The sequence below is a fragment of the Anopheles ziemanni genome, chromosome 3 (genome assembly GCF_943734765.1).
Source record: "Anopheles ziemanni chromosome 3, idAnoZiCoDA_A2_x.2, whole genome shotgun sequence".
Taxonomy (NCBI): Eukaryota; Metazoa; Arthropoda; class Insecta; order Diptera; family Culicidae; genus Anopheles; species Anopheles ziemanni.
This window is the reverse complement of record NC_080706.1, coordinates 19811132-20072475: the sequence shown is the minus strand read 5'-3', so window position 1 is coordinate 20072475 and position 261344 is coordinate 19811132. Positions and strand designations below refer to the sequence as shown.

Sequence of the window (261344 nt, the reverse complement as noted above, 5' to 3'; positions counted from 1 at the left end):
GTGTAAGCTATTAGGGAGATTAAAACAAAAACATACCAAGACTATCTCCTCCAATACTCTCCAGCATTAGACCGACATCCGTGAAATGTAGAACCCTGCAGACACTAACAGGGAGACCACCATAACCTAGGGGTCAGTTTCGGGAGTTGACAATCGTGTTTTGATTAATTCCGTCGCCCGCGGCATTGATTTCCGTCTATTTAAGAGATTAATCTTAAGCACAAGCGTCTATTGCGCTTTTAGTATACCATTTCGCGTTTAGTGGCCAAACGCCAAACAGAGACATAACAAAAGAAACCAGAACCATTGGAAGCAACAAGTACAAGAGTTCCATGTGGACTCGATGGAGTCCACAGTGCATCCAATCAGTTCCTCACTTCATTCGGACTGTTAAATGATTATATCAATCAAATCTCGACCGTCACAAAGATTTTTGTTTAGTTTATAAGTAACGATCGTTTTTTCATTAATTTACAATTACATTGCTCGGTTTCCATACGCAAATAGTTCCCTCTATACCACCGCTGCCTACGTAAAAGGTATCATTCGAGATCACTATCCAACTAGTTCGTCGAAATTAATGTTCATTCCAAATTTTTACGGTACAATGAGTTAATCTTCAGATAGATTATCGTTTATGTGAATTAAAGGTGTGTGCAATGCTATTAAAATCCGTTCCTATCGGTAAATTGTTAGATTAGTCGAAATGAGGTAATAAGATACTTCTTAAGTGTTCTCAATTTCTAAATGTCCTTTACGGTTGTAACACACTATGGCATTAGGCAAAGGTCTCAAATTTCTATCGAGACGTATCTTTGCATAATCATGTATCAATTAGGATGATTAATCCATGAGAAGTGCTTTCATCTTTTGCGTTCGATAGACTGTAGAGTAACAGGAGAAAGACACACTAAAAAATAAATGCCATGCGGTAGGGCGCAGCTCATCCATATGGACTACATTTGCTAAGAACATATAACTGGACGCTATGAACGTGTTTGCTAATAATAAGTGCCATTAGCGTATTCGTTGTGTCCGTCATATGGTGTTGGAAATAATTTAAAAGCGTGAATATCACCGGGATACTACTGGTATTGGTATTGACAAATCTTAACCCTCGTTCGTTTTGTTTCCATTTCGACGATTGCCAAGCTGTGCTGGTCAACCGTTATCCAAAGAATTAGTTTGAATGTATGTTTGGTTACGTGTAACACCAATTTCTTTCTTTTTAACAATATCTAACAATTTCTAACCCGGTCCAAATGATGACAGAAGACGGTGGCATCGGAAGCTTTGCTTCAGTCACTTTCCAGTATCTGATGGGTCACCACATTGTGGCATAGTGTTCGTCATGTGTTCTTCTGATGTCTGATGTGATTTGTGTTAAGTTTAAATGTTTGTTCAAAAACGGATAAATCACTAAAAATGGTAAGCGATAAAAATGTGGATCTTGGAAACTTTTGGTTTCATTTAACGGCTTGGCCGAGCTGGCATATCTATCTCTAGCAACCTTGGACGGACGTAATTCACCGAGGTTTGTATGACAAAAGGCATCGGAACGGTATGAGAAAAATTTAAAAATTACCGTTTGAAATGTTTCAAAATATTTCACAGCTCTCGCGGAATGTTTCGACCAAATGATTGCGTTGTCCGTTGTGCAACACCGGCCCTTCTTCGTATAAATATGTTCGTGTTCTGCTAATTTTTGTTCCATGAACAATTGCCAAACAATTATATCGGTTTTCTCAAATGTGGTTCGTGTTGATCCGCGTATTGTGCCACATCTTTCAGAGGATTGTATTAATTTGTATTTCTGTTTTCAGATAATGTACCAGGGTAACACGAAGTTCGTGTTTGCGAATATTCTGCTGGGTCAGCTGCCATGCGGTGATTTGCGTCGATCTCGATTCCATTGGATAAGTTTTAAGTCATCTTAGCACTTTGGTGAGTCCGGTAAATCAATGTTTTTAAAATAACTTTACGTCTTGGATCAATTTGTTCAACATTGTTGAGCTTGGTGAAGGATAGCGAATAATTTACAATCATGGAACGTGTACAACAAACAATGCAATTGCTAGTCCTGTGGTTTTGATCTGGAAAATCCACCGTTTAAAAAGTCATGAATGGGAAGGATATGAAAGGAAAACTAGATAATTGTACGGTTGCAAGCTCGTACGGTTGGCAACATTTTATAAAACCGCCTTCCACTGACGTCATAATGAGGCCCAACGCGACGGGAGTCCCGAGGCCCCAAAGTTCCTGGATGGGAAATCAGAAGCCCACCGGTTCTCTCTGTCATCCCCACATACCCCGCGAGGGAGTTGTGTTGATTTTATACTGCGCATTTCCTTCGCGTGTTCGCTCTCCTCAGGAAACTCCTCCCTCAATCCGCGCCCGTCATGGCGGTGGCCTCCTTAACGGGAAGGGATCGTTTGCATCTCACCGGGTCGATGTCATTCGACGAGTCCCGGTGTCTTTTCCTTGACCAGCCTTCCCGTGTCCGATATCTCCACGGCATCATTATCATCATCATCCGGTCGGTATGATGGGTTATAAACTTTACGATATCTTTACCCCTCCTGGGGGAGGGTGGCTGCGAAGTGGCTACGAAATAAAAATATCAGAAAACCCGGTTCGTCCCTCGATCGCACATTCAACGGAGGACTACTAACCGAATGGAATGAAATAATAATTTGGAGGTCAGAGAGAATGGGATCCAAATGGATGGACCAGTGGGCACATGGACAGGATCTACAAAGCGACCTGGGAGATCCTCTGCTGAACCACCGCTTGGACTCTCTTCACCATCGCGTTACGATTGCGTAAATGAGTTTTTCGCATTTGCCCGCTCGTATCATCGTGTACCGGTTTCGGGGAACGGTATTTTCTTAAACTTTGCCACGGATGCACGAGAAAAAAACGACGGTTTTATGTTTATCACTTCCGATTGTCTCGCCCGATTTGAGGGAAACGTGCAGCTATCTGGAAGACGGTGGTACGGGCACATTCACTGATTAATAATGATTTGCAAGCTGACCTCATTCCGGTAGCATTGAACCATATAAACTGTCCGTTCTGTCGACCAATTTTTAAATATTTATTATGGGAATAAAAAACATGTTGTAAAACTTAAAATATGCTTAGTACACATAAAAAGAAAACTATATCTATATCAAAACAGTACAAAGATAACGCATAAGGAAAAGTAGCAATACCTTTAAAGTAAGTCAGTATCGAATCTGTTCATCTAAACAACATCAAACTCATGTTCCGTTCACACTTCATCTTCCACTTGAGATGCTCCGTAAAAAAGCAGGTTCTTTTCTAAAAGCGCAGGTTGCTTCCACGGTCCCCCGCTTCCCGTTCCTCCCCTCGCCCTCGGAGGACTTCGTTCTCCACCAGGGCCGGCGTCGAACGAGGTCAAACCATCCAGCAACACGCCGGCCGGCCGGCTGAAGTAGCGTCCGAGACCCGCCTAACGGCGCGAACGCCAACACCTTCGCGCGGATGCGCCATTGCGCAGCCAAAACACGCCAGCGCGCTGTTTGCGCACGTCGGTACCTGTTCCGGATTAACCTTTCTCTCTGGGTGTGTGCTTCGTTTATGCTCAGAACGTCATCGAACGGCCCTCCCTCCGACTAATAAAAGCGAGCCAAACCGGAATGTTCTTCCGAGGCCGGCGAGGGTAACCGGGGAACACACAGACACACGGACACAAGATCCCGCTATTTTGTTTGCCTCCCCCCCCCCCCCACTTCTCCCCCCACCAGCCCGCGGCCGCTTCCATCTTTCTTTGGAACCGGCGCATCATTACGCCACCACTCCGGCAACGGTTGCCGGCTTTCTGGAGCATGCTTCTTAATCCGAAAGCGCGGGTTGCTGCTTGACTCATCGTAGCAACCTGCCCGCTGATGATAAACACAGTCGGTAACTGATTTTGCTACCACTAATTTTTTTGTTATTGTGGGATGTTGGTTCAAAGGAGTTGACAGTAATATTGAATTTCATTTCGTCTCGCTAAAGTTCTCAGCCTACTTTGATATTTCAACACAACACATGCTTTCAAAACTTTTCTTGCAAAAGTGTGTCTTGTGCGTCCTTTTCTTCAAAAATGTAGGAAGATAAAGATTCCTTAGATCGGAAACCAACATACTTGTAACTTGAACTAGTTACTATATGGATCATAAAACAGTTTCAGCTGGTGAGATTAAAGCTACGTGCTAAAATTAATGTGGTATTTAAATTCGTTTCGGGAAGAACCTTGTGTTGCTTTCTACATATTAGTTAAATTTTTGAACGACTCTTTGAAATTGTTTGGCTTGGATTTGATTATAAAGATCAAGCAATACGATATGGATATGAAGATATGGTTAGAAGAAACTAATAGCTATCCTTCGTGGTGTTTCGTCGTCATTCTACGAAAAATAGAACTCGTTTTAGATTGGAAGATATTCGAATTAATTTTTAACCTAAACTATCTCAGTTCTCTTTGGCTGAAACAAAATTTGTAAAATAAAACGATGAAAATTGTGAAACTCACTGTCGTGAACTGTCGCTCACAAACTCGCCTCAGCTAACGGTCAATTGCGTGTTGAGGATGGTTTAAATAGGCGCGGGATGCTGGCCAGCGAGGCAGGTGCGGTGGGGGTAGTGTATCAGAGAAAAGTTCTACTTTTCTTTGCGGAACGCTTGAACCACATCTTCGACCACCACCAACACCACCTACTCGTTCTGAGCGGGAAAGAGCAACCCCGCGAGGGGTTCGTCTTCGTCTGCATTGTTTTGCTCCGTTTCACGCTCATTTTACCTTTCACTCACTTATGTTCTATCTGATAATGTTTATCGTTATTTTTTCTCACTCTGTTTTGGATTTTGTCGTTGGGTTTTCTTTTCCTTTTTCTGGCTGTGTATTGTACATCACCAACGAGTTTACCGGTCACTCCGCCGAGGAAAAAACAAAAACGAGGACACCATCATCAACATTAATAGCCTCCCTTTTCTCGCCCCATCCCCCCTTCCCTCCCTCTTCTCCCCTGTCTTGCCATCGGCACCTCCAGCGTCCCCGTGCCTCATTCTAATTGATTGTGAGCAAAAAAGGTTTAAAGTTTACGTTAATTTCTTCGATCGCGATTCCGCGGGGTCCGGCATCGGTCGCCGCTTACGTTTACCGGGAATTCCCGGGAGATTTCGAGGTGCACGAGTGGTGAAAAGATAAAAAAATAAAGACTCGAAGAAAAATAAAGACTTCGTGAAATAATTTTTGGACCATCGCACGTGTCACTGGAGGGCGCATGGTTTTTCCGCGTCGAAGGCACCGTACATTTGTGTTTATCGTTACAAACCTACCGGCTGCGGTGCTTTCTGTTTAATCGTCCCCTTGCGCGTGGACCAACAACTGATTGTCAATGAATCAAACGTAAAACTAGTCAAGTGCCATCGAGTGTTGGCATGTTTTGAGCAAAAAGAACAACAACAAAAAATGGCACGAAAGATAAAAACGTAAAACTAAATGCAAGAAACGCGGCCTCGTGTAGTATAAACGGCGACAGTTTCTTCCAGCCACGAAACTACAAAGAAGCGCTACTGTTTGGTGAAGCACTAAAATCCCACCACACACGGGTACGTGACGATACGGAAAAGTAGATAAAATGAAGAGGAAAAAACAAACTGAACACGGGAAGCTTTACGTACGCCGTACGGTGGGCTGGGCCGTTTTTCCCCCCCATGGATCCCGAGCCCTCGGGCCGGCGGTAATTAGCTTTTTCTAAACACATTTGCACACAAACTTGGCTCCCCTGCAGTCATGGGCCTTTCGTGGTTGGATGTTTGATACGATGGGCTCATCGCACGTGTCGGGTGATTTTAAGGAGCGATTTGCTCAGCGTGGTAACTAAGCGAGCCATCGCGAATGCAATGGGTGGCCTTTCTCTGGACCTCGCCGAGATGAGGCGTCAAAGATGGCGGTTTTATTTTACAGCCGATTTTGTGCGCGTGCAGGGAACCTATGGGGCCATAATTTATACCCGTTCCTCAAGAGACATCATCTTTCGAATGAGGCTGCATTTGGACCAAATTTCAAAACATCGCGTGTGTTATCACAAATTCTGTCAAATTTGGAGCGCTGATAGTTCGCTTGCTGACAGCAAATAGGATGATTAGCTGATAGGATTGCTACTCCCTCACCACAAACCGCTCAACCAGCAACCCGTGGGCCCGAAATGGCGATAACAAACTATTTGCCTCCTCCTGTGGGTGCCATTGCCCCCAGTCGGTAACGTTAACGATTTTCCAGCTGACCCAAACCATTCCAGCGATAACGACACGCATCGCGACTATCAGCTGGTGCTAAACCACCATCATCAACCACCGACCATCCTCTTGAGACGATTTGTGACAAATTCACACACAGTAACCGGCACCATCTACGGGTGATACGTGGGGAAGTGTGGTCACACCCCGGTACGGAATCCCGCCGGTAACCTTACATTCGCCAGGGGGTCCTCTCTTGCCGGCGATAAGCGTGCGGTCAGTCCGTCACGAAGGCACGGGAAGAACCTAAGCTAACCACACGAGGGTCGGATCTTGATCGAAGCCACTCTACTCTATCGCGCCTGGATGATAAGCAAAGAATGGCGAAAGCTATTTTCCCACCCTCGGAGGAAGGGCAGAACGGGGTGTCTTCCAGCTGGCCAGCGAAGGCTTATCGAAAGCAGGCTGTCGGATGCGCGGTTTATGATGTTAGTGGAAATTTACCAAACCACGTTTGAACCTCTTCGTTTGATGAAATCGTTGATAATGCAGATAAAAACAGTGAACCAATTTTAGAAGTACTGCAATCGGATTTTTGTGTATGTTTCGATCATCAACGCAACGCACAGTTATAATAAAGTCGATAACGTACAATATAGGATAGGAAAGCATAAGAAAGCAATTGTACAACATTCATTTAACAGTTGAAGTCGATTTTTATGTTCAAGGGAATAAATTACATATGAGTTATTAAAACCCGAAACCAAATAAGAGAAATCTTTAACAAATTTATGTGTCTGTAAAGGAGTAGTTTTAACTTTTTTTTACACATAATAAAAAGGCGTAAGATGTATGTAATGTAATAAAACAAAATGAGTTGAAACACATAAAGAAAACATAATAAATTTCTTTCTGATCATCACGTTAGCTGACCAAAGACATTATTTTTCGGTAAAGCTTGTATCGACAAAATATTAGAGTGATTTTAGAAGTGGATTCACAAACCTATCTTTTAAAATTTTAGGCAAGAACAAGGAAATGATTGCGCTGATTTCACGGTAAATTGGACAATTTTATTCTCTTAAAATATAGTCTTGAATTATAGTCTTAAAATCGCTACTATAATGTGGGAAAAATCCAACATGTATTGCTGTTAGCGTTTTTGCTCAAACTGTCAAGTCACTGTGTATATCCAAGCGGATGGGGCTGGCTTCATTTCGGAATCTAGTCGAACCGTAAACTGATGTGTGCTGCATTTCTGCTGGGGCCGAGAAACGGAAAGCTAGGAATCAGGCCATTTAACTTCTGTGCACCATCGACTTTAGCCGGCAAAGTGCCTGGACTACGACCCGACGGAAGGTTCTTTGTTTGGTTTCATCGACTGCTGCTTGTCCTACTGACCACAAAATCGGGCACATTCTCTTTGTCGACTTTGTCTCTTTGGAAGACGAGTTGGAGAGCCGTGAATTTCCCGACGAATCCACGCGTCGTCATAGCCTTCGTACAATAGAACGACAGAACACACACGTGCTGGGTAGTATTATGGTTACCTCCCCCCTTGGCAGGCCCCATTTCTCATGGCTAACTTCCCTTACGGAGAACTATCTCCGTCATCGGTGGAAACGTGATAAACCTATTTGTGTACGAGCGGTGGGAAACCATACCGGTAGCTATTGCTCCGCGACCGGCAAAGGTGGTTCATTACAGGTGGCAACAATAACACGAACAAATACGCACGTACACTCGTGTGTGTGTTTATGTGTCTGTTTGCGCAGTTATACACAAGCGGTCGGCGCTCACACAGGACAAACAAGCTGTACTGAAGCGACAAACAAACAGCGCCACGCCACCGTTGATAACAACAACCTGGTCTGGTGGAACTGCGGAAGGCATAACTCACTTGAGGCACGATCCTCGACGCTACAAAGCTACCGTCCGATCGCCATCCGGTTCCCACCAAGGGGAGTAGGGATGTTCGATTGGCATTGGGTAAGCAGGAAGGCAATGAGGCACGTCTTCGATGCGCACGAATTAGGATATGAAGGCGTGATCAACACGAGCCAACTGTTTCACTTTTCTCATTAGTTTATCAATTTTAGCCAAACTTTTCCATTTGATAAAGAATAGCAAAATTTCTAAATTAAACTTTTATTTATTCGTTTTCAGTCAAGTTTTAATTCGTTTAATAAACGGTTGAAACCGCTTATTTGATTCAAAATTACATTACAAAATTACAATTTCAAAAAGCTCATTATTGATACAGGACATTGTATTGTATTATCTATGATGAATTCGAAGAAAATATGATTCCTTCGAATAAACTACACACAAACTTGTAGGAACTTGTGCTTTATGATGCAATATTTTCAAGAGAATTTCGATAGTTGAAAACGAGAAAACTGCAAAATGCTCGCTTGTATCATTGGTTATCAATTGTTTTAATTGTTTACCATTTCAAAAGACGTCCAGCGTTCAAAGTGTTTCCAAGCTTCACACGTGGACGGAAATTAAAAAAGTGTTTAGAATAATTTTGTCTTTCAAAATTCATGTAACTAATGGAAAAGCTAATGATTTGTCATACATAGCCAACTACTGATATATTGTTTTGCGTCAGAAGCAGAAAAACTGTATGTCTGATGTTTGGTTTTGAACTAGGCTTTAACAGTATGCTATATTGTAGTGTTTTGTTGTTTGCATTTCAAATCAGGTGGACTCTCTGCATCCTGGTCAGACTATTTAATAGTTTGTTCACATTTCTTATTGCTTTCGTTCTCATAGGAAATAGTTAAAAAAGAAACTTTAAATGATACCACCTTAAAGTTTAGTAGTTCATTCTGGTCAGACATACCTTCCACGAGGAAGAAATTTCAGAAGCTTCCCACCAACAACCATGCGTTTACAGTATCGATTATTTTCCCTTCAAAAAGTGGTCGGTAGCAAACCACGGCGGTTTCACCGAGGCAAAAGAGCAACCCGTTAACGAAAGTGAACTTGACATTCGACTTCCCGGCCATTTGCCTTCGTCACAGTTGGAACGGAAAACATCGCACCGTGACACACACACACAGATACTGTCCGCAAGTGAATATGTGGCATAATTAGTGCTAATGCTGTGTCATAAGCTACAGAGCGATTTACGTGCGCGCACCTTAGGAAGGGCTGGAAGTATTTAGACCATTCCAAGTTAGTCCCATTCGAGGGCGTCTCGACGTTTGTCGAATTATTTAGGACATCCCTTCGACGGAGCCTCGTACGTTCGGTACGCAAAGTGCTAATGAGATGGTCTAGGTGTTGTCTTCGAGACTTCCATGGCGATTGCGCGACGGGTATGTCTACTTCCGGTCTGTATTGTTTTTTCGTCTTCTCTCCATAACAGCCAGCTTTGTTTTTTTTTCAAAATTGAACAGATAAACAACCAAAAAACATTTCAGTCTAAGCACATTAACCCACAACGAGGAAAATTTGGGGGAAAATTGACGGCAAACAACGGGGTGTCGATTTGGCACGCCCGAGTTCGATTGCAATGCAATTATTCGTTTTGACCGGGATTGCAATTAAAATGATGATGTCTTTTTGTTCGACGCTCCGAAAATACGAGTCTTTACCTCGCGGAACAACAAGACTTCTTTTGGAGGGGTGTTGCTACCGACTTGATAAACGTATTGTTTGTGCAGAGTTGTTTTGTTTGCCACTTTTTTCGTCCGTCGGGGAAGTTATAAATTTAATTGTGCATTTTTTTCCCTTTTCTTTTTCGACCGCCATTGTAATCTTACACCCCGTGCTTAATCGGATGGATTTGGTTGCATTTTTTTAAGGTGATAGAAAAAAAAAATAATGCACCTACAAAGGCATCGTCTGCGTTGCATTGAGGTCAACCGGTGCGTTCGAAGGCGAGACACGTCATCCCGACCAATTAGGGGGGCAACAGGGCCCAGCGCCATCTTTGCCGGCCAGTTCCGATTGCAGACACGAACAGATCATTACCGTCTTGGTGAGTAATGGTTCCCTTGGTTTTTTATTCCACATCCATAGCCATCCGGTTGGTTGTCATGGAAACGTCTTCCGTACATAAAGCGGTTGCCGGATGTGAAGTGCGCACACCTCAACACACACATACACACGCGCATGACCCTGCGAAGATGCGCCTTAACCGTCGTCATCTGTTTATTGGTTGCTGGGTTTTTAACATGTAAATGAGCCGGCCGTAGGTGGACCGACGTCTGCCTTCTGCTGACGCATTCATATTCGTCCACATTTTGTTTTATTCTCGCTCACCGGTGACGTTTTTGACCCTCCCGACGCGCATGCCTCCCCGCCGCCACCGCACGGTGATTGTACAACTGGTGACACTTGTTTATCAGTGCAATCATCACACGCCACTTTCGAGTGTAAGCAACCAGAAGATACTCACAACCTGCTGGCCGAGGGAGGAAGGGACGGGAAGGCAGGGTACGCTGTTGCCACTCGTTACCCGGCCAACAGAACGCTGTTTGTTTGTCGAATGGCCCGGATGGGCTACCTGTTGTGCTGCCTGAACCGGCCACGGATACCGCCAGATCCCCGAGACGTGTCGTCTCATACTCAACCAATCGTTACGATGGCGATACCTGCGCCATCTGTGTACCACCTAGACGGGTTCCACCCGACCGGCTGCAACATTAGTTGGTTGATTCCATCTAAAGGACATTAGGCGCGCTCGCTTCATGAGACACTGTCCAATTAGTACGCGCCCCGGAGAGAGAGAGAGAGCGGATCCGCAGTGATTAGGTTGATTATGAGTCTAGCAATGGGCTAGATTTCGAACGACGAGGCTACATTATCCAGACACTTTCTTTACAATTCTACTGTCGTTAAACTTTGGCCCATCGAAGCGATTCCTCAAAATTGTATTAGTGCCGATATAAGAATGTATCCGTCAAAACTTTTCTACCTCAAACATATTTTTGAAAATGTTCTAAAATCGCAATTTATTCTGGAAATGAATTTACACACAATAATAAATCAATAAATGGTTGAGTTACATTGCATAACTTTGTTGCAAGCAACTAAATGCGAAAAGATAAAATAATTGCCATCCAGTTTGTACAACATACACTAACTAGAATTTTTTTACGAACGTAATCATTTCATAGATAGAGGTTGTCGTCAAAGAGTAGAAAGAGATAGTTTCTCACACATAGCAAATAGAAATAGTTTTGATTTACAACATGTGCCTGAATATAATTAAAATCAAGTTTCTGCAACATCAACTGTATGGAACTTTTCCGACGAATGTAAATGTTTCGAAGACGGAGGTTGTTGTTAAAAACAAGAAAATGATACCTTCTCACACAGATGAATAACAAATGAAAATTGTTTTGATTTAAGACATGTGACGGTAGGAACTGTTTCCGAAAAATTCGATATTCGATTAGATTTAAGATTAGAATCCCTGAAAAGGTAATAATACTTAGACATTAAAGTAATTTCAATTTAAACATAACAGGATATTGGTTATCAGTTCCTCTACTTTATCAGCAGGTGGAGTATTGGCAAAGTTCCTTCAATGTGTAGGCGTATGATTCATACAGTTGTTAAAGATAAAGGAATGAGCATTGATTAAACCAAATTCACATCGTTGACTCATCGTTGACGCCGCGGAAAGCTGCCGTCGAGTTTCCGTTGGCATTCAAATCAAATGACGGTGCTCCCTTTATCACACTGGCGCATAATATCTCGTTCGCTGTCTGTTGCTTTTTTGCTAGAAATAGAATTCTCGCATGCAAAGAAGATGTATTCTGTATCTGGCCTAGCGCGTTCCCCGCACGAACGCACCGCCGTCCCCCGGGTTGAGGGTGTTAATGACGTGCAAAAAGAAATAAAACGCAACCGAACCCCTTCCCCAATCGTCACTGGACACTAAACGGATCATAGGCACACAAGCGCACCTCGTTAGCACGTTACAACACCCCCTGGTCCTGGGAATGGGGTGGCCGACGGGAGGGTTTGTTTTGAAAGTAAAACCACCCCGGCCCGTAATGTGACACAAGCAACGGGGAAAGTGGTTCAGGTGTTGTTGGGGCTTCCGAAACGACCGCCTGCTCCTCCCCCTCGCCACCCCGTCGTTTCATCTCGTTGGCCTGCGTTCTTACCATGAAAAGTGAAAAATAAACCGACGTCGAAAGAGTGAGACACGATGGCGCGTCAACCGCACGTCAAACGGTGTACGGCCTCCCATTTGGGGCGGCATTGGACAGACTTACGATGTACTAGCCTAGCCTGAAAGATCTCGTTCGTGAGGCTTCTCTTCTTTACGATACCACACACCTTCTGTTTACAGAAAGTGCATCGCTTTGCACGAGAAGGGGGAACTCATCCATCTCCGAACGGATTAAGAATCGTTTGTTTAAGCTTCTGGATTCTTCACGAATGCAATTTTGGAAATTCTCGGAGATGAGTTTTTTACCTCGAAATTTCTTCTGTTCCCCTTGAAATCTTTGCAAGGCAGCAAAAGATCGCAAACAAACCGGATGTTGATCATCCGATGTCGGCACCGAATGACGCATCGTTCGGGAACGAATCAATCACGGGCAATGATGACTGTTGGGTTTCTTTTCACTTTTTTTTTCTTGGAAGACAATCGGTGAACCAGTATGGCGTTGCGTTGGATTTCTGTTTTATCATCCAGCTTCGACCTTAATTTAATTTTCAACTCCATGCTGTGTGAAAACCCATGCACCGGCGCACCGGCCGGACTTGGACACGACTTTGACCTGCTTTTTGCCTGAACGCCCAGGAGAACCCCCACCCCCCCCACTCCCAAGGAAACAGACAGCAAACAGTCGCGCCGGTGTTGACGCGACTTCCGACCGGCACTAATTGTTGTCTAATTTTCTCCCAGGACGGTTTCCACTCTAATGTGTCGCCGCTGTGTGGAAGATGTGGTTGTCATCGAAAAGAAGAAAAGTGTTGGCCTCCAAATGTCGCGACAATCGGAAAAAGTCTCCGCTTGTTGTGAGGGAGGTCTATTGTGGGAGGGGACAGATTATTTTGGTCTCGTTGATTCAAGTGCAATAAAATGGGTTTGTTTCGAACAAGCCAACGGATTGGGTTGGTCTGTGTTGACATCGATCATAAAACCTCGCCCAGCGTCGGAATGATGTTCTACCGGGGAATAGCATTGGTCCCAAACGCGATGGTATCATGTTGTCTACCGGCCAAATTATGGCTGGATATCATTAACGAAGTTTTGCGAATTGGTGTTTAAGTTTGTGTTTTTAGAAAAGTAAAATATAGTCGCACTGATTTATAAGCGATAATCGGAAACATTCATATTTCAGAGAATTCTTGTTAACATTAATGAGATATCATGTGTTTTATTATTTTGTCCTCATCCCGATTTTACGACGGGAAATCTAAACATTGAAAAGCTTCTAAACATTGAGCGTTGGAGATTCTGAAATTTGAAAGATGAACCGTATTATCCCGTGTATATCATCACTAATTCGTTCGCCTGCAATGGTTTTTATAACAGAATTAATTTTAAATTTATTTCGTTATATCAATTACCTAGTTGTCATCTGTTTTCAAATTTCTTTAAATCTGATGATCTGTTTCAAGCACTGACAAGGGAGAAATGGAAAGTTAACTAAAGCAAATTCAAAATTGAAGCGATAAGAATTACACAAGCGAATGTTTTTATTGTTCAAATAGGAGAGTTAGAAGCAATCAACTTTCTTTTAAATCAAAGTAGTTACTACTTGAGTTAATCCTAAACTCATTTTAATAATAATAATAAAAGATGAGTTTAAGAATAATAAAAGATGAGTTTAAGATTAATTCAAGTACTCCCTGCACCTGCACAGATTAAAAAAAAATGTTGCATTGCAACAATACACTTGATTTGAGCAAAAAGCGAACTGTACTTAAAACAACGGAAAATTGTTAAGCTTCTTTAATGGTTAAGTGCTCGAAAACAGGCCCCCTTACAAACCAGAATTGCTTTATTCAAATTACTTTGTGCAACATAACCTCTAACGCGTTGTTTACCTCGCGTGTTCTTATAAATTGTTCAAATTTTTATACGTTCACACACTTCTGACGTCAATCGGTTATCAGTTCCCTTGACGATGGTGCTTTTGGCACAGTTTATGGAATAAAAAACACTCGTTTGCCTTTCGTTTCTCACCTTCTGCTAGGAGAACCTTCACCGTTTACCTCAATTCAAGTTCCCAGCCATGCTGCAGTCGTTAATGGGGGACGGAATTTTGCGGTTGAGTTGAATCCACTCAGAAGAATAATTTTTTTATTCCCTCCAACCGGAAGATGCGATCTTTATATCGTACGGCACATAGCCTTCAGTTGCATCCCTTTCCGCTGTTAGGATTTCCGATGCTGTGACAAACTCCCCCCGCAGGCACACCCTGTTGTTTAACACGATCTATTCTCTATTGCTCGCTTAAAGATTAAATAAAAACAAAACAAAAACAACGCCATAGCACGAGCCCAACTGAAACATTCAAAAATGGGGTCAAAACCATGTGAAGATTTGCGGTCTCGCCGCATTGTGGATTGGGAGGAGGGTGGGTGGGGGATTGTTTAGTGGAGGGTAGGATGCCTCCACTTCCCGTCTGCGAAGGGGAAAGAGGTTTACATGACGAAAGTGAACGTTTTTGTTCCGTTGCCGGCCGGTTTCGGGGAACTACAAACGGGCTGGCAGGCGGTATCGGCTTGGAGCATTGTGCGTGCTTGAGGGGGTGTGTGTGTGTGTGTGTGTGCGAGCAAATGGCGGCTCGGCTTTGGCGTACCGAAACCTCCGCCTCGGGGACATATTGCACACTGTTTGCATTAGAAGTTATTTTTCTTTCTTTCTCTCGACTCCACCGATGAGGGGGGAGGGGACTTGTTTAGTCGAAAACGATTGCATTGGCGAGGGTCGGGGTTGGAAAATGGGTGGATACTCCAAACACTCCTCTCACCCCACCCACCTCTAATGTTTGCCATTTACGTACGCTAATTTGTGCCTAACGGAACGGCTTAAACAGGCCGAAGGGACGGACGGGAGAAGAGGGCCACAACAAAGCACTTTTCCTCCGGGATGGATCCACTAAGGCTGGCCAAGGGCTGAGTGCGTTTTTAGACAAAAGGGGAGAATGAACAAAACTAAGGAGAGAGAGAGAGAGGGATTGAGATGGAGAAAAAACAAACCCTTCGGCCATGACAAACCCACCAACTCGCGGCACGGCTTCCCAAGGCCTCGGAACATGGACAACGCAGCGGGCGGGGGGAGGGCTACATAGTGGGAGTGGGTGTCCTCCCCCAACCGAAAAGTAGGGCATGCACGGTCCGGATCCGGCAGATGCTAAATATGTGCAGTTATGCTGCGCTGCGCCTGCTGGGGTTGACTTCTAAACTAACACTTCTAAACCCCGGCCGACCCTTGAGTGTTTGGCGGGAATTGGTTTAATTTGTCATTTCGTTAGATGTACAAGAATTGACAAAAAGTATATTAAATGATGCTGTAGAACATGTAAACAATCCCAGGTACAATCAACGATTTGCGGTATCTATTAAGTAACAAGAACACACCGGAAGTACATAAAGGTCGTGACATTTCTTCAGAAAAATAAGTTTTTAATAATAATTAATATAATATGCCAGACAGAAATGGTTTAATAAAACAAAACCTTAAAGAAATGATAAAACTACGGAGGGTCAAAGATTTAGCCAGTTAATTTTATTTTATAATTTTAAATTTAAACACCGAATATTAATAACGAGTTCCTAAACATGATTTACTGCTAATGTTTCCGCTGTTTCAATTAATACAATAACGTCTATGTTTTCGGTAGTGTAACGTTTAGATCATTTTTTTTACAATGCTGGTTTCTGCTATCCTATTCTAGCTTTCCTTCGGGTCGATTGCACATCCACCTCAATTAAGGGTTAATGAGAATGAGCATACAGTAGTGACGATGGTACGTATACTGCATGCGGGCTTTTCTAGGTGTGGCTCTGTGGTTCGATTGCGGGCTGACCTTTGCCCGAGACGTCACCGAACAAATTTCCATCTTCCGCGAGGGGCGGAAAGGCAACATGCGTACGTACATGTTGTTACGAACGTGCGTTTACCTTGGCAATTATCACACAATCGAAAAGATTTATGCAAAGCATTTTAATGCCGACCCGTAATGAGTGAGTGTTGGGGATGCATACCGGGACGCTGGTAGCCGGGGCTAGGAGGGTTGCGCCTTTTGTTGGCCAGTTACGCCAACCCCTGCCGTTGCCCAAAACCTCGATGGGGTGGAATGGTTGGAAAATTGCCATTCGCCACGCCTTCGAAGGTTAGATTGACCACAAACGTTGTGTGCGGAAATGCATTCACTTGACGTACTGATTATTCATACACGATCCAACGATGTCTGCAGACCGTTCAGACTACCGTACAATTGGATTGTATGTTTCTCTATTTAGTAAATTTATATGCCTTTTTAAATAGTGTACACTCGAAAAGTGTTGAAATATTTATTTTAATTGATATAGATTTGTTGAAAGTACCACACATTGCAAGTGGTTTGAAAACGAATTGATTTTTTTTCACATTTTCAATGGTTTGCGTAATTTTGTAAGCCTAACTTGATGTGAAATCAAAATCAATCATGGTTTTTCTTTCTCACCAAACCGCTACGGAATTTTCACGGTTTTCGATTTCGTCACAATTTGTTCGTCCTTCTCTTCGCCCCTTCGCGACCCATGTTGAATGCAACAACGAGCATTGTTTGGTGCTCACAACTAGTGTTGGGCCAAGTAGCTCTTTTTCCGGACTCAGCTAGTTCACAGAAGCGGCAACTTAAATATCATCCAACAACAGATAGCTAAAATATTATCAAACTATAATAACAGAAATCTGGTAAGCTCAAACTACACAACTATATATCAACAACCCATACCTTGCTCCACTAAACTCCATCAAAACGTCACAAAGGTAACATCTTATTAAAATTGACTAGCTCAAATTACAAACAATGGTGATAGACTGAGATCGAACCCGTTAAAAAATGTGTTATTTAACAGAATAAAATACACGCAAATATACTATTTCTACTTCTATTGCGCTCCTCAAGTAGCTCTTTTCATTTACTACAGTTGTGTACAGTACACTTTACTCAATTTGGTGAGCAGAGTGATCCATCTAGCTCAGCAAAGTGTTGCATCGAAGTAGCTCTACAACATCGGGGACATTCATTAATTACGTAACGCTCTAAGAGAGGAGAAGGCCTCAGTAGACTTAGTTATGCTGGTGACTTAGTAAACTCAGTTGTGAGGATGGTTCGCCTGTTCACTACCCAACACTAGCCTCCAACACCAAAAACTAAAATCACACTTCAACGCTTTTGATCTCACTCCCGTTGTTTTTCTTTCTCTCTTTGCTACTACTAATTCTGGCGGTTGCTTCAAACCACTTGCCTTCACCTTCGCTCGCGAAGACTTCGCTGTTGCTGCTGACCCGTTTTGGGGTCCAACCGAACCCTTCCATTGCCCCTTTCCTGCCCTGCACAGCCCAGAGAAACATTAGCTACGAAGAGTCGCTTTCGTTCAACGGCGTTGGTTGTGTTTCCGTTGGATCTGATCCTCCGCCTTCTCCCCTTCCAACCCGTTGTGCCAACAACCCCCCACAACATGGGCAACATAGGGCCGCAACATTCTCGAACCTGATCACTCATTTACCACTTCCTACACACCCAAACAGAAAACACCATCGCTAGCGGCTTCGGCGTCATCGGTATTTGCATTTTCATAGCATTGCCATGGCCTAGCCTCTAGCTTCGAGCCGTGGCCGGCAAGAGCACCGCTTGGCCGGGCCAAACCTGCATTTATGCTCCGGCAGAGCTCCCCTCTCACAAGTCCCCCTGCAACAGTCCCGCTTGCTACCCCGTCCTACTTCGCAGCGCAAAAGTAGGTCAACGCAATGGCGTTGCTTGGTTCGCGTTCCCTCATTCGCTCGGTCCGCGATCGAGAGGACGCCGTACGCAAGCACGATGTTGCCGAATACTGAATGGGTTCCTTTTCCAACTATTGACTTAAATTATCGTTACACCCAAATTAAATTGGAAACTATATAAATTTTCTAAATTTTTTAACGATCTTCTTAGTATATTTGTCCCCATTTCCTTTCCCACTTTCGATGCAGAACACTGTCGGATCGAGCTGCTTCAAACGGGCCAGGCAAGCGAAGGTGAGTGTCAAATGCCGTACGGTTGCATCAGCAATCTTTTCTGCGCCCAACGGGACATTTCAACATCAAACCATCACCCTCAGTCGAGTGGTTGTTGGAAGATATCGAACGATGAGCGGCAACGATGGGAAAAAACGCGTTTTATTTTTTCCCGAAGCAATGTTTTATGTCATCGTTTGACTGAAGAGGGATTTACGTTAGTCGTGACGGTCTTGATGCTGCTCATCAACTGCGTATTCGATTCGCGTCGTTTGATCAAGCTTTGTCAGATGGACTTTATTCATACAAGGTTGGTTTATCTCACCTACGATAATGATTCTTGCTTTATTCAGCGAAACGTACAGAAGGAATCTTCTTTCTGTTTTCGATGGTTCCGAAAAAAGATAGTACATCATACTTCCTCACAGCACATTCCTCGATCACTCTCCACACTAACCTCTGCATGATCGTGATCTATCGAAGGTGAAAGGATTCTCACGATTTTCGTAGGAGTTGGAGAAGCCGGCCGGCTTGTGGCGTTCAATTGGTTCGACCGGTTGTGCAACACTATAGATAAAGTTGATGACTGCGTCTACCCAAAATAACACACTATTTGTCCAAACTTGCCCATGCTTGGAGTACTAATATGTGGTAAGTTATGTGTGTGATTGGTCACGTGTTGCACGGGGGCGAGCTTTACACTTTAGCTACAATGATACAAAACAAACCTAATTTTCTACGATGAAGCCTTACGCTGGTCGATATATTGTAGTGCATGCGATTCCCCCTCAGCTTGGAACGAGCGGCGAATACACACGCTCGGTGAGATCTCGTGCTGCAAAATCCGCATGGCGTAACGGAACCCCGAACGACGTACGCAACGTCACCGGAGCAGCGCGTGTCGATCGATGTACGGCGAGCGATAGGTCCCCTCCCCCCTGGGCGGATTGACGTGTACCGGTAACCACACGGTACTTGTGAGTATTTGCCACCTGGCACTTGTGGCCCTGCGGTACAAACTGTTAAATCATCCCTTCCCCTTGCACACGTGATGCCACAAGCGGCCATATCCAATTTTCCCGGCCGGCTTCTACGTGTGTACTACGCAATAGATGTGGATTACCGAAGGCTCGGTTCGCGTGCTTCACGCGCCATCCATGACAAACCTAGACGGCAGGGAACTACAATGTGACCCTTGCCGGCCGGGTTGTGCGTCATCGTTGGTTAGATGTTTGTTATTAAAACCTCAATTACGCTAATGGTGCGTGGTGCAACGGAAAATGTTTGATGGAATATAAATTCCAAAGCATCACGATTCCCGACAGATTTTCCCTTCGAAGAGGAACACATCTGAGAGCGTGAAGGATCTCAAGTCGGGCAAAATGTGGTCGAGATCTCGATCGAAACCATTTAGCTGTCAAAATTTCCCCCCAGAACACGTTTGACAGTCAATAAACAAATCAAAAGCGGCTGGAGTTGGCCGGAGGGAAAGAGTGTAAAGGCAAATACAATGCCCATGGAGAGATGAATGGCCGTGGAATGTTCGGCGAGAATCCTTCAGAACAGTATAAGGGAACGCTACTGCGTCAAACTGCGTACTGCATGTATATTAGAACACGCCACCGGGTCGGGTACTGTGACCTTTCCACGTTTTGACGCGTCCGATGCACGCGAGTTGTTGTTCATCTTGTTTATCCCGTCCGGTAGTGTCGTCTCGTCGTTTGTCACGCGTCGTCAGTGGTGAATGTTTTTAAGTTCCTTTTTTTCCCTTCCCGAATGCCGGCAAGTGCTTGTTGGGCTCGACGCCGGCATCCTCACGTTGCTCGACGGAATTGCATTAATCAGTGATAATGGCGAACTGGATGTGTTTGTTTACGTCGAAGGCCGACGTGCGGTGATGCCGTTGACGTTATCTTGCGTCGTCCAATAGGAAAAAAATAAATAAAATGCCGGCCGGTAAGTGAGTCTCTCAACCGGTTGAGGGGTATTGTTGATCAAACTGAGGGGGATTTACACCGATCAAACACCTGACAAGTACAACAAGTACTAAGTCCGTAATACGCAGCTACCTGAGCCAGATTTGTGGGCATTATCGATACTCCAAGTCTTCCCACACCTCGCCTCAAGTTCGAGTCGACAAACCGATCATCCAAGAACCACTCCACGACCCCGGTGCGCGCACACCACTCCCGATCGATGCCCGATAGGACGACCATGAATGTAAACGTGCTCCCCTTATGCCCGGCGTGCTTATCGCAGCCCGAGCTACTGGCGGCCATTTTTGCGTCGTGAATGAATTCCGTTCGGACGTTGTTATTGCTCTCCGGGCTGGGAAAGATTTCACGCGCAATCGCGGTCATCGGACGCACACCAGGGCTTCGGAGCTTCGGAGCGCCTACACCCTACACGTGACTCACATTGAGGTTATGTCGCCTGCTCGCCTGGGCTGCTGTTGCTTGCACACTGATAGTGTACCCTGGTTTGGCGTATACCGCGAAGCATAAGGGAGTTGGCTGATATGCGACCGTATCATGTGTGATTGCAGGGAATTGGTCTAGGGACGATGGTGCTTTGCTCAGCTGTTCGCTTTATTTTGGCTGCCGTTTTTTCGACGCTCCGCGAACTGCAAGTCAGAGCGGGCTGATAAGCGTAATGTCGATGACCGGATTAGTGGCCAAGGCTCTACTTGTTTACTCAAGTAGCCCCAACAAATTGTTGGTAAGAGAAGCGAGGGATGGGACACGGGATGGCTAGAAATATCTAAGCACGAGCGCTGTTAGCGATGGGCGGATATTACTTATGGACTCGTTGTGTCGTTGCCCTCGGCTTGGAATGATAAGACGCTAAATGCCGACCGGAAGGACAATTACACGTCACATAAGCGGTTTCCCGAAGCCGGTTTGCATGATTCGGAAATATTGCTGATTATGATCACCAGAATGGATTTCCCCGTACGGAAAGTTCCGCGAATAAAGTTACTTTCCGATGCGCCATTTGTCGCAGCGCAACCCTCACTGACTTTTGATGCATACGATCGCTTGATCGCTCGTTTCTGCAGTTTTTTTCAATAAATACATGTTTCTATTTTGTGTTGATTTCAACTCAGCTCAAAAGTAAGTGTACTTTCACTCGGTCTTAGCAATTTCAGCACAATGGCTCCAGCTTGCTCTGCACGATATGATCTCAACATTGCCTCTAATTATAACGTTTCTTTCAAAGTGCGCGAATGTTGCCTCTCGTCATACTAGAACTAGTAAAAAAACAAGCTAGACTTCACCATAACTCTACTTTGGACGCTATCTCACGGACAGCCTCGAAGACGATCTTTCGCTAGATAATCTACCCCCGCCATCGGTGCCACCGACATCACCAGCAGCTAGTTCTGTGCCCATGGATTATTATGTTACCACCGTTGAGGCCTGGCGCCGTTTGATGCGCTTTTGACTCAATTTACTAAAGCGCAGACGCGCGCGCGCGCATTGTGACAGCGTGATCGCGCCGCATCATTAATTGCATCATTGAAATAGGTTATCTGTGGGGAGAGAGAGAGACCTTCTAGGAGGTGGAGGTGCAGTCTGATGGACGCCCAGGGTCCAGGCTGCATCGTGACAGCTTCGTGCGCGCATACGCCGGGGCCCCGCAATTATGACTCATCATCGATCGTCCCTGGAACTGGAACAGACGGCAATTAAATCGAAGATACCGATCGTGTACCCTCAGAAATGTGCCGCTTTACTTCTGCGAACGTCTAGACGGATGTGCGGCGTACGGTGCTGGGGACACGTGCCGCGAGGTACCTCGAGCATTAGCACAATTAAAAGCTAAATAGCATCGAAATACCAGAATCTCAGTCATTCTTGTGCGGACCTTTAAGTACAGAGAGTTTTACCGAAATCCTAATCGAACCTTTGGGAACAATGACCAAGCCTTGGGACTCGCTTAGTGTTCCACAGTAGAAATCGTGGGATATCAGTGGGGTACTATCAGCTTTTCACACCCTTTTTTGGCCATCTTCGATGTGGCACAAATTGCAAACACAAGACGGAGACTGCTCCTAGGACCGCAGAAGACCACAATGGTCCTCCTGGCCCCCGGAGGCACAAGATCATGCAAATGCGCTAGAGTCCCCCGACCAGTCCAGCCACTGCCGGTTCTGTTCCTATTTGGTGCGGAATGCAGCGATCGTGGTGATGCTCGCCGTGAAAGGCTAGCGCTTCCTTAGCCGGTGGAAACAATAGAATGTGCCCAACCTAGGTTCCCGGTTCACTCGATCGGGACCACCCGATAGCACCCGAAACGGTGGCAGTGCCTTTGTGCGGACTGTAGCCTCAGGGGGGGTAGTCGGAGGATTAAAGAGCCAGATAAGCAACAACGGCAGTAGCTCTGCACGGATGTTGTTTTCGCGCGTTTGTTTGGAAATTGTTCTTGGCGTGACGACGCCCAAGGGAATACTCCAGAAGTGGGGGACTCTAGGGGGAACTTAAAGATGCCCATTTCGAGCGACACTCCCAGTTGCATTGTAAGTGCATCGAGTGACCATTTCCGGTTGAAAGCGACGATACCAAAGGCATGTAGTGCCGTATCCTTTAACTATAGTTTGGAATCATTCTAGGCTTTTGCGTATCCCAGTCCTATCGGAAGCTATCGGAACATCGCTAGCATAAGATGAAAAGGAAAAGAAACAGAATTTCATTGTGAACTATGAGAATCTCTGACATCTCATCTCATAATGCTGGATGCACGAGCATCGTAGCTTGGCTTCCGGCTACGTTCCGACGGCATACACAAAATTCCCAAGCCTAGCCGGTATGCTAATTGTCATAAATGTGTAGTTCATCATATCAAAAGAAACCATCCTCCGGGTTCGGATCCGGCATGTTCATAGCACTTCAACATGCCGTCAGAACCTGCCCTCACATATTTTTCTACGCTCTATCGCATTGTCCATTCCAACAGTGTGTCGTGATCTCCATGAATCATTACTCTTTTCCAATATATTTCAACTTCCAAATTCGACAATTTTTCCTCTCTTAATTCTTACAATCTCCAACCACTCTCGTCAAAATCAATCACAAGACTGATGGTTCAATCCATTTCGTTTTCCAATGTCTACTTTGTTCCATCTTTTTCAATATGCAGATCCATCTCGGTTCAGTAGTAGGCCATCGCTCTTCCAATTTTCATTGCCAACTATATAGCGAATGATTTCATTTTTAATTTTTTTTCGTTTCCTCGCATTCGAAATTCGCTCGTTTATAATTTCGATTAATTCGTTCACTATTATTATACAATATATTCATCTAGCTCGGCTCAATCCCTACACAGTGGTTAATAAAATGTGTTTGCTATCTTATAATGGAGTATTGAACATCAATTAGACTTATTATTTCAGGTCTAGTTTTTAGTTGAACCAGTAATAATTATTAATGATTATGCTGGTCCTGGAGGATTATTGATCTCTGAACTGCTTTGAATCTTACAGATGTTGCGATAACCTTTTTTACTATATGTTCATAAAGAGCGGATTGAATTAAATAAATTTATATACCTTTTAGACAAAAAGTTCCAATTAACAGATATTCCCTTAACATGTCAACCTTAATCATAAAAGTTAACATTTTTCGATGTAAATTAGTTCTATTTGACACCTTAGTCCCACTGGGTTGTTTTGCTTTGACTTCCTTCCACTAGAGGTTGCCTCTAACGAATCAACAAACACGGAATACGCGAATCGATGTGCATGCACGCCGGCAACAGTTGAATGGTAAACAGCTAGGGAAAGGAATTTGACGCGTGTTTGGCATCTCACTTAATGGTGGTGGTTGTCCGGGCGAACGAAGCGAGCAACCAGATGCAGCAATTGCACCGGTGATAGGTGGTTATTACCAATCGTTAGTGAAGGGGGGAGTTTACAGCTATTACAGATGTACAGTGATCATCGAATTTAGATTCCAGATAAACTGTATCGATTGGCATTTAATGATGTTTATTGAATCTTCGGCATAGTAGCTGAGGACGGATAGTTTTTAAACTGATGGTTATCGATCTTATTTTGTTGGGAAGTAAATTCATAAATCTGAAAGCATGCGGAAATACTGCCACGCTCTGTGTATGGCAGAACGTTTAGCAAACCCTAATCATCTCGTCATCGTGTCCAAGGTTCTTCATCCAATCATACTTCATAGCGTATATCTTCCCCTTTGTGAGAGCTTCTCTTTGTCCCGCGTCGCTTCCAATCCGGCTCGTCTCAAGAAAAATGCACCAAGATGCACATCTCGAATCGCGCTGGACCAGGGTAACGCGTAACGCGTTTACTTCCGCGTTGTTATGCTGCACGACCCGTTCCGTTTCCATCGGACCCGCAGTCCGTGTAACTCGCTGACTATGTGCCCTTTTTCCCAGTCACCCCCGATCACCTATCCCCCCCTTCCGTCACGATGTATTCCTTTCGCATTGTTTCACTGAAAGGAATGCTTTGTGCCAGCTGCCATCGTGCCGTTTGTTTACTTTCAATGACATTCAACTGCGGCTGGAACATCGCGATCGTTTCGTCACAGCGTGTCGTGCGAGCCCTTGGATAAGAAATGCCGGGTAGATTCGCCTATTCTGTTTGCCTCACTTTTCGAGGCCCCTTTGGACGACGATGACGCACCTTTTGGGGCCCGGGGGGGGGGGAGCGGAAACGATGAGTCCACATCTCCCCACAATCGACCGTGCAGAGTGGTGCATAATTTTATCGTCTGAAAACAATAAAACCAAACCACTGACCTCCCCCTCCTTCCCTTCCACCCGTTCACCACTCAGGAAGAGAAACAATGAACCGGTGGCAACCTTGGGGCTGAATTGTTACCTCGAAGGGCCTTGGCGAAGTAAATTCGTTGTCCAATGGGGCTGCCATTTCCTCTCGATGTAGATCTCTCCCGTTTCTGAACGGGGGGTCATTTGTGAAGCGGAAGCTAGCAGTTTGAGGAGTGAAGAGATAGAGAGCGGGAGGGGTGGTCACAAGGAAGAGTTCCTCGAATTGGTGTGTGTCACTTTTTGCCAATCAATCGGTGGACGAGATCTCATGGTTGTGATGATCAAGTTTGGCCATTTGCATTCTGAGGTTTGCAGTTGAGGAAGTGATGTTGCACATTCCATACATTCTTGTTTGAAGGTCTTCCTCATATTTGTTTTATTTGACGCAGTTTGTAAACATTGATTGCAGCTCCACTGATCATCGCATTTGAATTTCCTTTAACATAATTTTTTACTCCAATTTAATCTCCTATCAGGAAGTAGCTTTTCTTCCGGAGATTTGAGATCTACTTCAACCTTATTTTATCATAATATTGATCAGAACATCTGTTAAAGCTTTTTTACTTAGAGCTTTGATAATTTGAAAATGTATTTCTTCAGCTTGAATCATTTAGGTGATTTAATTGCAAAAATCTAAGGATATCAATGTTCATTTTCTTTTCATACTAATGTGTTTGTGTAAAGTTTATGACCGTTTAAGAGAGATTGTGATTGTCAGAGTATATTTAAAAAATATTTGTGACAAAGGTTTGACGATTTCCAGTTTATTGAAACTAGTTCCTGACGAAGGCGTGACACAAAATACAACAACCCAACATCATTGCACGATGCAAAGCGGTGAAAAGACACAAAAAGAATCCATGCCAACGAGACTAATGCGGGAACAGAGCCATGTGGCGTCAATGCACATTACAATTTGGCCAATCGGAAATTGGATACTTTATATCATAATGCGCACACCGTCGGCCCGTTTCGTATGCGGGTTTTTCGCCCGAGAGAGGAAGTCGTATGTCGACGCCGCTGACTGAATTTATTTTCCGGGGTTTTCTTTTTCGAAAAAAGGGGTTTCATAGCCTTCGTTCTACTCGCAATTGGGGGAAGGATTTCTATGGCGGGCAACAAGTTGATAGGGTAACGGCAACGAAAAAAAAAAAAAAACCTTGGCGTAAATTGGTGTGGAAGTTGGAGCGAAGCCGGTCAGGAAACCTGCTTCTCCCTTCCGGGGCGATCGGTGAAGCGTGTCCCTAAGCTTCTTTCGAAAAGGCAAAAGCTGTGTCCTTTCCCCTTCCGCTCGAGGGTCAATCGAAGAAATCGAACGGCGACACGTTCATTGACCGCCTGGTATAACCAATGGGGGAAAGCCACGAAAAGGATGCGATTCCGGTGCGGGTTTGGCACAGTTTTGAATGAAGAAGAAGACGAAAGAGAAAAGCGCCAAAGGGGGGGAATGGACACCTACCGGAAAAGTGGAGTTAGTTTTTATTTTCGCTGCCACTTTTTCCGCCAAACTCGGATGTGTTCTCGGTCGATTAAACTGTTTCTTGCTTGGTCACAATGCAGGCGCCTCTTATTTCTTCATTCGATTATGCTGTCAACCCCCAGTCCCACCGTGCATAGTTTTGCCAATGTTCTTCGTCGGTTTTCCTTTTTGTCCGCCAGCGGCCCCTTCCCGCATTGCATTGCCGCCGCCGCCGTCACCGCCAGTTGTTAATTGAATCCATTGACCCCGGGGGGAGGATTCATTGAGGAACGGAGTTCATTTGCCTCGCAGCCGATGGGAACTCCACGGGAAGGTGGAGAAAAGGAAGTTTTCCCGCTGGAAAAGTGATGGGCAAAGAAATTAGAACGAAACCCCGAAAAAACACCAATATAAACAAGTGAGAGGGAGAGAGAAAGCGAGATAGAGCGATTTAATTCAAAAGAATAAAGGGAAAAGAAAGGGATACCGAACACTAACATCGACGCATCGGGAGCATAAAAATGGCGCGAACTAGTCATGCTAGTGGTGGTGATGATCATGATGTTGATGATGACGATGATTACCTACCCTTCTGCCGCACCTTTCCGGTCCATGCATCTTTTCCCATTGTTGGTGGCGTCGGAAAATGTTGACAGCCGGCAGCGAGGACGGAAATGTGGGTCAGCGCGGCCACAAACCTTCCAAGACGCAATAACTCGTATCGAAGGGTACACTTGTACCGCTTTCGGGCTGCGGATCGGAGAAGAACTTTTCCCTGGAAAGGAAAATAAACTTCCAGCCCCGGGTCGCCCGAGGTGTTGGTTTTCTTATTTTCACAGCATTTATCCAAACACTCTCTCTCCCGCAATTAGCAAAACAAATGTTTCGTCATGCTATAGCCGTTTTTTTTGTCAACAAACAACGCCACAACAAGCCGCCTTCGTACGGCGTACGCAACATGGCATTGCGCATTTCTCGCATGTCGGCGTCCCCAATCCCCTTTCACCCGCTTTTCTCCCTCGACCTTCCCGGCTTCGTATGCCATTAGATTTTGCCACTGGAGCCGTGTTTAGATGAATCAACAAATGAAAATAATCGCACCCACACTCACACATACACACGGAGATGGGCCAGTGTAGTGTATTTCATCTTGGAAGAACCTTTCCTCTGGTTTCCTCTCCCTTCCCTCCAACAAGTGGCCAACGGGAAATTGACGATTGAAATGAAAATAAAAATAATGATCCCCCTCCTCCAAGTGTGCATTTATGCGCCGCCACCACAGAAATCATGTTGCACCCGGCTGAGTGTGTATGTGTGGGTATGTGTGTGTGTGCGCGCGGCGGAGAGAGTTGCGGGGAATATAGGCGAGAAAAAAAAAACAATAAACGATTCATTCTATCGGACGCGAATGAATCCGCTAGGCCTACACAGATGAACGTGAAGTGTTAGAAAATGTGTCGATTGCGCGCGCTGAGATGTTTTTCCCGCTTTTCACCATTGCACCTCGCGCGCATGATCCTGCGGGCGCACACACACACATCAACATACGAGAATATTTGAGGCCGATCTAACAAGTAGTAAATCCGAGGCCTACTGAGACATTGGGTTACTTGATAGCTGAAATCTTCGAAGGAAAACTTCTTCTGATCAAAACAATTTGTTTTCATGTTTTTCTATTTTAATTTGAGTATTAGTTTTCCAGGCCATTATCAATAAGGAATAACGACCCACCACACCATTTGCCCGATGGTGTCGTTTCGAATGAACGTCGATTAAAATCGAGCTGAATTCATCTGCCAATGGTTGTGGTTCATTTGACGTTTCAAATTCAAATCCTCCCGACTGCGCCGGATGCTGCCATCTTCACCGGGTCGGCCCGTACACATCGGCAATGTTTTGATTTTGAACCAAACAAAGAAATGTGTACCGGTTTTCCCCCGTCTTGGGCCCTCCGTTAGTCCGTGTGGTGGTAGCATCTTTCGCCGCTTTCTCTCCTGTGTTGGTGACGTTAGGCCGTTTTGAATGTTACACAAAGAAAAAGTAAAAACATCGAAATTTCCGGTCAATAATACTCGGCCGTCACGTCAGCCGTCCCGTCGGAGCGTTTGCAACATAAATTTTCTTTCCCTTTGACCGACATGGGCATGTTTTGATGAAAGAAATGTTTGGCGATTGGACTGTAAATGTTCCATGTTTAAAAGCCAAAGATTTACCAGCTACGCGACACTTGACGCCGGCCTACGGCCTAATGGCTACGGTTGATTTTGGTTGTCTCCTTCCGCTGGTACCACCCTCACCTTCCTAGTCAACCCCTCGTTTCCTTTCTTTGGCAACTTCTCATCGCATGTTCGCATGTTGCTCGCGCTTCGGCCTCCCGGCTTCATTGCTTGTTGCGCTAGAAACTGTTTTTATGTTTCCATGCTGCGATGGTGCATACTATGCTAGTATGCTTATGCTTTCCCCATAGCCCACCCTCTGGCCATCACTGGAAAAGATTCTTTTGAGTTGTATGCGTGCCAGCTTCGTTCCCGCGTTGGTGCAACATATACCATATGCTGCGTACATGTTCGTATGTATGTATTGCTGTCATGGGTATGCGGGGACTATTATTCGTGTTGCGCTTTCCTCCCGCTCCCCCCCTGCTCTTCTTCCACCAGAGAGTTTACTTCAGCACACAGCATAGGCCGTATGCTTACACGGGGCACGTTTGTTTACGTTTGGGCCGTTTTTGTTTTCGTCTTAACGAATCTCACACTTCAGAAGGCGTCCGCCTTTGAACGGTTTCGCCTGTTTCTAAGTCAGCGATCGTCGAATCTTATCCCCTCGCCTTCCCCCTCCCCACCCTCCTGGAGGCCATTTGTGGCCATTCGCTCTAATGCTATATATGCGCTACCCTCCTAATGGTTGGGTTTGGCGTTGGTTACACGCCAACTGCAATTGGCCGCCGAGCGACCAAACGCGCGTTTGGGGGTGCTTTGGGTCCTTTGTTTTTCCTTCCTTCCCGTCCTTCCCTTTCCTGCCTTCCGTCGCCACCGGGCGGCTGCGTTCAAGCATGCTTAGGCTTTCTTTTTAACAACCGGGGCCCTCCCCGGGTACGGTCTCTTTGCATGTTGCGCTGCAATTTGCTTGTTTCTGACTTTGTTTTCACCTCGCCGGAAAGAAACAGGCACACACACACACACTCACACGCGCGCCCCCGTCCCCATGTGCCGGTTTTATTGGCATCGCCGGAAAATTGGTCGAGTTCTGCGGCTCTGCACGGCGCCGCCCGTCGGTTGACTTTTCGTGGCTCGGCGTTTGAAAGAGGAAGGCATTAAGAAGAAGGAAAAAAGACGGATAATTGTTGGTCGTGCCTGCTTGTAATGTGTGGATATTCAACATCAACATAATCATAGGCAGACACAACACAAACACAAACGATACCCCGCGTGGTAATGATAGAGCTATTCGATGGCCGGGCGCACAAAACTGCACAGCATTGAAAATCTCGGCTGAAAGGATTATGCTGCCTTTGTTTTGGGCCAATCGGAACACGAGAGGTGTAATTTTGTGCCGGGAATATGTTCCTATTTTTCCACGAAGAAAGGTCTACACACTTTTCGCCAAAGAACCCACCGGATCAAAGAGGGTTTGAACTGCATAACATTGAAATGGCTAGTTCAAAGAATTCTTCCATACGAGCTTCCCTCTTTTCGGCCACAAAGAATGGGTCTACACGATACCAGCAAACGAGAACGGGGAAGACGTGCTACCGTTTAACCACACACCACGTAGCTGTACGATTTCGGTATCGATCCATATTTTTCGTCCGCGGCGCTGGTGCATCCCGAGTGCATTTTTCCACCTACTTTTGGCGCCATCTCGTGCGGGGCGCGACATTGTGGCGTTAGCCGGCATCCAGCAGCGTTTCCCTTCGGGCGTCGCCGGCGTTCGAGTCGATGATGGGTGATTTTCCACGCCCGCAGAAAACTACACAATCTTTGTCGGCATGGTTTCGAGAGTTGATGAATAGTGATATCATATTTTGAAAAAACTAGATACTAGATAATGTTACTGTTACTTGATAATACATAGATAAAATTTTATGTAGCTATTTGTATGGAACTTGTATTGAATAATTGATTTAATGGATACCAATCGTTTATCACCGTTTACCATGATTTTGTGTATTTGCATATTTTATGTTTTTGTACTATTTAAAAATAGATTCCAATTGCTTTAAAACCCCCAATAAAATGATACAAACTGTTGTGAACAAGGAAAGAAAATGATTTTGTAAATTGCGGGACAGTTAGGGTATCAAACATATTGTACTTGTTTGTTTGTTGACCAACCTTGCTGGTGGTTATATGCGAATTTTATTATGATCATAAACACCATTTTTCAAAAAGAAAACCATCTTAAACTACTTTACGGTTTGTTTGTTAAAGAAATTAATTTATCATGATGTTGATATGGTTGTATTAAGTTTAAAAGATGTTTGCATTGAAATAAAAATTCAAGAGACGTTCAAACCAAAACCAATTAGCCAACCAATTCTAAGCACGAAACTCATTAAAACAACTCTGGCCGCGTGCGGAACTCACGCAGGAACATTCTTCAGGTCGTGCGAGGAGGCGTCATAAGCTCACGAAATAAGGATAACTCAATCACTGACTCGTTACGACGTTACCACAAGCTCGTCTCGAATTTGCGTGCGGGAAAACCGGATTCCCCTCGTGCCGCTGAAGGACGCCGGCTGGCATTAAAATGGCTCCCGTGCCGCTGGCTTCGCATGTGGGTGGTTAACGTCCCGATTTTTTGGTTTTAATTTACTTCCAATCCCCTCGGCGAAGGAAGGAAACCCCTATGGACAGCCAATGGTGTGGAAATTGCGTTTTAAATCTGACACCCCGGGAAGGAGCAGGACGTATCCTGCACATGTTACACTGTCTGTGTATGCGTGCATGTGTATGTATGTGTGTAAGTGTGACTACCATGAGTAAAATGCCTTGCACTTCCCCCTGTTTTTCCACCCGATGGCGGCCGTGTTTGACTGATTTTGACTCCGGCGTTTACGGGTTCAATGACCCAATGAACGCTATCCAGGGCCTACCGCGCCCTTTCCGTCCACGGGAATGACCGTCCCTCCCCCTCGCCTTCCGCAAACCCTTATGCGAACGCGTCGTTCCGCAGAAAAAGGCGTCGCGCGTGTACCGTACCGTGGGCTGGAGGTGGGGCGGAGGGTGGAATGATGCATGGATGGAGGGGGAGGTTGGGAGAAAACCATCCAGCCGTAACCACTACAGCTGCAGCCGCCGGACGCTCGGGGGGAAGCCAATCGGGATCAAAACAAAACTCCCCCTTCATGGCCTTCCCGCTTCCGAGTGGTGAGGTGCAATTTTTTTTTCGAACCGCACCGTGCTGGGGCGAAGGTGAAGGGGGGGAGGGGGGACCAGATGTTGGGCGAGGCGAGGATTTGTTGCTCCTAACTGCAACCTGTCCGTGCGATTCCGTGCCGGACCAGAAACGGCAACGAACGAAGATGCCACTGGCCGCTGGCTGCAGTTTTCTGCCGATCGCTACAGCTACAAACACACACAAACGCTCTGGTCGATGCACTTTTTTCCCCCTTTCCTCTCTCCCGACACTTCAGCTGCCCGATGCACCGTACCTTCCCGTGTTTTGTGTCTCTGCCTCTCTCTCTCTTTGGCGTGATCGAGCCCCGGCGTGTGGCTGAAGAAGTGAATAGTGCTTCTTCTGTCGTTTGGCACACACACACACACACACCCAGCCAAACAACGCACAGGTCCGCGATGAGATGGGATGCTCAGCTGCTCAGTCAGCCGCGTCGCAGCATGATGATCCGCGCGATTGGACCATCGGAGGGAGGGAGGGAGGGTGGTGGGAAAACGTGGGAAGGGGAAGAGAAAATGCACCAACCAAGTGTGCGCGGTGGTTTGTTGTTGTCGTTTCCGTGGAAGTCCGCGGACCGGTTTTCTCGCTCGCCGTTTCGCGAACCGATCTCTCGGTGCGCTCGCAAGGTATGAGGTTATGTGTTATGTTTTTCTTGCTTTATCTTGCTGCACATATCTCGATAGGAGGACCCACACCGGGGCTAAAAAGGAAGGAAAGGGAGGGCCGGCGCTGCAGGACGAGACGGGACGGAACGGGATCAGGCAAACGCAGCTACAATGTAGTCGATTTTACTGCGCAGTATGTTGTGTTCATAGCGTGCCAGGGGAATGCAGCATTCGGGCGAAAAGAAAATAAGAAAAAGTTCGCTCAAACAAATCCGTCCGGCAGTGGAGGGAAACTTTTTAGGAACTGCCGCTCGGGGTAGCTCTTGGAAAACAAATCAAAACTATTCCGAACGCAAACGGGAAACCCTAAACCACATCCAACGTCGTTTACATCTTAACAGAGAAACATCGGAAACCGGGTCGAAACAACCGCAGTGACGTTGCAAGATATCAGATTTTCGAAACAATTTCCCTACGTGGCGACATCATTCGCGAGCGTTCGTTGAAACAACCCGCAAGGGAACGAAAAAAAAGAAGAAGAAAGAAAACAACAAACAAAATCGGCGCGAGTTCGGTCTTTGTTGATAAACAAACTCGCGCCGGCTACCAATACACTCGCACATCACAGTATGATGCACTGAAAGTCCCCGAATGCACACGCACACACGGGTAAACAGCGGAAGGTCCTTTTTAGTGTCGAACGTCGTCCCAATTTCGAACGAAGTTGTGTGTGTGTGTTTGTGTAATATGTCTGACTGCGTTGGCACGGACGAATTGGCTGCGTACGTAGGCCCTTTATTTTCCCTGCCTACTATTGGCAAACGGTACACAAATACATCCTCACGCTAGAGATTCAAACAAAGAAACGGAGAAATATGAACGAAACAATCTTCGAATAAGGGCGCACACGAACGCGCAAATGGAGCCGGCAAACACACACACCGACGCAAACTGGCGAGTGAATTCTAATCTCGCTGAAGGGCGGGCAGGGAAAAGGAATGAAAAGCGGCTGCTGACGAAAAGTGGCAGACCACAAACCAGGAATGCACATGACGCACCGCCGTCCGCATTTTTTCGGTTCATCCGAATTCACTGCATCTTCAAGACATTTCCTTTCCCCCGGTTTCGGTGCATTCCTCATCCGGGTTCTGCTGCTCGTGACGTTGGTTGATGGCGATGATAGTGTTGGTGTGCATCACTCATCACACTTCACAAAGAAATCACCGAGCAAGAAAAAGGGCTCGATGTAAACAAAGAAAAATCTGCCTCGTCGTTGGCGGCGGCGGCCTGCCCTGCCACGCACTCCCTTCTCCCCTTTCTCCATTCGTTCCCACCACCGTGGTACCTTTTTCTTACATTCTTTTTTCTCTTTTGCGACGAGTTGGTCTTTAGTTTTGTTTTCATTCTTTCTCCTGATCGATGTTTGTCACAGGGAAAATCGTAAAAGTGCGTCATAGGACACGCGTCGTGCGCTGTTTTCCCATCTGTTTCTACTCGCCTACGACACGCATTTCCTGCGAAACGGATTTGAATGCTGGTTTTTTAACTCCACCACGAACGAAATGGCTCGAGAAGAGTTTGTAGTCTTTCCTTTTTATGTTTTTAAATACCACAAAATTAATTCGTGATTTGATTTTTATTTTGATAAACATTTGTTACTTTCAAGAACTGAACTGTTTGATTTGATTCTCTTTTTGAGGTCAGATTTCTTAAAACAATTTTTGAAAAATTTCAACAACGCCTTTTTATTTCTAATCCCAAAACCATCTTCGAAGGATTTGAAACAAGGCAGCGAGTAATTTGATTTTTAATAATCCATAAAAGCAAATGCGTTCAAAAAGTTGAACACACACACTCTAGGGAATTCATTTTATAAAACTCATTTTAACCGAAACTATTAATGTCGGTGCATCTCCCTAAAAAAACTGCGCGTTTGTAGATTTCGGTTTAGATTGTCAATTTATAAAATATGATTTGTTTGGTTTGTTCAACGGGTATCATATGTTATTTTGACTATAGCGATATCGTATCGCTCTAAACTTGCATTTGAATCCCTGCTTAAAAATCACTCCAAAATAATCTCCACACCCTTTCTTGCTCAATTAAGTCGGTGTTGGACGAAAGCTGTAAATTAATCGAGTTGATTTTTTTTTGTAGATAATCTTTTATGAGTTCCAGAGAAATGAATTAATGCAGCTTACGTTGATCAATCGCTTGGAATTTAATCAAATGCACAATTTATCAGTAAACCTTGAAATGTGCGCACCCCTGCAGTAGGAAGAAAACCGAACTTGTTATCATCATTCCGCTCGGCGTATGCCGGGACGCACAGCAACGACTTCAGCGAGGCGCGAATTTATTACGTCGTGCGTTTTGTGCACGAATGCGTACGCATGAGGCCTTCAGTAGATGCGTATCAGCAACGCATCGATCCCCGGTGGAGGTAGGAGTGAGGTAGTTCAACCACCTGCTGCCGAAATGCTCACTTGCTATCGGTAAAACTGATTCGTTAAAGGGGGGGTAAGTGGGGTGGGGATGTTATCCACCCGACCGGATGTTGTTGCCATGTGACGTGGCTGGGCTTCACTGCAAACGTCATAGCATTGAGGGGTGTTTTTCTTGCCCATTAGTTACGCCTTACCTGTGCCGGTGCTGCGTAAGAAACTCCGACCGTAAGGGAATTCCCTGACGGTGATGATGACTTTAAGGGCAGATTTAGTTTTTTTTTGTGCAACGCACCACCCCCAAATACCCGCTCACCCCTGCGCGGAATCTTCGCGAGAAGTTTAATGATTTTGTTATTTACTACCCGGCGTTCGGTCGCGCGATACTGGCTGTGTCGTTTGGGTTACTTACGTCCACGGTTGTCCTTCTTTTCTTCTCTCGATCTTCGCGTTCCATTTAACGAATCTTGGACGTTTGGAGGGACAAGGCGGGGGCAAGGAGAAACGTCGTGATTCGTCGTTTTCGGGTGGCTCGAAAGATTCCTGCCCGAGCCCGGAGCGTTTGCTGCCTTTGTGCGACGAAGACCGCGACTTCTTATCGCCCGGGAAGTCGCTTCTCGCTGCACCACCATCTCGCTGCGTCATCATTGACGGGCCCGTATTCAATAGGCTGTGCCAGTGCTCGCTCCTTCCTACTTTTGGCACGTTAATAAAAATCTTTTTGTGCTGTTTTATCTCTTCCGAATGGAGAATCAGTCATTTTCGTTTTTATATTCAGAAAGTAGCCAAAAGAATCAGAAGCTAAGGAGGATGAAACTTTTCAGACGGTTTCTTGTTCTTATCGGACTGGTGTAAATGATTTTAAAAAATGATTTAAACAGCAACACCCGAAAAATAAGTTATTGAAATACTTCTGTCGAAGAAATTAAATGGTAAAACGTATTCTTTTTCATTCTTCCAACGGTGAAAACACAACTTCAAATGAATCATATTCAGAATGTTAGAAATGAAACACATGCTCTCGAAAAGATCTTTTTGTTCCTAGCAAGTTTTTTATGTTTTACAAAATTGTTACTTGTATTTGCTTTTAAATTTACAGTGGATTCCCCAACTAAAACAAAACATCTCGTCCATTTAGAGCTTCATCTATTTCCGTTTGGTTTAGTCACAACATTGGCATGAGTGCAACTTCTGGCCTGGGTGAACTTTGGACACTCTTCACGCCTTCGTTGGCCCATGATCGAACCAGGTTTGCTCTTGTCGTACGCTGTAGAGTCTGGTTTACCAGGACCGGATGGTCAGGCACAATCTAGTGTCGGATCAGCTCGTGGGCACCTAACGGCGACGCCGGTAGGTAAATGGCCGCTTATCACCACCAAGACGAAGCCTGATTTCGAACCCTCAACAGGTAGTTCGAACATTTCGGGTGGCATCTTTTGCCGACTGCCCATCCCTTGTCGCTCCAGCTTACCCGCGTGATGTTGGACCTAATCGAGATTAAGCATGCAGGAACTTGTTTCCGTGGAATGTTGATTAGAAATGATGAAAATAAATAAACAAATTAATCATCTATTTTCTAACGTTACAACAAGTATGAGTTTTGTTTTTCGAAAATGTGTGTCTACAGCTGAAAATCCTTCTATAGTTCGACCTTCAATAGAAACTTTTGTACAATAGCTGTTTACCGTATTCAGGAGGTTCATTTCTAATCATAGCGTTTATTTATTTATCAGCAAGTGGAGTAAGAGAGAAAGTCTGTCTATGGAAACAAAAGCACAAACAAACGAATCACTAAGATACGACGCGTAGTGTCTAATACGTAGTTCATCAAGACGGTACGGCGTAGAGGAAGATTAACAAACACGCACCCACACGCACACACACTTTTTTCTATATCACATCTTATTTTCTACTCCAGGTTGTAATAAGACTTCTAGAAACAAAAGTCCCTGCTATGGTCCAGGCAAACACACACAAACACACACACTTATTGACCGGATCTACGTCCATTATCGGCTCAATTAAATCACCGCCTCACTGCGTCTCCGTATCGACTCCCTCGCTTCATCAAATTTGTCCATCCGTTCGATAGGGCGTTCGATTGTGGATCCTTTCGGGTTTGATCCTTTTTGTCATTGTTCGTCCTTTTGGATAGGAAACCTCATAGCCCATTCCATCATTTCTTAGAAATCCACTGGACGGAGCGTATTATTTTGTTTACATTTGTTTCTAAGAACTAGTTTTATTTTGCGTGGCTCAATGAATAACAAACTACACACATTAGATAAGCTAACAAAAGGATCTGCAACGGAAACTGAGAGGTGTGTGTGCCTAAGATATTTTATTGAAGCCCGTCTCTGAATTACAAAAGATTCACATTCTTCTAAAGATTCTTGAGGTTTGTCTGATTGAAACAATCAACCCTTGTAAATAACATTCTAACTGAATTATCTGTCAAAACGCCACCAACCAACATGAGAACATGAATCGACATGGACAGGAGCGTTAGCTGCGTCCAAATTGGCTACAATCGGTCCCATTAAGAAACAGGGAGCCACCGAAGTAGCATGAAATATTGCGTTTTCACGTTGTCCAGTCGTTTTCGTGTGCCACACGTTTCTGTCATAGTTTGCTCTGGAACATCTCCCCCTCGGTATTCTAGTGTTTCCGAGCAAACAATCCACCGGTCACCGACCAAGAAAAACCTTACCGTTCATCTGCTGGTAGAGCATCAATGTAGCGCTTTGTAACCGATCTCGCCTCATTTCGGAGCTTCTGCCGGCTTAAAGTAAATGGACGGATGGTTGAATGGACGGATGGGCGCACCGAAATACGATTAAATGGCTTTTCCCCCAGCCGGCGAGAAAGTTGGGTGCAGCAGTTTTTCCTTTATTCGATGCAATAAAGTGCGAATCGTCCTCGGGGGGAAAAATCTGGCGGGCAGTGGGAAAATGCTTACGTTTCCCTATCAACGACGTCATAAGCAGCCCGGGGCAGGGGGTACGCAATGTCTTATCGGGGGAGGATCGAAACGGGTTCGTTTTTGAAGGCGGTCCGATGGAAATTGCGCGTCCTTTTTCGCTTCCGGGGACTTGGTTTTGTAATTCGGTTGAGGTTGTGGTTCGGCGAAGTTTTACTCTATTAATCCAGATTCCTCAAACTTTTCCTCTGAATAGGCGCAGTGATATTTCGATCTTGTTAGGGACAGGATTAAATTGTACAGCTTATAGATTGATATCATTCAGACAGAGTCGTCGTTGGCTTTGTTTTGTTGGCGTTGACTCGTACAATTGCTGTTCCACTAGTGCCTTCAAATACATTGTTACTACCTTTGTCAAGATTTATATGTAAGTATTTGAGGAAAAATCTGATTTTCTTAATCATGTAAAGTCGGAGGACAGTTGTTCCATTTTAATCATTTTGTTACGAAAATGTATTTTCATGTTAATATACTCGTTTATTCACACCATTTTGCAACACATTCCTCATAAATCATGGCCAAATCCCAATAAGGCATTTGTATTTTCTGCTTAGTTCTAAGCATTCTTTCTTTATTATCAAATCAAACATTTTAGTTAAGCATCGGGGGTTCGCGACAGCCGAGCGGTAGCGCCGGTTAGAACATCGGCCCATGAGCGCCGGGGCTCACCACCTCGACGGCGTGGGTTCGAATCCCAACGAGTACGAGAGGACTGACTATCCACGTACGACAGGGAAACAAGTCTCGTAAGCCCTTAACGGGCAGGCATGACCAAGAGGTCGTTACGCCAAGAAGAAGAAGAAGAAGTTAAGCATAGTTGTAGGGTTGGATATAATTATGTTTGTGCATGCATAACTTCATTTCATTGGAATTAGATTATCGGAATAGATTCAGTTTCAGTTTGTTTTATTTAAGTATAATATTTTTATCTTATTTGTAAAAAAAACTGAAAAAACTTCGGTACTGAGTGCATATCCTCAACTCGAAATTTTTAGGTTTAAACTTGAGGTTCTGGACCAACTTCTCTCTTTGCGTAAACGTTGTTAACGACGAACGGTTGACATTTAAAATTTTCATCATCAAAATGATCCCTCATTAGGAAAATACTATTTCGATTCCGCGTCTGTACCGAACCTCCATCCAGCTATGCTAGCACATCAAGCCTAGTGGCGGTCACCTTCTAAAATCGTTCCGAACCAAAGCCGGTCCGGGACCGGGTGACCTTTTTTAACCCGCCATGGCCACGCACGACTTGAGCAAGCTGTTGCTTGCGGTTGTCACGGTTTTTAGAATGGAGCCCTTAAGAAACCTTCAAGGGAAGGAAATCGGTTCTTCGGGCGGCACGTTCGGGTGTTAGACGTGCGTGTTCCGGAAATTCGATTGCGCGATCATCATTACGCTAGCGTGGCTCACCGGGCACGAGTGAGGTCCTCTCGTGCAGGTACCCAACGTACTACAGAGACGCTGGTAAACATACGCACAGGGTCTCTTCCACTTGGAGTACCCCGCGTGACCTCTCGTACCCGGTTGAGTTCGCCCCAATCAAGTTTATGTTGACGACGTCGTGCTTGAGCTGATCGGTTGGTTGATCGATCGCAGATTGAAGTTAATACGATCGTACACACAATCAAGCGCGTGTCCGGGGGCGAATCGCTGCTTTGAGGGGTTTGTGATTGCACGAAAATGCACCACACGGAGGAGGTAAACGAGATAAGCTCCGCTTCATGACAGCATCGAAGCTGTAAGCCTGCGTTTCAAGCTGTTCAGGTATACAACTGGATCCGGTAAGGATTGAAACCGACTGATCGATTAGCCTTCCGCGTCGGAGGACGAAACTGGGGAGGAGGGGCGAGGAAATAAGGCCGACACGTACTATAATGTGCGTCGATAGTGAAGCCTTATTTAGCATAGTTTAAAACTTCCGGTTAATCAAGCGTTGATAACTACCATAAATGCCATAAATTAAATCCAGATCAAAGCCGTCAATCCATAGCGACCCAACATTTTACGGCCTGCTGAGTTTTATTGCCTTTTATGCCCGGCCGTGGTGAATGTTTCCTAACTCTGTGAAGTAACGTCTTCATTGTTGACTAGCCGGCGTCCATTATGATTAGCATTCATAATACACAAATCATTAGGATTTTTTTAACTGCTCCATTACGATCCTTCCTGCCTTCCTCCCTAGGGTCACTTGGTCTACTCGCGTTGTTTGATTAATTTGCGTTAATGATTCACTGCGGATGGTGCCGGTTGGTAAAGAATTACGGGAAACACATGAGCGTGAGCGTTATCTTTCGCGCATGCAACCTGTCCGTGCATATGTGGCACGGCACGAATATGAAAATGGGTTGAAAAGTTGCGTGGTTTGCCACAAATCAAACATGACCCACTTTTCCCGTCACGAAATGCAAATTCCGACGCCCCGGTCTGCGCCGTGGTGTCAACGGAAAACTTTACCTTGCGGTCTTTTCTCTTCCGAAAAAAAGGGAGAATGAAAACCTTGCACTGCCGTGCAATTTCCACCCGATTCAAACCACCCGAGTGAAGCAAGAAAGTGTCGTACTACAAAGAGGGTATGGTGTTTTTTTATTTGTCGTTGCTGAGATTGCAAGTGTGAAGTGTGCGTCCTCACGCACGCTGAAGTGTGTAAGAGTGCTAGAGCGTCGTGTGCATATCCTTCCTTGTAATCTCCATAAAGACGTTTCGTGGCAGAAAACAGACACAAACATACACACAGACCACTGGTTAGGGGAAAACGGCACGTACATAAACCGCGGCCAGGAAAGGGCGGGAGGAAATAAATAAAAACAAAAAGGCCTCTCCAAAGCTCCAAAGCTGGCAAGGATCACACAGGGAAATCCTTCTCGCTAAGCGGGCGGATCAACACGGACCCGTCGCACACCCTCCCCTCCCCTCCGAGTGTGCGAGTTGCAACGAGTCTTCAACGCAACGCACATTGATCTTCTTGTGGTGGAAACAGCACCATGAAAAAGCACGAGAAACGAAGACGCTGGAAGGGGAGCACTGAAAACGCAATCAGTTTCAATTGTCGTCGTGGAAGTGGAGAGTTCCTTGCGGGAACGGAAGATGCTAGCTGGCAAACCAGGAATGTGGCGATAGTGTACGCAGGAACACGTCGCCCTCAACCATGATAATGACTCTCGAAAGGGAAAGCAATAACAACAAATCTTCCCGGTGGTGACGTTTTCCGCCTGCGAATGTCGCATCTGCTGCTTAGCGGGTGTTGAAGGGAACGGGGGGGGATGCGCCGAATAGAAAATCATCGTGGGGTAAATTCTGAGCGAACGCAACGAAGAACGGCGACGTATCTTTCCCGCCCGGGAAAACCGAAGCGTGAGATGACGCGTCGGGGCTTGGGACAACAGGGGAGATTCGGTTGTTGTATATTTTGTTGTGTTGTTGGGTAGTTTTCGAATTTGGAACTTGAAACGTGAGGGGAGAGGATGATGGGAATCCCTCCGCACGCTCGGTACGCGTCGTTAATCGGATGAAGCGCTGGGTGGTTCGTAGATTTGGGGAAAACAATACATAGAAACACACACATAAACAGTAAAATTCACTCGGTAGCGATAAAGAACGCTTCATCTTGGAACGGGACCCGAGCTTGACCAGATTCGGTTTTGAGACCGCAAGTGTTTTGTTTTATTTTTATTTATTTTCTCCTATTCGACGGGAGCAATCCAAGAGCAACGAGGGGCGGACGAAGTGTGGAGTGATGGATCGTAAGACACGGAGTGACGAGGGACAAAAAAAACCGCGCGGGCTGGGGGTTAGAATTTTATCGTGCAAGGCCTTTCGCAAAGCAAGAAAAGTAATCTTTGTACCATTTTTTTTATCAGCAAAAACGAGTACAAGCCGCAGTATCACCTACATTGTTTTCGATTTGCCTTTTTTTTCTGCCTGTGGTCTTTCTTATTCGTGGTCAAGATTTCCCCACGGATGTGGACACATCGGTCGTCCATCAAAGGCGATGGGTTGTCTTTGTTCTTGATATGATTCTTTTCGTCTTTAAGGATTGGAAAAATTGAGTCGTTAAACGTAGGGATGACATGAAATAGCCCGCCTCGCAAAGCTAAACTCTGCTCTAGGGAGTTGTTACTGGATATAAACATGTCTACAATATCGTTTAGCCTTAATAAATCTTTGGCCGAACCCGATGAATTACTACGAGCAATGCCTTTGGGAACATGGTTAAGGGTTTAAAAATGGTTCTAGATGGTTGGACCTTCACCACGGTGGGATAAACCGTAACCAGATATTGGTAAAATGTAGCATATAAGGAAATGTTGAACTTTAATTCATGTTGGAAACCACACGCATTGTTACATAGAATGAAGTTCGAAATATGTATAAAATATAGAGTATTTACTGTTCTTGATACGTTTTATTTATGATAAATATTACTTTGTTTTTAATTTACAATGCGTAATTGAAAACCTTTCTATTTTTTAATTTGCATGTAAAGCTTTTAATGACCACTTGGTTGGTAAATGGTTCAATTTCAATTTAACGATGGATCACCTTTCGCATCGATTTCCCCCCTATGCTGGATCTTTTCGTTCGATGCTCCTGTTTCCCGATTTCCGGCCAACGAATACGCTGGTGCGTAAAGGTCAGATGAAGGGCAAACTCAATTCGGTGCCAGGAGTCCCGAAAAAAAACAGGAACACCAGGCCATATTTCTGTGCAGCGCGTTGCTAAGGATTGCTTCACCAATACTGGCAGAAACGAGTGAGGAGTAATCATCGTCAGCATCAGCATCATCATCATCATGGCCAACTCTGCCGTGGGTAGAAAACTCCTTGGGAAAAGGTACAGAGCACAATGTAAGGTGCCGAAAATCAACGCTGGAGTAGGAGAGTTGGAGTTTCGCCAACTGATTCTTGTTAGCGTTCGGTTGGTGAAAATGGATTCCAGTTTTTCCCCCAAAAACGAATCCGTCGGTACACCTTGCGCGAAAATGAATGCAAATGAACAACAACAAGCCGCACAAATCGATAAGGATTCTCATCCTTGTTCCGTTCCTTTTCGGGTTCATCCACGTGAATTTCCATTCCTGCCATTCACTCCACTTGCCGCAAGTCCTGCGCTACGCAATTTTCCCGCAACCCGTTGGTGTGTGTTGGTGACCTCCACAAAACGCCGGCTGGTGCTGGTGTGCTGGTGTAAACAAAAATGTGTGCCAGGTTCCCTTTTTTGTCCTGTTTGCACCTGTGGGGCGAAACGAGCCGAAAGGATCCGTTCCGAACGCACACGAATGCATGGGGCGAATGTGTAAATATTACCAACATTACTACCGTTCCCGGGGCGGCCATCGGGGAAATCGAGGAATTTCACAATGTTTCCACCGTAAGGAATGCCTGCGAAGGAATTTATTTCGTTTGTGAAAAATTGATGTCAAAATTCATTCTTTGCTTTCGATGAGCTGTCGTTAGCAAGTGTTTTAGATGTACTTTATGATTTGTCTATATTTTCTTTAGTGTCGTTTTAGAATGATTGCACTCACTCCTCAAATGTTTTATATAGTTGGGTACAAATCGTTGTTCACCACAATAAAATAATTGGGCTGGATGGACCAGATGTCGGTTATAAACCTCTCCCTACATTTACAACTCTTTTGTGGGCAGCCGGGACCAACCACTGAAGCTGAATGTATATAGAAAATGCATGTATAGAGAAAAATCCCCCGCACACAAATAATCGAGGGTGTAGAAAATCATATTCCATACAGCGGGGTCTTTCATAATCGATCCTCTGCACCTCAACAAAGCAGGTAGAAAAGAATCGAAATCAAAATCCATCATACCCACCACCGACTGGCATCGGAGGGAAATCCTTTTCGTCCTTGTTTCCCATTGTGCAATGCGAGCATTCCAGCGAAGTGATGCTGCGGCGAGCGGAAGAGAGACATGGAAAAGAAAGAATATGTTTTTTGTACAAAGTGTTGGGAAGAAAAAATCAACAAAACACTATCCCACCTGCCGCAAACCTTTGCTGCCGGTGGAACCGTTTCCCTTTCGCCCCCGTAGGGTCTTTATTTTTATCCTTCCCTGCTTCCTTTTTTTCCCCCTGACTTTATTTTCACGTCAGTCGGAGGTTTTACCTTAAATCAACACGTTCCGGGATCCTTTTCCGACAGTGCCGGCACTACTTTCGGTTTCGAACGGCAAATGGAGTCTGTAGGGATATATGGTTAAGTCCTTGAGGTTGATTGTATGCGTGCATAATTACACAGCGCAATCCATGGCGCATCACGCTGCAACTGCACCGACGAACCCTTGCCCGTTGTGCATTTCATTGCTGTCTACGCTGCAATTAAGATTCAAGAGGTCTATCTCTTAAAACTGTTACTGGGTGTAGCCTTGGTTAGATAAGCTTCCAGAAAACCCGGTCCCAGTAAACCTCGTCAAACGCTGGCTTGGTTTCCTTACATATTTTATTTCATTGAAGTTTATTTGATTTCTCATTTAAAAAAATGTAGTTTTTCGGAGTACAAGCTTTTATGTACGATACATATCACATAAATTTGCTTTAAAATTAATGCTTTCGGTGGCTTTCTAGAAATTTCTTCTTTAACAGAGCAATCATCCCAACAAAGCGGTCTACCTTTTCCCTTTGCCGAAAATAATGCATCTGCCGGCCCTGAATCCGGTTTTTCCTACACTCATTTGATCTTTGACGGGGGCTCATTGCACACAACCACAAGTGAAATCAAATCGGATCGTTCAGGTCGGTCTTCAGATCGAATCGCTCATGCTTGCTTGCAGTTTCGATCTTTTCCCTTAACTTTTGCATCCCTCGTGGCCGAATGTTGCTCCCAACGTCGGGCTTCCGTTGGACGCGAAATCGTTACGTTGCGGTTCGCTTTTCGTTGCAAGTTGCAAACACATTTCGAAATGGGAGGGTGGCATGATCGCTGCAAAAGATCCCTCCATCGGCGATAGGAAACGGTGCATAGCTCAGAGGTTGGCCCAGGTCAAGCGTACGATATGTGCTGCGCTGTGGCCGCCAACGAGTCGGCCGATCGAATGATCGCTGTGTTGGTAAAGGTCGAGGATTTGGGCACGTTTGGGCCCGGGACACACATATCCGTTGAGACGTTGAGTGAAAAATCTGCCGCGCCGTTGGCTTTAAACATGTCTAGGAGCCCTCGTGCAATGGAACATAGATTGGTGATCGAACGGAAAAGGTTACGAAAATAAATGCGCTGGAAGACCATTGACAGCCGAAGCGTTGGATAGGAAACGCTTAAATATTGCTAAGATGTGATAAATTGTTATGTTGTGTAATACCGAGTCAGAATCATGAATCTAAACGACTCTTTGCTTCTTCTTCGAGATTAATTAATCTTTCAATGAGAGGTTCATGAATCCCTAAGATTCTTTAGTGTTACAAAATAGATAATTAATTATCTATTAGCTTAAGCTTAAAAATTAAGCTTTAAAAAATGGGAACACTCTGTTTTTATTTTGGTCGCTTAATCCGCGCCAATGAAAGACACACGAAGATTCATAAAAGATTCATGAAGATACATTATTGTTTCGAAAGATTCATCCAAGCTTCGAATACCAAAACATTCATGAATCAATTTGAATGAATTTTAGGTGAAAGATTTATATATAAGAATCTCGTCTAAAGATTCGTAAGGCACAACACTTTTAAATTGATATCTAGAAATGTTTACGAATACATATCCTTGCAAGGAATCAATGGAGGATATATTTTTTCCTCTTTATTTTACTTCTAAATTGGAAGTCTATGTGCATTGGAAACCATTCCTTGGACATGTTGATCGTTTGCTTTCATTAGTAAATTTGATAAGCATGTCAAACAACCCGCTCAAATTACCATTACGCTTTAACCGGTGCTATTATACCTGTATTCGCCGCAATTCTTCACCTACGTACGCACTAAGCCTGCCTCCATTCGATTCTCCGTGCATTTTACGATTGCCAACCGCGTCGAATCGATCCGTGCCCTCTAATCCACTCTAATGGCTCGTTAGCGGAGATCGCTTTCCATTTCGACCATTTCGGTTGCGTAAAGCCGAGATAACGCCAAACTTGAACCAATCGAGCGTCGCGGGTCACGGCGCATTGGTATGCATGCGTGTGGACGCATGTGGAAAACTGTGACCAACTGTGCAACCAGCCGGCGGAATCCGGCTTTCGAGCCGGACACCGTTAAGTCCGCAAAGGGGCGCCATTTGAATACCACATTCCACATTCATCGAAACGCACACCTTCCGGAGGATGCCACGGCCACGAAAGGGGGCGTGCACGATTGCATCCGTGACACTTCTTGGGCCTTTATCCATCCTAAGGGTGACCGTTTGTGTGTGTGTTTTTCTACGACTGCCTAGTGCTCCGTGGGGCTCTTGATTTCTCTTCCCGGCGAGCAAAATGTTTACTACAAGCCATCCTCCGTCCGAATGGAATCATTTGCCGCTACCGGGCGAATCATCATGTCGCTAATCGGTTGGCAATTAGTTCACGATTGGGTTCATGTTTTCTTTTCCCCCGTAAGAAACCTGCCACCAACATTATGGCGCAGTTTCTCCACCGATGCCACCGATGCGCCATTGGTCATCGATTCGGTCGTAAACGGTGGTCGTTTTGAATTAAAAAAAAGCAACGCTACCTTCCAGCGCTGCGTCTCATGGGAGCTTTTTTTACGACGAGTTGACTCTCGCACGATCCGGGTGTGTAGACCGATTTGTAGACGGGCCACGGGTCTCGGGAGTTTGCGCGGGAAGCTTTCCAACGGCTAACATTGCCCGGTCGCGGCCAGTCTCTTCCTGGTTGGCTACATTCGATCCAACCTGATCCAACATCGTCGCGTTAACGGTGGATTGAGGATCGCTCGGTACGGTCGGTTGCTGTCACGCCGCAAAAGAACGGTTACGACGTACCGCGACGGTGTCCCAAGGGTCCACTTGCTGTCGTCGTTCCTACGCCTCGATATCTCGACCCATCCCCCGAAGGGAGTTTCGTTTCGCCAGCGTTCGCCGTAAGGTGGAAAACCAGTCCCTTCGATCGCCATCACCATCGCCAAGGGGGGGAGGGAGGTTTATTAGAAAAGCTCGCACGGAGAGGAGGCAACTTGGCTGCAAAGTGTGCACCTTGGCTGAAGCCGCACCATACCGTGGTCACACCGGCGCACAGTGGTTCAGCCCGAGGTGCAGTCCGGTCGTTCGATTTTTTTCACACAATTTTCGGTAGTTTTTGATTAAAATAAAGGTTATTGGTTGCGGATTGAATATAATCAAATGTTTATAAAATTTATCATCACTTTTTCCTTTCCTTGAATTTGACTGCCAAACCTGAAGTCCATCAAACTATGATTTTAGCAAGAATTTTACAATTCTATAGCGGAAAGTATCTCGCGTAGTTTATATTTGTGAACGATGATGAAACGGAAGATACAACTTTAAGTACCTTATAATTTCTAAACTCGTTAGTTCACGGAACCAATTTTTTAGCACTCTTTTCTAAGATGTTTATTTATGCCAATATAAATAAACCTTTACCTCTAAAGAGTTCCGTTTGATCCCAAAGAATATTGTGTGTGTTTTTTAAATTGAAACTTTACTTTTGGAATTTTTTTGCTTAAATTTCTATAAAATTTTCTTTTTTATAACTATACCAAATTGCCAACCAAATTTCCTGTGCATTGATAATATGTGTGAGAAAATGTTTTATAAATCTCTTAAATTTAGCATGAAACACGTGGAAAATATTTGAAAGATTACGTATTTTTTTTGCTTCTACTACTTTCAAGAACGGTATCTCTCACAATTGTGCATTGAAATAGACAATATTCTGGAGATTTCTTATTAAACTATCCTTCTTTGATATAGGAAAGAGATTTTGAAAATTGGTTTTATGAAATGTCAAACCAAACTACCGCACTTTGAGCCACTGTGCGACGGCACTTCTCTCTAGAGTGGGCTGCGGTCCGTGTGGTTTCGGCGTCCCCGTAGTGTGGCGATGCAGTGTGCTGCAACTGTTGGCAGCTTTCTTCCCGGGCCAGCTTTTCGCCAGCGCCAAGGTGCACACGACGGTGGAACCGTGAGCCGACACGAGCCCGAAACACAGCCCGGTGGGCAACCGGTACCCGACTTTCACTTCTTCTAATCGTGAAAGTTTCGTAACACCATTTTTCACCCGTTTGCATGGTTCGGGGGGCCGCTCCGGCTAACGCCCGTGCCGTCCGGTAAGGATAGCCGGCGGAGCTGGCCCTAGCAAATGGGACATACTCCGATGCACCCCCGAAGCGTCCGCGAAAAGCGAGGGCCAGCGCAGCGATCACCGCGAAACGACCGATCAATTGCTGGCACTCGAAGTACTCCGTTGAAACGGGGCCGCGTGCGGCGATAGCGGGAAAATATTTTCCAACATCAGAAGGGTGGCTGCAGCGCCGGTGGACAGGGTGGCATATCTTGGCGGTGAAATATGTCCGCCTGCGGAATCCTGTTTGTGCGCTCGACCAGGCGAATTCCTTCCGCCGTGGCACACCGGCCGGAGTTGACACACCGTGGGATCGTTACCACGCTGAGCCACAGTAAGCCAAAGGAGTTAAAAGGTACTCGCATGGAAAAATAAAAGTAATGAGTGTCCAGATTTTCTGGTTGATTTATGCTCGGTAAACCATGCCGTGCTAGGGTAGGTGTGCGGGAATCCTTCTCCCGCAGTCTGAACGGTATCCACGGTGTTCGGCCAGGTGCAGCTGGGTGATCTCTGGAAAGACATTCCACGGACACCTGGATTCCCTTAGGGCCCCCGTGTAGTACGCCTAGCCAAGCCTACAGTCTTTATGGGTTTCCGTGACATTCCTGGTGGAAAAGTCAAATGGCGAAAACATGTTGCAGCTTTCCCTTCCGGTGAGGAGATATTCGATATTGCACAATTAGAAGAGAAGGCTTTGAGAGGGGGAAACACACTCTACCGTGACGTGGAAGGGTGAAGTCAAAACAGGGCTCTCGCTTTTCAAAGATCACTTAACAACTCTTGAAACAGCACCTAAAGTCAGCCACTCTTCAAGGTTGGAAACTGAGGATCAATAAAACCAGTCCCCGGAGCCGATGTCCAGTTGGTGTGACAATTGTGCCTTTTTGGTAGAGTACCCGGCCCTTCAGTCCCACGCCGGTAGGTGTCAACAATGGGCCACTGTGACGGTGGCAATTCCCTTGCCCCAACCTCCGTTCGATGGCCATTCCGACGGGAGGGTTGGAAGTTTACACTTGTCATATGCTTGACCGATGGGAACCGATGGCATCCGCAAACATTGGTACTCCTAGCTCATGGGAAAGGCGAACAGCTACGCTTAAGGTTTCTCAATGGCTGTCAACATGTCGCTACCCCAGGAGTAGATGTTTTTACAGCTGCCTCTCTTCGAAAAACTTGCCCTAACCAAATCTCTAATGTATTTCTCGAAGAATCTTTCGCCAAAATTTTGGGAATGAATTTGCGTGTCACCCTCTGGAATGTGTGTGACGCGGGAAGGAACCCTCACGATTAATTACACTTCCGTCGTAAGTCCTCGTCGATTGCATCGTGGAAGTGTGCAATGGTCTAATGCAGATTCGTGAGGTTTTGCTACAAGGAGGAAGTGGTGTAGAAATCTGGTTCAAGGATGTTAACTGTAAGTCGTTCGAACTTCGTGCAGTTGTATTCGTACGCCTTTGCGCAGCATAAACACGAATGCGCAAGTGGTTCCGACGGTAGACTCAAGGATGCTTTTTTCCTTCCACCGAAACCGAAGCCGGCCTGCACGGCAAGCCGTTACATGCGTATGTATGTTCATAAATCGCGCCCTTGCCCCGTTCGTCTCCGGTATCTCGCGTATATGCCTCGGGCCGAGATATGGGAGAGTTATGCGAACGTTGCTGATTGTGCGTGCCCAAATGGCGATCGTCTCGGCGGTGTGCCAAGGCTACCTTCGAGTGGCATTTGAAGTGCGCTAGGACATCGAAGTAGGCAAGGGGTTTGAGGAGTGAGAAAAAACATACAATCGCAAACACATACACACACACACACACACGTACAGACCCATGTGTACGCATGCTTGGAATGCAGCGAGGCGTATCGGGCAAACAACGTAATGGCTTATGATGGCGCTTTCGGAGGGGTGGGGGGGGCGGCCCCAATCATCACCCCAAACACCGAAAACCACCCTAAAAGCACCCGGAGCGAAAGCGGCCGGTTAGAGAATTCGTATGTTTTTTGTTGTTTTTGCACCGTTTGCTTACCTTCCTTGGCTTCGGTTTGTTTTCCAAAGCGCCGCGCAAATCGAGCCCCGGTAAGGTGCCGACGAGAAGCGGGGCCTCGGGTGGGGAAGGAGGGGGAGGGGGGAATCCATTTTGAAAGTGAGAGTCGATCACGATGTCGAAAAATGACAAAAAAAGGAACGGAAAACAACATCATGGTGGTGGTGGTCATAGACATAAGTCTCCAAAAGCTTAACGAAAAGGCCGGCCACTTTCGCTGTCGACGGTGACGATCCACAACGAAAACCGAACGCACACCGACGGACCGTTTTGTGAAACGGTGATTAAAAATTAACCGATCGACGTGGATCGATGGCGTTCTGTGCGTGCGATTTATGGCAGCCGAGCTTCCAAACCCGCAAAAGGGAAAGGGAATGTTTCCCTCGGAATGCCCTCGCTGCAGAACTGCTGATGTTCAACCCCCCCACCCAAAATTGGGCTGCGATATCCACCGACTCAGCTGATTTTGAAACCGGCTGACCGGCCGGCCGGTCGATCATTTTCGCTTGGAAAAGGAAAAGCCCCTGTCGAACGTCGAAGGTGAACTTTACCGCAAGCGATTGGCTAAACCTCCTCCAGCTGAGAGATTTCAATTTGGAAAGAAATCAGTTATTTTTATCGGAAACACCGATCCGCGTCTCGTTCAGATGCAACCGATCGATCATTTTATCTTGATCTAAGCATAATTGTACTTTCCACAGTTTCCAAAAGCTTGTCTCGATTGCATTCGGAAACCTTGACTGTATGGTGTTGGACAGCAAAATTGGTTGTTTCAAAATGTTATATCCAAGCAAGCCAGATCCGAAAGTTTTATGAAACATTTAATACCGAATTACTGAAATTTCAAATTGCATTTACTTGTGTAAAGCATTACGGACAATACTGTTTCTTCAGAGGTTTCAAATTGTTTTACTTCACAAAAAGAATTGTGTTGATGCAATTCTAGAATCAAATGAAAATATTCATCATTAAAATCTCACGATCTCTCACAATCGTTGCTATAAAACGCGACTACTAATTAAACGTCTTTTTATAGCAAACCATTTCTACAAAAACTTTCAACCATTTTCGCAAATATGTTATATTACAGAAGGTCTGAAAATTGTCTTTCACACTGAACCAGTGCAGGTTGTAAGAGCAAGGCCAGCCTTTTCGATCGAGTAAGATCGGGCATGTTTCTGTGCGGAAATGGCGTCTGCCTAGAAGCTAGATCTAGTGTTCCATGTGTGTGTATGTGTTGGTATGTGCGCGTGTTTGTATGCCTCCCCACCAACGCGGGGGCAGGGTGTTGTGGCCAATAGCAACTGCAAGAAAAACGGTACTTCCAGCAACTAGCGCAAGTTGTTCGCGGTTACGCTACGAGGCTTCTGTTTGAACCGCTCGCTCTACGCTCTCTACGACCGAAACCGTTAGCGTTTGGTTGGCGAAAAGGTAGCGCAAAAAGAGACCAACAATAATGGGCGAAACCGGTGTGTGTTTGTGTGCTCCCCCGCCTCCCACCAACGAGGTGTCGAGGAAGGGGAAAAGGGAAGGAAAAATGCCGCGCTCCGTAAAGGCTAAAACCCGCGCGCAATGATTGAAGGATTCGCTGTTTTGTTGTGCTTGTTTTGCCTCCTCCATTTTGTTTGTAGGGTAGTTTTCGAGCTGGCTCGCGGTGATGGGGACGGAAAATGGGGGCGCCCCTCGCACCCCTCGGGAGGGGAGGGAAAATGGCAACCGTATTTGATCGTGGCGTTGGGCAGCAGAGGTTTCGTTGGAACCTACCCTCCGAATGAGGGGTTCGCTCGGTGGCGCATCTAATCACAGCTCGCGTGCCTCCCGGTACGACTCGTTTAAGTTTAAGGCGCGAGTCACATTTGATTTCATTTTATTCAATTTATTATTTGCTCGGTATGGGAAACGGCACGATCGAAATTGAATGGTACTCTTCGTAACAAGCCTCGTTACCTCTTTCAGAACATTTCTTCGTCCTTTTTTCTTTCGCCCCAAACTACTGTCACATTTACAATTAAACCTTGGCCATCCCTTCTGTTTCGCTACATTCCAACTCGAAAGATTCCCGATAAAAATCTTACCCACGAACGAACCAGTAATGGGGCTCCGGGGAGTTGTAATTGGGCGCAATCATTGATCGCTCTGATCATGCTGGAAAAATTTCCCCAGCTGTAGCTAACAATGTTGCAACATTTATTTTCTTCTCTTTTCGTGTTTCTTTCCTCCAAGAACTGTCGTTGGAAAGCCTACCCGGCCCGGGTTTACCTTTGCCGATGGAAAAATTGCCCGATAGAGGAGGAGAAAAAAAAAGATAAAAGTAAAATGGAGCTCCCCTACTCGAAACAGTTCGCTCCTAAACCCCGACGATCGTGGTTGGCACTTTCTTTTTCTTTCCATTTCATCGTATGCCGTAATCGTTTGGAGCTCGGGTTTTTGCTTCTTTTTCCTCGCTCGTCCATCCCGTTTACTATTGGTTTCGAAACGCGCTTGATCATAACCTCAATTCGGTGGAGCTACCGGAACCCATTCGGGGCCCGCGGCTACACAGCCTCCTTTCCCTCGCCGGCTCGTTGTGTTCGTGTACACTTCTTGCCTTCCCTTACCTTTGGGACGGGCGGCCACTCTACTTTTTGCTTCACTTCACGTTTGTCTATTGTTTCACGGTTGTAACAAGATTTTCCTTCCCCACCGCATGCTGTTCGGGGTGGAAAAGGTTCCACCAACATTTCTTTACAAGAGCAGAGATTTTTTTTCATACATCCTCCAACGCCGTTACCTCGATCGTGCTGTAGAGTTAGCCGCACCCCACTCGATGGCGTTAATGTTGGTCTCGGTGTTGGTTGCTTGCTGATGGCGGACGTTTGTGTGGGACTTTTGTTTTCCAAGGTACCTCTAGTCGGATAGGAAAAGGAACAGAAATAAAAACCGCATAACAAAGTGACACTCGTGGCCAAGGGGGGGAGGGACAAATGGGGAGCGGCTGCGAGGGGGTGGGCTTTCACACTTTTCGCTTTCGAACCTGCACCCGGTGGCCGAATGTTTGGCCGCGAGATTATGCCTTTATGTTGCGATCGGATTTTTGAGGGAAGAGACATCGAAATTACAACGTGAAAGTATCAATCTCTTGGATCAGAGAAACGGAGAGGAGCGAATTAGTATAAAAACACGGAAGTAAAAGCAATCGGATCATATTCCAGATGAAATGTAGAACTTAGGATATTTTCTATTGTTTAACTATGCGCCCGCTATGGTTGGAAAGCTATCCGACCCTTGGGGTACGTTGAATTCACAAACCATTTTAGACGAGTCTTACATTTTGGAATTGGTGCGGAAAACGATTCAACGAAGCACCGGAAAATCTCCGGCTAGTCGGTTGGATAATTTATCTATTTTTTAAACCCAATTTTCAGTGGGCTTTCCACACCTCTTTCGGCTACTCTTGTCGGCCACCGATTTATTGAAAATAAAAATGAAAAAAACAAACCCCACCGAGTTCATGGATGGGTAAACTTTATTGGACATATTTGTACCTCGGTTATTTATTTATTTGCTCGTCGGTGGTAAAATAAACCTTCTGCGGCGTGAAACACCTGTTGAAATGGCTCATAAAATTGTGCGGCAGTGTTGTTTGATTTGTAGTAAATTTTTCTCTATTTTTCCCCCCTGCTTTTTCATCTTGCAGTGCTCCAAATGTTTTATGGCACGGCATTGTGCGGTTTCAAGGTTTTTATTTATTTTTGTGTCAATCGCTTGTTTAAAGTTTGCCGGCAAAACTAGTTGATTTGATTGTGCAATCCCTCCCTGTCACGTTTTTGCTGTGCGAAAGTTTTCGTCCGACGTGAAAAGCTGAAGAATACTTAATTTTCTTCACGTCTCAGTTGCCTTTTCCTGCCACATCGGCCACTTTTTACGAGCTTCGTTGGCCACATTACGCACATTGCAAATCTTACGGGGGCATATAATGATGGAAAAAAATAGGAGAGAAAAAAATGTAGCTAAGTTACAAAAAAACAAAAACCCTCCTCCCTGTGAGTCGCCCAGACACAACTTTAATCAGCTTTCAGGTGGATGGGAGGCAAAAAACTGAGTTTATTATTTTTCCTTTTAACCGTAGATAGGAGCCTGATAACGCGGTTTGCGCGAAAATGTGCGCATCGTCAAAACAGTCGCGCACTTTGAAATGAGGCCACGGAGAAGGGAAAAAAACAAATGTGTATGTGATATTTTTTGCGATTCGGAGAAAAGTGTAAAACGCCAGCAAAAAGCAACAAAACAGGCCGTTAGCTCGACCGAGCCACATGTACAATATTAAACGCTAATCGATGTTGACGCCATATGAACACGATCGTGGGTCAACAAATTTACAACACATTCGGAGATCGAAATAAAATGCGTGATAGATGATAAGAATTTTCCTTTTTTTAAAGAGAAAACTGGAACGATCAGCCGGGTCGGAAAAGGCTGCCGGAAAACTGGAAGTTTGGTTGCGAATCGAACGCAACCGGATCGAAGAAAACTCAAAAAGGATGCCTTTGGCAATGGTGGCAAACCCGTTGACGACCTATCCCCCCTCACCCCTTGCCTGGCGTGTGCGAGAGCGAGCACGAAACACGCACCCGAAGCCGGCGGAGCGAGAGGTGTGCAAAACAAAAAGTGACCTACCGCAAAATACGAGCGCATGCGCATTTTTCGCATGAAGTAACAAAAACACCTCGCACACAACCAAACCGGCTGCCGGTTTGGCACACACACACACGCTGTCAAAAGAATGGTACACTAAAGGGACGGAAGGAGAAGAGGGGTTCTTTTTAGTATCGAAGGACGCAAGGAAGGAGGGGCCTTGATATCCAATGGTCGCTCGATATCCTTCTTTGCCTGCCTCTCGCGTGTAACGCTCTTCTTTTCCCCCCCACTCTCGTTCGCTGCACTTTTCGCGTCTTCTCTCTCTTTCCTTCTCGCGGTTTTCGTGTTGCAGAGCGCGCGTGCCCCAAATACTACCCCTCGTGCTCTACACCCCCTCGGCCGTTCGGAAGCGAAAGCCGGTTCCGAAAATGGTTGTGTTCGGTTGTTTTAATGGTTCCACAGGAGGGTGGTTGCTGGGGGAGAGCGGTGCGGCAGTATAGTAGTGGTGCTTCTTACATCCCCTCCCCCGGTGCGAATGGTTTGGTTCGGGTTTAAGGGTGGTAGTCGCCATGTTGGGATTTCGCCGTTAGAGGTAGCGTCACCATGCGTTACTACCGACATTCTTGGGGGTTTAATTCTGAATGTTTTTGATGCTTTTTTCTCTTAAATTATAATAAATGCCAACATATGGTAAGTTGATACAAGTGACTTTTAATTGGCTGCAATCTACACCGCTTACCATCAACTCTCATGTGCATTCGGTAACGTAAACAAAGGACTGCACGATAATGTCACCCGATGCGTTACGTTTCTACCAAACTCGCCGTGCTAGTACCGTTACAGGGCGATGTTACTGATAGTTGTAAGCATAGATCAAAGTAGCAAAAAACATACGAATAAAAATAAAACATTCTCATATGTTGCACACTAACACCACCGCACACCATCCACCGCTCGAGGTGGAGATTTAATGATTCCGAAGCTGCAGTGGGGAGCTTCATTATGGGGTGTTGTAAACCAAAGGGAAAGCAATCGGCTGGTGGACCGGTTTCGAGGGTGGGAAGGGGTGGGACGGATGAATGGGTTGTTGTTAGAGCATGCAACATAGCGGAGCACGAAGCTGTACGCCTGAACCCCGGCCCGGTGCAACATAATGCTTAGAAGCGTAAGAAGAAAAAAGAGCTGAAAAACAGTTTCTCCAGCGCTTCAACGCTGGCCCGTGTTGCTGCGAGTTGCTTCACGGGCCAAAACGCGTTATGTGCCGTGCCAGAGGTACGGCTCTGCGGATTTACGGGCATCTGGTGCGGGGGCAGAAGGGGGTAGAGGGATGAAAATGGCCACGAGAATGATGACGACAGCGAAGGGCCTGAGGGGAGGAGTTGTTTTTTTTTAACTGGTGACGAGGGAAATATTGTGTACGGTGGCCCCATTCCAGCGGCCAGTTGGGATGTTGTGAGCTTCTGGTGTGTGTGTGTGTGTGTATGTCTTTTTTACTCTCACTACTCACTCTCTCTCACCTTCTCTTTCCCTCTCTTTTCAAACCGCCTATGTCAAGCCAGCATCGAGCGTAGAGGTCTTGATTTTTATGCTCGGTACCTCGGAGCGAGCGGAAAATGGGAGGTTAGAGGGTCGCTATATTACAGTTATTATTATTTTACCCTGCAGATGGGCCGCGTGCTGTCGTCTTCGCTGTTTCGATCGTTCCTTTGCGAGAACGCACGCCCGGCGGTATGACCGTGTATCTTCTACCTCTTCTCTCAAGCTTTCTTCTCTTATCTATCTCCGATCTCACGCTTATCAATGCTGAAGAACTTTTTTGTGGAATGTGGCTACTGTATATAGCTGTTACATGTTTTGAATTTTTTTACGGAAGCACCCAACATCAAAGATATGCAAGATCATGCACGGGACGAGTGTAACTGTGCATGGTTGGCATAATCGATTTGATCATTTATTTATTATTTTGATTATAAACGAAATAAAAGTCTTGTGATGTGACGCAACAGGGAAAACCCCATTCAAAGGAAGCAATAGTCATGGAAGCCACCAAAGTTCATCAAATGTTGGAATCACCAGAATCTGAATACTCACACGTTGCTCGAACAATTTATGCTTTTATTAGTGTCGACTGCGATGACGCATCAAGGCAGACGCGAACATCGTACACGACTGCGGCGTATAGGGTTCCGCCGCGAAGACTACGACGTCATAAGACACTCCCAGTGCCACAAAATCTCACTGGTGAAAGCTTTCTCACCATAGTGAAAAAGTGGCCTTTTAGCTGGCCCCATTTTGGTTCTGCCTTCATGCCCTGTAGGAATTGGCAAAGCTTTGGAAAAAAGCTCGGAGCGTAAGCTTTGACCAGCCACGCCCCGCGATTGCTTCGCATTGACTTCTGCGTTGGTGGTCGTGCACCCGTGGCTCGGTCACCGTTCGCGCCTCTTCTCTGTCTCATCTCTTCTTTCTTTCTTTCCTTAGCCAGCTTGACTTCCTGAATCTATCGCGCGTGTCTGTTCAGCAGTATGTCCACAGCGCTGGTACGATGCAGTCTCAGTCGGCTGGCTGTGCGTGCTCCGTCCAATTTGCGCACACGCTCTTCCATGCATGCATGCGGCGGGGTCTTCTATGCGGCGCGATGTCGTCGCGTGTCGATTCCGTTCCTTCCTTCTGAAAATAGCAAACTATACACGTTAGGCCATCGCTGGCTCCAACAATCACCGTTCTTGCGTCCAATATAAAATAAGTTTTGATGCGCTCAGGCATCACGAAAAAAAAATTCTAAGTCCAAATATAGAATTTTTCAGTAATTTTTTTTGTTTCAGAAATCGAATGTGCATCATCTGCCGACATGCTGATGTAATCGATTTGTTCGTGACCTAAAGGGAAACAGTTTTTCGGCTCTAACGGGCAAACGGTTGAAGATAGCTAATTGCGGTCTTCGACAAAGTTTTGCTTAACAATAAATTACAACTTTTTTACTTGCACCACTTTCGTCTCCGAGGCTTCCTTCACCCCATAAAAATAAAATTAATAAAATATATATATTTGTTTTTTGCATTAAAAAATTAACTAAAACTTTGCCCATGACTGTAAGGTACTGCAAGAAACATAATGAAACGTTTAGGAAACAGTTTTATCCTGAGCGAAGATCATATGTAATTTTGTTCTAGTTGAAATGTTCTGTACTGGTATTGCGGCGGTGGCAACGGAGAATGACGGATGAAGAAGAGGCATATACCGCGTGGCAAGTGTACGGTTGAGACCGCAGCGTGTTTTTATGGTCGATACAGACATTTAACAAAGCGTGTCCAGGAACGAAATTCCGCTGCCTTCTATGGCATGCTACCGCGTCGGCTAGCAGCGATAGACTGAAGAGTATATTAAAATCATATCGCACGCATGTGAACGCACTGGAAACGAATGAAAGAATGAAGAGAAATCCAGAAACGCGGTACGCGTCTGCTGGTGTGCGTCTGCTGGTGCGAACGAATGGTTGAAGCTAAACCTATACATATTTACACATCGTAAATCGCAGGGGGCCCTGCCGCAGGTGTGAAAGCGAGGGAAAAAAATAAAAACGAGACAAAAGTAGTAAAGCTTATTTTTAATTGCGCCGTTCGACGCTTCGAACAGAGAACGACGCAGAATGAGCCAAGTGAGAATCTCGCCTCATCAACTTTGTGGGAGAGGGGTGTTGGAGAGGAATGAAAGGGAAGCAGAGTGAGCTGCTCGCCCGTGTACAGATAGGACAATACATACAAAAATTAAAGCTCCCGGGTGATTCTTACGGGCTGGGCTGGCTCTGTCAATTGCCTCCACTTCCCGAGTACCGATGCTATGGAATAGATGAAATAAAGTGAAACCCTGAGCAGAATTAAAGCGGCATGTTGGGGAGACAGAAGCCTGCGCACCATTTTTGCAATGTAACTTAATTGGTTTTGCTTTTTGACTCGAAGTGAAATATTTCAATCACGCCCGCCTCCATCCAAGCAAAAACGGGTTGCTACAGGGGGGTAGAAGAAGCGTTTCATTTGCACACCCCACCCCATTTGTCCCGCACCCGTCACCGATAAACCTTTTCTTTGCGCTTTTCCATTTTCGGATTGCTGATGTTCCCGTTTCCCGCTACGACGAAGACGACGACGACGACGACGCGTCGTCATATACGGGCAGCAGCGACGCAGCTCGCAGCAACTACGCGGCGAATCAGCTGCTGCGAATCCACCCCGGCCAGCTCGAAAACCGTCGCAGCGTAGTTCACATCGCAGCAGCGAACAGCGATGGCGTAACCAGGCGCCCCGGCACTGGCCGGCGACGGGAGCGAGACGGCAGACAAACAAACAACATCCTGTCTGCTCACACCACCACACACTCGCACACACACACGCCGAGCCAGCCTTGTCAAAGGGGGTGCGTCGTAACGGGGGGTGGCGCGGATTCCGGTGGATTTAAAAACAAAAAAAATAAAAATACCCCGAACTTCGGCAGCGCACGAAGCTATCGGAACCAGCTGAACCAGCGAGGGGAAGATGAACACGCACCCCGCGCGATCGGTAAGGGATGAATTCCTTTGTTTCGAAACGGGGGATGAATCCGGCGCAACGGTGTGCGTGTTCCTCGAACGAGGATGATTGTGAGTGGATTGGTGAGATCTCGTGTACGGACACACTTGCCGATGCCTACGTGTGTGTGTGTGTGAGAATGTATCATTTTTCTCTATTTTCAGTGGTCAAGGTATTTAATGAACGGCTGTTCCGTGCGACCAAGGTTTCGTAAATGGTCACCGGTAAACACGCACCCCCAAACACATCCACACAAACACACACGCACACACACTTACGCTTATCTTCGCCGAAGTCCGAAGTTCATCCGAAGCCCGAGTGCGCCCGCCAAGCAGCAGCAGGGCGGTGTGTGCATGAGAGGGAAAACCCCGGGGCGGAGCGAGAGGCAAACGGCTCACACTGCACGGGAAAGCGGTCGAACGCGCGAGCGAGCGGTATTCAGTTTACAGTTGACTTTCGCGGAGTAAAGTTCGAGTCCTCGTCCTAGCAAAACCAAACGCCGTACAGGAACGCGACCAAGCAAGCAAAAGCCCAAGCCAAGCCAAGCCATCGCCGCACAGTGCCAAGACGCAGCCCAAAGGAGAGTGTGCAGTGTACTACCCAAAAACGGCCCTCCCTAGTAGCCGGTTGTGTCGTCGGGTTGCCCTCCTTCACGCACGTTTGTGGTGCGTTTTTGTTTGTTTTTTTTGCGTGTGACATCAGTGGAAAACCTGAGTGCAAGGGCAGGGAAAATAGCGAAGCGAAACCGAGTTTTTTTCGGAAAGAGAAAGTGCAAAAGAAAGGAAGCAAAATTACGCCACTCCGCCAGAAGAGAAAACAAAAAAAAACAGTGAACACAGGGTGAAATAGCGACCCCCGTGTGGAGTGCCCGATTGTGTGAAAACAGGGAAAACATTCATAAACGCCAACGGGGCAAACATTTGAAGAGGGAAGCGAAGAAAAGCAAGCTGTCAGTTCCATCGATGAGCCGCGCGGAAGAAATCGGGAAAACAATCGCAGCAACCACGGCAGAGTAGTGAACCCCTCGGAGTTTTTGGTATCCAGGCGCCGACGTTCAGCAATCGAAACCCGCTGATTTTCTGTTTGACCGCGAAATTCGTTTATCCGGTGCGTGTGTGTGTTTTCCACCCCTCAAAAGCGTCGCCAAACTGTTCCTGTGAGTTGACGGCGAGCAGCAGAACTCGGGACTGCACCTTACGGACACCTCCAGGCAGCACATGCCGAATAATGTTACTGGGCAGCAGGATCGGCACGAGCGCGCACGATCTACCACTGTCACTGCTGCAGCGCGGCCAGAACGACGATGCTGCACTGGCTGCTGAAGCCGCTACCGTTGGCCCACTGCTACTGCTTTCGCTCGGTGCTGCTGTGACGTGCGCCGGACTCGCCCGGAACCAGGCCGCCGTGCTACGCTTTGGTGCCGCTGGCCACTGCCGCGCACCGCAATCGACCGCCGCCGGCGACCAGAGCTCCATCAGCGAGGCGTACTACAATCTGGACAAAGTGTTCGCGTAGTGCCCAGTCCGTAGTGGAAACTCTCTGAGCCAAACCGAAACGTAAAAGAAACGCCGTGACGAAACCTTTTGGCAAGGTTGGGAAGCGTGAAAAGTTAAATTTGAAGGAAAATTCAGTGCTAGTGTCGAGTTGTGGTGAAGGAAATTAAAACAAAAAAGAGAGAAAGCGTTCGGATCCCACAGTATCCTTGAAGCGATCGTGAAAATTGTGCTAAATTGCGAGCCTAACAGTGGAAGGTTTACCCAAAAGAAACCCAATGTTTTGATAGTGTATCGGTGATGAGATTGATTCGTGTTGAGTTGGAAAAGCGCAGTTGAAAAAAAAAGAGGCAAATGCAAAGTTCGGTGAATTGTGGTAACTGTGGGAAATGAAAAGTATCGTGCTGGAAGTGATATATGAAAGCAAGGAATAAAGAGAAGCAGAGAAGTGGTTGAAGCGCTAAGAAAATCTGTCGATAGAAAACGAAAGTAGAGTGTAAAGAGTGTAACAAAAAAGAAAAGGCCGTGGATTTCAAGTGACCCAAGGTGAAAACACAAGCAATTGCAGAAATCATCCCGATCGTGTGATGCCAAGTGCATGACAAACCGAAGAAAAATCATCTGCCCCCGGGAAAGCGTAGCGACGTCCGGTAACTGTCCAGCGCCGGTGAAGACCCGAGCTCCAAGTTCCAAGAGTGCCGCAGTAGCCCGTACTCGAGTGCGCCGATCGGTCGACGGGATTCGGCCCGGAGCAGCCAAGATTACCCCCGGGCGCAAGCGTCGACGTTCCCCCGGCAGCGAGCATCCACCGGCCACACTTATGAAAAAGTACTTCCTCAACAAAATGTCCACCGGCAAGCGTCTGGCGAAGCGCTCGATCGTGGGTACGCGGGTGTGCGCGCCCGGTACCGACGGCATCTGGTACTCGGGCAAGATCGAGTTCGTGAAGACGGCCGCCGACCAGAAGCCGGAGGGCGGTGCGGCCGGCACCGGTGGCAGCGTCATTCCCGGCCTGACCACGCCGGCCCGCTACACGGTGCTGTTCGACAACACCACGGACGTGGCCGGGCTCGGGCTGGCGCGGGAGTTCCGCGAGACCGAGCTGATCGGGCCCGGCTTCCGGACGATCGCCGACGTTAAGCTGAAGCCGGGCCAGAAGGTCTTCCTGACCTACAACGGGCGCGAGAATGCCGGCGAGGTGATCACGCACGACGACACGAAGGACGAGGTGAAGGTGCGCATCACGGTCGGCTCGACGAACGCGGGCGCTCAGGAGGTACGTTATCGTTCGATTGGTACTAGTTCACAAAATTCCTGGAAGAAAACCTCCTACGCGGGAGAGTAGTAGACAATCCCAACAAGGAGTGCGCTGAAAAAGCAAGAAAGGTCGCGACCTTTCTCAATTCTTCAAATTCCTAGTATCTCCTTCGACTCAGAAGTAAAGAATTACATGTTTGCGGGGCCTAAACAAATGATGTGTTCAAGGACACTCTTATTGCTATGAAAATAAAAATCCTTAGGGAACGGGATCTACATTTTGTACGGTTTATGTATTCAATGACTAGAATATTGCTTTTGTGTGTAGATATCCACTTTTCGGATATCTGAAGTAGGTTCCCCAAATTTGCGTATACGCCTACGAAATATAAGGGATCTACGAAACATCCTCCATAGCTTACTTGGTATTCGTTTCGCATTTTACATCGATTACAATCTTCATCCCTCCAAGCATTCGGTGCTGGCCAAACTTTCTGCCTTGCCTCGGAGTTGCTCCGATTGGTGGCGCTGTGCAAGCGCAGTAGGGGCCCGCTCTCGTGTAAGCGAGTGTTGTTGTGGGCGAAAAGTAGGTCAAGGAGACACGCGACCTGTAACACCAACACCACACCGTCAGCTTGTGCCCACTGCTGTCGGTGGTCCTGGTATGTAAATCACATACCAAATCGCTAGGTTCCCGAAAAAAAGGGCAATTTTGGCGAAGACTTGGAATTACTATTGTTCCCCCCGGTCCTCAAAAAATCGGCAGGATCAAGCGAGTAAGTAAGCTGGACCTACCGGAATGGTGCCGGAGGCGGTGCAGTTCGTAGTCGACCCTTCCACCACGAGTGCATGTAACGTGAGTTACACCGTTTCCAGCGCGCTCGGGCCGAAAGTAGGTCAAACCATTTCGCCTACCTTCCGGGCACTCCAACCGGGCCACCCGACCAACGAAAGCCAACAAGTGCATGCGCGCGCGCGCACACACACCCTTCGTCATCCTCGTCAGTCCGTGTGCCCGTCCGCTCCGGTGTGTGAGTGTGTGCCCGCGGTCCAGGGCGATGTAAACGATGGGTTCCCTGTTCGATCTCTTTCTGACCCGTTTCGCCTCTAAATCGCAGGCAATCGTCCACTGTCTCTCGCTCGCTCTCTTTGTGTTCTTCTGCTGATTTTCAAAATGGAGAACGGAGCCAATCGGATAAGTTTTGGGTAGCGGGGAGTTGGAGTTTTGGGGGAGCTTTTTTTTCATCCCAGCCTTAAATGGCGATCGTTCCTGTTTCTGACCTATTTTTTTGTGGCAAAATTTGGGCGTGTATGTAAAGCGCAGGCATGATATAATCGCCACCTCTGGATAAATAAACATACCCGACTACTTCCAACCGCTACGGGATGGCATGGCCGATGTCATTTGTTTGCTTTTCGCGTGCAATTTACCCTGTTGTGATTCGTGATCAAATCGATCAAATAAGCAAACCCTCGCTGAAAGTGCGCGCCTGCTCCGGGAGGGCGACGTTTTTCGTTCCGAAAATACACACACACACGCACACATATCGCAACAGCTTTGCAACAGAATGTTCGGAAAATAGGTTAAGGTCGAAAAGAGGTCATCCTGAAGGGAAGGCGTCCTGAGAACGCCACGCAACGATGGGACGATGGGGATGTAGTAAAGTACTTGCAGGCCAAGGCAGAAGGAAATATTAGTGTCAGGCGAGGGGAGTGCGGCATTTTTCACCAACCACCAGGAGCCTCCATCGCATCCGTGCTCGGCCCGATCTCGGTGGGTAAGCGCAGTAAGTTTTCCGTTTTCCAGGTCACGGTGGTGGATCTTGGTAAGGTTTTCCGATGGGTTTTTTGCCTTTTAACGTTAGTGGAAGTTGTTTCTAGTGTGCGTGCTGCGAAGTAAGCAAACCCTTCTCGGTTTGCAAACGTATCCTTTTTTGGGCATCAACTCTGCCAAGGGTAAGCTAACGAGGGAAACGTAGTTTGCCAACTGTTTGTTCGGGAAACGAATGGAGCTATAAATAGTGGAGTATTATTTAGGCCAAGTTTAATTTTTGCTCGAATTTAAGGAGATGCTTTTTATTAGTTTACTTAACAGGGGTTTCAAGGATCTCATTTTGCAATATTGCATTTGAAAATTGAGCACATTCCGTTGTACATATATACATGCACAACATAAATGTATTCAAACCCGTGTTCTGCTTCACTCCACGTACCGTTCCTGTGTCCCACATTTGAAAAAGTTCATTAAACTCACGTTCGATCAAACGATCCACCGCACACAATATCACCCGATCGTGGCGATTGTGTGTCTGTGCGCGCGATCGTCCATCGACCTGCCGTTCGGTGTGACAATTTAGCCGCCAGAACCCGGCCCCGAACCCGGCCCCGTAAAGGGGGCGGCCATCGGCTTTTTCCTCGCCAAACACCGCGACGATGACCCAGCGGAATCGAAGCAATTGACCGATCGACCGGAACGGACCGTCGCCTTGTGTGCATCCCTTGGTGCCGGGGTCCTCACCCATCGAAAGGTGAGCGCGCACGAACCCCGGACCACGGGAACGTAAAATAATTCATTCTAATTGAGTTCGATACGGTTAGAAAAACACGAGCCATGCATGGATACCGAAACCCCTTCTGTAATGGTTGTTGTCTGGCGTTTAAAATCGGTCGCATTCGCAAGCTGGAACATACTCACATGGTTCTGTAGCACATGGTTCTTTTAACTTACCGATCGCCAATAAAACACTTAAGATCGCACATCCCGGCTGAAGAGGTTAGGGTTTCCACGGGTCTGCTAATCCATCACTTTCCAGGCACTCGGTGACGTTCGACGCTCTTGACGCATCGAGTTCCTCCCGAGGTGCCGGAGTTCACAAACCTTCCCTTTTCCCCGGAGCGGAGCTAGCGATAAATATTCAACTTCAACGGCCGTCCGGCGAAGTGAACGCCTTATCGGACCCCCCCCCTCAGCGGGCTAACGACCATGAGGACGCCGGGGAAGAAGGGAAGAAATACGGCAAAACCCCGAGGCATTGGCGGTCATTCGCGCGGATTCGCTTGTTTGCACTTGCAGGTTTTTGCTTTCCGGCGACGGGGGCACCTTCTTGCATCGCTGCATTTGCGCGACGTGTCAATTACACTTCACTTACTTCGATGCGCGCACCCTCTCCAAAAATAACAAAAAAAAAACCGAAAACTCATCATCATCCCCGCCCCGATAACGTCCGGTGCTGATGGAGCAACTGGCCGCGGTCTGACATTGGCCGCACTTTTTTTTGTGGTATTCGTGTTCCTATTTTTATCGAAAACAAGCCCTGCTGCCTAACCGCTTAAGCACAATTGACGCTTTTCTAGCGCGGGCGTTACGAAGCGTTACGGAAGGCAGCCCGTACCGTTTCCCAGTGTTCAGCTTCTTTCCATTTTCCCATCGACAAAACCCTCGCCAACCTGCTGGCTCACGATTGCAATTTCGGCACATTTACAAACGTCGCCTCGATCGTTCCTCCCGAAATGACACTTGTGTTTTCTTATTGTCCGTGACAAAAGCGAATACTTCTTCCTTCCTACTTCTTCTTGCCGATCGTCACCCCCGGTTCGTTTGGTGTTCTGAATTCATTTTTCATCTTTTTCCCACCCCCCCCAGGACCCGACTCACATTCACCTCCCCTCCCCCCCTCCTCACGGTTCGCTCGAATGCATTCGATTTTACGACTTACGGTGGTTGTTTGTTTTCTGCACCGAACCGCTAATGTGCATTCGTTGTATGGGTCAATTTGTTCTTTTATGACCGTGTTCGTGTTCGTTTCCTTCTCCCTCGTGTGAGTATGTGGCTTAATCTTTGCCCTCCGAAACCGACAACACCCAGCCCACCCTCCCCCAAACCGCCCACCATGACAGGGTGTGTGTTAGGTAACGGTCGTGTGACGGTTGATGTTCGTCGTGTCTTCTGTCCTTCAAAAAATCCAATGACCGACCTTCAACTCGCTCGCGAACGATGACGGACGCGCGGCAGTTATGCATTTTGCAGATTGCGTTTTCGTTTCCGCCCCCCACCACCTCCCCCAAACACCCGCCCAACCCACTCTTTCGCATTCGATTCACTGCACGGTCGGTTCTTCCCGGTTGCGTTGATTCTTACTTTTTCGACTGTTTGCGCAAATTCGCTAAACAGTTCAGCTGGTCCTAACTGCGGTCGGTTAATTTTCTCCGCATGGTTTATTGGTGATGTGTCGGTGTGTGTGCTCTTTTTTCATCGCTATTGTTGGCTGCAAACCATGCAACGAACCGTGCAGTCGGCGTCGAAGGAAGATGCGACGAAAAGTTGATCGTCGCAATTGAATATGGCGAGCTGACAAATCCAACTTCTTTGGCGTGCTGGTATTTTTACCGGTCTCTTTATTTTTGCTTCCAATTAACTTGCACATCCCAAGACGCGATGGCCAGATCGAGTGGCTCATTTATGTTGGAATTTGTATTGCTTCCCATAAATTGTTAAATCAATTAATGCAGCGAACTCGGTCACTTCGAAGGATGGTTATTTTCGGACCGGTAGCATATCAATTGCTGCCCACGGTACGTTGGTTTCCATCGCCACGGTTTTTCATTGCCAACCCTTCGGTGTCATCTCGGCCGCTGCATACCACAGTGACGTCAGCGGGAGCGCAAGATCATCAGCGTCGTCCCGTGGTGTCGATGTTGTCCACGGTTGCGTATGGATAAGGGTTTATTTTTAAACGCTCACCCTCCCACCGAGCGGAGTACGCAAAACAACAACTACCTTGCGCCGAACCCAGCGGTGTGTAATACCGGGAATAAGCATATTGACGAGCTTGTCTCTTCCCTTATTTCGATGTGGAGAGAGAGAGAGAGAGAGAGAGAAGGATTGCACACCGAACGCTCGTGCGTAGCAAATTAACCTGGTAGCAGGTCCTATTCTTTTTTGTGAATGGTTTGTTTTTGCTCAATACTCGATGATTCATTCTTGATTTACACGCTTTTCTTGTGTAACAATATTTTCTTATGAAAACCCACAAGTTTACCGAATATTTGTCTTCGTTTGTAAACGCACCTTTTTCGAACTTTAACGGAGTACTAATTTCTAGAATTCATACCTTTGAATCTGGCTTAAGAATACACATAACGTTTAGCCGATTTATTATCTAAATCCTGAAGTTCATTGGAAATATAACGCTATCTTTTTATCTTTAATTAATCCATTTTTGGTTTCTTTTGCGAATTAAGTTTATCGTTCGGTGACGATATTTTTTAACAGTTACCAAACCAAGAGGTCATCTGATAGTCTTAAAAATGAATTCAATTTACCAGTACTTTCCTCTGCACTTGTGTGAGAACCAGTCCGTAGATAAAAAGACCACAAAACGCTCCGTTCGTTGTGAGATTAATGTTTTCATCGTATTTCCTACTGCATCTTCTATCTTTTTTGTTGTTGTTTAAAGTGTGCTCCAAATTAAACGCCATCTGCTCGATTCTCCGGTTAAATCAGATGCTACCCCTTCCAACCTCCCCCTTCCAACCTCCCCCTTTTCTCATCCCCCCATACCTCTCATGAGTGCAACGCGGATTGTGGGGTGGGGTTTGGAGAGCGAGCGAAAAACCATCCGTGCGCTACAGCATCCCCCCCAACCCCCCTTCCCCCACCCGCCCTCTTTGTCTCTTCGGCACCGGCTCTCCGTGACCTTTAACGTTCGGAGCGAGATCCTTTGGTGTGACATTTTAGAGGCCTCACTTTGTAGGCTGCTAAAGGACAAGGCCTACGTGTGCACCGAAGAAGGGGGGAGGGGAGGTGCGTTTAACTGCGAACGATGGGCCAGTGAAGGTAGTTTTGACCGTGTGCATTTGCGTGAACTTGTATTTATTCTCCACAGGTGAAAGAAATCTGCCAACGGTTACCTTGCTTTACGTCATGCGTTGGTGAGGAAATATAATTTAAAAAAAAACATCAAAACACCCCACTCCTCTGAAGAGCACAACTTCTGGAAAACATCCTGCTTACGTCATCGCACCTGACCTGACGTCATGTTGGTGTATTTTATTTTGTTCGTTCCGTTGTTTTGCGGCGAAAGAGGGCACACCGCCGATGATCTGCGCCGTTGGTAGCGCAAGGTAAAACACTCGCACACCACCATCATCATCACCACCAGGGTGGTTGGAAGTAGTGGTGCGAACAACGAGAACCTGCGCGGTCCTTGGACGAGCCGTGGTCGCGACTCGAACGGACCTTGAGGTAGTCCACGACTGAAGCGAACCGAATGAAGGAAAAAAAACACAAACACACACACACACACAAACACCGTTTGAGGCAACGTCTTGGGCTGGGCAAAAATAAACCCTTCCGATGCCAGCAAACCGACTAACGATCGGTGACATGTAAACAAACCGTGCCCGACGCGTATCCGCACGCAACGCTAGCGAATCCAGCCGTCCTCCGAAAAAGAGATGCGAAAAACAAGCCGAATTTTTGATACAAAAAGCTAACCTGTTTTCGGCTGGCGCTTGATTAAAGGCGCTCGATCGATGGCGCTTTCAGCGAAGGCCATGCTTTTCCATTCACCCTTCAGCGTTCAGGGTTGTTTGATGCCATTTCCCGCCCGGCGTGACACTTCCCTGCGCGTTCGGAGTGAAAATTATGATAATGAAATTCACCTAACTGGTCCATGCGGAATGTATGTCACTCGATCGGAACACATTCCGAAACAAAAAACAAATAAGCAAAAGGGTACCCGCAGGCCATAATTAGCCGTGGAAGTTTACGACTCGCGATAGCAAACACAATCCACACATCTCTCCTAAGCGGAACTCGAAGCTTCAGGGGGAGAGGGGGAGGGGGGGGGGGGGGTGGGGTGATGATGGTGCCAGTTTTGTGCGAAACTCGCGAGCAAAACAGAGAACTCCCAAAAGGAAACGTTTTGCAGGCCGCTCGGATCCTTTCCGCGGGTTTCACGCGAAGGTCTCGTGTGTTTACTTCACCGGCATCTGCCGCACGCCCCTCGCGCCTTTTTCCTCCTCGTCCGCTAAGCTGGGTGCCTTCGCTTTTGCAATGTTTGCTACCGGTTGACCTCTAAATTAAAGGTTCTCGTGTGTTTTTTTTTCTTCATCGGTTTGTGCTCGTTGGTTGTTTGTTTTGTTTGCGTTGCAAAGCCTTCCTTTCCTTCCACAAGATTGACCGGTATGGGGTGCGTAAGCTTGCGCAATCTTTTGCCAATTAAGCGCGCAAACCCCCCAAACAATCCACTACAAATACACACACACACATACACATTGAATGCGCCAACCGCTCTAACGGCTTTTGTGTGACTTGCGATCAAATACGTGGAGCCGGAATGTGCGTCGAATGTTTAGCACTCTTTTGGGGCATGATTTGCATAGCGTTTTAGAGGCTGGAGCAGGAAGAGAATTGGAGGATTTCATCCGAACCGGTTCGGTCGCTGTAAGGGCGTCTTTTTTTGTTGCCCTAAGACAATGTCCAACTTGTTTTGATTTAATTACAGAGAATGTCCTTCGCTGTGACAGATGATCAGACAGCTAAACTCCTGATGAAAAAAGAAAACGGTGGAGCTTCAGCAAATTTTCATCATTCGTTCGTTCGTTAAACCAAAACAAATTTAAAATAAACCGGTCACCTGTGAGTTTGCTGTTTCTAAATCAGAATGACTTTAAAGAATGCTGAGCCTGAGTACAGCTGTTTTATGTCCCACTCTGTGCGCTAGCGCAATCTCACGTATGAAGCAACTAATTTAAAGCAACCAATTTGAACCTGCCTGAAATAAACCGTACCGTTGCGCAAAACGCGTCACCAACAGCGCCATAGCTGTTGTCGTCTTCGTCGTCGATGGGTTAATTCGCGGCGCGCGGGGTCGAAGACTTGTTTTTCTTCCTATTGCCAGCTCGCTTGCGCCCTTTGCTTCGCCAGATGCGCCATCTTTACGCCGGCCGGCTTCTCGTGTTATGATTGTGACGTTGCCGATCGTCTGTAGAATCGAGCGCTTCCACCATCATCACCACCAACACTACCACTACACGAGATCGCGCGCACTCGCTGATAAGAACCCCGCGGCGTGTTGTTTGCTCGTCCATATATGACGACAACTGCCAGGGGGATGGGGTTAACGCCGGTGGGGTAGGGATAGTTCTGTGGGCTTGTTTGTCAAACACTAGAACTTCAAACCCTTGTTTTTTTTTTGTATTGAGCTTGTGACAAAATCCCACCGTGGTAGGGGTGGGGATTGTTCGTGCCAGACGTACCAAGACGACGACGACGCCATCATCGCTTATCAGGTCTAACGGGAGGCGTCCTTGAAATCCCATGGCCAAGAAACGGGCCCCACCCGGTCACCCAACCCCCCCCACCCGTTTTCCGGGAGTCTTGTGCTACTGTCTGACAGTTTAGTGGTGTGTTTTCGAATCCGCGGCTGTGTGTGTGTGTGCGAGGGAACGGATAGTTTTCCAACTCTCCCTTCACATCGCGCAAACGAGATCGAGAACGGGGCGCGGATATTTCTCTCCCGTGATCCCATTGTGGCGACGTCGCGAGGTCGTGGATCGCCCATGAGTTTGTGTGTGTGTGTGTTATGAGGGTGTACGCACAGCTTCCGGAGGGATCAACCGGGGATCGTAGGTGGGACTCGGAACGACGCAATCGATTCGAACCTTCTACCCGATCGTGCAGCCTTCGAGGTTGAAGATCTCGACTCGTTTTCCAATTCAAATCGATCGAAACTATCATCATCATCATCATCATCATCGTCGCCCGTAAACTCTTCGGCCAACGTCGACGAAAGCCGCTGCGAAGTCGTCGATCGAGGGCGGTTGTTTTCTTGCGTTTGCCAAGACGCTTGTAGCAAGCTGTATTTTTAGGTTTTTTGTCTGGCGCGTCATCACGCACGCCGACCGGGACCGGGTAGGAACCGCGACCGCACCCACCCTCCCTCCCTGCCACTCACACACACACACACACGCGCATGGAGGGCGGGAACGACGCAACATGTAAATAAGATCGTTCGATGCGATCAGCACTGTTGTGCATGCAAGACTCGAGCCAAGCTCGCTCACCCGAGTCGCAGATACGCCGGCCGGCGTCGTCGGGATCGTGAAGTTTGTTTACGGGTGTCGATCGAGAAGAAACCGAGCTTGAGAAAAAAAAAATGGAGCCCAAAGGTTTGTTGTTTTCCCGGCACGGAACGACGTCGTCTTCGCGGCATCCATTCTCGCTGATTGTAGACGGAACAAAACATTTTACGCACACCACCACCACGTCGGCGGGGGACACGTGGAAGGGTGCGGGGATGTGGTACAACCTTTTGTTTGTTCTACATTCCCCCTCCCCATCTTCCGCCCCTTGTTTGGCCACCAACAGGAGAGGCTCGATCGAGTTGAACGGTTTGGGGGAAAGGCAACCAACCCCGACCAAAGGCCCCGGACTCCCCGGGTGCGTACGGACTCAATTGTGCGTACTTGTTGCTGCGCACTGTGTCACACAAACACGCTTGTTGCGCACCACCGTAATTGCACACACGGTCGGTCGGCGGCCACGATTGAATCGGCTCGAGAACGTTCGTTTCGTTTCGTTTGATATTTTTCGCGTGGCGCTGTGCGACGGACGGGGTGATGTTTTTCATGCTGAGGTCCAAGTACCACCCCACAACGATAGGGAGGGTCCGAAGGCGCGATAGAGAAGGGCTCGCACGCACACTCGCCGAACGATGATGGATGATGATGGACCGGTGAAGGGGCCGCGTCGTTGTTCTTGTTGATGGACGGCGCTTGGGCGGTTCGTGTGTGGGAGAATCGCCCCCAAAATGTGTGACGTCATGACGCGCGATTTTGGTCCCTCGCACGCACACCTCGCTGCTGGCGGTGTTTTCGGCGCACACTTGACCGGAACACTGGAATGAAACAAACCTTCCCCCGTCGCTCGTACGCATTTTTATTTCAAAAGGGTATTTGTTTAACCGTATAAGACTTAAAATCTACAACACTTTTCCCCCAAACCAAACCATCCAAATCAATCCAGCGAAGGAGGGCTGCGGGAATTCGGGTTGAAGTTGTTAACTTTACCCGATCGGTTCGCCTTCCCCATTTTCCCCGACTGCAAGCTCATATTTACTCGCCGTATAATGTCCAATTTTCCGTTTCCATTCTTCCGGCTCAATTAAATAATGAAACAAAACGAATGGAGGAAACAAAAAAAAAACACGCACACACAGTCACAAATGCAACACACCAGAGAGGAACACTTCACGCCTCACCGGCTGTTGCACCCTCCCCCGAAAATGACACTTCCGGTTTTAGTTTTTTCTTGGCCTCCTTTGACAGACCGGTATGGGTGAAAATTCCATCCTCGCCCGGTTCCGGTTTTACATAATTTAGGAACCGGAACGTGGACACTGGCAGGAGATAGGCAGGAAGGCCTTGGGAAGAGGTGCTAGAGGACAGGGGAAAGTGTTTGTTTTATGTTGTGCCACAAAGCCCGTTCGAAACGTCCAAAGCCGTGTCGAAATTCGTGCATTATCATGCGGTAGCGTTTCTCTTATGAAAATGTCACCGGTGGTAACTTATTTTTCCCATTGAGGGTTGAGGGTTGATGAGATTTTTATTTTCTTTTTTGGCTCACTCCCTGTGTAGCCTTTGCTGCTTGCTGATGATTATTTCATCCTCGATTTATTACATTTGTTTGAAAAGGTGAGCTAATATGTATTTTTCGGAATGCCTGAAATTCATGGTTTATCGTAGTGAACATGTTTTTCTGTTTCTGTTGGTTGAGAAAAATTTCCCAAAATTATCGTAATCGAACTTTGGTACCCTTTCTTATGATTAGAGGATGATGATGTAGTGTGTGTGTGTGTGTGTGTGCAATGATGAATTCCCGGAATGATGGTTCACTGATCGCGATCGACATTAGCGGTTGTGTGTTCGTAAGGGACAACGCAGCGAAAAAAAAACCCCGTCTAACTCAACGGAAGGTAAAGATTAGGGTGAAACTTATTTAGATTTATCCGAGTTCCCACCACCAAACCCGCCACACCAACTCCCGAAGGTTGGCCATCACCTTCCCCACCGCTTTTTTTTTTAGTTTTTCTCCCCAAAGATCCCGCAAAATCGTTTTAATACAAAAGAGAGAAGCGAAAGAAGAAAAAATCAGTGTTGAAACATCATTCCCCCCCCCTTTTGTGGTAGGAAAATTAAAGTTTCGCTATGCGTAGGAAAAGATTTCCAGCTGCGCCAAGCGACGCAAGTGCGTGGAAAGGGAGGGGGCGAACCGGGTGGATTAGGTTGTGGGGTGAATTTTCTCAACACAAAGCAACGGGGTAAAGAAAAAAAAAGGAACGCGCAGCCGTAAACCGGTGGTTGCGGTGTGCCATTAGGAAGGCGGGCTGGGGCAGGAAAACCCCCTCCGCCCTCCCGCCCCAGCATCAAACCCTCCCCCCATCTGCTAGCCATTATGCGTAGCCGGTGCGTAGCGTTCCTGTCCACGGCGTCATCTGCGCTCTCGGGTTGCGTATCGAACGCATGCGAGTTGCGCCGTTGCTCGCTGACGCCAAAGATAACGGGGATTTTAGTGTTTCTTGTTCCATCTACCTTCTTCTTCCCGTGCCTTCTTGTCGGGGAGATTGGGAGTGAGAAGAGGAAACCGCGATGCGCAAGACACCGAGAGACACGGAAAACAGCCGGACGACGACCATCTTCTGCTGGAGAACCGGCACGCACAGGTACGCACCGACCATCACCACACCGCTCGCCTGTGCGCCCCTTCCCTCTCCAAGGTCCAAGAAAGCGAGCCCGAGATTAACATGGAGAAAACTCACGAACCGGGGAGGGAAAAGGAAACCACGATCAGCACGTCAGCAAAGACAACAAACCGTTGCCTTTTCGCGCTTGGCGTCGCTGCGTGGCCATTTCTAACGCACTGGAAACCGGTCCCTGCCTTTCCCACCTCTTTATTGGATATCGTTGGGTTCCCAACAGCCGAAACGGTTCGCTTTTTTTGTACAATCGAAATTTAAAATATTAATCAAGTTAAAACTTGTCAGTACATAGAAAAAGAAATCTATTTATGCTGTGTAGAGCAATTAAACTAAGAGTTTTATCACACTTTTCCTTCTCTTGTAAGCAGTCATGTTGATTGTTTATTTTTACAACAAACGTTGTACATTATAGAAGTTGTTTTTATTTGTGATTAAAATAAACACAACATAATGGCCTGCGGTTACACAAATCAGCTTCTCCGTTTTCCTGCTAGTTTCACGATCGGAGCGATTTATTGCATGTAGGAACGCGGCGGTGCGTATGGTGCGGAAAACGTGAGTTTTCCCTTCACCCCGCGGGAGGCCCAAGTGACCGCTGAAAAAGTCAGCACGCCAAAAGCCACCCAGGAAATCGTAATGAAATGAAATTTAAAGCCACCACTCACCACTCGCGAAAACGAGCCGACATTCAAATGCAGTTGCAATCGGCAGAGGTTTTCCCTTTTCCTTTCCAATCCTGCACACTTCTTCCCCCCACCATTAGCTCCAGGGGTGCCTCGTGGGGGTGGGGAACCGGGGGTTGATTTTATGGACTTATGCAACGACGCAAACAGCGTGCCCGCGCGCGCATGGAGAGGAAACTTGATCGTCAGGGCTGGCAAAAGGAGCGAAAATGAACGAGTCAGGCAGGCGGACATGGGAAATGGCTTTCCCACCATACCCCCCCCCCCCTCCCCACGCCGCCCACCATTCCCTTTCGGAATACATTTTGCGTGCGTGAGCACACACCCGGAGACGCGGCGTTGCGTATATGGAAATAACGGCACTTTGTGAAACCCGAAGCGAAAACACAAACACACGAACGCACGGACGCGGGCGCGTGTGTGCGCGGGGATCTTGTTAAAGCCAGCTGGGGAAGCTCGGCTGAAGAAGATGGGACATGATGGCCCGTGATGGGTTTGCATGATGAAGACGATGAGCGGCCGGCACCCATCGCTTAATGGCTTTGGGCAGCAGACTTTCTCCCGATTTTGATTACAATATTTTCATTTTCTCACTCGGCATAGAAAACGGTGCGTCTCGTAGCCCCCACGAAACCGTCCCCTTTCAGGCCGGGCCGGGAAAAAAACCTCCCCGGTTGTTGTGCGGTTCATTGGTGTGATTCATTTCGGTAGCTCCAATCGAAACGGTTCATCCCGCCAACGTTTGTTGTATGTGTGTGTGTGTGTTTTTTTTTAGTTTATTTATTTGGGAATGTTTTCCACGAACGATTGTTTAATTATGCAGCCAAAGGGTTAGTGTACGATCCGCGAGCGGACGAGGGGGGGGGGGGGGGGGATCAATTTCAACTTCACCCAGCATCCAACTGACTAATCATCGTGCTGCAGGAAGAGGGAAAACTCGGCCGCCTGCTGCGATGCAAATGATGTGATTCCGATCTTCAGTGAAATTGCCTCCGCGAGCGGCAATCTGGCGCTCTTTGTTTTCCCCGTCCCGAGTCCCGTTTTCGGGGTTTTTTTTTCTTGGTACGACGACTAATGCGGGACCGGTCGGTGTTTTTCGGTTTCTTTTCTCCGTTGCGTGACCTCAATCGAACCTGTGAAGCTCTGCTCCTCGCTGGTGTGGCTTAGAGTCACTCAATGGTTGGTGAGCGAAAACCCGCCCTCAAACGCACGCATACTCACGCACCAAGGGTACTTATTTTCCACCGACGACGAAGATCGACCACCACCCGACCCTCCCCCAAAGCCGGGTCGATATGATACGGAACGTTAAGCTTCATAGCATCCGCCATCAACTGTTTCCCTTTCAAAACCACTCGAGTGACACGCCGCACCGGGCGACCGAATTTCAAATCGAAGTGTCCAACCGGGGTTTTCCTCCCCGGCGCTCCCCGGAAAGGGATTTGGGAGCGATCGAAAAAGGGAAAGGCCGGTGAAAAGAAAAGGCCGCGACGGTGGCTGGAGATCGTTCGGTTTCATCATCTTTCGAAGACGGTGGAAACGGGGTCGCCGGTAAGAAAGTTTTGTTGTTTTTATATGATGCGCAATATAAGTGATGTGGATTTTTCCTGCCTTATTGCTGCCCCTGCGGTTGAACAGAACGGAGACGGTTTTCATGAAAACTTGTTTTAATTTGTGAGGTTATTCTCAACCTGCCTTAAATACTGCAAGTTTGTAATACCGACAATATTGAAGTATCCGTTAATGGTTTTTTGATTTCTCGTTAGGGTAGTCAACTTTTATCGTCTTCTTTTTCAACAATCGTTTGATTTCCTCTTCTCCTACCAAAATAACATTATGTAAAGGCAACAAGGGTGAAAATCAAAATAACTCCAGTGCAAGCCGGGCCGGTTCAAAAAAGTAAAACCAAACACACTTTGACACGCCACTGGGCCAACATGATGGCGCCCCACGCCGAACGGGAAACGGAAAATGAATCGCTCATTTCCCTGCGGGTTTCGAAAGTGCGAGTCTGGGAAATCAGAAATCTAAACAAAAGTGAGTGGTTCCAGTCGCGAGCATCGCGAGCGTCGCATTTAAATTGACGGTTTTTGCACCCGTCGAGTCGAAATCGGTTGCATCTGAAAGACGATGACTGTGACGTGTGAATTTTGGCATTTTCATTTTTCCCTTCCCTACCCCACACCGTACCAACACACACACACATTGCATATTTACGCGCTTTGTTTGCGACGGCAGACGGTTATGCTTTGGTTATTCAATCTGTTTCATTTTGTTGGTTTTTTTCTGCTGCTTTACTTTATCTGAACAATCCCAGTCCGGCGGGCAACATGGGTGACGCTTGCCGCACACCCCACTGTATTGTTGTGCACGTTACGTCGTAACGCCCGCAAATCGGCTCGATGCACCTGGGCACTTCTTCCGCCTTCGCTCGTAACCATCATCTGTGGCGCAAAAATTAATTCGCGTCATGTTTCGTAAGCGCGCCTCAACTGGCCCCAAAAACCGATAGAAGTATGTCACGAGTGACGGGGCGGGCCATGAAGCCTGAGTAAGCAGGAGATGTGCCTTAAGATATGGCAAGTAGGGTTAATTTTTCCGATCTGCAATCGCAACCGACTCGTATGAATATTTAACGCAATATTTAATTCATACATTCAACAAAATCTCCAAGATATCTCTTTTTTCCGTTATGTTGATACCAGAACGGTCGTAAGACGAAGAAAAAGCCACCACTTATGCATTGTCAAACATTGATGATACTTGTTTGCGGATAAAGTGTCCCAGTAGGACAGGCTTTCGCTTGACATAGGTTCATAAATTGTCCAGTCACCGTTCGGCTGCCCCGTTCGCTTATGCTCGCAACCACTAACGGAGTTCTTTCTGCATGTTCATGCCGAGAGGTCAAAAAGGGTTTCCAACGGCGCGTTTTCCATTCCCAATCCAACGCCCTGGCCCTGGATACAATTAATCGGCCCCGGTCCGTGCGTTTTGTTTAAGTGGATTCACCTTCGCAACCCCGCATGTACACTCACACTCACTCGAGAGACGCTGCCTTTGCGTACAATTTTTCGCCGCTTGGATGGATTTTCTTTTTCCCTCGCGAGCATTTAAATTCCTCTCGTGCCGAATTTGAAAGTGTCCACCGCACGATCGAACCACTTCACGGGCCGGATTAAATGATGCGCCGCGACATCATTTATGGGTTGCTTTTTCTTCCCCGTCTTCTTCTTCCAGCTCTGACGGCGTGCCCTGAAATTTCTTGACGATTAACTCCTTTTTCGTCCCCCACGGCCGACGAGTGCGCTATGCGTGCGGTGCATGACAAATCCTCGCTGCTTTTTTTTGCATCGGAGGGAAATAAAAGTCGTGCGAAACCACCGCCGTGCCAGCTGATGGGGCAAATAAAAATAAAAATAAAAAAAGGATCTCACAGACAGAGGCTCCTGAGAAAATTGCAACCTCGCGCAATAATTACCCTCTGCAATCCAACGACGACGGCGGCTGCCCCGACCATATGGCCGTCCAGTGTGTACTTGTCACGGATTGTAGTTTTGCAGTTCTGCATGTACATGCACGGTACGGCGGCAGTTAACCTAAATAATGAATTAAACAGAACACAACACACAAATAGCAAAACGAAAAACAGAAACTACTTGAACCAAATAACGATTGTAGCCTCTTTCAACAACATGTTTTTATGCCTGCCCTGCTGTCGGCAGTTGAAGGCATGGTGATGGTCAAAGCTCTAGTGTTTTTCCTGCCTTACCATTCAGTGAATCCCTTACTCTAATGTTACGAGTATAATGAACTGTTAATGGTATCAATATTATTTTTAATTTTTGTATATTTTCGTACAATCGCTGTCAATGTTTTGTTTCGTAATCAATTTGTACATCAACACTCTGCCCTGCCAAACAATACCAATCGCTTCACACATAAACGGTTCTATTTTCTTTTACATCCATCCCTTTATCGTTTGCGCAATGCGTGCCTGGAAAAGTCACCTTTTTCGTCACGTTACGATTTTCGTGCGCGGTTGCGACTCCCGTGTTTGCAAAACAAAAAAAAGATGGGATGAGAAACTGTTGACTTCGAATATGTATTTGGTTATTTTCCACTTTTTATTTTACATATTTTTTTGCGTTATGACTTCGAGTTTATAATTCGTCCGCCAAGTTTGTCACGCAATGCGCGCGGTTTGTTGTTGTGCCCTTTTTGCCAGATTACCGAAGCGCTAAAATTGCTTCTTTGAATACATTTGCATTTATGGTGCAATTTTTAAGGCCCATAAATTAGGGGGGAAAACATGTCAACATCACTCAGCACCGATAACAGTTGTTTTAATGTTTTTTAATTGGAATATCATAAATGGTAGATTTAAATGTTAAACTGTGTTCAAAAACTGTGGCAAAACTGAATTGAGAAAAAAGAGCGCTTTAATCTTGGTTTGAAAACAACGAACGTTTGCTAAGTCCATTCGATGTTTTACATGTGTGGATTCATTTTCTCGGGTCGAACTCCGGATTCCAAAACGATCCAAAACCATTCCACAGAAAAACCTCCACGACCACCTCCAAGTTCGCTATGATTAGCCGAATGCCGCCCATTAGTCGAGGATGGCGACATGCCACGGCCCTTTTCGTCTACCTTCCCTTCCATGGCCATCCCGCCGAACCGATAATTGCGTTCGACGTCGACGACGACGACGGCTGTCGAGGGACCGAAGAAATCGGCCAAAGAAAGCACCCTTACCTCCACGTCGACGCGTGTGGAGGTTTGTTCTAAATATTCAATCAAGCGACTCGCGGGTCGCAGGCAGCAGAAGCCGCCACCCTGCCGCTCGATGCCGGTTGGTGCCCAACTCTCGCTCGCTGGAGTTGCAAAAAGTGCAACTTGCATTTGAAACTAAGCCAAGCCAAGTCCCATGAGGCAAAAATGGTTTCTCCGCGCACCGCGAAAAAGGATCCGTGGTGAGCCAAGACCGCCAAGAAAAGCACGAAACATATCGTGCTTGCTTTGGCCCCAAATCCGAACCAGAGGCTGGAGGGGCGGATGGGTTCGTGGTTTGCGTTAAAATGAAATATGCAATTTTATCGATTTTTCCACGGTACTTTAATTGCAGTCCCTTGTTGAATCCGAACGGATTACGTTAGAAAAGTGTACGGTTTAAATGAATGTTACGAAACTAAGTAGCTTCCCAGAAGGAAAAATTGAAATCGAACCAAATCTATTGCTGTGAAGGGAACAAAGATAGATAAAATTCCTATTACACAGTGTAGTAGAACAAACGTGCCTGTCTGTATCGAGGGAAGGGCCAATAGGTTTGATGTATTTGTTTGTTCAACTCTTGAAGTCCGTGCATTTTTCTTCCCCCTTCACGTTGGTTTTTTGTTTGGTAGTGGAAACACCCGTTCGAAGGCCACCGGACGCCGAATGGCCTTTCGAGCGCGATTGATGTGCCGGCATTGTATGCGTACTGGTGAGTGAAAAATGTATTTTCCCTGCCGATGGCATCGCGCACATTTTGTTTTTCCAACATCACCACCGCACGCTTTGCGGATCGTGTGTGAGGTTTGAACATTTGAACATAAAATCAACCAACGCGCCGAAGGACGGGAAAACCTTCGCATACCATCGAGGCTTTGCGGGGCGGCGGGGGATGAATAGTGTCTCATTGACTCTGTACGTTTGCAACATACGGGGAGTGTTTTTTTTTTCTTCTTTCGGTCTCTACTTCTGCTCTTTCTAAACTACCTCATTTCAGCTTCAGCTGACCTTCGGTTCACTCCGCTGCGATTCGGTGATGTGTGGTTTTAATTCGGGCATCTTGTGTGTGTGTGGTTTTACTTCGTTTTCTCGCCGTAGTTCACGAGCTTAATTTATCATTTCCAATTGTTGCTGTCACCTCGGAATGGTTTATCGTGGTGGAGGTTGCTTTTTCTCTCGTCCACACACCATGTAGGTAACCTTGTTGAACCCGCACCCGAATCCGGGGTGAGCCAACGGTTATGTCGCAACATAAAATAGTCCAACGAATACTTATTCATGCGCCAGCGTTGCGGAGCGCAACAGGGTGTATCGGAAAAGGGCCCAACGGTCCCTTATACTTCCGTTCTGATTTCGTTTCCATCCCCGGTTGAGCCTGACATAGGACGAGGTCAGTGCTGAGATCATCCAGCGCCATCGCTCACGGTACATCCAAAAACCCCCACGGCCGGTTGGAATTGAATTTGAAAAATCAGAAAGAGAGAGAGAAAGAGTAAGAGAGAAGGGCTATGCCCTTCTGCTTAGTGTCAGCCGTCAGTAGACGGTGTGACACGGCCCTAAATAACACACTCGCCCGAAAGGGTCAGCTGAGAGCAAACACTATCCGAACGTGGTCGGATGGGTTGGGTTTCGAAGTAGCGAAGTATCAAAACCTACACGACAACGGCGTCCAACACGGATGAACACATGAGGCAAAAGAATTAAATCCCGCATCCCACATACACGCGGAGCTTGGTGACGAAATGGCGCGAGCATCGTCCACCATATGTCGGGGGATTATATACATAAACGCTCGCATCTGCAAACGTCGGTCCCTTCGGGTGCCGATGGGGGTGGAAAGCGATTCGGATTGCGCAACGGTTGCTCACCAACGCAACACGCCACAGCCTGACCCCTGGGTTGGTTGTGGTTTTGGCTTGCGTCTTTTATTTTCGGTCCGATCCACGTACCCCACGTACCGAGAGAGAGATCGGAAGAGATCGCCACCGCGCGAAGAACAGTTCTTAATCGGAGGCGGTAGTGTGTGGGTAACCTACATAGGGGACAAGTGTTAGTAGCCCAGCGTGGTCACGTACGGAATGCTCTACTCGTCCCCAATAAATCATCTCAAGAGACGAGTGGTAGTGTTGAGAGGTACGGCACAGAGGCGCGCTACCTCAGCGAGATCCAAGACTTTAACGAAACCTCAAGGACGCTTCTGTGTAGGGCCCGGTCCATCGCCCACGGTGATTTTGATGGGTGAGAGATTCAGTCGGTAGGGTGTAAGGGCTACGATACTACTATACATCCCTACCCCAAGCGCCCCTCTCCGATCGTAGATTCGGATATCGCCGTATGCTATCTTTATACGATTGACCTCGCGACGCGAGTTCACGTGAACCGACGGGAAGGTGGGCAACCCGGGAGTCGGTGTTGGTATACGGTGTTCTACGCACTCGATGCCCTTCGAATGCGGAATCAATGTCCGATAAATAGAGCTTGATTACTCGAGCCCTTTTCACACCGTTTTGCTGATGAGCACCGCTTTTCCGGGAAGTTATACTTTACCACGAATCGTGCGAAGCCAGTTTCACACTTCCTGGTTAAATTTGTAGGTGTTCAAGCATAGGACACTAAAGTCCATTGAGGATCATGACTCAAAAGCCTTGGTCTTTTGGTGTCCTTCACTTAGAACTACAGTCTTACTTATACTCTGCAAATATACTAGAAAATGGTAAAGCTCCCAGTCAACAAACTCCCTTCGCCTTCGTTGGTTCAACACGCGTCAATGTCACGTTTGAGTAGATCGATTGCATTGACACTTCCGTCTTCGCGCACCGACTCACGTCACTCGGAATCGGGTGTGATTTTTGGAAGCTAAGTCCAGAACCAGATTTTGTAGGGACAGCAAAAACTGTCCGAAACACGGCTTATACGGACAAACAACCTTGGTCATGGTCTCGTTACCTCTGTACTATGCAATTTTGGATTGTTTGCTTGGCCCATGTCGGGTACGTCCACCAGAAGTAAGCTGCAAAGGCGTCACTTCAGGGGTCGGTTGTTTGATCAAGGCAGTGCGCTGCCGAACTCGTCAAACAATCTGCCTCGGGGTACCTTTTTTTTTGTCGTGAGTAAGCCACGCACCGAATAGCAGTGGAATGCTTTAGCCTTCGTGGCAAACCTCTGGCAACTGGCTAGGGAGCACCCCTGTGGTGTGAGTAAGTCATACACGGGCACAACAAACACAAAAAAAAACAATAACACCGCCAGCGGCGTTGAAATATTTGAGTTGAATTCCGCATTCGTCGTTGCAATTCGGTCGCCATGTTGCCCCAATGGTGTCAATGGCGCCCGTCCACATTCGCTGTCTCCCTCTCTCTCTCTTTCAAGCTGCGCAACTGGAAACATTTGCTTAAACTGGTGGTGACGGTAGAGCTACCAAAGTTACCGCATCCTCGAGGTAACTGGAAGCCATTCACAGGGGAAGGAGGAAAGTGGGGGGAACGTTTTCGCCCGATGCCGCTTCAAATGCGGAAGGCCTTGATGCGTTTACATTGACGGTTTGGTTCGGTTGAGTGGTTGGATCATGGCTGGATTGCTGCTACGCAGTTGCATCACCACCATCGACGTTCGGCGTGAGATGATGTCTATAGGACCGCTGCTGTGTCCAATTCCGGACGCATAGACACGGCCCCCATGGTTGACTGGCACGATGACTTGAAGTCATAGGTGCAAGGCTTCAGCCGTAGCCTGATCCAGTGATCGTGGGACTTCAGCTGCGGGAAGTTGTCGCGTAGATTTTGAAGACTGATCGCATTCGCAAGCAAACGCCACGGAAACTCCGTGCCAGCTATTGAGGCCAGGGACGGTTTCCAAGTACGGCCGCCACGCCAAACGGCAGTAACTCCGAGGCAAAGCACGAAAATCTCCAGCATGACTCCGAAAAGGTGTAAGGGACCGATGCGAGGTACTCCCGCCTGCCCTGCGACCTCCGCATTCATTGAATCACTTTGTTCCGAGTGATGGCACGAAGAATCGCATTGATGCAAGCGGTCGATCGCTCTCGTACGGTTTGCTGGTTAGTGAGTGCTCGTGAAGTACCCTCCTGGCGGTACCAGCATGATCACTACTCCGGTCGACGGGGAGCGCCTAGAACCGATTTAACCGACCGGAGTGAACGGATAGACCAAGCAGACAGCCAACTGTGCCGCAACAGTCATTTGAGTGCCGGTTGGAATGGAGGGTTGGTGGAGTGGGTGCCTTGCCAAGGAACACCAGCGAAATACCAAAAGCGCAGCATAATGTCCTTGGCTTACTTTAGATTTTCGAGCGCGATCATGCTTTCACGGATCGCCTACAGCAGCTGTTCGTTCGCCGGTTCGTTTGGCAAATGATTGAACGTGTCGTCATTAAAGGCGCCCGGCCTGGGTTTGTGTTTGTGTGTGAGAGGTCGCGTGGCTGGCGCACCGCTTCGCGCTGGCGTTGCAACGCGATGGCGCGATCTTGGAGGTGGTGGTCCTCTAACTCCACGGCTTTGGCGGGCGGCAGCTCTTGGATATCTAGGCCTAGGTCTAAGGCAGCTCGGTGGTGCAATTCTGCAGCCGTGACGCTCGGGCGGCTGCATTCTCCAATGCACACGGCATGTTCGTGCGTTGGCATGTTGCAATCGGTGCGCGTTTTCACGGAATCGCGCCTCCGATGTGGGCAACGCGGGGCCACCGACGAGGTGGCCAACCACTGGCTTGCCTTCGCCCCGACCGAAATGTACCTGCGCCCAATTAGTTCGCCTTCCAAAACTCCGCAACGAAGCCGTTTCAAGTTTTCAGTCAGCTTCGTTTGAAGACCTGCTGATGAGGAGAGCAACAAAAGGCCACATACAAACACACACATTGAAGTATACAAAAATCCAGTTCCACGATGCGATGAGACCTGCTGACAATCATATGGCATTGGCGTCGACGACTGGCGTCTCTGGAATGTCGTCTCTGGTTGATTTTGGCGTCCAGTTGGCGACATGGCGGTGACCGTTTCGGCATTCTAAAACTTACCGGTTTTTCCCTACCCAACCAGCTGGCGACGGGCCATAAACATTTTTTGGACAGCGTCTTACGCCACGATGCACTCCCCTCATATCCATTATGCCACATGCGTGCATGGGTATCTATTTTGAGTGACCTGTTTTCCGCTGGCACACTTACCACAGTTCCAGGTTCTTATTCGCAGTTTGCCTCCTGATCAAAAGTACTCACATCTTTGATTTTAAACCAGTTTCTAACGCCAAATTTTTCTTTGTTCATTTCTTGCAGGTGAGTTTCAAGTTGTGCAGACGCTGGAAAACTGTGTGTCTACCAACGGGATGATCTATATCTCGTCCGACGATGATGGCAGTAGCAGTGAGTAGCAAAATCTGGCCACGGATTACGCCCCACGGCAGCGGCGGCTCCCCAGGGCGAGCCGAGAAGTTGGATTCCATCACTCTCCCTCACTCTCTTCTCTACGCACGCTTGCTGACCTCTACTAGCGGCAGTGACACACTTTCAATTTGGCGTGAAGGAGATTTGTTCTTTTCGCCTCTTTTTTTCTCCCCCTCTCCGATCGTTGGATTGAATGTAAACAAAATGGAGGGAAGAAAGAAAAATAACGATTCGAGGCGCAGCGTCTTCAGGTGGGGAAACAGGTAGACGCTAGCCACTGACCTACTTGTCCGGTATCTGGAACATCGCAAGATGTTCTCTACTTTATTTCATCCAGAAGTGATGGAAAAATGAATGTTGGCTCGAACCGAGCTTTGGAAATCGGTGGTATGGGTGGCATGAGTGTCAGGCGAAAGGCCGTGCGGTAGCAAATGTCAAGGTACCGTCACGATCCCCATTAACTCAAGAGCGTCACCACGATGGCGCCTGGCCCGGTGCCATTCTCGAGCGTAAAAGATCTTCACAATCGAAGATTTAAGTTGAAGTCGTCGGTTTTTAAATGGCATCCAGCCGTGCGGAGATGTACGCCACCGAAGACATATTTCAGGTGGCTTGCAGAACGAGAGACGGAGAACAAACAATACCTAACTGGGCAGGTTTAGGTTCGTCCCGCCATATTCATCCCTTGTTTGTTTAGTTGTGCGTCGTCCAATCACACTCTCATCGCTGCCACAGGTATGATGACCCAGTCGTGGTGGTTATCATTTTCCGTGAGCCAAAAACCTGCTTCGGATGTCTACCAACACCATCGACGGTCTACGGTGGGCGCGTGATGCCGACACGGCGGGCATTAGGCATTACCGTCCTCTACCACCCACCCGGCTTATCAGTATACGTTCACCGTGCGTTTCTTATCGGAACCCGATGGCGGATGGAGGTTAGTTTTGAGTTCAAGGTGCCCAACCGAACCCCACACGCAAGCAGTAGCTCCGCATCGCGATATGATAACGATGCTCTCTTTTTTTTTTTTGTCACCGCGATGTGTTTTCAAGGTCTTGCGGGAGACATTCCGTCGTCAGACATTGGATGACGATGGACATGGAAAGTCCAACGGCTGTGATCTAATAGGTCGCCGAAATCTGGCCCACCCGATAACCTTTGCAGATGTTGAGTTGCCTCTGAGTAGCCGTGGGAGCTCCCACATCTCCGAAAATCCAACATTTGAACATTTACCGGTGCTTCATCTGCCTACCGGTTTCCTACCGGGTGTGGGCGCGACGACCATGCAACTTCCTTATTGCGCGTGTCGACAAAACGGCGGATCAGGTTTTACCTGACAAGCTTCTCATCATCGAAGATTCGTAGCTGGTTCGAAAAGCCTCGCCACACTCAGTTTCACTTCATGTAAATGTGATCCCACGCGTCAACATGGGCCCCGTTTAACCTTCGTGTTTTCTTTTAACATGCTCAACATGTCCACCGTGCTAATGCGTGCTGATAAAGTAAAGAGTGATAGGATCTGTAATACTTCCTGGGTTTGGGTAGCTCCCAACCCAGAAGGTAAAGTTTTAGTATTCATATAATAAAAGCAAGTGTCACTCTGTTGCCCTCTGTCACCACCACCAGCCACACCAGAGAGGAGATAAACCTTCCCACACCTCATTTGATCTCATTTTTCACCAACACAGCAACATCGCTTCCTTTCGCCGCCTGGCAAACCTTCAAAAACCTTCGGATCAGATGCTTGCGCAACTCCACCGGCAAAGTTGACAGCAACAGCTGCAGCCTTTCCTTTTTTTTACTGCACGCTCCAAGGGTGTACGTGCGCCCGGGGGTGTGTGTGTGTGTGTGTGTGTTTGGTTGTGAGCTGTGACCGACGGGGGTGTTCCTTGACGTGCCTGACCGTGCGCAAATATGCGCGCAATCGACAACAACTCCCCACCCCTTCGTATTCCCTGCCTTTCTCGATCGGCTCCGGGGCGCGTGGCAACCTTGGGTGGAACCCCTTAACGATGGGTGGGGGTGGGGTGCGTTGGTGGTGTGTCATATTTCTACCGATCGCCGAGTGTCACAGCCGCCTGTCACTGCGTGGACTTGCCCCGCGTTGCACGCAGCAGCAAGGCGAAGGGAAATTTGTTGATTCTGGTTTCATCTGATCGCGCTCGCACCAACTTCTTGCCGGCCAAGACGGTGCTGGGTGCAGGGAACAACACACCGGGAGTGGGACACACCGAGGTTAATATGCAATTAATTTTCGCCTCAGCTCGAGCGGGTGTAGGTGTTCAAGGTGGATTAAATACAAACCGGTGCATGGCCTCGCGGGTACCGTGAGGAAAGGTAGAGTGAACAGTGACACAGTACAGGAACTAGTTTAGTTCTCCAAGTCCTCGCCATTACCAGCCTTCTCCACTTGACCGTGTGTGTATGTGTGTGTCAGGTTGAGGCTACTTCCGTCACGTCCCGGTGCCAGTTGGAGCGACGCGTAAACTTTTACACAACGCAATCCGAACCCCACGCAACGCACCGAACCCGTTGTTGGCGAATCAGCTGATTCGGTAACGCTGTGTTTGGTGAATGTTGCTGCCACCTGCAATGCGGAGGAGAAATGATCCGACGCAGCCGAGGTACGGGCAGCAGCGGACTAATAAATTATCGGCGTACGTGGCACTAACCACTACCACGATGGTTTGATTTAATGTACAGTACGCCTTTTTTCCTGTTTCCACGGGTTGTCTCAAACAGGCTTCTGGTCTCCATCGATTCGAGGTTGAGCAGTCCCGGCGAACGTTAGAGCTTAACGTGTGTCCGTGTTGAACTGAGGCATGGGAATCTACCCCGGTGGAGAAGTCCCGAAGAATGTCAGGAAAATTAAACCTGTCACATGTCGTTGACGTTTTAATTAATCATTATCCACCTACCTGGGCACACATCTACCAACACACACACACTCCATGATTCCCTTTCTCAACTCGCAATCATCCAAGGGTTCACACTCACCCTTTCATAATTATGTCTTGTCATTCGAGGCCTTTTCTTCCCCTTTAAAGGAAGAAAAAGGAAAACAGGAAGCGAATCGTGCAGATCGATCGATCATTCGATTAAATCGTGCTTTTTACTTTCAACGTGCTCGGGGACGTTCCACACACCTGCCTCGAAGCGGGGGTTTTGGAAATCGTGATGTCCATTTATTCCGAACAGCGCGTACCTTTTTATCCATTGTCGTAGTTGGAAGTGTAATTTTCACAACAATTTTCTAATCATTTTTTTCGTTTCCCGAAGATCGTTGTTTACTTTGGACGGGTGAGGTTTATTTGTGAGGAAATAATCCGTTACAGCTTTAAGAGAAAGTGCAGAGTCAATGTGTCGTCTTGAGGATAACCGTTAGGCAGGATACTCACACATGTCGCTCGGACATAAATATACAACATTCAATACTCTTACGGTATTGGCAGAATAGAAAAGGGAAGCTAAACCCTCTAGATGGGAAGAAGGCTCCAGCGTTCCGATCCGATCGCATGTGATGCTGCCTTTTTCTTCAATGATGATGCCATCGGTCGATCATAAATTTGCCCTTCCGCTAACTTTCCCGCAGCCCTACCGATTGCCTCGTCCGTTCATCGCAGAACCGCACAGTAACCACGTTTGGGTTCCAATTGAATCGAGCAATAAAAGTTAATTACAAGTGGCCTAAAGAAGTAATGGAGACGGTTTGCCGTATCATCTTCACCGACCGCGAGCGATCGAAGGAGTGCCATTCCTTCGCACGCTGAGTGGCAGCTTCCTGGTTTTGATCGGATCGGCTGCGAAACCATCTTCGAACCCTTCGAAGAAGACCCTCCATGTCCCCGATCGATAAAGAATCCCCCCAACGCGGCTGGTTGCTTTCTCTATTTTTGCTGACTCCGCTGGCTCGCTTCACTACTCGTCGCAGCCCCACCGTCCCGTGCGTGGAAGAATTTCAATCAGTTCTTCCATTTACTTTTCGTATGAATAACCGCACTTCCAATCAGGCACTATTCGCAAACAAAAGTTCAATCTAAACACACCACCACCCGGCATAGACCATCCTAGCATAGTAAGCTTCGTCGGCTTGGTGGTAGCAATGAGAAACAGAGGGGGTGGTGGGATGGTCACCATTTTATGCACCCAATGCATTTGCAGCATAACGAACCAGGGCACGGTGAAGTGTGTAGTTCCTTCGTGTCCCACCAACCAAGCAACTCGCGTTTAAGAACCCCCCTCGGCTTAGAGCGTGGTGAATGGAGTCTCTCGGGCACGATCTTCTAATGTAATAAATTCTATCCGTACTATTTAGGTCAATCTGTTCTGTACCAGTCCCTCCCCCCGCCACCCCCCTGGCACCATCCGATGCAGCAAGTGTTTTTCGCTTGCCACATTACTTTTTCTTTGTGCTTCGTGGTGTAGCTTGCATCAAAATGTAGCTGGTTCGATGGCGACCACTCGCCTGTTTGTAGCATCGGAGGAAAATGTCTTCTTCACTCGAAGGAAAAAAGGTCAGTCCTTTGCAGCTCGAAACCCCGAAACGACGCATATGATTGTGGCAGCGTTGTGCGCTTTTAATTCTTGTTTCGTAGTGACACCAACATCGCCTGGCCCCCCATCCTCTGTCCAGCTGGAGTTCGTTGAATGTGTTTCAACAGCCCGGGCGAAACCACGCTATGACCGGCAGCGCCTCGCGTACAGCGGCACTCCCTCCACGACACACCAACACACCGAGGGTTTGACCTCATTCGGGCTGGTTTTGGGAACACTTTCCGCCCAGAATCACTGGACCTATAGCCGTTAGCCGCTGCCGATGGGCGGTCGCGTTAGTTCTGTGAGAATGGGGTTGACAATTCGCGTCGCCGGTAACAGTTTATTTTCTTACGGTTTGTGCGCGTATGTGTGTTTGTTGGATCAGTAAAGTGTCAGGTTTGGAATGTCGGTATTGGCCTCACTTGATCGATGATCTTGCAATCGAAACTGGGAATAATGCTTGAAATAATTTAGATACCCACACAGACACACACATAGACATACAGGTGGTCACTCATACACCGAATATCCAATTTGGTTAACCCTCTTAAGCATTAGCGAGAACAACATAATTGAATCTAACCATGCATACAAAACTGCTGGTAGAGAAGTGAGGTTATATTCATCCTGTCCTGAACACTCCGGAGTCATGGATGGGCCACGCCTTGACTATCGTAGATTATAGATTTAGAGATATCCAAACTTTTCAGACATCCCAAATTTTACTTCTTAGCCAGTAAGAGTTTGACAGATAAACATTAGATACTGCAAACCAAATCCCTGGCGTTTGTGACCTACTTTGTTACAGACATTCAAAACCGAAACGAACGTTCCTTCCCATCCGTTCGGTTGGAAATTCTAAAACAAACAGCAAGTCAATCGATCAAACATATATATTCAAATCTGCCTCACTTTCTTAACCGTTAGGCAAATATTAGCCCATAGCATAGCGGGCCGTCATCTCCCGAGCACGGCTTGAGCGACACGCGCAAGACCGTTGTCTCGCGTTATGCTTCAGTAATAACGCAAGCGAAACAACAAAAAAAACCTGATGCCACGAAGTCTGCCACGTTCCCGCATTCGTCACCCACCCACCGGCACGCTACTTGCCGCATCGGTTTCGGTGCGGTGCCACTTGCACGATACTCACCCGTGATGCCGCGCCTCATCGGCTGAGCTGCGGAGCTCTACTGGCAATTACTTGCGCAACTAAGTCGTGAGGCATGTGGGCAGAGGTTATCAAGGGCCCGTTTGATGGAAGTTGGATCCGCTCTAAGTTGAAGTTGCGTTGTTTTCTTCTCCTTTCTAAGTTCTCGCTCAGCGACATATGCCAATGATTGATTTCTCTGTACATAATCTCGTTATGTGGACGTTAAAGACACATCACACATACCATTGTTTGTTTGGACTACGTTTCATAATAGAACAACGCCTGCGGCATATAAGAGTAGAAAACATCCAAACATTTTCATGAGCTCGAAACTTATTCTAAATCCAAAGTGAATCTCTTCCTTCCCTGGCAATAGAACACAGAATAATCCATATGAGTATACCTATCTAGACACGGGATTATCGGCGTAGTTTCTAATGGATAGGTAGTATGTAGATTATGTTTTTTGTCATTCTATTTTATTACATTGTAATGACTCTTATTTTTAACTGCTCCTGTTTTGTTTCGCTATTTTACCTCACTTTTCGGTCAAGCGCGACAGTAGATCCAATTTAGGTATTCCGTTATAAATTCATTTTATTCAACTCGATAAATCTCGTTTGGCTGTCAGTTAAGCTTGTTTTCGACACTCGAAAGATAGTTTTTGGGTTATCTTCGGCGAGGCTATCGAATCTATCCAATCAATTCATTACGTTCCAAAATTCAGACGGGAATCGAGAACCAAAACATAGAGAAACCCCCAAGAGCTTATACTTTTTGGAGCCTTTTGTCTGTCATCGCCATTTTTTTTGTTTTTTTTTTCATGGCTGTCAGTGGATTAGGGCTAACGGGTAGCGTTTAAAAGGAAACGTTTTACCACCGAAAAAAAACCAAGTAGCCAACGATTAGTGTTTCGGTGACGCTTTTGGTGTTTGGCTCGAAGTTTTTCCTCTATCTTGTTTCTTCCGGAGTCCGCGCTGGAGTGTGAAGTAGGCTGTTGTAGGTAGGATTGAGTCCTATTCGCAACGTTGGTTGTGGAACCTATCGGCGTGTGAAACAAACAGTCGATAGCGCAACCGTGACTTCCTCCCGGGGGTGCGGGCAGTGGCCTAACCCCAACTATTCGATTGTGCACCGTAGTCTCAATTCTCTTCGCTTTACTTCCTCATTCCTACGATGTACCGTTCATCGCCGGGGAATCAAAACGGCTAGACGCAAAACGTACCAACGCCACCGCGCACCGTAGATGTAAAAATGGAAATTGGAAGCGCTCTATCCGTTCGTTCGGTTCGGCGTTCGGCGGATCCGACGCATCAGCACGATTATCGTTTTCCGGTTGGGAGTTGTTGTTTTTTTCTCCCTCTCTTTCTTCTATCCTTTCCACACTCGGCTACGGCTGCAAACTGCATCGCATCCCATATCTCCGGGAAGCTCCGGGGTCTGGCCGGGGTCTGCGGGTTACTGCTGCGTGACTGTTGGGCTAATTTATTCTAATCACGCACCAAGCGAACACGCAGACATTCAGACACGTGCAAGACCTCGATATCGGGACACTGGTTGGCGACCGGACCAATCATACGGTCGTTGCTGCGGTCCCTCTTGCTTCCTACGATCCCCGGGACGGGAATAGGAACCGATGGAGAAAATAATGAGGTTGTACCGAACGGGTCCAGAGAGTTGCCTAGCGTTCGGACCGGTTGACCCACGGTAGGAATACGACCCCTAGGATGCTAGACATTGAAAAGACAAACACAAAACGGTGGGCTCGTGGGCTCATATAGAAATATGTCCCTAAGAAACTGTCTTTGAATATATCTTCTTATGAGATCCAGCTGTAAATAAATCGCACAGAGTGTTAGATATACATACTTCCTCGGTGCAAAGAACCAGTTATCAAACTTGAATATTCAAGGTCCGCCGACAACTTGTTGCTTCAGGAAACATTACGGGTGCGAGCCCCCCGCGTACCATGAAGCTAAGAATAAACTTGACTAATGACTCAGGTAACGGAACTTTTCGCGGGGCGTGTTCGCGGCACAGTTTCGTTGAGCCAAGCTTTCGTCAGTCGTTGCGATGACGCATCTCGTGGACAGAGCATGACGATCTGCGGAAGATTAATTTCTTGACGATCCAGACATTCGAAGACTGCTTGCCTTGTGGTGTTCGATGATTGAAGACTGTTTTCTCTTGGTAGTTAAAGCTTATTGTGAAGGTGTTGACCATGTTTAGTCTTTAATGGATACCAATGGATATCCGCATGCATTTGAGGAGCCAACGAATATAAGTTAAGTTTTCAACGTCCGATCGCTATGTCTCTCTTTCTCCCGCCATGTCCCCTGGTGGTTTGTTGAGCTTCTCGATCGCGATTTGAGTTGCATGCTACAAACCATTTCCCACCGCCTGGAACCGATCTACGATCTCGGTAAGCTCAAGGATGATCGCACCGACGATATTTGACGTATCTATCGTGTAATGGGGCAAAAAGTATGAGTGTATGGCCGGGAAGTGAATCCAATGTATCGCGATTAGATGGAACATGAGAACTTATTTTCCCAGTCCTCTCCCGGCTTCGCTCGACCGACCCCTGCGTAAGATCCACCCGAAGCATCCCCCATAACGCTGCATATAAAAGTATCGCATCAAACTGAGCGTTGGGGTGGGAAATAGGGGATGGGGCAAAAAAAACCTTCGTTCACGCTTCAATGGCGAAGCGACCGGGGTGTGATGCAACCGTACAGCATATACATCCGTCTATTTCCCCGCACACCACCGGTCCCAGCATCCCCCCGTTCCGCCCAGTGTGGGGGGGCGCACCCCAAAAGAAGGCGAGCGATTGCTACACCGATTTCCCAGTCATCGCGATGCCCTTTTCCGGCAATCCCTCGGTGGCCTCCAGCGCAGCCGGCGAACCGGCAGGCCCCGAAAAGTGCATCTAGCCGGCAATGCCTTCTCTCTCCCTCTCTCCCTCGCTATACACTGTTCGTGAGGGAGAGAATGGCAGGCATCCGGGTGCGCCGTGCTGTGCGATGACGCAGTCGCGGACTCCGCTCGCTGATCGCGATTATGATTAGTGGCGATCTCGCGCCTCCAAACGAGGAAGGGTTCGCAATGCGGTTGAAAAGTAAAACAGCGAATATAAAAGACCGAACTGCCGCCAGTCGGTCTTTGGCGGTTTTGCACGCCGCTTCTAATGCAATTGCACGGGCCGTAGAGCTCGCTGCCAAGGGGCGGAATAGAGCTTCACCGAAGTGAAGGGTTGTGGAACGGATGCCGGCAACTAGATAAAGGCGAGCGAGGAGATCCGTAGAGATCTAGAGAGAGAGATACCGGAGGACAAAGTGGCTACGTGTGGGAGCAAAAAGGAGGGGGGGGAGAACGTGGGGTTGAGATCTAGTTGCAAATGGCGATCGCGCGCGAACTTCCAACACCATCGCACCACCGAACGTCAATTGCGATATCACCTTGCAATTGCCTTCGGCCATTCGATCCCCGCCTTCCCTCCTCCACCATCGCCGGGGAGACTTTTGACTTTGTGTAAGACCTCACGGGGAGGGGGGGGCTTTTTTTGCTCTTCTTTTTTCTGCTTTTGCTTGCCGCTTTGTGTGTTTGAGCCGCCGCCATTGGTGCAACTTGGCTGCAACTAGCTCGAAGGAAGAAGAAGAAGAAGAAGTGGAAGAAAAAAGAGCAACAAACCGGTTCTCTTTGAGCCGTGTTGCGCACACTCAAAGGCAAAGCTAATTATATTGCCCCTCCTCCTACCCCTTTCCCATCACTCCACCCGCACACTGCATTATCATTCACTTTTCGCTACCTCCATGCGAGCAATCTGGCCCGCGCGCGCACACAAAAACACAAAATGGCGCAAGAGCAGCAGCGTAGTGACGGCGCAACCGAAATGCACACGCATTCGCACACTGCACCTTGGACACCTTGGAGGAGCGAGGAGTGAGTGAGGGGAGAGGAAGGCAACGGTAACCTTCTGCTCGAACTGCCGCGTACGTGATGTTGTGACGCGATCGCACACCGAATGCACGAATCAATAGACAACGCGAGGCTAGGCATTGGAGGGTGAGGGACAGTGTGTTGCTTTATTTACCTTGGAGATTTTTTGTAATTTTTTTCCCTCCCCATTTCGGTGCAATTTTTCCACACTACTCCACCCAAAGTCCCATCGGCGGCACTAATTACACGCTGCCCCGCGGCCTCTTATCTATTCTAATGAAGGGGTTTTCCGTTAAATTAAATTTTCAAAACTGTCCGCTTTATCGGTTGCGGCGCGTTGCTTATCCATACGTGCTGCTTTATAGCTTGTTACCTTCACCGACAAGAAAGCTACGATAGCCTACGAGTCACTGTCTCAAAAGGGGCAAACAAGAGTAGTTAGTCTTGGCAGCAAAAAAAAAGTTTGCAACCAGTTCAATGAAATCGTACCGAATGTTTTACAGCTCAACATGCAACACCTTCTGTTTAAAATTAAATAAAGTCAAGCAAGTTAGCAAAACAAAATGTCCGCCGCCCGAGGTGAGCAAAATAATCTCGAAAAACAGGAAGTAAAAGCAAAAAAATTACCGAATGGTAGTTGTTAAAGCATGGCGGCTGGAAATGCAAACGCCGGAAGGAAGTGAACTTGTTTTGTAGCTCATTTTTTTTTTTGTGTTTTGGTGCCTCTGTTACGTACAAATATAACCCACCCCGTGGTGTCCGGGCTGGAAGAAATGTGAGCAATTAAAAAATTCATTCCATTTCGTCCGCCCAACAATGCACCAAAACAGGGAGCACACTTTTAAGGGAAACAACAAAGAATCTTTTTTTGGAGAGAATCAGCGCAAACGAAAAAACAAAAGATGGAAAACACTAATCCAACGTTTCGGAGACAACATATTAGGCTAACCCTGGGCCATGTTCCTCCCGTTTTCCCGGTAGCCAAATTTTTGTTCCAGACTCCTGGGTAGACGGAAAACAAACAAGAACACATTGGTACGTAATTTTGTATATGACGTACCTGTTCGGGGAGGACTCAAAAAAGACAAAAATACCCGGTACCACCTTCTGCCCTTAACCCTGAAGCCGTTGTTTTTTTTTTTGTGCTCATATCTTAACTGTTCGCTAATGACCGTACACACCGGCTAGGCTAGGGCGTACCCGGTGCGAGGACGATACAACTGGGTCTCGGTTGAATGCAGGGTTTCTAATTTGTCCTACGCCCGGTGGCAGGCGTCTCCACCTCCATTCGGCACGAATTATGATTATGGGCCGACCTTCCCAGCGACTGCCGAGGGTGACGATAATGATGCTGCTGGATGACGGCGCCACAGTATCGCCCGTTTCCCTTTTTACCGCCGAGCCTGGTAGCATAACTCATCCTTCGTTCGAACCGTCCTGACTGCGACTTTCACGGCTGGTTTCATGTCTTCACATTAACGCATCGTTTAGTGACGGCGTTTGCCACACACATGAAGGGATAAAGAACCACGATGGCCGAAATGGGAGAGAGGCGGGGGATCTGTAAGTCGTTGCAAACGCCGGCTAGACGGCTTTCTTGTCTCTTGTCCATGTCCGAGCCTCGGCGTTCGCCTAATGATGGCCATACACTCGCTTTTGCTCACTTCACTCCCAGGACATTGTTAACATTCGTCGGAGGAGGGTTCGGACGGAGGCCAAGAGGAGCGCGGCCATCCTACGTATATCACGACGGAAGTGTACCCATAAAGACAATTCTGCTATCTACTTTCGGTAGGCCTCTCTCCTGGCCAAGGATTCGCCCAAGAGTGTGTCGCTAAAAAGAAGGAAGCAAAAACAGAGGAACTCAACAACGGGATGCTCCGGGGTTTGGGGACAGTTTTGCAATTGTTCCCCCGTCCGTAAGCCGGCGGAAGTCTGCGTGCTGCGGCTCAGACATGGATAGCCGGCCTGCTGGGTTGGAGTGTGTTAGGTTTTTTCGGGCCTTTTTGTTTTACGTTTTCACCAACTGAAGCATGCGCTCGAGGGGATTGATCAATGGAACCGTACGGGGTCGGAAGAAACACGAACTGAGGTGGGTATCCAAAACGGAAGTCTCCGACGCACCGAGACGTACTAATCAACGAGTCCTCATGTTGGAGGAGCGAAGGGGGAATGACGGCAAAAGAACTAAAGTTAACACTTCTTCGCCATTCATTCTGCGCTTCGGCCAGACGGCCAGGACTTCTGCTTCTTCCAGACACCCGGGGCCAGACAGAACGGTGCAAAAGTGCAAAATACAAAGCCCAATTGACATGCCCTTGAGCCCCGGCTCGCAAACCTCGGGGCGCTGTCAGTGAAGATCTTTCAGCACTTTCGAGTGCTACCCGATACGGGGTTTACTTTCCAATTTCGTGTAAATTTGACAGGCGGACAAGCAGGAACGAAACCAACCCCCCGAATCGAGTGTCCCGACTGGCTGAAGTGGCTTAAAAAGTAAAGTGTGTCGGGGAGTGTGTGTGTTATGCGAGTAAAAACCTTCTAATTAACACGCGCTGGAAGAAGCCTATCCAAAATTTCCAATTCCTCCAATAAAAATTGATATTTGGCATAAAATCTCAAGTGTACCGTTAAGTGGTAAAGGGAAAGACACAAAGAGTTGGAAAATAAAAAAAGCCATCTTTTGACACCCTCGTTAGATGGACTGGGTCTTGATGTCGGCAAACCATATCACCGTATGCAAAGCGCATGCATCTCTTACAGTGAATCTCCTGAGTGAAGAGGTTATCTTTTCTTTTAAAAATTTGGATAATGGAGAGAACTCACTGATGTGGCAGCACATTCGCATGGAATTTTCGGGCCTCGACTCTTATCTGCCCCGGCCGAGAGGGCACTTTTACATCCACTCGTCTCGAGGCAGGTACCGCTGACACAATGCCAGCAATTAGAGACCGCCACAGCGAGACACCCGATGCGATAGGGCAAGAATGTGAACCGAAGGTACGGCGATAACTCACGTCTTGCGAGCGGAAGACCCTCGGTGAAGTCCCTCTGTCGTGGTTGGGCGAACGTGGTCAAGTTCAAAATAATGAGTCTGGCTATGGAGAATGAAAAAAAAAACGACATGACGACCTCCTCGAATGGTGTCGAATTACTGATACAAGTGTGCTTTTGACGCAAATTTGGCTAGTGCGTCTGGCAGTTCTCGACGGGATTTTGGACAACAGCTATAGCGAGTACTCCTAGTTCAAGTTTTCATACATTCTTTCGGTCTTCGAAATAGTTCTACCGTCGCCAAACAGAATGCCATAAAGTAAAAGGAATTCAATTTAAACCGGTGACATTCGGTAGTCTAATGGTTCCTATATCTGTGGAAGCCTGCTTTCGACGACTTCGGAAGACCATTTCACGGTACTGCAACATCAATTGGATTTGATACAAAACTTTCAAACCAAACCAACCAGCAACTGGCATTAACATTCCTCCGGACCGTGGGCCTGTAGCCGTAACCGACCGCTCTCCGGAATTCCCAGGCCTCGTGTAACACACCGGGGTCGTCGAAAGGCCGGCCGGTACTTTCGTAATAGGTCAACATGCCTAGCCTCCGCTCCATCACTGCTGGCGAGAGATAAAAGCAGCAACGAATACAAACGGGCACGAGAATAAGGCCAGCCTAGTTCAGTTACTAAACTAAAGATGGCCGGCCCCGCCAGTTTCCGGTCCGGCTTCGACAGCGGGTGCCGTTTGTTTTGCTCGGCGGAAACGCAGAACCCATTCAAGCGCGCTCCACAACAGCACACGGAAGCGGTTTTGCTTTCTCCCGCGGCCGGGTGCTAGAGGGCGCTGTCCGTGGTCCGCTGATCCGCTGTCTGCTCTACACCCACACTTCCGGCCAGCCACTTGACTTGCCTTCCGTATCTATCGGTCGGCGAGTTCATATCGCACATCGATGCGTTTATGCTTCGCTTCCGTACTACAGTCGACACGTTGGTGTGGTGAGAGTGTGTATATGTGCGTGTATTTGAAGGAAGTGAAGAGCCGATTTTCCGCCATTATTACACACTTTCTCCTTCCGCGCTCGATTAGAGCAGTGAAATCTCCCACAGTGTTCCGTTCCCTTCGTCCCACTGCAGGCGCAAGAAGAACATCGAATTGTTTTTTGATGTGCTTCACATTCCTAAGCCGACCGAGGGGGTTTTATACGCACGAGTTACTCGCATGAAGCAAACCTCCCTTCATTGAACCGCACGCTCAAAGTGAACTCGAGCATAAAGTAGCGCAACGTTACTTGTCACAATTCAAACATACTGGCGGGGGAGTGTAATTGCTTGCCATAGGCTTGAGGAGTTTTCAAATATTTCACCTCCTTTGATACCGCGCGCCTGGTTTGAAACCTTTGGTGTTGAATCACTTTATTCTCCACGCTCCTATGCAAATACAACGGAACGGTTGTTCTATTGCGGGCTTAACCATTTTCTAGCTGTCGTGGCGTGGGGTGGAAAAAATCCTTGCAAATCCCTCTCAGCCCGGTTAAACTCCTTGCGAGTGTGGCTTTATGCTGGCTGAGTCGCTACTCTAGACACTGGCCAATGCAAGGACTGCAGGTTTGGAGCTTGGGTATCGGCGGGGAATCCACTGCAACTTGTAGCGCCCGAGGGACTCAATCTTCTTATGCAGTGTAAGAGAATGGGTGCGTCACACCGTCCCCTCGGCTGCTTCGTACGAATGGATGATGCTAGTCATTGTTTATTATGCACTTTGCAGCATATATGATTAATGCTCGTGCAGCTGGCATAAACATGGAGCGGTGTGGGACAAACGAAACGGGGAAAACAACAACGTGGGGGTTTTTTTTCTACTTTTTGCAACTGTGGCAGCTTCACTCCAAGTAGTTGGAAGCGGTGTAAAGATGGGAAGGGTTGGGCAAAGGTTGAACAAACGCATCCATGCCTTCTATTTATGCAACTTGTCAAACTTTTAGCTTCTCGCCGAAAGTCTCGCAGAATTAGCGCCCGCAATCAATGGTGGAATGTTCGGTTTAAGGTTGTACTTTATATAAGAACCAGCTAGGGACCAACGAATGGAGATTCTCTTTGTCACGGCCGGTCGTGTCATAAACACGGACAGTGCGTTAGGCAACGCCCCGACTTGGGAGTAAGAAGCGCTCCAACTTCCATTCGCACCGAACCGGATCAGTCCGGGCCCGCATTGACCTAACTATTTAACTTCCAGCTTCCAGCTAGCAAAGCCAACCTTAGACCTACATGATTAGGGGAGTCAATGGCAATGGCGACGCGGCGACAGCACAGCACTCCACAGTAAAGGTTGAAAAAGACAACTTTTACTTTTCGCAAGTACCGCCATCATGGCCGGTCGGTTTTGGCTCTCGGTCGCCCCGCGAGCCCTTCAACCCATGCTGGCCCCATTCGCGGCCCGTTTCCGATACACCCTACACGAATCGATTGATATTTATTCTTGCCACCGCCCAACCGGGTACCCTTTACCGGGCGTCGGGTGTTAGCAGTGTTGCCAGGCGAATGGTGTCGAACTCAGAACAGCGTGTAACAGGACAGGACGCGTGTGCCCGAGGGGAGGGGAACAAGAAAATGTCCACCGCAACCGAACGGAAAGCAAAAGCCGCAGAATGCATTTCTCACAGCAAAACGCGCCCTCGGTAGAACTTTGTTGAACGTTGCCGCTGGCAACACTGGCGCACACATTGCAGAATTGCAGCCGTGGAGCCGCTTTGCGTCGGGCGAACAAAACTACAAACAAAATACACACCAACTAACTGCCGTCGTCCGGTTTTGTGCGCCGGTTTGGGGGGTCGGGATCCGGGTGAGGGGAGTATTAGCTTCAACCGGGCGCTTGTGACCGGTTTCTGTGGTTTGCGAGATGGTGGAGTTTTATGTTTTCGGTCGCCGCCGTTACTCCAGCACGGTTGGATTTAGAAAGGAAATAAGTCGCGGTACCGAACCCGAACCGGCGTGTTCCCCTTTTGTTGCCGCCCCGGGGGCCATAAATCATAATCATCTAATCTGGCCGCTTCCCGTGGGGTTTGTGGGGTGATTTTATTTGTTTTATTTATACTTTTTCTCCCCCGGTAGGGGGTTGACACACCCCACCGCACCGGGGAAAAGGAGCGAGCGAGCGCGCGGGGTTGGTTGTAATAAACGATTAAGATCGGCAAGATCGATGAACAAACGGAACACATTCGAGATGGGCGATCGTGGCATGCAGATTTGACAACGATTTTATCACTTCAAATGTGATATAGAAGCTCAAATTTTCACCATTTGGAGATCATACAATTGAAGCTTGGAAAAAAGTGAATAATTTTCTCAACCGACAACCACCTCACTCGATGGCAACACCAAGTCCGGTTCCCAACCTGATTGCAATTAATCTACATGCGGTTGAGCAAACCTCCTCCACCTGGCACGTCAGCCTTTCCTCCAAGCCAACCGGTGGCCTCATTAGACCACAATGTGAATCACCCACATTGAGTCGAAATGTGAGGAAAATACATCGGAATGTGCTGCGAATGAACGACGCAGGAGGGTTGAGGGTACCGAAAGGAAACCATCCCAGTGGGAGGTTGTTTTCGTCCGATCTCTGCGCTGCATTTATTTTTGAAAACATGCTTAATCCCGCCCCGAAATGCGGGTTGCACTTTCGCCCGTTGCACTTTTGCCCGGCACCTAATATCGTTTAGTACAAAAACGAGCAATATGGTTCCATGGTCAAAAATAAAACTCCCTATCAAATTCTCACCTCCCAGGCGGGAAAAACGAATTCTTCCACACCTCGAAGAAGCAAAGATCGAACGGTAACAAGTTTTCTGGTGCAATACTTTGCACACACACACACACACTCGCACATAGCCACCGGATGGTGCAATTTGCATCACGGTTACAGAAGAAGAAAAAAAGATGAAACCATCGGCAAGCCCTTTTTCTTCCTACAAATCACACTTAATTCGTTCATTAATTCATAGCGCATCTTGCACGGGGGGGTGCGTCATACATTTACGAGTAGGTGGTCTCACCGAGGAGCAGGGAAGCGGGGCATGTTGTTTTTAAAATTTCTGCTGCACTTTGCCATTGCAGCCGGGGCTCTTTTCGGCCGAAGCGAGGGCCGGATCCGAACTATTTTTAAAATAATACCAGAACGGACACGACGCATCCGAATCGCAGCGGACCGCGGCCGCAATACGGGCCACGGCTCTAGAGGAGAATTAAAAACAACCATCGGTCTCGTCGCGCTCCTGGGAAAGCCCGCTCCCGTTCTCACCCCGCCATTCGGTTGGTCAATCTTTGGTTCGGTAAGGCCGGTAGACGCCGTCCGTCGCCGAATGCACAGTGTGCACTTGATGTGCAACCTAGATTCGAGCGGGCGTGTCAGCCTGCGTGCGTGTGTGTGTGTGTACCCATTTCCTACGATGAACACCGAGCTAAGAAGAAAAAGACAACATCAGTCCACTAATGCAACTAATATGTAAAAATAGTTTATCCACCGGCCGGCCGGCCGGCCGGCATTTTAATTTAATTCGTCTACTTCCCTTCCGTTCCGAGACGCCATGGCGGTTCTTCTTCAATCGCCCCGAAACCCACGACTCTTCTCGATATTTGCCGCTCTTCCCAAGTTTTAAAACTTAATTTACTCTCAAAAAAAAAAAAAAAATACTTCAGTAAAGTCGTGGTGAAGAGAAAGTTTTGATAATGATCCCGCAAACCTTTAGCAGACGATGAAATAACTGCATCACGACTTGCATCAAGAAAGTCACAGTCGAAACGACGATCGAAGACGAAGCCAGCGTAATTCGGTCACTCGGTTCTTCGAAGTTGGTGCGTGCAAAACGGCGTACGTGTGTGCGTGTGTGTGTGCCTGCGCTGTTTTTGCCACTTTGAGATGTTGCTTTTAATTAATTTTGCGGCCAGCAAACATTACTGGCTGATGGTGAGGCAAAAAAAGCGGGTCTTACCACCCGAGGTGACCTGAGGGTAAAATAAAATAAAAAAAAAACAAGTAAAATAATACCACTCCGGTGAACAATATTCCAGGATGACATGCAGATCGTGTAGTGGAATTCGGTCGAAGATCGGCGGACAGAACGGAGTTGGAATGGAGGAAAACGGGGGGGGGGGGGGGGGGGGGGTGGTAGGAAAACTCTCGGGAAAGATGATGAACGTGGCGGATGGACAATTAAATCCCTTCACTCTTCACCGGCCGGCTTGATACCTTTCACCGGTGACTTTTCGGTTTTTTTTGGAGGGTAACGTCTTACAGCAACTTCTTCGTTTCAGTTGTTCGTTCGCTTGTTGGAGAGATTCTTTCTTCTCCCATTACATCAGCTACGTCTTCAAAGGGGGAAAAAAACCCAATAAGCCACAAGTTGATGTTAACTTCTTACCGTTTATTTTTATGTCCCTAAATCGGCACGACGTTGCATATTACGATCGTTTCGAGCATCTTTTAATTCGTCACGCGGAAAGTTACGATCGTGTTCTATACTCGTAAAAACCGCAAAGCTGTGCCGGTTGAGCTCGGCTGGGGCTTGTCAATACCTGCTCGTAGCAACATCATGCCGCATAATATTTACCACCGGGTCTTGGCACCGTAAGTCCTAAGGCTTGTGCATTCGGGGAAATGGGCCGCAACCGAACGGCAAAAATCCAACAAAGCCGTGCCAAAACACACGCTCCTAGCGGGGACTCGCTCTCCCGGCAAGGTGAAGGTCACGCGGGATGTCCTAGGCAACGAGATGGGGTTTTTTTGCGAAACAAGAAACGGTTAAAGCGTTCGAGGAGTTCGGTAAAAGGCAAGTTGCAGGGAAAGAGAGAGAGAGTGACGGGCAGAGAGTAAAAAGCACGCAAAATCACTTGACAGGGTTGGCAAATAATTGCATTAAAATGTCTAACACCGTCCTAGGCATCATGTTTTATGAAGAAATAACAAAAACGAAAAAAGTTGACCCGTAAGGAATACACCCGGAGGCCATTAGCGAAGGAAATTAAACAGGTTAACTGCTCGCTGCGTAACAAACGCACTCTCCCTCGGAACCACACGCCCATTCCAATCTCCACACCCTGGACGAGAGGAAACCTTAATAAACAACAACAGCAGCAAAAAAAAACCCCGCCAGCCTTTTCGGTGATTGTGTCATGTGAGTCGGTTTAACGAGTTTACTTTCCATTTCCTGATCGACACTCCGGACGGTTCCAATTCCTTTCCAAACGTCTCACGACGTGTGTCGGTTTTTGGAACACCTAGTTTTTGTCTTTTTGTGTAACTTTGCAGTGAAAGTGAACCTCGCACACACACACACACACTCAATGGGGTGGGGTGGCTTACTCTCGCCTTTCCACGACGGTGGTTGGCGGTCATGGATCGCCGGTGGGGGCTCGGTTTACACTTCCGCGACGTGTCGCAGGCGAGGCAAAGCTTCTTAAGTGTTTCAGGTGTCTGTTTTGCCTTTGTATTGCAACCCTCGAGGAAGGGTTTATTTTGAATTTTTTGTATGTTGAGTGTAAAAGGGATGAGAAAAGGAAAAAGATATTACAATCGGTGAAGGGAGCGATCGAACAAGTAAGACACAGACAATTGTGGCTACCGCTTTTTCAACCTGCCCGCCGATGGATTATTCAACATTGGCATTCGATTCCACGGCGCAGGAAACCTGTTGCGGGAGGCGAGTGGGGACACAGGGGGGTGAGGAGGTTCCCTGAGATCATCGCGATCAGCCGGAGAAGCAGCCATGTCCTGCCTTTCTCTTGCCTTGTCGCTTACGAAACGTCCCGCGGCGCGTGTTTTCGATTGCAGCGATGCATAAAACACCCGGCGGCCCGTCAGTGGAGTTTTTGACATTAATGAATGCGTCTTGCCTTCGTCCACTCGTCCCTCCCTCACACCCACACCCCGACTGCCTCATCAATCAGCTGTTGAAGATCTCGAACGTGAGGCGCGCAACAGGTGTCGAGAAAATCGCGCGAGGCAATAGAAATCAAGACGGCCCGACTGCCCCACCCTCCGTCCCCCGGGGAGGTGGCACTTCGCTGACGGCCCGGTCGGAGATAAAGACGCCGATGATGAACTACCCGTCCAGTAACTCCCGCCACCGGGACCGAGCTCCGGGAGGCAGCTATCGAAAAGGAAATCTCGCGGAATGAAGTAACAAACGCGCGAAACGCCTAGAAAAACAACCTCCGAAACGATGATGGGGAGGAAAAGCAACAAACAAAAAATCGAAAGTCTCACTCGCGGGGTTACTTTGCGAGCAGGAGACAGCTGGAGGCACCGGCTTTTCCACCCCCCGGTCCGTGTCTTGTAGTGGTTGGGAAAATCGGTACCGCGTACTGCGAAGTGGTTCACTTTTGGGTTGGTGGAGGGGGTTTTGCGTAATTTTTATCCAACCACCACTCGTTCGGCGGCGGTTTCACTTTCTCCGACCATTTTTCCAGCCCGATCGTCGACGGCTGGGACGGCCGGAGCCGGATTTCACCACCCCGCGTCGCTCCAGTTCGGTGGCCAGGGCTTTAATTTTCGCGACGCACCGCCACCGACGGGGAATTGGAGCAGAGAAAACGCCAAAATCGCACACCACGATTGCGTTTTGCTCGCCTTTATGTCGTGGCGCGATTTTGCTTTCCTCCGCCTCCCTACCCTCACACGACCCCCGCCCGGGGCAGGTTCGAAATAAAGCATTTAATCAGAGTGGCGGTTTGGACAAATACAACACGAGAAGCAGAGCGAGAGAGAGAAAAGAAAAATGGCCGTTATTCCGTCAGCTGTCCATCGCCCGGTTTTGGCGTTCTTCTTTTCCGCCTCGACTAATTTTAATCGTTTCCCCCGGCGAGGGAGTCGACATTCAGTTTCGGAACTGCCATTGCATGTCGGTCACCATTGCGGACGTGTTGCACTGCGTTCGATTGGTGGACGAGACGCTGGGGCAGTGCAGGGAAACGAACTCCGTCTAGGGACCAACCGGAATATGACATGACAGCGGCCGGTGTGCCGGTAGATCTTTTTTTCTGTTGTTGTCCAAATTTAGCCACCCGAACGGCACGAAACAGCGCACGTCCGGTGGCGGCCTCTACATCGTCACCAACGAAGAGTGCACCCGGGAGTCGCCCAGAAGACAGGTTTCGCACACCATCTCACTCGCTCATTGCAACATTACATCAGGGAAGTGGATGGCGACCTTTATTCGCGATCGAATGACGATCAGTTGCGTTCCCTCTGGAGGAGAGCGACCTGTTTGTGTCTCTGCCGGGGCGCAACCATAAATGCGTTGCTAAATTATAGGCACATGGAGACGTCGAGATGGAGGTAAATTATTGTGCAGATACCGGCAAATGGGGGGAGGCCGACCTTTTTAGCATTAAGTTTATTACCACCGCCTCGCGTAGCCTCAATTTCGCGTCCTGATTCTTCTTGAGTTCCATTCTTCGTGACCCCTCGTTGTTATGCGAACTATAGCATTAAGCGTGCAGGGTGCTGCAACCATTTGGCATGTCAAAATCAATGCCTTCTGACGCGCCCGGGCAAGGCCACAGATATTTAAAAACGACTCTCTCCACACTGCGAGTTTTTCTTACATAACCTAAACCTTTACCTTTCACCGAGCCGCAAGGCGTAGACAGTCCACCACGAGCTCAATGATATTGATCCCGTTTCTTTCCATTTTTTTTTATCTTGACAGGCTCCGATCGAACTGACCAAGCGTCTCGAGGAAGTGCGTCTGCTGGAGTCGCGCCGCTCGCTGCGACTGGCCGTCCAGGAGAAGGATACGGACTTTGCCCGGCTGGCGGATATGGCCGGTGACAGACGGAGACAATCAAGCAGCATCGATGTGCCATTCTCACTGACGCAACAGAACGGGTAAGTACGCGGCGGAACCTTCCTTCCAAAGGTACCAGGGTGCGCATACAGGGAGGTCACAGCGGTCACGCAATGAGCCGAGATCCGGGCGCAAAGGTGGACCAGTTTCCAGACGCCATGTCGAGGCCATGACGCTCGACGCGGTTCCTGGCTAGGCTGCTCCACTTACCGAGACGGCCGATCTTGAGCTCATTCGCTGCCAGCAGCCCAATTATCTCCCAACCCGGACGGCCTCCGAAACCGGGCGAACCGGCCGTTTATGGACGCGTGTCGAATCGGACGACCTTCCGTGGAGGTGCCACATGCACAAACAACTCTCTATTTCCCCATAAGCCCCAGCGGTATCCAAGGGTTGTATCTCTCTGGGACTGAAAGCCAGTCCCCCGGAGAGGTCAACCTCGATCCTTGGAAGGCTTTGGGTGTGTCCACCAGAGTCCATCTTTGGAGCCGAACTGTTCACGTCCCGGTTGTGAGGATGTGCTACATGTTTTTTTCCCGTCCCGTTGGTTTTTGACAGTTGGCAAACGTCTGTAGCTTCACGTGGGCAGCAGAGTTTGCATGTCGCAGGGGGCTTTAATTACTCAATCGATCGTCGTGCACTTAAACGCCAGAAGTGGAATGCACCCGGCTTCAGAAGGAGCGACCGTAACCGAAATCGGACCGGTGCCAATACACGCGCCACACCCGATCCGAGGGAGGTTATATTTGTGCCGTGCAAGTAATATGCACGATCGCGGGTAGGAAATCCGACGGTGCACGGTGGGGCGAGGGTTCTTTTTCCGTGCCTCGAAGGACGCCGAAACGATGAAGTATGGTTTAATCTCCCATAACCCGCTCGAGTTTGCCCGAGGAAAGAGGACGCCAACAGCTTGGCCAACACCGGGCGTCCGGGTGGAATGAGTCATGTGATGTGTGTTGTGAACCGCACGACATGACGCATCGTATGCTGGGGCGAACAGATAGTGGGAGTCGCCAGCCAGCCGGCCGGCCGGCAATAATAAGAACCAGACCCCGATTCCGAACGTCGTCCGAATGGGGTTGGGTGGAATTTTTCTGCTGCGTACGTTCCTGCGCATTACCCAACCGTGACATTCGTTCGATCATAAGCAGGTCGTGCGTTTATTTCTTTTTCCCTTTCCTTTCTGCCCTTCCACTGCTGCGCGATCTTTGCGTTTTATTTGTCTTTTCCTTCGGCTGCTTGCACATGTGTTTGCACTCGCTGCATCGCCGGCTTTGCAACAACACACAAAAGCCATGGTCCATTGCAAAAACCTATCAATAATATACGCCGTCGTTGTGCAAAGGGGAAGGCAATTTACAGCAGTCTCCCCCCCTTCCGCGCGGTTGTAAATTTCAGCTGACGGGACAACAGTTTCCCACCCCATCCCACCACACACGATCGTCCTCGAAACGCTTCCGAACGTTAAATTTATTAATCGTGATTCATGAATTCATCCCCACAGTTCCACCGCGTTCATTTTGGTTCGTGGTTTAAAATTCACTTCCCTTGCCGGCCGCGTTCGTGCGGTTGGAAAACATAAATAAATTTCCTCCCGGGGCCCTTGAACCGGGACGGGATGAGGCAAGTGGTAGGTATTGGACTCTTGGGCAGGGAACGATCTGCAAGATAGCGAGCAAAAGAGAACCGACGTCGAAGTGCGAACGGCCATTCATTCGCTCGCTCGCTCGCTCGATGTTGGCGAATTTTCGCTCGGCGAAGCGCAATGCCTTCCCCGTGCGCGAAACTATTATACGTACTTCGCGATCATCTGTTCTGCAGCGACCACCACACACCGCCACAGCTGATGGCAGGGCATGGGCCGGGCGAATGTGTGTGTGCGTGTTTTTCGCGATCGTACCAAACCAGTGCGAACTGCTGACGCGATCGTGTGTGTACGCCGGGGGGGTTTTTGCAGCGAGAAGGTGTGTACCGGTGCAATGAAAGTAGCGCAAAAATGAAAAGAAAGAAAAACAGATCGGAGCGCGGGGTGAAAATCGACGAAGAAAACTGAGAAAGAGGGCACGGGAGAGAGAGAAAGATAAAGCGAGATAAAAAAAAGGAATTAAAATGCGCGAAAGAAGAACGTCGACGTGCTGACGCGGTTCAAAACCAGCGAAATGCGCCGAGCGATGGCAAAAGAAAACGAAACTTGCCCAAGGTCAGGGCATTTTTGGCGAGCATACTTTGGCGCACACATTCGCGATGTGTAAAGAAAAGTGTAAGAAAAAAAAGGAAAAAACAGACACGTTGTCCCGCTGCGCCGCGCACACCCTTTCGGCCAACGATCGGTCCGACGAGCGGCTTTTGAGGTGTTTGCGTTTTGCGTCGGAAAGGTTTTGCGACTTGGGCCGAAGGGTATGTTGCCAAATTTGTGCTTGCTGTGTTTTTTTTTATACTGTTTACTGCCTCTTTAGGCCGCTTTTTCCTGCAATCGCTGGGTGGTATGTTTTTCCTCCCCATTTGCCCAGTTTTGCAACTACAGTTCTTTTGGCTTTTGCTACTTCGCTAGTTCGGTTTAATGCTTTCTTTTTTGTGGGGTCGAATTTTCCTCCCTCCATTCTACCCGCTACTGCCCTCCCCGTTTTTCCGGCTACTTACATTTTGACTTTCGATGATTTTCTCCTCAAGACCACCAGCCCGCGTAAGCGTGCGCCCGGTTGTTTGATTGGCGCTTTGCTATTTCGTTTCGCTAACGGGTTTTTGGCACACTTCACTTTCGAGGCGTTCCTTCGGCGTTGTCGTTTTTATTTTTCCTTTTTGTGTGTATTACTTTTCTTCGCTGACCTGCTTTAATCACCCTGCCACCCTTTCCACCGGCTAATCGTGCTCGAGCACCATTTTTACGGAGTATCGGACGAATTAGCAGCCACCATGGCGGCAACGTCTCCACCATCTTTCTCTCTCGGGTGGATGGAATGCGCCGCCCAAGAGTGAGAGTGTGTGTGATGTGTGTGTGTGCAAAAGTGTGAGAAATCGTGGTGACAAAGGGAAAGCATCCGTACCCCCCCTCTCCCTTCCCTTGTCACACGCGGATGGTTCGATATGGAGAATCGGCATTTTTGGGGAGGGAATTGTAAATATTTGAACGTTCAATTTTGGATCCGTGATGACAGCGTGACCGTCCGTCGACGTAATCGGTGGGAATGTTGGGTTGTGGTTTTTTTTATGTTCCTTCCCGTTTCAAGCATGACCAAATAACCCGGATTGCTATCGTGCACCATCGGCGACGTCATGTGGTTGAATCATCGGCGTCGAATTCCTACACGCCATTGGGGACGGTCCCGCTTAACTTATGATTCATCGGTCGTGGCCGGGTTTTGCGTGGACGCGCAAATTTCCCCCTGCGAAATCTAATCTCGTTGTGAATTGTAAAAACTTGGTCGAAATACTGGCGTTATTGAGTAAGAAAGTTAAACGCCGGTCCCAATAGTAACTTAAATAGAAATTGTGAAACCTTTACCACATTTGCAAACGGAAAGAGGCAATGAATGCATGTTTCCGAGCAAATGACGTTGCTCGTTTTGCGCGAAGTAATCAGAAATACTAAGAAACCATCGCCAAAGTGACTCATCACTGCGCGGGGTTGATTTCGCATTGTCTCTCCATCAATTTATTACCGCATTTGCGTTCCGTTGAAGAAGCTAACTAGCTTTCCTTTGTTCCCGATACACGTTTCCATCGTCCTGCTGGCATCAAATATGGCCTCACCTCACTGAAGCAATGTTAATTATTTTCCCACCCAACCTCGCCAGCCTTGCGCCGATCGTGGGCTGTGCGGAAGGCTGTGCGACACATTTCTTCTCCAATGGCGCTCTCATTACCGCTTCGGCACGAAATACGATGATTATCTACTTCCCCCTCCCACGCGAATGGTGCGGTGTTTGTTGTGGTGTGTATGGCCGCCTAGGTCAGGGATGAATGATGGAGAGACGTCCCCAAAAACGGTTCGGTCACCTTGTGCCTTTTTTTCTTCAGCGGCCCCAAAATGATGCCAAGGTTGTGGACCTTTCATCGGCGGTCATTTCTGATGGAATTCAAGGTGTAAATGTAAATGGGCGTAGGGTAACGTTGGACACAATGGTAGTAGGGTTCATTAATGAAAACCAACACATGGACTCGACGTTGCTACACATTTGGTCACCATTTTTACCTGATTAGAGCAACGGACGCTAATTAACCCACAGTAGTTTACAGCTTCGAGTTACCAAACACATCAGTAATGGGTGTCTTAAGAATTTTATCTTTACTCAAAATAAATGAAAGCTAGTAATCTCGAGGCATAAATAACTAAAGGGCTTCGAGTCCTTCGACTTCCAATCTCTAGATTGCCCTCCTTAAAGAACACATTTCGTGCACTATTGAGAATGGTCATGGTTCTAGACGAGAGTGGGTTTTTTCCGTAGTCTATAGTAGCAATTTCCATCCAATTTCTCACGTCTTTGTTTGTCGAGCAACTCGGGCATGCTTTCGGGGTAGATATAATTGACATACTTCCTCTGCCCATGATGTCCTTGCATATCAGATGTTGCCTCTCTTATGTCAAGTTTTTTTTTATCTTAGAATCTTCTCATTCATTCAAAGATTTGTCTAAGCTCCGACTATTCTTCGGTTTTTACACACCAAACGTTTTTCCCATGCGTTTTTTCGATCCGACCGAAGGGCTTGCTTTCTTTCCCATCATTTTTACGACACCTGATCATAACCTGCACCACGTTCACATTCTTTGTGGGTCGAATGTTGTCTGTGGGGTGAAAAATTTCATCCAAACAGATAAAGTGTACCCGCTTGCCATAACACACCGACTGCCGAAAGACAACCGAGGGAGGAAAAACGGTACGGCCAACTTTCGGCAAACCACAAAACGGTTCTACGTTCTTACGGAGGGGAAAGTTTTCGTGTTAATTTTCACCCAACGATGGTCGGTCGGGCGAGAGGCAGAGAAAGAACCGGCGAGCTGCTCGCCAGACGCCAGACAACCCCGATGGGGTGATGGTTTTGTTTTTCGCTTCATTTTTTTTTTATCCAACACCGATCGACCCAGACCCAGACGGGTTCGAGAGACGTGATTTTCTGTTGGCGTAGGTTAAATGTATCCTCCCAACGATGTGGTTCGTCGCCATCGTCAACCCGAGCATCCTTCTACAAAGAAAGGGGGGCTGCCCTTACCATTACCATTCGATCCACACGCCGGTGAAGTTGTGAAGAAGTGGAGGAAGGGTCATAATTTCCGCCACTCTGTTTCATTGCCCTGCCCTGGCCCGCTGTCCAGTTGGCGTCGGTGTGGGAAGGGGGTCGAAAGAAAGCGTCTGGGAATCACCGAATTTTTCCGAAACACTCCGAATAACCTCGAGGACGAAGAAGATGTCCATGACCTTTCGGATGAGTTTGTCATTCGCTGAAGGTCGAACGCGCGCCCGAGCCAGACTTGCGGAACGAACGGGGGAAAGGCGCATGCACGCGGCCAGAGTGTGCCAGACAGATGAGGGCGGGCGGGAAAGCCCGGTGGAGCCATCGGGCGGACACAAATGGAAGACACAAAAACGACTCGCGAGCTGCAACGAAAACCGACTGGCTTGGCTTGGGTTGGTTAGTTGGTTGTTTCGGTGGTTTAGGTTTCGTTTTTGTCTTTCGCTTCGATGACGATTTTCTGCCCAGTTTGCCGGTCGTTTCGGTTTTTCAAAAACAACCGAAAGAAAACAACGCCAAAGCCCTGCGTTTTGGTGGAGCCCAAACCTGGTCCCCGGCACCAGACGGGGGCTGCTTTGCGTGCGATTATTATCGGCCGCTGCGTCGTTTTGGCTGCAGTTATGATGATTCACCCGTCCGGAGCACGGGCTTGAAGGTTAAATTTCGTGCATATCGTATTTCGATCGGGAATGTCGAATTCGAAGTGTTGCTTCACATTTTTAGGAATTATTGCACCGAATCAGTGAAAGCAAAAGTATAACAAGATTTTATTTACTCTTGACCTTATGAACATTTTCTTCAGCTCTCTCGTGCAGTTTCGGTTGACGCAATTTTCTTTATTTCTTAGTTATAAGATGCAAAGATTATCTAAATGATTGATTATGGATGGAAAATCGTAGTGTCTCTTGCCACAGTTTGATCCCTCTCGAAAACTGGCGTCCTGCTTCAAAATGCTTCCGAACCGCTGCGTATCGATTTTTAAACCGTCCTTCACGATGCTTGTATCGCCCACGGGCACTATCCCGTCCCTTGGCGTAGGACGGAGAATCAATTTACATGCGAAAAACAATTTCGTCGCTGTTTAATTTTTTTTTCGTTGTGCATAAGAGGGTGGACAGGGTCGGAATGGAAAAAAAACCCCCGCAGGAAAACTACCTTGTACGAAAGAAATTTTGGCGACAAACAAAAAACTGCAGCAAACGCAAGAAAAAACCAGACGGATACGCTTTTTTTTGTACCGTTCGGTTTAGCGTCTCTCTTTAACGTGATGGAGGTTTTTGGGGATATTATTGTTTACCATTTGCCAAATATGTTGTCTCTTCTGCTTTAGAAACTACTCACTAACTCAACTAAGACTTCCCTTTGAACACCTGGGCCGTCTAACGTGCGTATATGATATCCCCATTGTCGTTTTAGAAACTTACAACGGGTCAACGACCCCGTGCTTCGCTAGAAAGGTATTGCGAATCCTGTTGGATCCGTGCAACTAACACCTTTTCCTCCCCCTTCCCGAACGGCGCGAACAACCAGGGCGGCACTTACATTTTCCCCCCTGACGTTCGATCGTTTTTCATTTTCGGGCTGGTCGGGATCTGGTTTCTCAATCAGGCAGAAACCGGTCGATGATACCGTCTGCGTTCACCGTTCGCGTCTGCCCGGCACAACCGAAGCTATATTGTGCTGGATCGCCAGGGTGACGAGTAGGGGTGGCTGGGGTAATACGCACCCCTGGGGCAATACGCACCCTTTCAAATTTCCCTTGAAAAACGAGTTTTGGACGCGTAAAAAGTAGTCACCCTGTAAGATCAAACTAAAATATGGTCACCCTGTGAGTTTGATACCTCTACATCAACAGAAACGCGAAATAAACGCAAAACAAAATCATTCTCAGCTCAGACAGTTTTTGTTATAATGTGACGTACCATTCCGCTAAGGAATATTAAGTGCAAAAACCGATATTTGCCCACGAGGAATACGAAATTTAGTGAATTGAGAATCAGTGCTTGAGACTGTTCATGAAAATTTCGGGAAGTATGCAGATTTACTCATATTTTAGTTGAAAATGTGTTCAACTATGAATGGGGGCAATATGCACCCAGTATGTCGGGGTAAAATGCACCAGTTTGTAAACAAACTATCTTCATTTGACAGTAGATGTTGCCTCTTTGTTGTGGTGCGTATCGCCTCTTTGTTGTGGTGCGTATTGCCCCTTTGTTGTGGTGCGTATTGCCCCTATGTTGTGGTGCGTATTACCCCTAGCAAAGGTGCGTTTTGCCTCAACCAGATACTGATCGATCAAAAATTGAAGTTTTTCAAAACTGAAAAAATTACGTTTTTCTTAGCGAAAAAAGCAAACATTCCTGAACTGGTAACTAGTTTAAACCTTTATGAATCCTATTCAGTGATAAAATCAACAATCAAGAACCAAGTTGATAGAAAATTTTATAGTTTTCCTTAAGGGGTGCGTATTACCCCATCCACCCCTACAATATGTGTGTTGTGTAACCAGTGTTACACACGGGCATCAAAAACTTGGACGATTTTCGGACGCGCTGCAAGAAGGCAGACATTAAATTGGAACAAGCTGGGAAACGAGTGAACGAAACGTTGTAACAGAAAAGAGAAAAATCAACAACGTATCAGCTCCACCCAGAATCACGCGAGACATCGACGATGAAATTTCCCGGCTCCCAGGGACGTTGCGACAACAACAAAAAAAAAAACAGAACCCGAAATCACCGCTTAACAAGAAGAGCACCTAGAAAGAAACGGCAACTTCGGTTGCGCTTTGCCGTGTGCAAGTTGCAGAAGAGAATGTTTTTTTTTTGCTTTTTGGCACGCAGAAAGGTCAGCTGAAGGTGAGGCGATGCGAACGAGCTCACGTCAGCCCAAAGTCAGTCAGCTGCAAGTCAAAGCTCGCTCCGGTTTCGCGCAAAATAAGCTCACGGTGGCGAAATGAGGAACGGAAGGCGAAGTCTGAGTCTACATGCAACCCCCCCAAGGGGCAAGGAGTTGGAGAGGGGGTATGCGGACAGCAGTAAAGTCTGGTTCAGTTTTGGGACTTGATTTTAGAGCCCGCCGCCGAGTGAGCGAACAGAGCGTGAAGCATCTTTCGGCCTTTGTTAGACGGTAGAAAACTTCATTTTTCTTATAGCCTTTTCGCAGCAAATCAATCTTTTCGCGTCTCGTTTCTTCATGTTTTTCTCGCCGTATTTTTGGCTTCGTATCGAAATTGGTTACCCAAATGCAACACCTCGTCATGTCCTCCTCCTCCGTGGATGCACCTTCCCTGGATCGGCGGTCGCCATCTCTATAACCACAACGATGGAAGATTATATAAAAACATGGATTCGCTGGAGGTTGTCTCTAATGCACTTCTGGGGCTATGCTGTCTTATTGTATTTTATTCTGTCCTTCTTGTTTTTACTGTTGGGATGGGGGGACATACCATTCACCAAGTAAAGCTGAAGCATCAAATATTCCCTTCAAACTTTCCAACCGAGTTGAGCTGGAAAACCGCTGGACCTGCGGTGCCGTTTTGGAGCGGGTGTAAACCTGGGAGACGGAATGTCTGAACAGGGGGCGGTCTTAGTTGATCTGGTAGTATGGCTTCAGCGAACAGGAGCACGTATCGCCCGAGGCGATAGAATCTGCGGGTCTGTTCAACCTGTCTGGTGACCTAGATCCGAGTCGGCCACGATGAGCATAGCCGTCCCCAGATGCAGCGATGGGATTTAGTTCGATTAACCTTATTACTTGCACCCCAACTCACTGTTCTGGCTGAGGCAAACGCAAAAACCAACAGAAGACACCATCCCAAAGACTTGTCTTGAGGCAAGTAAATTGACTTACGTGCCTTTTTTTCCCTATTCTGGAAGATGTTTGCCCGCAGAACGACTATCCTGCGGGGCCATAAAAACGAAAGTCTTCAAAGGGTACATTATCATAAAAGCCACCGCCCTAACTCCTGCGCCCGGCGCAAGTTTTTGCGACGTGGTGTTTGCTCTGAAAAAAGGAACGAACAAGATTCGAATCGTTCCAGACTTGATTCGCCGGAATAACTGATGAGTCGTCGCCGGGCGACCTCTTTCCCGAGCGTAGAACATTGACATCATTAACTGCACTTTGTTTCTGCCGTGGCTGTGTGCGCGACATCGGGAATTATAATGGTCTCCCGAATTTTCCACCTAAACCCACCACCATGGTGGGTTCCATTTGTAAAATCCACTCCAGTCACATCCAGTTCTGCGAAGGATGGCGTTGGTTGGATCGTCGACGAGAAGCAGGTCGTCGGCTGCTGGCGCGTGTCTGGAGTCGGTCATCAAACCTACCCCAACCGATTCTGGCGAGACCGCACGCCACAACCGAGCGCGAACTTTCACCGAATGTGTGTATATTCACGCCGCCAATGGGTTGTTACGAAATGTCTGCGCAACAGTGGGAGGGTTCACCCACCCACTCCTGCCCAAGAGGGACGATTTGATTGCGGGCTGAGGTGCTAAGATGCAATCTTCAATCAACGCCGCGGGAGGACCAGCGTGCCAATGAAATTGGACGTCCTGGCGGTTATGACGTAAGGTTGAGTCGGTTGCCGGGGGGTTTGGGATGTGTTGGTTTTTGGACGATTCATTAGCAGAACCCCGGAGCGGGTCGGGCCGGTGTCTGGCGCGTGTGGAGTTTATGTTATCTTCATTGCTTCGGTCCCATCTTGCAAACCGCATCGATAGGAAAGTTTGCCATTCGGTGGGTGTGTGCGTTTGCGCACCGTTTGTACGATGTTGCCCGAGGTTAAGACTGCGTTTGCCGTTGACGAAACGTTTGACCCATTCCGTGCACCATCTGAATTTTGCGCTAAATTTAATAATACAAATACAAGTGAGCAGTACTGCTGATCAGAAAATATTTATCAGTCATCCCAACAACTGGAACACTAATGGTGATGAAAGGATGTGTATGTTGTCGTTGATGTCGAATATTCTACCAACCTTTAGACAACCACAGGCCCATCCATAGAAAAGAGTGAGTGAAAATTCCTATGCATTGTTCTGTATCGAGGATTTCTTCGTGGAAAAATTGTGGTATCTCACATGTTCATGGGTTTTACCAGTTCGTCGGAAGAACACAAAGAACTTTCAGACAAATCTTGTCCCTTTGCTGAGGAATACATCAATCCAATTGAAGACAGTCCGTTTTTCATGCGAATTAATTTGATTTATTCAGCATTTCTAGGGGACTTTACAACTTCTTGTAAGCAAATAAATTAAATTGACTTCTAAGCTACAACATTCTTTGTTTTTCACTCTGCTGCACTGAAAATGAGAAGCATAATAACCGTTGGTGTAAATGTGTAACACAATGGAATGAAATCCACATCGAAGCCAAAGCTGGTCACAAACAGCCAAACCAACGCTGACAACATGGCAACAGCATTGAATGAGTCGAAATTATCGATTCACGGCCAACGGCTTCGACCGGACCGAGATGGTCAACCAAGAGTTTATCACGTCTCGGTGCGAAGAAAACAAAACGAAAATCTTAACATCACAAAAATGGGCACACAGAAATTAAGGAGAGAAAAAACAAAAACACATTCCAAAACTGATAAGGTCGAACCTGCAAACTGAACGAAAAAAGGGAAATAAAGAAGCTCGAGTGTCTGGAGCAAGGTGAAAACCAAATGCGGCGATTGAATGGGAACGTTCGGGGGGAGGAAAGATGGCAGGAAGCGGTTGGGCTGCAGTTGCAATTTGTGCAGCGGCGCAGTCTCTGGCGATAAGCGGGGTTTGCAATTTTCTGGCTTGTTACCCACGCAGCAATACCCCACACCCTGTCGTGATTCCCCCCAAGCATGGTCATAAATGCGAAAGAGAAAAACACCAACAACTTGCGGTCGAAGAACTTATCATTGATAAGAGCGCATTGTGCATCTCGAGATGCGGTGCAGTGGAACAGAGTTTTACCTCCCTTTTGCTCCGGAGATGGAAGTTGTATTAGTCGTTACACTTTCCCTTATCGACGGTCATCAGCCGATCGGACGGCTGAACTTGAACGAACTTGCCTGGCAAGTGAGCAGCAGGGGTCGGGAAGGTTGGCCGACCATGAACTTGTAATTCTTTTTTCACTTTTCGGGGTCCATTAAATGACACAATTCTAAACCATAAAAAAATTGAAGTAGCAATTTTAAAACTACTAGAAGAATTGGTAAAATGGGGTAAACGAAAAACATGGGACAACTTTTCTTGGAACACACCTCCACATAGCATCGCCGTCGATGGTCGAATTCTGAAAACAAGATATGTCAAACAGACCACAAAAACAAGCCAAGACAAAATAGTCGTCGCCTATGAACCACACAAAAGGAAACAAAAAAGAGAACAAAACAGACCTCCGTTTGCAGAGGCGGATCTGCGCAAACAATGTTGCACCCACCCCTCCCACATGTTCGCGGGCCCAGAACAACAATGGCCGCCTCTGTTGCACTTTTCGGATGCAGAGCCCCGGGTTTTGCTGCACCGGACCACCTCCCCCCAGGACGACAAGCCGGGTCGAAGCTATAATTAACAAGAGTAAAACACACTACGATGAAGTAAAAGGAAACTCATCCCCACGCCCCCGGTAAGGGAAGGCGAGGGGAACGTGAATGAAAACAACAAATCTTGCAAACCGAAAAAGGTTGATTGACCGATAATACATTGAACCCAGTCGGTGGCGCAGTCGGTGGCGATCTTCTTCTTTCCGCTCGGTTCGTTTCGTCCGAGAATGGTCACAGTGTGCATCAGTTGCAACCGCGTGATGCATTACATCCAGCGTTCGATGGTGTCGGTGTGCTGCAAGTGCGCAAATTCACCGAAATTCACCGTTTGATAGCGTTCGATAAGGGCGGCTCAAAGATGTTGTCGATAAGGTGGAGGTTTGGGTGAATTTTTCTGTCCTGTGATCGAGCTGTTTGCTTTGAGAGCTTATGGATGTTTATCAATTTTGTTTTTATTCTTCAACGATCAGTCGTATTTTAAGATATATTTCTCAAACAAATATCGGTTTCGATTTTTACGAAAAATATTGCTTCTACGATCTGTTTATTTCGAGGGCTTATGGATGTTTATGAATTTTATCTTTATTTTTCAACTATCAGTCGTATTTTAAGAAATATTTCTCAAACAAATATCGGTTTCGATTTTTACGAAAAATATTGCTTCTACGATCTGTTTATTTCGAGGGCTTATGGATGTTTATCAATTTTGTTTTTATTTTTCAACGCTCCGTCGTACTTCAAGAAACATTTCTGAAGTAAATATATGTTTTTATTTTTACGAAAAAATATTGCATTTACGATCATTCATGACGATCTTGCTGAAACCGATACACTTGTCGTCGTAACGTCTGCTCCACCGGAGTTCGTCACTCACACCGTTCAGCAAACGCGTTCTTAACTCCCCCCCCCCTCTCTCTCTCTCTCTCTGTCTCTCTTTCTCTCTGTCTCATCCGAATTTTCTTTGTTTCCAACCAGATCTCGCAAACGACGACCCTCGTACTCGCAGGACGATCGAGAGTACTTCAGTATTAACGACGACGATCCGATGGATGAATGCAACGCCGCGCTGGTACTTATGAGTTTGTCCTGCTCGCCGAACTCATCCGCACATGGTAGGTGACCCCCCACCCCTCCCCTGGGCGAGATTGTTGTTCTAACACCCGCTCCCTTTGCGGTTCCCTTTTTCCTCAGGTTACGATACACTGCTTGGCACCAGCTCCGGCTCGAGCACCACGTCCTGGAGCACCGGATCGACCTCGCCGCCGCTGAGCGAGGATGGACATTCCACACCGCCGACCCACCACCACCATCACGAGCTGAACCACCACCACCATCATCACCATCACACGAGCAACCACCACAATGGGCGCCATCAGGCGGTGGGCGAGATTGTGCGTGGCGCACGCACCACCTCCCTGTCGACCTCGGACGAGGGCATCGGCATGGAGTACAACGAGGATATGCCCCGGAAGCGTCGGGTAAGTCGACCTCTGATGTCTTACCTCTCCCTCGATTTGGGGGTTTTTCTTCGAGGATGCCATTTTGTCAACCGTTTTCCACTGGAACGAAACGTCATATTCATCCCAACTACGTTGGCACGTGCCGGGAGATTGCTAGTTCTCCCTCAGCCTCAAGTGTACGAGTTGCTACGTAATCTGCCCGAGTCGAGTGTCATAATCGTCCAACAGTGATTATTCTACCCCCCCTTCCGACGTTACCCGGCTCGGAAATGGAACTCTGCCCGGAGTCCCGGAGTGGAGAAAGGAAACACTCGCACACTAATCGCACACAAACACAGCTGAGCGGGACGGTCCCTCCCTTCCCCGAACCACGTGTCGCCAGATCCACACGCTGGCGATAACCTTCCCGGCCAATTAGTGCGCTGGCGTGCGCGTGCGCTACGGGACCACGGGTCGGCGTGGCTTTTTCGAGAGCGCGTCGTTGTTTTGCGGTGCCGTAATTTTCCACTCGCCCGAAACGCTCTCTGGGTCCCGGGTCGGTTTGCCATCATCATGTTTCCGATCGATGTTCGACGCTTGCACCGCTTGCACCTTGGTGTGGGGCGACTTATGGCGACCCTCCAGCGCGGTTATGACACACGGGTCGCGCTAATTGAATGCCGCTCCGGTGTGTGTTTCGAAGGTTTTCCCAACTCCTTCTCCGGCGAAGGCGCGATCGCCGTTTTCGGCTCGGCCGGATCCCGTGGCGGAGATAAAATAACCGACAGCGCATTCACGTGCCACGAACCAGGCCAAGGTTTCGCGGGGAGATATCGACCCTATTTATGGGCTTTCACTACATTTTTTTTTCGCTGCAAACATCATCAGCTGTGCGCGGGTTTTCTCTTTCCCTCAGATGGAAGAAGCAACGTTTCGCAACAAACAACCCCACTTGGCGTCCGTGTGGGAGATGGTAAACACGTTTCATTTTTACACGTGCAACTCACCTCCGGACGGAAATGCAGGCGGGTCCATTTTCACAACAATCGATCAGCTGATGGCGCACCGGATCGCTGCTTGTTTATCTGAGCAAAACACATGAGCTCGCTCGTTTAGAGTGCACACACCGGGGCCCCATGTTCTTGGATCGTGCCCGTACACTAACACCCGTTCTTTTGCAGTACTCGTGTGAAGTTAATAGAGGCTTAAGTGTTTTATTTTAATTTCCCGCGGTTAAGCACCGCACTGGCCTTGGAACGTGCCTTACCGCCCCGGTTGTTGTGGTATGCGGGAACAAGGTTACCCCGCCCCCCATGCACGTGCGGCACCGAATGGAAGTTTTTCCTCAAGGAGGGTTTGTTGCTGCTGAGAAAAAAGAAAAGGGAAAATTTTGCCACAAAACCGCCCACCACCTCAGGGGAGGATGAAGACTTCGTCGTTTCGATCTTGATATTCATTCGTTTTTGACAACCCTGACCGGATTTCCCTGGTTTCCCCCGGCGTCATCGGTGACATCTCGGCAAGACTCGTTGGGTCATAAAGCTAATCACAGGACGGATGCACCTGGATGTTTTGCTCATTTTCTCACGTCCATGTCGACGCGTTCACGTTCTGCCCTGTTTTGCCTGCTGCAAGGCACGTCGTCGGAGGACGCATGTGTGCCCATATGGGAATTGTTTTTCCTTTTTCCCCGCACAACGGAGCTGGTGTTGCAAAAAACGCAAGCGAACCTGTTTCAGCGAAGTTTTCAAGCGTTTCTTTGATCGTTGCACGGGTTTACAAAACTCTTCTAAAAAACGACGTGTTTCATTTTCTATCTGTTCACTCCCATGCCAGTGTTCGCTTCGCTGCATGTTTCTTTCCACTCCTGCAAAAGATTCTTTTTTCAAGCGCGAGTTGCAGCATCGCGTATCTTGTTCTTAATTGTAGACGTGCACCTTTTTGCAACGATGCTGTAGGACGACGAGCTGCCAAACCATCTATCACCGTGTCCGCGTCATTCTCACATCATCCAAATGCACACACACACAAACCTCCTCGACCATATTAGACCATCTGGTTGAAAATCGTCACTTGATGAACTTCACGGACCGTGAGTCGGATGAGCTGTTGTTGTTGCAGCACGGTCCTAACCTTGAAATGCTGACGATTGCCGTAGGACAGTATTTTTGCAACAAGCTCTAACCTTCCGCGATGGCAGTTCGCTGGAGGAGTGGCGATCGCTTTGCTTCCCTTCTTCTAAACAGCGGACATCTTGTTTTTCGTGTTCTTTTTCCCTACCGCCGCGTTGGCAATAGACGATCTGCATCGCCACTAAATGCCGTCATTCGCATGCACAAGCATATAGCGTAGGAAGCCGCCAAGAGCCGATCTCCATATGCACACGGTTTGTTGCATCCCGTGGTGTTAGTTTTTTTTTGTTTTCCTGTGTTACTCTTTTTATTTTATCGCTACGTGAAAATGTATTTTTATGACGCTTGATGAGCGACCGTGTGTGTGTGTGGTTACGGTGGTGTGCTCGGCCTCGTCCGTACTTCGGGAGGTTTTTGGGGATGGAGCAAACCTTGCCATCGTCTTGGCTTTTTCGTTTTCATTTATTGCTGTTGCCAATTTTTACTGCCTTTTTCTCGCCACCGAGGCAAGGTCAACATCTTCGCGGTGGTGAAGTAACTAAATTTCCGCAGAGTTCGAGTAAGAAAAAAAAACAGACTCCAACCGTCACAGATTTATACCCCGCCAGCAGTAAACCTTGCATTGACAGAAGCGTTGCAGCCGTTTTATGGCCGGTTTTCCTTTTCCGTTTGTCACACACAAGCACACACACACATAGCTTGCCATATCGGAAGCCGCAAGGTAATCGCCGGTGGCACCAGCACGAAACAGCATCCGAAGTTGGCAGTTTTGCATGCGATTCCGACCGAACTTGACTCGCTGTCAAAGTCGTCAAGTTTTGTGTGTTGGGATGATTGTTTTTGTTTCGGTCCTCCCGCACCGATCCACGATTGGTATGCGAAGGTTGAAGCTGGTTGATTTTCTACTTTGCACTCTCACTTTCTCACTCCCGCTGCTTGAAAATCGATCAAGTGATGCAGTTTCCTCAAACGCTTCCGTTCTGAGGTGTCAATGGATCGCGAACCATTTTGGTTTTCAACTTGGAAACATCTCCATGATCCTCTGAAGATACATTTCGGGGAAGAGTTGTTCCCGAGAAGAATTACTTTGAGGCTATTTTGCCTTTTCCACCATCATCCAAATGCCTTTTCCACCAAATGCCTTTTCCACCATCATCCAAAGTGGAAACCCCCAAAGGCTGTGTCATTTATGACGAACGAAGAACACAACAGCAGGTTCCCACTGTATCCTATCACCTCATAAAATGGAAGGAGTAATGCCCTCGCTGGCACGGGACTGCTATTTGGGTTATAAAACTGTTGAGCTCCGGGAATTTCTCCGTGAAGTTCGTGTAACGTGTAGTGCTGGAGATGTTATGACTGCGGTGCGATAGTGCCGATAGAGGAACCCACTCCACCACCGCAAGGCACGCCCGTAGACGGTCGTCTGTTTGTCATTAAAATCTTATCAATCGTTTCTGAAACAGGAAAACCCAACCGTCATGGCGGCAGAGCTTAGATCGACAATCGACGAGCAGAAGCAATTTGTTCAATCGAGAGAAAACAAACTCCTACGAGCGATACGGGAGGACCAACTGAACTGACTGTTTACCGCTGCGTGCGGCGTTATGGCGTTCTTCCGGGACTATTTTCCCCCTAAACACACACACACACACACACATCACGAGTTCCCGGGAAGTAGAAGTATGTACCCTCGGCTTTGGTTCGCAGGGGACAGGATTATCTCATCTCGCACTCAATAAACAAACTCGCGTCCGGAATCTTTGAAGAGTATGCATTCTTCGGCCGATCGCTTCCATCTTCATCAAAACCTCGCACTGGAAGGGGATTGGGAGCTCCTACGAAAGGAATCTGATATTTCCTGAACGTTTTCGTCAAATACCAGAGCACATTTGACGTTGAAATGGATCGTCGATGCGTGAAGCTTCTGAACTCAAACATGAAGTGGATCTTATTAGTTCGAACGACTGATCTCCCATCCTTGAACGCATAGGTTTCATATCTGATACTTTCAGTCAACTCAACATCACCGAGTATGTGTCGTACGGGAACATCTCTCCTTCAGGGATCTGTTTATTGTGTGTCGATGGAGTGGATCTACAAAAATCTTTGCCACATTGACACACAGCGAGCTTGCTTCCACTCTGTTTATCCACAGAAGATTCTTCTAAAGTATTCAAGTTTTTTAAAGAACCAGATCCTCTTTTTGCGCTTTTGCCTTCCAACTCCTAGCTTGCGAGACGTTAGTCAGATTTAGGACATCAGAGAACAGCCGAGATCTGCCACGCGCAATGAGAACCGCCTTCCTCTCCATCCCAACGGTGTTTTCTGGGCATCATGGGTTGCATAAAAGATTGCTGGCCGTTCCCCTCCTTCCCATGCTGCTCCCGTTCGTCCCCCCATAATATACGACCCACATTGCACTCTGCTCCACGCGCACAGCCTCTACTTGCAAACGCCGATGCCGGCATGGACGAAACTATTTTTGCACTTGATGCGTTCACACTTTTTCTCTCTCTTTCTCTCGCTCACTCTCTCCCTCTCTTTCCTGCTCACGTTACCTTCTCACGTTCGATCCCTTTCACTCGAGGGTTGCACTCGATGATGGCGTTGCCATTGTCATGAGGCCACAACGGGGGGGGGGGCAGGGGAGGTTGGAAGAATGTTGCCGGGTTGTAGTGCAATAGTTGGCGCTAGTCACCAGTGTGGGTGTGTGTATGTATGTTTGTGTGTGCAGGTTGGCAATAGAGATTGCAAGCAGGCGGTGTGCAGTTGCAGCTGTAGTGCGCAAATGCACTGCATGGGCCCGCTACCACTACCAACGCATGACACGTGCCATCGATGCTCCGCCGGTCACCACATCCCCCCGCTGTTACCATCGCAGCTTTTCCTCCCTTTAACCGCCCACCCCCCCAAGCTCCATTTGAGGATGAAGCTGGGGGTTGCCTTTTGTTTTTCCTTTTTTCTTTGCCCGCGTGTGTTGTGCCTAGCCGTAGGGCGTACCGAGGCCACCGCGAGAGGTAGGTTGTTTGCGTCCGTGACCAACAGGCCGTGTTGTCAACGGTCGCGATGAAAAACGGTTGGTCCGCAAGTTTATGGCCACTTTGGGAGTGCAAAGAAGAACGACGCGGAAAATGAACGGTTTCAGGCTGCCGGCCATCTATCTTTTCTACTGCTCGAATCGAGGGTGGCGTAGGGTAGAACATTCGACAAAGCGCACAAAGCACCCATACTGAAAAGGAAGCCAACGGGATGACACTACTGGATGCACTTTGATGCAGCAAAGAGTGAGGAGAAGGCACGGAAGTAGGTCGAATGGCGAAACTGCGATGCGGGAACGGGTGGAGGAACGGGGGTTTGAACTTGAAAACGCTTGTCCCCCCGTTTTCACCACCCGACCGATAGGCGGAACCCGTCAAACGAACAAACGAGGTCAATGCTGAGCGAGGGTTTTGTTCCGGGTTATGATTTTTGGAGCCATCGCTGAAAACTGTGCTATCTTTCCTCTCCCCCGATGCATCGTGCACTTCTGTCGGAAAAATGCATATTCTCACTGTCTCTCTCGCTACTTCTGGCTCTCATTCTCACCAGTAAGCATTTGTGCTTGCTGACGAAGATAAGAAAAAGTAGTATTTTTCTCTTTGAAAAAGCAGTATTTTTCATTCCTTTTCTGTACTGTTTGAGTCCCAAAAATATTCCCGATACTCAAACAAGTTCTTGTCCTAGTTTTTCACGTTCCGAAATGTTTATTCCAACTTCACTAATGCAACTCCAAAACCCCTGCGCCTTACCTCGCGCAAAATTATCGTTAGAAAACACTTCCTGGAACCGCGCCGGAGACGACCGGCTCCGCCGGTGCAGTGATTTGGATGATGTCAATTTAATGTCTCCCGCTGCGGGAGAGCGTTGCTGCAAATTATCTGCTGGCATCCCTTTTCACCCGAATGGCGCAGATTTCGACGCCCCGGACCAGCGCGACGCAAAACGAGCTGCACGCGCGAAATGGCGAGATAATCAGTTCGGCACGACAGAGCAAGCAAGGGCGATAGAGAACGGTAAACGGAAGGGGAAGACTGGGGCCCCGGGAAGGGAGGGCAAACAGCTAGAATTTGCAACGGTAAGAACGAACGGATCGATAGCTGCGGCGAAGCGAGAAACTAGGCCTCCGGTGCATGTGCAATGATGGGGCAAGTGAAAATGGGGCTTCCCTTGAACTTGAACGTGAAAAGAAAAACCGTTTTCAACTAACACGCCCGATAAGCACAGCGAACGGAGGCCGAAGAGAAATCATACATTTGTAGGTTCTAGAAAAACATCTCTGTTGTTGTACAACATAATGTATACCAAATATATTTTCACATTTGATGAAAGTCTATAAATTATAGGAGTGCAAGTCCAGAACAACCCTTTAGTGAATGTTTTGCAAAAGACATGGACAAAAAACAGCATGCTATTTCTTTGTGCATCTCTCCTTCAACTGCGAACTGGAATCCTTCAGCTGGGACAAGCTGGGGCCATTCATTTCCGCCCCAAGGACCGATGTTCGATTGCTTCAAACAAGGCCAAATCCGGTTCCCCAATAAAGTTCACGACCAGCCGAATGTCGATGTGCCGGTGTCTGTATGTGTGTGTGTGTCTGTGTTTATGTCGTCGCATTGCATCGCTGAAGGTGGGGCAAACGCTTCCCATCTCACCACCAGCTGCTTGCAACTCTCGTTCGGTTGTGGTGGTTTCAAGCTCTTCCTATTTATTTTCATGTTTCCTATCTCTATTTAGCTGAAGCTGATTGGATTCGCTGGATCTCGATGGTTTAGTTTGTTTATTTGATACTGTTCCGAATGTTGAGCCACTTCCCGGTTCAATCGGAGTGTTGCACTTGGATTGAACGGCGACCCTGAAGCGTCAACACGGTTTTGCGGCCGCTTCCAGAGGGTTTTGAGTAAATGTTTGCGAACAGTTCAAAGCACGTTCGATCCGCTAATGTTTTATTTTTTCTTCCTTCAATCAAACCATTGTGCAATGCCATTGAAAGCGATCAACGATTACGCAACGAGGCACTTTATTACGTCTGCTTTCGTGTGCGGTTGGCACATTTTCAATGTGTTTTCCACAAAATGGCCCTTCGGGAGTCATCGCAGAGCAGGACCTCAAAACGAGTTTGATTATGACAATTGTGGTTGTCTCGCAGCGAATGCAGCAAGCCAAACAAACAGAAAATGTGCAACCACTCATTTGTAACAGGCCTAATGAAGCCCTTCACGCGTGGTAAATCGAGGTGAGTGTCGTTGTAAACACACATACATGCCGTTCGCTGTCAGCTGCAATTGGCATCGATTGGGACGTTGGGTAGGTGATTTTTCCCGTCTGCTCTCCCGGAACTCTGCCTCTCAAAGTCGTCGAGGCGAGGAGTGTCCGCCATCGATGGGCTTGTGAATGATGGATGTATTTTAGCCTACGTCTCCCTAGCTCTAGCACTTTGCTAACCCATTAACGAGAAGATCTAGAAGACGAAGCAGAAGAGGTAGAAGATAATAAATCCCAAGCGTTGGCATCTCCTGGAGGCAGAAATAATTATCGCAACGAGGAAAATAAAACACAAACACACAAAGGCCCGCAAAATTAAAACTGGAGAGGAAGAAAAAAGAAGGCAATCCGTGGCGCGCGCGTGTTTGACCTTCATTGCAGTTGTTGGCCGGATATGGAAAGAGGGGAGGGGGGAGGCGGAAAAAGGGGTTGTTGGTCGTCGAGTTATGGGTGATGATGACAGGCGGCAGCCGTCCACCACCACCACCACCACGACATACGACCCTCCAATGCATTTGCGGTGCATTCGGCTTTGGCTTCCTTTCGACAAAGGCTTCGATTTCCCGCTCTCGCACCCGCATTCGCGTGTCTCGGTTGCTCGTTCGTTCGTCCGGATCGTGGATATACTTTAAATTTGCTTCATTTGCTCCCCCTCGCACCCTCACCCCTCCCGTGCACAACCCGTGGTTGGAGGAACGCCACAACGTTTCGCACACTTTATCGATCGACTTCGGCGTCATCGTCGGTTGTGCAATGTGCAACTGCGACACCCCGGCTCTGGTCCCCTTTGGTACGAGATGCGTTGGACGGACACGCCTTTTGCGACCGGCACCCAGCTTAGAATGGTAATGTTTGTTCTATTCTTTTTCGTTTAGGTGGTGCTGTTTTAAAAATTTTTGAAGGCCAGTAGTCGGTTTCGATGGAATTTGATTGGCGTTCAGCTGCGTTTTGTTTTATTTACGCTTGGCTCCTTGGACCACCCACACAAAGCAATAAGAGTCTTAATTTTGAGTCTTACAAACGGCCACCTAAAAGGGGTGTTTTTGGAGCTTGAAGCTCACGCTTGAACAACCGAGCATGGCCTGACCGAAGAAACAAATGACCAAATTATCCGAACGGTCAACGTGAGCGGAATAATGTGTCCTTTACCAGCGCGATTGGAAAGGTGTAGATGTTTCAAAATTGGGAACAAAGTGACATTTATTAAACAAAGCTCCAATGACTCAATAAATCCCCTCCCCCCTGCCCATCTTGATTTATCGCCAGCAAATCATACAATAATGGGAGGGAAATTAAATCAATTTTTATGAAGGATAGCTTGTCGAGTTGCATCGCACGGAAAATGTGTGTTGGAGCCGGCAAATAGGAGAAAAAAGAAACAGAAACAAGGACACCCAACGAGCGTGCATATCCTGTTGGCGCACGGAACACGGATGTGCGCATGCGAACCCGGGCCAAAGGCCGTTTCCCACGGGCGTTCGTGTTGGTGCCCTCGATTTTTCCCCCCGAACGCTGGAATACGAGTGCAGCGTGTGCAGCATTGGAAAATCCGTTTTCCACCGAACCACTGCAGCACCGAAAACGGAAACGGCGGACGGAAAAGGGTGGTGGTGGGGTTCCAAAATGAATAAAAAAAAACGGCACACTCGGCACGTGTTTGACCTTCATTCGACGGTCGGGTTGCTGGGCAAGGTCAGGGAAAATTTTCGGTTCTTGCTGTCCTCGCCATGCATTGGCGATCTCCCTTATTCTGTCTATCTTTCGCTCTCTCTCTCTCTTTCTCACACGTTGTGTGTTCTCTTTTCGCCTGCCTTGTGGTGCATTTTCCCGTTATGCTTGCCGGATTTTCCCCCGATCGCATTAGCGTGCAGCAGTGCGGATGGCTTGCTGGCAATGCACTCGGGAAATGTGCCGTGAGCTGGTGGAGAAGTTCGGTTTGCATTTGGGAAATCTTGTTTAACACAAATGGCTTTCCACTGCAACTTTCTAAAATACCGATGCTCCTGGTGATTTGATGGAAAATCCTGACTGTCGTAATGCATTTTCCCATGTGTTTTTGACCAAAACAATAACAAAATCGTCAAACGACCGGCTCACCATTTGATTGACATTGAAAAGTCGTCCTATTGGTCGTTTTCCAAATCAATTCGCGTACCGTGGAACAATACGAATTGTACGCCAACCAATTCCCTAATGGGGCCATTGCGTGCAACCGGGCAAAACCAGCGAGCGAGCCGACCGTTTGTCAGCCAGATATGCAAGTCAGGTTCAAACCTTCGGCAGCGGTTAACAAAAATGCGCCGGTAGTTTTCGTTGGAGGTTATGTCAGTTGACCGCGAATTCATGCCGTGCCCCGAAAACCGTGCGATCGATCGATGGTGGTTGCGTTCCAATCCATTTATTTGGTTGGTTTCCGAGCTTCGCTTCGAGCCTACACTACTGTACGTGACTCGTTTAGTTTTCCATCGTTTTTTTTGTGCATGCGAAAAGCTAGGATTCAGCGAGGCAGAAGCGCACCGTGTCTAATGGCGTCGCAAATGCAATTTTTCTGCGATGTTGTGGCCCGGAACTTGTGGATTCATTCTGCAAAATGCAATTAGGAGGCTCACACACCGCGATGCCGAAATGGGATTGTTCGGGCGATGCTTTCTTCAGCTCAAAATGTAATAAAAAATGGCGAACCCGGAAAAGCTACCAGCAGCGTTTTGGACGCTTGTTTTTTTTTGCAAAAATCAACCAAATTGAAAAAAAAAGTTGTAAGCGTGGTGAATTCTAAATTTTCAGTGGCAAACATCAAAACCACAGCAAAATGAATCATGCAGTTTCCTTCCATTGTCTGCCGATTCGGGAAGGATTTCGACGCTACGGAAGTCGGTGCAGTCGGTTTCATCATTAATGGCGTGATTGTGGAGTATTTTTAATGAAGCAAACAGTGAAATCGCCAAAGCGGGACGTTGCCAATATGTGGCTGTGAGAAAATTAACTGAAACCAATCGGCAAACCACTATGCTAATGTCTACTTTGGAGAAAAACAAAGTTTAAAATAGGTTGTAATACTTTTGATCTGTTGAGGTATATTTTTCTCATATTTTTCCATTTCTAGCAAAGACATCAATAGGGCACCCGGGTTCCCCGTTTTTCCGCGCAGACCATTTACGACTAATTTTACCCAACAAATGACCATCATTACTTAGCACCGGCGGTGGGCCACTTACCACCCACTGCAAGCCGGTTCGCAATTACACGAATGCATTATTTGTTGCACCTTGCTTCCGGGCCAATCGGTTCGAGTTTTCCCTTCCACCGGGGACCATTTTCTCAACCGATGACGAGTGTGGTTTAGGGAGGCACTATTTAAAAAAACACACAACCACACAGTTCTCGAGCCCGTGGGCGTGTTGGAATTTTCCCTCCACCCGGCGGGTGAAATTTATTTCAAACCCATAAAATAATTGAAACCACTCGGTGGGGAGGTGAAAACTTTCCAAATGACTCGGCATTAATCCTTCGGGCCGCTGGTCCACACGCGCGTAATGGTGGCCGCCGTCGATAATCGTGGGAGAGACCCCAAGGGATCCCGGGGCCAGCCTTCGTCAGTCCACCCTTCGTGGCAACCCCCTCCAGAAAGGAACACAATAAATGCAGCTGCTGCCGATCCTTTCACTTTGCCTCGCGCGCGTGTCGTTGCATTTCCCACCTGGTTTGGAAAACCCCCCCCTCTTTCGAGCCTACCCTCGAACGTCGGTTGGTTCAAGGAGTGAATAAAACCTTAACTACATTTGCATTTTTTTTCGTGCTCCCCAAATGTTGCAAACTCATTTCTACTACCTCCACCGGTCCGGAATGGGGGGGCCGGCTGGTGTGAAATATTGTGCCCGAGTTAATGGGTTGCACTTTAGCTTTTTGTGAGGTCGAAACTAAACGGTGGTCAATGGACAACTTTTCTCGAGGGTGTCCTTTTTCGTTGGCACGTTCACTTCACGCGCTGCTGCGACACGCAATCGCACTTTGCGTTGAAGGAATTGTGGCGGAGTGCAAAAATACTAAAACCCATTTCGTCACTTAAATTTTGGTTATTGTTCTTTGCCGTGTTGCCGGGGAAGAAAACAAATATTACGCAAAAACATTATGTTTAACAATGTAATCCCCGAGCTACTTACACCCCGTAACACCCCGGATGTGGGTTGATCAATTTTACATCAATCAATTAAGTCACATTACGTGTGTTTTCGTATGCCCACGATCCGTCGCTGATGGTCGCGTGTGATGTGGAATTGTCAACAGCATTGTGCAAGACCCCTGAATGCCCGGTAATGATGGCGTATGACTTATGCAGGGCGTCAGCAAATTGGTCCCTCGAACCTTGTTGTTACCGCCGTTCTTCGCTCACTCGAACGCCGGGTTTGACACACATCAGATGATCGCTTCCAGGAAAAGCCAACAACCAGGCCGTGCCGGGGGATCCCGCCAAGTGCAGGGAAACGATGTAGAAACGGCAATAAATAGCAAGCGCCGCCGAGAAGATCATCGACATTTGAAATCGGGTACGTGAAGGGAGCGCCTACTGCCTGGCGGACGACAAGGACTGGGGGGGGGGGGAAGTAATGATTTTCCAGGAAAAAAGGCCTCCCCCGTGCCTGCCTCAACATCAACATCACTTGCAGGCCGCGACGGTACGTTTGTTGCAAGTGCATCGACAAACGGAGAGTTGCAGAGTGAAAAGTGCGGGGGCTGGGGAAAAGGGAATGAAGAAAAAATCACTACTCCACAGGCGGCTGTTAGATTCTCCCAGCCAGTCACCCAACCCTCCCCACTCTCCCCCCGTGTGTATAGTTTCCAGTGAAACTCCTGCCGCGATTTTGCCGCGTCAATTGTGGGCTGACATAGGTTTTCCATTTTGTCGACGATGCGACGAAGACCGATGTCGGGGGAGTATTACTACTCGGCGTCAGGGGGAGGAAGGGGGGTGGGAGGTAGTTTTGCGGGCAAAAGGGGGAGGGGGGGGGGGGGACATAATTGTAACCCTGCACGGAAATCTAGTTAGGTTCCCCAAGCGCCGCCAGTGGCCCGTTCGGACGATCTGACGCCGACCTAGTTTGGGTGCCTTTAAAGATTCCTGGAAATAGCGTGCGTTTACTATTAGTAAGGGGTGTTTTTTTTTGTGCCACAACGGGGGCTTTGTTCGCCAGTAAATCTGAAAGTCGCAGAATTCATAAATAAACCATGTGGCTTTACATATTATTTGATATTTTAATTATGTTTATTGGTTTTCCGTACTTCCACCAAACAAAAAGGATTTGAATAATGTCCTTTATGAAGCCGCTTACTGTTGTAACATTCCATCTGAGGCTTTGACAATAGCTGATCCTTCTGAAGTGGGACTAGGTTTTATAATTCCAGCCGATATTCTCACAAATACTTGATGACGATGCCACGCCAATTCCTGCTCGTAGTCTCCGGATTTCCCGGTCCTCCTATCTTTTCGCAAACCTTCCCTGAGTGAGGAACTGAGGTTCATACGGGGTCCTTGTCCTCACCACGGAAGGGCACGAGGTCCAAATCCGTGGAACCGTGCACCGAGTCTGCATCCAACTCAGGTTCGAACGAACCAGGAGCAAGCAGTTTCGAACAGTTTCTCTTGAACGGGGTGGGGGTTGGAAATCGCGTGCCCGGTTCCCCGTGCTTCCAGAAGTGGAGCGAATTCCTGGAAAGCACGGCAGCTCGGTGCAGCCCTCGTCACCGCGCGCGTGGAGCGAACTGACCAACCGCACCGAGAAAAGCCAAGTCCGAGGACGACGCCATCATTTTCGCCATCAATAATACAATGGCCTTACGTCAATGGACTGACGATGTTGATGATGATGGTGCTGTAGCGCTGGTAATTACAGACACCGCGATACTAACCTCCCTCTCTCTCTCTCCCCAACCTACCCTTCCCCGTTGTGCACATTTTGCTTCCCCTTCGGATGTAAAAATGAAAATTCCCGGCGCGTCTCCATGCGTCACACGCGCTCGTGGAAATGGGCGGGATGGCGGCCGGAGAAGGTGAGAATAATGGCGAACGAAACGGGCAATGGATGGAAAATCATGCTGGCATAAAATTGAACCACCGGACAACGCACGGAATACGCCCAACCCCTCCCCCCCAAGGAAGTGCACCTTCTAGTCCAAAGGGGACACTGACCTCAGCGCAGCGCAAGAACACAATGGCAGCTTCGATTGGCACGCGAACACGATCGAAAGGGACTCTCGAAAACGGGTTCCCTGTTGTCCCCCGTCCGCGATATTCCCTCGTTTTCCTTCCCTCGTCCTGGGGACGCCTCTTGTTTTGTTTCACTTCTAGGAAAGCTCACGCTGACGGAAAGGAGGGACGGGAAGGGGCCATCGAATTAAAATAACCAACAACAGGGAACGAGGGAGGTTCCGGGCGATTGATAGCGATGACGCGACACGAAGCCCGACGCAAGGGAGTGGGGAGGGAGGTCATAGACCGGGTCCGCGGACAGTTTGACCTGGATGTCCCGCAAGTGGTCAGTTTTTTTTTCTGTTCTATACATCAACCATAATGGCTTGACGGTTTATGGTTGTGATCATTCTTGTTTTTTTATTTATTTTGTGTTTTATTTTTTTATGGTTACCAATAAAATGGCGATGGGTGGTGGAAAAAAAATCTCAACCGTCACGAAACGTTACGATCGCGACGATCACCCAACTGGCGTTGGCGTTGATTGATCGAGACGGACGACGTCGTCGACGACGGAGGAGCATTCGGTCCCCGAGGTGAACAACCTGAACGGGCGACCGCTCCGAAGTTGTCCCGAACCCTTTTCCTTAGCGTTACTACCCGGTGTAACGCCTCACTATCGGACCATCTTTAGGGTCGGCAGGCCCAGTTTGGCTTGACCTTGATCAGCTCGCACTCTGGAATGCCTTTTCCCCCGGGTGTGTTATGTGTGTGAGTGTGAGTGTTGCGTTCAGCAAAGGGACGACCCGTAACTAATCGGTTACTGACGCCGGCCGGCCGGCATTTTTCTCCCCGCACCGAACCTTGAACCGAACCCAAATTGAAGCAAACAGCATCAGAGAGAAGAAATAAAACCAAGAAGAAAAGCAAGCCACGAAGGGCGCACACCCTCGACGGAGGAGGGCGCGAAGGGTGATAAGAAGCGCGAGGAAACGTGCGCAAGATAAAGAAGATGTAATGAGACGCGAGTGCGCGGGGCAGATACATAATTTGGCGTTGCAAGAAGTCAGAAGGAAACGCTGGGATGGTGCGGGTGAGGGAGAAACAAGAGTTGGGAGGGTGGGCAATGAACAAGAGAACGCCAACGGCAGCAACGACGGAACGAGGAAACAAAAACAGAAAAGAAAACCGGTGATCTTCGGGGTGTAATGGCAGCGGCAACAAAAACGCGGAGTTTCCTTTCGGTCCGCGGAAGGGCAAAGGGTGGCTTACGTGCACTCGTGTATGTATCTGTGTGTGTCTGTGTGTGTGTGTGTGTTGGAAAGAGAGAATGAACTCCACCGTAATTGGAGTGAACGATCATCTTCAGTGGCAGGGTTCAACATCCCCGTTCGCTGGATCGCGGATCGAGGGCGGAAGGCATCGCCCTTCGTGGCGTGTGGCTGCGTCCTTTTCTTTTTCTTGCCACACACACATACACACACACACACCTACACTGCCTTGGTTGCGTCGGCCACCAAGGATGATCAACAAAACAGAAACCAGCGAAGATAGCACAAGCCAGCAGAAGGAGAGCAAAACGATCGCGTAAGAAAACGTAAACGAAACGAAACTGGGCGCAGGAAAAGGGGCAATGGCGGGTGCGGTGATCGTCCGTTTTGTTGTGTGCTTCGAATTCGTTTGACAGTTCGTCTTTTGAACGTGAATGTTTTTTTTTCTCGTTCCTTTTTGCTTCCCCCCACCATCCTTTTGTAATTGACCGGTTGGTGTTTTCGGTGGTGTGCGTTTGTCGATCCGGTTCCGTTTTGTTTTGTTTTTGGTCCGCTGCGTCCAGACGGTCGGAGTCCTCCTGTGCACCGTTTCGTGGTTTTTTCTTTTGCTTTCCTCCCTTTCGGTGTCGTTTTTTCTCCCTCCTTCGCTCGGGATCTCTCTCTTTCGGTCCGGTTCCGAACCTCTTCCTTTCCGGGCAGACGCCGGGCTTTTCGCGCGCGCGCGCGCTTACACTGTCCTCCGGTCAATCGCCCCTCGACGGAGCACGAAGCAAAACAAAACGAAATTACTCACCCTTTTACGCCGGCGCGCTTCCTCCGAGGAGCAGTCCGTTGAGTTTGTTTTAGTTTTGCTGGTATGATTCTTGGGGCAGGTTGTAACGCTCCCCGTCCGCTGCCGGGGTGGGGCGGCGTTGGGGGGTGGGGTGTGGTTTCCAGTGGCCATTGTTGGCATTGCTGCACACGTCGGGGTGCATTGATTCCGCGGACCGATGCCATAACTTTCAAGGTGATCCCTTTTCCACGATCGTTCGCGACTACGATTTTTTCGGTGCTAACGAACTCACACAAACTTGGACGGGCTTCCCAAGGATCCTCAGGAATGCTGTGTGTGTGAGATTATTTCCTACCAAAAGGGCGATCTTTTCTGAACATCAGACGACATTGATCTTTTAAGGCCCAGAAAATAATAAAAAAAAGGATTCCCACAAAAAGGTAGAGAAATGAGAATCGTTTTGGGAAGAAAACACTCAGACTGAAGCAGAGCAGGCAGACGATGCAGAAAAGTGCAATGACCGGGGGGAAATTATCAGCCAACAGCGACGCACGGAGGGAGAGAATGAAATCAACTGGAACACGGAGCGGCAGACCACAAAGCGAAAGAGAAATGGAAGAACGCTTCCCGGCCGTGATCAACACGATCGCAAGGAATGGAACCGAAGAAGCAAGCCGGTTCTTTATGCGCTCCCCTAAACATAACTTTCAACCATTTGTCACGCGAACGCGGCGACACCCGGGAACTGACAGATGCGAACAATAATGAAATTCTAGCATTGATAAAAAAACGGCATTGTCAAAACGCCGACGCTGTAGAATAAACGCAGCAGGAAAAAGCGCCAAGCTACGAACCCCTGGATAGTGCGGTTTGGGCAAAGGAAACAAAGGAAAGGAAAATCAACATGGCCGCACATTTGGAGGCCGAAATGTCGAAAACTAAATACACACCTTCACGGTGTGTTGTTGTTTTTGGACGTACGGAAGGTGCATGAGGCTGTCTAGACAGGACGTGCCGTGGGAAGATGGTGGAAAGCCACATCCAGCAGACAGAAAACCGGCAAATGAACACACACACACGCACGCCCCCGGCCGAGGGCAAGAACCGGATTTGGTCCCGTTGTTGTTGTTGTTGTTGTTGCGCCCTCGCACGTTCGTCGATGAACCCGCGATGAACGCGCGTGATGAACGGCGGATCAGCTGCTTCTCGGGCCGCACGAATAAATATGGGATCGGAATTGGGATTGGCCATTGTTGCTGGTTGGCGATGCGCGAGGCCAGAGACCCCCGACACATACACACACTCACACACACTCGCGCGCAACCGAGAACCGAATAAGTGGAGGCCACTTCTCGATCGGCGGAGGGCAATGAACGCCATGCGAGATCGCTGCGAGCTCCTTTTGGAGAAGCTGCGCGCTCTGTTTGCAGTCGTGGGTTCACTTCGCCAGATGCAACAACAAAAGTCGGCTGTTGACCGGCCGACGATGCGCTCCAAATGTCGTCGTCCTCGATCGTTGGAATACCTTTTTTATCTGTTCTCCGTCTTCCTTGGGTTTCCTTAACGCTTCGTCCCGGGTCCCCTAACGAAAACAACTCGACCCTCGCTCCGTCCTCGCAAGTCCTTGAGTTCAGCCGGTCGGAACAGAAAACGACGTCGCTGGATGTGAAGATCGACGTCTTGATCCTTGCTTGCAGCATGCTAGAAAAAAGGGAACAACCCAACTGGGAAAGCCTTTGGCCGACGGTGTAGAAGTCGAGTCGAAGAGAGAAACCCGAAAAAAACGAACTCGAACGAAAAATATTAAACAGCCGAGACCTGAACTCCGTACCCCTTGCTCGCGCGTCTGCTCACCCGAGAAGATGCATTCTTTCGATGCTTCCCGATGAAGATGATAGTATCGATTGCGGGTGGTGAGCGGAGGCATCGCGCGGCCACATTATCCGACCTTTTGGGATAAGAAACTCCTCGCCACGGCTGGGCTCCGTTCTCCGTTCATTGACCGCATTGGAAAGGGAAGAGGAGCACCATATGCGCGATCGTGAAGAATGCCGGGTCTGCCGGGAATTGGGATTGGGATTATTATTCCGGCATGGAAGGGTTTCTTCGCTTACCGACAGGGACAGACCGAAGATATACCTCCCGTGGTGAATTCCTCTTGTTTTTAATTTTATTTTATTTCGTTTTTTTTTTTTGGCTACCAGCGACATTCCAAAACCCGATCGATATCAAACATGTGTGGAAAAATGTGTCCAGACCATTTTCGACTTACAACTCCGTTAAGCGGCCAATCCCAACCAATCGGAAGCCTACAGACATTCGATACCGGCTCGAGTGTTTCGTATGTCCTACGTACCGTCAGAAAACGGTGATGCAGTATCGGACATGTTTGTCTTTGCGTCATGCAAAGTTGTTTACATTACGTGACTTGTGGCGTGTGCGTACGCAAAAGGAACGCGACCAGGGTTCCTCTCGCCGCAGCATCCTTTTCCCGCAAGCCGTAGTCTATTACGAATTGATCGAAATTCATTTCCCAGACAAACGTTAAGATATTTATTTTTAAACGCATTTCCTTTGCCCTTCAATTCGCATGTCCTTGGCCGTGAGTTTGTGCGGCGTGCAAAAGCAACAATAACTTTATTACTAACTCACCGGTAGAGACGGGTCATATCCTGACGCAAAGCTGTATGCCGTCACCTATCGGCCAGGCTCGGTTTCCTGGTGCTGGCGGAAAGGAAGCCAAGCCAAGAAGGGATGCTCCTCCAATCCACCCTAAGAGGCGTATAGCTAGACACCCACGCAACTTCCTGCCACGTGTTTTTTAGGGCGCCCACGAGCACAATCTCTTCCACGACCCGGTGCCTCAGCCATGGTGCACTTGTTGGCGACGTCAAAGAGGGAAACCAAAAAGGATGCCTTTATCGTTGCGTGCGTGGGTGAGTTCTCCGTGTCTGTCGTGCATAAAGTGTCGACCCGATACTCCTACCACGGGTCGGCCGGGCGTGGGTGGCGTGCGTCTGCTGTGGCGTTGGCGGAAAATTTTCTCCTAAGCTAGCGGAAAATCTTCCTTGAAATGCGCTGCAAAACCGCCTCACTCAATCGATGCCCACGTGCCGTCGCGTTTCATTAGTGCGTTGGTTGATGGAATGAAGCCTAATCGAATGGTTCACTATTTTTTGAATCAAAATTGTCGTAAGCAAGTAGCAAAAATACTAAATACTCAACTTATCACCAAATTGATGCCGATGGAAAATTTACAAAAAAATCCTTTTTGAGGCACATTAAACGCGGTATGACGGATGACAAATAGTAAGCGGCAGCCGATTTGATCTATAAATAATGTCGACAAATCGTGGTCCAGCGCAAAGGAAGTGCCGTAGAATTGAATCGACCGACTTCCCCCCCGGGGGCAAGAAAACCGGAGTTCCAAACCCTCCCCAGTGTCACAACTCAAACAGAATGACAGAATAAATTCAATCGCACCGTGACTTGCCGTTGGCAAAAGAAAACAGACGGCCGGATGGATTGCTGACTCGTTCGAGGGCAAAAGTGGTGAATAATGTACGAGCCTTCTCCCTTCCTTGCCCTTCATTCAATCGATCGATTAGCGAAAAACGCTTTACCGTACCGTGCTAACTGATTAAATACTTTAAACTGTAGTCCACCGAAAATTTAAGATTTGTGTTCAACGTTGAATTTTCGCTAATACCCAGAGATTTTTGTGTGCGCGGTTACAAAAAGCTCCTTTACCCCAATCCCCCCCACCGCTGGAGCGTATTGATGGCAAGGAAGCAATTTCCTTTCCCACTTCCGGCCAACCATAACTCCAGGGAAATAACGCACCGAGTTTTGGGGATTGGGATTAGGAAAGGACGGACGCTTTTTTTTTTGGCACACTTTTCCCCCTTTTTTCACCCGCTGCTCGACAATCATTAATCATCGGGATGGGCCAACAATCAATCACAACCTGTGGGGGGGGGGGGGGGGGGGGGGGGGAGTGTGAGAGATGTTTTAACCTCAACTTCTTCCCTCAGGAACACACAGGTAAATAAAAAAAGGCAGATCCGTGTGATGGTGGTAGGAAATGATCGACCGCTTTTCGTGCCGAACTCCAACTCGAGGTCGAACACGGGGGGGGAAACACTATTTTCATCCAGCGTATCGTTGTGTGCGGGGTGTGAAGTGTTGCTTCCAATGGCGGAAACCAAAGCACCCACGGTCATTTCCGTTCCGGCCCCGAACGATGGACGCGAGTGCGCGAGAGTGGGATGAAAACATAAACAAAACCCGCGAAACACCGATGCATCGAACGGAAAGCTTCAACATTCGGGCTTCCCGTAATGAAGCGCGTGCGCAACAAAAAGGGACGGAGGGTGCGGGGGGTGCGAAAAGGCACATGGGTCGCCGGCTACCGGCCGGTAAAAGGCCGGATGACCTTGACGCGTTGGCGAAACCCACGGTTTGTTTTGTCGGTGGTGAAAAAAATGGTCCCGGAAAAAAACAAAACACATCTAGAACGAAAGCTTCAGGCTTGGGTCCTCAACTCGCAGAGATGCGGAAAATGATAACTGGTTAATTTTATTCATTTATTTCCATTTGGTCATTTACCACCATTTGTTGAAGGGTTGCCCAATCGATCCCCTGATTGATGTATAGCTTTCCAACGATTTAACACTCGATCGAAGAAAGCCCACCTCGTCGTCTGACGTAAGGGATAATGATAAAAGCTTCCCCATGTTGGCACGTCGCAAAACATGGCGTCGCCGGCTTATCCACCCAATGCCGTCATACACCGTCAGCTGGTGGTGGGAAAAGCGTGACCCGTTTTTCCCGGCGACCGGCGCTCAGCACACACACACAAAAAAAACCCAAAAAGCAACAACACTCAAAAACATTCTTCCATTTTGTCTCGTCGGTAGTTGTGTTATTTTTTTTTTCCTCCCCTAAAATCTCTTTCGTTCCGGAAGCAGCCGATAGACAGAGAGAAAGACTGAGAGAGAGAGGGAGGGAGAAAAAGTGTGAAGAGAGCACGGAATGTTGAGCGAAAGCTTCAAAAACCAGCTTTTTCGCTTTTGAATCCGAAGGATTTCCTCTCCTGGGGAGGCTGTTGGTTCCTCTTTATCTCCTTCTCTCTCTCTCTCTCTCTTGCTCATGTGGGAAAAATTGGCAAGATTTATGGCGCACTGGAAGCTTTCACACAGCTGCTTCCTGTACTCCAACGCAGTGCTTGGCGGAAAAGCTTTTAGCTGGGGTGGGTTTTGGGAAAGCACTGAATAGTCTTTTTGTGTGTGTGTGTGTGTGCAACTCCTCTCAAGAAAGCACCGAGAGAAAAGATGTCTCTCAGCCTGCTTTCCATCGGGTGGGCTTGCGCAGTGCAGTTTTCCGGGCCCGAGACGAGGGAAAGCGCACAGCTGGATTACCGCGAAAGCTTCAAGCAACAGCGTGGTCGGTAGGAAACTGCGGGGGGAAGAGGCTTGCTTTTCCCCCCCGCTGTGGGAAAGTCCCGACCGGCGGCTAGGGAAAACGGATGGGGGAGCCAGGCCGATGTGCCCAGTGTGTCACCTGGAGCGTTCCTCGGAAAATGCGACCAAATGGGGGAGACGGTGGTGCACCAGGGTGTGTGCTTTATCCTCCAACGGGAAGGCGACCGGGCCGGCCGGCTGGCCGGGACACGGGGAAAGCCGGAACCGGGAGGAACTCCCTTCTCACCCCCCCCCCCCCCCCCCCCCCCTTCCCGACTGGCCCCGGGTCGGGAAGGAAGGAAGGGACACACACCGACGACCAGACCAAAACCAAACGAAACCCAATCCGAAAACCGGAGAGAACATTCCCAACAACTGAGCTGAGTGAGTGTGAGCCAGCGCTTTGGCTCGACACAGGAAAAAGTCACACGGGCTGGTGTGTCTGGTGTGCCACCGTAGCATTTCCCTGCAATAGAGTGTGCCCGTCAGCCGTACGTACGCTCCGGTAGCGCCTAGCGCCTTTCGTGACGGATTCGTTTCGGTCGCGGTGTCCGGCGAGAGAAAAGGAAAACGGAAAAAACCCACGGCCATTTCCCATCGGCGTGTGGGGGTTGTTTTTTGTGTTTAATTCGTGGTCCTTCCGAAAAAACAAAACAAAAACCAACTAAAAATACCGCCTCCGCCCAACAACGCAACAACGACGGGCGACCGGTGAAGGTGGGAGTGACGGGGGATTGCCCGTAGGAACCGGAACTACGAAACAATAAGAAAAAAAAACCGCTCAACAGGGTCACAAGGTTACGCGTAACGCGGGCAGTACTATCAACAATTTAGTGGAAGTGGAAAAACCCTCCCAGAACAGACACCCCCAAACTCGCGTTTTTTTTTTTTTTTGACCGGATCAACCGGGAAGAAAACCAGTGACTTACCGGAAAAGGTATTTTCCCTCAGCGGAACGATGTGCCAAGAGAGATATCCCGCATAGAAGAAAAGCATTTTCCGATCCGTCGGTGAAAAATCAATCCACTCCACTCGAGTGGATGCCGAGGAAGGAGGGAGTGTGAAGTGAATTCCAAATGGAAATGGTTCTTGCTCGCCGTTTCCCGGCCACGGCGCTGGCAAGCTACGGAAACGGACGACTTTATCGCAGTGTCGGTGAACATTTGTTGTATCGGGTGATGTTGTAATGGTTTTCCCCCTGTTTTGCCGTTAGTTTGTGCTTGGACATCTGTGAGAAATCGTCTTCGGCGACAAACTCTAGCAGTTTCCGGTGGTTTTGGTGGATCAATTGAAGCATTAAGGCGGTGGCCATCGAAGCGCTTGATGCTACCCTGGGAACATCTTGTCTTCTATCCTTAAGTGTACGAAGTGTTAGACATTCCGTGAGGAGGTCGATAATTCGCATTCGGGGGATGCTGGAGTTCATCGGAAACTTTCCGCGCCAGTTGCACCGCTGACTCCCTTCTCGCAAAGCACCATGTGCGGGCCACTAGGTCGGGCACCCCCGAAGTGAACTCAACACCGGAGCACCGGAAGAAGGAACCCCCGACCGCCCCGAGCGCCCCGGAACGGAAAGCTCCCGGGGGCCGGGGGCGAGCGTGTGCGCTTATATGTGGGGCGAGGTGCTGTACGGAGCGGGTCACCAGTACGACACAGCGTTACTGCCAGCGTTAGTGCGCCCGGTGCGACCGTTCTGTGGCCTGTGGCCCCCGGAAGCGCCCAGTGCCCAGACGCGGCCAGGCAGGAAGCGGCCGAGGCAGGAGCGCCAGCCGGGCCGGTACCCGGAAGCGGGGGCCCACTACGGGGGCGTCGTCGCTGCCGGTGTCGTCGGCGCTGGCAGCTACGGTTCCTGCCCACCACCACCAGCACCACCACCACTGCCGGGGACGGCCACCACCACGACGACGGGGACGCTTATGCAAGGAGTGCTGCCCGTGAAGACCGTAAGACATTCAGGATCTTCCGAATCGGAACATAGAAATACTAAATGTCATCCGCTTTGAGGGATTTTGGGGAATTGTCTTCCATTTTAACAATCTCCAATCAGCGATGGTGATTTTTTTCACTGTCCAGCTGCAAGAAACCTGACGCCCCGGTTTTCTGCTGCCATTTTTCTTTTGCACCTTAAGGACATCCACTTCCGGCCCTCGGGCTGTAAGATGAGCCTGCTCCTAGGTCAGGTGTAAAACCGCATTTTCGGAACACGGGTCTCCCGAACCGGACGCGAGAGCCAGCGCAAAAAGGAAAGAGAAGCTGGAGCGCGTACCTCGAAGAGGAAGATAAGAAAAGTATCGTTCGTCCTAGGCGTCCGAAGGCGGTGGTTCTCGAGAAGCTCTCCGAAGAGCGTGACCAAGTTTGCTTACCATTTCCCGGCCTTTCCCGCCGTTCCCACACGGTCGTTTCAAAAGCTTTCGCATCGAACGAATCCCGCAAACGGGGTTCGCCACAAGAATCCTTCGACACACTTCTTGATAGAACTACGGCGGGGGGTTGCCTTTCCCAAGTTGGGAAGCTTTTCCATCCACCGATCCCGTTCTCGCTCGCTCGCTCTCTCTCTCTCTGCTCGGTCGATCGAAGTCAAAGTCATCAGGACACGAAATGCCGTTGCCAACCGCAAGGAATTCTACATTGCGTTCCAACAAGCGCGCCGTTCTCTCGCTTCCGGCGACCGAATGCCGTGCGGGAACTGTGTTAGTGGTGCGAACTTCGGATGGGAACCGGAAATGGGGCATTGGCGAGGACACCTTACGGTCTCTCACTCTCTCTCTCTATCGAACAACCAACCACGCTCACGCTCAACCTTCTGGGGAAGGATAATTGTTTATACTTCTGCCGGAATCTCGTGTGCCGGCGAATCCGAAGGCCGGAATACCAACACCAATCTCCCGCAAGGACTCGCAACACCGGGTAAGCGGGATAACCGGGCCAACCCGGGTGAGGGAGAGGGAGCGAGAAAAAGAGAGAGCATCCGTCGGTTTCGCATCCATCTGCGCAATCATCTGCGTTTTCGTGCGAAAACTAGGTTTCGGGATCACGGGAACAAATCTTCTCCTGCTGGCTTCCCCTGTGTGTGTGTGTGTGTGTGTGTGTGTGTGTGTGTGCTCTGATGCTGTGTGACACTATTATGTCACCAGCGAGAGTGGCACACCACTAGCACATACCTGGTACGTGCTTTCCCTCCGAAGAGTGTGTCAGGATGACATCGCCCGATCGGGGTTCGAATTTCCCTTCTTGCTCTGTTTTTCTCGGGAAAATTCCCTTTCGGAGAGATGATGAGTGCGAGATGAATTTTCCAACAGTCACACACACTCACACGGCTGCCCTTTATCAAGGACATGTATTCCCGAATTGGGAAGTAATTGCGCACCGGCAACCGGCAGCCGGTTAAACTGCTGAAGCAAATAACAATAATGGGAAAATGTATCCAAAGGGAAATGTTTTGATCCTCCAAAAGGGATGCAAAAGGTGCTTTTAATGCGCTCGAAAAGTGATTGCTTGTTTTATTTAAATTTTAAATAAATTCTACCTTCGTTGTGATCATTTTCCCAACGGTTGCCGGCGTTACGAGCCGTTACATCGTGCTCTGGTGTAACGCACTCATCCTACATTGTCGAGTGCGCGCGCTCGGGATTCCAACTCCCCGCCGTTGGTATCCCTCCCCCTTTGCTAGCCCAACACCACCCCCCACACACAGGTTCCTTTTTGTGTGATACCCGTTTTGATTGTGTATTCTCTTTGTATACATAAACACCACCAGCGCCAACCCGGTGGTTCCCGCCCGTCTCGGCTGTCAGTTGAGGAACATGTTCCCGCGGGAAGTGAAAATCGATTTTCCACCCGCACTTTCAACCACCCCACTACATCCTCGGGCCTATCCTTGCGTGTGCACATACTTATTTACTTTCTCCTCCATCGCTGTGTGTGTGTGTTTGTGGCAGCCTTTCGCTGATGAATGGAATCTTGAGAGTGGCGCGGGGCATGTTTACATGCCGGCTTTGGCGAACCATCGAATCGAACGGATAGAACGTTTGGAGGTTTTCGGCCACCTTCAGTGGGTGGTTTTTCTTTGCTCTTTTTCGTAGCATATATTTTTATGTTTTCTTCTACATGGGAAAGTCGCGGGGTGTCGATTCAAACGGGAACGTTTTAGCTCAGACCCGAGAAAAAGGATCACAAATTTGGCGAACCGTTTTTGTTTTCTAATTTCCCAAGTCAAACAAAGAGGAAGAAAAACGAACCGGGTCCGTTCCGAACCATTGCCCTTCGGTGATGCCCAATATTTCTTGCCCCGTTTAGCGACATAAAGTCAAAGTCTCCCCGTTTTTCCCCGTCGTTACTCCCGCCGCGAAGTTTCCCAAACCCCGACCTTCATCCGTCAACCGGCCATCCTCTTCCTCCACCCCGCCTTGGGTGGCTCCAGTTCGTCTAATGATCGCGTAATTGCGTTTGCTACGCATACACAGCTCCAAAAGAAGCGGCGGCCAAATATGGCAAATAAATATACTTTACCTTTCGCGCGCCGCCTTATCGTCTACGAGAAAAATAACGCCACCGTCGGGCACGTCTCGGGGTTCATTATTTGTACTTGCTGGGCGTTTTGCTCCTTTATTGTTACTAATGCGTTGCGTTCCGTCCCCCCGGTCGCACATCCGATCTCGGCAGGTATATCAGATTTCCCCGAACCATGCGTCAGGGAAAATTTCGGACCATTTTTCTTTCCATTCCAAACGACAACAAGCGATAAGCGATGGGCGCTGCTGGCGAAGCAATGGGTTGGCAAATTGGATACATTTTCACCGTAAGGGTTTTCCGAAGGAAAAGGTGACGGTTGTCAAACGACAGATCCGTAAAGCGTCCATTATATGCCGTACCTAAAACTCCGGAAAATGGCTTCAAGTTGAAAGCCGAGGGAGATAACATTTTCCAACCCTATCTCTAATTATAGAATGGCGCTTCAAAGCGTAATCTAGCCTAATGAAAGACAGCCCAACCCCCGGTACACCGCCACCCTCCGCCCGGCTGGAAACGCTTCATCGAAGGGTAGATTTAAATCCAACGCACCCTCAATCTCGTGCTCGGGTCCGGTTTGCGTTATTTTTTTCTAGGACAAGGACACGCTCTTGGAATCGATCCAGCCGAGTGTGGGTTTTACGGATAATTGGTTTATTAAAAAGTGAAGCATGGCCGGGGCTCATCCGCGCTTTCCAACTCCTCTGGAAGCAGCAAACGTCTTTCGTCAAACCGATCTGCCTGCTCACCATCGGCAGCTATCGCTCGAGCTTAAGCTAACGGTCGTAGGCCAAACGTAGGACTTCCGCCCCTGCTGAGATACGTGGAACAGCTTCTCCTCCCTCCCACATGGTCACTAATTAAGATCGATGTGCTCACATTAATTACAGTGTGCGGTACACGGCGGGGAAGACGTTGCAGGCTAATCTGTAATTTTGTCAAGAACCATGCATTATAAACTCAACCAAATCCACTTAACGGTGTCACCTGCGTATGGGAAGGGAAAAAAACCTTCCATATCGTGAATAAGTTTTGAGGTTCCCCAGCATAAGGTTGGGACACTTCAGGGAGGTTTTCAATGGGGAAATCCATCCCACTGCTAAGTCCGCAATAGGGATCAGCGAGGATTAGTCTGTCTTCTTTGTCTTTTGCCGGCGATCCAGGGAAGAAGGAACTCGGCTAGCTGCTGCAAATGTGTTTACAACCAACTTCGCCCTCGCTCGGCAGAGAAGGAGAAGGCCGTACTACCTTCGCCCGAGGCATATTCAAAGGATTATCTACATTGACCAGGGTCGAATGGTGGGTTGGTTTCCTCCTCTTTTTTTTTCTTTTTGTATATTTTTTTTTTTTTTTTGGTAACGAAGAACACCTATACACTAAACGGTGTGTGTTACACACAGTGTTTTGCGCAGGATTGCTTTTCGTTCTCGTTACTAACGTGCAAAAGTAGGTCAACGGGCGGCACGTAGGGGAAAGGAAGCTATTGGCGGACACTGTGGTGTGCAGTTCCGAAAATTGTGCTGCGTTTTCCACACACAAAAAAAACCTACTGCAGCCGCCGCCATTTGTTGCGGTTGTGAATGGGCTTGCAGGCAAGATGAAGTGCAGTTATGGCCCGGTTACACAGTAACCTATACACACACACACACACAACCAATTACCGCTGGTCGATGGTCAACACAAAATGGATGCACATATATGCGGCCATTTTGTGCGGGGAAAATGTAGAACGGCCGACCGAGCCGAAGCAAAACATTTGACCCATATTTTCGGCAGTCCTTTCGTCCGCCGGAACCGGAAAACGAAGTGCACAATTTGAGCGAGGGGGGGGGGGGGGGGCAGTGGTTGGGTGGTTGATGACGCTTGCTGGAGTCATTTTGGTTTTCCACGTTGACCCTTCCCGCCGCTCGATTTGGCACGGCTGGCACCACATTTTGGGCCGGGGTTTCGATGATGCTTCTTTTGTCCGTCACCCAAGTCCCCGGAGGCAATAAAACGAGATAATGGAGTCGAACGTGAGATGCTGGCTTCCGCGGAAGTGCATGCCAAACAAGGAAGAAAACTGGGTCAACCGTGTACGCCGCAAAACGGTAGCGTTTGGACGCCTAAAGATAGGCAAACCCGGTGTGCTAAGGTGGACGGAACGGAACAGCGAAAGTGCTTCTGGCACCAATCTCCAGCAGTCCTATGCCATTTCCTATGGGTTATATTTTCTTTATGTTTCCCCGGCGTTGGCTCTACGTATTTAAACTCATTTTCATCGCAAAAAATGTTTCACGATTTTTCGTTCCCGCTCACACTCGAGCCTACATAGTAGAACAGTTTACAACACCGAAGCGTTACCCACCGTTACGGGTTGGTTCCTACGCTAACACCAAAACTAAGCCACTGCACCAAGGGCAGGGGTGACAGAGGGGGAAGCGGGCTTCAGCATAGGCCCCCTTCCCCCCAACATAACGACCCCCCGGTTATGTTGGCAAAAGAGGTGCTAGCGAAAGCAGGTCAACGGTGTTGCCTCGAGGCCTTCGAAGTAAACGCCAGAATGACGTCCATGTTGCGATAGGACATAAATAATCATGCTGCTTATCAAATACCCGGGCTACCCCACCCAGCCGCAGGTTCCTCCCAACCCCTCGAGCGTGACGGAGAGAGAAAAGAAAGAAAACTTCCCGGGAACCCGGGAGTAAACATCAAACCAAAGCGCACCGAACATCTAAAGCTAACAAATTCGTCGATCGTTAACTAATCGGAAAGAACAACATACAAACGGGGCGGGGGGAGGCAGTTTAAAGGTTGCGATAAGAAAGCAGCATTCTCGACCACCAGCGACCAACCGAGGGTTGGGAGAACATGGAAAAGCGTACGCTGGCTGGCGATCCGCGCAGAGCGTTTTCCCTTCTTGGAAAGGAAACGCCACGGGGCAAGAGGAAATAGCCGTCAAATTATAAACAAAAACAAATTTTCGGGAACGATGGTATGTACATAGTAGTGGAATGCGGTACGCACGCACACGCACACGCGGCCTTTGTTGTAAGCGTTCGGTTCCGAAACTAGGTCAATCGATAATCAGAGCCCGCGGGAAGGCGAAAGCACCGAAGTTCCCACCAATGATCCTGCGGGATGATGGTCCGTTTTTGTGCGAAGCTCCGTAGAGGACGTGACCAGAGGAGGAGGGCTTCAGGTGGCTCCCGGATCTCAAGCAAGATCCTGGAAGTGTCGTACACCGAACACGAACAAACCGGCCGGAAATGGTTGGCAGTCAGGCGAGAAAAGAAACCTAGTACATAGTGCCAAAAACCGCCCCCCGCTCAAACCATTCCCCCGTACCTCAGACCACCAAACAGATGGTGCAAACCAAAACATGGCTGACCGAACTCGACGCGTGACGCATGAGCCGCCACGAAAGCGGGGAACACTTAATTCCGTGCGCTCGCCATCGGCTTGGGATGAGGGAAAATACACCGAACACACACACACACACACACACACCGACCGACGGGGCAGATTTCCCGGCCGGTACCCGGCGCACTGTTAGCATGCCGGGAAATGTGTTTTCGGACGCCCTCTGTATATACAAGCGGCAGCCTCGAAACCAACACAAACGTACGTCCCCCGAACTCCGGAGCGGACGGTGGAAAACCCAACGCCGTCGCGGGTTCCCGGTTTTTGTGGGTTTCCCGATCCCTTGTATTACATTGTAGCAGAAAGCGCGCGCAATCGGTCCGCTGTAATCGCACACACACCAACACACCGAGCCAGTGGGAAATCGGGACATTGTGTACCCGGTTGGCTCACTGGGTCATCGGTGCAAAGTGTGTGTGTGTTGCAGCACACTACCACAGCTAGAGAGCGCACGATTCGGGATGATTCCTCCCATTCCTGACCATTACCAGCGTGCGTTGCGTGCGGATAGGGAAGCTCCAGTCCCAGTTCCGGTCTCTTTTACTCGCGGCAAACTTCAACGACTCCAGCTCCAGCTTCGGAGAGGGAGTTTGCTGTGGGCAAACCTATCCAGAAAGAGCGAATGGGGGAGCGCAGAAACTCCGGGAAAAGAAAAACACATTACATTGTTGCCTCCCGCGCCGGCTTTCGTCTTCTTCCCGGTCCCAGGTCCCGGTTATATATCGCTCAACAGCGCCCCAAACCCGGTCCCGCTGGCTTCCGGGAGTGTGCGCTTCCTATGTACGGCATGGGCTGTGTGTTTTGATCCCCAAAAGGTGTCGGGAGGTCCGGGACACCGAACCGGGACGCAGCTTAGCAGCAAGCCGTGGGAATAAGGTTTCTTTGGATCTTTAGTTACGCACACACACAAACGCAAGTGTAGGAAGATTAAAGGAATCGCCGCTGGATTAGGGAAGGTGTCGGAAGAGCGCTCGGGTTCGTCCCTTTTGCGGCAACTCCGGAGCGGAACAGGAAGTAAACAATGTAGCACACCGTAAACAACTGGAATTTCGGGCGAGTTGGGATAAAACCAACCGAGGGCAGGTGTGGGGGGAATGCATGTGTGAAAAAATAGAGAGAAAGAGAGAGAAGGAGTGACTCCTGTACGTGTGGTGCAGGGTGTATGTAAAAGGCTCCTTTCCACTTCATATCCTTACTACTCCAGCTCCTGTTTGGAAACTAGGTCAGCCCGAACCGAACGGGGATGGGGGAGGGAAAATAAAAACCCACCCACCTCACACATCCCCACCAACCCGGGGAAAGCTTGTGAGAGAGGGGGGCGGTGAAGGAAGGGTCGGTGGATGGTGGAGCGAAATTCGCGGTCCGTCCCTCAAACCCAACCGGGAACACTCGGGATATGGTGAACACTCACACTCGCAGGGGCTCCCATTCCGAACCGAAGCCGGAGCCCCGATGGATGGGGCCGCGAAGCGAAATGGGTTCGCTTCCGGCGCCTTCGGGCGGGACGCGCGCAGGAGTTCGGGCGGGCTCCCGGGTGGGCGCATAATAACATCAGTAACGCTTGACACACTTGCTCGCTCACTCTCGCGCTCGCTTTTCGCCCGAAACCGTGGGTGGATACTGTGGCCGGGGAGGGCAAGGGGCGAAAGGTTATGGGGAGAAGGGGACGCGTCCCTAGGAAGCCGAAAGCAGGCCGTGCCGCGTACCGTGTTTGTAACGGTCGGCAGTAGGCACAGGCAGTAACGTGACGCTACGCGAGCCGCAACGACGCAGCACAGTGCCGTGCTGCTGCTGCCCGCGGATCGGGAAAAGCCAGGGAAAACGTGCAAATGTAAAAAAAAACAGCAAACAAGGAAGGCATACCAACAAAGGGAAAAAAACAGGGTGGCTTGGAAAAATCATTAACGCACTCGCGGAAAACCAACCTAGAACAAACGGCCAAGCCAAGTGTTGCGAGCGTGCGAGCGTATGTGTGTGTGTGTATGTGTGCGGTGGTGTTGAGGGAATTTCGATCAATCTCAAGATGGCCAGCGGCCAAGTGTTGATGGCAGCGCGGTCTTGCGTCGCCCGGAGGACGCAAGTGTTCAAGCCGAAAGTGCGACATGTAAGAAATTGCGCCGGATCGAGTTCTTCCTCTCTCTCTCTCTCTCTCTCTCTCCCTCTCTCTGTGTGTTCATGCAAAACCCTCCTTAACCCTGGCATCATTTATGACGACAAAATGGCAACACCAACGGAACGGAAAAACAACAACAACTGAACCTAACACACCACACGAGGATAACTTGTACTAAGCCCCTTTCTTATCCTGTTTTTGTTCTCTCTCCCTCTCTCTCTCCTTTTACAGGCCAGTCAGCGAATCTTTAAATGCACCTGGAAAGGTTGTGGTCTCAACTACTCTACATGCGCCGAGATCACTTCACACGTTAGGAACGCACATCTTGGGTAAGTAGGCGGTTTTGGTGACGATGGTTTCGAAATCCTTCCAAAGAACTTCCACGTGGTGAAGTGTGAAAGGGCACCAGAGCGGACGAGGGATGCGGTTAGCTAAAAGCTTCCATTCCCGCAAAGGGTTTTCCACGAAGTACAGACGAGTACTACGAAAGAGGGATTATAAAAATATTTCTACCGGTAATGTCAACCGGTATTTTTTAAATTTAACGGATGCTACTGTGCTGTCAGCATATAAGTGAAACATGTCGCGGCCTCTGAAGAGGTTGTTTTATAGCAATGGACGAGGGAAATGTTGGTCTCGTGGTGAAACAAACGGTCCGCTAATGACGGTCTCCCCTTGCCTTCGTTGTAGACCACGCAAGCCGAACGAGTACAGCGACGAGGAGGACTTCTTCTTCACCGAAACCGAGGATGAGAGCGACGAGAGCGCCCCGAATCCACCCTCGCCACCGACGCTGAGCCACCGCGACATGGCCCGCCCGCCGCACGAGGACCCGGAGTACCAGCGCCAGATCGTTGGCAACTACCGGCAGGGGCTGCTGTCTCAGACGCAGGCCCTCCAGCAGCATGCCGCCGCCGCCGCCCACCAGCAACAGCAGCAGCAGCAGCAGCAGCAGCAACTTCAGGCGCAGCAGTTGGCCTCCATCAAGCCGCCGCTGCCGGCCGGCCTGACGGTGGCGGCCCTCAGCAGCAACGGCGCGTCATCGTCGGCGTCGTCGGCGTCGAGCAACGGGACCGGCAGCTCGAACGGCAGCACCAACGGCACGAGCAATACCCACAGCAGCGTTTCGCCACTGATCCACCACAATTACACCTGGTCGCAGGTGAGCCCGGTAAGTACCCGGGGGGGGGTACGGGACACGCCCACTCGAGCCGCTCGACTAACTGCCTCTCTTCCTCTCTCTCTCTCTCTCTTAGACATCGCCCCAGAAGCACGTGCGGCTCTCGCCCCGCCCGTCGGCCTCGTATCCGTACCCGTCGCCGAACTACCAGCACCACTACCAGGCGCAGGCCGCCCAGCAGCAGCAGCAGCACCACCAGCAGCAGCTCGGCCACATCCAGCTGTCACCGGGCAGCGGCAGCGCCACGGGCACCAGCGGCACCGCCGCCTACCACCAGCTGCTGGCCGGTGCGGCCGCCGCCAGCGCCGGCGCCGTCTCGCTCGGCTCCTACAGCACCAGCTCGAGCTCGAGCGCGGGCAGCGTCGGCAGCGGCGGCCAGCACCGTTCGCCGGTGTCGCCGAACCGTCGGACGCGCGGCGAGAACAAGAAGTGCCGCAAGGTGTACGGCATGGACCACAAGGACCAGTGGTGCACGCAGTGCAAGTGGAAGAAGGCCTGCAGCCGGTTCGGCGACTGATCCAAGCCGGCCTCCGGCAGCAACCGCAAAGCAGCAGCAGCAGCAACAGTTCCGCCGAGCAACAACAGCAGTCTCAAGTTGCCGCCGGCCCCACCGGTGGCGACGCCCTCGTCCACTGCGCCGACTGCCCAGCAGCACTGGATATCGTCGTCGTCCTCCTCGTCCTCGTCCTCGTCCTCGTCCTCGTCGTCGTCATCCTCGTCGTCGTCGTCGTTGGCGTCCACCGCCATGGTGAAGCAGGTGATACCGCTCCAACAACAGCCGCAGCAGGCGCACCAGCAGCAGCATCTCCCCCAAGCGGTGATGCTGCACCATCCCAACCAGCACCAACAACAACATCGTCTCAACGGGCCGCAGTACGCGCTGGCGCAACCCGCGCAGCCTCCGCCACACGCCCGCCCGCGTCCCTCGGGTCTGACGGTCTAAACCGCCAGCCCATCAACAACATCCACACTCACACAGGCGAGTTCCAAACGGTAGCAACCATCTCAACACTCAAGGACAGACATCTCGTGGGCGGTCGACAACCCGAGAGACCCGGTACTACAGCGCACCCAGCCAGAGCGTCTTCGTACTCACATGCCACGCAACATCGAACCTCGTCGTCGTCGTCAGGCCGTGTAGTTTTTTATTTTAGAACTTAGAGCCAGTGCCGAACCACGTCTCCCGCACGGGAAAAACGAAAAAACCCGGCCCGGAACCAGGCAGCGGGCGCGTCATAAACCGTAAGTAAAACCGAATTCTAAAAGACTTTAAGACCCGCGCAAACCCCGGTCCCAAAACGGCTGGGGGAAGAGACAAGAACAAGCGGGCCGGCAAACGGAAGAAGCTGTACGTGGGTGGCAAACACGTTTAAAGCGAGCGAAACAGCAACTTGATCAACCGAAGCGAAAACAATTACTTGAAGAGACTAACTGAGTAAAGCAAAAAAACAAACAAACAAAAAAAAAGAAACGAAATACGAAAACCACAAGACATCAAAGGCTGATTTAGTTTTAAACAAAACCAACAAACAAACAAACAAACGAATGGCGAAGCTAACCAACCGAAGACCGGGCGATCGTGTGAAATAAGCGAGTCTTTTACTGAAAAAACCGGAGCCACAGTTTGATGGAAGGCAGTGGCCTTGGTGGTTGCGAAGCCGAAGTGCCGGGTTTGCCGTATCATCCGCTGCCGGTTCCTTCCATCGCTCCGGCGCGCCCGAACTGAACCGTTTCTTCTGAGCAAACCACACTATCCAACGCCGTCCGTACGAAGAAACGCCCAAGCCCTGATGCACCAGCTGGGCACGCTTGTGGAAAGCGATGGGTGGAAGGTGTGCGAGCGGCAAACCCGCTGGAAATGGCCAGCGGCAGGGTGGCTTAAGTGAACTACCGGGCGCCTCCATCAAGCTGGTTCTCTCCCTGGTCTCTCGCTTCCAACCGCCGATTCGGAACCCGGTGATCTCGAAGCGATCGTCATATCCTCCCACCGGCCGTGTGCGGTTTGGGGAAGGGGAGGAAGAAAAAGCCCATTAAGGAGAAAGCAAAATGGTAAAAAGATCTGTAGAAAAGAAGAGAAAAAACAAACAAACAAAATACACACACAGCGGAGTAAAAAATCATAACCACTGCCAATAAGTTTAAAATGAGCGATAAACTAAAGCAAACGACAACAACAACAAAAAACTAATGATAATGTCCACAGCGGGGTGGCACTACGGGGTAAGGGGTACCAAGGAGGGACTGATGGGGCGCAAACTGAAACGTACGCTCTAAGCCACATCCGGGCCAAATGCAATCAACTGAGCGAACCCCGGATTCCTCTTTGTCGTGTGTTAGTCAGACAGCCCAACCCCGTTAGTACGATGAAGGGCAAGGAAACGCGGAAGCTGCACATACACAGCGAACACCGTGACAGTTTTTTTGGCAGCAGGGAACCGAAAAGAGAGACAAAATGTCGAAAAAGTCGAAACGAAGTGCGGCAGATGGGAGTGTGCGACTGTAACGAAGAGCTGTGCGCGTGAAAAGGTGACGGAAAGGAAAGCGCAAAGCGAAAGTAGGACGGTGGAATGAGGGGGAAGCAATACCCCAATACACGTTACGCAGATAAAGAAAGAATCAAATCCGTATAAACGTAATTCGTAAAAACATAATTCTTACTGAAACAAAAAAGCAAATTCTGTCTATATGTGTACTAGGAGCATAAGTTAAATGAGTATTCGGTGCGGCGAAGGGGAAGGTGCCCATTGCTATACAACAACAAGAAAAAAAACACACACACACTTATAGTAGGAACACTCGGAAAAGTGTACTAAGTACTAATCCCTTTAAGACGTTAATCGACTCCGTACGCGCGCGAAGGCTTGCATTAAGGCAAACGAGACGAGAAGACGCAATGGTGGTAAAAGAGGAAAATGAATGGCGAAAGAGAACGAAAGTGAATGTAGGAGAGCTGCAAAACAACAACAAAAACAAGAAGAAAAACAAAACAAACAAACACCCGCAGAAGCAAAAGATACTATTTACTATTTCAGTTTTGTAACGCACTAAAAACTACTAACACAAAAACCACAAACTATCGATCACACCTTTCACGCGAAATTTTTAGCAAACGTTGTGCTAGGTAAAAGGACGTGGTGGAATGAATAATACATCCGGGACGCTGTTATATTTATGTAAAAAGAAGAGAGGAAAAGCCAACCTCCTTTCGGAAAATATGGCGTAAAGCTGTAACACAACACTGCTCGCTCGGCAGATGGTTCTGGATGCTGAAAGTTCGATCGTTTATGTTTTCAAATCGTAGGATGCGGCGAGATTTTTGCTTCCGTTTCTATACGAAGAAGAGGAAGAACCTTTAAATTACCCCTGGAACCTGGCTTACTTGGATCGATCGACACGGTACGGAAAGGATATTTTTAATATAATTTGTTTTAGATTTTCACCACAGGGCTGTTGCAATTGTTCGGTTTGCGGAACCGATCGGATGAGTTTGGTTGGAAGATTGTTTTGTAAACAAAAACAAAAAAAAACAGAGAATAGATTGAAGGGCCTCGGTCGGTATGTGCCCGACCATAGGCCTCTTCCGACTCACATGTGATACCATCGAGCCGCACACCACGGGAGAGAAAGCTTTCGTTTTGTTTTAATCAAAATTGATCACATTTTTCGATCAAAGTTGACCTATTTATTTATTGTTGTGTGTGCTCGTTTGCCAGAGGAACGTGTTACTGTTTTTTCGTGCACGACTCCTCGCGCGGTGGGTTCGATTCCCGAATGTTGTTCATTAATTTATTTTCTTCCGCAAATCCGTTCCCGATCTGTGGGCGGAGCGATCTCCGATCTTGGCTCGATTGCAAAACGAGTTGAGTTGAGTTCCGTAACGACGATTCAACGCCGTCAACGTCGGAACTGAGTCCTTGCCCTCCCCGTCAGATGCCCTTTCGTTGGGTTGATCACCGGGAGGGATGAACAGACGAACACGTGGGCTTCCGGTGGACACTCGTTTCCGCCGACCGCCGTTCGTCCGTTTCGTTCGGTTTTGATTGTGTTCCAGCTTTGTAGATTTTTCGGTTCGTTTGTTTGTTTCGAAGGCAAACACAAAGGCCACCCCAGAAGCGAGACCAGACACAACTGGAGGATGGAGAGGACAGCGCCAAAGGATGAGAAAAGAAAAACAAATTGGTGGAACAAATATGGAATGATACGCAATTTCGCAACCGATGATCTCTGTAAAACTGTTCATTTTTTTTTTTAATTTTTGTTTGTTTGTTTTCACCATAAATATACTTGTACATTTGTAAAGTAATGTGTTTGCATGTTCCATTCTGCCTCCCCTGTTCCCTCCCCACCCTGTCTGGCCATCTCCACCTGTCGCTACTCAGTTTGGTTTGTTCGGCAATCGGAGAGCGCAATGAGGCACTTGTGGAAGTGTGGCGTTATTGTGGTTGTTTGTGCCTCGGAGTATCCGTTTTTTTTTTACCGGATCACCGAGGGACGGAGAGAAAAATGTGTGTGCGAGTGCGAACGTGTGGAAAACCGTTTAAACACCAATTGATCCGATGATTTGCCTGGTGCTGCCACTGGTGCGTCTTAACCAGATCAGCGCCACCATAAAATAGGGCTAGGAGGAAGCCGAAAAACCCAACCCACACACACAAACACACGGTCCACTGCTAGCGATAACAGTTACCCACTGGGTGACGCCAAAATGAAAAGCAATTCGAATCCGGTACGGGGTGCGTTGGAACTGGTTGGGTTGGGTTTACCGTTCGGGCAAGAAATATGCACCTTTTAGCGAGAAAAAAAACAAGCACCTTCCACCACCCGAATGCAACACCACCATCTCCGGAACAGTCCGCCCCGAAAGGGAAAACGCAACTCGTACTTCTAAATGACAATCGCGAGCAAACGAATAAGCAAATGCAATGATCTATCATCTTACGAATTACGTGAGGACGAACGCACAACGGCATCGTGAGTACTGTGTACGCGCCGAATTGGTGTGAATGTGTGTGTGTGTCTGTCTTAAGGTTTATGCTTTGGTTCGCTCAAGCATCCCGATCATGATCGATTGGCAACGATCATATGCAGCGCAATTGGAACGGGAAGCCGAATGCCGCCGAGGGGATTCTTTTCAACACTCTGCTGTTTGTGAAATTTCGGTCAATAAAACAACAAGAAACGAAAGGGAAAACTCGGGATCGGAGCGGGTATTGTGTGCTACATGAGCAGGAAAAAAGCGATGAAAGCGAGCGAAGAGGGTGCGAACATTTGGATGCAACGCGGTTTAGAAAGGAGTGTATTAAAAAAGACTACAATTTTTGCCTATTTACATGTACAAACTAACTAAGCAAAATTTAAGGATAAAACAAAAACCGGGAGAACTAGTGCGATGCTCGCAACAGCAACAAATAGCTGGGGAACACACAATCGGGAGGCGTCTTCTCGGCGAGCAAAGATACTAAAAAGGGGCGCAAAGTACCACTACTTCTTCTACTTTACATCGCATCTAACGCTTTTTGAACAATCGAATGCGCTCATTCGGCACCGGTGGTAAAACTAATAAGCAAAACTAACTTGCAATAAAGAAACCGAAAGCAACATTCAGAAAAGAAGGTGCGATAAAACAAAACAAAAGACAAGCGAACACACAAACACACACCAACATAAATGATATGATGATCAAGAACTCAACAAGGAGGAGGAAACGTTAGCAAATGCGTTGAAAATAGAAGAAAGTAAAGAGAAGAAAGTGTAAGCGTTTTGCGGACGACATAATCTAGGCTTCTCTCTAAGTAACGATTATCTCTCAAATAGTATGATGGAAATATATGCAATAAACGACCGCAGAGTGATGAATGGCGGAAGGAGCAAAAACAAAAACACGTACATTACGAGTAGCACGGTGTGTCGAAAAACAAAAATACAGCAAACCATTTGTCGTGTGTAGTAGTCGACTATTTAAGTGTAATTTTCCTCTCCCGTTTTTTCGTGTTGTTCTAAGGCGAAAAAGTGAAAAAAACCAGTGCGATGTACATACGTGACGTACTTTTTCCGCCAGCCAGTCTGGCCAACGTCCCGATGTAACTCGGAAAATGTGGTGGCAAGATTGTGTGTGTGTGTGTGTGTGCTTAAAGAGACTTAAGAAAAACGGTATCCGTATCGGAAGGAAACGAATTCAAACAGGCAGAAAAATTGATCAAATTGAAAGGTACTTGATAATCATGAAAGCGTCCATCTTATTCATTTCCACGCGCACACACACACACACACACAAACCACTAAAATACACAATACAGCATAAAAAGCAAGTGAGGAAAGAAGCCTGTTACAACAAAACAAAAAACTACATTAACCAATGGCGAAGGAAAGGATACGAAAACAAAAATACGTGCCAGTAGTAAAGATTGCAATCTTCTACAAGCAGGTCCTTTTTCTCATCATCCATGTTTCTTTCTCGCTTCCACGCTGCTGGTAAGTGAAAGATTTGGCAATGGTTTGACTGCACGATCGTGACACGCAATTTTTAACGCATCACCACTTCTTCACGCGCCTTTTACACGGGCTTTGTTTTTTAATCCAAATGTTATACCATCTCCCAGCGGGGCAAACAGATGCGGGTTAGAGCGACACAGACAGTGGGCTATAGGACACTAGGAAGGGAGGAAACACGGAACACAGACAAGAAAAGGGAAATAGCAAAGCGATCCGACGGCTTCAGATAAGCAGACAGCGCAGGAGGAGGACAAATGGCGGGTAAAGTTTAATTCGAATCGGTGGGAGAGGAAGAGGAAGCGGCGCATTATAATGGGGGTTACCGTATTTTATTATTACTATTATTATATTTCTACGTTTTTCTTCGTTTGTTTCTAAGTTAAGCTTTAACTGTGAAATTCAGTGCGTCACGCGATGAGCAAAGAAAGTGTTGAAAACGAGTAAATATAGCGAGCGCAAACAAAAACAAAAGGATGAAGCTTAAGGTTAAGAAAATATACATATATATATGACAACCAATAATTACGGAAACGGTATCGAAAACGTAACCCTAAGATGCAAAGTAAAAGAAGGTAACGAAAGTGAGAGAGAAAGAAGAGAGACAGTTTTTAATTCACCCACCTTTTTCGACCTTAAGTTATTATTTAGTGCTTTAAGCCTTAATGTGAGAATGCGGAAGATGTGAAAAAAAGAACCCCACTCTAAACAAACAAAACCAATTGCTGTATGATTTTTTCACTAAGTTTTCTTTAGTTTTTTTTTTGTTTGTCATAAGAAATTATCGTGTAAGGCTTCTAACAAAAACTAAACAAAAAAAACACATGCAAAAATATATACAAAAAAAAAATACACACACAATACACTCATGCCTATCCACCTTACCCCTAGGTTAAGAGATGTTCAATTGAATAAGATTAGTTTGTTTTTGGTAACATTCGGCTGTAAGAGTTTTGTTCTAAGTTTGCCGTTCATCTTCTACTGAGAAACAAAAGTGCTCCGAAAGGATAACAGCCGTTAGATAAGACACGAAACGTACACACACGCATACACCGTGGTAAAAGGAAACAAAAACAACAATAAAAAAAACTCACTACAAAATGTCTTTCCCAAAATTGTTTCGAAGAAAAACAATCAACCCAATACAAACGTCTAACAAAAAACTCTGTTCTGCTTCACAGTTAGGTTTATTGGGGCTCATTTGTGCGTTAGTAAGGGATGTATTAGGGTCTTGTTAGGAAGGAAGGAAGGTAAAAACCAACAATTGACGCCTGTTTTGCGTTCGTCAATCGATTTGATTGTTTGTTTTTTTTCCTTGCTACTACGGTAAGCATATAGCGATAAGAAGTGAGGGAAGGCGATGCCGAAAGATTGTTAGAAATGAAGGTGACAAAGTGACAAGAACGGACACACCACACCTTAGCAAAAAAAACACAAGAAACACAACACAACACAAAACCGAAACCTAAATGCCAAGGCCAAGAAGTAATGATGGTATCTCTGTAAAGTTACGTTATTGCGGTTAAGATTTATCGGTTAGGATATGTAATCGGAAGTAGTGTAAAATGTTTCCTTTCACCCTCAACTTTACTGCTTCTGCTCCTTTTGCTCCTTATTCTCTATTTTTTTTTTCAAACAACACTTTGCATCTGTTATCGAAGTGCATTCAGTTCTGTTGCTTCTAGTACGTTATGCGAATGTTACGATCAAATTCAACATTTAATTGTTCCCTATTGACAAACGTTGGACTTTTCTATACTATATCCATCTCTGCCTTTCCCGCTTCGGCTGTCGTAATCCAAAGAAACAGACGCGGCATGTTTCTTCTATTATTATTAACACCTCATTGTTATTTTCTGCTTCTCATCTTCTCAAAGCCCTTAAAGGAATGTAGCGCTTAAGCTCCAGAATTTCGTTTTTTTTGTTTATTAAGTTAATCCTCGTCCCAACTAAGCGCGAAAGCGTCCGGCTACGCTTCCGTGGGTTCGAGCAAACCATTCTATTTATCTGCCATTTAAACCTAAGATTACGTTTACGGGCTCGTGTTACGACAAAGAACCAAGCGATCGAGCGACAAGTGGAAAGGAAAGCTGCAAATAGTTCTCTATCGTGCTTCACTCAAAACCAAACTGATGCCTTCTTCTTTCCCCCTCTTTTCCGGCATTCGGGTTTCTTGTTTTCTGTATTTGCTAATTTCCCTGTTATTAAATATTTATAATCTTTCTGAAAGTGCAATCGCTTGCAAATCATTGATCTTCCTCCTAACCCACCCCCGTCCGCGGGGCTTTAATTTGTTTCGGTTGTTTGAAATGCTCTTGCTTTTATAAGGACCAGCGAATAGACTTAGGCGAAACGAAATGTACCATTTTTTTTTATATATACCGTAAACTTACCCTTTAGCCGTTAAGGACAATTGTGTTGGATAATAACTTTTCCTTTTTTCTGCCACTTCCTCGTTGACCGCGTCTATATTTACAAATGATTAGGGTAACTCGAAGCGTCGAACCCGGCCATGAGGATATTCTGCCGCGAAGGGTGGTTAATGGGGTTGTTGGGAGCGATTTTTAAATGTAGTTAAAACATAATACTTTGCGTTGGCAACTCATCGAGCCCTTCCCCTCCCCTTCGGGCCCCTCCCCGATGCCCGGAACTGATGATTGGCAGCGTGCAGGAAACTCATTTGCTTACATGAATGCATTACACTCACCACTCCCCCCCCCCCCCCCACCCCCCCCCCACCACCACACGCAACACACATACAAATCGTTAGTTTTTAGTGTAGTGAAATATTTTATGCATAATTTAGTGTATGTTTTTTTTTTTTGTTGTAACATTTATTTATTTATTACTGTTCGGAAACGGAACTATTTTAACACCCTAACCGAATGCATGATGCAGAGAGGGAGGGAGAGAGATTGGAAAATGAAGTAGGCAGAAAGTGGGAGCGAAGGAGGAAAAGGGAAACGGTAAAGGAAACGTATCACAACTGGGCACTGGGCCGGGGGGTCGCCGGTGGGGCAACAATCGCAAGCAGTTGTAGAATAGCAAATAGGCAAACATACACAAGACACAAATATCAGACGAGAAGGCTAAACCGCAACAATGGCGGAATGGAGAACTAGAAACTGGATGCAACATTTCACTTACCAAACTAACTAAGGGCTACAGGATGCAGCATGATGATTGTTGACGTTGTTGTTGACGAGTTGTTAGGACGGGTATTGTTTTGCTGGCTAGGCGTCGACTTTTATGCGATTAGGTTTTTTTTTCCCCGCGTTTCACTTTCTCCCGCTACCATTAGGATGTAAGGATGTAACAGGTTCCCCGTTGGAGTCGTGCAAAAAGGGAAAAAGAGGGGAAACTAAAGAAGCAAAACTTAGTACACTGGATTTCGCTCCCATTATTGCAAGCACAGGCACACACAGAAATGTACAGAACAGAGGGCAAGAGCAGCAGCAGCTGGAGTATATAATGTATGTAGAGGGGAGAAATGAAACCAATAGAAAATGAACAATGATGACTGTCGAGCAAGAGGTATGCGCAACAAGTGAAGAAAATTATAAAGAAAAAAAAACACAAATCAACAAAGAGAGTAAATAGTGTAGAACAAGTGAGAAAACAAACAAAATTATATAACAGAAACAGAACAGAACAACCCGCCACAGACACGGAACAATGAAATAAGCAGTACACAGTACACAGAGTTATACTTAACAATAGCAGAGGCATGTCGGTGTCGGATGTAAAGAAGTTGTACATAGATATCAGAACAGAGAAAAACCATGTGCACCACGCGCGAAGGTCGAATTTTACAATTCTTTCAGCCAGCTAACGATGTTCGTTCTGTTGCAAATAGCTGCGACGATGGTTTAGGAACATTTTCCTAATTTTCATCTTTTTCCCTTACTTCTTTTGCTCTTTACACTTCCTGCCTCTTTCACTTTTAGTAAAATTTTCCTTAGCTACGTTAGAGGTGTAAGCCATTTGTACATTGTTTTTTTTCCTTCTTTGTTATCGTTTCTTAATGCTCATTCGGTTTACTTTCGCTTGAGAGGGCATGTATTGCAAGGCACGAAACATGGCACAGGGCGGGACCCGTAAAACAGAATGAAACAAAAAAAAAAAAACAAAACAAAACAAAACCGAAACCGTTAAAGCTACATTGCAGCACGAGCAAACCAAAAGAAACTAAAAATCACTAAAAGTAGGACACACGGACTCGAAATCATGCTAGTTTTTAAAACTCACAAACACCTTTGTCAATAACAAACAAACAAACCAACAAACGAACGCAGAATTATTACAATCCACAAAGAAAAACTATAACAAATATACGTGAAGGCAGGGAAGGTTGAGGAAGAGTACCGGTTGGAAGGGCAAAGAAAAGAAAATTATAATGAAAATGATACTGTAGAATAGTTGAGTGTGCGTGTGTGTGTGTGTCCAGATATGGGAGCATGAATATGGTTAGCTTAAAACGATGGATAAGTGTTTCGAAAGCAAAACTGTAAGAGATCGTACAAGTGTCGTTAATGGATTTAAAAACACGCAAAAATACATACAGCTCATGCAAATCGTAATGAAAAACCCGAACGGAAACAAACGAAAACACAAACACTAGCAAACAAGCAGACACATCATGAAACGATAAGAAGTAGCAAGCGGAAAACGTAAGCGAAGACCGGTACAGATTTCAGCAAAGTAAAGGAAGCACGATGAGGCAAAGGAACGCAAAAAGAAACAAAATGCATGCATTAAAGGGTGTGTCATAAAGGAACAGTTGCACATTAAAGAGGGACGAGAAAGAACTGCATAATTACAGCGCAACCGATGAAGTTATGTATGTGTATGTGTGCGTGTGTGTGTGTGTGTGTTGAAGGTATGTTCTTTTAAGACGTGATTCTGTTCGGAGACAAAATTTAGGCAAATTTTCTCTATTCGGCCAAACCTACAAGAACCCGGCAGAGGATGGAAAAGTAATAATTGCACACGCATAACTGATACTGACATCAAAACACACACATACACGATCACACACACACAACTTTCCGGCTCTGCGCCAGATAGACCCCTCTCATGCTCATCTCCCTCCCCCTCCACATTGATGGACGATGCTGTACGATCGATGCATATGTTGATCTTTAGCGGCACAAGATGGCGAAGGTGAACAAGTGAACGTAAAACAAACCCGTAATGAAACGAGCAAGGAGTGTTTTGTTGATAGAGAGTAACCCGAACAAAGCGAGCGGAAAACCCTTATGCTGTGTAGTGTGTGTTCATGAACATTGTTGAACGTTGTTGGTTTTGAATGGTTTTGTCATTTTTCGATTGCTCAACCGGGCGGTTTTTTCTTCTCACCTAGTTATGTTTCCTTTCCAATTGTTTCTTTTTTCCTCCCGCTTTACGTGATTTTATATTCCCGTTCCCGTTGACATTTTGCAGTTTTAACATTACTATTGCCTACTATTAGTCCGTGTTGACTCATTCGCCTTTACATTTACACAAACGCGGTCGCGCAGGAGAGGATCAGCTAGAAACGAGATTTAGGAAGGAGAAGAAAAAAACCACGATGGAAGCAATCGACAAAACAACCTAACCGCAAAACAAGACAAAGAGAAGGAAAGAAATGAAGAAAGATTGGACAAACAAATTGATTAAAGAAAAGAAGAAACTGAACTAACAAACAGAATGAACAAGGTATACATCATGCAATACGATCAAATGTTTGTAAAGATTGCACGAAAGTGACAGCAACATTCGAAACGAGAACGAATAATGAAACGTAAAAAAGTTATGCTTGCGAAAGTAAAGCATAAAAAAGGCGTTGCCATCTTGTGATCTTTCAACCGTTTTACCGCCAACATCGTGTGTGCATTAGTGATCCTTTTTGTTTGTGTTAATTTTTCTTCGCCGTTTATTGTTAAAATGCTAAACTTTGGTGTTGTTTTTATTTCGGTATTTAAATGAATCTTCTATTGGGGGCGGGGAGGAACAAATCAAATCATCAAAAATTTATAACACTGTGAAAACGTTGGTTTTAGGCCCTGTCCAAGTACTATTTTGGTTATTGTTGTGGTTTTGATTACGGTACGGTACTGCGAAAATGTGTGTGAAAAAATTAGGCGTAAAATTTCCGATTAAATTAAGCAACCCTCCCCCCGCGGAATCAATGAGTAGAAGTAAACCTAACCACGCGTACAACCCAAGGGTTACAATTTCGAACACTCGAACCGCGCACCATTAGCGCTCCTCGACATCGAGCCGAACCGACGGGGAGCCTCGATTTAAGGTCTGGCCGGAAATGTCCTTACCGGCTGGTTTTACATGGGGGTGAGGGGACCCCGTGGAGACGCCTATGCAAAACATTAGAACATGGCGATGATCATACTGCGGGGAGGGGATTTAAATGCGACAACTGTCGGCAAGCAACAGAACAGAAAAAAAACCAACCAACCAATAAAGTCGTTCCGGAGCGCTGCAATCGTGAGCAATGAGCAGAAAATCGTGAAAACTCGAGCGCAAAATAAAAGAAAACAAAAACAAACAAAAAAGCGGGAAAAACATTCACACAAACTAAAATGAAAAAAATACCGGAGTGAAACAATGATCATGATGATGACGATGTTCAAATGCGATTTGAATGATTTTTTTTTTCTAGTTTTAAGTAAATACAATATTATACATATTATGAATATATACACGGTATTAGATAAAGATAAAAATGCACACACTGTTTATTTGATTGAATTTTGGGATGGGAAACACCAGTATCCGAAATTGGGGACATTTGAATATCACAATGGATTGAATAATGAAGAAAGAAAAGATTGAAAATGAATTTATGAAAATGTATTACAATTATTTACAATGGCATCTGGATTTTTCCTTTGCCTTTGATACAAATGATAAAATATCTAAATTCTTGATAAATTTGTAAGAGAAATATGAAAATCGTTTAAATGATTAATTGGGTAATCAATCGGGAAAGATTGGGAAAACCATCCGAAATCATTTAACATCGATTGCGCTATTTTATTCGCAATTTTTTAAATCCAATCCAAATAAAAACATTCCGAAGAAACGACGTCGCGACGATCGCACCCGCGAGAACTCGAAACCCGAGAAAAAGCTGCCTTTTGATCCGGGTAGCAGGATGCGATCGGAGGTAGCCCGGTACGTGGTCAGAGCGCCAATACCAGCCATAGGTGAGAGAGAGTGCACAGTAGATGTCATCATCGAATGATCGATGCACACTCCCGCGCGGTACCGGACAAATTCATCAGAACTTCACCGATTTTCGACCGACCGTACCAGGGTAGCATGGAATCCAGGAGGCTACCTGCTGCGAAGCCACGAACCACTACCAATGGGGAATGGTTCAGTCTACTAGTGTGAGCTGATAACGTTGAGGTGGCACGCCGCGTTTTTCGTTCACCAGGCTGAAGCATTTTGGCTTAAATTTTGCATCCGAGTAACAGGGTCGCATGACTTTAGCAGGATACCAGGCAGGCGTTGACCACAAATACCATGATCAACTCGCGTGCGGAGCTACGATTATCACATTGAAGTAGACATTCTTTCTTTCCGTTTATAGTAGGCTGCTCGCAGAGTGTGTTGTCCGGGAGCGAAAAATACTACTAACTTATTTAACGTAGCAGCCTCTGTTGCAGTAAAAACAAAATATACCGTAAAATTTTTTGTGATTTTTTCTACAGCTTAATTATAAATGCCTACGGAGTGTCTTCAATAATGGAGACCCCGGTGGTGTATCCTAGTTCCACCATCATGTGTGATAATATCCACCATTATTTCCAGTTCCAGCGTGAGTTAAGTTACTTCCGACTAGACTTCGTAAAGCTTTGCTTTTTTATTTATTATCCATCATTACAAACGAACGTGTAAAAGTTTCCTGCGTTGGTTTCGGTCAATCGGTCGCACCTGGCTCATCCTAACTAGTCTACCGCAGTCTACTAAAGCCTTCCAAAAATTGAACTGAAAAAAAGCGAAGAGGCGCTATCCTTTGCTCCCGGCTCCGGAATCCACCGAATACCGATTCCGATGCTCGTCCCGCTCGTACGCTACTTTCAACAACAAACACGCGTCGGGTGGGAGTGTTCTAGAGAGTGAGAGACGCGGCCGGAAAGGGAGGGAGGAGGTGTCAGATGGGTGTCACTACCCAGTGTAATCGGTACAACATGGACGAATTTGATTCCTCCCTCCCTTTCCCTTCCCTCCCGCCGTTGGGCATAGCAAACGACGGCTCACGAAAATGCCGGCAGTCCGAACTCCTCCGGCCGGAAGTCCTCGAGCGATCGGAGTACGACCGTGGCGTGCTTTCGCTGGTCCTCCTCGATGTGCGGATCGGGCACCATGACGGCCTGCATGCCGGCCGCGATCGCCGCCGTCACACCGTTCGGTGCGTCCTCAAACACCAGGCACTGGGTGGGGTCGGGCTGGTCGGGGAAGCGGCTGGCCGCGACGAGGAAAATGTCCGGCGCCGGTTTGCCCTCTTTCACTTCGGCGTCGCTCGAGCCCATCACCTTGTGGCCGAACAGCTCGAACAGTTCACGGTGATTTTTCGTCTTCACCTCAACCGAGTCGGCCCCGGAGCTGGTCGCGAGCGCGATCGGAATCTGGTGCTGGTGCAGATGACGAACCAACCGTTCCGCTCCTGGGACGTGGGAAAAAGAATGCAGAAGTTGTATTGACAGTGTATCATACTACCAGTATATAAAGATACTAGAAGGAGAATTAAAGAAAAAAATTGGGGCAGGATGTTTGGAGACAATTTGTAAACCAAAGTAGGATTGTTGTTTGCAATATATTACACAATTGATAATCTATGACGTGTATCAAAGTAGGCCGTTAGGGGTGGTTATTGATTTTTGTTTTCCCAAATGAAAGGAGTTTTTTGCTACACAACAAAGAGGACAGGAATGAAGAGCAACAGAATGAGCATAACTTGTTAATACACAGAAACACAAGAGCAACAACAACAACAACACACGCACAAAAAGAGGGAACCACCAGGAGCGCGGTTCGAATGGGTCGGTGCGGGGAAGATCTGACCTTGCATGAGGGGCGCTTTGCCGAGGCAGAGCAACTGGTCCCGGCGGAACTTCGCCAGGAACTCATCGACCGTGCAGGGCAGCTTCAGATCGTTCACCAGTATCGAGCAGGTACGCTGTTCCGTCGTGCCCATCACCTTCATGCGCGTCGCCCACGGGTACGGCGAGTTGTACGACTTCAGCAGATTCCCCAAGATGCTTTCGTAGATCTTCTCCGTATCTGCCGCCGTCGTATGGACCGACCGACCGACCGACCGAGCCCAGCGAGGGACGCAAACGATGGGGTTTAAGGTGTGTGCGCAAATGGTTTTGCGGCGGCATGAGATTGTGAGATGTTTGGTTTGTGTTGTTGTTCGGGATTTATTGGGCGTGTGACCCGGGGGAAAGTGAAGAAAGAGGCCAATGCACCCGGCAGGGATGGTGGGGAGTGTTGCGGGAGAGCGGGAAGCGGAAAAGGAATAAGAAAAGAAAGAAAAACACGCAATTAGTCGGGATGAGATGGAACGGGTGTACGTTACCTGGCATCAGCTGGCATTCCTCCATCACGCGGTTGATCCGCTCGGTGGAGATTTGCACGTACTCGGCCGGCGTGAGGGGCAGCTCGAGTGCGGCCACTATCGCTTCGGCCGCCTCGTCCCGCTGCAGGCCCATGATGGTTTGCTTGATCTCCCACGTGTACGTCTTGCCGTACGGTTCCGCGATCGATTGCGTCACCTCCGTGTACAGTCGCTCCGTATCTGCGGGGATCGTGGGGTGGGTCGTGGGAAATGGTCGGAGGAACGAACGCACGTACGTACGGAGACATAAATAAAACAGATCGCTCGGCAGACGGCTTCCGTCCGATGCTACGAAGTTATGCTACGTCTACAATGATTGAAAATCTGGCAAACAACTTCTGGTCGCCTACTGCGTTCGCTTTTCTTCGCTTCTCAAAGTTCAAGGACACCACGTGCAAAATATTCCACATACATTATCGTTTAACGATGTGATCGATATAATCACAAATCACTAAACTTTTGGTACGCCTCGCTTTATGTGGTAATCTCAATTCGTGTTTTTCTTTCTCTTCAACATTTAAAGGCACAACCTGGTTACGAAATTCATTACGATCCAAAATTTCATTCATGTTATCGCGCTAGTTCCAAAAACAACAAAATTTAAACAGAGAAAAATATAAATTAAATTTCTCTATCTTGCAAAACAAAATTCTGTTCAAAAAGAAAAATTTCTGAAAAAATGCGGATTGACACAGTTATAGAATACATTCATCCAATACAACAGTTACAAAATAGGGGCCATATAGCCATTTTTGATGAAAAAGGAAATATATCATAAGGAACATTGTTGGTTTGAAACAACCCTACCATATGAACTCACGATAACGCATTGAACTAGGGTTGATCTATACTGTGTATTATAATTCCTGAGAGGATTTGAAACGCTTTTGTTTCCGGTTGTTGCGAAGCACCAATCTAGTCGCCTACTAGATACACCAATTGAAACTATTATTATGAACGACTTCTTCCACCCCCGGTTCCCGGTATACCATGAGGGGATCAATAGAAGCAACACGCCACCAGCACGCCCAAGGACGTCCATGATCCGCATTGGCCAATAGCCAAGCGGTAAAATAATTGTTTTATCGTACGATTAGATGATTAGACGCTTCTTCATACTAACGTTGTTTTCGCATGTTTCTTGGTCCCAACCGTGGACCAAGGTGGAACAGGAGGGATCCACTTAAACTACTTTGCACGTGGTGAGCAAAACCGCTAACTATTGATTACGGAAGTTCACAACCCATCCCGTTATGCCATCGTCACCGGTGTTTAGTGACGTCACCGGGAAGGGGGGCACACGATCATTTCAGTGAGACCGTTATCGGTGCGTTCTTATCGCTAAACGTGAATGGCAAACTTAGTAAAGTGATGTTTTATTGAGAAGGGTATGGAAAAAAACAAAATCTCATCGCAAAAGACAGCACTCGGGATTCTGTCCGACCTGTTCGCGTCCCATGTGTGCAGATGATAAGACGACCTTGTCGATTACCATGCTGAAAGGGTATTTACATCATACAGACGACAGTTTGATGAGCCGTTATTTTGTGTTTGATTGGAAAAGTAATCTTGTCACGCACCGGTTTCCAACAAACTTCCGCCAGACACATTCATCATACTCGCCCACCGGTACTTGGAGCTATGGAAATGCAATCAAAGCATCAATCGCCCTGGACCGGAGGAAACCTAAACTATTCGATTAACTTCCAAGGGCGTAGCAAAACGACGGCCTCCATTGGATCCTGACAGGAGTTTGTACCGATTTGTTAGTTCGATATTTAGCAGCTCTGTTTAGCGCACTCCCCCCTCAGACATGGTGCTGGTCGCAATACACACACATAGCAGAGCACATACACGAACTGCACCACGGCGGAGCAAGGACAAAAAGTAAACACTCACTAACGAACGACACGAACGAAACACAATCGTCCTTGTCCGTTTTGCACGTAGAAGGATCCTAAGTTTCGCTTTGCACACTGGGCGTCGAAACAAAGTAGACTATGGAGCGCATCACGCAACCAGCGATGAAATAACATCACACCACTGTGAACTTTTAGAACACCGAGCCGATCCTAGGATTCAAGACTTTGTTGTACGGCGTTGGCTTCAACGAACGCGAACTACTGACCCCAACCCGAGGGGATCCGCTTTGTGATGGAGGAAAGTAGAAGGCCCTCACTGGATACTGGTGCCCATTACCGTTCCATACTCACCTAATAACAGCCCATCCATATCGAAGATACAGTGGGTCACTTTACGGAAGGACGACGACGACGAAGACATCTCTCTGCAGGTACTTGCCGCACCGAGCGCTAAACCTCTAATGGAAATCTGGCTCATCGTGGCTACGTCGTGCTTTTTACGCGCGCGCTCGCTGCTCGCTGTCTACCCCGCTGCAGGCCTTCCACACACGCTCCACCACTTCCGTCCGTACGCTTCGTCCACGGCCACGCGCGGAAACAGATGTTTTTTTGTTTTTGTTTTTCCGTTCTACGGCAGAGCGACGGAGAGGGAGAGAGCGTGTGGAGAGAATGAGCGGGCGTGTTAGTATGGAGACGATGCAGTGTGCAATTTCCGTGCTCCGGAAAATCCGCGCAATTGGTTGGAAGAATTACAACGATGCAGTTTTCTCGCAGCAGGATGACGTCCTTCGGCAGGGAAAATGCACTTCCTGTTGCTTCGCGGAATACGCTACAGGCGGGAGAAAGAGATCGGGAAGCATGAGTTACCGTGAATGAACAAACAAAGCGATACTGAAAGAGATATAAATTATTGTGACTTATTTTTTCTTCTACTGTTTTGCAATAGCATCTTGGCAGGGACGAAACCAGACAATGTATCAATGCAGTACAACTGAACACTGGTTTCCCGATGCGCCACGGTATCTACCAGCATACGTTTCGATTCTCGATGCGTATCTTAAAGTCCCGGGGCGACAGCCGGATGCCGCCGTCGATTAAATTGCGAATTGGGGTCATTATCGTTGGGAAGACAACACGGCTGTCGCTGGCAAAGATCTGCGTTTACAGGACCATCCTTGAGTCCTTCAGACAACAAATAGTAGATCTGCGAATCATCAGCCACGAGCGTGGCTAACCGGCGGGCAAAGGTTACAAGCGAAAGTGTTTAATCATCCACCGCCTTACGCTTTATGCGCATCCTTCCGGTCAACAGCGGACCTACCGCCTGTTGATTTAGTCTTTGTTGTCATGCCCGCCAGGAAGATGGCATAAATCATCACACGGTCACCACGGGTACCACCCTTCTATTGTGCGACCATGCCGCCTTCCAATTTCAGCTTATGTAATCGGTATCACTGCCGTGCGAGATGATGATTGCTTTGTTTCTCGTTCTTCCCGTATCCAGCTGCGTTTAGTATAAAACGCGCGTGCAATATAAAACAAAGCAACCCGATGCTTCCAAGCCGGCGGTTCACGGTCGTTCCTCTAATCTCATATATGGTTGATGTGCCTTCCCTTCCCTTCAACCATCGCGCGCGCCTGTTTACCTTTTGCTTTCGCAGGAAGATTTTTCTGTGCTTTGCACGTACTAGACGCCGGGGGAAGAAGAATGAAGACGTCACTGCTGCCCACTGATAGGGTGTTCACGCTAAAACCACATTTATGGCAATCGAAGAAGCAGTGAGGTAAATTTTTCCACTGTAAAAAACTCAAACACAACACTTGCAACCTCAATGTTGTGCTGTTGTTTTCCGGCAACGTGCACTTTGTCGTGCAAACTTCGCCGTCGATAGGTTTGACGTTTCCGTTCGCGGTGTTTACGAATTCGTGGTGACAGTTCGGATGCTGCACGCGGATTCGATGCGCAACGACTGCGAATCAATACGCTACACTCGTAAACCGTAAGTACAAACTCTTGCCTCATTCGATATTCAAACAAAAAATTCAAATGTTTCAATAGAAATCTTTCGGCTAATTTAAGTGTATCAAAGAAGAACACTAGACAAATCCTACAAATACAACATTTGATAAAAGACGGAATTAATGAATGTAGTTTAAATTTTTACATGAAAATGATGCACAGATGCAGGCATATACTAAATGGACAGGAAATCGATTTGATTTACTATTTTGTTTGATTTGAGCTTTATTTTTTCAACGCAACTTTGTTATAAAATTCAATTTAAAAATATAATAGAACTAAAGCTATTCGCTGTACTGTACGTAATGTGAGCAGAGTATTGAAATGTAATGAAAGCAGAGTATCAAAAACATTTTTACGCAAATCGCTCGTGGTACGATCGTTAACATTATTGTGCGTTATAAATACACATGTTTTAGGCAAAAAATACTTTGAACTTTTCAAATCTGCATCGGCACGATCCTCTGCAAACAGGGAAAGACTATGCTAGCAGAATTAAACAACCTTCTTTTTAGAATGATAATGAATGGCAAAATTGTAAACGTTTCTGTCTCCTGTTCCCTAGCGCTATTTCCATATCTCAGACTGTAACCTATTCTCTCTCTCTCTTACCCTTCTTCTGCCTTTCGGTCTTTCCGTAGAAAATATGACCATTCCATTATCACAATCTTACTAATCTTTACAAAACACTTTCGTACCGCTCGGTTGTAAACTGTGCGTCATCTGCGGACCGTGTCATAGAATCTGCACCCATAAAAGTTTTTTTTATATTTTTTTGTATCAGTTGGAGAATCATCGTCCCATTGGTTCCACGTTAGCCAGCTTTTGCAAGCTGTCCGCGTTAGCCATGACCTCCTCTTTATGTACGAGAGGCATGCGTTCGGTCCGATGGATAATATTGATTATCCATATGTTTACCTCGGAGCAATAGCCGTGACCATCGTCACGCCTTTGGTGCTATTTCCCGGGCTCTTTTGCTTGTCCACTGCCTTGCAAGGAAGGTGATCATGCAGATCTCCTACCCTCTTCTTTGGTAACTCCTATGTTTCCTGTTTGTCTTTTGTGCTTACGTCTATTTTGTTGAATCTTGCGGACCGTTGTCAATCGCTGGCCCCGATGCGTGGCCATTCAGTTCACCGCGCAGGGGCTCCTGCTCGGGAATCCACTTCTTTTTAGCCCTCTCGAACGCCTCAATGATGCACGATCGGAACAGCTTTTGGTGCAGGACGTACGCACTGACATGCCCAGCATCGAGATAGCGAATTTCAGCACCCGGCCAAATGTCCTCCAGACTGGTGCACCCATCCCGTGGAATGTAGGCGTCGTCCTTCGCGCACACGGCGATGATCAGCGACGTATCATATGGGACGGAGAAGTTTTTCAAATGCGTGCATTCGTCCATCATGCCACGCATGAATTGTAGCGCCTCCCGTTCCCACCAACGCTGCTTGGTCGTGTCGATCGGTGGCCGTTTCTCTCCTTCCGGAAGCGACGACGACGACGATCCCCAGCTGATGTACTCCATGATCTTCGAACCGACCGATTTCGTGGACGCGGGCGTCGTGCTACCCTCTGTCGACGGCATCCCTTCCGTCTTCACCTCCAGAATAAGCTTATCATTGATGCGTGTATCTGCTCCTCCTTCGGCTTGAATTTCCTCCTTGTGTCGCTTTAGGGCGAGATGAATTTTCATGTTTAACTCGTCGATTTCGTCCTGCGTCAGTTCACATTTCACGTTATTGAGCAGTTTGTTCAACAGCGGCTCCGAAAGATTGAGCACGTTGGACCGGTTTATGTGGATGCGGCTGCTGGCGCGTTGCTGTTGCTGCTGCTGCTGCCGCTCTTGCTGCTGTTGTTGATCACGTTCTGGTGTTACCTCACGGATAACGGTCAGATTGACGTCTGACGATGGCTCGCCGCACACCAGGTCCTTCGTCTCGTTAATGTCTTGCCGGAGTTCTTCAACCGATTTGTCAAAGTTCTGAATGAAATGTTTACCGGCCACAAAGGCATCGTCCACCACCGTCACCATCTTCGAGAGCCGCTCACGGAAGTTGCCATCGGCAAAGTACTGCGTCTCCAGCACGTCCCAGCTGATCGAATTGCTCATAACACCCTCGGTAAAGACGGACGAGGCCGTCGACCAGGACAGGCAAGGAACGAGCACCAGCGGTTTCGGCCAGTTCGTCGCGGCAAGCGAAGCCATGTGTCCGCCCATCGAGAGCCCGGTGATACCGAGCGGACCGTACCCGTTCCGTTCGCACCAGTTCAACAACACGAGCGACTCTAGCACGAGGCAACCGCCCATCACGAAAATATCGGACACATTCTGTAGACTAGATGCTCTGTTGGAAGGCAAGAAAACAGATTATTCGATAAGTCCAAATGAGTGCAAAAGCTTTTCGGCTGATTCCTACCGCTGTTCCTTTGGCTTCCGCAAACCATAGAAAGGGTTTTCGAGGATGATTGCTCCGAGATTCGCTTCCTTTAGCAGGGGTTTGACGATCAGGTTACGTCGCTTCCAGAAGTACTGTACAAAAGAACCAATCGTTAGTAAGGGGTACATAGTTTCATCTCTTGTGCTTCTGCTTCGCTACTCACATGATCACCAGTACCGGCCAAATGGATGCATATCGGTTTGAAGCGCTCATCGTTCCACTTCAGCGGGAGAACTATCTGGAAGTGTGCTTGCTGTGCCACATCTGGCACGAGACCGGGCATGTAGATTTCCAGCGGTGTAATGAATTTGCCCTCCAGTATCTTGCAGTCCGATTGTAGTTCCTCCTTGGTGATCACTACCGGGTAATCGCGAGGAACGAGCTTGGAGCATGCCGCGCGATTGGACATAATTTTGCGAAATTCGAAGAGCCTAAAGACAAGTAAAAAAAAAACGTACACATTGTAGAACATTATTTTTAACCCATCTTACACGTGGTACTACAAACTATACACCAACGGCTCGGACGGAGAAAGTTCATTCAACCACGGGCATTACATTGTTTTGTCGGATTGCTCGAAATAAGACATCGGTGGCTTGGGAGCATCACTTCATTCATCATTCTCAAGTGGATCGTGTTTACTACCGGTATGAAAATGATTCACGCCATTGAAGTCGATTTGGTCGCCTGCTTTTTCGAGAAAAGGCGTTCTCATGGAGATGATGGAAGGGTAAGGTTAACTACGCATGAAATTTCCACTGCGTACGTGATTGTTGTCAGGCGTTCAGATTTTCACGGAAGCCATGCGTGGATGTTTGTTGCATCGCATCATGTTTGTTTTCAACATAAACCCTAAATTTCGATAGCAATTACATGGGGCATACATTTTTACACTAGTTTACTCTACTTTTACTCTAGTTTTTAAATTCAAAACCAAAACACTGTGGGCCGCTGTAAGAAAAAAAAAATCTCACAACAGGAAGTAAACAAAGCACGTTTTATCGTAGCCACAAAACACACACACACTGTCCGTCGTGGTGTGCGTGAAATGATTCGAATTTTCTTGTTTTTGTTTTGATGTCGGATGATCGTACGATGTTTTTAAAGGACTTTTTTTATCCACCATTCCGCAACATATCTCCAGGCCGTTTCACACGCGGCTGCGTAGGAATAGCGTTTGGGAAATTGCGTCTTTGCGAAACGAAAACTTCGAAACGTCGGACAAACACCGTACGCAATGCGATGTGCACGAAATATACGCACGCGAAAATTATGACATTCCACTTGTTAGCACCACGTTCACTTCACGAAACCGTCCAGAAACTTCTATCGCCGGACACGTCGCAAGCGTATCACCACCTTGCGGGGGACGATGTGCGGTGTGTAGGGAATTTGAGTTCACCCCGCGGGTTCACTGATTTATCACTAAAAATAGCGCTACACTAACCGATCCGTGCGCTTCGCGATACGGAACAGCCCCGAGCCAACAGACAGTACAAGTGCAAACTTGCTACCAAAATCGTCAGGCGGTAAAATAGCGCCAATAATTATGTAATTGCTGATGTCCTGATTATTATCAGCACTTGGCCGGTAACGCAGTCCGTTGGGCGACTGTTTCCAGGCCAGGTAGCGGCTACCCTACGGAGGATGGGATGAATGGTTTCCTGCGTACCTTTCGAGATTCTCCGGTTTGCCCCAGCCTTTGCAGAAGAACTTCGTCAGCAGCAGCGACCGATAGAGACCATCCAAACGCGAAGGCATTGTGCTGCACTTGCAGATAAACACCAGAACAAAAGAGAACAGCTTTTGCCTATCAACCGGTTGGTTAAGTTTTTCACTACTTGTTCTTTGTTTCACTTTTGCAGCTTCGCACTTTTTTGCTTAACAATTAAACCGTATCCACTGCAGCAAACAGCGATATTGCAACTGGTGTGTCGGGTTGTTTACGAACTGTCCAGGCGTTGGCGTTACTTCCTCAATAACAACAACCTCAATGCAAGCGCCTTTTTGAAAGAGCCAATAATCGACCGTCCACTTTTCTGCGAAAGCGAACGCGCCACCAGCTGCCACTCGATGCGATAAAATCAACTGAACTGAATGACGGTTCTGCTGCTTGAGCAGCCTTTAAATAACATCACCAAAACAAACCACATCCGAGAGATTAACTCTCTCGTTTCGCTCTCGTTTCGCTCTCACTCTCTGACGTTGGCGAGCATTCCGCGAGAAAACTGTCACCGATCTGTTTACCTTTTTTTCAAAGGAATGCATGCTGACGGTTTGTGGGGGCTTGGCATGGACGTTGCAAAATATCATCTCGCCTACTGGGTACTTTGAAAGGGCGTCAAAATAAATAGAGAACTACACTGGGGTGAAGGGGTGGCTTGGGTGGTCGGTATCGGAAAGCCTATGCGGAAAAACTTGTTTTTCTCGACCGCCTGGGGCGCTGAACGCATCCATCGGTTTGCTTCGAGCAAGCGATTTGTTTACCAAAATCGAATCTAAATTTACATTGTCCTAGACCTAGACACTTATTTTTATGTATGACCAATAAAACAGCTTTTTTTCTTGCGGGAACCCTTTGAAGCCTGTGCAGATTGAAGCATAATCAACTGTCCCGGTTGGCGGCCTATTGTTTGTGCTCGCGATAAGTAACCTAGCTGCTGATAGTGATTTTCCTTTATTTTATCACTACCCATTGCAGGCCGACCTTGAGTTAGGATACACCTTACATTAACGTGATAAACAACCGGAATGTTTGATTGCAAAAAATAGCCGCCCGCCCCGTACTACGTCCATCGTAATCGTACGTCAGAGATCAGCGCGCGCAGCTTCGTTTGTGCACTTTTACTTCGTGCAAAGAAAATAAAATGGACCAACACAAACGCCACAAAGTGAATGGTGTCTCAAGATGCGTCTGTCTCATGGCCGTCGGTAGGGTAAAAAACAAAAAATGCAACGATACAGCATGCCCTGTGCATGTCGCTTTGTTAGTCATGTCCCCCCGGTTTTGTGCTTGTGTTGGTACAGATTCGCGGACGAGCCTCCAAATCCGCGATGAGTAAATGCGCTTCGGGGGAAATCTCATTTCCCGGTCTCGGGAAACGCTACGGACGATCACTTACACACCGTACAGCAGTCCGCTCACGTAATAACGAACGAGGAGGGTATATTCGATGGAGGAACTTATTTTAAACTAGTTTTATTTTTGCACACAATTACGTCCGTACGGGATGCTGACGTATTTTTTCGGGTACTACAAAACGCAAATGCCCACCAGTCAATAGCGAGAAAAAAATGATCGACCCAAATGTTTACTACTCGAAGTGCGCATTCAAAGGGACTTTGGAAAGGGTTTGGTTAGGAATATTTTTAACTTATTAAGTAGGTTACGAACACAATTTATTTTCTCAAGTAAGTATCTACCCAAAGCGATATAAAAGCTAATGCTAAAACGATGAGTGCTTCCGGTATGAAACGGGGGTTAAATGTACCTTTATTGAAAAAATCTCAAATCGGTATGCGTTACATAGAATGTTACAAACGATAGATGAATGTGCATTTTTCTCTTAGTATCCCTCTTTATCTGTAATATGCCCTTCTTTCTTGCTAGGCTTTACTCTTCTACCATAAACGCGCTGTGTGTATCATGCATCATTAATTTGCAGCCCACATCGATCAAACACTCCTTATGATTTGTTTTCATCCACAGTTTAATTAATGCACACAATGCATTTTTGTCGGTGCAAACATAAAAACGCATTACTGCATACTGCTTCTTGCCCACCATCTGGTTGGTGAGATATGAGATTTTCTACCCTCCGAATTCTGCCGGATCGATCGCTTTCTTCGGTCCGTTGCGATCGTTGACTTTTTTGCCGTAAATGTTCATAAATTGGCGCTCTGGCGTGGATTTATATCGTTTACTTTCCGTTCAGCCAGGTCCCTCCTTTCTCGTTACCACCGAGAGCAATGGGAAACAAATATCTTACTCCCGGTGGATGCGCACAATTTAAGAAAAATTAGTTCCACCCATTCTGGCAACGCCGTCTCGACAATTTTTTTGTTTTGTTATTGATAATAATCGCAAATTTTTATTCCTCAAACACAGCATTTGCGCCGTAAACGCGCTTCAAACATATTGGGGGACGTTATTAAGTAAATTATGATAAGTGTATACTATTGTACGGATGCAATAGTTTGTATTCCATTTCATCAACAGGTTGTCCCGCACCTATCGCCTATGCTCATATATGGGATTGATGGTTTTGCGGATTGAGTTCAGTTTACACATATTCAGGATCATTTTTTTTTGTGACGGCCACTTTTTACGTGGCGGTCCTGGTTGCACTTTTTCATATATAGGAGGGATTTCTTTTTACCTCGAACTAACATCTTCTACTTTTTGTTTTTTTTTGTGTTTTTTTGCTTGTTGAATCCACTAATATTCGTTTTCATCCGATAGTGAAAGCCCTGTGCATTCAGCTAAGCAGTATTGACATACTGCGCAGCAAAAAAAGGAAAACTAATTCCAATCCTCGATGTTCGAATGGATCCTACGAATTGAAAGGGGGTGGAAACCACCCAATATATCTGTGTAGCGTGCTAATTGATAAAAGAGACGCCCAACGGAAAATAATGGAAAATTAAACTTCTACGTAGCTCATTTTTGCAAGAAAAATAGGATTAAAAACACCATCAATATACGTGTTCATTTGTTACGCTAAAGTTTAGTTGTCGAAATAGTAATTCCATCAGCTCTTTTCTCAATTGAGCTATAGATGTAGCAATTAAAGGACGTAAAAGAATCGCGTACAGTAACCGTGCGGTGAATAATGGCAGCATTTAGCTACGTCGATAATCCATCAAAGAATGATGAAAGGCTGATCGTTACCGAGCAATCCTTAAACATCGACTGCGCTCCTCTTTGCAATCTTCGCTACCTTTTGCTCAATAGCCTTTGCTATGTTGCTGTCTTCGGTTTCACTTCGAATAAATGTTGCTGCTGTACTGTACACGGTGTTTCTGAACAATTTCTTCTGTCCTTTCGCTCTTCGCAACGGTCATATATTTTACTGATCAATAATTATGTACATCTCGCGCAATCTCTCCCTTCTGCTCGTCCTCTGGTTGCACCCTCCCGCTAAATCCTTAGTTGCTTAGAAAATTCCCTCTTGCAGTCCCCAACCGTTTTTCACTATCCATCCGCACACATTACACTTCATTATCGGAACACACGCCGGATTAAATATTCGTCGTCCTTTTGTGTGTTGGCCACGTACGCCAGCAAAAAGTCCTGTGCCTCGCACCGCTGCTGTACACACTTGATTTTTGCATACTCTGCTTCTGCTTCCGATCGGCTTTAATGCAAAGCCGAAAAGTGTTCTATCGTTATGCGTTTAGGTGTTCAAAAGAAGAAAAATAAATCTAATCTGTTCTCACTATCTGTTCTCCCCGGTTACAGCCGGGGGGAAACTTAACCAGAGCGGCATCGTTTCGGTCGACCGTCGCCGGGCATCATCCGCAGGCAGAAGCTTACCTTACCCATGTTATGTTTTAATTTCCGACAGACATCTTTGGAACCGATTCTACTTGTCTTTCCACGTCTGTCGACTGCGTCTCCGTTTGAATTTCCACGCTATGTACAATGTGTTTAGTAGATGAGTCATGTGTTACACTAGAAGGGGAGGGGAACATATGACGGATTACAAAATGAAGTGTTTTTTCCTTGCTTTTAACCATCCCGTCCCCCGTTACTTACTTATTTCTTCGGTTCAATAGATCCGATCGTCTTTCCTACATATGCTTAACTGGTCTGGGTAGTGGTTCGGGCTCTTATAGCTTATCACCGTGTAAAGTTGATGCACCGTTCTCAACAGTAGCAGCAGCAGCAGCAGCAGCGGTGGCAGAGCCACCAACCAAGGCTGGGGAAACAGCATCACTTTGCTCTAACATAATCTTACTACTAACATCACCGGAGAGGGAAGACCGCTGCTTCTGGCCAACTGCGGGTGGCATTATAGGTGCAGGTGTAGCGACCGTTCCTCCATCACGATGGTACGTCATCGAAGGAGTGCGACAACGAGTCAGTCAAGAGCAGGCAACTTCGGTAGCTGCCGCCGCCGCCGCCGCCGCCGCTGCGGGCGTGGCAGGTGTCGAAGTGTTGCCACCATTACTACTACTACTACTATTGATACTATTACTACTGTTTGTCCCATTGGTGGTGGCGGTGGTGCTGCTGCTGCTGCTATTATGAGCGGTACCATTGGCGGCAGTGGTAAGCACCGCTTCCGAGGTGTCCTCCTTCGAAGCATCGTACGAGTCTTGGTCGTTAGACTTTCCATCGGTTTGATCTTCCGAAGCAACAGCCGAAGCCATTGGTTCGTCTGACCCATTCAAACGCTCATCGTCATCGCCATTCAATAAGCATGACGCGACTGGATCGGCGGTCGATGGAGAATCCGTTTGATTGCCACTTCCATTCCCTGCTGCATTTTCCGTCGCCGTCGGCTGGGGAGGGCTTTTACGATCTTCCGCATTCGAAGCAACCGCCGGTGAATTGCTGCAGAAGCTGCTGTTCGATGCTCCGTCGAACTAGAACGCCGTGTAACGCCCAAAAAGAGTGTTAAATGGAAAAAGAAAGGGTACAAGAGTAAAGATGATCGCAAATCAAATCGTGAGGCAACGCATAACATAAAATGCATCCCAGTTTTTTTTTTAACGAACTAGGCTAGGTTTCTAGGTATACTGTGTCATTGAGGGGTTGTGGTTAAGCTGCACTCACGGAATCGTTACGACGCTTTTTGCTAGCGCTGCCATTGCTGCCGGGCACGGCAGCACCGCCGGCTGTCGGGCTGCTGGCCGTAGCTGGCGTAGCGGAAGATGGATCGGTGGATTTACGCTTTCGCGACGATGCGTCTGCCGGGGAGGCCGAACCGTTGTTGCTACCACCGGCACCAGCGCTGACGGTGTAGCTGTCGGAGATCTTCCGTTCTCGTTTCAGCAAATTGGGATCGAGGTACTGCGCCAGTTGCTTCCGTCGAACATGGCGAGCCTCTATCTTCATGCCATCTTTTAGCAGTTTAATATGCACCTGCAGAACGGAGTGGAAAAACGTTTTTTAATGAAATAGCTTTCATTAACATTCAAACCGTTGCATGTAAACTTACCGCATGCTTGTGTACGGAATCGGTGAAGCTCTGTATGCTGTCCGTTAAGTCGACGTTCAGGTTTTCGGAACGCTCAAACTCCAACCCGATGAACCAGAGCGAACAGAACGGGGTCGGTTTACCATCGGCACCGTTCAGCGTGGTGCCAGAGTTCTGTTCGTGCTGCTCGTAACACTTGGGGTTGACGTGCGCCAGATTGATGTGCTGGTTGCGTTCCAGGTTCAGTATCAGGTAGCGTATCTTCGACTCTACCAGTCCGCACCACTCCAGGTGATCGTCGGCATTGCTCGAGCTCACCAGCAGGACTATGAAGTGGCGATACCTGTGCGCAAACACGTCAAACAATAGCGTTAAGTGAATGGTATCTTATTAGTTTGAATACTTTTGAAAGCTACATACCGATAAAAGAAACTGGGCGCCTCGAATAATTTATCCCACAATTGCTTCCCCATCATGATGTCGTCCGTGATCTGCATGCCGCGGTTAAACTCCATCAGCATCACCTTGCGCGTTGAGCTGGAAACATTGAACGTAGAGTTTTGCTGTGGATAGGCCGGCGTAATGATTGGCATCAAGTGGAACCGGTCTTGTACGTTTACTCGTGGATCCCAAACCTGCAGGAAATCCGTAATAATTATTTATACCATTACCACATTCCAATGGACACATATAGCAAAGCTGGATCTGCTAGCAAATTTTATACCTGAAAACCGAGGCTCACGTTGTCCGGTTGCTTGAGCAAAACGGGTTGAGGCCACTTCCAGCGCGAAAACACAAGGAAAAACTTGTGCACCAGCGTGGCAGCTACCGCATTCGGGTAGAGTTGACATGTTCTAGCCACGAGCATCGCCCACGATACACCACCGAAGTATCCGAGCGAGTTGGAGTAAATGCCATGTCCTTAAAAAAAAGGAGGAAAATGTTCATATCAAACGCTACACCATACCAACCCTCCCCCATCGATATACTACTTACTTTTCGCCCACAGTTTTATCGTTCGCAGCGCCAGCCGAAAGTTTTCAATGTTAGGTACGAGCCGCAAAATTTCATCCGTCACCCTGCACCCGTTCAGGCTGCGGACGGATTTTTGGTCGAGATTTTTCAACAGCATATCGTCGCGCAGATCGAAATTGTCCGGTATTTCTTTCAGCGCCAACCGAGCGAACAGTAAATCGATCTCGATACCATCAAAGTTCATCTTTATAACAGGTACAAATGCTTCCTCGACGGCCTATAACGCAAAAAGAAATAAGAGAGAAGTGTGGAGGATAAAATCAACACAGCACTTCGACCCTTCTCGCCAACTTACTCGACATTCCGTTACTTCGGGCTGTTGTTTTAAAAGTTCGAAAAACGATCCGAAATAGTCGGCCCGCTCGATGTTGCGTGGAGCCACGCAGAGGGCGTCAATATCGGCCCCCTTGTGATGCACTCCGAGTCGGTACGAACCGAATGTGTAGATTTTTCCACCCAGCTTCTCTGCCATCGCCTCGGGCATATTTTTTGCGATCGAAACATCGCGCACCCACTGCTTGACGAGCGTGTTCAGCTTGGCAAGAATTTCCATTCGATGATTCAGCTCCGATTCGGCTTCAAACACATTGTAGGGTTCTACATAAAAAACGGGGGAAAATAATATTGAGCTTAGTACGAATTTTACAACATGTAATGCTCTTCCTCGAACGTACCCAAACATTTTTCAAGTTCCTTCGTTTTTTGAAAATCTTCCGGCTTCGGTTCGGCAGTACTAATCGCCGAAGTCATGCCGAGCGTCCGAGTGGACGAACCGGACCCTCCGCCCCCGTTGCTTTGCGAACGCTCTGAATTCCACATACTGCCGACGAGCGAGTGCAGACGTTTCCTTAATGAGCTCAGTCCAAGCTACAAACTAAAACCATCGATTTTGATGTTCCAGTGCGTCTAAAATGTACGTTTAAATATCGTTGACGGAATCTGCAAAGGAAATGTACCGAATAATGACCGAATGAGTTTTTGTGACCGGGAATGTTGCGCGTATCAGAGCAGGCTTCTAAAAGAGTTCCTTGCCACATCTTACCCGTTATCCCCGCTTGTAGAAAAATAATGTTGCCAAACGAACTAAAAAGAAAAACTCTTTCGAATTGTCGCACTACCCCCAGACGGTAAAATAAACTTCCTACGCTGGGAATGAGGCCACGACACAAAGTCCTTCCACTGTCGCTTTCATTGCCCACCTGATCGAGGTCTGCACTTCACGTGGACATGTGTTTGCCACCAACGAAAAGCAGTAAACTGTACGGCGGAGGTCGAGATGCTTTCGCTTTGCTGTCTTCTCTCATTCGTCGTGTCTCGTCTGGTGTATGTGAACAACGGAGCCGACAAGATTGCTTTGTTTTCCTTTGAATTGGTTTAGCAGGTTTTGTAGATTTTTCTGCTCAATGTCGCTGATGAAAAGTTTTGCGGCAAGCTTGTTTTCCAAAGGTCAATCGCTGGTTACAAGACGCAGTGCGCGCTGGCTTGGCATTTGCTTAACTGGAAAATAGAAACAAAGTCAAGTTAGTAAGTACGCAAAACAAACTTCTGTGCGAAGAAACACTGGACCAAAGAAAAGTCACGGAGTGACGACATCTGTGTGCCATGGTAACTGTGCTTTCCCATGGACTACTCTGGCACTTCTAACGGAAACATTATTGGCACCCTTTAGTTGAAAAAGTGAAGACTTAAAACTATTCGAATCGGAAACAAATCAAGCCGGATGTAAAATGAGGGCCATTTAGGTAATCTTATCACAAACTACGATCTCGACACTAGACCAAGTAAATCGTTGAACGCTTGGGTCCTCGATAGAACTAACGGAATTATTTATCACGTCCCAGAGAACACGCACCTGATGGATGTCTGTTTTTTTTTTTTGCTATGAGACCGTGAAATACACCTCCGAACGTTTACTTACCCGTTTCGTTTACATACACGCCACGTACGATACGAGGGACGTAGAGAATGAAAAGTCAGCGTTTTTCACGAAGAAACAAAAAAAAATCCTCTGCTTCAATGACAGGGGCGGGTTTTCATCAGGTGAAGGTAAAAGAAAAATCAGCGTAACTGAGTATGTGTGTGTGTGCGCGACGGTTAATAATCTTTTCCAAACCGAACGTGGAAAACCAAGCGAAATAAACCGCGCGACTCGATCACACGGTTGCACGGGGGATGAAAAAAACAAGGCACTGGGAACGAGGAACGCCAATGAAAACAAGCCAAGTGAAGACGACGTGAATGCAAATGGGTAGGAAAAGAAGAGAAAGTAAACTACAAACGAAGCAGCAGCGATTGCGGGACAGAGAAAGGCTGTGAAAACGGAACCCGCACTTTGCAAACTCTCGATTCCCTGCAGTTACAGCGTAGCACCATTCTTTTCACATTTCACACACCCCGCGGCACACTTTCACAGGAACGCACTCCTAGATTACGGAAGTCGTTTTCGCTACTAGGCATAGGTTCAAGCGGACCCGAGTTACACCAAAACACATCACATCCACGCGATGGACTAAGGGCAACGCTCGCGCGTCAAGGATTACAGTCCACGACTGCGGATTCGTCCTCGGGCAATCATTTTACACGCGGAAATAACGAGCTCCCAGGTACAGCTTGCTGGATTCGCTCGCTACCACGACGGAGGTGTACGTTTGTGGTTTACGGTATTTTCACTTCTTCCACACTGCTGTCAAACCATTCGAAGCCGACCGTGTCGTTTTTTTATGTACTCTTGGCCACTCTTTCTGCGTTGCTCGGTTGGGACAATGATACAGCGAACCAGGACAATGCAAGCACTACAACCGCGATGCTGCCTTCTGCCAAACCGGACCAGGTAGGGTAGCAAATGCTCGGGCAACGCCTGATGGTCAGCGGATTTTTACCGGAAATGGCTCCTGCGTGCGTTGCACGAGCTAAACCACGGCTTCACGGGGCGAGGGTACGAACGATACGCGAAAACTTTTCCACAATTACTTCACCAGCGCATAGTCACGTCCGACCTGAACAAACCAACCGATATCGATGCAAGATGGCTGACTGAACTGAACTGAAGAATCCAAGTGGCGTTTGACAGCTCGATGCCCCGGTCTGAATGCGTTTATACTATAGTATCAACGCGTGGAACAGTAGAATGTTCGACGTGCTACTTTTGGAGGTAAAACCTGCAAAAATACCTTCGTTCATCTGGGAAGTCCATAAATTGTATGTGGGGCATTGAATTTATCTGTACTTCAGCACCAATATATTACATTTAAAACAGAGTAATTTAATTGATTTGAATTACTGGCAAATTTAATTTAATTTAATTTGAAATTCTTCCGCTAAATTGGCCGAGGAACGCGGACTAATAATCAGTTAAGTGTTGTGCTAACACTTTTCCGAGAATGTCCTTATTACCATCGTTATTTCATGAAATTATGGTTAAGAAAACAAACCAAAAGTTGTGCAAGTAACAGTCGAAGTAAACATTCGTGAAATAAATGTGCAGATCTACCGATGGCTGAACAAAACTTTAGCATGCCCGAACAAACGCACAGAAATTCAAAAATCGTCACCGAAACTCACGCATCCGCTAGCTGTAAAAACCGGATCTTTGTGTAATTGCATCAATAGCTACCCTATTTGGCGAAATAAGGTTTAGCCTGCGTAAGTAAGTCTAGAAGAATTCAGAAACAAACAATCTCCCCCATTAGAAAACACATCCATTTCATTTAAAGGACGAAAGATTATGCATTGCTTTATTATTACACACTAGTATGAGTACAGTATGTTCATCGGTTCGGCAATCGCAACTCTACAGCTAGTACGGTTTTTGACATCAAAAGGATTTCCCCTGTCATATGAAACATCCGGTTCCGTTAGGTGACGCCTTAACGAGACGACGAGCTATCCGATTTCGGCGAGGGTTCTTACGATATTTTCCTCAGCTACGCAGATACTCCTCCTTAATTTAGCCACGCTCGTTTCTCTCCCTTAAAATAAGTCTTGAATGTGCAATATTTTCCTATCGCTTGGGGGCACGTCTAATCTGTATCTTTCCTTTACCTACATAAATAATCTAGGGCAAATGGTTTTCTTACAATCCTACCGCTACCAGTACCTTCCGTCCAGGTAGGGCAAACTGTGTCCATCTCCTATTTGGGACGACAGATTTGTTCTTTCCTCGTTATGGAACCGTTCTGCAACCTCGTTTTGCTTACTTATCTCTATTGCTTGACATTATTCTTTGCCAATCTTTCCCCACCCGCCATACAACAGGAGGTCTATACAGTGCATGATGAATAGTTTAAAGGATACTAATGAAATTAAGCTACATAAAACCGACCTGAAGCCAACCGGACGTCAGCGTAAAGTAATAAAAAAAAATATATCAAAACAATACAATCTACTACCGGGCCGGAGTGTAGAAATGAAAAGAGAAACATAGAAAAATAAAACCAAGCCTATTTGCTACTATAATTGGTGACTGTAAGAGTTTTAGAAATAAACTAAGATCACTTCCATACGTCAAGTCAAATCAATATCATCATCATTATCAATCAACTATTATTGTTCCTATTAACTATTGCTGCTTCTGATTATGGTAGACTCGTCACTTGTGGTTCACGCTCTGCCTCAACTGGGGCATAAGAATTATTCCTTAGAATCATACAAACGCTTCTTCACTTCACAATAGATTCTCATCAAAGTATCGAAGAGGGTACATTGGTGAGAATTTCCTCGTACACTCGAAAACAAAACAAAAAAACCACTGCTAGTTCTATCCGAACCGTGAACTATACGTTGCCTTCATCCAATTGTATGCTTATGTTTTAAATTTGTTGTTTGTTTATCTATGAGCCATCTATGCAGGTTCGCCTGAATCGCTTCCGTGAGTACAAGCTTGGGTGGAAGGATAGATAAAATCCTTCACCGAAATGGATGTCTTTCAGCATAATAACACACACCAACACGGTGATGTGTTTGGCGGGGATTCTCAACCTATTGTTCGCTGAGCATTGTATCTGATTCCGGGGGTGGTGCTGTGTCGTCGTTTCCGCCGTTGTCCTCCACGGTGGTCGCGGTATGTTCAACAGCGTTTTGTTCGAAGGAAGGGCCAGAGTCAGCATCACCGCCCATGGAAGAGGGTGGAACGGAATCGTTGTGGGGGTCCTGGTGGTCCTGTTGTTCATATTGCTGCTGCTGCTCTCTTTCTTCCTGCTCTTCCCGTTGGCTGAAATCGTTCTGTTCATGCTGCATTTCCGCCATTGAAGATGAACCAGATGCATGCGCTGAAGGTTGACTCTGCGTGTGATCTTCCTCTTCCCGTCGATGGCTTTCGTATCGATCGTTGCGCGACACTCCGAGGAACGGCTCTTCTTGCGCCATGCCACTTTCCATCGCGTCAGCGTTGCTGTCATTGGCAGGCGGATTGTTCGTTTGTTCTGCTTCGTCCTCCGGCTCGGGCGAGTAGAGGATGGGTTGAGGCCGTTCGTCGTCCGGATCGTCGTCGTTCCGGTGGCCACGATGATGATGATGGTCCCTCGGGAATCGTCGTCCCCCAACGTTTTCGCCATCACTGCCTCCACCTCCACCACCGCGCCTACTTTCCATCATCTGACCACCATCGATGTTGGCGTCGTTGTCGGAGGTAGCAGCATTGCGAGACGATTCTTCACCGCCCAACATGGCGCTGTCTTCCGGTTCCGATTGTCCTTCTCGACGCTGGCGTCCATCCGATCCTCCGTCACCCTGCTGCTCCTCTTGGCCAGAGTTTTGTCGTTGGCGTCTGTTGTTTGCCGAGAACGGGGCCTGTCGTCCAGTCGTCGGCCTATTACCACCATCATCCCAATTTTCGTCATCATCATCCCATCGGGCAACACCGCCTCCTGGGCGATTACCAACCGGACCACGCTTATTGCCGCCCCGAGCGCCATTATTGTAGCGTTGTCCATCGCCACCGCTTCCGGCACTGTCGTCACCACTGCGCCAATTATTTTGCTGCCTACCGCCGCGTGCCCGTCCACCGTCGTCTCGATTGCCGCGCCCGCCGCTGCCACGGTCGTTGTTGTTCCAGTTACCACGGCGATTGCCACTGTTGCTATTATTGCCACCAGAGTCGTAGCCATTATTGCTGTTACCATCGTCACCACGATCGAAGAAGCCTCCAGGCTGCTGTTGACGATCCTCGTTGAAGAACTGACCACCACCACCACGCTGCTGCTGTTGATTTCTACCGCCCGAACGATTGCCGAACATTCCGCCTCCAGGGCCACCACCAACGTTACCGCGCCCGGGCTGCTGCTGATTACCAAATGGTCCATTACGACCACCTCCCTGGTTACGGCCACCCTGGTCACCACCACCGCGACCGTCACCATTCCCACCTCCTCCAACATTATTATTGAATCGATTGTTTTGCGAAAAGTTACCACCACGACGGGTAAAATCTGCTTCACGATTTCCAAAATCTGCAAAACGAAAAAAAATCAAAAGTTAAACACATGCGAGCATTTAGAGTAGTCATGATAGATGCGTAATAATTGGATTTCGTTTTTTTTTCGTTGGCATGATGACCGTCTTTGCCCATGCCTACTCGATTAACACTGTAATAAATTGCGTTAAAATTTTGCCCGAATGCTTTTTAACGGCACTTCTACAAATGTTCTAATTTCGTTCTAATAATATTATAATTGAAACGATTCGATTCTAAACTGTATGCAATATAAATTTTAAATATGCTGTTCTTTCGTTTTTTCTACATTGTTAACTTACCATCACTGCCGTCGTTTCCGCCACGACGCTGTTGTTGCTGATTGTTGAATCCGAGCACGCCGGCAAGTTCACGCAGCCGTTCCGAAAGTGGCCGATCGTCCTGATTGCTTCCTCCGCCGCGGAAATTATTTCCACCGGCCCTATCGTTGCCTCCACCACCCCAGCGGCTTCCGCGCTCACCACGATCCCGCCTACCACCACCACCGTCTCCACGATCACCGCCGAACCCTCCGCCACGCTGATCGCGATCACGACTTCGATCACCACCTCGGCCACGATGATCTTGACGTCCATCGTCGTTGGCTCTTTGGAAGTCCCTGGAACGACCGCCGTCCACCGCATCGTCACTACCTGCTCCATCGCCATTGTCCGGCATGTTTCCACTGCCATCGACGGTTTGCGCACCGGCGCCAAAGAATGTACCCGGTGGTCCCGGAGGAATGCTAGCGTTCGGGGGCAGCAGGGGTGGCGGTGGTTGGTTGAAGAAAGCACTGTTTCCACCACCACCAGCGGCAACACCGGATTGCCCGCCACCACCAACCATGGGAGCGGCATTTGGAGGATTTTCATCCTCCATCTCGATGTCCATGTCATCGGCGGAGGACTTGCTCATGTTGGAACCGGAATTATGCAGGTTCGCCGAGGCAGCCCCGTTACCCAAAAGACCCGAACCGGACGAGGGCGGTGGTGGGGGCAGCACACCGAAGCCTCCTAGTGGCAGGGGAGGGTGATTGCCCGGTAGCATGATGCCTGGTGGAGGCACATTAATCCCAAGCCCTGGAACCATATTCGGGCCCATCGGAATACCCATTTGTATTGGCAATCTGGAAATAAAAAAACGCCACCGTAGTGAATGTTATTGATTTCTGTCATTGCTCGATAACTACTTCTACTTACCTCGTAACAGCACCCATCGGGAAAGGTGGCATGCCCATGCCGAGCATGGCCGTCGGTGGCGGTTGGCTGGTGTCGACCGCAGCCAGCGGAAACAGGGACGGATTGAGCATTCCAGCGGCCGCGGCCGCTGCAGCTGCTGCCGCCGACAGGTCGGTGCCATCCATCTTCTTTAGGCCCATTCCCGGGCCCCCTAGACCTAGGCCCATGGCAGCCGCGGCCGCTGCTGCGGGGGCGAGCCCCACTGCGGCAGCTCCGGTTCCGCTCGACTTATCCTTCATCCACTGGGGCATCGTGTCCTCATCGAACATACCGCCGTCCTCCAGCGATTCCAGGTCCGTGCTGGGGCTCAGCTTCGTCCAGGGAATGTAGCTGACACCGAGATCCAGATCCCAGTAGTCTTTCCACTCCTTGCTCTTGACACCCTTGCCGGCGGCCCACGAAATGGTGATAGCCCGACCGTGCATCTTGTGGTTCTTGAGACTCTGCATGCACTTGTACGCGTCCTGTCTGCGGTTCATCACGATAAACGCACATCCGCGCGGTGGAATCATGTCGATGCTCACGATGTCACCGTACTTGCCAAACGTGTCGGACAGTTCCTCCTGCTGTACCAACTTCGACAGATGCCCAACCCACAGTGTTGTGCTGCATACTATAGAGAAAAAAGAGTGCAGAAAATTGGTTTCAGTTTGAATGAATTCCAGTATTTAGTTTTAGTCGAGCGCAACGAGCAGCCAACAGCAAAGAAAGGACGGTATTCGAACGAGGATGCATGTTTTCGTTGAAAGAAACTTGCAACATTTTGAGACAAAATAAATCTCCAATATTTACAGACATGTGGAAACCTGCAGCAATCTCTTTTTTGTTGAACTCTAGATCATTTAGCGATGTAAAAAGATATTATTTTATACGAAAACAGAACGTTTTGGCAATGAGGGCTTTCATTGTAAACTAATTTTCATCACGTATGATTCCGATAAAAGGGGAAAGTTCGACAATGTGGGATAAAATGTACCAGCATATTTTTAGCTGAACTAAACTATTTAAAAACAATTAAGTACTAGAAAATATTCATTAGCGTATCCAATGCATCCTATGTTAATTTCACGGTTCTAAAATCAGATTCAATGGAGGAAACAACTTATGCTAACTTGGGGGGTCACCACCTCGACGGGGTGGGTTTGAATCCCAACCGAGACCGGAACCCTCCCCCGTACGAGAGGACTGACTATCCACGTACACATAGTGTAAAAGTCTCGTAAGCCCTTACCGGGTAGGCATGACCAACAAGGAGTTGGTCACCCAAATATAGATAAATAGATAAATAAAGTAGATGCCCGATTATCCACAGTAAAGGGCGCCACGTAAAAGCAGGAAATCCGTACAGTGTTTAAACGATAAGTAAAATAGTTTGAATCGTTATACGATAAAGGAGTCCATTAAAAACCACCGTTCATGAAAAATTAAGGCACAGTCGGAAAGGATACGAGCTTGGAGAATCTGAGTACAGGGAGTTGTGACCAACACATTCTTGTTCATTAAATGGTTTAATAGTTGACCGGTCCTCTCCTTCTATGTTCTCCTATTGCCTATTGGAAGCTTAGGAGTAATAGCGCAACCGGCCTATTTTGATAAAACGTTCTTCACCGAAATCAGAACGAAGCAACTAAGCGAGTATGCGACAGTAAAGTAAACCAGTATAAAATTGAGACTGTACACGTTTGAGTTATTCCTGATAAACTGTCCGCGGATAAACGGGAATCTACTGTAGCAATGGTCTTGGCATCCATAGAAAAGCAATTCTCCTAAGATCTGCCATTTTTGGTAGAATTTCAATTTCTACGTTAAATTTAAGTATCTTTTCATAGTTCCAGAAGGTACTTTGAATTTGACCTTTCGCGTCTCTTTCAAGTGTGTATAAGTATTTTCGGTAAAAGCTTATTCCTCTCCGTTTTAGATTTCGATTTTTATAGACATTAAGTCAGAAACGTGGGAAATATTGTAGATAATTAAGTAATAATGCAATCAACAGATGAAATATACATATGCATGTGTAACACGTTAACGCTACGTCGTTCTTTTCCGCATGCCGTCATTAGGCCGCTCGGCACCGACAGAGCCGCTGTAATCGGGAAAGGCAAGTATGTAAAATAGAACGAAAAGCAGGGCAACATGAGCGTAGTGCTTAACATGTTACAAAAGTTCTAGAAGTACGACCTTACGATTCGTCATACGTTCAGATGTTAAACATGATCTGACGAACGCCGTTTTTCAAATAGTCATGCCAATTTAAGCCCTTCGCCATCTTCATTCGAAAATAATGCCAAATGTAAGATAGTAATGGAAGTAGTACATTCCATTGATAATCCGAAACGGTTACTTTTTTTCTATTCCCCCGTTTAAAGGATCCGAAAGATTCCTTGGAAATAGAAACAAAGTTGTCTGCCAGTAAAGGAAAAGCCAAGCCAAGTCCGAAGTCAAGTACACCTTGCCGTTTAAAAATCCGCCCAGTAGGAAGCTTAATTGAACTGAGGAAAGAGAGAAAGAGAGATAATAAGATCCACAGGATTGTTACGGAATAGGCACAGGAACCACAGTCACCGTACAGAAACTCTTACATTCACATACACACACATTCACACATACACATTTTGCACTGTTTCGGATTCCGTTGTTCACGGGTCGGTGGAAGATGGGAAGGAACCACACGTAGGGGAAAGTCGTTCTGGGTTAGGAAGGATGCTTCTTGGGAGTGCTGGGGCGTTTCATGATTCTTGCTGCTGCCTGCGCTGCTCCTCACGCGTCTACCGGCTGTCTTACCACTGAGGTGCTCCTTTTTCATATCTGGGAGTCCCTTGCGCTTCCGCTCCCGTTCGTGTTCCTTCTCTCGCTCGCGATCCTTGTTCGAAGTACCTCGGTCACGGGACGACCGTCGCCTGGACGATCTGGGCGACGTCGAACGCGATCGAGAGTGCGAACGGCCGCGGCCACTCCGACCGGTGCCACTGCCGCCACCGCGCCGATCACGGGGCGATCGCGATCTACTCTTGCGCCTCGACGAGGATGACGATGATTTGTAGCGATCGTTGTTACCACTCCCACTTCCTCCTAGGGCGCCTCCACGACTGCTTCCGGCCGGCAAAGGTTCCAGTATCTGTGATTGTTCCGGGAGAATATAGAAAAAGAGAAAGGGTGATGACGTTGTGTAGCGTCGTGGATCCGCATCATGATCGCCGGATGTCGATTGTGATCCACGATCACGGCAGACATGACCATTCACCCAAACACACACACGCACACACATACACACGAACAAGCACACAAAAAGAGAAAAAGAGAGAAAAAGAAAAGACATTTGTTTAAACGTGCATATCTCCGGTGCCTTTCCGTAACGATCTTGATGATCTCTGTTCGATGTGAACCTGCGTACTGAATGCGTTCAGTTTAGCTATTTCCGCTCGTTTCGTTTTGCCTTCCTACAATACTAGCGGCAGCGTGCTTCATTTTTTGGACTTGGAACTTCTTTACTTGGCTTGGCATTGGCTTTTCCCACCGGGTACTAAACGTTACTCCCGAAATGGCGCGTAATGTTTGCGTAATGACGAACGAGCGCAATCGTATATTTGTAGAAGAGATAGAGAACAAAGGGTACAATATTTCAATCCTATTCAACTCGAATAGGAAGGAACTTACCGTCCGTCCAACGTCGCCACACTTCTGCTTGTCCCCGCCGGGAAACGGTACCAAACTCCGGAAGGATCGGAGAGGTGCCTCGGAGACCCGGCAGAAGGGATGCAGGAGTGCCCGTTTGGGGGGGTACTACACGAAGAAGCCGACCACACACACGCGTATCATTTTAAATCCTACCTTTGGATGCTGTGGTATTCGTTTTCTCTCCTTCGCTGTTTGGCGCTGGTTGCATTTAATTTTACAATATTTAACGCATTTATGATCGATTTAAAGAATAGCATATTCCTAACAAAACTATCTGCTAAATGGTGATCGTCTGGTTCGTTGAGTTTACAAACGATCGCATAGAAATGTTCACCTACGCATACAGAGCATTCGGCCCCAATTCAGCTTTATAGCAATGATTCTCAATGGAATCAGCAAATAAATTGCAAGCTTCTTCAACGATTGCATTTTTTACCGCTTTTAACACTCGTCATTGTATGTTACAAAATTGTATCGAGTCACTATATTTTGTTGTATAAATGTCTGCAAAGCGATTCATCTTAACAGACTTAATCTAATTTAATGAATTTATACAGACTTCATCTAATTTAGTGAATTGGATTGAACTAGCAATTCATTTTTATAAATTTCTAACATATTTTCTGAAATGAACCTTTCAGGACACTTAATGCCCAAGTTTGTCGTTTTCAATAACGTTAATCAGTATAAATAATGCGTTAAAATTTGTTTCAAACTTGCTGAGTTAATGACATAAATAAAGTTGTTGAACAGTCGAACAAAATGAAAACCAACTAAGTTTATTGATTTATGACGATACATTTTAATTCCTAAATTAGAATGTAATTCTTATTTAAGAACAAAAATGTATCGTTGCCAATAAAAATCTTACGTCGATCGATTTAAAAAAAAGATAGGCTGAACTTACTTCACACAGCGTATTACAGAATTCTAAGTAAACAAACAACTTTGTTGCCATGGGCCCGAAAATGTCGGGCTGCTCGTTCTAATAAATGAACGATTGCTACAAAATTCATTACACAAACACCGTTCGACATTCCGTTTCGTTTACATCAACGTAGTCCCATCAAATGGGTTGCCCTTCTTTGATACCGCTGCATTGCGCTTTGTTATGAAAGGATCGAACGACCGAGGGAAACATGGTGGCACAAAGTAACAGATAGGGTTTTAATATTCACCTCAACTCCGGTTATCGCCACGTCGTTATCAGTATCAACATCCTTCGCTGATGAGTGACCTAGATAGAGTGGAAAAGGGTAAGGAGATTTTTTTGACACATAAAAACACATCATTAGAATTGTGCAGTATATCGATGCATTTAGCTTATTGGGCACAACTGGATACTTACCGGCATTCAAATCAATCGGAGGCTGACGACTCAGATCGCATTCGTTTGCGAATGGTAGTTTCATCAGCACACTGGCAAGGTGCTTCTCAAACTTTTCTTCCTGCAGGCGCATTTCGGTCAGCTTGCTCTGCTTTTCCTCCTGCTGCTTGAGCTTCTGCAAGTTCTGCAGCTGCTTCAGCACGTTTGGATCGGACAGAATCTGCGCGATGTTGCCTCCGGGGACTTGCGAGAGATCCGGCAGACCAGCGCCACCCGACAGTGGCACGGAGGGCGAATTTTTATCCTCTTCCTCTTCGCTGCCGTAGTCGAAGTCCAACAGTTTTTTGTTGAACTTCACCTGATCCTTGGCGGCAGCGTTAGCGGCCGCCTGATCGCCGGAAGTTTGGCGCATCAAGATCTGCTGGAACTGCTGCAGCTGACGGATAGTGTTCGGGTCGAGTTGTTTCTGTTTGATTGGGGCAGTGGAGATAGTAAAAGGAAACAAAAGATATTGCATCAAATCGTCTGATTCCAGCTGGCTGACCAAGTAGATGGTATGTCCATTACCGTTTCGCCCATCTGCAGTGGGCCCCCGACGCTATGATCGTCCATACCGCCACCCATCGATGTACCGGCAGGTGAATCATGACCCATGACTCCCGCATTCATGCCATTCGCTCCGGCCGCCTCCTGTAGAGCCAACTGGGCGTTGTACTGCTGATGGATCGGATGATCTGGATTGGCTAGATCGAACAGCGGTTGAATTACCTCCGGCAGGAAAACCATGTTCTTCTGCCATAGATTCAACACCCGAATGATTTTGCTCTGCGCGGGAAAAACAAAGCGGTTATGATTTCGCACCGATTGTCCAGAAAACTACGAAACGATGGCCGCCAACGATTGTGGACGATGCTTAAAGCAGCATGCTTCAACAGACGACCGAACACCTACCTTATCTTCCGGCGGGCAGCGAAACAGGTGCGCAAACGTGGACTCCATGTTTCGCGCAAAGCGCGGTGCAAAGACATCCTTTTCCGGGCCGAATTGATGACGCGATTGTCGCACAATCGAGTCGATCACGTACAGGCCCGGGATCTTGTACTCGCATTTGCACTTTTGGATGAACTTTTCCACACTCTGCACCACATGCTTGTAGAACTTGATCGCCTTCATTGCACTTCGCGTGATCGAGGCCATCTTAGCCTTCGAGATTGGTGGTTTGGATTCATAGAGACCGGATAGCTGGAAGAACAACGAACAAAATAAAAAAACCAACGAGATCAGCTTTCTGTATGACCAATCGATCACTTATGTCGCCCAAGGAGGCCAAATTTGTCACATTCGACACGGAACACACTACACAACCGTCGGTAATTATCAATTGGTGATTTTTAACTTCTAAACACTTTAGCCTTTCATTCAAATCTTTTTCCCTGCCCCTTCCTTGGCGCACCATAACTACCCTCTTATCACTTTTCTTTCATTTTGACGTCACCACGACACTGGGCCTCCGGGAACGGGGCCACCCCCTCCCCCCCAGGAACGAAACGAATTCTCACCTCCTGGTTGAAAACCCGGACCGTCTCCATGCTGGTTGCTTCTATAGACGACGCCACGGTGAATGATTTTCAGCACTTGGCACTCGGGAGGAAAATGTTGAGACTGGACCACTATTTACCACGACGCGACAGCTGCCATAAAGAAACCAGTCGTCGCAAGGCCCAAAACTTTATCCACGTTTTAAACAGTTCCCTTTCCCCCACAGCCGGTACACTTGAAACAAATTCCCTTCGTTTCGTTCGCGGGCAACGTTTGTTGCAACAACTATAACTAACTAGTTTACGATTCGCGAAGAAAAGCAGGACCAATTCGGCATGGGACAGATTTGCACGGGCAAGCGAACACGGAATTTCTCAAAATGGCTACCTGATGTCTGTGCGTCGAGGAATAGTCGATGCTAATCGAAAATCGACGAACAGGGTTGGCTCAACGAAAGTGGTCAGTCGATCAATTCATTTTATTTTATAACCTTATATTTTTAGAATAGTGTATGTACTATTTAAAATTTTTCAATTTAAATTAAATGCACATAAGTGCCGTATGAAACCAAATGAAAATTTAATTTTGATAAACAAACGATAACTTGTGACAGATAAGTCGATGAAGTATCGCATCTAGCATGGTAAACAAGGCGAACCGTCAACGCTTTGCAAAGAAAGATGGCGAACGCTCAAAGGCTTCAATATTGTGCTAGACATCCGTGATACGCAAACTTTGTCGTCCGATTTTCCGGTGAAATACGGTTCCGTTCGTTTACCAAACGCACTTACGTTGGAGTGGAAAACATTGAAACTAAAAGCATTGCGTGATTGGATTGAACGTGCATTATCGTCGCGAGAAAAATAGGTAATGAAATAAACGCTACACTTCTGTTTGACTGCTACGCGTAGCTGTGGTGCGTTTGTGAGTCTTGTACTGGAAAAACACACAAAAAATTGAAGGAAAACATTCGATCGATATTGCTTACACAGCGATAGAATAACAAGCGTCGGTACAAAACCAGTTCAGTGCGCTCCCAATACAATCGTGTTCGGTATGAGCCTATTTATTTCGGTGCAAAGGCGAGTGAAGTATGAAAAATCCGGCAAAAACTATGTATTCCGTCGTTTACGAAAACGCTACAAAGCGAATGGAAGCGCTGGTAATGATGGCGGCTAGCTAGCGATAAACAAGCGTCGGTGTACATCTTCAACGTCATGGAGCCTAGGGAAACCCACGAATACATTTTGTGCCTTGCTGATGCTTTGGGATGTTAGGCGGATCAGTTCGCTATGCGGGACAACAGTCCCCCCCATTCATCGACATCGGGGCAACGGATGGGTTTGACGAGCTCCTCTATCGGTCGGTCGTCGGTCATCGGTCATCGGTCATCGTTTCGGCTGTCGGATATTGGCGTCGGTACGATTTATATTTCAATCGGTTTTGTCGGTCCCCAAACGCTCCACTTTCGCGACGCTAAACTTTCCGGTCGTCTTCTGTAGATTCTTAAATCTAATTGTTATGTCGCGCGAATCATACTCGGTTACTCGAAACGGCTGGACATCGCGTTGTTTATCGGGTACTCTCGCGAAATAGAGCGTCTGCTTAAAATGTCGGTTTCGAAATATCGGTATTCGCGACCCGTATTCGTACATAGAGGAGCTTTCCCCATGCCGCCACAACATCAACAATGCGGTGAAACACTGGCTGTTTTCATCCCCCCCTAGCACCAAATTTGCTGAAGATATGTTTTCCACGATACCTAAGCAGAAACATTTATTTTCCAAACACCACCAACATCCGAGACGTCGCACTAATTTTAATTGCTTTTTTCGTTGTCTCATTCTATCGACTCGCCTGAAACTAATATTCTTCTAAACTTCTGAACGTATTCCATTACACAAAAATGGATTGCACCATCCGTGTGCTTCTGTGGTCGTTTAGGAAGCCAGCACATTTCTTTTCCCCTCGACGAAATAAAATAAACAATTCCAACGGAAAGGAAGACGCTGAGAAAATACGTCACTGGCGAAAGAGGTCGTGATTACTTTGTGCCATCATCAACAACACGGACGAAACGGGAGAGAAGAGTTTCACGGGTGCATTAAAATCGTTTTTGTGCGTGTTTGATCGTCAGTTGTTGGTGCGTTACCGGGTTGTCCGTTAATTGATGTCCCTTCGTCGTCGCGATTTAAGCCCCCCTCCGCGCGGGGGTGGCGGCGGCCGCGGGAGTCCACCAAGTAGCAAACTGCGCATGGATCGAAATCCAAGTCGTGCGAAGATTACCGGTAAGTTCAGTAGACAAACGATACATGCTTGGTTAAGATCATGTTTTAATGCATTCTTTTTCCCATCACTCACAGATCCAAGCAATCCGGCGGGCAAGAGGAAGGAAATTGACAATGTAATGAAGAAAGCTCGTGCATTTCCCAACGAAACCTGGGACAAAAAACTGCTCGAGGCCGAAGAAAAGGATCCTAACCGTTGGCGCCACACCGGTTACAAAAAAATGTACATTGAAGATGACCCTAGCAGCTCCGATTCGGATCACGGCGGACGTGGCGGTTTGGGTGGTCGCTATGGAAACGGTAGACGTAGCCGTTCGCCACGATCACCGCGTCCATCGCATCGCCGCTCGCCGTCCCCACTGCCGCCCATGCGTAAACGGCACATTTCGCCACCTTCGCCGGGCCCGATGCGCCGTCGGTCACCGTCGCCCGCAATGATGGGTCGTAAGCCACCGCCAATGGAGCCTAAGCGCCGTCCACGATCACCATCACCGCCGTCACGTATGGGGCGCAAATCACCAATGCGGATGATGCGCCGGCCAGCTTCACCCGGCGATATGCGCCGTCGGTCACCGCCGCTCGGTATGGGTCCGGACTCACCACGCAGACCGCCTCGTCGTATGTCACCCCACCATTTGGGACCACCGCTATCAAAGGGCGGCGGTGGTGGTGGTCGGCTTCCACCTGTGCCTCGCTCCAAGAGACCCCCTTCACCTCCTCCTAGGGTGAGTGCTTAGTTCTGTGGGGTTGGATGGGGCTTACATTTGCGTTTGTTATTTCCTATATACATGCACAAACTTATATTAGATTAAAACCAAACGATGCTAACGAAATCTGTTTTTGTTTTCGAAGTTATCGTTTGATTTTAATTTTTCTCCTTTTTTCACACTATGTATACAATTTATCCATTTCAGCATGATAGTACTATAGCTGTTCTTTGCTTTTATCTAATCAATGCATTTGTTCTATACAATCTATAAATAACTATAAATCACATTCAAAGTAATTCGATTGTCTTTGGAATTACTTCAATCGTATTTAAGCTACAAACAACGAAACTGATCCATCTCATAGTGGATATGTTTGTAAATGTATAAAATACCCCTTAGTATGTTGGACATTAGTACCGTTGGAGGTGAAGGCTCCAAGTATGAATTCCTTTTACGGCAGTAAATGAATCAGCAATCATCATAACAATGTAATATTTAGTGTTCCGGCGTAACGTCGTATAACGCTTAAGCCAATCTTCCTTGCCTTGGTTTGTTACAATATGCTGCCATGTTACTGCTAGATTAATCTTTTAAAGAGGATTTTTTCTCTTGTATACTTTCGGCAATTTCTTTGGAATTAAATCAGAATATAAAAACCATCATTCATGTTGATGTTCGATTCGATCGTACATAGGAATCAGGATGTAGACTGATACAGTATTCCTTCTCCCGTTTCATATACGAACACTTTACGTAGATGAGTCGTTCGGCATCGATGAGCAGTTGTTCGGACGATTCTTGCTCCGCCTGCTCCGTCGACGATCACCGACGCCGTCGTCGTTCTAGGTAAGTGTGCATGTGTGTGTGTGTGTCTTTCCGGCGTATAATTGAACCAACCATGTCCGAACGGTTGGGTCATTCAAACGGTCGTCAGTAGCGCGTGCGGGTTACGACACCCGAATTTATCGAACTCCGATCTAACGAATGCATCATAACCACAACCTACCAACATAGATCTCGGTCGTTCTCGCATCCGCGTCCGCGTGCTCGTTCTCCGCCGCACAACAACGGTTCGAAAGGCCTCCGGCGCGAAGGCCTCGCGGGCAATCATGAAAGTCGGCTGCGCCCGATGAGTCCCCCGCCGGTAGATCCGCGCCGAAAGCATCCACCACCACCGGTGGAACCATTGTCGAAGGGTCATCGAGGTCTCGAGAAGGTATGTTCTGTGTGCGTGGTGTTGTGCTTTCCAAAGCTCTTGCAATCGGAATTTTATTTTATTATTCCGTCAGGATCCACGTGATCGTCCATCCCGCTCGATTCCACAGCCAACGATTCCTGAACAGCGAGCACGTCGCCCACAGACACCGGACTCGGATCGTGCCATTTCGCCTCCAAAGCGAAGCTCTAAGCACACCAGCAAAATTGTGAATGCCGGTCCGCCGCCGGAAGATTCACGTCCCGTAAAGGTTCGGTCATCGAAGCAGCCACCACCGCCAGAAGTCCCGGCCAACGGGTATGAAGCGGGCAGTTCATCACAGACCGCCGGCACCAGCTCATCTAACCCGGCTGGACACAAAAAGCACCACAAGGACAAGGGAACCGAGAAGTTACGCGCACGGGTCAAAATTGAAGGTGAACCAAAGCAACGGGCCCGGCCCCGTTCGCCCTCCAGTGGTTCGGAGGAATCAAGCAGCAGCGAAAGCTCGTTGCCACGGTTTACGGCCACCACGCGCATGACACTTTCCGAGCGTTTCGGCAAGATGGCACAGTGGAGCGTCGACCGATCGAACATGGAGAATATGCGTATCACGAAGAATTCGTCCGGTGGCGATCTGAAGGTGATGATCGAGGAGGATCTCGAAGCCCCACCAACTCGATACACGTACGGTTCTGTTTTTTTTCTCATTACCTCTACATACAAGAAATGTGTTAAAACAAACCTCTTTTAATCGATCGTTTTTTTCTTTTGGTTACATGTCTAGTTATTCGCCGGCGCCGGCCGGACACTTCCCAGAGGAGCTTATGACGACTGGACCTAGCGGACTGTCCTCCTGGGATGACGTGCGTGTGCGATACGAATACTACAAAGGTCGTGGATATCTGCGTGACCTTGACCTACAGGACTACATCAAGTGGGAGGAATGGTGGTACAAGTACCAGGAATGGCTAAAACAGGAACGCTACTACGAGCTGTGGGAGCGCTCTCAGATGAACCGCCGTCGGAAGAAGCTTCCCATTTCCCAGCGACTTAATTAGGGAGAGGGTTTCGGATTCTTTTGATTTAATCTCCAGGGCGTAATGTTGGCGCTTCGCCAATCATTTCGTCCAGTTTTGTGAGTGCACTGTACCCGTGGGTTCATCACGTAACTCACATTTGTACCGTGTGCACACAGAAGAAGTGACAAAATAACAATGATGTCTACCTAATGTCCGAATGACCGCCCAATCGTGCAGCATAGATGTTAATGTTGATTTGAGTGTTGCATCGTCGATGCATTTTTTTCATTATTTTCTATTTAATCCATGTTTGACTTCTTTCATCAGGCAAACGTATTTTTGTTTATGTTGCAATACAGGGAGAACGGTTTGAGAAGTAGTAGAGTGTCAGCGAATGAGCACAATTCATTTTAGGTAAATTTTCATATTTGACTAAACTAATAAGAAAAACGAATTAACGTTTCGTTATCAAGGTGGAATCGATTTAACAAACATTGCGAATCGGTATGCTTTCTCATGATTACTGTCGATGGTGTAAAAAATAGTAGCCTCGAGGTGAAATACAAAATTTCGCAAAAGAGCAATAGTTTCGTGACCTCTGTTCCAGTTCAACAATGAACTAGATGTAAGACTATAAGTATGAGAATAAAATATGAGGAAACTTCCCTATAAACATATGAAAATGTAAGGTATGTGGTTCCCACTGGTCTACCGTAAGATCATTATTGATGTTTACCAGATCGGTAGCTGTTCTCTACGTTTTTTTAAATTAGTTTATTTGCATTACCTCATGCACATTGACTGTGGTGCTCATGGTTACATTCAATGTCCTATCGTTCCAAATAACAAACTGTGGCAAACATTTTACTACACTGGATTCTAGTGGCCTTTTCCCAACGTTTCAATGTGCTTCGAGATGTCTTCCGCCGTGGCGTTGGTCAATGTAACCGATTTTTCCTTTCCAAGTTCTACAACAGCAAGTAAACAATAGTGATTAGTGAGAACTGTATCCATAGAAAACGATCAAATTCGTACCGTAACGAGCCCAAAGTCTCGGCTGGACTCCGCTACACTCCCGTACTAGGATTGGCAGAGACGGATTATCTCGTTTCAGCTGGACGTAGCGAGTGTTCACAAACTCCCTTCATGGATACAAGCGGAAAGAAGAAATCATAGATGCCGCCGTCAATCGATTGTGTAACAAGCGTAGTACTGAACCTCTAGGACCATCTCACTTACCGCACGCCCTTGGACTCTTCGCCGGTTTGGCATAGGTGCAATCGTAGTTCTTTCACGGACGGGTTCAACCGTGCAAACCGAATCAGTGATAGTCTCATGATGTGCAATCTTTTTGGAGTCGATAATAACTACGACCGACAATTAGATTCCCCACAGAAGAAAAACAAACTCGGCTGACTGTTATTTGACGGCTTTGTCAGCGAAAGGTTGACTTTTGACAACTTGGGGGGTTTCATCGATTCTTTCGTAGTAGCTCAGGGTTTGAAATTCTACAACGAAACGCAGTTTTAGCTTTTCTAATAACTTTAATTGAATTATAAGAGCCGAAGAAAGTGCATTTTTGGAATCAGTTCTTCATATCCTTAGTATATTACAAATGGTAACGCAATTTGATCGTTTTTCGTTGAGTTAGCTGCCAGACTAAACTCAACGAAACTAGAGGGAAGGAAAAAACCCGTTTGCGATTTCCGTTTGGAAACCCCTTAAAGTTCTACTATGGTTTTAATTGTTGTCTTATAGGAGTTTACCAGATTTAAAGCCAACCCCTTTTTGGTAAAAAATCAATTCTGTTCTCAGAAAAATAAACCGGTATCGATAAAAGTGTTTCGAACGTTACAATCGAAATGTCAAAAAGTTTCGGACTCGAGTAACTTGTGATTCGGAAATCACAATCGTCACTAGTGATGGAGAAACTGAATCTCTACAGGGATTCGAATCTTTCTAGGTTCCAGGAATTTTTCTGGAACCTAACTTGCAAAACGTGCAAAAAACACAATCTATGTCCAATAAACCATTCTACCCAGCGTTCGATTTGAGTAAACTTAAATCAATTACATTGTCTCTAGATCAACTAGTTATGTGACTACTTTGATTCAAATCATTGTGAGTCGATTCAAACAGTTTATGATCAAGTCAGAACAGATCAAGTCAGAATCGAATCAAATCGAGTCCTAAACCAACCAAAATCTTTAAAATACGTCAAATGGGATCCAAATCTTTAGAATCTGTCAGATGGGATTCGAATCTTTAGAATCTTTGGAATCCGTCTAGGGACCGAATCTTCGAATCTTCCGAATCCTGATTCTGCCAACACTACTCTGGCGACCACTGTGTCAGTTGCAAACGGAACGTTTGACGTGCGGTCACGAAAGTAGTGCTGTGTGTTTCGTGCGTCACTGGCCGATTCGGGCTCGCTGGTCCACCAATCGAGAAACGTTGAATAAAAAACATATTGCCGTGGCCGGACAAAGGCAAGACGGCCGTTTGCGACCACTCGGGTGAAAGGTACGCCTGTCGGTACTTTCGCGCGTTCTTAAGTTCGTTCAACTGCGCGGCAAGACTGCACTCGCAATGTGGCTCCATCATATTTGTCGTCACTGAGAGGTAGTCCTTTTCCTTGCCCCAACGTCTTGGACCAGTTTTTGTCCAGCATCAGCAAAAAAGCTACTCCAATCATAGTGAACTGGTTGGCTGGAAGCGAGCTGTCAAAACGCTGGCTGATGCAAAATTTGCGTCTGGTAATGATAAACACTTTGTGATTTCCGATGAACCAACTTTGGAGGTGGAATTTTATTGCAACCTTATTCTCCTCGTCTCCAAGGTGCATCGTTCTAGGGGAATAAATACCGCGTAGCGTGTCGGCGCATAGGAACCTAACAGCACCAATCTATTCAACATTTGGGTGCGGTCGGGACCAAATATGCTACTAATCTAGCCCGAATTCCTTCAAACAGGGCGAGACGTAGGGAGAAACAGTGATAAGGGAGACCCCCTAGAGTACAAACATATTTTTCGATTACAAACTAGGTACGGTACGGAGCGGAAAAACTTCGAGCTGCGTGTGTATGAGTGCGTGGCCCAGCAACAACTTTTCAACTTTCCACGATTCAAAGTAGGAAAGCTACTATATCATAATCTTTATCGAACAAGCAAAGTAACTCTTGTATTCCTAATCAACCATTCAGGCGGCATCGTCGCTATCGGGGGCGAAGGAGAAAAAGATGGAAGAAAGGCGAAGGAGAAAAAGAGGTTCTGGAAAGGAGACCGAGAAGAATCATAGAAAAGAGCATCCGGCTTGATCCGGCTTAAACACCGAGGGGGTGCAGAACCTTTGCATGTTCGTGTGTATATGATCTCATTTTGCGTGTGATGGCATCGGGGTTGCAAGCAGCACAAGAAGAAAAAAGCGCAGCATTCCAAAGCACTAATTACAGATGATAGGAACAAAACTCCCCAACGTGTGGCATTATCGCGACCAATTCTATCTCGTCCGTGTCCGTGGTGCATGGCAGTTGTTCGGTCTGACCAGTTTGTGATCCAATATGTGTCAAAGTGCATCGCTGCCGTGGGTTGTCGAGGGGGGAAAAGGGAAACGAAAGTAAAGTGAGTGAAAGCAGATGACAATAATCTAGGTGTGGTGGTTCTTTGTTGTACAGTATGCTACGAGTTGCGCCGGCACTACCGCCTGCTGCTGCTCCTTCATTGGAGCGTTTGCACGGAAGCCGACGAGCGCAGAAGAAAAATAACAAGTGCAAGTGTGCATAGCAGGCCGTGGTCGGAAAAAAGACCTTCTGATGTATTTGTTACTAATGTGTTCTCTTCTAATAGGAAGCCACAAGTGTAGGAAGAAAAGAATATTTCACTTCTAGCAGAGGCACACATCATTCCGCCCCGAAGGGTGCAGTGCGCGCGCGTGCTTGTGTAGTGTGTTCCCAGATGATCAAGTGCAGTGGCAAGTGACAAACAAACGAGGGAGAAGAGGAAGCAGCAACAACGGATAGAGCGACGTCATCTTTGCCTCGCGGGCGAGACCTCACACCAGAGCAGCCACAATAAATACCGGCCGTCCCGGGACCGAGCGGTCGCGTCCGCATTAATTATTGGAGCAGCAGCCGCGGAACAGTACGGCATCGAAACCGAAACCGAATCATCGTCACAATCACTTTACCAGCAACCCCCTAGGCATAAAAAAGTAAAACTCCGACGCAGGCACAAAAAGGAGAATTAAATCATCATCATCATCATCAACCCTACCAGCAGCATCAGATTCGTCATCGCACGCAACGTTAGTCTTGGCTTGTCTCTAAGATTCATTGTCAGCGGGAACCGGAGGTCGAGCTCTTGCGCGTTCCGTACCCTTCCGTTCACTGACTTCGTCCCGATGGTACCACTGGCGGCGGAGTACGAACGGTGCACGTCTTTCGGTGACTAAAGGAGTCGCTGGCCTTTTGCACGCCCGTCGTTGTCGTCGTCGTGACGCACCACCACCGGTGTTACCGTTTTTCGGAAGATGGAAAGTTCGCGTAATGAGTCGAAAATGTCGCGCCTTGCCGATTACTTCGTCATCGTTGGCTACGACCACGAGCAGGAGCGTAAGTTGGTTTCATATACTTAAAGAGGGGAGCGGGAGGTGGAGGAAAAAGGATTGGGCATAAACAAGTGCCATTCAGAAACCTTTCGTTAATTTTAGCCTACAGCTCTTTTCCGCATTACTTGCAGATGGGATTATGATGCGCGGTCACCGGGTTGGACGAATTGCCTCCCCGACGAACGCCTGTTGGATTTGGTATGGGGACTGTGCGATCTGCAATTCAATACAATGTGCAATTATATGTAACTTCTATCCTTCTATGGAGCGAGAACAACGATAGCCGGGGCTGCTGCATACGGTGCATTTGCAGCTGCACAGAAACAGATCGCCTGATTCATCATAAATAGCCTTTGGACAGCATTGCGTACGTTACAAGACTGCCATGTTCCATACGGCGTTCAGTTGCAATTGTGTACACTGTCCGCCCCACATTCACTTGTGGCTGTAAAAAGGGCTCGGAACCTGTATCGATCATTCCAAGCAGGGAGTGGGCGATAAGCCGCAAGAAAGAAAGCTAATGAAGGAATGATTCAAAATCCCCGTTTGATCGCATAGGGAGAATCGATGTACATGCACCGACGACAATGATCCGTGTCCGGGATGATAAGCATGCGGTGTTATTAACAAAAAAAAAACAAACGTGTCGCTAATAAGGCGATACAAAAGTGGGACGGTAGCTGATGATGTCATCACGGCGCGTTCGTTGCGCGAATGCGAATCAATTCGTGGCATTTCGCTTAGAATTACTAATTCCCCCTCACCAATAGAGATAGTACCACTCAACACTCAGATGGTACCTATTCTCAAAGTATCATTATGACGGTCAGAAACCTTGACCGTCTATAAATTTTCGTGAATTTTGAATATAAGGAAATACATCCCTAATCTGTACGTCGAAAATAATTTTGAAAGGAGATGAAACAGATGTCCTTCTTGATGTAGGACATCAATATTATGGAAGCATCCAAACATGCGCTCCTTGACTCTGATCTCATTTTTCACAAGCCCCATCCGATATTGTTAAACTCATTGAACAAGTTCAACAGCATGCCATTGATCTCGAATTCAGGGGGCTCTTACCTCATCGCTCGGTACTAGGAATGTCTAAGGCACCGTGGTCTGGCATCCGTTGGAATGCATTTGAATTTGACCCGCGTGCCCTGGCGAGCACCAGAAGCCAACAACTAATCAATCCAATCTGGTGTCTTCTAACTTACAAGCAACGTTGTCGCTCGACGCTCCTCCTATTCTCTACTGGAAGTGTCTCGAGCGACATTTCGTCGAGCTAGAAACCGCACAAAAACGCGGCTCAGCGATGATGGAAGCTGAGAATCTTGCTTTTTTGTTATTGATATACCAATTCATAATCGAGCATAAAATGTTCGAGCACAAGAACTTGCTTGTTGCGTTTTTTTGAGTATTAGGAATTTGGTTTTCTTGTAACAAAATCAACGCACGGCATTGGAATCGTTTGTAAACAGGGTTGTTTTTTCTCTCTTAAAGTCTTTCCCTCACTTACACCCCCCTTCGTGTGGAGTAGGGAGCCTCCTTTACTACTTTCCCTCTCGCGGGGGAAAAACACTATTAAAAATCGTATTGCTATCGCTTTTCATTCCATTTTGCTGCCTATGTGTTATGAGGTGGGGGGAGAGTTCCGTCCATCGGAAATGTCACCATCCCGTCCGTGTCGACCGGCCGCTCTGTTTGGATTTTCCTTTTCGCGATCTCTCGATCGTAACGGATCGCATTTTCACATTTTCAACTTCGCTTAACTCGGTGATCTGACTGGAACCGCTACACTGCAGTGTGTGTGTGTGTGTGTGTGCCGATGGTTTGTTCCGTCCACCTTGTGCTGTGGCCACTAACGAGCTGGCTAATTGTCGTTTCACTGGCGCGTTTTTCTGGGCCGTTTGCAAGGCTACGGCTACAGCAAAATCTACACATTCGCCACACGCCGGTGCTTACATAAAATTGTTTGTGGCGTTTGAGACGAACACCTCACACACAGACGCACGTGTGGTGGTTTATGAGGTATTTTTAATGTGCGCAAGTTTTTCACTTTTTTTGTGGGCTGATATTGTATCCCCGTTGCTGACGCAAGTTCATTATCCTAGTGGCCAGTTAATGTAACCAAGCGGAGCAACTGTCCAAACCACAAACCATCGTAGAAGAATTGTGTGATCTTTAAGCATACAAACATAACGATTGCAAGCTGGGAAAACACCATGCACCCGTTTGCAGGGGTTTGCTTTTTCTTTTCACTATTACTATCGATTGATAAGACAGCAATTTCCCTTAGGCGGATGTCAGGGGTCCGGGGGAAGGAGATTTATATACTCCGTCAAACATAGCGAACGCCATTAGCATGACGCTAGAAAATGGTGCGCATTTTGTTAGCGAAACCTGCCCCCTAAGAGCGGGATATCATTGTCGCCAACATTATCGGCGTCATCACATCATCGTCATTATCATCGACGTCTATCCCTGTAAATTGATTTCTTTCATTTATACTCACTTTCTCACTTAGCCAGTGTAGTAGTGTCTCAACCGATCGTCTTTCATTACAGGCGGAGGGAAAACACCAGTCAGACTCATCGCGTCTCGCAATAAATGGTAGTGCCTTCAATCACTTGCACTACCACTGGCCACTTTCGCCCGACGGTCCCGGGGGCGAGAAAATGCCGTAGAAAAACACCGCACACAAAATCCGTGGTGGAGATGGAAAATGTTGGAAATCTTCACCGGGTTCGGAAACCGAGGTCCGGCCTCCCCTGGAAAAGGGGAAGCAGCGAGCCGTGGTCAGTGTTGAAAGAGGCCCGATGTGTAATCTAAACCATTCGCTTCCCCCCGGGTGGGCCACAAGGGAAGCCGACCGGCGGTAGGCACCACCACATTCCGGTCGCGCCACGGGGGTGAGTGCGCGTTGGGGCTGAAGTTCGCCTCCGTTCGGTGTCCCACTCCTTTGGGGATGGAGGATAACATCTTCTACAGCGGAACATAGCGTGGTGGTACATCGTCAGTCGTTAGTTATTTGTTTGTTTATATTGAAGCATACGGGGGAAAAGGTGAAAAACATGAAGCTTGTGGAGTTTATTGAATTCTTTTCGTATGTAGTTTCTGGCCTGAATCTTCAGCAATCCTCTGCGTCAGCGGTACAGTTCATAAAAATTGTCAGTTCGATTAAATGGAACACGAAATCCACGGTTTTTGCACTTTTGCCTATCGTCAACCACTTCTTCCGATATTTGGAACAAAACGTCATACATGAAAAACTAACTAAAATTCTATTTTTCACGACACTATGTTAATTAAACGAAGATTTCTTTTTTTCTCTTTCGATGGATGCAAATTGATCTCGGGTCGATCGAGAGTAGTACTTTATTCGGTTGGGATCTGAAATAGACCAAAGACTTTGTGATTGTTTGTGTAAGCATTTCACTGACGTTTTTGTCCGGACTATCCGGACTACAAGAAAGTTTATCTTAATTATGTCTGTTTTAGAAAAACGTCGTTACAATTATGGTTGATTGCGTATCTCGCAAGACAACTTAATTAGTTGCTGTTACTATGATATACATCGTTTCCGTCTTTCATTAATTTCACCGACCCCACCGCTCCTGCCTTGAAGCGCAACCGCAGGAGCGTCCGTTTTCCCTTCAAAACCCACGGACAGGGGTTTCCCTGCTCCACACCACCACAGCGTACCATATTGGCGCGCTGGTGTTATGTGACCGGCGATGGTGGCGCTTTCGATGGAAACTGCTTTTATGCCTTTTTTCGCTTCACCTTTTTACCGCATCGAGTTTCAGTTTGTTTGCCCACCGGCGGTGGTAGTGCTAACCGCGAGGAATTTGGCGCTACGTCGTCGTTTTGCATGCCGCGCTCGCTCGTGTTCGTGTTTGGCCACCACCCTCCGCTCGAAGGAAAGCAAATATTTTAAATACTGATAGTGTTGCGATTTTATTTTCATTCCTCGGTTATTGCCGTCGAAGGGGAAGGGAAATGGCACACCCGGGGGGGAGGAGGTTCGTGCGTGGCCACAAACATTCGCTCTCTACCCCGGTGCCTTATCAATCGGAGAGGGGGTTATCGGGTGTGGATAATTGTAATCGGAAAAGTGTAGTACGTGCTCGAGAGATTGATTTCCTCGCACAACAATCGAGCGGTGGATACATTTGAGGCAAAACCTCGGTGGTAAACAGTTTCCATGGACAAAGGGGCACTACTTTAAGTGTGGAACAGATCTAGCTATGAAATTATGAAATGAAAATGCCGGGCGAAACAAATTTAAATAAAATCGTTATGATGGCAGGCATTCGTAAAAGTGTACTGCACTAGGAATTGTAATGTTCCATTTTCACTGCATAAGATTGTGTTGTACCTAGCATCAATCTCTAATAAGTATTCTGCAATTCGTAAGATTGACTATGTTTTTTCGAGCATGGAGAAGTTTGAAAATTCACATTGTTTTCCTTGGAAAAAGTATCATACGAAGCGGAGTCAAATGTACAAAACACTCATTGATACGAAAAGAAAATGTTTCCCTTTAAGAAACGCTTTAGTTTGAAACATTTGGTCTGATTCACGTAGATAATATGGTCGTATAATTTGACCCATACGTGGTAAAAGTTAGCTTTACTCCGGTATCAGTTTGTGTTGTTATATAGTTCATCGGGAAATAATATTAATGAATATATTTTACGTTCGTTGCAGGAATCGGTTCGAGGAAAGGAAAAATTGTACAAAGGTTTCCAGAAACAGACTGGCCGGACACACCGTTCATCGAAGGAATAGAACTGGTATGATAGGTTTTTTGTGCGCTGCGTTCAGATACAGATGACTTACCATGACGCTCTATTTTCCACCCCGCTAGTTCTGTCAACCGCAAGGATGGGCCCTCTCAACCGTCCGCCAGGAGCCACAGTTTTTTGTGTCGGTGCTGACAGACATGGACGGCAATCGGCACTACTGCGCGTGCCTTTCCTTCAACGAAACGATCGCCATCACACCGAGCAAACCGATCGACGAGGAAGAGGAGGATGATAATCTCTCGCCCACCACTGGTGGACGCGGTGGGACCGCGGCTGGTCCGGGTGCTGGTGTGCTGGTCGGCAACAGCGGCAGTAGCAGTGGCCCGCCGTCAATAACACACCACAGCATCATGTACGCACCGAAGTGTTTGGTGATCGTGTCACGGCTCGAGTACATTGAGGCGTTCCGGAACTGCCTCGGTACGATCTACACCGTGTACCTGGAGAGTCTCAAGTTCCAGCTGCACTATCTGATCGGTAGTATCCTCGGTTGCATCCAGGTGCCGCCCCCCGGTGGTCCACCGGTTCGCTTTTCGATCGGTGCCGGCGACAAGCAGATCCTGCAGCCTCCACTCTCGAACACACTCCCGGTGACCGGTTCGTGCGTCAGTTTGCTCTTTCATCAACTGGGAATTAAGAACGTGATGCTGTTGTTTTGTGCCGTCATGACCGAGCACAAGATCCTGTTTCACTCGACGAGCTACACCCGACTGACGGACAGCTGCCGGGCGTTGACGGCACTGATGTATCCGTTCCGGTACAGCCTCGTGTACATTCCGATACTGCCCGCGTCGCTGCTGGAGATACTCACCATGCCGACCACCTTCATCATGGGCATCCACAGTTCGCAGCGGTCGGAGATTAGCGAAATATTGGACGTGATCGTGGCGGACTTGGACGGTGGTTCGATACACATTCCTGAGTCGTTGGTGCCACCGATTGCGCGGCTACCGGCATCGCTGTGGGACTCGACCGAGCACGCACTGCGGATGGTGCTGCATCCGGAGTTGGCCCTGGCTGACCTTGCCTTCCCGGTGTACAGTGGCGTCCCGGGGGGACACCCGATGCTCGGTTTGAACAACAACATCAATCAGGCTGTCGCTCAGATAGGGGGCGGCAATAACGCCAGCGCAAGCAATGGGTACAGTTTTCGCGAGCAGAAGAATGACATAATGTTGGACAAGGAAATACGGGCCGTGTTTATGCGACTGTTTGCCCAGCTCCTGCAAGGCTACCGGTCCTACCTGACGCTGATTCGCATCAACCCGAAACCGATCATTCAGTTTCACCGGGCAGGGTTTCTTGGTGCCCGCGACCTGCTGGACTGCGAGTTCTTGTCACGCGTGCTCGACAGTATGTTCTTCACGGGGTTCGTGACGGAGCGAGGGCCACCGTGGCGTGCGTGCGATGCCTGGGACGAACTGTACAGCACTATGAACGATCTGCTCAAGACGGAAGCGCACGATCCGGCTCTCGTGCTCGTGCACATACAGGACCTGGCGAAGCAACTGTACACCAACGAACACCCGAACCCACAGCCATTCCAACAGAAGGTACTCCGACCGCCTGACGGAGCGTTCGCGCGCATCCACCAACCGCCGATGCCGCTGATCGATGGGCAGGAGGTGCAGAGCGTCATCAACGATGGGCTGCAGGCGAACGATCTTCACGCACGCATGCAGCCGGTCCGGGCGAAGCTGCGGATCGTCCCGATGGGACCGTACCTCAAGCCGGCACCGCAGGAGTCACGTCCGATCGTTAACAATAGTGCGCGCAAGCTAGAGGTGCTACGGAACTGTATTAGCTGTATCTTTGACAACAAGATCACGGAGGCACGCAAGAGCTTCCCGGCCGTGCTGCGGATACTGAAGCAACGGGAAGCCCGGCTAACGATGTGCCGCGAGCTGGCAAAGATAGGCAACCAGGGCAACAAGCAGCTTGATCATCAGCAGTTCGATTTGGTGATCAAACTGATGAACCGCGCGCTGCAGGACGACTCGGTGAAGGATGAGTACGGTGTGGCGGCTGCCCTGCTGCCCCTTTCGTCGCTCTTCTGTCGGAAACTGTGCACGGGGGTGTTCCAGTATGCGTACACCTGCATCCAGGATCATCCGGTGTGGAAATCGCAGCAGTTCTGGGAAGACGCCTACTACCAGGAAGTGCAAACGGCCATCAAGGAGCTGTATCTGCCGCTGGCTAACTGGCCAAAAACGACCGGCAGTGGACCTGGCGGTGCTATCGGTGGTGGAGTGCTCGGTGGAAACGTTGACAGTTGTTCGCTCATGTCGGCATCCGTTTCGCGGGATAAACTCGATCGTGCGTCGATCCTGTCGCGGGCTCAAGAACCGTCGGCGCTGGAGATCGCTGCGGATCAGATGCGCGAGTGGGCCACGATGGATGCCGTCACCCAGCAGGAGCTAACGAACAAGGAAGAGAGTACGCTCTACAGTCACGCGATTCACTATGCTTACCGCATGGTGTATCTACTAGTTCCGCAGGACGTCGGAGGGGCGGTCGGTCGGGTGCAACGGGACAAGGATGGGCGCCATCTGGAGGACGACACTAGCGTGTCGAACAGTGTTATCGAATCGCGGAGCCACAACAGCGACCACAACAGTGACGAGGGCTTCGAGGAACCCGATCCGAGCGAAACGGGTACCGCGGTCACGAAGATGGTGTGCAAGTTCATCGATCGCGTTTGCACCGAGGGTAACGTGACGGCGGAACATGTACGCAACCTGCACCAGATGGTACCGGGTACGATTCAGATGCACATCGAGATGCTGGAGGCGGTCGCACGGGAAGCGAAACGTATTCCACCGATCCAAAAGCCGAAGCTACAGTATCCGGTGCTGCTGCAGGACGAGAAGATTATCCTCGAACTGCGTGCGTACCTGCTGGCGGACGGGCGCGAGGACAAGGAGGGTGGTAGCAGCGGGACACTGCTGCCGGCCGAGGGTGCTCTATTTCTCACCAACTACCGTGTGGTGTTTCGTGGCTCACCGTGCGATTCCTACTCATGCGAGCAGAGCGTCGTACGGGCTTTTCCCATCTCGTCGCTCACGAAGGAGAAACGCCTGACCGTCATCTATCTGCAGCATGTCGAACAGGTCCTACCGGAGGGTATGCAGCTACGCTCGTGTACCTTCCAGCTGATAAAGGTGGCGTTCGACGAGGAAGTACCCCAGGAGCAGGTTGACGCGTTTCGGAAGGCGGTGCAGAAGGTGCGCTATCCGGAGGATGAGTTCGGTCATTTTGCGTTCGCCACCCACGGACTGGCGCATCCGGGTTTGCTAGGCCCACGGCACAAGGTGAAGGAGAAGAACGCAACGCTGAAAGACTTTGCGAAGAAAACGTTGCTCCGGACGGCGATGAAGGCGGGTTTTAAGCAGAAGGCGGGTGCGACGAAGCGCAAGTACATCCTACCCGGTAACGTCGAGTACGGCGTGGATGGGTACGGCGGTGGTATGCTGGGTGGAGGTGGAGGTAGCGGTGGACCAGGGGGAGGCCTCGGTGTTGGTGGTATGGGCGAGAGTAACAATAATAACGATGACGATGATGCGTCCGACGATGGAACGGATACGCTGCCCCGGGTGCAGGTGAAGGATGTGGAGAGGCTGAAGGAGCGGAGCTACGTGCGCGACTGGTTGCGGTTGGGTCTGGGTGATGTGCAGACGACCGGTTACCGGATCACTCCGGTTAACAGTAACTACAGCGTGTGCCGGACGTATCCAGCAATGCTCGTCTGCCCGAAGGAAGTGTCCGACGACTCGCTACGCTGTATGGCCCGGTGTTACAAGCAACATCGTATCCCGGTGGCAACCTGGCGCCATCAGAATGGCGCGACGCTGCTTCGAGGAGCGGTACCGCAGGCGAAAGGTGTGATGGGTATGTTGAAGGGTCATCCGGGCTCGACGAACACATCGACCGACAGTACAAGCTTCCAGGAGCAGGATCGATACTTTGTTCAGGTGATCAAGATGACACCACACACGCGCACCATCCGTCACCAAGCGTGGGGCCTGTCGGATTCGAACATCTCGCTCGACTCGCTCGCGTTGGCCGCAAGCAATCTGATGATTCGCTCGGATATGTCCACGCTAACGCCCGATATCGGCCGGAAGCATCACAACGTGTCCGGTGGGGATGGCAGTGCGAACGCGAGCGGCGGCAGTTCCGGTGGTCTCTATTCGATGAACAATTCGTCCTTCTCGAGCTTCGGTGCGATGCGCTCGAACGTTGTGAAATCGACGAAGTGGGCCTCCCTCCGGCCAAATCGCAACTCCATGGCGGTGGGAGGTGGCGGCTCGGGCCCGGATTCAAGCAGTCTGCGGGATGTAAACCACTGGGACCAAAGGGATCACCATCATCACGGTGGAGGGGCTGGCGGTGGTGGTGGTGGTAGTGGTGGCCATGGACCATCATCAGCGCATTACACCTTCCAGCGGGTGCCGCTCTACTTTCTGGGCGAAAAGTCGCAATCCAAGTCGGCCAAGCTGTCGGAAATGTGTGCCGAGTTCATCCCGGTGGACTACACGGACGTGCGGCACTCGCGGACAGCGTTCAAGAAGCTGATGCGTGCTTGCCTGCCGTCCTGCGACACGAACGAACCGGATCAAACGTTCGCCAAGCTGGTGGAGCAGTCGGACTGGTTGCAGCAGATTCGGGGTCTACTGCAGCTCTCCGGTGCCGTGGTGGATCTGATGGACCTGCAGGAGTCAAGCGTAACGTTGGCGCTCGAAGATGGTTGGGATGTGACGGCACAAATATCCTCCCTGGCCCAGCTCTGCCTCGATCCGTTTTATCGCACTATCGAGGGCTTCCGGGTGCTGATCGAGAAGGAATGGCTTGCGTTTGGACACCGGTTCGGACATCGAAGCAACCTAAAGCCCAACTCTAGCTCCGGGTCACCGTTTGCCCCCACGTTCCTGCAGTTCCTGGACGCGGTGCACCAGATTCAACAGCAGTTTCCGCTGGCGTTCGAATTCAACGAGTTCTACCTCCGCTTCCTGGCCTACCATCATGTGTCGAGCCGATTCCGGACGTTCCTGTTCGACTGTGAGTTGGAGCGGGTCGACTTTGGCATCACGGCGATCGACGATAAGCGTGGTTCGCTTAACTCGCATCACAAGCACGTCGTCGAGGCGCTGACGATCTCCGACGACGATAATCTCATCTACCCGGGTATGGTCGGGGGAAGCGGAAGCGGCGGACCTAGCGGAAACGGTGGTCCCGGCACGGTGGGAGCTTCCGGCGGTGCGTCTGGCGGTGTCGGTGGACGGGCAAATTCTAACACGCAAAAGTTTGGCCCCTCGCTGTTCGACTATATCGAGCGGCAGCACGCAAAGTGTCCAATGTTCTACAACTTTATGTACACACCCGATCCGGAACGGACGGTGCTGCGACCGCAAAGTTCAATCTCGTTGCTTGAAATCTGGTCGTACTACTTGGGCGAAGAGCTAGCCCAGGGTCCACCGTACGATCCGGAGCTCGTGGGCAACGACGGAATGGATGACGACTGCGACTACATGTACTCGTCGACGGCGATGGCGGGCGGTGTTGGTGCTGGGAATGCCGGCAGTTTGGGCAGTACGGGGGGCGGTGGCGGTGGTAACGGTGGACCATCGGGTGCGCTGATGCGGCAACCTCGTCGGCGTGTGGTCACGGTAAACTACGACAGTTTGGCCCGGTACGAGGCGGATGCATTTACGAAGCTGCTCGACGAGCTGAAGACGGCCGAATCGGAGCGGGGACTTTTACCGCAAAAGTGGCGCCAGGTGTGGGATAAGCTCGAGCTGCCACATTCCGATTCGCTGACACGTCACGCGTCCTTCAGTAGCGCACTGGTGCGTTCGCATGGACGAATGCGACACAAGAGGTGAGAACCGAACGACGCACAAAGGCTTGGTTGATTTTTGTTTTTGATCGGAAGAATTTCAATCGAAAAGTCCATGTAAGGATCGCTAATGGAAGATGATTTACTATGAGGAAGATGGTAGGATACTATAAGCAATCGTAACTGTCACAGACCGGCTTCATCAGTGCTCTTCTCTATGCAATGGAATAATTTTGCCCCAACTTTTCTCCTTCGCAGGTCCACTCTGGAGATTCTCATGCGCGGAAGGCAGGCCGGTTTCCATCAGGAAAACTTCCTCCATCCTCATCGTTTTGAGAAGCACGTCTACTCGGCTCCGGTCAACTGCAACCACTGTGGCAACGTTCTCTGGGGCCCTCTGTTGAACAGCATAAGGTATGACGATTCCTTCCCATCCGGTTGTGCTTTCGCTACTGACGAGGTTCCATTTAAAATCGATTTTGCAGATGCGTTGACTGTGGTAACACGTACCACGAAAAGTGTGCCGAATCGGTTCCCAAAAACTGCACCAAATATAAGGCGGTCGAAAACGGTAACCAACCGACGCTCGCGCGCACTCAGGACAAGGACAGTGTCACGTCGAGCGTGAACACAACCAACACCAACAGTCAGCGGTACTACGAGCAGTACGACAGCAAGGTGGCCGACGATCGAACACATGAAGGGTAAGGATAAGACGATCGCTGTACGATCATAACGAGAGCTTTTGCCTATGGTATTTATTGCTTTATCCGTCCATTTTTTTCTAGCTACCTATACAAACGTGGTGCAATCCTAAAGAACTGGAAACAGCGCTGGTTTGTGCTGGATTCGCACAAACATCAACTGCGGTACTACGACACGATGGACGACTGCAGTTGTAAAGGATTCATAGGTAGGTGGCCCGAGTTACTACTCGACGATACCTACAAGGGATCGTAGTATTTCATTGATCCTGTCCCTTTTTCCTCTCGCAGAACTAGCTGAAGTACAATCGGTCGCACAAGCGCCCCCACAAACCGCACCGGCTCCTTCGAAGAAGGTTGATGATCGTGCGTTTTTCGATGTAAGTGTAAGAGTGAAATTCTTTTCACAATCGATACCTCTAAGAAGAATCGTTTCTACGTGTTGTTTTCCTTCCCTACATTTTGCAGCTCAAAACTAGCCGACGCACGTACAACTTCTACGCCCAGGAAGCGACCAGCGCGCAGGAGTGGATCGAAAAAATTCAAGCCTGTCTGCAGTAGACACACAACTACCTCGTGGCTCACAAACACTTTGATGCAGGCCAGCAAAAAGACTAGATAAAGTTATTATTGCCTCCAGCATAACAATGGGTGGGGGTGGGAGATGGCTTATATGGTCGTTCTTCATTCCCGGCGTTATTAGCATACAGGCATTTTGGACAACCCGAAACATCTTCCGTTTCGCGTTATTGTTAGTTCCAGTTCTGTACTATAATACTGCTTTCCTTTGGAAGCATCAACAGCACAGGCTCACGTGTGTGACGCTTGAAACAAAGACCATCTCACTGCCGCAAAAGGGCAAACTTTATAATGCTCAATAATTAAAAAGAAAAGCACGGGCTTTGGTAACGCATGCCCTCACGTTGCATCAATCCCCCCAGTGAACAAAAAATACTGAGGCTGGGTGCCTTTTGGAGCACGAATTGCTTCGCGATATTCTTTGTGTTGAACTAATACTGACAGAGGAAAGCGCTACGATAATTCCATCTGGCCTTTGCTCTGCGTGGAAAACATTTGATTTAAGAGGACAGTAACGCGGGTAATCTCAATCATTCTTTAATTGTATTTTTGTTTCTCCTCCGTTCTCGTCATGGAAGCAAGCATTCTCTCTGTTGATGCAAAAGAAGGATGTAAACTCGAAACAATTAAGATGAACTCAAACCTGTATCATCTTGCTGCTCAACGATCGAGACGATCGACAGGAAACAAGGGACAGTGTTGTGTCACGTTGTGAACGGAACCGAAGCTTGTCCCCAAACTGTTTTGTTTTGCAAACAAGTGGAGGGAGCAAATTATGTTGACAAATAATGTTTTCAATTATTTCAATGTGATATGTGATGTAAAGTAATAGTTTTCATGGTTATCTAAATAGGCAGTAATACTATCATCTATGCAATACCGTAATTAAATCATATTTAGTCGCTAACATTATCGGCGAGTGTGAGGTGGAGCAGAAACAGCCGTAAACGTACCACCCCTCCAATGCATCCAAACAAATGCTCCATTCGGCAGTCGGGTTTGTAGCATGACGAGGTAATTTAAAATTACCAAACCCTAGCGACCAGCGACTTTCCTTTCGTCCTCCGTATAGAGCAAACACCCGGCCACGCGGGCGCGCGCGCGCGCTGTACAGTGCCATGCATCGATGTAAGGTTTTAGTTTCAGTACAGCCAGGTCTTCAGGGTAACGCGGCTCATTCAAACGCGTGTGAACGTGTGGCCCCTCAACACTGCCAGCGGTCGGGAGCTCCGACTGGTTCTGGTATATCTGCTTTTCGTTCCTTTCCTAATGCTCTATATATATAGCTGCCGTTCGAAAGAGCAGCGAAATGCGTAGGCTCGGAACCTTCCAAAGACAAGACACAAATATTAAAAGCGCTGGGGATGAAGGAAAAATAAATGATCAAACTTTATGCACTGATTTTGTTTGTACATAGCAGATGCGTAGTCAAAGGGGGGCGGGACGAGTTAAAAAGTGGAAAAATTGTGTGAAGTGTGAAGCTTCCTCGTTAGCAACACTGTTTTTGGTAGGAGTTTGTCAAGTTGCAGATAGCCGTTGGGTTCACAGAATAATGATTGACATAGGAAATTGAGACATATTTATCAGTGAATCATTTTTGGCGCTTTTTAAAATCAGCTCCTTCCATTTCAGAAGAACCGTGCGGCAGAGTAGAAACGTTCGTTTATTCGTATTCTAATCCGTTTCGACACTACTCGAGCTTAATCGATCCTCAGTCATATCAGTTTATTCAGCCCCTAGCCGGTGCCTGGTGAACGTAGTCTATTTACCTATGCCCACAGTGCTTGTACTTTTTTGGTTTCAGACGAACCAATAAATTCCCACCAGAAACTCCATGGATAACCGTAATCGCATGCGAGAGAGCTGAAAAAGAGGTCAACCGGATCCGTTAGGATTGCCGATCGAGGTGCGTTTTTTTTTCCTTTGTCCTCGCTGTGGACCAAATTATCACGCTTTCGTTATGTGATCGTTATGGGGATGAAGTAGACATACATGAGGGGAATTTAAGAGAAAAACCAGAGATAACCTTAGTACTATGCTTTTCGCTAGAAAAACGGCGCGCCCCGTTGTTGAATGATATTATACCCGAACCATGGACTAAGGGAGGACGGCTCACCAAGGAATGATTACACCAATTGTACAAAATACATATATACACACTACATAAGTAGCGAAAAACTATGTTTCAGTTCGACTGGTGCGGAAGTGCGGTTTTTTTCTGCTGCTGGCATTCAAAATGGCACGAACCATAGCCGAAAGACAGCGAGGGGACAAACAATAATTTTCTGCAGCATAGAGTACTCACACACCTTACCCGCCTGTCTGTTAGGTTCCCGTATCCAAATGAATAAAGTAAATGTATGTTGTCTATTTATGCTTGGGTTGAATGCTTCTTTTCATTTCACACCAACCGTCGTGTGTCGATCCGAATCATTCATAGAAACACTAAAGGATAAAAGATTTTCGAACACATTAATTCTCATTTATTATCGTATCTTTGAGTCTGATCTGAGACCATTATATTTTTCTTATTACCATTATATTATCAATTGTAGGATATCAATCAATTGTAAAATATCTGTTCGCCTATTTAATAAGTATTAAACTTTCTATGCTTATAGTTGTCGTGATGTAACTTTTCTTCCAGGTTCTAACCATAGGAAAACTCTTTTTGGTATTTTATTCTAACTTCTAATTACTTCCATCTTAGCATAATTAAGTCACACATATCAATCGATCGATACTTTCCTTCACTTTCTACTATTAAAGTTAGAGACAACCATTACTTTCTAGAGGGAACGCTTGGGTATTCGGATTAACATACAGATGGAACGATGAAAGCGCAGTTTTCTAGGGACATCCTGAAAATATCCTAATGCTCTACTAAACCGCTGTCCCGTTCGCAAAGTCATACTGTCCCACGGTGGAACCGCTGAGAAAGAGTTGAGAGTGTGATTTGCGCCGCTCCTGTTCGATGCGATCGAGATCGAAGACGGGTGACGGTAGGGAAGGATGCCGGTTGGTCGACACGTCCGGTTCCTGTTGTGTCGTACCATCGTGGCGTTGCTGTGGTTGGGCCATGCGAATCGTCGCTGGAGTGGCCGGTTGACTGACCGGTGAGAAAACCAGCGGCGAGAGGATTGTAGCGCGACGGTGGAAGTGATGCTGGGACGTTAGATCTCCGATACTGCGATGCTGCACTTGGGGCACTAGAGGGGAGTGTCCGGCTGGGGGTAGTTGAGGCTGCAGTAGCGGATGGCCATGGTACCGGTGGACGGATCCTCCCAGCGTAGATGAGTAGTTTGGTGGATCGAGATACTTGGGGCAGTGAATGGTGGAGGTTTTCGAAGCATGATGGTAGTGCTGCTTTTCGGGTCCTCGATGCCATCCAGAAGTGATTCCATCTGCGGTGAGATCACCGTGCGATGCATTGAGGCTGTAAACAAAATCATGACACATGGTATTAGTTCTTCTGCATCAGAATCATCCAAAGACTATCTAAGAGGTTTGATCTAATGACAAGCACCTAAGAGGTTAGGAAAACTCACCGAACGGGGTCCATCAAAAGCCCACTGGCCGACACACGTTTCCTTTCCAGAGCTTGCCGTTCCGCAAAGCCTCCGGTTTCGTCCTCGGGTTCACTGGATGGTTGCCGGCGGTGCTGAAAGTTACGTGGCAGGGTCTGCCGATAGTCCACCGAGCGTGCCCTCCCGATCGGATCCCGACGACGACCGTATTCTGCCCCTTCATCGTCCACCACAACATCCAACGAATTGTCCGAACGTATGCGCTGCCGATAGCCGGATATGCATGGTACCGGATCGTGCCCTCTCCGTCGCCACGACTCCGACGCGGAATTACGCCTACGATGCGTTCGGCTACGTGTAGAACTTCCCGACATGGATGGATCTACTACGAACACACTCCGGTAGCTGTCGTCCCCGTGGTGTCCATCGATGTAGTAGATGTTTTTCGGTTTTGGCCGTGGGCCCACCTTCTTGCAGAACTCATTGAACAGCTTCTCCTTCGAGAGTTCCCGGGTAAGGTATTGCCGGGAGATGCCACAGATGTTCCCTACCTTCGGCCGGCCTTCCCCTCCATCCGGCTGTGATGGTGATCGATTGCCGGACCGTCGACCGCGTGTTTCTTCCTCGACGGTCACCGGAAGTAGGTCCGTGTAGGTGGAAACACTGCGCGTGAGCTTACCCCCTGGCGTCCACCGGGGAGCGTCAAAGGTAGCGCCTGGTGAGCTGACACTTTCGATCGCTCGCCCACCATCGCCACTGAGCCGCTCGCCTGGGCTTACCTCGGATGGGTCCGGTTCGGTGTAGAGTAAATCGGTGAGACTTTTTGTAACGCTACCGGTGTGGCCTAACTTTCGCGCATGCACTCGACAAGCGGGATCATCGTTGTCCTCCCGTCGTGGCCGCTCGAAGTAGTACCTCGGTGATCTTACACCACCCTCCAGCCCATCGTACGGGTAGCGGTAGTCAACGATCGGTGGGCCGAATGGCTCCTGACCGGTTTGTGCCTTATGGAGCTGTTCGCTTCCGGGCGGTACCCACTCACGGCGACAGTGCATGTTGTAGTGGAACCCTTCGGAGAGGTTCTGATAGGTCGGATAGTCCTGCTGGCTGCCAGGGTGATGGCGGTGCAGATGCTCCTCGTACTCCTCCTGCTGGACGTTCGAGTAGATCAGCACGTTCAGAATGCCCGACAATTCCGTGATGATGAAACCGAACACGTACAGCAGGAAGCTTTGACCGTAGCGAAACGTGAACTGGGCGGCCTGTAGGGAGGACCTCGGGCGCAGCTTCGATCCTATCTCCGCCTTCAGTATCGAGATGTACATTATCAGCCCGATCAGCATCAGCAGTCCTGCAGGATGGCAAAATCGAAACGCATAATTCGTAACACTGACCCCCAAGCGGTCGCTCCAAACGGCACCTTACCGGATATTATAAATAGCACCCCGGAGACGAAGTAGCAGATTTTGTGCTTGGTCGAGCACATGGCCACCAGGAACAGGCCGTAGCTGACGATGAGTACACCGTTCGAGGCGAGAAAGAATGGTGACGAGTGCGTTACGGTATCTGCAAACCGAGGAAGGTCGATAATTATTTCCGGAAACATGGCACCTGGCTGAGCGGGGGGAAAAAAATAATCCTTATGCGTGAAACTCCTACAACTACTCTCTCCATCGTGGAGTAAGCGAAAGGACCTGCAGCAGCTTTCAGACCGAACCGCTCCGACGGGCCAAACACTCCGGCAAGCAAATGGTTCACTTCTTGAACACGCTTCCTTGTTTTGATTGGCATTCGGGCGCAAAAAAATGGACCTGTCCTGTGCCGGAGTAGAATTGGGACGCACCAAAAAGTCACCGTTTCGCATCGTAATTGGATTATCGGTGCATGATACCGGTGTCTGTTTTGAACGGCGTCGGTTTATTTGGGTCTTTGGGCAATGTTAGGTAATGTTGGGCGGTCCCTTCGAAGCAGCATAAAACACGTGACGATGTGTAGCAATCGCTCAGGCAAAGCAAAAGGCCGTCAATAAGTACACCTGCCCACTGGGTAGACACTTTTGTACCGACTTTCTCCACGGGTTAACGGTAACGGCGAGTTGCTAAGGTGAGCACCGTGTCGTCTTTGATCATTTTGGGATACGGCGGCATAGGGTCAGAATTAAAGGCAAACTATTTTGGGAAACAGGTGGCATCATGAAAAAAAAACACTTGCAAATAAATCCCTGCAGGGAGAGAGTACTCGAAATGTTTGAAGATTAAATAGAATAGTCTAGTTCTTTCATCACAAGTTCCATTAGTTGGAGCCATTTCCCTCTAATGCTCAACAAACTAATGCAGAATACAGTGTGTGATAAAAATAGCCTGATGTTTATATGACTTATCACCGTCGACACCTCTTTCTGCTTTTGCATGTACAAAATATGGTAGGAACATAAATAAAAAAGAAAATAAAATTTTCCCACGATCCAAATCCCTAGTGACCCAAAATGCACGCCCGAATGCCAGCGGCTGCCCACAACCCAAAGGGTCGCCACTTGGTACACCACCATGCTTCGGAAAAGTCCACCAAACATCTTGCTTGCAGCTCGTCCGACGCTTCCGGAACCGTTTAATCTCGTCTAGTGGGCCATGGCATTTGGAAGAGTGTAGCACTGCGATTAGGGGGGCAAATAAGGGCGACAAGCGTCAAACCGTCTCGGGTACGGTACGGTACGGGACAATTATGCCCCGGTATTCAAACTCACCAACGTGCACCCTCGTCGGCTCTAGGTCTGATCCAGCGTACGTGGCACGGTTATCGGTGCGGTCATTCGACTTGACACACAAACAATCACGAGCCATCTATTTTGCACGAGCATCTAAGCAAACTGGGCACAAGCCGGGAAATATGGTGTACAACTCCGGTATCGGAAAAAGGGGAGGAAACGGAAAATCTCGGTCAATCGGTGAGCATCAGTTGTCGCGCGACCAAGAGCCACGAAAGGGAGGAGAGTCCGTGGGACAATGTGCCCGGTGTCCCTTATCGATGTGTATCGATGCACACTTATTTCACCCCGGTTTAGGGCCGGTGGCACACATTCCACACATCAAAAGAATTGCTAATTTTATTACACCGTAATGAGGATAAAGCATCTTCAGGACTTGCCGTGGAGGCTTTAGGGGTCAATGTACAATGTGGAGACAAACTTTTTGCAATTCGAACGCTACATCCAGATCATCGTATACGATGAGGGTGAGTGCTTACGGCGTACAATCATTGTCAGAGCGGCCACGTTTTTAGAGGAATTTAAAACCACGCCATCGGTTTGCTTTAAACAAAACGCTTTAATCTAGCAACCTGCGGTACTTACAAGGTATTGCGTTGGAGGAATCGTTCGGATCTGGACTGTAACCCTCGCTCGGGAAGTAATCGATGCTGGCACACTGGAAGTCAGCACCTCCCACCGGTTGTTGCTGCTGCTGGTGGTTCTGCTGTCCCGGGGCGGGGCCACCTGTGGAAATTGTAAGGTCTTTAGGGCGTCGGCAAGAAAACGTAAAGGGAGAAATAGAATTAAGCATAACGCATCCGCAGCGCAGTTTTTCACCATCGAGGGGTCGTGGCAGAGGTTTCCGACTTGAGCGAAATCGAGTTGCCAACCAAAACCGTACGGCATACGACAAAAAATTGAAGCACGAAGAAAACGGCGAAAAAGGGCAGAAAAGCGCAACAGACGAATGAACTTACAACCCCCTCCCAACGCTGCTCTCAAGTGTCATTTCCGATGTGTCGTACCATCGGTTTCCGGTGTAGTAGGGAATGGCGAAACATCCTTTCCAACCACCCTTGCAACACCTCGAAAACGCGGAATATTCTTGTTGCATCCTTTTACTTTACACACCGGCCTTCTTGCGGTATTCCTGAAAAATTCCTGTCGATATTTTTCTTTTGCATTTTCCGATTTCCGATTATTACTGGTGAACCGATTTAACCTCACCGTAGCGGTGGCGATGGCTCTGGCATCCATCCGGCCCTGTACGGAGAGAATGAGTTGGCAAAATCTTTCGCTACCTACAGAAAAGATTATGAAATCCTTCTTAAATACAAGCAAATTTAAATGGCAGAGCTAGTGGTTTGCCATTAAATTCTTCCAACTGAGCGTTCGTTAAAGCGAGCCGTGGATTGATGGTGATAATGGGAGCGCGATTTGTTGCCTCAGAACAGGATAACTTTGGTCGGGTGCAGCTGTTTTGATGGTTAAGTCAGTGCCGGAAACGGTAGTGAGGGAGTAGCTTGCGGCAAACGAAGACTCCTGCTCCTTTCCCGTTTGCCGGCAGCCAACTTGATGGCCAAGATTCCCATTTATTCTGGTGAGAATTGTTCGGCACGGAAAATGAAATCAAAAATCAATCTTCTATTACGGGTGGACCTTCGCAACGGTTGTTACGTGCGTCGGAGATGGTTACTTCCTGGAAATGTTGCTTTTATAGCGAGTCACTTGGTTCCGCTAGTTTTCCACATTTAAAGGTACACGAGAAAACCGTGATGGGCACTAATCAAGAACGAGTACAATTTTCTCTGGCATAAAGTGTCGTTTTGGAAAAGGACCCGATGATATTTCGCCCTTCATAGCGCCGCTAGGATAACTAGTAAATATTTTCTGCCATTGCAGCGGGTGTTGGATTGGATCATCCGTTCGATTCAATCCGCAATCTAATAAACGTTTATTGCATTTGTCCGATTCATGGTGCTATTTAGTGAACTTTCGTCTCGTGTTCGACCGCCCAACTTACCGGTGTATTTACTGCACAGCATCCAGAGGGAAGATCGAGTGTACTTCGTAAGGTATCCGCCGCCATCGTCCTTGATGGCCGGTATAAGGTGCGGGTGCACAATGTTCAACTGCTGATTGGGGAAGCTGGCGGAAGTGGGCGGTACGGTGGCACTGTGGTGCGTGTTATTGTGGTACGCGGCCAGTGGGATTTTCTCCTCGGTAAGCAACCACTGCGGACCAACCACAGCCGCGATCACAAGGGCCAGGGAGAAGCTGTAGTGTCCAAATTTGTATACCAAAAGTTAGTCAGGGGCCTATATTTAAAGCAGGGTATCTAGTATAGCAATGTGAACCAAATGAATTAACAGAAATTACATTGAAAGGACATTTTTAAATTAAAAATTTTCGCAAGTAAAACATAAAAATTATCTGTCGCTAGTGGCTGATTTTTTATCGTAAATGTGTTTGCATCCTTTGAATGGAAAAGAACCGCTAGTATTAGACTGTTAAATTAGTAGAGCGGGGCTTTGGGAATTTGGAAGGGCCAAGCCGTATTAATAGTTCTATATCATTTTTTTTCTTGTCTTGCTCGGGATTTAAATTGCTATGAAAATGAAAACCTATAATTTGATATTGACAGAACTGTGAACCTAGGGTAATGTCTATTAGTTCTTGATTGAGGTCTGTTATATGAAATTAACGTGCCACCTCACTCTCGGGAAGTCACTGATGTTTAGTCATTGGAATCAGAGTTCTTTTTTAAATAAAACCACTTTGGGTTCACATTTCAGCTAGATTTACAGCGCAAAGTTTACAGATGTTCTAAGATGCAAGTGGTTCAACAATCGGAACGATCATGGTAAAGGAACAGTTACCAATTTGCCTAGCACAAATGATCAACGAAGCATTTGACAAACAAATACTTAAACTATTTACTCAGTAGGCCTGGAAAATCATCATGGTATCACATCTTCAATACGTTGAGGTAGATTTTATGTTGTCGAAAAGTTCGATTAACTATGACACTTATCCATCAGTTTTTATACCAGAGAATGTTAATTTCTGATTAATAGCTCCACGTTCTTTCAGAGTCGATCTGCTGACTTCTTTGAAAAGTCCTTCGTGACAACACAGTGTGGATGATTTTGGGAATAGTGGTTGAAGTATTCCAATTCAAAAAAGTAGCACAGTTTTTACAATAGCTTTAATGCGGGTCACAGCACGAATAATTTATGAAACATTGCAATTTAAAGAATTCGGAGTATCTCTCACCTCGATACAACGGGCGTGATGATCAGCATCCAGTATTGTGTCCTACTCGTGCCTACCGATTGTTCTGAACCCACGCTAGACAGCGTGCGAAAGGAGCATATTTTCTTAATCTTTTCAAAGCGACCACCACATCCCTCATCGGGCGTTTCACCGCGGCCTTCATTAATGCTGAGGCCGGAATCTTCCCGACAGAGCCGGTGCCCTATCAACGCCAGATCACCGTTGGTAAGCTCCACCTCGATGCCACTGTCGTCGTAGGTGTTTCGCCTGTCGTAACCGCTGAGCCGTTCCGAAACCGTTGGCACGTGGATACCACCTACCATCGACTCCCGACCAAACACACCTGAGGTGTATGCATCTGAATGGCGTTTGTACTCTTCGACTGGAGGAAATCGTCTAATGGCCGGTGGATATACTGCCGGCACGCTGGTGTCCATCATTGGTGGTGAATCGATGGTGTTATCCAGCGACAGAGTGGACGGTACGCGTCGCTGGGGAATCGAATGGACACGCATGTTTCGCTTTCACAATTGTTAAAGATACAAAAATAAGTTGCTCAATTCAATTGAATTTTCCCATAAATCTGGCGCACTTGACCAAGAATATCACAACAGTTTATTCTAAACACTATGGGACGTAGAAGATAGTTAAACGTAGACCAAGCGCTTTCCCGCGTTGCACTAACGAGTTGTGCATACGGCCACCGACGAAAGGCAACTGAACGAGAAAACGTGTCCGAAAACGAACGACCACGTGGCGGATCCACGAACCACAAAAGTTCGTTCGGAATCGTCCACTTCGTCGTTGGTTCGCCTCGACTAGCTCATGCTTCGGAAAAGCTCACCGACAAAAAATGCAAATACCGAGCATGTTCGTCTCACATGGAATTGGAAGAACAAAATCAAACTTGGATGAATTCTACGTTACTGCAAGCTAGATAAATCAAAAGACAAACAAGCTTATAAACATTACTTCAACAATTTTTATAATTTGTAACATGTGGTACCCTATTTACGTATGTTTAAAACATGCAACATGAGCACTGGCTATCACTAAAATACAATTGCTTTCCTAGTCCTTGCAGTACAAAAAAAATAGCTTGACTGTGTGTACTAATCATAAAACAAATGCTTTGATTCGACACGTAGGTCTCTGTTAATTACATTTAATGATAATTGTTCCCTATGGTGGAGGATGAGGTAAATTTAAGTATTACCTATCGTTCGGGATTTGAAAACGTACCATGTTCATAATTTGTGCGCTCACTACAGACTTATTCATCTATAGTCAGGTGTATGCAGCTGTAGAACTGTATACTGTTACTGCAGTCAAAAGGGCTTTTGTATCATCAGTTCTGAGTTAAGATGAATTTATTTCCGGTATTAGTGTTGTTGAGTATTGTGTCTCAGATTCTTACAATGGAAGTATTACCAAATCGCCTACGACAGTTTATCGATAGGGCATTTCAAAGAAACATTAAGACGGTGTATCTTGTCGGGCTGGAAAATTTGCCTTCCTTTGGAGAATTTTGTGTTTTGCCGCATCCCAAATTGATACTGCATCAAAACGAGTCGATTGCTGCCGTCGACGCGACATATTTGGTCGTGCTCTACCTAGAGCTTTCAACTGGAGTTAGTATTAAATAACTATATGGTTCACGGATTGTGAAAATCTAATGCATCCTTCATTTCTCATTTCAGGAAAAGTTGTACAACTCTTTATCAACCGTTTTGAAGATCGTTGGACGACATTCTACGAACGCTAAGTTTGTGGTGCTGATTGACGATGTGTTTCTACAGGGTAACTGGCAGCCGGCGATCCGAGATATTGGATACATGTTTGCATTTCATGGAATACCATACTGGAGTGTAACTGGTCATCGTGAGGCTTTCAACATGCATTACACTACGCAACTTGCCGCGGCGATTCTATTTCATACGATACCGTGCGATTACGATCACGCTTTCAGTAGTCATCGCGTACTTCCGTTGGAAGGTGTGAAGCTGACTGCACTGTTTTTGGACTCGTTTCCGTATACCTACCTGGAAGGGAAAAACAATCTTCTTGGACTGGATGTGTTCATTTTCCTACCTATATTGGAACATTTGAAGAGTGACGCACTCTACAAACCGCTGAAAATGGACGGTGATGGTAGTAAAATTATGCTTGATTTGGTGTCCAAACTTCATAATGCTGAAGTCGATTTGTTACTCACGAGAAGAATGGTAGACTATGGTGACTTCTCATCGATACACATTCCCGAGAGCGTTTTCCTATGCATAGTAGTTCCACGGCCCTTCAGGGTAGACTTAGTATCCGCGCTGATGCGACCTTTCGACAACTCGGTGTGGATTGCATTAGGGATAGCGTTCGTAGTTTTACAGTTGAAAAAGATACTGCTCAAATCGAACAACCAAATCGGTAAAGCCTTGGCCGTACTCGAGAGAATCAACAATTGGCAGACGTTCACCACCATCGCCGTCGAGTGGATATCTTTCATTCTGATCGAGTGCTACTTTGCACAGGTAACATCCTTCTTTCTTGATCTTCGTTTCCAACCGGACCCGCAAACATTGGAAGAGTTTTTTGACACGAACATTCCAATTCGATTGCTGGAGGAACAAAACGCCCTGCTCGACCACATAGACCCCTCTGTAGCGGAGGCCATCAGGCGCCGAGCTGTAACTGAAGAAGCGTGTGCCGAGTTCTCCGTTGATTGTGCCCACCTGGACAGGCATTTGCGTGCAACGTACATAATCAACAATTACCAGACAATCGACCCGTCCGCAGGAGCCAAAAGATCGTTCATTTTGAAGGAAACCGTTTTTAGTTATTCTTGTGCCTACGTGTTTGCACGCGGATCGCCGCTGAAAGACCTATTTGCGGTGTACTTGCAACGTCTGTTCGAGGCTGGATTCGTGCAATGGCATATGAAGGGCGCGAACAGCTACATTCTGTCACCCCAGTTCCAGTATGAGGAGTCTCTGCAATTTGAACACTTAACATCCATTTGGTTATTTGTAGTCGTCGGCTGGGCGATTGCTATTATCGTATTTTTAATGGAGCTAGTGTTTGACTTTGTTAAGTACGTTTACAAATATTTCTGTTCACTATTCTAGGACAAATCTGAACTAGAGCCCTTCCCTCGGAGGCAATTAGACCATCAATTTGAGCAAAACACATTATACGGCTGTACGGAATATATAGTAGAAGTAACATATCGATTAGCTATCAATGTACAGGTGCATCTGTACCTATAGTGGTTGTAGCACAGAAAACTTGCAAAAGGTTGAATATATTTCGATTGCAATTTATTTTAAAAGCGTATTTAAACGAACATTTCAAACTAGGACAAATAACGCTACTGTATTTAGTTCTTCGTAGAGTCATGATTTTACTCCACTACAACCACTTGGTAGTAGCACCATTATGGGAGCACTCTAGGGAAAGTGATTTTAAATCAAAGTAGGTTATAGATTTTCGGACACATTGTTTCACTAAACCATCATATTTTAGTAAAAGTATCAACAGTAATACTTTATTATTTTATCTGTAAGATTAGTTTCATCTCGATGATGTAGCCGTACTGTAGAGGCATGTGTTTCGAGCGTGTGGTAATTAGTATGTTTATTTTTATGTTGTTTTAATTTGCATTTGAAGACCACCATTTCCGACGAAAGTTGCAAATTACTATCATAAAGTTTCTCTATTTATTACTAAATATCTGGTTCTCGCGCTGCCGTTTAAATGGACAAACAAATCGTCTTTAATCCAGTTTATCTACTGCGATTCCTGTTCAAAGGAGGGTTTTGTTTTTCATTTTATTGGAACTATGGAATCATTTCGGTTCCCGTTGAGTGCTCGCATGTGAGTACACATACTATCGGGCTTGATAGTTTGCAAGATTCTCTCGAATACCCTTCAATTAAGTGATTTCTTTTTACACTAATTGTGTTGAACCTTATCCATCTCATTCATTAGTTCGACTAATAATTCCTTTTTCCTGGCCCAATCCTACGTGTATATATATACTTTCTTTTCATTTTCCATTTATTCAATGTGTCACATGATTCCGTTAAAACTTACGCAAAAACTACCATTCTTCTGGCAACCTCACATTGTTTTTTTCCACCCAGGACGTGCCGCAGGTTTTCACGTCAATTCCCTAGTTGTTACTAATATTTCTACAATATTCTCCCTGTCTTTTCACGCCACAAAACAACGACGATAAAGCTCTTGCAATGTGTGTCTATCGTGTATGCTAGCTTCTAATTATACTTCTGTGTAAATAGTGTAGTAGATTACTGCAACCGCAGACGGTGCGGGGCATATGCTAGGGAAATTGAAATAGAAAATTGAAAAATCAAAAGCAGCAAAACGGTAACATTGTAGGATGAAGACCAGTTCGGCAGGGTTAATCACCTTACTTTTCTCCCATTATTCTGCTTATATTCCTCCTCTCCGTATAAGGCAACCACAGTAGAAAAGCGTGGATTAATAGTAGTAGCGTAGAAAGTGTGCAATCTAAACTCGAACAGCTCGGTTATCTATACTAAAATACTAAGACAAACAAAACGGAAGTGACTCCGAACGGTTTATGCTAATGGTAGCCAATGTTTCAAAACACAAAAGCCTTAAGCTTAGGTAGGAAATCTGTGAAGGCAGCGAACATAAAATCACGAAAGCACATTGAAGTTTATGTAAATTGCTGACGAACGAACCTTGATACAAAAGTGTTTCTATCTCTAAAGTTCTTGTCCTTCCTGATCGTAAAAATATCTACTTATATTGTATGATTTTTTGTTATATTCTCCTACTGCTACAAGCGACTATCGTTTGTGAATGATGTTTGCTTATTTTTCAGTAGTTTTTATTTTTTTAATTGTTTAGTTACTGTCTTTCCGTGTAGTTGTAGTTGTTTTTTCTTCGTTATTGCTACCACAATTTTCTTTTCATTTTAATTTCGCCTTGCTAATTATAAACTAGTTACTACAATGCTACCGGTGTTCTACCCACTTCACAAATTGCATCACAAAATGGCTTTATTAGAAAAATGAAAATCAATCAAAACGATCACGACTGATCCATTTTTCAATTCAACAACTAACAACAACGAACTACGCACGGTGTGTGTTTCTACGTTATATACCTTTTTTTTAATTTATTTTCCATTTCTTCTCCTGCCTTGCTGGTTTACGCATGCGTTCGAAATGTAAGTTAAAATTTGAGTTTCCACTATTTGTTTGACTAAGTTTATCATAATTTCAATAAGAATCAAAACACAAAGACTTGCTTGGAACTCGAATGCTGACCACAGTTAGGCTTTCAATATTGTTTTTCCAGTAGTGATTTTGCATTCTCAACCATCAAAGGAAATCTATTTCGTCCGTTTCATTAATTGCATTATTGCCTTTAGAATACTTGGCGTATTTCATTTGTCAGTGTTGCTAAATACTGAATCCTTTTTTTATCTAGCGGAATCCTCATATAGTATTATTGTCCGTCCATACCGTTTGCCGGAGAAATGTATACAAACCATTCGAACGATTAGCCTTGCGTACCGACGAAACAAAAAGGAAACATTTTATATATGGCAGATAAATTTCTTAGGTGTTAAAATTAGCTGTTTATCTTCATACCTTCGTGTTCCCAACCGTGTTAATGGTGTTGAGTTATTTTGAACTAGAACCCTGCAGCAAGATTCATTGCATTCGAAGAAGAATATCGACCTCTCTGGCTAGAGTTAGCGGGAATGCAAATCGACTTCAAACGTGTTTCATACGATACGGAAAAGAATGAATCAACAGCCAGGTTTCCGGAAATCTATCTCACTACTCGTGAAGTATACTGTGGTAAAATAACTATGATGTGGAATATTTTAGTCACGCCAGCTGTATTGAATAAATTGTCCAACGAGTAAAACATGCGTTCGAGGGAACTGGACGATGCTAAATACCAGCAAAAACCCGACACGAATCATACAACTGCGCCTTTTATGGGGGAGGGGGATTGAAAATAGGACTTCAAAGGGAGCTATCAATGTTTGGATCATGGTCGTTCAGCAAATTCTTCGTGATGTGCAATAGGAGGATGCAGAAAAGTGAATGGAAAATGTTCTTCCACACGAAATGTTGTTTAGTTGAAGCTTTCGTTCCAACCTTCCGCCGGCAGGTTAGTGGTAAACTGCGTGATCCCATTGTTAGCCATCGATTCCAGCACTTCACTCACGTACGCCGCCACGTCGGTATCACTTTTTTCTGCCAGTTGAATGAACGCATGCTGCAGCAGCTTTCCGTACTTGGGACGATCGCGTTCGTCTTTGATTAAACTGCAAGTAAAGCGAATTTACGGTAAAACCTTCCATTCAGGAGCGACTCGTTGCGAGCGCCTGCACTTACCAAGTATTTACAAAGTTTACGAAATCCAATGAAAACTCCATCCCATTGTAGGAGGTAGATAGCCTGGGTGGATCTCCTTCAACAACCTGTTAGTAAAAGAAACAATTTTGGGTTTGCAACAGCACACATTTTCGTACGATAATCTTATGAACTATTGCTTTGTAAGTTTCTACCTGTGATAATTGTTCGAACACGGAACCCCACTTTGGGTAGGGAAATTTGCCGGTGGCAACCTCCATCAGCGTTATACCGAGCGACCAAACGTCACTGCGCACATCGTAGCCCTTGGCCCGCTGGGGATCGATACGTTCAGGCTATCGGAAGAGGAACGACAATTTAATTGCTGTTCAACAAATGCACTCAAGGTTTACTTACCGCCATGTACGGCCGACAGCCCGCGTCTTTCGTACGAGCAATCGAGTCCACTAGCTGGCCAGAGATACCGAAATCGCACAGCTTGATATCACCATTGCGCTTGAGCAGTATATTGCTCGGTTTCACGTCCCGATGGATGATCTTCAGCTCCTCCTTCAGATAGTTCAACGCACGCACGGTGGCCAGTGTGATCTGCGCTAGGATCGGTTCCGGGATACGGCTCTGCTGGCACTCGCAGATGAACTTGTAGAACTTGTCCAGCGAGGTATCCATCAGCTCCATGCAGATCCAGCAGTCGCCCTCCTTGAACAGTGCGCCGTAGAATGTGACGATCGTATTGCAGTCGTTGGACTTCATCACCACCTCCAGATCCATCAGCAGTTGCTTCTGTTCCTTCTCGTCCACGGTCGAGCGGATCCGCTTGACGGCCATCACGGTGTCGGTGTGTGTGAACTTCATCCGGTTGACCGCCCCGAAGGCACCGCGCCCAATCTCACCCTCATCGAGCAGATCGTCCGAGGTGAAGTCGTACGTTTGGTTCGGCGCTATCTGTAGCTTACCGGCGGCCGCCTGCATACGGATGCGTTCCCGTGTCCGATCCGTAACCACCGGTGGCTGCCCGCCCTGGCATCCTAGAAAGCTGAGTTTCTTCGCGGGCTTTTTCCGATCGGCGTTAAGATCCAAGGGAAGTGGCATGAAAGGGCGTGCTGAAGACGGTGTTGTAGCTACGGTGGAATTGTAATGATTAAACAATCGATACTAGATGTCACCCGAACCGGCATTTACCTGGTGAAACGGGGTTCGAACTCTGATCGTCGGACATTAGCAAAAACTAAGTGCGTTCTCGTACGCGTCCTTAGGAGTGTTCACTTCACCTTGCCACGAAGACTTATCAAATCGGAAACTTTTTGTAACGTCGTTTTCGGTTATCAACCAAATGCTGCTACCGCCGCTCGGTTGTGTATCGATTTGGTCGCACCTGCGGCGCTCGAAATCAGATAACACCCACTCAAAATTCTGCGAGCAACGAAAAGTTGAAGGCAATGGATGATTCTCACCGTATACTGAAATCGTTTCGGGCGGAACAACTAGTCAATTGATTGCCTGGTACAAATATCCTTTGAACGACCCTAAATGGAAACGGTTGATGTAAAAAATTTCTTTACACCTTCAGCATGGTTCGATCTAATCACAAAGCGCTGACTAACACTGTCTACGAAGCTGCAGATACGGGTTGGTCGGATGGATCAGCGAACGGATGAACGATGGTCAGTGACGACACGCGACGGCTGATGGACAAACACTAAGGAGTTCGGAACGTGGACGGGTTGAGCAAGGAAAAAGCCACCCCGCAAGTATGCACACACGGTGGAAAAACACAAATCAGCGATTCCGAGTACACATCCGGGGGGAATCCCGACGTTCGATCTATCTGCGGGAGCGGACCTGTATCTTTTCTCGACGCTCCTGGGTACTTACTGCTTCAGAACACTTCCCACCCACTATTTCTCTCGACTATCACTTTCCACTAACGGCAGTGTGCTATAATATGCCAAGTTTTTGGTCAAATTTTCGCTGCTTTCCGAAATTGCACTTTTGTGATCCTTTGCCTTTTTGACGTTTTGTGTGTTTTTCTACACCTGGGCAGGGTTTATACACTGAAAGATGTGCGCGGGCCCCACGGGCATATCAACCTTGGCATTGTGACATGCATTTGTTTTCTCCGAAACAATCAAAACAAATAATTTTTGCTGCCGCAAATGCGAGAAACGCGCAAAATTGATCATTCGTTAGTTTTTGTTTCGTCAGTATGTTTTAAACGTTTTGGCCATCTCGAAGCATGTTTTCGGGTGATGACACTGATATTGTTCTGAAGTTCAAATGGAATAGTCGTACCTGTCGGATATGCTTGCAATCTGGTCCATCGAAGGATCTGTTCGTTTGTGATCCTGGCATGCAGATTAGCTTCGCGGAGAGAGCGATGCGGTGTACCAGTCTTACCATAAGCAAGCATGATAATTTGCCCAACAGAATTTGCCTGCAGTGCATCGGAGAGCTGGAGGTGGCAGATCGGTTTCGGAAAAAATGCTATAAATCGAACGATATCCTTACGCATGCCAAGATTTTGGATGGCACAGAAGATAAACTTATCGAGAAGCAGCCGGCCCCGGTATCTGTGCCGGTTGCGGAGGAGATGGAGAATATGGATGAAATAGTGATTCAGGTCGAACCCGATGTCCTGTACTCGTTCAAACCGCCGTCTGGTCTGAACGTGAAGGTAATCCCAGGCAAAGGTGAATCTCCTTTGTGCAGCATTGACCACGATCCTGTGATTTCCGACTCGGATACGGAAGAAGAGGCCTTCAATGATCTCATATCGTATAGTTCATCGGTGATCGGTGATATTAGTATAGAGTCACTAGAAGACGAAGAGGCGTATATAGATGAAACCGTTTTAGTATCGGCCACTAACATGTTGACACCGAAGGTCTGTCTTATAGTAATCAATTAAAAATCAACAAATTTATTAACCATATCTTTTGCTTTCAGAAGACGCCAACAAAAACAGCGCACAATTGTCAGGTGTCGGATAATTCGTTTCCTGGAGAAATTGCAGTAAATTTAGATATGCCAGCTGAAAAAACTGTTCGAACCCTCCGAACTATTCGTAAAACAAACGCACCGAACGAGCTTAGACCCACGGTGGAAACTGTAATTACGCAGGCGGCCGCCGATGGAAATGGGACGGAAACGGTGATCCGGGTAAAACGGAATCTATCGGGTGCGCCCCGTCACTACGCGTGCAATATCTGCAATGCCACGTTCAAGCAATGGAACTCGCTTGACACGCACATGCGGCGCCATAGGAATGATCGACCTCACAAGTGTGAACACTGCGGGAAAGGGTTTGTGGTACCGTTTGAATTGCAACGCCATATGCGCATCCACACCGGATATAAACCGTACAAGTGCCAGTACTGTGATCGAGCGTATGCAGATTTTGGAAGCAAGAAAAAACACGAGCGAACTCATACGGGCGAACGGTAAGTGTACAGAGAATCGTCGAGATATTGTTGAGAAACTTCCTCACCTACCGGTTCTTTCAACAGTCCGTACGAGTGCCCCGTTTGCAGGAAAAAGTTTTCTTATTCACATGTCCTCAGTGATCATCTACTAATTCATACTGGAGAGAAAAAGTTCAGGTTGGTAGTAAACCGGGTATTCTGTTTGTCGTTCGGATGCATTCATAAGTCCCTTTTCTTGCCCTTATAAGGTGTACAACTTGCGATAAACGATTTCCAACAGCGCAACGCCTGAGGAACCACGAAAGGACGCATCTCACCACACGGACTAGGGAGTCAAAAAAGAACGGTACGAGCAAGCTAACAGATACGGTTAAGCTTCTCGCGGATTCGACCGGCTGGACACTATCGGATGAAACCCTACCACTAGATGATGAGACCGATTTCATGAGTGATTTTGTGTAAAATTTGTGATTAGGTTTTTATTACATTATTCGCTTTTCATTCGATGTATAAGTTATTGCTTGTTTCGAGTATGATATGCTGCTGAGCTGAAATGGTTAAAATTCTCTTAATAATAATAGTAGAAAATAATGGTAAGTTTTACTTAATCAGCTCATTTCAGACACCCAATATTGCTCACCACAACCTGTGAGTTGGAATATTTTAAACTGACCGTCGACACATGTTTACTAAACTGTAAACATGTTTCAATATTCTACCAATTTTGTATTCTTGTCGGTAAAATCACCCCGTGAAGGAAAATTTGGATTGCATTCAATGGAAATTTCACACTTCGCTTGTGTGTCACACTTATTGACCATCGATGGCCATCAGTCGATAAGGAAACTATGTGGGAAAATACTTTTTCACGATGTACCCATCAGCTTGAGCAGGTTCGTTTTGGCACTGTGCAAATTCGGATTCAATCGCAATGCCGCCTGATACTGCTCGATCGCTTGCGAGTTCCGTTGGCCCCACCGGTGATAGAGCACACCCAGATTAGCCCGATAAACCGCGTGATCGGGCCGGGCTGCAATGATCTGCCGATAGAGTCCCTCAGCCGTTTCGTACTGGCCGAGTTTACCGAATGCATTGGCGCGGATAAACAGGATCGCGGTATCGTTCGGTAGGAATGTTAGTGCCAGCTCTGATGTGCGTATAATATCTTCCGTGCGACCTCGGTTATCATACAGTGCCAGAATGTTCGCCCAAGCTCTACTGTGGCGGGGGTTTTGCTGGATCGCTTCACGCCAGTACCGTAGTGCCATCGAAGAATTTTGCATATCTATATACTGAAAAAAAAGAATTAACGATAAAACAATGTTGTTGGTTGCGACTAACGTAAGAAAAATAACAATACATACCAAATTACCCAAATTGTACAAACAGTTAGGATAGTTCGGATTGAGTTCGAGTGCTCGATGATAGCTGATCAGCGATGCCGCGTGGTTCTTTTGTGCTGCTTGTACTATTCCGAGATTCATCCAGGCGGCCGGAAACGGTTCGTGTATCTCAATTGCCTTTCGTAAATGCCATTCAGCCCGATCGAGATCGTGTGCTTCCCGGTACATATTGCCAAGATTCATGTGCGCCGCTTCGTACTCGCCGTGCAGCTCGATGGCACGACGGTAGAAAGCGAATGCCGTTTCTCGGTCGCCCTGATCCGATGCTAGTCGGGCGATATTGTAGTACACCTTGGCGTTCCGCGGGCATACTCGTAACGCTGAGCGAAACAATAAATCATCCGACGTCCATTCATACGCACGGGATTGCGTTTTAAGGATGAACGCTGTGCAAAGTAAGCATAATGGAAGGTAGAACACGATGGAACGTTGTATCAGTCGGCGGCAGCCGGTCGCGATGAGATAACAGAAGCCAACCGAGGGTAGGTAGAGCAGCCGTTCGGCGATCACAAATCCAACACGTACGACACCGCAAGCTGGCAGGAAGGGTATGGTTGCCAGGGCTAGAGATAGTTTTATATCCTTGGATTTGAATGTGGATGGATGGAAGACTAGCAGCAAGATACTGCCATACAGCAGCAGAACCAGCAGCATCCTGGGATCGAAAAGGGTTTCCACCAGCGGAACGGAGTGAAAAGCCCAGTCGAAGCTAAGCCAATCGGGACACAGCAGGAGCCAACAGTTTAACCAGTAAAGGTAGCTCTGAGAGAGTATTCTTGTCACGGTGCTATTACTCGCCCCGACTGGGTTATCCATACGATGGAACCGAGGACTTTCGAAGCCCATAATCCATAATCGAAGTACAAGCGTGGCGATCGAAAGAAGGGCTAAAATTGCCACTCTTATTAAGCACGATCTCTGGATACTTAGAAATTCTCGCACCGTAGATTTGTTGCTATCCCAGTTGATCCTCTTTAGCACATCGATCGCAGCACAGGCAACAAGCGCTGTCATGGCAGTTTCCTTGAAGAACATCGACGCTACGGTAAGCAGGAAGAGACCTGGGTATACCAAGTAACAAAATCGCCTGCCATTCGTTATCCATCGCTGGTAGAGTAAGAGTACCATTATGTATCCGATAGTAGCCAGCAGATCGGCTCGTCCAACAATTCCAACCACTGCCTCGGTGTGTACCGGATGTACGGTAAACAGAAAAGCAGCCCAAAATGACGTCCTAAACGTGCCAGTATCTCGACCCAGGGTTTGATAGAGTTTCAGCACCAGGAGACAAACGATCGTGTGCAGCAGGAAGTTAACTTTTTTCATGTGTCCAGCGTTCAACCCAAGCAGACGGTTTTCCAGTTGATAGATTAACACTGTTAGCGGGCGGAAGGATTTATGGCTCGTCGGGTCCGTTAGATTGTTGCCCCAAAAGTCATGCCGCAACAGTGATCGGAACGGTGTGGCTACGTTGCGCACGTCCATGTTTTTTACAATCGCGGCCGAATCGTCATATACGAACGTACCGTAAAGCGCACCGCCGTACGATAGCACAGAGGCAGCAATAAGGAGGGCATACTGCAAAAGGGAAAAACAGAAAAATGAGTATGTGGTCACCAGTGGATTAACATTTAAAGAATTTTCCCACTTACCTGAATTATTGCTTTTTGGCGCAAGGAAGACATTACGATACTTTTGTGGGAGATTGGCGGATAGTTCACACATTAATGTTCCACTTAGAGTGATGATTTACATTTTCGGGGTAAAACTACGGTAAAGGGAAACACTACGGGTAAGTTGGATTTGGTTTTTCCATCCCGGCATAGGCTAGCCGAACCCCTCAGTCTTCAGTTTTTCATTTTGTTGCCAAAACCCGGTGCTGACAGATCGATTGTTTTCCACAACGTGACTATAGCAAGATAAGGTTCAAACAATTTCATGTGCATTGACAGTCCGTCGTTAAACAAAATATTGACATTTTAAAATGGACGTGCAAAATTGAAAACTACTTGACTTTATTACGAATCTTCGTAATCGTATTCAAAAGATTTCAGTTTTAAAATATTTCTTTCTATTGAAAATACTGGTATGTTGATATTCAGTCCACTGACAGTTATCCAAGCCGAAGTCACAGGCGGCTTGTGGAACCTCTTTACATAACGAAAACGTACTGGCATTTTACCAACACATTGCAGAGCAGGCATACGTACACAAAAAGTCTACGTTATCCTGCCGCTATCCTTACGACGGACATTGACAAGAAAGGGGCACGGATTGGTGTAGCAAATTTTCCGAAACCAATACTGCACCGCGACGGTTGATGAAAACTGTACACACACACTCGTATACGATGGCGTATTGTGTAGAGATTTTTCCTTTCCTGCACGGCTCAGACAAGGAACGCAGTGTGCGCTGAACGGACGTTTTCCTCAACATTGCGTATCAGTGATTTTTCTTCCGCGAAGTTCAGTGGCTTTGAGCAGTGTTGGTTTGCAAATCGTTGTTTTGCCGTTGTTAGTTAAAACTATGTGTACTTGTCGTTTACAAATTGCAACCTAGTCCATGCAAATGGTCCGGATATTGTTCATCAGATTACGTTACAGGACGCCGAACCCAGCGGGTTAAAACACAACTTCTTGCAGGGGTATTTTTTCCTCTCAGACTGCGTTTTTTCCCACGAACACTGTGACAATCTAGAATCAGTATCTTTTTTTTGTAAAAAACTTAATTTTCTATACTGCCGGGGAATTGTAAATGAATTGCTGGACCTTGCGTAGCCCCATACATTGAGCTACGGTTGGTGGCAAATAAGTTATCGAGTGAAGTGTACGCGACGTCTCAAAGAACTTCGGCGTGAAATTTACTCTCGCCAACGTCCTACTAGGACGTTGCGGGGTGAAAAATCTAGTGCTCCTTGCCGTCTAGCGGGGGTTGGTGTCGGTATCTTTTTTTCAACTACTTTCATCGGGTGAAACTGGATGAATGAAGCAGCAACGAGGTGAGCTGTGCGATTCTAGCGTTTTCCATTCGTGTTTAGTAAGGATAGGATGTGGTGGTAGCCGATGTGCAATGGCCGCTGGTGTTGGCGAACTAGGTGGAATTTTTCCATGGGGTGGGTGAAAAAAGAAAACCGGGCTGGTAATGAATAAGGTTCCAATCAACTGTCGGGAATGTATAGTTCGATATGTTCACCGCGAGTAAGCATATCAGAAGTGTATCCTTAACCTGGCTGGACTGTGCGGTCCATAGTGACGCGAAAGGAATCGTTACCGTGGATGTCCTGACGAGAAATACGAACATGGCGTCGCAAAACAAAAGGACATAAAGGCGGCTGTGATGATGATAGTTTTTAATTGGCCGCAGTACGATTGTACGAATTGTCAAGGTAAGTTTCCATTTCGTTTTTCTTTGTTCTGTAAGGACTGAAGTGCATCCCGTAAGAAGTACAATGCGTTTCCATCGATTTTAATGCTGGAAGGGAGGAGAGCGCTGATGTTGATTTACATGCATTTCCCTCAAATTGCATTGAGGAGAAAATGGAAGAAATTGCAGTCTGGAAGTGGTATCGGTTTCATAGACTTGCAGCATGGGACATTGCAAAGAACATTAATGAATCGAGCTGAAGGATCTTCAGGATTTGCTTTGTTACATGTTTTGTACAAAATTATAACTGCTGCGAAAACTAACCTAAAAGGTGAAATGATGATGACAACGGTGCCATCCATTTCACGAGAAAAAGGTGATTGCAGAGATTTAACCGTCGGACTATTGGTACGAAACTCATCCCCCGGCCTAAAATTAGCTCTGTTTCAGAGCAAATATTTGCATGGTTTGCACACGCGGCCGCAGACATGTTCATGCATACACACACGCACGCTGCTTCGTTATTGGCCGGCAATCGGATTTGATTTTGCCGAGCAGTGGACGAAGGGGAAAACCCGACAGGCCAGGAGGTACGCGTAGACTGTTTTGCCACCGCATTTTTCATGCTTTTCTTTGCAAATGTTATTTATTTCCTACGTTGAACATTGAGAGTAATAAAGCGGTAGGTTCTCGCGGATCAAGTAGGATTTCACCGCCACCGGTATTTAACAGCGTATTTCTCTGCACTGGAAGGAAGGTTACTGCTGGGTCGCATGGGCGTTATTTAATTCCTTCCAACAAACCGGCAAATGGTGCGTGGGATATAAGAAATTCTACGATCTATATCTGCTGGGACATCTTAAAATGTCTGATACTGTTACTGTGTCGCAATCCAGGACAAGCACCAGCAAAAGGGTTCAACCACGTTTCTTTGATAACCTTTTCCCGAGTTTGACTTCTTTGTAATTGAGATGCGATCTTTATCTTTTAAAATTATTTGTTTAAACTTTCCATCGTGACCTTTTCGACCACTTGGAAAAACACAGTACACAAGTACACAAGTTTTTTTATGAGACTGTCTTTTGAAAGATTCTTTTGTAAGTTAGCACATTTTGCGGCAGTTTTATCCGGAAGTTTAGTGCTTTCTAGCAATGCGAAATATGTTTTCATTTGCAACACTATTTGTGTATAACACCTAACAAAGTCGAAGTAGTTTCCCTTTTCGAAAGCAGCTTTCTTTTTCAACCACTGGTTGGGAAAAACTTGATGCAAATCTCTAAGCAAATGTCTATCAAGTCAGTATAGTATCCCCATCAAGTTCTACGACAGAATCGTTCGAAACGCTTTAATGAGAAATAAGTTGCGAAGAAGAATTACTGCATAAACTCTTATTCCCGGGGGTCCTCGACAGCCGAGTGGTAGTGCCGGTTAGAAAATCGGCCTATCACCACCTCGAGGGCCGTGGTTCACCACCTCGACGGCGTGAGTTCGAATCTCAACCGAGACCGGGATCCTCTTCTTACGAGAGGATTGTGACTATCCATGTACGCAAAGGGAAAAAGCCTTGTAATCCCTTCATGGAGCAGGCATGACCGAAGACGGTCGTTTCGCCAAGTAGAAGAAACTCACATTCCTAAGTGACCTACCTTATCACATTACCAAGAGCCACTATTATGACAAACTGGGTGCTTAAACCAAATTTTGGCAGTCCAGCGACTTCGTCATATCGCCATTGGTGACCAATAATTCAACTTCCATTAGTTTGTTTAGTCTTCAAAACGATGAATTTAATCGTTTTATTCAATGTAATTCTTGAGAAGGAACACAGCCACGCAAAATAAGCATAATCTTGTTGGTTGCAACCTTAATTCACTTTACTATCGACTGAGAAAAGGATATCTTCAAGCTTCATAGTAGTACATATCGGAACCTCGCGAAAACGTCGTTTTACTGACCGGATCCGCTCGTCAGTGGAAGGTCCCTTCGGTTGGATTCTTCCGTTCCAACAGTGCCTTTGGAACGGAAACGAGAAAGGAAGCGTGTTGGCCTCTCCTTAAATAAAACCGAAGGGAAATGCATGTAACGGAGTAGCTTCCCTAGCAATTACCCTGCCTTCCTGTTGCTGTCCGGTCAGGTAATGCTGGCGTGGCCTGACCTGATTTTTCTTCTCCCATCGTGTGGCGCTTTTCCTGCCGCACCTTCGTGCGGTACCTCGTTGGAAGGTGAGGAATATATACAAAAAAAGAAAAATGTCGGATGGACTTTCTCACAGCGTTGTGCTGTTGTATTAATTTTAATAAAAGCTCGTTCATCAAAGCGATAGACTCAAGGACGAAGAAGTGAGGAGTCGGAAAGAAAAGGATTCAACACCTACCGGCCAAAGGGGGGATGAACGAGCATATGTTTTCATTCGACGGAAATTGCTTTTGGGTGGGCTGGCTTTTTCAAGGGGATTCGTCAATTTCTTCTGCGCCAGGGAAAAAGGGGAAAGAATTGCTGCTCCAAGGCTGATAAGAATCTAATTAGTAGAGGAAGAATCTGGCACCGTTTTGGTGTGCCACGCCTGTGCCCTATATATCGATGCCAGCCCCAAGATGACGGCGCTGACCCGAAAGTGATGAAAAGTGAACAACATTAGGAACATAATTGGCGTTTTGGTTGGGTTTTTTTGTGGCATTTTATCCCTTCCGCCGAAGGGCTGTTTTAACGAGCAATAAATCACGGAAGTCGTTAGTGTAGGGCGCCGTTCGATCGATCACTGATCGAATGTTTGGCATGCGACAGCATTTTACCACCCGCGTTAAATAACCCGCCCTTCGTGGGAATGAAATTATGAAAATTAAAATTGTTGATGAGCCATTAAAAAAACGTTCGCTAAGTAAGAGTGAGCATAAAATGAAAACGAATGTGCATGGAGCAAATGGCAGGGAGCAATTAGAGCGAGCGAACAGAAGAGTGAAGGAAGAAACAGAAGGAAATTTTCGGTTCGAACGCTAGTAGGATCCTATTTCTCGGTAACAAATTGATTTTCCTCCTACTAATGCACCACCAAGCGACGCAAACCAACCATCCATTGATCGTTGCGCCTTAGCCGTTGAGTGATGTGGCACGTGATTAGATTGAAATTAAATTTCGAAAATCTAAATTTATCGAAACCATCAACACACAACGGCGACAACGATACAACGGCGCGGTTTTCTCGGTGTGATGTTTCCTCCCGGCTGCATGATTGAGCTCGTTTTTCCACGGCGTCGCTGTTGTAGATCAATGTTGATGTTGGATCAATCGCCGAGAAGGCGTTTCGCAGCCGTTACTGGTTTTGCGTCACTTTCGCTTTCAGCTTTTGGGCCGTTTTGGTTTTTGTTTGTTTCGATGCGAGCGTCTTAGCTCGAACGAAATTGGTTCAAATGTTATTGCTACACGCGATCGATAGAAACGATCGGTTTCGGTGCTCCGTTTGAACAGGCTGTTTTCAGAAGGCGAGTAGTCAGGTTGTTTGTTTGGCCCGATGTCGCACCGACTAGTGTCATCCCATGCCCATGTGCACTGCGGTCGTAAAACGTGTAAAAATAAAATGTTACCACCGTCGTTTATGGCCGGTTAGAGCGTGTGATGCATACCGTCGTCGTCGGTAGAGAGTTTGTTTCGGAAGATTCTTCTTTTTTTTCCCGCTAATCGAATAAACCTACTACCGAGAGAAGACATCTGTGGTGAGATCCTTGACAGCCTTTTTAGCTTGCAGGATGTTTGAAACCATCATCACGAGGTCCTGCCATGTCCTTGAGTTAGCTTTGTGTCTCGCTTGCTTTACCTTTCCCAGGTGTCCAAGGGCACGTTGCGTGTAGGATGTTTTCCGACCATGTCCTTAATCTAACCTGGTATAGTAAGATGAACAGGACAAATAGACCGTCATGTGAGACGTAAGGACCAATTGTGTTACAAGGTTTTTCGCTCTATATTATAGCGCCCGTCTGATGACTGACGTGATGGTAAAGGTGTTTGATAAATGCGTGCTTGGTGGTTATTAATTACTAGAGCATGGCTCAAACCTGATCCTTGAAATGATATTTACACGCTGTTGATATGCGCTTTTACCACGGACGGGGCTGAACGAACTTTTGGAGACAATAGTTTTGAAATTTGTCAACAAATTTCTAAACGAACTTGTTGCAAACTCAACACTGAATGCACCAGGAAAAACAAGTGTACCGACTAAACCGGTGTACGAAACGCCGCACGATCACGTTGGGGTCACCACTGTGAGGTCGATCTATCGTTGGGTTTACTTTTTTACTAGAATCACGTTTTCCGTCCTGTCCGCGTCGGCGGTCTACGATCGAAGAAAGTATGCTATCGATCGCGGCTCGTTATATATTATATCTTTCTCTGGGCTCCAAACGCAGTACGTAGCCGTGGCATATTTTAGTTCAGTGGAATCTACGAGAGAATCTACTTCAGTGGATTCTACGAGTCTAGCTCCGATTGAGATATCGAACCAAGATCATTACAAACTCACCACAAATGTCATACAATTTTTCGAAAGTGACTGTTTAGTTTTATTTCATCAAAAATAAAAATTCTCTTGGATGGTTGAATAATTTGTATTTATGTAAGAGTGCGCAGGTGCTTCAATGCAGTGTCGCTGTTTTGGGCAATTGTTGTTCCAGTTCCAGGCTATGCATCATGCCAGCAGGAAAATATACAACAAAACCGGCGGAATTGTTTTCGATTAATGCATAATAAATGCAATAATTGTTTTATTTATCAAATGAAAATCAGGTAGCTTAAGTAGTGCATTAAATCATGCCAATCCATAAACATGGGTCTCTCAATCCATAAACATGGGTTAGAGTCCTCTCTGCTCTTTTCAAACAAATATGAAGTTGTTGTAACTAAAGAAAAGGACAAGTTTTTGGTTCGTTTTTTAAATATGTTCACCACTGTTGCTGATCCGGCGGCCAACAGCGATGCCAGATTAAAGATGGCTCACCGCTCCAGACTCCACATGATCACTTCTCACTAGCTAATGGCGTGCACGATATGGAACGGGAAAAAGCGTTTCGGATTAGATTGTTTTGATGTGGCTGTTTCTCGCGGATCCGCGACGATCGCGTTGCGTGGATCGCGCACGCGATTACTCTCACCTTCGCCCGCGAGTTGTAATCTGGCCGTGTTTTGATTCCAGGCGAGATCGCGGGCCGCCGATCTCCGCTTGCTCTCCGGGACGCTTTCTCTCCATCTTTACGCTCTCGCGGTGGACCACTTTCCGTTTCATTGTGGTCTCCCGCGAGACGCTGCTCTCGCGGAGGGTGGTTTGCCTTCGCGGCCGAGCCGATCGCGGGTTCAGTTTTCGCCCGACCGCTCTGGAGTTTGGTTCTGGCCGCGAGCAGCAGTGTTTCAAGTGGATCCTAATCGACGTTATATCGTACCTTGGGCCTCGTGTGGGCGTACGTCTGTGCGTGTGTGTGTGCTCCGTGCAGTAAGCATCGCGATTTTATTGTTTCCCGGGTGGAAGAATTTACCAGTTTTGCCGTGTATGATGCTGGTTTCGCGGTTCACCGTCCCATCGGTTGTCGAGATTGAACCTCGACGTCGTAGGCGCACCACCAACAGCTCCAATGCTGCCAGATGAAGTGGGCATACCGCGAAACAGTGTGTGGGACAGTCGGTTCACGATCAATTGCACCATGTGTTTGTGCGGGTTTTGGTGTGCAGCCGCTCCCGTGTGGGTAATCCGTTTTGTATGAAAGTAGGAAAAAAAGGGAATGCTATCGCTTCCCACGTTGATCGCGAGTTGGCGGGAGGGTGACAGAACATCGGCGGTATGATCTCGCTTCCGCAGAGCCGTGAAAACGTGGTGCTAGTGAGGAGGGGGGGGGGGGATCCGATCGCGAGTGTATGAGATGCAGGCAGCGTGTTCAGTTCTCTTGATGCCCGGCCGAAAACTGAACCGTTTTAAAAAATTCGTTTAAAAACATAAAAAATCTGAATATCAAACAATATGTTCGAGAATTGATTGCACTTTTTTGGGTTATAGTGTACATAGAACCTTCATATTAAAAAGTAAACGCAGTGAATTTCTTGTGCTCAGTTTGATTAGAAACAGCTGAAGCTGAAATGGGAATATTTGTTGGTGGTGCGACCACATCAACCGATCCGGGCGGCTTTAGGTAATTGTGTAAATAAAAACCTTCTTCAATGTTCCACTAACATAAACGAAACAAAAAAAAAAAAAACAATTAACTACCAATTCCTCCCGAAACCCGCAGCAATAACGGAACGAGCGCGCGCACCGCGGAAAACGAATCCAAGTCAAGTGTTTTCCTCTGCCTTAGCATGGCAGGGGGTTGCGTTTGCCTTTTGCTTCCTCCCCGGCCCATTCTACGAGCGTACAACATTTCCAGTTTCTTACTACGCTCGCTGGTTTGTTTTGCTCGCCGCGTTCGTCTCGCGTTTTCATTTCATTTCGATCCGTCCGCCTCTGCGCCAAGCCTGCGCCAAGGGATCGGGATTTCTCCTTGGAGCGTCTCGAAGAAAAAATACCAGTTTGTGAACCGACCGCACCAATACTTCGCAGCTGCTTTGGCCTACCGAGCGACTTGTTCGCTTTGCCTCGATGCCGTGATGCCTTTGCGATGAAGAAGGCTTTGGTCGGCGGGTTGTATTTCTAAACGATGTGTTTATGGTGTTTGAATTTCTTTAAAACTAAACAAATAACATCTATTCCACTGTGATGTTTTTAGATAAATCCATGGAAAACAGTGATTTATCTGTCGCCTCTTGATAGCGATAGGTAACGTATACCAAGTGTCGCACAAACTGGGTACGGCACTGTACAGATTCAAATGACGATCAAACGATGGATCAACCGCGCATTTATGTTCGGAAACGATCGAGGGGTGGGGATCTTTCGCAAAGAAAACTCGCGGCGGCTGGCAAAAGAATGAGAAAGTGTGGTGTGGTTTCGCCGTTCGCGTTGGAAATCGTAGGCAAAATTGAGCACACCGCACTCTTTACGCCGGGTCTCCACCGGCTCTTAACGCAATCATGCCGATTTGTTTCCCTTTGTGGACACGAGTTCCCCCAGTGTACTAAGGGTCGGGTGGTGTTCACGAGTGGCGCAAGGGAACGATAAGTTACGAGAAAAATCGACACGTTAACGTAGCCAAACCAATGGAAATTGGCCGGGGGGAAAAGGTTATAGTTGAAGGGCTTAGCCATAGCGACGCGCACCGATCCACCGAGATGATGGCACAGGAGAGAGAGAGAGAGGCGGAAAAAGCCGGAAAACGCGGGGCCCGTGTTAGTTTGCGAAAGTGAATGAGATGAAGGTGAGAGGGACAAACGGTTCGACGGAAACGATGGCGTCCAGGTTGCGGAAGAAGGGAGGTTGGCGGCGAAGCACGGACCGGCCTTTTATGTTGTCGTGTGTCGGTGGAGTTGGTTAGCGGAAACCGGTACCGGAAGAGACGCACACAAACCGCCGTGTTCCACCGTTGGCCACCGGAAGTAGGGTGGTGGTGGTCGGGTAGTTGTGTGTTGGCCCTTATTGACGCTTTTGTCTCTGGAAGCGCTCGAATCGCATTGGCCTAGCGGGCTGTAGTTTAGGAATGTTTTATATGGCGATTCCACAAATGGATGTTGAAAAAGAAAAACAATCATTTGCAATGTAATACGTTGGCCTTAGATTTAAGTACATTAAGCCAACGAAAGTTCCGCAAGTATTATTGTTAGTTTAAAATAACTTAACCACAACCGTATTTTGTACGGAACGCCCTGTTATTAAAAAAGAGTACTTCAACCTTCCATCAAGTGCCACCTTTAAATGGTACAGCCCAACCGGAAACACGGTCGGCCCTTGCCGCCAGGTCCTACCCCCCTGCGTTCCGGAAGAACCTCTGAGTACCAGTGAATGCTGCACGATGCGCCACGATGGTGGACAAATCGAATTGTGTATGTTTGTTTGCGTTGTTGCGTACGTGTTGTGGACATGTTCTTTTCTTCTTTTCTATTCGTTATGTACGTTGCGTTAATTTTTTATTTGTTTGGATTAGATTTTCCCCCCGATCCCCGATTGAATGTTTGCGGGACGCTTTTCCAATTACTTTTTTCCAACATTTCCGAGTCGCGGTTTTTTACCTCCTCTATGTGGCGTTTGCCGCATTGTCCGGGAGAAGCGCAATAGAGGTGCACTGTCCGGTGAAGAACATGCATAGGAAGGCGCGTGTACGCCCCTACTGGAGATAAAGCGGAAATGTAATTATTTGTTTTATGATACCGTTATGAGTTAACCGTTAGAGATAGCAATTATCTTCTGGTCAAACATGTAACTACTTTTTTATGAGTCTCTTGCTAATTTAAATTTGTTTCCGAGTACTTTGCTTGGGATGGGTTTATTTGTGTATTAGTTAATATTTGAGGTTTGGAAAAATTTAGCTTATACTTAAATTCGCTTGTTCTAAGCTAACATGGAAGTGTGCTCTATTTTAGCACGTCCTTGAATTAAAAAAAAAAACAAAAACAAACAGCAATGATCACACGATCATTCACTTTGATGGAGTGAACATTGTGTTGCACGTGTACAAATGTTGTTGCATATTTCCAACTTCGCGGCAATGGAAAAGTCAACAACAGTGCAAATGAAAGAAAACCTGAAGGAACATTCCTTAACGGCAGCTGAGGTGAAAGACTGGCGAGTAGTGCATCTTTGCGTGATGTTTCGCTACAACAGCACACCGACAGGATGAGTAAAATTTGTTCTTTTCCGTGCGATTCTTGCGCTGAGAAAACACTCTTGTACTACTTCAAAGTTTGTGTCAATGGTTCCTACCGACAGCTTTTGTATTGCTGAGGTCTAGTGCATTGCAAGTGTGTAAAATGTGTGCAAAGTACTTGAAAGCATAGAGGGTTTAAACTTTGTCGTTCGATAACATTTTGTTCTATTGAGCATGTCTTATTGTGTTTGCTTGGGGCCATGCGGTTGAGTTGGTTTATTTTGTATGGTTTCCTGTTTGATGTTATAACACGTTTTTGGATATTGTTTCGGTATTGACAATCACGAACCCGCTTCTGGAGTACGGACTAACTCGCTGCACGTGTGTAATTTCTTGACACGTGGTGTTCGAAATCGGTAGGTGTTGAATTTCAAGTGGAGCTTTTTTCGACCCATTTTTCAATCGAATCGAACATTGAAGGCGCTTCGGTGCTCCATGTGTGATGTTGTAAGCGAAACCTTTTTTTCGGATCTCAACTTCACAAATTTGTCTCCCTACGCAGCTCTGCGTATGGCATATAATGACTTTCAGTGTCTGTATGATTTGGAAGTGTTAGCAAAACAACATATATGTGACAAACCCATGGTTGTTTGCAGTTCATTGATGAATTATTAAAATCTGGGTGGTTAATGTTGGTATAACTTGAACTCGATCAGCTATCTTGGATGATCAGAAAGGAATCATTGTCGTTTACATAATTTACGACTCTTCCGCAATATTTCGATCTTTTCAACATTTTGCTGAATTGGAAATGCTTTGAAAAAGTGTTCGTCTACTAGCTTGAAAACGCGCGTCATCGTTGTAAAGCGGTTCATCGACGCCTTTTAAACACATAGAGCATAGAACAGCTAGAGAACCCGCACCCAGAAATGTCGTGCGGAGGCGGCCCTGGTCTATAATGAAGCCAAAGAATACCGGCAACTACTGAGCGTACCGCAGGCAAGTTTTCCAAATAGGGACGGTGCCACGAAGCACTCTAGTATACGTTCGAAAAGTCGGCGCGCCGCATCCCACCATGATGTGTAAAGAACTTGCCGTTTAAACGTCCCCGGGGCAGAACAACAGCGGGGAGCACGTTGTTCACGACGGTGGTGTGCACGGAGCTGGGGCCGTCGCTGTTAATTGAGGTTATGCCACGGGATAGTAGCAAAACGGGCATGATTGTAGGAGCCAGAGCACGAACCGTGAACTATTTCGTTTTTGTACAAAAATTCCCATTTTGAATTTTCTTCAAGGTTCGCCTTTCAATGTTCGTCAACTTCGATTCTGTCGTTAAAACAGCAGAAATGTTGACAGTTGACGCTATACGCAGCGGGCAGCGGGGACACCACCGATCCGCCGCTTCTGGTAACAAATGCCAGAATTGTTTGAGAACGGTCGCTTCCCAAACGTCTCGCTCTCGGCCGGATGTGTTAGTCATTTTTATTGCCTTTTAATGGGACCAGATTAACTGAGAAAGGAATCGGATGGATTTTGCTGGTTGACGTTCGTGGGATAAGGGTGGCAATGATTGTCGAATCCGATAGAACGTTGCGAGTTCCTGCCTGTCTCGATGTTTCCCATAGTCCGTAGAGTTTACCGTAGATTGTCAGAGAAGTTGTGCTTAAGTTTATATAAAAGAACCATCAGTCTAGCGTTTGATCAAAGTGGACACTTTTGTTCCTTTTCATGGCGAATATTGAATGCACAAGTGCTCGGATGCCAGTGAAGCAAACAGGACTGAAAAACTTGAAGAGAAGATTAACATTATTCCACCATTATTTACGTGATGACAATCGATGATGGTCTTCGATCAACACCATATCCAATAAAGCCATGGCAAGATATTATGTGCATCGACAATGGAGAACTCTCTTTTGGGCATGAATGATGCAAGGTGCTGGACACTAGATAAGCTTTTTTTTTTTGCTCGCAAGATGCACCACCAGTTGTGGTTATTTCTGGACCAAGGTGAAGTTCACTTCACTTGGAGAGCTCGTCAGCAGGTACATAGTAGAATTTGGTGTTTGGTGCAGGGTGTTCAATACGCCAGCAAAGTGCCTGGTCGACGCTTCGATTTTCCAGCAACGAAGCCATGAGCTTTTTCACTCACGAGCGCCCATCGGCACAGAACGTTCCAGCCTACGCCCACCCGGGGGGGAGGAAAATTTAATTAAACCTCCCCACATCCCATCACCGGATTATTTCTGATGTGTGGAAACTCGAAACTACATACACCGTGTGGTTGGTGCGTTCGTGTGGCGAGATTGCGTGTACCGAACGCACGTTGCACCGAAATTTGGTGAGTTGGGAACTACTTTTTAATAGAATTTTCGAGGCTCGTGTGCGGTGAGAGTGATGGATCGTTATAACTCTATTATTGATACACCCATGAAAGCCTTCACGGATACGCCGTGTGGAGTAGTTGCGGGAAATAGAAACCTTTCGGATTTTCCAGAAAGCAAAAGTTATTTAAGTAACAGAATTATTTGAACTGAAACTGAGTATTTCACGACAACTGTCTAGATGTTAGAAACTTTTACGATAGATCTATAATCAACTTAACATCATCCAGATCATCTAATTCACCGAAACCGCAGTCGGCCGACGTTGCCAGTCGTCATCTCAGGCAAGGAAACTATTTTTCTCCACGTACCGGGACCGGGCCGCGGTAAATGTGTCTATTTTTTCTTCTTCAACAACATTAAACAGACACGCTCACTCTCGCGCATGTGGACTGGGGTGGGAAGGTGCCGGCTGCACTGAGGTGTGCCTATGTTGGCACCGGTTCTATCGGCCACGAAGCCAGAAGCTCGCAAGTTGACCACCCGCCGGGGGGGAAGCCACAGTGTGGAGAGTCGATGTCGCTCGGCGGTAGCGCTTTGGTGAAAGTCGTATTGGCCGCGTCCGATAGCCGGTATGCTATTCATATGGCCCTCATCTTGTGTGTGCGTATGTGTGTGTGTTTGTGTGTGTGTGTGTGTGTGGAAAGAGGCGAGCTCCTAGTATATACAATCTGTTGGATCGCCTCGAAAATCTAATACACGACGATTTGATTCGATTATTTTCGCTTCATCAAGATAATTTCCGCCCGATCGGTTTGTGAACGGTCGCTGCGGTCCGTTTTGTTTTCCCTCCTGCTGCCCACGTGTGTGTGTTCCGCTGTGCGTGTGAGAGCACTTTGCCGGTTGGGCGGAAGGTTTGGGTATCGCGGAAATTCTTGGCATTTGGCTGACGATTGAGATAGCGAGTGGTTTGGTGTATTTGGCCGTAGTGATTGATTCATGCTCCTTCCGTTCGGGTTCAATCTTTTGGGACAGGATGGTAAGGAATGGCACAAAGTATTTCAAGTTCATAAGTGACGTTTTACGTAAAGATAGATCCCAGTATTTCTATACCTTCCCTTCGCCGCTGTAACTGGCAAAGCCGGCAGTGAAACCGTTCATCAATCCCGTTATCAAGGTGGGCTTTAGAGCGGTAAAGCGAAAGGAAAACTGTGTCGGCCCAGAAATGCACGGCCGGGGGGATGAGCATTTAATTTGGGCATGGAACAACAAACACCATCGTTAACAGCGAAATCTTCTCTCTTCCTAGGAGCGCATGGTAGACAATTAAGAGCCACAAAGGCAACGATGGTAGATATTTTCAAACTCACGGATCGAATTGATTTCGTTCCTTGTTGTGTTATGGTTTAAATTGAGGGTTTGTTTGAATCAGTTTTTATTTGCTATTTGAAATTTCACAGTCCAAACAAATTGTTCCCATTTTGTTGGACCTCGATTCCACAGCGGACTGAAATCTTTGATTAGCTTAAAGGGTGGGTTTTCCAGAAAAGTTTGTAGCATTTACTTTATCGCTCTGTCGCTTCCGGACGTTGGAAAAGAGATCGGTACGGGCAAAGCTTTGCGGGTGTGAATTCAATCGCCTGTCGGTAAAACTAGATGTTTATTGCGACACCTCTTGGGTTTGGTAAAATATTGCTTAAACAGCTGAGCTGAAAAAAAAGTGGATAGGTAATGATGGAAAAGTTCCCACAGTCTGTTATAATTTGACGAATGGAAGTTACCTGAGAAAAGGGGAAACCCGCGATGCCAAATATTCTTTGCGCGCGCGATGGAGATCTAGGAATACGCTCGAGCTACTTATTCGGAAGCGTTGGCCCGGGTGTGCCATAAATTTGTCAAATTAGACGTGGAGCAAATTGGACCGGGGCAGCCAGTGCGAATGGGGGGGGGGCCTCTGTAACAGGTGGGAAAACTGATGTTAATTTACACGCATTTACCATCGTTAGCATTTTTGCTACCGGATTTTGTGTTTCTTTACTTTGGAGGGAAAATTATGCAAACGGTAGACCTTGATGCGAAGCTTCCGACGATGGTGAATCCGGCGCCCTTGGACGGACGGAGCAGTGTAGGGAAAATATTATTTTTGATTTGCATTAAAACTTTGCGCAACTTGGTTGCCACTTTGGCTTTACTGGAGCGAAATGAATTAAAATATGGGAGCTATCGCAAGTGGAAATATGGAACGTTTTGATTGCGTTTTCTTGTACGTTTTCTTCCCGCAGAAAATTGGTTGGAGACTCTTTAAACTATAGTTGTGTGTTAACCAAGCAGTTCTCCGTTGATTATCTGATTTTCAGGCGCAACTTTTTGAATGTTTCTTTAAGTATTTTTTTTTTATAATTATTTTTTGTTGGTTAATACTGCAAGTAAAATCAGTCTGGTGCTATCAACCCTATTTTTTCTTGAGTTCTTTTATTGATATCGCTCTGGCTAACCAAGTTATAGCGTGGACTGTAATCCTACTTACCTACTCCGCTTTGCGTCCTTGGAATGTACATATTTGAATCGTCACGGACTAAAATTTATGTAAAACAAAACCAGATGCATCGTCTGTCTTCCCTCCCCCCGGGGGAAGTGCATTTGCTACCGTGTGGAATTCATGGCATGTGTACAAACTCACCAACGATTGGAGAAAACCTACCACGGCAGGTACGATGTGGCGTCGGAAGATATGTCTTTGCCCACTTCGGTCGCTTTCCTCGGAATCACGAATGGCATTAGTTGAAAATGAATAACAAAGAACCCCTGCCTGCTGGCGTCCGGTGTTGTTGTTGGCTGGCAAAAATCCAACATTTTCCCGGGCTACGAAGTGCCGGTAGCTAACCCCCCCCCCCCCCCCCCCCCCCCCCCCCCCCCCCCGTGCATCAGCAGAAGTCCTGCAGGATGGGCCGTGCTGCGAGGTGCCACCAGCTTGTGCCAACAACGTGTCACAATGCTGAACAGACGGGGCCACACTCGGCTTGGGCCTGAGGGCGTTTTTCTTTCGCTCTCTGGAAAATCTAAAAAAATCCCTCCGGCTCGGCTGGTATCGAAAGGAATGGCACCGCGAAACGGGACCCGCTGTGGCCGTCATGCACCTGTTTCCCGGGGATAGTAAATGCACTCAGCACCACCCAGCTTTCACGCTGCTCCATCGTTTTTAATCTTCCTTCCACGGATGGTGGTAGCACTCGCTGCGGGGAAATTCTTCCCGATGCAGCGAAGATCAAAATGTGCCGCGGAATCGAAATCATCTGGCTGGCTGGCTTGCTAGAACGGGACATATAGTATGCATCGATATGCACAAGCCGTTGTAGAGCGAGTGTGTGTGTTGGGATCAAGGTGACTGGCTCGGATAGATTGGGCGTGATTGAAAATAAACATGGAAACATGGAAAACCGTTTTGCTCGGCTCGGGTTGGTCCTTCGTGTAGCTGGAAAGTCTGAGAATATAGAGGCGATAGAGAAAAAAAAAAACTATTCGCTAGGAGACGATATGATAGAAAGGTAAAACGATGACATTACGGTGGTGCATCCAGAAGAAATCGGTGCACTCGAGAGGACCACCACACGGCGATGGAAATGAGATTCCATGCTCAAAATGCCGGTATGATTTAAATGGGATGTAAAATTAATGTTAGGTTCCCATTCCTAAGTGGTTCCAACAGGAGGAGGGTATTGGTGAAGGTAGCACGACATTCTGACGTTTTCGACTTCCTAGTCAGAGGTGAACGTAGGTTGAACTTCAAAGTAAATTTAGGTAGACGACGACGATGTATTCGAGATACTTTTTAAATTTGGAATGATTTTTCATCTGGTACTGAATCAATTATATGACCGTGTTCCAACATCAGACATGCGTCGGGCCAAAGAGGAGGAAAGCAAAAATGTCGCAAATCATGGTTTGTTGATCTTCACGGGAAACATAACGCCTGAAGGCTGAAGAATTTGTATCGTCGCCATGTTCACCGCGTCGCACTCTAGCATTATTGCAATGCTAAAAACGGTCGGAATAGACCCGAGGCCTGTTGCCGCTTCAGTGTAGTTGCACTTTCGAACGCAGCCGGAGTCGGTCCGCTGATGTCGGGAGCGATTAGCGAGCATGCTACATGTACCCGAACATGCCATCGCGAGGGTCACTGAACCCCGTGGGCTGTCCTCGTATGACGGAGACCGACTCGGTCGAAGAGGCGTTCGTTGATGGATAGTGGAAAGTATGTGGCCGAGGTGGCAGGTGCACGCGCGTTATGATCCCGCCGGTTGGGTGGTTTTTGGTTTTACGCCCTAAACGTTTGGCCGATTAGATTATGCTAAAGCTATGTTTAGGATGCGCTTCTCCTAGACCTTTCGGGGGGAGGACTCTCTCGATAGTGGCAAAACCTGTGTGTCCACAATTCCACCACTACTCCGATGGTAGCTAGTGGCAGGGGGTGCATCGCAGAATGCAGTTCAAATGGTCCGGTGTAACTGCCTGCCCGGTTCGCAACGCGTTCACTTTCGCGACCTCACGACGTGTTTAGCGTTTGCGATTCTGCCGCGACTTTCTACTTCGAGCGGAAAAACATTAGCCGCCACGGGTTGGATGGCGGATGGGACATTAAAAAGGGTAAAATGAAGTACCAAGGGGGTGGGAGAAACTCAGGGGGGTGGTGGTGGCACGAGCGTGAAGTGAGCAGCGTCGATGGGTCTATGGGGCACTTTCGCGATCAACCGTTACACCGGGGTTGGTTTTAGTCTTCCCGTCGAGCGGTTGCCAGAAGCTGATATATAGGCATTAGAAGGAGGAAGTTTTGCGTTCGACGCGCCAGTTAGGGATGTTAATGTCTGATAGGACACACACTTCCATTGAAACGCTATACCTTATATTCCTCGTCGAAAGGTAACGAGAAAACGTAGGAAGTATCCACTGGCTAAGCAAAGCAAGTTCGCCCATTGGAGTCAGATTCAGTGATTCGAAACTGTACTTAGCATATGTGCATGCAAGCTTCGCTCGTTGAACAGATGTATCTAGCGGTGTGACAACGCTTCCAGAGCCAGTGTAAAAGTGCCTGTTGGCATGGCAAACCCGTGCCATTCATTATTGTTTGCAACAAATGCAAGTGCTGGATATTAAACTTCTCCGTAGAGAGTGACAGAATGATAACCACTGGATTTTTTTTATAGATATAATTTTTTTTTTATGCAGAGTTTATAATTTCTTTGGTGCAAGGAAATTTGCCGATGGAAAGTAATATGAAAATCTCAAAATACACGAAAAATAAGAATAGAATTAGGTGAATATAGTTTCCAACTTTGCTGTAGCCATTTTATAGTCAAGTCTATCGTAAAGATGAAGCTAACGTTTATTCATTTTATTATCATCAAAAATCACGTAAGCGTTTGGTTTGTTTTTCATTGTCAAAAAGAATTAAAGTTTTCGTTGCAATGCTACATTGCATTAGTAGTTATTGGGTTATTGGGATTTGACAGAACCTTTTCCATGTAGATACTGCATTGGCAGCGTATCTTTTCATTGAACGAATGAATTGTTAAAGTTATTGCTCAATAGCGCATGTTTTCAGCATTGGGCTTTGGCTGTACTTCGGATAGCCCATGCTATACATTGTTCCAATGTTCCGAATGGAATGCATACTCATAAATTAAACACTCAGACCAGTCACGGCGGTCGCAAAATGGTGCATTGTGAAGCAGCAATGCCGCTGTATGTTCACTTTAGGACATACACTGTGCCAATCGGTAAGTGGGACGGTCAAAAAAAGAACACTTGTCTGACTTTGCGATCAATTTTAGGGTACTTAGAATTGATAACAATGAATTTCGCTTATCACATCTTCTTTGTCTATCTTTCTACAAAGCATGTGCAAAAAGAGAGAGTAAAAATCGGTCACCAAGCGGCGCAATGATCGAAAAAGTGCAAAAAATCATAATTTTGCCAGCCAAACGTAAAGTTGGACACTTGCTTTTCAGGTTTAATACGTGGTTTGTTGAACTATTTCCAGAAGTTTTTGGTATTTAATGTTATTTCTGTTATAGTCTATGACTGTTTGTTGATGCTTGACAACAGTTTTTTCTAACTTTATTGGACATTTCTGCTTAAATTTCTTCCTATTGCTGTTTTGTTACCAATTTATACTATACAGTGTTTGTAACATAGGATACTGTACAATTTTACTCAAATTGGCTATTGGATTTCATACTAAAGACTCAGAACGATTCTTCTGAACTTTGAGGCTGATTTAGAGTAGTAACTTTTGTGTTATTCGTAGCTTATAGTGAGTATAGTTAACCTGGCGGAACTCTTAATCTTGGAATAGTCAAACTATATCAACAACATCTGTCATAATTTTCTTCATCATATGAACGTTGTGATGGGTACTTATCGTACTTTAATTAAAAACAAGTTTTTCAGTTCATTCTGATCACATAAACACCTACAACATTAACAAATGACCTCCAAGGAATAGAAGTTAAAACAACAATTTTTTTAAAACTCGTCAGCTCCGTTTTACGTTCTAAAACTGCCTGCCTTTCTAACCAAAAGTGTATATGTTTGCTTCATATGTAAGTCATACTTACTGTGACGACAATTACCACATTAAATGAATGCATTTGAACGAGATAGGGAGAGTACCTTTCAACATAATCTAAAATCATCGTCTATATAAGGTTTTGAAAAGTAAAGGCGTTGTTTGCGGTTTCTGCGGGTATGTTCTGGAAATAGTTTGGAACTTTCTAAATGCTTTCATTGTTTTATTAAATTCTTAGACATCTATAATTGAGGAAAAGTCTTCAATTCAGTTGGTTTTTTGATGAATCTCACATCATCGTCCTTTAAGTTTATTGTAAGACGACCCATTTCAAGTTATATTTTTGACAATATGGGCTTTTTTATCGATTGTTAGTGTATCGCAAAACAGTAACTTTGGTTAAATTGATAAAACCTGATAACTTTCGGCATTTTTAATCGATTTATATGATAAAAAGATAATATTTCATTCCTTGCAGTGGTGTAACATATTTCAACCACAAAGTGTAAATAATTTATCAAAACTCATCTTTTTTATACATATAACAATAATTTAGTATATCATAGATCATCAGAAAATGATTTTACGTGCCTAAGCTAGCTTCCATAACACTTCAGCCGCAGACATTCTTAGGAATCCTAAGTGTCCAACTTTACGTTTGGCTGACAAAATTTTGACTTTTTGCACTTTTTCGATCATTGCGCCGCTTGGTGACCGATTTTTACTCTCTCTTTTTGCACATGCTTCGTAGAAAGATAGACAAAGAAGATGTGATAAGCGAAATTCATTGTTATCAATTCTAAGTACCCTAAAATTGATCGCAAAGTCAGACAAGTGTTCTTTTTATGACCGTCCCACTTACCGATTGGCACAGTGTACAAGTACATGAAAAGACGTTCGATATTATTCAGTGTTCAAAAAACCGTTTTTCGAAAGTCAAAAGTCTATTGGAAGACAATCAGAAACAAAATAAAACATAACATTTCATAAAACACTAGAGCAAATCTGTTCTTCTAGATTAGAGCCCCAAATCTCAGCTGTTCGTTTTAATAACGTTAGCTGGAAATTAAATGTTCCTCTGTTGTGTT

The 261344-nt window shown here is 47.4% G+C and overlaps 12 protein-coding genes across 13 annotated transcripts; 4 read left to right on the top strand and 8 right to left on the bottom strand.

Annotated features, from left to right (window-relative positions):
* Nucleotides 1–61906: 61906 nt before the first annotated feature.
* On the top strand, nt 61907–152461 carry LOC131288113 (zinc finger protein 395). The gene is made up of 7 exons (XM_058317223.1): nt 61907–62362; nt 106278–106456; nt 119152–119288; nt 119368–119654; nt 150996–151093; nt 151455–151935; nt 152021–152461. Exons 1-7 carry the CDS (start codon nt 61907–61909, stop codon nt 152459–152461), a joined length of 2079 nt encoding a protein of 692 aa, XP_058173206.1.
* A 13944-nt stretch (nt 152462–166405) lies between these two features.
* Nucleotides 166406–171678, bottom strand: LOC131290017 (probable pseudouridine-5'-phosphatase). The gene is made up of 5 exons (XM_058319394.1): nt 171567–171678; nt 170674–170749; nt 170272–170548; nt 168020–168238; nt 166406–167104 (listed from the first exon to the last, which is right to left on the bottom strand). The coding sequence occupies exons 3-5, from the start codon at nt 170396–170398 to the stop codon at nt 166695–166697; spliced, it is 756 nt and encodes a 251-aa protein (XP_058175377.1). The 5' UTR covers nt 170399–170548; nt 170674–170749; nt 171567–171678; the 3' UTR covers nt 166406–166694.
* Nucleotides 171679–172812: 1134 nt separating this feature from the next.
* On the bottom strand, nt 172813–176289 carry LOC131286912 (protein ABHD18). The gene is made up of 4 exons (XM_058315922.1): nt 176051–176289; nt 174542–174809; nt 174358–174470; nt 172813–174285 (listed from the first exon to the last, which is right to left on the bottom strand). Exons 1-4 carry the CDS (start codon nt 176137–176139, stop codon nt 173013–173015), a joined length of 1743 nt encoding a protein of 580 aa, XP_058171905.1. The 5' UTR covers nt 176140–176289; the 3' UTR covers nt 172813–173012.
* A 4215-nt stretch (nt 176290–180504) lies between these two features.
* Nucleotides 180505–183377, bottom strand: LOC131284308 (poly(A) polymerase type 3; the record flags this gene model as incomplete). Its single annotated transcript, XM_058313163.1, has 8 exons — nt 183233–183377; nt 182854–183155; nt 182520–182775; nt 182248–182444; nt 181944–182158; nt 181545–181866; nt 181160–181468; nt 180505–180969 (listed from the first exon to the last, which is right to left on the bottom strand). Coding segments are annotated over exons 1-8 (2211 nt in total), but the record flags the coding sequence as incomplete, so codon positions are not given.
* Nucleotides 183378–187530: 4153 nt separating this feature from the next.
* Nucleotides 187531–197029, bottom strand: LOC131284307 (SR-related and CTD-associated factor 4). Its single transcript, XM_058313162.1, has 9 exons — nt 196806–197029; nt 196198–196488; nt 195814–196071; nt 195268–195712; nt 195098–195156; nt 193026–193359; nt 190206–190857; nt 189309–190132; nt 187531–189004 (listed from the first exon to the last, which is right to left on the bottom strand). Exons 1-9 carry the CDS (start codon nt 196833–196835, stop codon nt 187536–187538), a joined length of 4362 nt encoding a protein of 1453 aa, XP_058169145.1. The 5' UTR covers nt 196836–197029; the 3' UTR covers nt 187531–187535.
* A 2119-nt stretch (nt 197030–199148) lies between these two features.
* On the top strand, nt 199149–202675 carry LOC131289928 (serine/arginine repetitive matrix protein 1). Its single transcript, XM_058319278.1, has 5 exons — nt 199149–199798; nt 200541–200629; nt 200798–200999; nt 201073–201665; nt 201766–202675. Exons 1-5 carry the CDS (start codon nt 199193–199195, stop codon nt 202037–202039), a joined length of 1764 nt encoding a protein of 587 aa, XP_058175261.1. The 5' UTR covers nt 199149–199192; the 3' UTR covers nt 202040–202675.
* Nucleotides 202676–202765: 90 nt separating this feature from the next.
* LOC131289929 (NADH dehydrogenase [ubiquinone] 1 alpha subcomplex subunit 2) lies at nt 202766–203416 on the bottom strand. Its single transcript, XM_058319279.1, has 3 exons — nt 203240–203416; nt 203036–203142; nt 202766–202968 (listed from the first exon to the last, which is right to left on the bottom strand). The coding sequence occupies exons 1-3, from the start codon at nt 203335–203337 to the stop codon at nt 202880–202882; spliced, it is 294 nt and encodes a 97-aa protein (XP_058175262.1). The 5' UTR covers nt 203338–203416; the 3' UTR covers nt 202766–202879.
* A 3139-nt stretch (nt 203417–206555) lies between these two features.
* Nucleotides 206556–218606, top strand: LOC131284306 (myotubularin-related protein 13). Its single transcript, XM_058313161.1, has 15 exons — nt 206556–206618; nt 208909–208921; nt 209473–209487; nt 211341–211408; nt 211483–212456; nt 212556–213608; nt 213693–214874; nt 214956–215602; nt 215801–216604; nt 216668–217298; nt 217515–217670; nt 217742–217960; nt 218045–218169; nt 218252–218340; nt 218429–218606. Exons 1-15 carry the CDS (start codon nt 206556–206558, stop codon nt 218519–218521), a joined length of 6132 nt encoding a protein of 2043 aa, XP_058169144.1. The 3' UTR covers nt 218522–218606.
* A 2816-nt stretch (nt 218607–221422) lies between these two features.
* On the bottom strand, nt 221423–228603 carry LOC131288327 (uncharacterized). Its single transcript, XM_058317451.1, has 6 exons — nt 228089–228603; nt 226836–227089; nt 225416–225556; nt 223492–223632; nt 222088–223417; nt 221423–221975 (listed from the first exon to the last, which is right to left on the bottom strand). The coding sequence occupies exons 1-6, from the start codon at nt 228601–228603 to the stop codon at nt 221423–221425; spliced, it is 2934 nt and encodes a 977-aa protein (XP_058173434.1).
* Nucleotides 228604–234097: 5494 nt separating this feature from the next.
* LOC131289935 (dual specificity mitogen-activated protein kinase kinase 4-like) lies at nt 234098–236471 on the bottom strand. Of its 2 annotated transcripts, none has more exons than XM_058319286.1 (6): nt 236341–236471; nt 235648–235991; nt 234862–235586; nt 234660–234800; nt 234487–234572; nt 234098–234416 (listed from the first exon to the last, which is right to left on the bottom strand). In XM_058319286.1, exons 2-6 carry the CDS (start codon nt 235682–235684, stop codon nt 234224–234226), a joined length of 1182 nt encoding a protein of 393 aa, XP_058175269.1. In that variant the 5' UTR covers nt 235685–235991; nt 236341–236471; the 3' UTR covers nt 234098–234223. The 2 variants fall into 2 exon arrangements, with proteins under 2 accessions (XP_058175269.1, XP_058175270.1); XM_058319287.1 differs by having other exon boundaries at nt 235648–236164; nt 236308–236469.
* Nucleotides 236472–236622: 151 nt separating this feature from the next.
* On the top strand, nt 236623–238393 carry LOC131284305 (zinc finger protein 184-like). Its single transcript, XM_058313160.1, has 4 exons — nt 236623–237349; nt 237412–237905; nt 237972–238064; nt 238136–238393. Exons 1-4 carry the CDS (start codon nt 236702–236704, stop codon nt 238347–238349), a joined length of 1449 nt encoding a protein of 482 aa, XP_058169143.1. The 5' UTR covers nt 236623–236701; the 3' UTR covers nt 238350–238393.
* On the bottom strand, nt 238351–240975 carry LOC131289902 (protein O-mannosyl-transferase TMTC4). The gene is made up of 3 exons (XM_058319243.1): nt 240943–240975; nt 239252–240868; nt 238351–239179 (listed from the first exon to the last, which is right to left on the bottom strand). The coding sequence occupies exons 1-3, from the start codon at nt 240973–240975 to the stop codon at nt 238754–238756; spliced, it is 2076 nt and encodes a 691-aa protein (XP_058175226.1). The 3' UTR covers nt 238351–238753.
* Between the last annotated feature and the right edge of the window lie 20369 nt (nt 240976–261344).

Excerpts from the sequence above, each read along its gene's own strand:
- LOC131288113 (XM_058317223.1), top strand. The coding sequence starts at position 61,907 with ATGAAAAAGTACTTCCTCAACAAAATGTCCACCGGCAAGCGTCTGGCG. Across the intron at positions 119,289-119,367 it reads GCCGAACTCATCCGCACATG|GTTACGATACACTGCTTGGC; the intron begins GTAGGTGACCCC and ends CTTTTTCCTCAG. Across the intron at positions 151,094-151,454 it reads GTTAGGAACGCACATCTTGG|ACCACGCAAGCCGAACGAGT; the intron begins GTAAGTAGGCGG and ends CCTTCGTTGTAG.
- LOC131290017 (XM_058319394.1), bottom strand. The coding sequence starts at position 170,398 with ATGAGCCAGATTTCCATTAGAGGTTTAGCGCTCGGTGCGGCAAGTACC. Across the intron at positions 168,239-170,271 it reads TATGGATGGGCTGTTATTAG|ATACGGAGCGACTGTACACG; the intron begins GTGAGTATGGAA and ends CGATCCCCGCAG. Across the intron at positions 167,105-168,019 it reads GGAATGCCAGCTGATGCCAG|GAGCGGAACGGTTGGTTCGT; the intron begins GTAACGTACACC and ends CCCACGTCCCAG.
- LOC131286912 (XM_058315922.1), bottom strand. The coding sequence starts at position 176,139 with ATGCCTTCGCGTTTGGATGGTCTCTATCGGTCGCTGCTGCTGACGAAG. Across the intron at positions 174,471-174,541 it reads TGGCCGGTACTGGTGATCAT|TACTTCTGGAAGCGACGTAA; the intron begins GTGAGTAGCGAA and ends TCTTTTGTACAG. Across the intron at positions 174,286-174,357 it reads CGGAAGCCAAAGGAACAGCG|AGCATCTAGTCTACAGAATG; the intron begins GTAGGAATCAGC and ends GCCTTCCAACAG.
- LOC131284307 (XM_058313162.1), bottom strand. The coding sequence starts at position 196,835 with ATGGAGACGGTCCGGGTTTTCAACCAGGAG. Across the intron at positions 196,489-196,805 it reads TCCGGGTTTTCAACCAGGAG|CTATCCGGTCTCTATGAATC; the intron begins GTGAGAATTCGT and ends TTGTTCTTCCAG. Across the intron at positions 195,713-195,813 it reads CACTGCAGATGGGCGAAACG|AAACAACTCGACCCGAACAC; the intron begins GTAATGGACATA and ends CCAATCAAACAG.
- LOC131289928 (XM_058319278.1), top strand. The coding sequence starts at position 199,193 with ATGAAGAAAGCTCGTGCATTTCCCAACGAAACCTGGGACAAAAAACTG. Across the intron at positions 199,799-200,540 it reads CCCCTTCACCTCCTCCTAGG|ATGAGTCGTTCGGCATCGAT; the intron begins GTGAGTGCTTAG and ends CACTTTACGTAG. Across the intron at positions 201,000-201,072 it reads GTCATCGAGGTCTCGAGAAG|GATCCACGTGATCGTCCATC; the intron begins GTATGTTCTGTG and ends TTATTCCGTCAG.
- LOC131289929 (XM_058319279.1), bottom strand. The coding sequence starts at position 203,337 with ATGAGACTATCACTGATTCGGTTTGCACGGTTGAACCCGTCCGTGAAA. Across the intron at positions 203,143-203,239 it reads GAAGAGTCCAAGGGCGTGCG|GGAGTTTGTGAACACTCGCT; the intron begins GTAAGTGAGATG and ends GTATCCATGAAG. Across the intron at positions 202,969-203,035 it reads GAGACTTTGGGCTCGTTACG|AACTTGGAAAGGAAAAATCG; the intron begins GTACGAATTTGA and ends TTGCTGTTGTAG.
- LOC131284306 (XM_058313161.1), top strand. The coding sequence starts at position 206,556 with ATGTCGCGCCTTGCCGATTACTTCGTCATCGTTGGCTACGACCACGAG. Across the intron at positions 217,961-218,044 it reads GACGATCGAACACATGAAGG|CTACCTATACAAACGTGGTG; the intron begins GTAAGGATAAGA and ends ATTTTTTTCTAG. Across the intron at positions 218,170-218,251 it reads CAGTTGTAAAGGATTCATAG|AACTAGCTGAAGTACAATCG; the intron begins GTAGGTGGCCCG and ends TTCCTCTCGCAG.
- LOC131288327 (XM_058317451.1), bottom strand. The coding sequence starts at position 228,603 with ATGCGTGTCCATTCGATTCCCCAGCGACGCGTACCGTCCACTCTGTCG. Across the intron at positions 223,633-225,415 it reads TTCCTCCAACGCAATACCTT|ATACCGTAACGCACTCGTCA; the intron begins GTAAGTACCGCA and ends CTCGGTTTGCAG. Across the intron at positions 221,976-222,087 it reads CTTTTGATGGACCCCGTTCG|CCTCAATGCATCGCACGGTG; the intron begins GTGAGTTTTCCT and ends TTTTGTTTACAG.
- LOC131289935 (XM_058319286.1), bottom strand. The coding sequence starts at position 235,684 with ATGTCCGACGATCAGAGTTCGAACCCCGTTTCACCAG. Across the intron at positions 235,587-235,647 it reads TTCGAACCCCGTTTCACCAG|CTACAACACCGTCTTCAGCA; the intron begins GTAAATGCCGGT and ends ATTCCACCGTAG. Across the intron at positions 234,573-234,659 it reads TGTTCGAACAATTATCACAG|GTTGTTGAAGGAGATCCACC; the intron begins GTAGAAACTTAC and ends TTTTACTAACAG.
- LOC131284305 (XM_058313160.1), top strand. The coding sequence starts at position 236,702 with ATGTTTTCGGGTGATGACACTGATATTGTTCTGAAGTTCAAATGGAAT. Across the intron at positions 237,350-237,411 it reads CTAACATGTTGACACCGAAG|AAGACGCCAACAAAAACAGC; the intron begins GTCTGTCTTATA and ends TTTTGCTTTCAG. Across the intron at positions 237,906-237,971 it reads CGAACTCATACGGGCGAACG|TCCGTACGAGTGCCCCGTTT; the intron begins GTAAGTGTACAG and ends TTCTTTCAACAG.
- LOC131289902 (XM_058319243.1), bottom strand. The coding sequence starts at position 240,975 with ATGTCTTCCTTGCGCCAAAAAGCAATAATTCAG. Across the intron at positions 240,869-240,942 it reads GCCAAAAAGCAATAATTCAG|TATGCCCTCCTTATTGCTGC; the intron begins GTAAGTGGGAAA and ends TCCCTTTTGCAG. Across the intron at positions 239,180-239,251 it reads TGTACAATTTGGGTAATTTG|TATATAGATATGCAAAATTC; the intron begins GTATGTATTGTT and ends CTTTTTTTTCAG.